The sequence below is a fragment of the Muntiacus reevesi genome, chromosome 2 (genome assembly GCF_963930625.1).
Source record: "Muntiacus reevesi chromosome 2, mMunRee1.1, whole genome shotgun sequence".
Lineage (NCBI taxonomy): Eukaryota > Metazoa > Chordata > Mammalia > Artiodactyla > Cervidae > Muntiacus > Muntiacus reevesi.
This window is the reverse complement of record NC_089250.1, coordinates 215,569,578-215,841,304: the sequence shown is the minus strand read 5'-3', so window position 1 is coordinate 215,841,304 and position 271,727 is coordinate 215,569,578. Positions and strand designations below refer to the sequence as shown.

Below are 271,727 nucleotides of genomic sequence, written 5' to 3'. Positions count from 1 at the left end.
ATAGCTGCTTCAAAACCCTTGTCTGTTAAAGCCAACATTTAGGTCATTTTGGGGTTAGTATCCACTGATTGACTTTTCTCTTGATTATGGATTATGTTTCAAGTATCTTCATACCTCCAGTAATTTGGAATTTTTCTTGGATACTTTTCCTGATAGTTACAGGGAGTATGGACTGTGTCATAGTTTTTCGAAGAATATTTTTTAACAATTAATTTGGCTGGACTTAAATTCCAAACTGTGTCTCCCCTTTACTTGCATACCTATGAAATCGCTGTGCCGTCTTTTAGGCTTAGCTGGCTGCTTGAAATCTGCTCCACACATGCCTAACTCAGAGGTAAGACAGAGATTTGGGCAGAGATTATATACAGAATTGAGGCTTTTCTTCTCTGGCTTTCTCCCTTCCTGAATTTTCCCTCTCAATTTCTAACTACTATGGTGGCTCCAAACTTTGTCTTCTGATTGTCAACCAAATTAGACTGAGAGCTTCTCTCCAGGTTTTAGCCACTGCAAATGGGCTGTGGGGTCTTACCCTCAGGATAAAAGCCGTGAAAAAGCAGGAGATTCCCCTACTGCTGTCTCTTTTTTCCAATTATAGACCCTGCTCTTCTAGTTTCTACCTGCCTTTAGCTGCTTTCCAGTGCCTCCAGGTAGCTTTTTTTAAAAAAATATTTTATCCAGAGCTTTTATTTATTTTCTGTTAAAGGATTTGCCTAACAGGAGATGGTTGGCCTTTCTTGGAAGTGATTTTATATTTTAAATTGTGTAGTCCTTTAAAAAAATATTTGTTTATTTTTGACTGTGCTGGGTCTTCGTTGCTGTGTGCAGGCTTCTCATTGTGGTGGCTTCTTGCTGCGGAGCATGAGTTCTAGGCACACGCGCTCAGTTGTGGCTTGCGGGCTCTAGAGCTTGGGCTCACTTGTAGTACACAGGTTTAGTTGCTCCAAAGTATATGGAATCTTCCTGGCCCAGGGATCAGACCCATGCACCCTACACTGGCAAGCAGATTCTTAGCCGCTGGACCACCAGGGAAGTTCTTAATTTTTTAGTCTTTAAGAGGTTCCTCCACATTAAGCATCAAGCCCCATGAAGCCTGCATCCACTCAAGGCTACTTCCTGGGACCTCATGCTATATTAGTAGAATAGTGGTGACATGGAGAATAAATTCCTGGTATATATTAATATCAACCTGTGCACACTTCAATTCCCATAGCATTCCAAAAGGCTGATTCAGAGAAATTTCAGACCACCATTGTTCTGGTTGTTAATATCTGGTAGAGGAGATTTTCTTCCCCTCAATCTGCTTTGAACTTCTGCAACATTTTATTGTTTTCTAGATTTGCTGCACTTCAAACAGGGACAACTTTTCATTTTAGTCCAGCTAACCTCATTTTGCCATGCAAAAAATGAGGTCCAAAAATGGGCAGCACCTCATGTAAAATAGTAGCAATGATCGGGAAGGAGAGGCAGGACCCAGGTGTACTGAAGTCCTACCCAGTCACACATGGCCATCACAGCACTTACCTTACTCTGTTTTTATTATAGTCATTTATGGACTATGCACCTTTCTCAAACATTTTCTGAGGTCTTCAGATCTCAGCTCTAATATCAGCACTTCAGAGAGTCCTTTCTTGAAACTTCAATTGAAAAGAGGGTTTTCCCCTTTCCTCATATTTACCATATGAAATTACCTACGTTGTTCTTGTTTATTGGTCTATGATCTACCCCCACTTAGTAAAATGTAAGTTCCATTGAGTCAAGAGTCATCTCTGTTTTCTATACCATATCCCACTTCCCTGCTGGCTCAGTGGTAATGAATCTGCCTGCAATGCAGGAGACCCAAGTTTGATCCTTGGATGGGGAAGATCCCCTGGAGAAAGGAAGGGCTACCCACTCCAGTATTCTTGCCTGGAGAATTCCATGAAGAGAGAAGTCTGGCAGGCTACAGTCCATGGGGTCGTAGCTGGATACAACTGAACCACTAAGCATATATATAATATACCATATAGACCAGAGCTGGGATTCAAATAGTGGTTTAATAAAGTATTTGTTGACTCAGTGGACTAGAAAATGAATGAATGATGGTACTCCTAATGGTACAGAAAAACTAATGGCTTTCCCCAGAACCTGGGGAGAAGGCTTACCACAAGTGTTAAGTTTCTTTGGCATATTTTAACCTTGAGAATTCTTCCAAATTTTTTATTTTATTTATACATTCAGATCCCTAACAGTAGTTACCATCATGTAGTTTTGGGGCACCCATTAGTTATATCTTTTGGTGAAGGGGAAAAAAAGACATACATCTAAACAACTCTTCTGTGAAGTGGTGCATAGTGCAACAGGGGGGTTGGTGTTGTAAGTAATCACCCACTAAGTTGTAAACAGGAATTTCTCCCCTAAAATGGAACACAACCAACACTTTTGTCCTCTAATTATAGGAAACTTTTGGAGGTTGGAGACAAGACTATAAATTTCTGGCTTGTGTGTTTATTCTCTTATTCTCCTAATTAGTAAACATGACCATTAGGGGGACCATAAATGAATATACTCTCAGAACTGTTCATAGTTGTCCAAATTTTGTTCTTTCTGTTTTCCAAAATTTTTTACTATGTATTACCTATTAACTTTTAATGTAAAAATTTTTTAAAGGATCATTCCGTATTTGATGATGTGCCTACGTATTTATTGACAAGGAAAGCAATTCAAGATATATTAAAACAATTCCATCTATATTTAAATATCCATATTAAAATAGTTGGAGATTTTAAACAGAATTAACAATGACTTCTCTGGAGATAATTTTTCTTTTTTGCTTCTATGTATTGTCTAATCTGCACATGAAGAGTCTGAGGTTCCGCTCCCTGGAGGCTCCTCTGCCATTACTTACACAACAGTGAGAATCATTCAAAATGTTTTCCTTTCTACTCCATAACATTTGTATTTGTTACAAAATAAAATTCCTTTCTCCTCATATTAACCTTGCTCAGTAGTGAAAGTGAAGTCGCTCAGTCGTGTCCGACACTTTGTGACTCTGTGGACTGTAGCCTACTAGGCTCCTCCGTCCATGGGATTCTCCAGGCAAGAATACTGGAGTGGGTTGCCATTTCCTTCTCTGTTGCTCAGTAGAAGCTCCCTTAAAGGCAGGAAGATGAAAAAAAAGTACAAATGCTAAGGTTGGCTTTGGTGACAGGCATCTTCTTCACCAAAGACTTTAGGAGAAACAGCATGAGGCACAGTTTTAATATTTTCATCTTTTCAAAATGCACTAAGAAATCTTTCCCTTACGACTTTCTCCCGCCACAAAGTTCAAATAAAGAGCGGTAAAACTCCTTCTTCCGCCTTTCTCTTTGGGGGCTGGGCGCGTGTTGACGGACGTTGATTTCTACCAATTGTACGAGGTTTCCTTGCCCATGGTCCTACCTGCCCCGTTTACGAAGGGTCAACCAATGAGAGCGCCGCTGTTTCAGTCAGCCGGCGACCAAAGAAAGAAGAAGAGAGGCTATTGGCTACCGGTTGGAACTGCTGCCCAATAGGAGCAGGCCGAGCCAGCACTTCGGGCGGGCAGCTTGAGCTGCTGCAAGTGGCTATACTAGCCAGTCCGGCAAGTTTTTTTAAGGGGGTTGTTGCGCCTCCGGCGACCTGGGGAGTCTGACCGTGTGCTCTGGCTTCAGGTGAGGTTGGCACTTGCCTCTCCCCAGGCCTTGGACGTCTGGGTCCGGGACGACTTCCCCTGGGTACGTGGACGCAGGGCCAGAGTTGGGCTGGGGGCAGGGCGGGCTTGAACTCGGTGGTTTGAGGAGATTCGGCCGCTCCGGGCGGCCCCAACGTTCGGGGCCGAGGCGCCTAAATTCCCGTTCTTTCGGGGCTGCTGGGGCGGCCCCCGAGGTGCGGGTGGGGGCGGGGCCGGAAGGAACTCCGGATTCCTGGAAGGAGCTGAGTTCGCCGGCCCGGAGTCAGAGGTCCTTGGTCGCTCTCCAGGGACCTCGGACTCTTCATGTGCAAATAACTGTTGTCCCACGGAGTGCCCGCTGCTTGCCTCAGTTTCAAGTTGAACGAAAGACCTATCGTTCTATCCAGCTTTACCTCATAGCAGCACTGTGACATAAATACTTGTATTAGCCCCACATTTTAAAGACGAATAAGTCGAACAGGGAAGCTGGGCAACCGTCCTAAGTAAGGTCCTCAAGTAGGACGTGACCGAGCAGAGATTCGAACCCAGGTCGGCGCGACTCCTGCCCCGCGCCTCGTCTTCTTTTTAATTTGGAGTCTTCATCGCGCCCAGCGTGGACATTGGTTGAAATCTGAGTAAGAAAGCTTGGGAAAACCACAGGATGTCTAGGACCAGGCTGCTCACGGCATGGAGGGGACCCGCCGACGCCCCCCTCCTCAACCCCAGGCCTGGCGGGTTCTGTGTTGGCCCACATTGATGGGGAAGCTTTGCTCCAGGACAGCGCCGTGTAGAGAACTTTATTCCAGGATGACGTTGTTCTCTATCTCTTCTGTCTGTCAATATTGGGTGCTGATGTCTTCTTAGAAGTTGATTGGTCTTGCATTTTTAGGTGTATGTATGGTGGGTATTTCAGTAAGTATTTAGCATCTACTGTGTACTACTTGTGTAGGATACACCGATGAATGAGGCTGGGATTTGGCTCTGGGCCTTTCACATCTCATCAGAACTTTTGTTCTCTAATCAGAACTGGCATATCATGGGAAGAAATTTCACTTTTTAATGTTAACCATACTGAAAAGTGCACAGAATAATTTTTAAAAGATTCGTGCATTCATCACCCCTATCTAACAAATCTTGACTTTGACCTTTTGATGAGTTTTTCTTTCTTTCTTATTCTTAAATAAATAAATTCTATAGTCAAAGCCTCGTGTGTACCCCAGCACCCTCCCTCTCCTGAATTGGGTATTTTTCATGCCTGGGCTTGTTTTATACTACCTTATATTTATAAATCCATATAGTAGTGTGGTTTTGCATATTTTTAAGTGCCCTAAAGATGGAATTAATAATGGAGTTTCATCTGTGGTCTGCTTTTTTCTTTTCAGTATAGTTTTTGAGGAAATTTACTGAGTTGGTATTCTTAGTTGGAAGAGAGTTTATGGTTCCATCTTGACCAGAGGTTTTGCTTCACTTTTTTCTCCATTTTGAGTTCTCATTCTTGTACTTCAGTTAGTCAAGTATTCTGATTTAACCTTTTAATATTACTATTTTTACTGTCTTGTTTTCTGAGAGTTCTTCAGGTTTATCTTACAGTCCTTCTATTAAAGCTTTTATTTTGATTGTAAAATTTCTAAGAGCTCTTTCTTGCATTCTGATTTTATCTTATTTTTTTCCCTTGGCATTTTTTAAAGTTTGGATTTATTTTATTTGCTTACTTATTACCATTTCTTGCATCACATTTCTTTTTTCCAAGTTTCTTCTCTTGGTCTGCTTTGGTTTCCTCTCATGTTGGAGGCTTTCTTGAATGTCAGTTGTTCTTTGGCTGTTTTGTTTTGCGGAGAGACATTTCCGCCCCCCCCCCCCCCCCCGAAAACTGGTTGGAAGCTATATAAATGACTGAACCTTACCAACCAAGGGACTTTTACCGTTAGATATAAGGACATAAGGGCTTCCTTGTGGCTCTGCTGGTAGAGAATCCGCCTGTAATGTGGGAGACCTGGGTTTGATCCCTGGGTTGGGAAGATCCCCTGGACAAGGGAAAGGCTACCCACTCAGTATTCTGGCCTGGAGAATTCCATGGACTCTATAGTCATGGGGTTGCAAAGAGTTGAACCCAACTGAACGACTTTCACTTCCCTCAGAAAAGATTGGAAGCTCTGTATGAATGACTGAACCTTACCAACCAAGGAACTTTTACCATTTGATATAAGGACAGAGACCCAGCCATTTTCTTGAGATTTACAAGTGTTAGTATTTATAGATCTTTTCTCTTCAGCTGGTTTTCTCTAGAGAACAGTCCTCTAATCTCCTGCCTTGAGGCATAGAGAATGTGTAAAAACCAGAATATTGCGTTCTGGATTTGTGCAGCTGGGGAGAAGGGTTGGAAGTGTTTCACACTTGTGAAAGTTTGTAGAATTTCACTTAACTCCTTGTTTTTACTGCTGGTCTCAAGTCTGTGTGGTTCAAAATTCCAGTTTTCTGCAGCATAGGGGGAGGTGTTTTTTTATTGTTTCCTAGAGGAACAGATTACTTTCACAGGCTTTCAGCTAATCCTCCTGTCCATCTCCATCTTTCAATGCTATCTTCTGTGATATGTAGTTTCTACAGTTCCCTCAGTGAAAATTAGCTTGCTTTTCAATAGCACACAGTCCTACCAGTTATTGGTACAGAAAACTGTATGTCTCACACTCTCTTTGCTTTGTTCTTGTGATTTATTCTTTTTTTATTGCTCTTTCTTGCAAGGGGATGGGGGTCATGTTCATGGATTTTCAGGAATGACTAAGAAAGAAAAACATACTTCATCTGCTGTGTTTATTGGACTTCTCTGAGTTTATGCTGACCACTCCAGTCTGGCCTCTACTCATTACTTTGGGGAAACAGCTCTTTTCTAGATTATCTGTCACCTCTACATTGCTAAATCTAATGGCTATTCTTCCCCTCAGTAGCGCTTGACACACCTGACTGTCCCCTCCTTGCATCATTCTTCTAAGACACCACACTCTCCCAGGTTTTCTCCTACCTCATGGTCTTGGTTTCTGGGTTCTCTTCCTAAAGCTGTTATACTTTTAATGTTAATGTCTCTGGTATTAGTCCTTGGCCTGCTTTTTTCTATCTCAGTTCCTTCTTAGGTAGTTTATCTATCCCAAGATTTTAAGTGGCATGACTATACTGAGGATTCTACTGTCTACTCTTCCATCTCCACTGGTACTATTCTTGCCTCTGTGACCACTAGTTTACACTCCCATAATAGCCTATAAAGTGGTCACTTTGCCTGCACTTTTCCTCCCCTACAGTCCATTCCTAACACAGAAGAAACTCCTTACCAAGCCCTTTTAGTGAAAGTGTCATGTATCTTCAACTTCACTCCTCATACTAAACCTCATACTGTCTGCTCTTTCTTATTGTGCTCGTTATGCTGGGCTTCCTAGTTTCTCTGATGCACTTAACCCATACTTAGCAGACACCTTGTATTGATTTTCTTCTGAAACTCTTTCTTGGCTCTTCATGTGGCCAACTTCTTTTAATCCTTCTTGTCTTATAAGAGGCCGCCTCTCACTGTTGTGTCTTGCCCCCCACTCCTAAAACCAAATGGCACAATATATAATTTTCTCATTGATTTGTTTATTCTCTCATTTGTTAGAATGTAAATTGTATTACGCTGGGTCTTATCTACTTATCTGTTTGCCTCTGTGAAGTGTCTTGACTGTATGACAGATGCTTAAATGTTTCTTGAAAAATAGACTAATGTAGTGGAGTAGAGGCAGGAAACAAATAATGAAAGGAACATAACTAGTGCTTAATAAATATTTGTTGAACGGACTAACAGATGGACTTAGAGACAGAAAACAAAAGTAATGAAAAAGTTGAAGTAAATAAAGGCTGCTCAGCATTTTGGGGGGAAATAGGTAAATTTCTATTTTGAGTTATTTTTTGAGTTATTTTGTGGAAGTGTTCTTTCTGTGTTTATTTTTTGCATTTTAATGCCATGAAAGGTGAATATTGCCTACTAAAATTAAATATAGCATTGTATGCATTTGTTGTAGTAAATGTCCATATACAGGTTATGACAGAACTGCAAGAGGTCTGAGGGATTATTTTCAATAGTTCAATTCTCTTATTTTATAGATTCTTTTAAAGACCAGTGCTATGATCACATGACTTTATGTTTTCGAAGGGTAAACAGGATAACTGGTTAAAAGTCCTTATAGGAAAAGAGCTAAAATCATCTTTTTAAGTTTCTCAGTTTTGTCAAGAATGATCTTAAACAGAAACTTTAAATGATAGACATAATTAGATAAAACATGCCACGTAGCTGATACATTTTACTAATACTTTTTACAAATATTACTTCCTCAGTGATGGCTCGTGAAGCAGTGGAATATGATCTTCAGGTGCAATTAGATCATGGTGCTGCAGAACAGCCTTCTCCTGCTGAGGTGGTGAGCAGCCAAGGGGGACCACCCCTGCTCCAGCCTCCTGATACTGAGGAGGTCAGCAGCCAGGAGGGACCACCCGTGTTGCGTCCTGTACTTGCTGAGGTGGTCAGCATCCAAGGAGGACCACCCCTGCTCCAACCTATTCCTGAGGAGGTGATCAACAGTCCAGAGAGAGTGCCGCTGCTTCCGCCTATTCCACAGATATCTGTTGATCTGACGGAGGAAGTGGAGCTCTCGGGAACAGAGACTGTGGGGAACCTCAATCCAGGAGTTTTAGAGGAGTTTAGGCCGAGATCTGATGCTAACCGGGCTCCCCAAGTGCCTTCATTGGATTCAGTGAACAGCTTCATCAGTGGGCTGCAGAGACTTCATGGCATGCTGGAGTTCCTGCGACCAACTTCAGACCGCAGTGTGGGGCCCGTGAGAGCCAGGAGGAGTAGGAGGAGTTCTGCTTCACGGAGGACAAGAACAGGAGGGTCCCAGAGGACAAACAGTGCCAGGTAAATAGATGTGTAAATAGTGGGATTAGTACCTGATTGGGAATTACGAACCTTAGGCCCTGATGATAGCCCCAGTGCTGCCAGGAATTGGCATTGTGACTTGGCAAATCGCATAACCTTTCTGAACCCCCAGTACCTCATAAATCAGATGAAAATAAAATTACTTGGTTTATTTACTTCACAAAGTAGTGGAGAGGATAAGGTACACAGATATGTTTTGAAACTTGTTGGTAGTTTGTTGGCAATGGTGTCTGTAGAGGCTGGGTTTTCTTTCGCTCATTTGTCTCTTGTACATCAAATATATATACATATATATTTAACTTGCAAGTCCACTCCACTTGCCTGAGATTCATTGTTCATTGGCACTCCACTTAGTGGTACGGTAGATTTTGTAAGATGGACAGGCTGGATTTAGAGAACCCATGTGAAAAGTAGAGTGTGAATTAATATAGAACTTATCTGACTTAGTGGGAAACATTCTATCCCTCCTCACCTGATACTGTGTTGCAGAGTTAAAAATAATTTTCTTCCATAGGTTTTGGTTTGAACTTGCCTCTTGAAGGGGTTAGCTGTCAAGTCTTGACAGTTATTATGAAGAATAACAGTTGTCTATATTTTAATCTGTTTTTTAACTTCTCCTGCTTTATTTGAAATACTTAGTTCCATAGTTGGCTTTCTAAATGTCTTCATAATGTTGAAAGAGATTGAATTCAACCTTTTCATTTTAAATGTGAAAGAAACTTGGACCCTGAGAGATTGATTTATTCAGGGTCTCAGAGTGACAGTACAGAGGAGGTTAGAGCTGATGTTGGAACCTGGATCTGACTGTTGTCTACAAAAGCAAATAAAGGAAGCTTCAATCAGATCCATTTTTCTAACACTATGAAAATAATGAGGGACTTCCATGGTGGTCCCGTGCCTAAGACTGCACTCCCAGTGCAGGGGGCCTGGGATCAATCCCTGGTTAGAGAACTCAATCCCATGTGTGGCAAGTGATAGTTTGCCTGCCACAACTAAGACCCAGCACAGCCAAACAAATAAATAATACAAAATAAATATCGAAAAGAATGAGATGGCACTAAAAAGTGGTAACTGGGCCATCTGTTGCCTGTGTTTTGCAAATGAGGAAGATGATGGGGTGATTTATGGTTTGACTGAGATGACTCTGGAGTTGGAGTTGTGCCTTCTGATTCTGGATTTCAGCATCCCTTTCAGTGGACCTTGCTGTTCGTGTGTCAGGGCTGCTGTCACTGTGGCTTTATTCTTTAGTGCCTGGTCAATGCTGGATGAGAAGAGCCTCATTCTGTGTTGACAGGAGTTGCAAGTCCATGCTACTCTGTTATTTTAAGGTGTCATTTATGCTGATTTTCAAAGCAAAGTAGGATTTCATATATTTGTGTCATAGACGAAGGTACCTTGTAGTGCAATTTGGGGACCCTGTGAAATAATAAGGTGGCTGAGAGTTGAGAGTGGTGTCCTCCAGAACTGTGAAGTGGACTCTTAAATTGTCCTCAGGCTTGGTTGTTCATACATTGGGTGAGTGGGTGAGGGGATTGCACTTGGTTCGGGACATTAGTGTATTGAGTTCACAGGAGAGTGACACTTATAAACCAGATGCCAATTTACAGAGAAAATTAGAAACAGCACAGAGACCAGATTCTCTGGCATTGTCAGCATGGTTCTCCTAGAGGGTACTGACACACAGAAGCCAGACTCTATAATCAGAAAATTTCTTGATGTATGTAGAATCTGTGCTCAGGGACTGAGCTACAGAATTTAGCTGTTAAATGATGTCAGTTTGTCTGTCTCCACAAAGAGAATAAACCTTCAAGGGAAAGCACTGTGCAGAGAACATGGATTCTGGAGCCTGATAAATGAGACATTAAAATTTCTTGCCGTTAAATATTGTGTTGTAAATTAATTCCACACTAAATTCACACAGAAGTCTGAGCTTTCCCAGGACTGATTTGCTTATACCTTCTGAATATCTTGAAGTGAATTTCTCATTATGGTGTTTAGTGGCATTTACTCACCTGACACTACCCCTGCGCCAGGTGTTGAGAGCCTGGGCCAAGGTGAGACGCTTTTGCCTCAGCCTCCACCACATTGGGGAAACCTACCTAATGGGATATTTTTCCCAACTACTTCTCAATCAAGGTCACAAACTCCTTTCCTATTTCTTTGTTTGAGGCTGCTTGATTCTGACTGTCAGCATCATCATTCATTCGTCAAATATTTGTGACACTCTACTATGTGAAGGACTGAACTTTTGCCTTGGAGATATATACATCTGAACAGGACAGATCAGGTTACTAGTTTTCATGGAGCTTATGGAATCTAGGACTACAGAGGGTAAGCAAGGGGCAAGAATTTATTCTACTGTTATTTAATCCAGAGATGATGAGTGCAGGAAAAGAGGAGAATTACAAGACTATACTCCTAAGCACTGTTTCCCAGTTGCTTTTCATAGTCCCCTCCTGACCTTGGAAATGCCTATTTGCTAATAAAAGCAATATTAATGAGTGATTTTTTAAAGAAAGTTAATCATTTAATTTTTACTGGTTTCTATGCAGAATGCTATTGATATGCATGTAATGGTGGTGGTTTAGTCGCTAAGTCATGTCCGTCTCTTATGACCCCATGGGATTCTCCAAGCAAGAATACTGGAGTGGGTTGCCATTTCCTTCTCCAGGGGATCTTCCCGACCCAGGAATTGAACCTGGGTCTCCTGCATTGCAGCAGGCAGATTCTTTATTGACTGAGCTATAAGGGAAGCCCTATTTGTGTAATAGATTAACTTTATTATATGTTTCATTTAGCTCAAATGTTCTTAGGCAGTGCTGCTCTTATGTGCTTATTTTCATGAGTAGCTATAGCTGCTGTTCATGCACAGTTCTTAAAAATAAATTTTAAAACTTGCTTAGCATTTTCTTAAAAAAGCAAACCTTAGTGACATCAGTGCAAATGGCAGAGTAAGGACCTCAGAAAAATCCTCTGTATCGAATCAGTGAAACAACTGGCAACATTTATCAAAATCAACTTTTTCAGTATTCTGGAAATTATCCAGTGCTTGTAACAGTTCAGTGAGTGAATCTCAAAGAAAGCCAACTGAGTCGCAATAAGAACTGTGAGCTTTGTGGCATTCCCTATTCCCATTCTCCTCTTCAGCTTCATAGTAGTCTTGAAAACTGCCCGTAATCACAGTGAAAGGTCAGTAGCCTAGAAGCAACTAGAGAGAGTAGAATGGAATTGGAGGTACTTTGAAACCTCAATACCAAAGAATTCTTTTTTCACCTGTTTAGTGATTTCCTGGAAGATGCCACTTGAAAGGTTATTCCTGGCTTGTCTTAGTCCTAAAAGCTTAAAGCCTATTCTCCAGGATCTGTCTGAGGCAGTGGATGGTCACTGGGGCAAACATTAGACTAACCAAAAAGCCTAGAAGGAAAAGCTGGGGAATGAGATCTTCATATGGGGTTTTAAAAAGTTCTGACATATTCCTGGGACTCTAAAAGGCCACATACATGTCGAGGGCTGTGTGCAGCTGTACCCATACTCAGGTAAGGCCTAAGAAGGCACTAAAGCAGTTAGCTCTCATCTCTGGCCGACCTTGAGGCTCTGCATAAGCAAGAAACGAAGTCTAACGTAGAGTTGCCACCTGCCTGGCTGATTATTGATGTGCCCCAACACACACGTCAGATACCTCAGCAAAGACTGGGAGGCTTACTGATTCCAGGTGTTTAAGAAAATCTCTGTCTAGTCATGAACTGAGCACAAAGCTAACCAAACAGCACGCATAGCAAAGAGTGCAAACTTTATAGAATTACTTCAGAAAGTCACTAAACAAACAGTAGCAACTATAAGAAATAACAGCAACAAACCCTGGGAACAGTGAATTCTCATTTCCAGAGTTATCACATTATGTTTTATGAGATGTCCAATTTTCAAGAAAATATAAGATGTGTAAAGAAAGTATAGTCATTACACAGGAAAAAAAAACTTTATGAAGAAACCAAAATGTTGACCTTACTAGATTATTTAAATATATTAAAAAAACTAAAGCAAAGGATAAAACACTGTGTCACCAGATAGATAATTTTAATAAAGAGACTGAAGTTATAAAAATGTACAAAGTAGAAATACTGGAGTTGACACATGTACTAGATGGAAAAAAAATCACTGGAGAGCTCAACAGAAAGTTTGAGTGGGCAAAAGAGAGAACTTTTAACTTTTTTTTTTTTTTAAGCATTTTTAACTTGAAAAGAAAAACAGCTTAAAGTGAGAGTTGAAACAATAATGACTGTAGCCAGACTTAATACCCCCAAAGACCTTGGTCTGAGTAACTGCAGCAACAGAATTTATGAGGCTGTATTTGATCAATAGGGCCGTTTTTTTGTGTTGCCCACTCTTTTCAGCCCCCTAATGTCAGCAGACAAATTGCTAAGTTAGTTTTCTTTCTCTTTCTTTTAATGTATTAATGAGTCATGTCTTTAAAAGATATAGACAAAAGAAGTACCAGTAAAGTAAGATTAGCTTTTAGCAGAAGGGTCAAGCTTCAGTGTGAGCTGATGGAATAATTGAATAGAAAGAGCATATGTAGTCCAGTCAGCATCTGCCTGAATCTCTGTTCCTACTTCAACATTTAATGGCCTGGTGATGCATTTAAATAACTAGGATTTACCTCCAGATTACTGTGGATTATTCTTGTGATGTTAGTATGTTGTACTAGAATTCTGTTGTCTTTCTCCGTGCATAGGTTGAGAGCACCGTTGGATGCTTTCTTTCAAGCGAGCAGGACCCAGCCTCATTCGTCAGCCACCTCTCATGATTCAGAGACTAGGAATCCTGTCTCTGATGACTTGCAGGTATCAGGCAGTTCTGCTTCCGACAGTGACAGCTCCACAGAGTTTGAGGAGGGAGGTGCCCAGGCAGAGGAGCCTGAAGCTGTTGTTTTAGAAGGTGAGTATTCTTTCTCCAGACTCCATTCACGAGGTCAGCAGCCGACAAGTTTAGGCTCCAGAAGGCTAGAAGCTCTAGACTTGTGTTTTGATACTTTTCCTTTTCACGCCGGATGTCATAGGTTACTGCTTTATAGTGCAGAGCTTACACCCAGTCAGTCAGATACTTCAGTCGCTCAGTCATATCTGACTCCTCACGACCCCATGGACTGCAGCACGCCAGGCCTCCCTGTCCGTCACCAGCTCCGGGAGTTTACTCAGACTCGTGGCCGTTGAGTTAGTGATGCCATGAGCTTACACGGGCCATAACTATACAGAAAGGATTTTATCTGGCTTGCAGTTTTATGTGATTTGTGACCCACTGAGTTGGTCACTTTTTTCCAAGTCTGTGATAGGAGATACACAAGATGAGCCTAGGGCATTTTATTGTGGTAGAAAGCAAAGCCGTCTGTCTTAACAGTTATGTCAGTAGGCATAGGTGCAACCTTGAAAGAGAACCTAGTGGCCTAGGGCACTTTGAGCATTTTGGGGCAATTTGAGCATTAAAAAAAAATAGTGAGTGTATTCATAGGGTCTTAGATTGAAATAGCATCAATGAATTCTTTTTGGTTTTTTTTTGACTCCTTGATATGCAGGATCTTAGTTCCCCAACCAGAGACTGAATCTGCTCTCCCTGCCATTTCTAATGTTGCTATAAAAGGGAAAGCTGTGGTGAGTTAGGCTCTCCTGCTAGCCTCATACCTGACTTATATCTTCTTTTATATGTTACCTGTCCCATCATTTCTGGAAACAACTTGGCAGAGCAACTAGAAGATATCTCAACAGACCAAGAAGTTACATGTATTGGGGGAGAAGACACTCTCCGCAAACAGGTAATATGAACATCCTTTTAGATTTGTATTTACATTTAAAAGGGAGACTGGCAGGCTAAAATGGAAAACTCACAGACTTTGTAGCCAGGGGGCCCAGATGTTACTCATTATTTGTGTGACTGCTTACCCTTAGGTTTAAAAACAGAGGGTAGGGGAAGGTTTGAATATTTGTCCCACCTAACAAGGTTATGTATCAATTAAAGCAGCCAATATGAGTGCAGTTTATGAACTGTCTGGCAGAATGCTTGCTATGAGATAAGCTGTTTTTATTTTTAAAGATAACATCACTGTCCTTAATATGAGATGTATTTATATAAATTGTGGACCCTGCCAGTTTGGACACATCATTGATTCACTTTTTGCATGTTTCTGTTTTTATTTATTCTCTTTAGAAAAATTAGCTCATGTAAATTTACTTACATGTATAATTTTTTACTTTATTTAAATATAGTTTACATATGTTAGTTTCAGGTGTACTGCAAAGTGACTTGACATTTGCATACATTATAAAGTGATCACCACAATAAATTTAGTAACCATTTGTCCCCATACAAAACTATTAGAGTATTATTGACCACGTTCCTCATTCGATATATTACATCCACATGGTTTATTATTTTATAACTGGAAGTTCAGTTCAATCACTCAGTTGTGTCCAACTCTTTGAGACCCCATGGACTGCAAAGCGCCAGGCTTCCCTGTCCATCACCAACTCCTTAGGGCTTGCTCAGACATATGTCCATCAAGTTGGTGATGCCATCCAACCATCTCATCCTCTATCGTGCCCTTCTCCTGCCTTCAATCTTTCCCGGCATCACAGGCTTTTCCAGTGATCAGTTCTTCGCATCAGGTGGCCAAAGTATTGGAGTTTCAACTTTAGCTTCAGTCCTTTCAATGAATATTCAGGACTGATTTCCTTTAGGATGGACTGGTTGGATCGTCTTGCAGTCCAAGGGACTCTCAGGAGTCTTCTTCAACACCACAATTCAGAAGCATCAATTCTTCAGTGCTCAGCTTTATGGTCCACCTGTCACATCCATCCTTGACTACTGGAAAAACTACAGCTTTGACTAGACGGACGTTTGTCAGCATAATAATGTCTCTACTTTTTAATATGCTCTCTAAGTTGGTCATAGCTTTTCTTCCATGGAGCAGGCATCTTTTAATTTCATGGCTGCTGTCACTATCTCCAGTGATTTTGGAGCCCAAGATAATAAAGTCTGTAAGTTTCCATTGTTTCCCCATCTGTTTGCCATGAAGTGATGGAACCAGATGCTATGATCTTAGTTTTCTGAATGTTGAGCTTTAAGCCTACTTTTTCACTCTCCTCTTTCACTTTCATCAAGAGCCTCTTTAGTTCTTCACTTTCTGCCATAGGGGTAGTGCAATCTGTGTATCTGAGGTTATTGATAATTCTCCCTGCAATCTGGATTCCAGCTTGTGATTCATCTAGCCCGGCATTTTACATGATGTACTCTGCATATAAGTTAAATAAGCAAGGTGACAATCTACAGCCTTGACATACTCCTTTTCCTATTTGGAACCAGTCTGTTGTTCCATATCCAGTTCTAACTGTTGCTTCCTGACCTGCATACAGGTTTCTCAGGAGGTAGGTAAGGTGGTCTGGTATTCCCATCTCTTTCAGAATTTTCCACAGTTTGTTGTGATCCACACAGTCAAAGGCTTTGGCATAGTCAATAAAGCAGAAATAGATGTTTTTCTGGAATTCTCTTGCTTTTTCGATGATCCATTGGATGTTGGCAATTTGATCTCTGGTTCCTCTGCCTTTTCTAAAACCAGCTTGAACATCTGAAAGTTCTCAGTTCACGTACTGTTGAAGCCTGGCTTGGAAAATTTTGAGCATTACTTTGCTAGCGTGTGAGATGAGTGCAAGTTAGTACCTCTTAATCCCCTTCAACCTGTTTTGTCATACACCCCCACTCCCTTCCCTTTGGCACTCACCCATTTGTTCTCTGTGTCTCTTAGTCTGCGGTTTTTTTCTTGTTTTATTTTTCAGATTCCATTTAAATGAGATCATATGGTATTTGTCCATAATCCATACTGTTTCCTTAGTGACTGCACCAACTTATGTTCCTACCAATAGTTCACAAGTGTTTCCTTTTCTCCGTATCCTTGCCAGTGCTTACTGTGTGTTGTTGTTTTGATGATAGCCATTCTGACAGGTATAAGGTGGTATCTCTTTGTGGTTTTAATTTGCATGTCCCTGATAATTACATTCAGGTATGACCTAAATCAAATCGCTTATGACTATACAGTGGAGGTGAGAAATAGATTTAAGGGACTAGATATGATAGACAGAGTGCCTGATGAACTATGGTCGGAGGTTCGTGACATTGTACAGGAAACAGGAATCAAGACCATCCCCAAGAAAAAGAAATGCAAAAAAGCAAAATGGCTGTCTGAGGAGGCCTTACAAATAGCTGTGAAAAGGAGGGAAGCGAAAAGCAAAGGAGAAAAGGAAAGATATTCCCATTTGAATGCAGAGTTCCAAAGAATAGCAAGGGGAGATAACAAAGCCTTTCTCAGTGATCAATGTAAAGAAATAGAGGAAAACAACAGAATGGGAAAGACTAGAGATCTCTTCAAGAAAATTAGAGATACCATGGGAACATTTCATGCAAAGATGGGCTCAATAAAGGACAGAAATGGTAGGGACCTAACAGAAGCAGAAGATAAGAAGAGGTGGCAAGAATACACAGAAGAACTGAACAAAAAAGATCTTCACGACCCAGATAGTCACTATGGTGTGATCACTCACCTAGAGCTAGACATCCTGGAATGTGAAGTCAAGTGGGCCTTAGAAAGCATCACTACGAACAAAGCTAGTGGAGGTGATGGAATTCCAGTTGAGCTGTTTCAAATCCTGAAAGATGATGCTGTGAAAGTGCTGCACTCATAATGCCATCAAATTTGGAAGACTCAGCAGTGGCCACAGGACTGGAAAAGGTCAGTTTTCATTCCAATCCCAAAGAAAGGCAATCCCAAAGAATGCTCAAACTACCATACAATTGCACTCATCTCACACGCTAGTAAAGTATACGTGTAACTCTATGGCTGATTGATGTCAATGTATGACAAAACCCACTGAAATGTTGTGAAGTAATTAGCCTCCAACTAATTTAAAAAAATTAAAAAAAAAAAACCACAAAACTCAACATTCAGAAAACTAAGATCTGGTTCCATCACTTCATGGGAAATAGATGGGGAAACAGTGGCTGACTTTATTTTTCTGGGCTCCAAAATATCTGCAGATGGTGATTGCAGCCATGAAATTAAGAAACGCTTTCTCCTTGGAAGGAAAGTTATGACCAACCTAGATAGCATATTGAAAAGCAGAGACATTACTTTGTCAACAAAGATCCGTCTAGTCAAGGCTATGGTTTTTGCAGTGGTCATCTATGGATGTGAGAGTTGGACTGTGAAGAAAGCTGAGCTCTGAAGAATTGCTGCTTTTGAACTGTGGTGTTGGAGAAGACTCTTGAGAGTCCCTTGGACTGCAAGGAGATCCAACCAGTCCATCCTAAAGGAGATCAGTCCTGAATATTCATTGGAAGGACTAATGCTAAAGCTGTTTTCATATAAATTAAAATCATTTAGCCTAGTTCTATGAAAAATGCTGTTCATATTTTGGCAGGGATTGCATTGCATCTGTAGATTGCCTTGATGGGAATATGATTATTTTAACAGTGTTAATTCTTCCAATCCAATTCTTCCAATGCGCATAATGTGTTTTTCCAATTGCTTGTATCATATTCAGTTTCTTTCATCAATGTCATAGTTTTCAGAGTACAGTTGTTTTACCTCTTTGGTTAGGTTTAATTCTAGTTTATTTTATTCTTTTTAATACGGTTCATAAATAGGATTATATTTTCTTAATTCTCTGATAGTTCATTGTTAGTGTGTAGAAATGCAACAGATTTCTGTAGATGAATTTTGTATCCTTCAACTTTACTGAATTCATTTAAGTGCTCTTTTTTAAAATTTACACAAGAGAGATTACATACTATCCTGTTCCAGGACTTGTTTCTTTTCCCTCTGACTTGTATCTTGGAGAGCTTTTTTTTTAATTGTAGGACTAGGTGATTAAATGTGTGATTAATTGCTCAACTAATCTTGATCCTTGCCATGTCTTTTTATTTTTTTTTAAATGACTCTGGCTGTGCTGGGTCTTCGTTTCTGCGTTGCAGCACTCAGAGGCTTCTTTACTGCAGCGCACACTTCACTTCTCCTTGTGCCCTGCAGTGCACAGGCTCAGTCATCATAGGGCCTAGGCTTAGTTGCTCTGTGGCATGTGGAGTCCTAGTTCTTCACCAGGGATCAAAGCCATGTCCCCTGCATTGCAACGCAGATTCCCAGTCACTAGACCACCAGGGAAGTTTCTCTTGGAGAGCTTTTTATTGTCAGTACATAAAATTGAAGGAAATGGCTACCCACTCCAGTATTCCTGCCTGGGAAGTTCGATGCACAGACGAGCCTGGTGGGCTACAGTCCATGGGGTCGCAAAGAGTGACTTAGTGACTATCCCACATAAAAGTGAATCTCATTCTTACTGGTAGTGATAGCTGCATAGTGTTTTTACATAGGAATAAATTTTTGGTTACTTCTTCCCTTGCTGTGTGCACTATTTTTGCTTCCTACTAAGATCATGCTGCACTGATCATCTTTGCATTATTGTCTTGGCAAATATTTGTGGTTATATTCATGGGATATATTTCTTCCAGAGAGGTTGCTTTATCAAAGGAAGGATGTTTGTATTTTTAGTTTTAATAGATAATGCCAAGTTGCCCTCTGGAAAATTTTTGCCAGTTTCTACTTGCAACAGCGGTATGTAAGCATGCCCATTTCTCCCTCACCCGCAGTGCTTCGTGTTACCAGACATTATCTAATAGATGAAAAGAAGTAAAAACAGTTTAATTTTTGTTTCTTTAATTATAGCCGAACACTTACTAACCATTTGTATTTTTGTGTAAGCTGTTTATATTCCTTTCTCTTTTCCCTTGTATTTTTTTCTTTATTCACATGAACCAGATATTTTATAGCTACTTGAATTATGAACTTAATTTCGAATGTATAAAAGACTTAATATTCCCTGTTGTTTTTTAACTGGGTCACTTCTGGGTTTGTTTGGTTTTAATATCTTCGTAAATATAGCTCCTTTTGTCATTTGAATGGAAAAAATCAAGAATTTCGTGAGTTCAAAGGATGATGATAATATTTTCATGGTTTATATTATGTTGACAAGATTGCAATCTGGAAAGAATGGGAAGTGATTCATGGGTGTTGGGTTTTCCTTTGACATTTTTCAATTGGGCTTGTTCATTTTTGTGTGATTTTTGTTAATTTGTTAGTTTCATATATTCAAGACAGATTTTGCATTTTCTCTATTTGAATGTATTCTGGTTTCCATCCTGCAGTCTCCCCAGAAGTCTAACCCTTCTCTAACTTCTGCGTCTATGGATGAGGAAGAAGGGGACACTTGCACAATATGTTTGGAACAGTGGACCAATGCTGGGGATCACCGGCTCTCTGCATTGCGTTGTGGTCACCTCTTTGGGTACAAATGCATTTCGAAGTGGCTCAGAGGACAGACCCGAAAATGTCCCCAGGTATAGACTGTAGTTAAGAACTGTGTATGTGCACAGTGAACATGTTAAGTCAGGAGGATTCCCAGAACCACACTAATTATGTCCTGTTGGGCTCCTTAGTGCAACAAGAAAGCCAAGCAAAGTGATATCGTTGTCCTTTATGCCCGGACCTTGAGAGCTTTGGACACTAGTGAGCAGGAACTCATGAAGAGGTAGGTGGAAAGAGTCTGTCTAGCTGTAATATTCCCTTTTGGTTCTTTGTAGGCTCATCTGAAAAAGGGGGTATGAGTCACTCTTAGTGTGATTCTGAGGCTTTCCTTGAACTGTGACTAGGAATCTGGGAATTGTTGGCGATCTAACATGTGACTTACGATACATGTCTGATCACATGATGCACGGTTTACTCTCCATATAGGATTAAAAGTGATGATCTGGAGTAATAAATTATTGTGACTTCACCTAGCTCAATGAATGTAAGCCCCAGGACTTTTGCTTGAACTCTTCAGGGAAAAAAGCTAGTACAGACTATCAGAAAATGAAGTCAATGCATAGGAAAACAGAGCTGAGAAGTAGAGGATGAAAATCTCCTTTCTTGAAAGACAGGGGCTGAAAGCAGAGCAGCAGGTGGTAGACTGCTGCGCTCGTCTGTGTGCTCAGCACCTCTCGTAGCCTCCATTTTCAGGGCCTGAGGGTTGTGTGCTGATCGGAGCAGGTGGCTCTGCAGGAGCACTTTGGCATTCCTGTGACCTTGGAGTCAGCGCTAAGACTTAAGTCTTTGGTAAAGTGACTTGGGGAGGCCAAGACGTGGTCTGGTAAAATCAAAAGTCATAGAGAAACCTTTAGCCATACAGTAATACCTCACACCTAAGCTGGGCAGTAGACCCACACACAAAGATATCCTGGATTTTTTGGTAGCCTGTCCAGCTTCTTCCCTAAGGGATTACCTTTACTGCCTGCCTCTGCCACTAAATTCGGTGAACACTGAATCAGGGAATCCCTTGTGTTGCTCATTGTAGCCAATTCACGGCCACCTAGAACACACTCCAAGTCTCAACCTCCTTGTCATTAGAATAGGCTTAGGCTTAAAAATACTTTTTTAAAAACTGAGAATTTTTGCTTCTTGTGTCCCTAAGACCTCCTGCTACAGTATTCTACAAAGAATTCTCATAACTGAAGCAATACAATGCAAGAAATTACTGGGATTTGGAAACCCCATGGACAATTGCTAAAAATACTACTTATAAAATATGCTTTAAGAACAGTAAAGATAGGGAATTCCCAGGTGGTCCAGTGGTTCAGAATCAGCCTTGCAATGCAGGGGAGGCAGGTTTGTTCCCTGGTCAGGGAACTGAGATCCCACATGCCATGCAGCAGCAGCCAAAACCCACCCCCCCAGAACTGAGAGTACGGGGATGTGGGTTTGCTCATGCATTACTGGTAAAAATGTACGTAAATATTAACATTTAGAGAGGCCCTTGGCAATATAATTCAGAAGTCTAAAAGTAATTCTGCTTTAGGCATTCTAAAAAAATGATTAAGGATATGTACAAAAATGTGTTTAATCAGGCTTTTCATTTAGTTAATAATCCAAACCAATCCAGATGATTGATTGGTTGAGTAAACTCTGGCATAGCCATGTGATGAAACACTATACATTGATTAAAACTGATGTTAAAGTACATATAGTATGTTGTCATGCGAAAGCATGTTGTTACTGTGATTATATTTTTGCAAACTGGAAAAAACATAAGTAGTCACTGTAAAGTGAAATTACAGATGTATTAATTTCACTCCCAACGAATATTTATTTGTTGTATGTTAAAATGACAGGTATGTGGTGGGGGAAATTTTCTTGAAAAGGCAAAACCAGTAGGAGTGGCTAGTAATGCATGTATTTAAAACTGTATTTAAAACTTTGCTGATTACTACAATCGGTGTACTCCTTAGCCTCTTGAGAAGAATTTCAAAATGGTGATACATACCGAGACTAACAGGATGAATACCCACAGGCTCAACTTTATCAAATCTTAACATTTTCTGTATTTGTTTTGGGTCTTTTAAAAAAGAAACATATCCTTATAAATACCAAAGAGACTTCCTTGTGCACCAAGTTTTTCTTAATTCCATCTTTTTCCTCAGATGATCTATGGCCATAAAACACATACAGTGTGATTTAGAAAGTTTTCACATTTTATGCAAATGTTATTGGATTATAGTTTTTCTTCTGTAGCTTGATTTTGTTTATTACTCTGAGACACATATCCTGGTTGATACATGTAGCTCTCGTTGATTCATTTTAATTTCTATAAAGTGTTCTAGTTCTGTAGTTTTCCTGTATGTAATTTTGTATTGGTAGACAGGTAGTTTCCAGTGTTCATTAGTATAAGCCATGCTGCAGAGAAATGGGTGAGAGCTTCATTATGTCTAGAAATCGATTTGCTTTGTCATAGGGTATATGTAATTTCAACTTTACTAGATATTGTCAAATTGCTCTTCCTAGAGGCTTTTCCAGTTTATACCAGTAGCAGTAATGTAAGGGATTTCTCATTTTTTCATCCCTTCATCTACTCTATATTATCAGACTTAATTTTGCCAGTTTCATGGAGTGGAATAGCGTTTACTTTAGTTTGCTTTTCTTAATGAGGTTTTTCTCAGTCGCTTATGAGGTTGAACATACTCTTCTGTAAGTTGTGTTCAAATATTTTACTCATTTATATCGAGCCAAATATATTATTTATTTGTTTCTTACTGATTTATAGTTCTTTGTTTTCCTTACACTAACTCTTTGTTGGTTGTGCACATTGCACATGCCATCTTCTAGTTTTTGACTTGTCTCTTTGACTTGTTTATGGTATCCTTTGTTGAAAAAGTTTTTAATTTTAGCGAAGTATGTCCTATCTATAAATTTCAATTGCTATTTCTATTCTAAATTAAATTTCTATATTATAAATGGACTACGCTTTTGTTCTAGGATCTGTTAGTTCTAGTGCTTCAGTTTAGTCTTTCTAGCCATCAACATATAATATCCTTTCACTTATTCACTGTTTCCTTGTGTCTTTTATAACTGTATTTTGCTTCTTAAAGCCCTTAACTTTATTCCTAGGTTGCTGTTAGAATGCTATTTTGAAAGAATTTTTTTTTGTTACATTTACAAATCACCTGTCTGGTATATGGAAATGCTGTTGATCTAATTTTCTTGATCTTAACTCTAGTAACCTTACTAAACTCTTAATAGCTTGTAGATTCTCTTGAATTTTCTATGAAGATAAATAAGAGCCACTTTTCCCCTTCCTTTCCAGTGTTCATCTTTTTTCTCTCCTATCTTATTGGAGTGGAAATTTCTATTTGCGTTTCATATTTTGAAATGTGAATTTATGATTTTCATACCTGTGAATGTGTCCTTTCATTGTACATTATTCCTCTTTATGCTTATCCGTCCTTTTTAATTGTGATCAGTCTTTTTTTTTTTTTTTTTTTAGCATTTCCCTGGTGTATACTTTTTTTTAACAACCTCTTTTTATAGTGTTCTTTATTTTAATATCTCATTAACATCTAATAGCTGATTTTCTTTTTATCCGGTAGATGATCTTGGCCATAGGTCATTTTACTCTTTTTTAATTTGACTCTAACTCAGGCAGTGAGCTTGGCTCTAATCCCTCATTTTGCATTTTATGTCCCCATTCCCTAGTAGGAGCCAAATTCCTTGTCCTTGCCTACCTCAACAGTGAGACCAACTCCAGTAGGCTGATGAGCTCAGCCCTGTCTGCTATTCTGTGATGTTTCTCGGTTTGAGAGATTTTTCTCTTGTTATATTTTATTCCCTATCATGGCATATTTATAGTCAAAGTGTGTCTGTCACAGCATAAATTCACCGTGCATCTTGATGAGAAGTCTTGTAGCCTTTCTAATCTCTACCTGTTGCTGGCTTTTCCCCTTTAGTTCCTTGCAGAAGGAGCAGAAGCTAAGGAAGAAGGCCGAGTTAGACTCGGCACAGTGTCGGCTACAGCTTCAAGCCCTCACTGATGAATGCTCCAGGCTTCAAAGTCGTGTTCAGGTAAGTTTTCTAACCCAAAGTCCTGTTGGAATAGGAATTAAGAAGTCATCTAAATATTTAGTTTCACTCAGATACGAATAGGATTTACCAAGTTTTTCAGGAAGGAAACATGATCAACTTTATTATTTATTAGAACTTATATATGTGCTTTATGATGAATTCTACTGCATCCTGAATTAGGAAAAAAAAATTGAACAGTCACCTGGTAATTCACAACTTGTTTAGGTCATTTCACTTCCTTGAATCTACCAATAAAGTGACTTGTCTAAATCATTAAAGACTTTAAGCCCTTTATGATTCTGTGCTCTCCCTATTTCAATTGCTTGTTGAAATATTGTGAAAACTGCAGCAGTTCTTTAGAATTCATGTTAACATTTTCATGTAAAGGATAAAATCCTTGTATTAGATCAAGGGATTGTATTTGAGGGTAATACCAGATGAAATAGCTTTATATCTTCAAAATCTTTTATGTTTTAGGACTTGCAAAAACTTATCGGTCAGGATAAGATCTCACAACAGCCTGGGGGTTCCCAACCACATTTCCTAAGTGGCCTGCCCTCCAGCCAGAGTCAACAGAAGTACCATTTCCAGAAGACATTCACAGTGTCTCAAACAGGAAACTGTCGAGTCATGACATACTGTGATGCTTTGAGCTGCTTGGTGGTGTCACAACCTTCTCCTCAGGCCGCCTTCCTTCCAGGTGAATAGTCTAGAACCTCAATTTTTATGTTCATTGTTGGAGTCTATTTGTTTATTTCCTCCCTTTTTGGATAATCCAGGACTCACGAGTAGGTGAACACTGTCCACAGCCCACCAGATCACTTTTTTCCTAGTTAGTTTTCTTGATATAGATACTTGAGGGTACTGCAAAGACGTCTGTACTGTCTGTTTCACTTCTTTAAATTTGTTCACCAGAAGGGCAGAGATGCTGAACCATGGTAAAGTGAGAGAAGACATACTTAGAAGTGTGAGCTGTCCAAGGATAAGGACTATAATTGCTTGCATGTCCTGCTAAAATACAGATTAATTTTAGACTAGAAATGTTTGAAAAAACACTGCCTCAAGGTCTAATTCAAGTTAAAACAAGACTGAATGCTTATTTTCAGTAGTGTGCACATTGACAAATTCCAAGTAAACGAATTTGGGAACATTATTATTTTATTAATATTGTACTGATTTTCTCTTTTTTGTGCAGTTTTCAAGTTTCATTTCATTTGTCTTAATGTTGAAAACCAAACCTCACAGCCCAATGTTGTAGATGTTTATTCCTGCTCTCTTCAGCATATAATTTCTGCCAACTGTAAGGTCCCTTTGCTTCTGCCTGATTTAGTGTCTCCCCACTTAGAAGTTCCTTTCAAATGCTTCAAAAATATGTCCCCCGTATTTAGGTATGTACAGGATTTGTAGTGGAATCCCTTGAATATCATATATTTGTCTATTCACTAATACTGAGAGGCTATCAGGAGGCTCCAATTGAGGGGAAAGTAAAAGGATTGTTCATGATGTTTCTATATTCCATTCACAGTTTTAATAAAAAGGTTTATCTTCAAGTGAAACCTTCCCCATTAATTGGAAAAATATTTATTCCAGTTGTTCCCCTATTTGGGTGTAATCTGTTCCTTTATTTCTTGGTGTGTCTGTTCTGTCCTGCCCAGCCAGCTCTTCCTGATAGACTGATAATGCTAATTTCTTATTTCCTTTAATGATTAACTAGGCAAAATCTTGAGTTCCCTTGTTGATTTAAAACCTATGGTTTCCGTGTTTGTTTCTCTGGCTCTGCTATTTCTATTTTAGCAGAAATCACAATAAACTTTTTCTCGCTTGATTCCCTAGCAAAAGAGAAGTGTGATTCAAGGCTATCTTTTTTTCAAGTGTCTTAACTCGCTTATTTATTTGGCTGCATTGGGTCTTAGTTGCATCATGCGGGATCTTTCCTTGCGGTTCTTGAGCTCTCTAGTTGCGACTAGCGTGCTTTTGAGTGCACAGGCTTCAGTAGGTGAAGTGCACAGGCTTAGTTGCTCTGTGGCATGTGGGATCTTAGTTTACAGAGCAGGGATTGAACCCACATCTCCTACATTGCAAGACAAATTCTTAGCCACTGGACCACCAGGGAAGTCCCTCCAGGATCTCTTAAATCTAAGATTTGACAAATTTTGTTAGTGTAGATATAACTCAGATAAAATATATACTTGATAAAATAAATATGGTAAGAGAACAGAGTAACAAATAAAAAGACAAGTTTTTGGCTTTCTTTTCCCCTTTTGGAATGATATACATTAAGATACTTGATTTTACCTATTTTCATTCTGTTTCAGAAAAATGTAGCATCTTGACCACATGACACAGAAATTACTTATCTCCATTCTTTGTTGTTCACTCTCTCATCTACATTTTTGAGTCTCTGGTTAAGAAAGACTAGTCTCTCGCTTTCCTTTAAAAGCTTTATTATTACAGTAAAATTGATATACAGTAAACTTGCACATCCTTAATGTGATATACCATTTGGTGAGTATTGATGTGTGTATCAATATATGTATACACTTCTAAAACCATCGTAACAATCAAGGTAATGAACATATCAGTTGCCCTGAAAGTTTGCTCAGGCTCTTTGCAATCCATCATCCACCTGTTCCTCCCTTCTCTTCCCATTCCAAGGCATCTACTTTCTATCTCGATATATTAGTTTATATTTTCTAGAATTGTACATAACTGGAGCCATACAGTGTTACTCTTTTTGTCTGGGTTCTTTCAACATAACTTTATAAGGATTATCCATATTATTGTGTCTGTCAGTAGTTCATTTCTTTTTATTGCTGGGTAGTATTCCACTGTATGTATATATGATGGTTTCTCATATACTTGATAGACATTTGATATAGAATATACTTGTTAAAATAAATTATAACCTTGGAGTTATTTTCTTTGTTCGACTAGTTTTTCCCCAGAAACTGACATGCCAAGAAAGGTGAACAAAGGTGTTGCTTGAAATGGTAGTTTTCTTTGCCCTAAGTCAACTTTCAGTGATCTGTTTCACTCTCATAAATTTGGCAGGCTTTGGTGTTAAGATGTTGAGTACTGCCAACATGAAAAGCAGTCAGTATATTCCTATGCATGGCAAACAAATACGTGGACTGGCTTTCAGCAGTCGATCCAAAGGCTTACTTCTCTCTGCTTCCCTGGACAGCACAATTAAACTGACCAGGTGAGTGCTTTGTGGGGAAGATGGGCCTTGGGATGCCTAGTGTTGAATAGCTTGGAAATTAGTATCTGTGTTATGATGACCTTGGCTTTTGGAGTGGGGATGGGATGGGAGCTGTCCAAGGCATTGTTTTCTCAGATCCAGGTTTATTGAATTTTAAATGTATTGCTTTAAGAAGTGGACACAGCTTGTTGCAAAACTGAATATGTGGTGGTCCATTTCTTTTAAAATTATATATGCTACAAAATAGATCTTAAACCATGCAGATATATATCTTCTGACTTTTCAAGAATGCTTCAGCTTATTTTTACCGCAAAACTCAGTGTATCAATTCTGTTATGTTTTATATACATGCTATGACTTATTTTAGTAGTATTGAAAAACAGAAGGAAAAAAAGAGAGGTTAAACACCAGAGTGTCATTAATGACTACCTCTGTATAGTTGGATTATAACTTTTTATTTTTCTTATATGTGTTTTCTAATTTTTCAGTATTAAATATTGAATACCTGTGTCATAGGTAGCCGTGGAGAAGGATATAGGATCAGGGGAAGGAATGTACAGTTTATCTGTCCCTTTAACTTATTCTTCCTTACAGCTTAGGAGGAAAATCTGTATCCTCCAAAACAAATACTGTGGAATTAAGAGGAGTTCTGTCTGCAGACCTGAGGGCAAATTGGGAATCCATATAGTTTTGGTGTGTGGGTGTGTTCTTATCTTTACATCTTTGTCTGTATTTGATTTTTGTAATGCATAATTGTAAAAGTCTTTTGTAACTCTATAGCCTGGAAACAAATACCGTGGTCCAGACTTACAATGCTGGGCGGCCTGTCTGGAGCTGCTGCTGGTGTCTCGATGAAAACAATTACATCTATGCTGGACTGGTCAACGGTTCAATTCTGTTGTATGACCTTCGAAATACAAGCTCTCACGTCCAGGAGTTAGTACCTCAGAGAGCTAGGTAGGGAGCCACCTGAAAGTAACAGCTTTCTCTTGGACTATTATATTAATCCTCTCTTTTACTAGTGTTTCACAGTTGATCAGAATTTCTCACAGAGGGCAGATCTCTGAGTCCTCTGATCTGTTCTCACTTCAGAATCAGTAAGACCCTAGAGTTTGTGTTCATGATAGTTGACATGGCAGAAAGTCCTTGTACCAAGTATAACCAGATTCATAGAATTACATGTCACAGTGTGCCAAAATAAAATCACTACTTTGTTCAGAACCCAACTCCACCATTTATGAGCTGAATTTTCTTCCTGACTTTTCTTGTGTGTGTGTCTAACCCCATTTCCAGAAGCTTCACACCAGTCAGGCTACCTTGTGTTTGTAATCTTATACTGTTAAATTTCCTACTCCGTTTTTTCCCCACTGCTTTTAGAGCATGCAGAATCTCCTCTGAATCTGTGTGTGGAATATTATATATATATGCCCTTTTGTTCCTACAGAGTGGGTTGGTAGTTTTTATCAGATATCAGAGGACAGTGACTCACAAAAATTTCTTTTATAGAGGTAGTAATGTCCTTGACTCCTCATAGTGGGGCCTGAAGTAGTTCAAATATTGGCAGGTGAGACTTTGTTTCCTTTCTTTCCCTTCAGATGCCCGCTGGTATCCCTGTCATATGTACCTAGAGCTGCCTCTGCTGCATTTCCGTATGGTGGAGTGTTGGCTGGAACGTTGGAGAATGCCTCTTTTTGGGAGCTGAAAATGGGTTTTACTCATTGGCCTCATGTGCTGCCCATGGAGCCTGGGGGCTGCGTAGACTTTCAGGTAGAGAGCAGCACCTGCCACTGTCTTGTGACCTACAGGCCTGGTGAGTGTTGTTGGGGTGTCCTCATGGCTTGGTTTGTTTGGAAGCAGGTTGGCAGAGGGGAGGAAAGGAGAGCTTGCCTTATTTCAGGTGGTGCCGGTCAGCCCCTCATGGACTAACAGCTCTTGCTCCTGCAGGGAGCTTCTGTGGAGCCCGCCTCCCTGTCCCTTGCTTGTGTGAACTGGGACATACTTGGCCAGGTACTCCTTGGAAGTGGAATTAGCTGCGTTAGGATCCTCTCTGACTTACAACAGTGATGGAATGAGGAGACCTGCTCTTCCAGCCTCTGAGCTACCCTTACATCAGTTTCATGTCTTCTGCTTGCCACTCAGCTCACTTACAAGGAAGGCCCAGATGAAAGCAGTCATGTAGAGGGCCCAGATGCTAAGCTGTTAGCTGTTCTTCCTTATTTGGGACCCCAAAGTTAAGTGGGGGAGTAGATGGACAACCATGGTGGCCCTAGCCAGCTGAACTTCTCACAGCTTCCAGAACCAGGACTGCAACCCTTGACCAACTATGCTTAAATACACAGGTTTTTTTTCTAGCTGAAAGATAATGAATCTAATCTGGTGAGCTATATTGATGGTCAAGTAGATGTTTTGGTCAGAAATAGTCATTAAAGTGCCCATACTTCTGCTAGTTGTGGGTTGACCTAATCATTTTAAGTTTTGTTTGAGCTGAGAAGCTGTGTCAGCAGACCCTCCTTTCCCTTTTGGACCCATCTCCTAGGTCGTCTGTCTCCACAGATTTGCTATGATATGTGGAAAGCTTGGAGATCCCATTCTGTTCTCTAGCTTTTGTTTGTCTCTCAGCAGAACCACAGTGATACGTTTCCCCTTCTGTGATAATATGCTTTCACTGTATTTGTACAGTTCTGGGTATTAGTGGGGTCCTCACTGGGGGAAGGGAAAGACTTTGTAGCCCGAACCCTTAAGGAAGATAAAAACCCAAACAGAAGTCCAGCTGGATACAGTGATTTTCCTAAAAAGGCTAGCTCGTTCTCAGAATTGTTTCCCTCATAGACAAAACCTATTGTAGATAAGTTACTTCATCCTATAGCCCAGAGTTCTGAATTTGATTTGTGCTGTATTATTTTGTTCTTACTATGTTTGGTAGCTATTCGTGATGGTTTGATAAAACTGCCTTTTCTACTCAACTGAGTTACAGCCAAGTTTAGGTACTTGCTTAATTTCTTTGGGCCATCCCTACAGATCAATACTGATTTCTCTTTCTCTTAGATAAAAATCACAACACCTTACGAAGTGTGCTCATGGAGATGTCCTATAAACTGGATAATGCTGGAGAGCCCATCTGCTCCTGCCATCCTGTACAAACATTCCTTGGGGGACCCTCCTGCAAATTGCTAACCAAGAGTGCCATTTTCCAAAATCCAGGGAATAATGGCAGCATCCTGGTGTGTACTGGGGATGAAGCATCAAAATCGGCCTTGGTGAGTAGTCAATCAGTTTTTTATACTGATGTGTATAAAGCAAAAAACCAAAGTTCTCCATAATTGCACATACCTTCATATGTGTATATGTGTGGTTGCTTAGTTTATTTTTTATAGAAGTCACACTTTATTGGGTTGGCCAAAAAGTTTGTTTTTTTCTGTTGTTGGCTCTAGTAGCACATAGTTGTCTTTAACTCCATTTGAAACAATTTTGTTAGATTGTATTGTGACAGCTATCATATCAGTGTGTATTAAAAATAAAACTTGTCAAAATTGGTGAATTTTTGTGTAGCCATTTTAATATTGACAGTGGAAGGGGAAAAAGCAACGTTTTCAGCATATTATGCTTTATTATTTCAAGAAAGGTAAAAACTTTGCTGAAATGCAGAAACAGATTTGTGCAGTATATGGAAAAAGTGCTGTGACTGAGCATGTCAAAAGTGTTTTCCAAGTTTTGTGCTAGAGATTTCTCACTGGGCGATGCTCCACAGTCGGGTAGGTCAGTTGAAGTTGATAGCAATCAAATCGAGACATTAAATGAGAACAGTTAGCATTATACCATGCAGGAGATAGCCAGCATACTCAAAATATCCAAATCAAATGTGGAAGATCATTTATATCAGCCTGATTATGTTAATCACTTTGGTATCTGAGTTCCACATAAGTTAAGTTAAAAACACCTTGACTGTATTTCTGCATGTGATTCTCTACTGAAATGTAATGTAAATATTCTCTTTTTTAATACAAATTGTGATGGGCAGTGAAAAGTGGATACTGTACAATAATGTGGAATGGAAGAGATCCTGGGGCAAGCAAAATGAACCACCATCAACCACAACAAAGGCCATCTCCATCCAAAGAAGATGATATTGTATATGTGGTGGGATTGGAAAGGAGTCCTCTATTATGAGCTCCTTCCAAAAAACCAAACGATTAATTCCAACAAGTACTGCTCGCAGTTAGACCAACTGAAATCAGCACTAAATGAAAAGTGTCCAGAATTAACGGAAAACACATACTCTTCCATCAGGATAATCCAAGACTGTGTGTTTCTTTGATGACCAGGCAAAATTGTTAACAGCTTGGCTGGGAAGTTCTTATTCATCCGCTCTATTCACCAGACATTGCACCTTTGTATTTCCATTTATTTATTTTAGTCTTTACAAAATTCTCTTAATGGAAGAAGTTTCAATTCTGTGAAAGACTGTAAAAAGCACTTAGAATAGTACTTTGCTCAAAAAGATAAAAAGTTCTTGGAAGATAAAGTTATGAAGTTGCCTGAAAAATGGCAGAAGGTAGTATAACAAAACGTTTGAGAAAGTTCTTGATGAAAGTGGTCCTTTATTTTTACTTAAAAACATAAGGGGTAAAGTAAAAAACAAACATAAGGAACTTTTTGGCCAACCCGATACATACTGCTTTCCCGTTTAACTTCCTGTTTTGGTTATCTTTCCATACCAATATCTATAGATTGACATCATTCTTTATATGTGAGCTGTAGTGTTTTACGTGACCTGTGTCAGATATCCTGCCTTTGTGCGACCTTGTGAAGGTTAGGGACAGGCAGTTTTACCCCCCAGGGAGTGCTTTCTCTGCAGTGCTTTCAAAGTTTTGTGATGATAGACATATAGCTATATGTTTTAGGGGGAAAAAGGCGCTACTGAAACCTCTATAAAATAGTTGATCAATTCAAGATGACAGTAACAGATGAAAGGTTGATGGGGAATTTTACAGTGGAGGGGTCAACCTGTTACCACCTGAATAAATGATCAACTATTGTGTCACTGTTAGTGGCTTAAGCAGAAATAATTTGCCTCTTGGTGTAAGGCAAAATGAAGTACATGGTGCCTAGATGTCCTTGAACCCATAGAACAGCACTGTCCAGTTAAGTCACATTAGCCATGTGATCACTTGAAATGTTAATGTGAATGAAAAACTTAATTGTTAAATTTTTATGTAATTTAAATGTAAAGAGGTGTATGTGGCTAATGGCAGCCATACTGGATAGTGTCACTCTTCGGTCTAGTGCTTTTATTTACTGGAATTGCAGTGGATAAGAGAGTAAGTTAAGTAATAGCACAGAAAGCAACAAACAAATCTAGGTTGTGGACGTTCTGTAGGACAACAGATCCTGCTTCCACACGTCAGTGGCAGAAGGAGAAAAGAGTGGGGAGGCTGGATCTGCTCAAATTAAGAGAGGCTTATTAAAATTTATGACTACCAAGGGTAATGTGGACCTTATTTGAATCCTGAATCAAACAAAACCAATATAAAAAGAGACTATCAGAAAATTTTTGTTTTGCACTATATGTTAGAGAATATTATGAAATTATTGTTCATTTTGTTAGGCATAATGACATTGAGATGTAGGAAAATGTTTGTTTGTTTGTTTTTAAGAAATGTATACTTAAGTGTATAAGGGTAAAATGACATGATGTCAGCACAGCAAAAAACAATAAAGCAGGTATGGTAAAAACTTAGTCATCTGGGTGATGACTCATAGTACTATTCTACTTTTTATTACATGAATTTTTTGTCCATAATAAAAAATTTTTTAAAGGAGAAGAAACCAGCAGTTAGAATACAGGTTCCGTGAGGGCAGAGATAGGGACTTATTGTCTTGCTGATCCTTGTTTCCCCTAAGAGAGTTCTTGGCACATAGACTGAAGGGGAGAATACTAGGCTTGGTTTTCAGATCCACTCACAGGTAGACCATAATTGCGAATTATAGTAGGTGAGGCCGTGCGTGACTTATGTCAGATGTGCTGCTTTTGTGCAACCTTGTGAAGGTTAGGGACATTCTGTTTTACTCCCTGGGCAGTGCTGTCTCTGCAGTGCTTTCAGAGTTGTGTGATGATAAAGACTGCAAGTCCCGAGTTGAATTGAAGGACTCATGACCTTTATCTCTTCTTTTTTAGCTGTGGGATGCTGCCAGTGGCTCATTGCTTCAGGATCTGCAGGCCGATCAGCCTGTCTTGGACATCTGCCCATTTGAGGTGAATCATAATAGCTACTTGGCTACCTTAACAGAAAAGATGGTCCACATCTATAGGTGGGAGTGACCATGGTCTTGAAACTTATCAATCATGTTGCTGGTTAATGATACATGTTATTTGCTAGTACCTCACAGCCCTGAGCAAGATCTGTGCTTATTGTCTGTGGCCTAGAACTTGTGGGATCATGGTTCCATTAGGTTAATATGATCCTGGGATTCCAGGTCAACAAAACACTATAAATGGTGTATCTTCAGGGTTCATCAAAAGAGTAAGTGACGGGTACTCCATCAACATTATCCATTTCTTGGGTTAAAAGCCTTCATGAATCTTTGTTGAGAATCAGTATGTTTGACTAGACTTTCTGCTGGGCCTTGGAGAGTATCCTCCCTGCAGTCACTTAGGATATGAGTGTACACCGAGCATCTCCGAACGTGACATCCCACCCGACTTGTCTTGCCACTTGACTGCATGACTTGGGAGTGCTTATGTTCCTGATGGGACTAACCATTTTGATGCTCCTTGGATGCAGCGTGGGTGCAGAAGTCTTCAGTTGAGCACAAGAGGGCACTCTACAGTCTTCTGAAGGATTCGACCTATTTCTGACCGTGTAGGCTGATAATCTTTTGGTAACTTGGTCTCATCCCCACAGAACTGTGTGGTAGAGCTCATCTGGTCTGCTGTGTGGCAGGAACAGCTTTGTTCAGGTGTGCAGTGCCAGAATAGTGGTAAACCCAGTGATGACGGCAGCTGATGCCAAGTGTATGGGGTTCATCACATTTTGCCAATCAAGGAGAGAGACCAGTTGTTTGAGCAGTGGGGAAGACTCACTTTTTTTCTAGCCAGCTAAGATCTCAGGATTGGTTTTATATAAGCCAGTGCTTTGAAAGCCACTCTTTGTGCTCACTAGGAAAAGATGAGCCATATGTCAAAGCTCTTACTAGTATGAGAGATCAGGAGCAAGGGGCTAACCAAGAGAGGCTTACAAAAGAGAAGCTGCTTAGACTGCTGTTGAAAGCAGAAGAGGACTTGTCTCGCATTTTTAAAGAGTTTCTCTCTGAATAAAGTCCACCCCTTGGAGTAAGGAGCTATTCTTGAGCCTGTTTAGAATTCCCAGGTTAAAACCTGCCACCAGGTGAATCTGATGTTTGATTCCAAATTCCTCTGATTTGCCTCCTTCCCTAACTTTTTTTAAGAAAATGTTTTTAGTAAAATAGTTTTTCTCAGGAAGATAACAGTGGTTGGAGGCCTGTGTGGATTGCAGGGAGATACCCACCAGCTTTCATTCCAACCCTGGATTGTCCCACTTTTGGAGCTATATTTTTCTACAGTAGAGGGTTCAGTTTATATCTGTTTGCTTTGCAAAAGGCTACTCTACTAAACTACTCTCCACCACAGAATATGTCTCAAGGCGTGCTCCCTGTTCTTGGGGAGCAGGATGACTAACTGTGATTTTCTTAAATAATTGTTGTAGAAATGTTTTCATTATTTTTATTTTAAAACAGTTCTGATCTGTCAACTCTTGAGCTGTTGCCAGCATTTCTCACCAGCAGGGGCTTATTGCAGTAGATTTCCCCAGAGTTCCATGTTCTAGTTGTGTTTTTTAAAGAATGGCCTCCTTCTATTTAAGGACATCTTTCAAAAAGCCAGTTTCCAGAACCTGGGAAAGACCTCCCGTTTCTAGAAGAGGTATAACCTTTTGATACGTTGATGATTAAGATTAACTGCCCAGGCCTGGAGCTTCAGGGGCAGAAAAGGATTTGAATTAAAAAACAATCTGGTTTCAGCAGATGATAGAAACCAGAGAGGAAACAGTGGCCAGGCCCTGGCTGCCATAGTCGTTGGCTAGGGCAGAATGTGGCACAGGGTTAGGATTTGACTAAAGTTGAAGTACTCTTAGCTGATGCTGATTGAGATCCATCCCCACCCCCAAGCGTAGGAACCAAGGGACTTGTATTATTAGAGAAGTTGGAAGAATCTCATGCCTTACCAGTCCTTGCATTCCCCTAGTAAGTTTAGATGTTTGAGAAACAAAAATTTTTGTGACTGTGACTGATGTCTCCAATGGAAGAACTTCCCCTCTCTCCTGCTCCCCTCCGCCTGGCAGCGGAGATGACATCTATAGATGCAGGCTCTGCCCCACCATCTTCCCTCATCCAGTCTCTGAGATTGTTTTCCCATTTGAGGGTTTGGAATTAAACAGACTCAAAAATATTTTCTTGTTATCTGTATCCTTGTACCTGCTTTGAAAACCAGACAGTGGGATCTCTATTCATGTCCTATGTTTTAATGTTTGTGTTTTATGTTTTAACGTAAAATATGAAAATAAAGCATTTACCATATGTTTCAGCTCCTGATGTCTTTTGTCTCTGAATGCTAGAGGCAGGAACCTGTGTGTCTTTTGGAAAAGGGGTCTAATCCCAGACTGCCTTGTAGATTTCATTTCATGTAGTACTGGGTCAGAATTACACAGGATGGCCCTTGGATCGAAAGTAAACATCTTATTTAAATTAATGAAGTAAGTTGAGGCAATAGTTGGCAATTCTCTTTTACTGTTGCCTCTTAAGTCCCCAGCACTGGTCACTTGTCTGTTTACTCTCAGATTCAAGGGTCTAAATCCTGCAAACTACATTTGCTTGCTGGCTTCCTATTAGTCTCTAAGTCCAGAAGACTCTTCTGTGTGGGGAGGAGAGGACTTCCTTTTCTTTTTCTCCTAGTCTTTGGCAGTGCTCCTGGCATTGGCAGCAGCACTGGGCACGTGTGGACTCCTGGGTTTCTGCTCAGCACAGCTCTGGCCACATGCCTCAATTTCTTTGTTCTGTTCAGTTCAGGAATTCCTTTTGCTGTAAATCATGGTGTTCTGGGATTAGACTGGAAAGGCCGAAAATGTTTTCCAGCTGAACAGCAAACAGAGTATACTAGATCGCAGGAGGACTCAATCCATAAGTTTAATATTGTCATGGAGCCATGTGCTCCAATAAAAAAAGAGGTAAAAAGTGCCTGGTAAAGAAGTAAACCCCAAATTACTAAGAAACCTAACACCACTGTTTGTCTTCCATAGTATTCTTTCCTTGGTTTCCCATCTTAGTGGTTGACTGTAAGTGAAATTTATAAAAATAAACATTTGTGTGTCCTTGTCCTTTAATCAGTTTGTTTGTTGGTAACAGTCTCTTGTTTGTTTATCCCTTTGTAGTTTACACAGCCCCTTTCTAATACATTCATTTTTAAACAATGTTGTGGAGTAAATATTGTTATTCCAATTTATAGGAGAAGAAACAGGTTAAAAATCAAGTTCAAGAGAAAACATGTAGGTGGCGTTTGATTAAATTTTACATATCCTATACTTACTTTACATATTCTATACTTAGCATTCACAATTAAAGCAGACAGTCATGTACTTGTGACATTTTACGTTCTTCCAAATGCCCTATTTGTCTTGGGTGTCTGGGTGCTGAGGCTGGAATCACCACACAGCGTGATATCTGGGTATTTGACTGCTCTAATGGCCTGATCTAAGTGGAATCATACAGTATTTGTCTTTTTGTGACTGGCTTATTTCATTTCGCCTAATGTCTTCCAAGTTCATTCATGTTGTAGCATGTGTCAAAATTTCCTTTCTTTTTAAGACAACAGTACTCCATTGTATACATGTACACCACATTTTGCTTATCCATTCATCTGTCAGTGGACAGGTGGGGTGCTTCCACATTTTAGCTTATTGTGAATAATGTTACTGTGAACATGGGTGTACAAATATCTGAGACCCTGCTATATACTCAGAAGGGGAATTGTTGAATCATATGGCAATTCAGTTCTTAATTTGAGGAACTGCTATATTGTTTCTCCACAGCAGCTGTACCATTTTACATTCCTGCCAAACAATACATAAGAGTTTCAATTTCTCCACATCCTTTCCAACTCTTTATTTTCCTTTTTTTGTTTTGGGGTTTTTGTTTGTTTGTTTGACAGTAGCCATCTGAATGGTGTGAGATGGTATCTCATTGTAGTTTTGATTTGTATTTCCCTAGTGATTAGTGATGTCAAGCATCTTTTCATGTGCTTATTGGCTGTTTGTATATCTTCTTTAGAGAAATGTTTATTCAAGTCCCTTGCTCACTTTTAAATTGGGTTGTTTGTTTTTTTGTTGATGCCTAATCCTTTTTGGTTTTCTGCTTCCTGGTAGACCTAGATAACATAGGTAATGCCAGGAGTGTTCCAGGAAATGTGGTAAGATGGGGATGATTGAGGCCCAAGAATAATAAAGACCAAGTGGCATTGCTTTACTTTCAGAAGCCAGGAGACCATTATTACCATTATTACCAGCAAGACTGAAGAACTGACCAAATGACCATCAGGGGACCGGGGAAAGAGGGCCAATAAAAGATAGCATCCCCGGGAGCAGAATAGACACAGCCAAAGAGGGTGCTTTTACTATAAACAAAAAGTCCACAGGAAAGAGAAACAGCAGGCTAAAGTTGGTCATCCCCACAGCACATGTTCCTTTGCTCAGTTTTTAGACCTGAGCCAGTTTTCAGATTCAGAACCCATTGATGAACAAGTATCTGTGAACCTAGGAATAGATGCTATGACACCACCCAAGTGTATGATTCCTTCAGTCTTTTCCCCAGAGACTCATGGCCATTTACCTGGGACTATACACTGACAAGAGAAATAACCATATATTTGAAGACTTTTTGGATATTTGATCGAGTTGTCTTTGGTATCAGACCAAAATTATCAACATAGGCCCCTGGCCCGTGGGGACCCTGTACTATAAATAAGAGTCCTGGCCAGATTATGACTCACAATGGCCCTAACTAGTGTGAACCCATCCAGTGGTCATTCCCCAGCCCCCAAATATGTAACTGGAAAGGATCTAGAATAATCTAGAAACAGGAAGTTATTGTGAAAACAATCTAGCAACGTGTTTCTGGCTTGTGGGGTAAGAGTTATGACAGGAAAGGCCAAATGTAAACCTTGGAAACTGCTCTCCAGCCACTGACTGGCACTTTCAGTGCCATGGTCTAGGTTCAATCCCTGGCCAAGGAACTAAGATCCTCCAAGCCACAAGGCATAACCAAAAAAAAAAAAAAAACAAGGTCTTATTGAGGGATAGAGGTTGGAGGATGGTGATTAGTGTCACTATTAAAATCTAAAGGATGCAAGAAGGACTCTGAAAGATGGTGGAGAGTGACAAATATTCCAGTAAGTAGAGCTTCAAGCTGTGCCCTGATCTTTCCACTTTGTGTGGAAGAAGTGGCTTAAGGTGAGAATATAAACAGATTGCCCGGGCAGGGTCCAACAGACTGTTCTGGGATAACGGCATGTGGTTGGGCTATATGGAGAAGGCACAATGTGTGAAAATTTTTTTTATTACAAAACAATGCCCACCAGAAAGCCTCCACCATGGAAGAGGCACTGAACAACCAAGTAGTTCAATGACAACCAGTTGACAGCCAGCGTTCAGCTGCTACAGACCTAATATGCTGGGCCCATGAATGGAGTGGCCCTAGTGGCAGAGACGGAGGCTACATTATAGGACCGACTTCTGTCTTGGAGAGTGGACTGCCACTCACCAAGGGTGCATCTGAACGTCCAACCTGTCAGCAACAGAGACTAACACTGAGTCTCTGATATGCCCTATTCCTAGAGAAGATCGAGCAACTGCTTTGTGGTAAGTCAGCTACCAGGGGCCCCTTCCTCTTGAAAAGGCCAGCAGTTCTTCTTTATGGGAATAGATACCTACTGTGGGTGTGAATTTAACTTCCTTACTCAGAGCCTCTGTCGGCAGAATGCCAGATTGAGGTACAGATTACTGCACAGTATAGCATCTGACTCAAGGGACCTACTGTCCAGTGAAGGCATTGCAGAAAAGGATCCATGACCATGGGGGTCTGTTGGTCTTGTAATATAATACTGTACCATCCAGAAACAGCCAGCTAACAATACTGATAATGAAGCACTGGCTAAGAAGCAACACTCGGAAAGAACAGGGTGTTCTTCAGGATGCGGTGTTAAGTAAGAGACCTCTGTTGGTGCTATTTCCCCAGTAGGAAGAATACATGGGTCTAGGAACCACATGGGGAAACAGGAGTGGCTTCACTTACTGTCATTCCCAGTGACCTGGGTGGTTTTTATACTTCCCATCCCAGCAACCTGGGCTCCACATGGTTGAAGGTCCTGGATTCCTACAGGGGTCCACTTTGCCAGAGGACAGAAAGGGTCCCACAGAACTACATATTAGGGCTGCTACCAGAGCACTTTGGAACTTTGTGCCCAGGGACCAGTACATGAGAAGAGGAATCGCCATATTGGCAGTGGTAACAAACCCTGATCGACAGGAGAATAGAGCTGCTTGTACATAATGGGAGCAAAGGGGAAGAGCCAGGTGGTCCACTGGGTTGCCTTCTGGTGCTGCTCTGTTGCCTCTGTTGGCAGACATGTGCAACAGTACCACAGCAGGTTGAGAAGGTTATGATGCCCACCTCCACCACCACCCCAGGAATGAAGGCTTGGGGCATATCTCCAGGTAAGCCACCAAGACTTCTGAGGTGCTAGCTGAGGTTTAAGGAAATTCAAAATGGAGTAAAGAGGCTACCACTTGTAGCCCTGAGGTCACCAGCAGTAATGGACGTTAGTTTATCTCACTAACCTCTCTCTTCTGAGTTTTTCCCTCTGAAAAAGAGATCCGTGGAAACTAGAGGAGCTGCTCATCAAATCTGTGGAGGGAAGTCTAGGGCACAGGGGTGGCATGCAATGATTATGAAAATGTTCCTTTCGGATCGCTTAAGGACTGTAATTGACCAACGGTCCTACCTGCTGTGCTCTGAAATCCAATCATAGGGTTCACCCTGAGGCCACACACCTCAAGGGATCTTTCACCAGTAACTGTTAAAGCAGGCCCTTTCCTGTGAGGTTCTACAGTTCAGTTCAGTTCGGTTGCTCAGTCGTGTCCGACTCTGCGACCCCATGAATTGCAGCACACCAGGCCTCCCTGTCCATCACCAACTCCCGGAGTTTACTCAAACTCATGCCCATCGAGTTGGTGATGCCATTCAGCCATCTCATCCTCTGTCTTCCCCTCCTCCTCCTGCCCCCAATCCCTCCCAGCATCAGGGTCTTTTCCAATGAGTCAACTCTTCGCATGAGGTGGCCAAAGTACTGGAGTTTCAGCTTCAGCATCAGTCCTTCCAATGAATACCCAGGACTGATCTCCTTTAGGATGGACTGGTTGGATCTCCTTGCAGTCCAAGGGACTCTCAAGAGTCTTCTCCAACACCACAGTTCAAAAGCATCAATTTTTCGGTGTTCAGTTTTCTTCACAGTCCAACTCTCACATCCATACATGACCACTGGAAAAACCATAGCCTTGACCAGACGGACCTTTGTTGGCAAAGTAATGTCTCTGCTTTTTAATATGCTATCTAGGTTTGTCATAACTTTCCTTCCAAGGAGTAAGCGTCTTTTAATTTCATGGCTGCAATCACCATCTGCAGTGATTTTGGATCCCAAAAAAAATAAATTCTGACACTGTTTCCACTGTCTCCCCATCTATTTCCCATGAGGTGATGGGACCAGATGCCATGATCTTAGTTTTCTGAATATTAAGCTTTAAGCCAATTTTTTTCACTCTTCTCTTTCACTTTCATCAAGAGATTTTTTAGTTCCTCTTCACTCTCTGCCATAAGGGTGGTGTCATCTGCATATCTGACATTATTGACATTTCTCCCAGCAATCTTGATTCCAGCTTGTGCTTCTTCCAGCCCAGCGTTTCTTTTTTTTTTTTTTTTTAATTTTATTTTATTAGTTGGAGGCCAATTACTTCACAACATTTCAGTGGGTTTTGTCATACATTGACACGAATCAGCCATCCAGTGTTTCTCATGATGTACTCTGCATATAAGTTAAATAAGTAGGGTGACAATATACAGCCTTGACATACTCCTTTCTCGATTTGGAACCAGTCTGTTGTTCCATGTCCAGTTCTAACTGTTGCTTCCTGACCTGCATACAGGTTTCTCAAGAGGCAGGTCAGGTGGTCTGGTATTCCCATCTCTTTCAGAATTTTCCACAGTTTATTGTGATCCTCACAGTTGAAGGCTTTGGCATAGTCAATGAAGCAGAAATAAATGTTTTTCTGGAACTCTCTTGCTTTTTCGATGATCCATTGGATGTTGGCAATTTGATCTCTGGTTCCTCTGCCTTTTCTAAAACCAGCTTGAACATCTGGAAGTTCATGGTTCACATATTGCTGAAGCCTGGCTTGGAGAATTTTGAGGATTACTAGCGTGTGAGATGAGTGCAATTGTATGGTAGTTTGAGCATTCTTTGGGATTGCCTTTCTTAGGGACTGGAATGAAAACTGACCTTTTCTAGTCCTGTGGCCACTGCTGAGTCTTCCAAATTTGATGGCATATTGAGTACAGCACTTTCATAGCATCATCTTTTAGGATTTGAAATAGCTCAACTGGAATTCCATCACCTCCACTAGCTTTGTTCGTAGTGATGCTTTCAAAGGCCCACTTGACTTCACATTCCAGGATGTCTGGCTCTAGGTGAGTGATCACACCATTGTGATTATCTGGTTCATGAAGATCTTTTTTGTACAGTTCTTCTGTGTATTCTTGCCACCTCTTCTTAATATCTTTTGCTTCTGTTAGGTCCATACCATTTCTGTCCTTTATCAAACCCATCTTTGCCTGAAATGTTCCCTTGATATCTCTAATTTTCTTGAAGAGATCTCTAGTCTTTCCTATTCTGTTGTTTTCCTCTGTTTCTTTGCATTGATCGCTGAGGAAGGCTTTCTTATCTCTTCTGGCTATTCTTTGGAACTCTGCATTCAAATGGGAATATCTTTCCTTTTCTCCTTTACTTTTTGCTTCTCTTCTTTTCACACCTATTTGTAAGGCCTCCTCAGATAACCATTTTGCTTTTTTGCATTTCTTTTCCATGGGGATGGTCTTCATCCCTGTCTCCTGTACAATGTCAATAACCTCTGTCCATAGTTCATCAGGCTCTCTGTCTATCAGATCTAGTCCCTTAAATCTATTTCTCACTTCCACTGTATAGTCATAAGGGATTTGATTTAGGTCATACCTGAATGGTCTAGTGGTTATCCCTACTCTCTTCAGTTTAAGTCTGAATTTGGCAATAAGGAGTTCATGATCTGAGCCACAGTCAGCTCCTGGTCTTGTTTTTGCTGTCTGTATAGAGCTTCTCCATCTTGGGCTGCAAAGAATATAATCAGTCTGATTTCAGTGTTGACCATCTGGTGATGTCCATGTGTAGAGTCTTCTCTTGTGTTGTCGGAAGAGGGTGTTTGCTATGACCTGTGCGTTCTCTTGGCAAAACTCTATTAGCCTTTGCCCTGCTTCATTCCGTACTTCAAGGCCAAATTTGCCTGTTACTCCAGGTGTTTCTTGACTTCCTACTTTTGCATTCCAGTCCCCTATAATGAAAAGTACATCTTTTTTGGGTGTTAGTTCTAAAAGGTCTTGTAGGTCTTCATAGAACCGTTCAACTTCAGTGTTTTCTGCATTACTGGTTGGGGCATAGGCTTGGATTACTGTAATATTGAATGGTTTGCCTTGGAAATGAACAGAGATCATTCTGTTGTTTTTGAGATTGCATCCAAGTACTGCATTTCAGACTCTTGTTGACCATGATGGCTACTCCATTTCTTCTAAGGGATTCCTGCCCACAGTAGTAGATATAATGGTCATCTGAGTTAAATTCACCCATTCCAGTCCATTTTAGTTTGCTGATTCCTAGAATGTTGACATTCACTCTTGCCATCTCCTGTTTGACCACTTCCAATTTGCCTTTATTCATGGACCTAACATTCCAGGTTCCTATGCAATATTGCTCTTTACAGCATCAGACCTTGCTTCTATCACCAGTCACATCCATAACTGGGTATTGTTTTTGCCTTTGCTCCATCCCTTCATTCTTTCTGGAGTTATTTCTACAGTAATTCTAATAAGTTTCTTTCACAGCTAATCCTGTCTGGAGATTGCTTCTCATAGAACCCAGAATAACCCACTAGGAGGTAAATGGTGGATTAGATAATGAAACCCAGACAGTCTAGGCTGGTTCTTTTAACTACAGTGCTACAAGGCAGGAAGTACATAGAAGGAAAAGAATTGTTGAATTATAAATAAATCTAAAAATGGCCTGTTGAAAATTTTTCTAAGGAGGCTTCAAAAATGTTGAGACTTTTGAGCTGAGCATTAAAGGAAAAGAAAAATTTTAAGAAGAAAGTGTTGGAACCTCATGGTTCAATGTCACATCTACATGATCTTGAAAATTTGGAATATGGCAAGGTCAGGAAGTGCTTGAGGAAATGGAAGGCCACCAATGTAGAAAGAAAGTTGCCAAAGACTGGCAGGGACCAGTGCTGCCTTAGCTGTTGGGAAAGCATAGTCCTGGATTCCACAATCAGAAATATTTGAAAATCGCTCCAGGTGATCCAGAGGCACAGTCATGGTTGGAAAAGTATTCCTGTACTTTGCAAGCTGCCATAGTCCTCACATGGAAAAGATGGCAGAAGTCAGGGAAACAAAGTGCTCTTGCTTGCCCAATGAGATGAACGGTTAGAGGTCTTCTGGGAAGTCACTTCAGGCACTCAGCAGGGGGAGGAGCAGCTTGTAGTTCAGTAAGGCTTCATGAATGGTTGCCCTCTGTGTGCCCAATCTCACGCTTGAGCCCTGGGGGTGGTTGTGAGGTGGTTAAAGGCTTTCAGCTCTTGCTTGGGGATTAAGCCACACCCCTGCTGATGCAGCCTCCAACAGCTTCCCAATGCACTTAGATCTAAGTAGACTTAAACCTAATGCAATTGTTTTCTATTTATCCCACATTTCCATTGTTACTTTATTCCCACCCTTTTTGCCTACTTTTGGATTAATCAAATCCTTTACACTTACACATTCTTGTAAGTATTCTTTTAGTATTTATCCTAGACTCCAGGGCCTGGCAATTACAATTCTGCATCCTTAATATCCTATGGGGTCATATATTTCACTATTACGTGTGTTAAAAATCTATCATTATCATTGTTCCATATTGTCTGCCTGTTTATCCTTTCTGAGCTTTTTATTCCTTCCTGCAGTCCCATACTTCTGTCTGAGATCGTTTTCTTTCAGCCTAGAGTAGTGCAGGCCATTTAGCAATGAATTACTTCACTCTCTCAGCTTTAGTCTGTCTGCAAATGTCTTTATTTCACCTTTTTTATTTTTATTTTATTTTTTATTTATTTTTTATTTTTTTTTTAATTTTCAGTGGGTTTTGTCATACATTGATATGAATCAGCCATAGAGTTATACGTATTCCCCATCCCGGTCTCCCATCCCACCTCCCTCTCCACCCGATTCCTCTGGGTCTTCCCAGCCCACCAGGCCCAAGCACTTGACTCATGCCTCCCACCTGGGCTGGTGGTCTGTTTCACCACAGATAATATACATGCTGTTCTTTCGAAACATCCCACCCTCACCTTCTCCCACAGAGTTCAAAAGTTTGTTCTGTACTTTATTTCACCTTTTTTAGAATGAATGAATCCGATTGCATTTTTGCATCATGCGAAATGCTGGGCTGGATGAAGCACAAGCTGGAATCAAGATTGTAGGAAGAAATATCAATAACCTCATATATGCAGATGACACCACCCTTATGGCAGAAAGCAAAGAGGAACTGAAGCGCCTCTTGAAGAAAGTGAAAGAAGAGAGTGAAAAAGCTGGCTTAAAACTCAACATTCAAAAAACTAAGATCATGGCATCCAGTCCCATCACTTCATGGGCAATAGATGGGAAAACAATGGAAACAGTGATAGACTTTATTTTCTTAGGCTCCAAAATCACTGCAGATGGTGACTGCAGCCATAAAATTAAAAGATGCTTGCTCCTTGGAAGAAAAGCTATGACCAACCTAGACAGCATATGAAAAACAGAGACATTACTTGACTGACAAAGGTCTTTCTAGTCAAAGCTATGGTTTTTCCAGTAGTCATGTATGGATGTGAGAGTTGGACCATAAAGAAGGCTGAGTGCCAAAGAATTGATGCTTTTGAACTGTGGTGTGCTGGAGAAGACTCTTGAGAGTCCCTTGGACTGCAAGGAGATCCAACTTAAAGGAAATCAGTCCTGAATATTCATTGGAAGGACTGATGCTAAAGCTGAAGCTCCAATACTTTGGCCACCTGATGTGAAGAACTGACTCATTTGAAAAGACCCTGATGCTGGGGAAGATTGAAGGCCAGAGAAGGAGACGACAGAGGATGATTGGATGACATCACCGACTCGATGGACATAAGTTTGAGTAAGCTCCAGGAGTTGGTGATGGACAGGGAGACCTGGTATGCTGCAGTCCATGGGGTCACAAAGAGTTGGACATGACTGAGCAACTGAACTGAACTGAATTGCATTTTAAAAAACTTTTATTGAGTAAAATTCACATAACATAAGCTCAAATATTTTAACAATGTTAAGGGCACTATTCAGTGGGTTTTAATATAATCACAATGTTATGGTTCTGATTATCTGATTCATTGCAATTATCTGATTCCAGAATATTTCCATCATTCCCAAAAGAAATCCCATACTTCTCAGTTCTCCCCTCCCATGTGCTGGAAACCATTAATCTACTTACGTTGCTATGGATGTGCCAATTCTGGATATTTCAGAAGAATGCAATTCTATAATTGGTGGCCTTTTTGTCTCTGGTTTCTTTCACTGAGTATTGCATTTTCAAGGCTCACCCACATTGTAGTGTATATCAGTGCTTCATTACATTTCTTTTGGCCATGCTGTGAGGCATGGGGGATCTAAGTTCCCAAATCAAGGGTCAAACTAGTGCCCTCTGCAGTGGAAGTGTGGAGTCTTAACCACCGGACCACCAGGGAAGTCCCTAATTTACTTCAGTTTTGAGGTACAATTTCCCTGGGTGTAGAATTCTAGGTTCAGTTCAATCACCCAGTCATGTCTGACTCTTTGCGACCCCATGGACTGCAGCACGCCAGACCTCCCTGTCCATCACCAACTCCCGGAGTCCACCTAAACCCATGTCCGTTGTGTTGGTGATGCCATGCAACCATCTCATCCTCTGTTGTCCCCTTCTCCTGCCTTCAATCTTTCCCAGCATCAGGGTCTTTTCCAATGAGTCAGTTCTTTGCATCAGGTGGCAAAAGTATAGGAGTTTCAGCGTCAGCATCAGTCCTTCCAATGAATATTCAGGACTGATTTCGTTTAGGGTGGACTGGTTGGATCTCTTTGCAGTCCGAGGGACTCTCAAGAGTCTTTTCCAGCACCACAGTTCAAAAGCATCAATTCTTCAGTGCTCACCTTTCTTTATGGTCCAACTCTATGACTATTGAAAAAACCATAGCTTTGACTAGATGGACCTTTGTCAGCAAAGTAATGTCTCTGCTTTTTAATACACTGTCTAGGTCGGTCATAGCTTTTCTTCCAAGGAGCAAGCATCTTTTAATTTCATGGCTGCAGTCACCATCTACAGTAATTTTGGAGCCCAAGAAAATAGTTTGTCACTATTTCCATTGTTTTCCCATCTTTTTGCCATGAAGTGATGGGACTGGATACCATGATCTTAGTTTTTTGAATATTGTTTTAAGCCAGCTTTTTCAACCTGCTCTTTCACTTTCATCAAGAGGCTCTTTGGTTCATCTTCACTTTCTGCCATAAGGGTGGTATCATCTGCATATCTGAGGTTATTGATATTTCTCCCTGCAGCCTTGATTCTAGCTTGTGATTCATCCAGTCTGGCATTTTCATGATATATTCTGCTTATAAGTTTAATAAGCAAGGTGACAATATACAGCCTTGATGTATTCCTTTCTCAATTTGGAACCAGTCCATTGTTACACATCCAGTTCTAACTGTTACTTCTTAACCTGCATACAGGTTTCTCAGGAGGCAGGTAAGGTCATCTGGTATTCCCATCTCTTTAAGAATTTTCCACAGTTTATTGTGATCCACAAGTCAAAGTGTTTGGTGTAGTCAATAAAGCTGAAGTAGATATTTTTCTGGAACTCTCTTGCTTTTTCGATGATCCAGTGGATGTTGACAATTTGATCTCTGGTTCCTCTACCTTTTCTAAATCCAGCTTGAACATCTGGAAGTTCTCGATTCACTTACTGTTGAAGGCTAGCTTTGAGAACTTGAGCATTACGTTGCTAGTGTGTGAGATGAGTGCAATTGTGTGATAGTTTGAGCATTCTTTGGCATTGCCTTTCTTTGGGATTAGAATGAAAACTGTCCTTTTCCAGTCCTGTGGCAAATAGATTCAAGGGACAAATAGATTCAAGGGATTAGATCTGTTGATAGAGTGCCTGAAGAACTATGGACAGGAGGTTCATAACATTGTACAGGAGGTGGTGAACAAAAGCATTCCCAAGAAGAAGAAATACAAAAAGGCAAAATGATTGTCTGAGGAGGTCTTACAAATAGCTGAGAAAAGAGAAGAAGCAAAAAGTGAAGGAGAAAAGGAAAGATATCCATCTGAATGCAGTTTCCAAGAAAGCCTTCTTCAGTGATCAATGCGAAGAAATGGAGGAAAACAATGAGAAAGACTAGAGATCTTTTCAAGAAAATTAGAGATCTCAAGGGAACATCTGATGCAAAGATAGGCTCAATAAAGGAGAGAAACAATATGAACCTAACAGAAGCAAAAGATATTAAGAAGTGGCAAGAATACACAGAAGAACTATACAAAAAAGATCTTAATGACCCACATAACCATGATGATGTGATTACTCACCTATAGCCAGACATGCTGAGTGGGCCTTTTGAAGCATCACTATGAACAAAGCTAGTGGATGCTATGGAATTTTAGCTGAGCTATTTCAAATCCTAAAAGATGATGCTGTGAAAGTGCTGCACTCAACATGCCAGCAAATTTGGAAAACTCCGCAGTGGCCACGGGACTGGAAAAGATCAGGTTTTCATTCCAATGCCAAAGAATTCTAGATTAGCAACATTTTTTTTTTCTTTTGGTATTTAAATTATGTCATTCTACTGTTTTCTGGCTTCCATAGTTTCTTATTGAAAAATCAGATATATGTCATTGCTCCTTTGAAGATAATGCATCTTTGTCTACTTTCAAGATTTTTTCTCTTTGATTGTCAGCAGTTTTATAATGACATGCTAGAGGAAGTATTCTTTGTATTTATTTGATTGGGGTTCACAGAACTTCCCTAATCTATAGGTTGATCTCTTTCATCAGTTTGTGGAAATTCAAAGCACTGTCTCTTCAAACACTGAGTTGCACCTTTCTCTTTCTCCTCTCCTTTTGCGACTCTAATCTCATTATATGTATGTTAGACCTTTTGACTGTGTCCTGCACATCTTACTGTCTGTTCTTTTATAAAAAATATTTTTTCTTTCTGTGCTTTCTTTTGGATATTTTCTACTGATTTTTTCCATTCAGTAATTCTGTCTTCTGCCATTCAGTTCAGTTCAGTTCAGTCGCTCAGTCATGTCCGACTCTTTGTGACCCCATGAACTGCAGCACATCAGGCCTCCCTGTCCACCACCAACTCCCGGAGTTTATCCAAATCATGTCCATTGAGTCATGATGCCATCCAACCATCTCATCCTCTGTCATTCCCTTCTCCTCCCGCTTTCAGTCTTTCCCAGCATCAGGGTCTTTTCAAATGAGTCAGCTCTTCGCATCAGGTGGCCAAAGTATTGGAGTTTCAGCTTCAGCATCAGTCCTTCCAATGAATATTCAGGACTGATTTCCTTTAGGATGGACTGGTTGGATCTCCTTGCAGTCCAAGGAACTCTCAAGAGTCTTCTCCAGCACCACAGTTCAAAAGCATCAATTCTTCAGCACTCAACCTTTTTTATAGTCCAATTCTCACATCCATACATGACCACTGGAAAAACCACAGCCTTGACCAGACAGACCTTTGTTGGCAAAGTAATATCTCTGCTTTTTAATATGCTATCTAGGTTGGTCATAACTTTCCTTCCAAGGAGTAAGCATCTTTTAATTTCATGGCTGCAGTCACCATCTGCAGTGATTTTGCTGCTAAGTCACATCAGTAGTGTCCAACTCTGTGTGACCCCATAGATGGCAGTTCCCCAGGTTCCTGACCCTGGGATTCTCCAGGCAAGAACACTGGAGTGGGTTGCCATTCCCTTCTCCAGTGCATAAAGGTGGAAAGTGAAAGTGAAGTCACTCAGTTGTGTCCGACTCTTCGCAACCCCATGGACTGCAGCCTACCAGGCTCCTCCATCCATGGGATTTCCCAGGCAAGAATACTGGAGTAGGTTTCCATTTCCTTCTCCGGCAGTGATTTTAGAGCCCCCCAAAATAAAGTCTGCTACTGTTTCCGCTGTTTTCCCATCTATTTGCCATGAAGTGATGGGACCTGATGCCATGATCTTAGTTTTCTGAATGTTGAGCTTTGAGCCAACTTTTTCACTCTCCTCTTTCACTTTCATCAAGAGACTTTTTAGTTCCTCTTCACTTTCTGCCATAAGGGTGGTTCCATCTGCATATCTAAGGTTATTGATATTTCTCCCAGCAATCTTGATTCCAGCTTGTGCTTCTTCCAGCCCAGTGTTTCTCATGATGGACTCTGTATATCAGTTAAATAAGCAAGGGGACAATATACAGCCTCGACGTACTCCTTTTCCCATTTGGAACCAGTCTGTTGTCCCATGTCCAGTTCTAACTGTTGCTTCCTGACCTGCATACAGGTTTCTCAAGAGGCAGGTCAGGTGGTCTGGTATTCCCATCTCTTTCAGAATTTTCCAGTTTCTTGTGATCCACACAGTAAAAGGCTTTGGCATAGTCAATAAAGCAGAAATAGATGTTTTTCTAGAACTCTCTTGCTTTTTTGATGACCCAGTGGACGTTAGCAATTTGATCTCTGGTTCCTCTGCCGTTTCTAAAACCAGCTTGAACATATGGAAGTTCACGGTTCACGTATTGCTGAAGGCTGGCTTGGAGAATTTTGAGCATTTGCTAGCGTGTGGGATGAGTGCAAATGTGCGGTAGTTTGAGCATTCTTTGACATTTCCTTTCTTTGCGCTTAGAATGAAAACTGACCTTTTCCAGTCCTGTGGCCACTGCTGAGTCTTCCAAATTTGATGGTATATTGAGTGCAGCACTTTCATAGCATCATCTTTTAGGATTTGAAATAGCTCAACTGGAATTCCATCACCTCCACTAGATTTGTTCATAGTGATGCTTCCTAAGGCCCACTTGACTTCACATTCCAGGATGTCTGGCTCTAGGTGAGTGATCACACCATCGTGATTATCTGGGTTGTGAATATCTTTTTTGTTCAGTTCTGTGTATTCTTGCCACCTCTTAATATCTTCTGCTTCTGTTAGGTCCATACCATTTCTGTCCTTTATTAAGCCCATGTTTGCATGAAATGTTCCCTTGGTATCTCCATTTTTCTTGAAGAGATCTAGTCATTCCCATTCTATTGTTTTCCTCTATTTCTTTGCACTGATCACTGAGGAATGCTTTCTTATATACCCAGTGATATAGACTGAATATCTGTATCCACCAGCATATTCATATTTTGAAATCTTAACCCCCAGTGTCATGGTATTTGATGAGGTGTGGATTTTGGAAGGCGAATAGGTCATGAGGATGGATGCCTCATGAATGGGATTAGTGCCTTTATAAAAGATAGCTAGAGAGTTCTCAGGCTCCCATTTACCAATTAAGGTCCAGCACGAAGAATGCTGTCTGCACGCCAGGACATGGGCTCTCAGTGGACACTGAATCTGCCAGCAGCTTGATCTTGACCTTCCCAGCCTTTAGAACTGTAAGAAATCAATTTTTATTGTTTACAAAATACCCAGTCTATGCTATTCTGTTTTGGGTTTTGTTGTTTTGTTTTTGTGAGTGTGGTGTTTTTGTTTTGTTTTGTTTTGTTTTTTTGGCTGCACAGCACGGCTTGCAGGATCTTATTTCCGTGACCAGGGATTGAACCTGTGCTCCGAGCAATGGAAGCATGGAGTCCTAACCACTAGACAGCCAAGGAATTCCCTCTGGTGCTCTGTTAAAGCAACCCAATACAGTCTGCTGTAAATGTTATCTAATGAATTTTAATTCAGTTCTAGAATGTCCATTTGTATAAAATCCAATTTTTTATTGTAATTTTCTATTTTCACCCATTTTATCTTTTATCTTCTATAACATGCTAGTCACAGTTCTTTTAAAGTCTCCATCTGATGAGTCCAATATCTGAATCATGTTTTTGCTTTTTGTTTTTGGTTATTTAGTTCAGCTTTGTTTTGTTTTTAGCATGCCCTCATGATTTTTGATTCATTGTCAGATCACGCAGATTAAACATTATAGAAGCTCTGGATGGTATTAATCTTTCTCCAAACAGGTTAAGTTTTCTTCTTATAGTCGGAGCACTGGAGGGTCACCTTGGCCCCACTGCGGCATGTTTTAAGCTTTTTTAGAGGTGACTTGTTGTAGTTTTGCCTTTTCTTCTGGAGCAAGTTCTTACTCTGGGGTGTTGTCCTTTCTCCTGCAGCATGGCCTTTGTTTCTAGGGTGTAAACCTTCTGAGGCCTCAGTTAAAAGCTAAGGGTGATGCCCTGGTGGCTCAGACAGTAGAGTGTCTGCCTGAAATGCAAGAGACCTGGGTTTGATCCCTGGGTCAGGAAGATCCCCTGGAGAAGAAATGGAAACCCACTCCTGTAAAAAAAAAAAAAAAAAAAAAGCTAAGGGTGTTTACCATGACGCCTACACAATGGTAGGGTCCAAGCTCTAGCTTCTCTTTCCCCAGCACTCTGTGCATTTGTGCTGTGGGCTCAGTCATGTCTGACTCTTTGTGACCCCACCGACTAGCCTGCCAGACTCCTCTGATTTCCCAGGCAAGAACCCTGGAGTGGGTTGCCGTTTCTTTCTCCAGGGTATCTTCCCTACCCACGGATTGAACCCACATCTCTTACAGCTCCTGCACTGGCAAGCTGATTCTTTACTACTGTGCCAGGGATCGCGGTGCTGAAGTCTCTCTCAATTTACTGCTGTCTCAGGTACTGTTCTCTTCTGGGCTTGTTGGAGTCTGACTATGTGCATGTACAGCTTAGGAGTCAGCCACTCAAGAGAACTTTGTTCACAAAGTTTGGGCTCTTTCTCTTTGGTTTCCTTCTCTCTGATATTTTGACCCTTAAGTCCCAGCCACTGTGTAATTTTCAGTCCAATAAGATTACTGCTGTTTTCATAGGCTCAGTTCTTCTGAGCCACAATTTGGACAGTCCACTCAGAAAAAGAAATCTGGGCTGGAGTTCCACTATGTACTTCCCTTCTCTCAAAGACTGTAGTTCCCTCATTTCCTCACTACATTAGTTACTTGCTAACCCCTCAAAAGATACTTTATATATTTTATCTAGTTTTTATGGTTTTATTTCAGTGTAAATACATATTTGTATTTGTACTCATATTTGCGATATGAGTACAAATCCTCATATCAGAATCCTCCCCATTTTCATGTATATGTAGGGCCTGTGGGGCCTATATGATCTGGCCCTATATGATCCTTCTTCTAGCCCCCTCTTTCCTCATTTGAATGCAGCCACATAGGCCTTCATTTTGAATGCTTATTCCGCTGTCTCGAACTTGTCATTAACCTTTGCTTTTAGAACTCTTGTTATGGTTTAAATGTTTTTGTCCCCCCTAAATTCATATGTTAAAATCCTAATGCCCACTGTGATGATATTAGGGATGGAGGTGCTTAGATCATAAGAGTAGAACCCTCATGAATGAGATTAGTGTTCTTATAAAAGAGACCCACCCAGCTCCCAGTCCCTTCCACCATGTGAGGACACAGAAGTTGGCAGTTGGCAATCTAGAAGAGGGCCTTTGCCAGAACCTGACCATGCTGCTACCCTTATCTTAGATTTCTAGCCCCCAGAACTATGAGAAATATTTCCATTGTTTATAAACCACCCAGCGTGTGCTGTTTTGTTACAGAAGCCTGAACAGACTAAGACATCTTTAGATTCTGCCTTCCTTTTTTTTTAAAGAAATTTATGCCCCAATTCTCTTATAGCTCAATGATCATTAGTTGCCTTTATATAAAAGCTCCTCCCCCCATCATCCCATATGTTTTATTTTCGTCAAAACACTTATAGTATCTGAAATTGTCTTGATATTTGTTCACTGTCTTATTATCTCTAATATACACCAGTTCTTGAGCAATGTGTGGCATATTAATAAAATTCTCAACACATATCTATTGAATGAGTTATGGAAGTGAGGATCAAGAAACAAAGAGTACAGTACAGAGTAAAATAAATTCCTAGCTTGTGGTAGAGATAGTCTGTTTTTACTGAAACAGAGTCCAGGAGATCCAGGTTAGGTCAACCCTCTTCCCATTGGCTTATCATTTGTGCCTTTTGTAAAGTCTGACTTGCCTAACACAGCCTGAGCTGGCCAGGTTCCCTGATTTTGCTTCTTGGTCACTGTGATTTCAAGATAGGCACATATACTCCTCCCTATCTCCAGAGGCAATCTGTGGCCGGGTGCAGGGTTTCCTCTTGCAGGCTGTGAGACAGGGAACTGCTGGCTTCTCTTAGCAGATGGTCAGTTTCTTAAACTGGCTTAAAATAAACTCTCATTTGTTTGAGGACACGCAGACCCATCATTGAACAACAATGACTCTTATGCAGTGGTTAGGACTCAGCGCTTTCTCTGCTGAGGGCCCAGTTTCAATCCCTGGTTGGGGAACTAAGATACCACAAATGGCATGGCATGCCTCCCTCCCCACCCCCAACCCCCCCAAAAAAGTCATGACCCTTAGTGGCTTTTCAAGAACTTCAGGTCTCTAGCCTGCCTGAGAGTTACCTATGCCACTTATCTGTTAAGGAACATGTACATTTATCTCGTCTACCCTGGACTATCTTCGTCAATGTTCAAAGTTGGCCATAGCCTTAGGACCACATGGGGCTTCCCTCATAGCTCAGATGGTAAAGAATCTGTCTGTGATGCAGAACACCTGGGTTCAATCCCTGGGTCAGGAAGATCCCCTGGAGAAGGGAATGGCAACCCACTCCTATATTCTTGCCTGGAGAATTTCATGGAGAGGAGTTTGGTGGGCTACAGTCTATGGGATCGCAAAGAGTTGGACACAACTGAATGACTAACATTTAGGACCACATTATGGCAGTAGCTTGAAGAAATTTTGGTAGAAATGTCGGGGACATGCCCTCATTTCTAAAAATAGAGGCCTGTGTCAGCCACAGTGGGCAGTTGGTACCCCCAGAATATTCTTAGTTTCAGTGGTTCCTTATGGAGTCCATGAACCCCCACCCAATTTCTCAGGTTCTAGTTATGTGTTGTCTGGTCTTCACTGCCCATCTGTGGGTCAGGACAGCAGAAGCTGCATTTGTGAACATGGATGACCAGTGGGGATCACGTGTCCCAAGGTGCCCTCATTCCCCACCACGATGTATCGGCAGGGTGGGATAAAAGTGCACCGCACCAAGTGAGAGGCCAGGGGTTCCGGTTCCAGGCTGGCAAAGTTCATCCTGGGCAGGATATTTAACCCTGCTGTGCAGAACTGTTACCATCTCTGCTGTTCTTCAGCTGAGTGAGAACCCAACTCAGGCCTGATGCATGGCTCAAATGACACAATAGATGTGAAGATGCTTTGGGAAGGTATCATCTCTCCTGTGGAGAAGGAGGGAGACTAGTGAGAAGTGAAACAACCATTCCCACCTATAGTGCTGCTAAAGATGCTGCATGCAGGACAACAGGCCAATTACTGAGGCACAAACTCAACCTGAGACCTCAGCATGTTTTCCTATTTCCTCCTTGAAATGTGGGTTTAAAATTCTGGCTTAAAATCTGGCTCAGACACAAAGAGTTTCCTGGTTTATTCATAATATTGGCTGTAACTTTTTGAATCCCATATTGTGGGCCAGGCACTTTATTTCAAATCTTCACAATTATACTTTACATTAGAGTTCCTCCTCTGCCTTCTCAGACGAGGAGGCTCAGAGAACTTAGAAGATTTGTCTAGTCTGCCAAGAGCTAGAATAACGGGCTCTTTCTTCTGGAACCAGTGGTCCTATCCCTGATTCAGCGCTGCCTTCTTCTCTGGGTAAGAGAAGCTTCTGAGGCAGATGGAAGGAAGCAGGGAGAAGTGCAAGACGAGGTTCTTAGATACCGGAATACACCGTATTCGTGTAAGGCTCACCTCTACACATAAAGTTTTTTCTTTCAAGTCGTAGAACGGGTGACACACTCTACCGGCCATCTTGGTTGTGGCAATCCTAATCCTTTTTTTTTTTTTTCAATTTTTCGGTGACGGACAACCAAGGAAATCAGACAAAGCGGCCCTCCCCAGGGATCTGAAGGAGCGCCAGGGACGCCCAGGGTCCCCTCCCACCGGCCGAGGTCCGGGGCGCGGGCCCTCTGAGTGCGGCGGCTCGCGCTCGGCGCCCAGCGGTGGGAGGGGTTCGGAGGGGCCCCGCCCCGCCCCGCCCCCTCATTTAAATACGCGGTGCCGGCGGGCACGTCGAGCTCGCCGCGGATTCAAGATGGCGGCGTGTGGACGTGTACTGAGGATGTTCCGCTTGGCGGCGGCGCTACCGCTGCTGCTGCTCGCGGCGGCCGGCGAGCAGAAAATCCAGGGCCTGGGCGGCCACGGCCAGGGCCCGGGCCCGGGGAGCAACCTTCTTCCCCTCGGGGCGCAGCCGGGAGGCGGCGTGCTGCCGGGTCAGCTCCTGCTGCCTCAGTCATCTCAGTTGCAGCAGCAGCAGCAGCAGCAGCAGCCGCCGCCTCAGCAGCAGCAGCCGCTTCAGCAGCAGCAGCAGCCGCCGTTCCCCGCGGGCGGGTCTCCGGTCCGGCGGGGCGGAGCAGGGCCTGGCGGGGCTGGCGGGGGCTGGAAGCTGGCGGAGGAAGAGTCCTGCCGGGAGGACGTGAGCCGCGTGTGTCCCAAACACACCTGGAGCAACAACCTGGCGGTGCTGGAGTGCCTGCAGGACGTGCGAGAGGTGAGGTGCCGGGCGCCGGGCGCGCAGGCCTGGCCGCCGCGGACGCCGGGCGGCCTGGGCAGCCGCTGACGCCGCGGCAGCGCCTCTCGCTTTCTCTGCGCGGCCGCCCGCTCCCCGGCGCGCTCTGGGGAGGGGACCTCACCCCCAGCCCTCACTCGCTCCCGGGCGGGGGTCTGGGACGCCCACCCCGGCTCCCGGCGGCCGTCGGCCGAGGCCCAGAGCGGGTCTGTGTTTGCTCCGGTCTTTTGTGTGATGCTCTTAGCGCGGTGGCTCCGCGGTGAAGACCTGTGTAGGATTTTGCCACCCTTTTCGATTTGGGTAATTTGTAGCAGCTCTTTAAAACGTGAAAAATGGTTGGCGTACTTCAGCTGCTAAAGAATGCCCTGCTGTTTATTGGCAGTAGATAATGTTTGTTTAGACAGCTCGGGTTCTGTTCTGATGTGTATTGTAGTCTGCAGCCATATTTACTGTTTTTACCCTATTTTTCTGTAATTCAAAAATTCCTGTTATTTACCAGCTGCTGAGACTAATATATGCTTTTCTTTTTTTTTCTTCACGTCTTTTGGTCAATTTGTAATGAATCCCAAGTGTAAGCTGTTACTCCGAGTGATTTAGAGTCCCAAAACTTGAAAAGTTGAGGCAGCGTTTGAAGCTGGGCTGTGAGGTCTTTGCTTTTCTGATCTTTTTGCCTGTCTGATTGTACCTCTTAATGCCGTCTTGGTTTGATGTTCTTTGATGCCATTCAGTTTAGTAACACAGAATTCTTCTCCAGATTTAATGCTGCAGACGTTAAGTGCATTGTAGACAGTTATCAAAGTTTGGGAGCAGATCTCCTAGGGGCACTCCCCCCCACCCCCCAACGTTTGAGCATATAAAAGGCCCGTAAGTTGACAAGTAGAATGAAACCACTGCTTGATACAGTTTTATTTGGGAAATTGTTATCAGAATTGCTAAGATGTTCATGGTCACAGGAGGACCATTGGTTTGTAGAAAAAGAAAAAGGTTAGTCTTGGCAGTTCCCTACCCACCCCCCATTCCACTGTGATATTTGCTCTGGTAGTCCATACAGAGTAATTTACAGAGGAAAAGATATGCATGCTCAGGGGACAGAGAGAAAGGAAATTTCTAGAGCCACCAGAAATGTGGGGCTTTAGATGGCTCATCTACAATTTGAAAATTAGAAAAAGAATCCCTTGTTCTTTATTCTTCACCTACTCTAGTCAATAGAGCTGAGATTCTTAACTGTGTCAAGCTTCTTGAAATTTTCTGTTTGGCCATTGAGGATGTAAAATACATGCTGTTCTCTCAAACTAGGAACATAATGTTGAAGACCAAACATTTGGTGAGTATGTGGCAGAAACAGGATGTTATTAGGGAAAGTGGCCCTTTCTAGGAGTACATCTTTCTTGACATGTATTAGGGACATGTGGATTCTGTCACTCACAGGAGCAATCTTCCTCTGTCATACTTGTAGAAGTTTGTAGCAGTGTATATAATCCATAAATAACAGATTTGACCACTTTTGGAGTCTGTTTAGTTAGATACTGTATTTCTTGCATTACTTACTGTAAAAAACCTGGCCTGAAAACGTAGTTCCTGTAGTTCCACCTTTGAGTGTAAGACTCTCAGCAGGGTTATTGTTTTGGTAACTACATTTTCCTTCCTTTATGGGGATGTTATTTAAACTCTTTGAAGGTAGTTACTAGGTCCTGTATTTCCTTTGTAGCTTTCCAGAGTACCTAATTCAGTGCCTAGACTGAGTAAGTAGTGTTGACTGATTGAAGGTGATGTAAACTAATGAAGTCTGTTTTATGGAAGAAAAGATGTCATGTAAATTGAAGGAGGGGGCTTTTGGAGGGAAGGGTTTTTTCCAAATTTCCAGTTTAATTTTTCTCCTATTTTATATACATAAAAATTAAAAGAAGAGTACCACGAACAACTATGTATATTCTTTTAAGAGATGGAGCTAGTTTTAAACTACTTTTTTTCCCCTTTAAAGACAGCAAAAAGAAATTTTACTCCACTTAGAGAATTAGTTAGACCTAATTTATGCGTGTGAAAGCACATAAGAAAGTAAACTAGCTAGTCACGTTTGAAATGAAAGTATGGAACGAGTTTTTTATGTGCTTTTTGGTATGTAGGACTGTTTGATAGGAACGTAGACATTTGTGCTTCTTTATTGCTTTGGATACTTATTTGGGAGAAGATTGTTCTCTGTGTTCTTGCTGTTAGTATTTCGAAAATGCAAAGCATATGACTCTTTATATGGTAGTGTAGTAAACCACATTTTTATTTTGAAGCAGCATGGGTAAGGTTAAGTCTTCAAATATTTTAAGGTTCCCTTTAGTGTTCCAAGTTATGCATTAATGCGCTTACAGAATCTATTTGAAGGTGTTTATAGTTACCTTTAAATAATTTCAGTGGATACTTACAGTTTGTCTCATGTGTGGTATGCCAGCAAATTAAAAGTTTGTGTGTAATCTATAAGTTAAACAGCATATAGACTAAGATTAGTTCACACATTTTCTGTTTTTTTGGTTACTATTTTGAAGATACATGTTGTGAGGAATTTTTCTTTCTTTTTTTTAACCCTCTCAGATGAGTCATGCCTTTTAAAAGGTCAAGTATACCCAGTGGGCCTGCCATTACATAGTGGGTATATTAGCAGTAATGATGGAATAGTAGTCCTGGTTACGTGTGTGTCTCTGTATGTAGTTAGCAGTAGTTGTTGTCATAAGAACATATAACTAGTTCACATACATATACTTTCTAGTATAAGTCAAAAGGAAAAGCATACCCTGGGCTGTTCTGGCAGTTAGAGGAAAAGTAATACCAAAGGAAGAGAAGGTACTGTTGTCTGGCTTAGTGTTTGATAAAAAAAAGACATGCTTTATGTTGCGTGATTTTAAAATACTTTATATATTTTTGGCTGAAATGACAGAAGTTTCACATGGAGATTTTGATTCTTTAGAAGTTTATTAATGATGTGCATAGTTTTTCTTAGTTTTTGTTGTTGTTGTTAGATTTTTAAAAAAAGAAACAAAAACTTTCTAATACATGTACAGAAGTAGTAAGAATAGTTTGACGACTTCCTGCCCTGTACACATCACCCAGCTTAAACTGTCCCCACTTTGTTTTTAATCACAGGGGTTGGGAGAATGGCAACCAAGTTTTAAAGCAAGCATTTTAAAGCAAGTCCCAGACACTATGTCATTTCATTTATGAATACTTCAGTGTAAGTCTCTGATAAGGACTTAAAACAAGATAAAACCAGAACCTGATTGTTATTTTTTAGTATTTAGAAACATTATGGCGACTTCCCTGGCTGTCCAGTGGTTAAGACTCCCTACTGTTATTGCAGGGGCACAGGTTTGATTCTTGGCTTGAGAACTCTGCTGCACAGCTCAGCCAAAATAAAAGCATTATGAATATTTCTTCTGAATTTCTTGATACCTTATTTTGATATATCAGTTTCAGGTTATACATTTTTTACCACTTTGTATGCACAGAGTGAATGCTTTGTAAATATTCATTTAAGATGGACTGTAATATATATTGAAGAGGAATTACATTACAAACTGTAAACCTGCTTTGACTCATAGGTGAACAGTTTCTTATTCTATTCGTACTCATTCTCTTAACTTTATCCTAAGATAGTAGGCCACAGTATCTGTATTATTTATCCTGTGATGTGAATAGTGTTATCTTATTATCTTAGTTGAGAAGCAGACTCAGAGAGATGAAGTAACTTGTCCAGTGTTATATCCTGACCTAAGTGGTAAGGCTTGTATTCAGAAAGTTCTCTCTGACTTCAAAGATTGTACTCATTCTAATCCACCATGGATGATTGCAGCTAGGAAAATTAGTATATGGCTGTTGAGAATGCCAGGGGTTCATAAATGGACACAAAGTGAGAAGAGTAGCCTGGAATTAGAATTCTCTTTTCCTCACTACCAAGAACAGTTGGGTAACAGTAGCATCTTAGCATTGGAGTATTGTATAGATTTCTCAGGTAGACAGACCAACATCATTAGACAAAGATAATTTAATTACTAATCTGAGTCCATTACAAGAGTTTCTGCTTCATGAAAAGATTTGCAGATTCCATGTTACCTTAAGCACACTTTGTACAAGTATAATGGAAGAATTTAGATGCATTCCCCTACTATTTGTATTGAATCAATGGAACACCACGAAGAGTAAATTAGGACTAGAACTGGCACTGCTGTTAACTAATTGTAGGACTCTTTCTCGGTCCCATTCATGTAGCAACACTTTATGCTCTTTCTGTAGTGACTCATGCACCAGGCCCCTTCTCCTTCATCCCAGGTCCCTCCTCTAGGTTCTGGATGATTACTGCATCCAGTCATCGGATGGGAAAAGAGAAGATAAGAGGACTGCACTAGAGTTTTCCAAGCTTGGACTGGGCTTGGAAGTGTGTGTGTGCTCAGCAGTCGTGTCCGACTCTGCAACCCCTATAGACTGAAACCTACCAGGCTCCTTTGTCCGTGGGATTTCCCAGGCAAGAATACTGGGGTGGGTTGCTTTCTCTTCTCCAGAGGATCTTGCTGACCCAGGGATTGAACCCGTATCTCCTACATTGGCAGGCAAATTCTTTATCACTGAGCCGCCAGGGAGAGCCAGTCATTTTACCACTGAGTCTCAGTTTCCTCATGTGTACAATTTACAGTTTTCAAGACCCCTTTTATTTGATCTGTATTAGTTGTTTCCTGTGTATTCTGTCTGTATGTATTTTATAGTTTGTACAATTTATGTGTGTAGCATTTTGTTCATTCATGGGTGAAGATAGTGAAATGAATAGTACAAACAGCAATTAATCCAAACATTGTTTGACTTTAGGATATATTATGATTTTGTTTGGGCCAACATGGAATTGCCTCCTGTGCTGACTCTCAGTGGTTGGAAGCAGTCTATCCGCATAATCAAGGTGTTATTGATCTGTTATGCACTTACCATAGGGGAAGAGCACTAGTATTTTAAGATACCAGCATTGCTTACAATTGGTTTGATAAATGGGATTGTGATCAGGAAACAGTTGTATAAGAGAGTGTTCATCACTGCATGTTACACGGGCAGTGAATCCTTTAGGGCAATGAAAAGAGCACAGAACTAGGATTTAGACTTGGATGGAGACCAGCTCTGCTACTCTTGGCTTAAAAAATCATACCACCACTTTTTTTTACCCTTAAGTAGGGACAGTTAAGTAGTGATGGACAGGGCAAGAGGAGAGGATGAGATGTTTGGATGGCATCACTGACTTGATGCACATGAGTTTGAGCAAGCTCTGGAAGTTGGTGATGAACAGGGAAACCTGGCGTGCTGCAGTCCATGGGGTTGCAAAGAGTCGGACATGACTGAGCTGAACTGAGGGACAGTTTAACCCTGTTGTAAGTGAACATATACATGAGTTCCTTTTTTTTTTTTAACTTCCAATTTTATTTTATTTTTGGTCCCACCACATGGCTTGCAGGATCTCAGTTCCCCAACCAGTGGGAACTTGGGCCATGATAGTGAAAGCGCCAAATTCTAATCACTAGATCACCAGGGAACTCCCTACATGAATTTGAATTTGATGTGCTAGTTATATTTTTCTTTTTTTACATTAAACAAAATATGTGACCATTGAAGTAGGCAATATTAACACATACCACTTGAAATCATCTTGTTTACCGCCTGTGGTACATGCTTTAGAAGACTGGGTTATCACCTAAGATCCTTTCGGCTTTGGTACTCTGTGATTCTGTCATCTGTAGGACTATAAAACATAAGCAAGGAGGTCGTAAGCACAAGTGAAAAGGAAAGATGCTTGAGAAATTAAAGGACTGTACTGACTCAAGTAGAGAATTTGAGAATTTCTTGAGTTCAGATTATAAAGGGTCTTGCTTGCACCATTGTTCTTCAAGTAAAGCCCAGAAATGGGGTGTGTTTTTATCCCAACCTGAGGTAAAAATACTCCTGCAGATAATTGAGTTACTTGTAAAATCGCACTGTCACTTAGGCAATGAACTTTTTAAGAAGTCTCTTGATAAGAATGCTTTCCCGCAAATAGATGCTTAATAATTCATTGTTCTTTGGAAGAAAATAAAGAACAGTCCAAGAGATGAGATGGTTCATTCTCTTTGTACTTTTCTTCTAAGGTGTTCAAAACTAATTTCATCATCCCCCCAGAAAACTTCTCCTGCTTATATGAGAAATGTATTTTAAAGAGAAGCCATTAAGATGACTTGTATAATGTCGTGCAAAGTAATTTCTCTTCCTTCAGCAAACATTTATTGAATGCATACTATGTGCAACTCACTGTGCTTAGTGTTAAAGGTTACAAATGTCTGATAATAGCATTTATCGAGGGATTTTTGTTTGCCTTATTCTGAGGTACCGGATGTTTTCTAGGTGTTATGTATTTCATTTAATTTTATGAAAAATGTGTCATTAGTATTATTTTAATGATTACTATTTTTTTAAATGAGGGCGCTGCCTCGGGGCCAGTAAACAGTGGAATTAAGATCTGAAAGCAAGTCTTCTCCAACTGTAAAATGGCTCACACCCCTCCCCATCCCTGTGGCAGTCAGCATGGTAATCATGTGGCTACTGAGCAGTTGAAATAGGAGTAGTCTGAGTTGAGATGTGCTATAAGTGTAAAATACACATTTGATTTTGAAGACTTTGCACACATAGGAAAATAAACTGTTTCAGTTTTTGTTGGGGGACATGCTGCATGCCTTGGGGAATCCACACCCAGGATCAAACCCCGGCCCTCAGCAGTGAAAACGTGGAGTCCTGACCACTGGACCACCAGGGGAGTCTCATCTCTTTTTATATTGATTACGTGTTCACATGATAATACTCTGGATATATTGAGTTAAAAACATTAAAGCCAGTTTTACTTTTTAATTTTCAATGTGACTACTAGAAGACATAATATATGTGGCTCCATTATATTCCTGTTGGGCAGCACCAGTCTGGAAGAAGTAAAAGATATCTTTATTAAGACCATAATGCAAGTTATAAAGTAGTAAGTACCATAAGAGAAGAATAAATTAAATTCTATGAGCATATGGTAGAGAAAATGGTTGGGAGAATCCGTATAAAGCCCGTCAGTGCTCTCATTCTTAAATTGTTGTTCATATCATGAAATTCTTAATTTAGCCACCTTAAAATGTCTGCTGATCTGGTTAATGGATGAATGTCATCTTCCTCATGCTGAATTTATGAGTTGTCAGGGGTACAATAGCTCCTTCAGATTGAGAGGAGCTAAACCCATAAAACTGAAAGTCAGTAAGTGACTCATCTTTATTTGGTTGAGTTAGATATATTTAAAACTTAAAAAGAATCTCAAGTGATGGTCCTCAGAACTGTGCCAGTACTTACCCTTGTATCTGCATTAAAATAGAGTGTGGAGAACACGAAGTGTGGACTAGAATCTAAAAACAATGAATTAAGAGAACCAGGCATTTATTTTCACTCAGCTTTAATAATTTTACTGAAGTTAGAAAATTAGATCAACTGAATGGTGCTTACAGTAACCTATAAATTCTCCTGTTGGAGGATTGAATAACGTTATAACTCTATGTAGGGAGAGTCATAGTGAAAATGGGTACTGGATCTATATCCTTGTGAAATAGAACAAATTCTTTAAAACATTTTTGTGTTCCTTTAAAAATAAATAAAAAACATATGTGATGCATACTTTAAATCATAAGATAAACAGTGAAGTGAAATACGTGAGAGAAATTAACCAGGAGAATGTACGTATGTTATAAATCAGTTCGAATGCAGAATTACAAAAAAAAAGAAAAAGAAAAAATCATATTTAAAGAAAATGCTCTGATGTCTAGAAAGGTTTCGTTTGTAATTCAACTTAGAAAGTCACGCACAGAACTTCCACAGTTCCTACGCCAGCCAAATCAGCTCTGTAATGTGATAAACAGTACGAAGTGAATAAAAACTTTAAGAAGGGAAAAGGGGATGTAACGGAGAGTTTTAATCAGGCATAGAGTCCGCCATTTGTTAATTAATGGCCATCTACTGAGCAGACCTACTGCACATGAAATAATCTTTCAGGGTCCTTTCATCATGTGAAGCTCTTCATAGGAGAAGCTGTGGAATGAGTGGGAAAAGAGTGGGTCCTGGAACTACAGTCTGGATTCAAATCCTCGCTCACTTAATACCTAGTGTGACCTTGGACAGATTTCTCTTCAGCCTTCACTTTTCTTATCTGTAAAGTTGAGGTATAAAACCTATTTTCACAGGGTTATGATGAGAATGAAAAAAAAATTTAAATATTCATCAGATTGTACTTGCTCATCAGTGGTCCTTTGTTGTTGCAGATGACACCCTTCAAGATGTGGCTGTATGTTCACTGTCTTAAGAGAAATGTGAACTGTAATGTGCTGTACCTTTTATATAATCCATCCAAGACTTCTTTACAAAGGCTGTAGTTGAAGAGCAGTAAGGTCAAAAACTTTTATGGAGTCTTTACCAGGTATTTAAAATGTATACAATTTGAGGTTGTGGAGGTAAAGGAGTGAATTCCTTGAGTGAAGGAATTCAGTTCTACCAAGTGTTCTTTCATTTTCTAGGCCTAAATAATGCCAAAATTTGGGATATACTGCCCATCAAGACAAAGGCAATCTCTGTTCTCAGATGTGAGGGGGAAAAAAACATTCTATTCCTAAGACGGTACTACTTAAAACATCCTCTCTCTGTAGATTGGAATGACTAAATAGCTGTTTTATCAGCTGAGAAACAGAAGGAATTGATCCTTATCTTTTTGCCCTTTGTAAAACAAGATAAATATAAAAATTGCATAAATTTTCCTGAAAGTTGGCAACTTTTCAGAGGGAAAGTAAAATGGAAGGATTTATAAATTGCTAAGGTGGGAACATTCGCTGGCCTGTGAAACAGTCTATATTAAAGTATAAATACATAAGTTACTCATACGTTAAAAACAGCACAAGGTATTTTCAGTATGTAAGCCTTCTTTCTGATGTTATTAGGTAGTAGAGTTAGTTGTGAATAGTTTCAAAATAGCTAGAATTCCACAATCTCTTTTTAAAATTTATTTGCTAGATTAAGACGTGACTGACGTGTGTATAGATAAAAACGTTTAGTGTGTAGAATTGCTGGTTTTCTTTTTTAAATCATTATAAGAAGTTTCAAGAATTTATAGGATTGTCTATTGGTTTTCAACTTGGAAATATCATCTGATGCAGGAGAAATTAGCACTGAAAGCAGAAGTCAGGAGATGGGTATGGTTCCTTCCTCTTTAGGAAACAAATTTGGTCTCAGGTTGCTTCTCCGTTCTCCAGCTCTACTTCACACTAGCTCCCTCTGTGACATCCTACTGTTTGCTACCCCTCCTCTGCCAAGTAGTTCATGGCTTCCAGAGAGTACCAAGTTACAGCTGTTGAGTTTACAGGCTTTTCATGTAAATATTGTTTGTTGGCAAAGATTTTACATTCAGTGATTTGAGTAGTTTCAGCCCTAGACTGTTGCTCGTTATCTTTCTCTTTGCACATCCCACTGTCCCTCCCCACTACCAGCTCTCCTTTAAGCGTTGTTTTCTGGCTTGTTTTTACTAGCAGATTGAACCATAAGAATTACTAATGTTTGAGATCAAACCATCTGTTCTAAAGGAAATCAGTCCTGAATATTTATTGAAAGGACTGATGCTGAAGCTCCAATACTTTGGCCACCTGATGCAAAGAACTGACTCATTGGAAAAGACCCTGATGCTGGGAGGGATTGGGGGCAGGAGGAGAAGGGGACGACAGAGGATGAGATGGCTGGATGACATCACCGACTCGATGGACATGAGTTTGAGTGAACTCCAGGAGTTGGTGATGGACAGGGAGGCCTGGTGTGCTGTGATTCATGGGGTTGCAAAGGGTCGGACATGACTGAGTGACTGAACTGAACCAATCATATTTATAAAAAGCAGCTTCATATGGTTCAATCAGTTGTTAATCCTTGTTTAGATTTTGAGTAAATAGTAGCTGCTTCTGTGGCAGTATTCATTGTTTTTTTTTGTATCATCTTAAAGTGTTGTGTTAGTCAGTGGTGTCTGACTCTTTGTGACCCCATGGACTGCGGGCTGCCAGGCTCCTCAGTCCATGGGATTCTCCAGGCCAGAATACTGGAGTGGGTAGCCATTCCCTTCTCCAGGGGATCTTCCCAACCCAGGGATCAAACCAGGTCTCCTGCATTGCAGGCAGATTCTTTACCATCTGAGCCATCAGGGAAGTCCATCATCTTAATATCAAGAGCAAGGGGATATATATTAAAAGCAAGGGGATAGGAGAAATTTAGTCATTTTGGTGTAGGACTTTCATCTGAGGAATCTTCCTGAAATTGTTTTCCCCGGCTTCTCTTTTGGTTTATCTGCCCCTAAGGTTAAAAGAAGGGAACCAGTGTAGATTGTTTTATACTTTTACTTATTTATTTGTGAAATATTTATTGAACACTCACTATATGGGTTAACTAATAAATAGTATGATTTTTTTGGCATTTAGAAAAGGTGAGTTGAGAGTTTGTTTCTTAAAAAATAATGTGTTCTGAAAAACTTTTCTGACTTCTCTCACAATAGGGGAGATGTGGAACTAGGTATAAATGTCAGAGGACTCACCAAATACACTTGCTTTTAAAAAACGGAATTACTCTGAGTTAAATTGTGGTCTAACATTTAGTTTATGGAATGCTTGTAATCTCATTTGGAGCTCTTGATAATGGTATATAGTGGATAGGACAGATATCAGCCTTATTTTATAGGCAGAAACACCGCAAGAATCAGATGGGTTGTGATTTGCCCAAGTCATGTAAGTATTAAGATATGGAGCTTAGACTTCCGAACTCTTTTGAAGTTTTAAATTTTAAAATCCAAGTCTTTTAAAACTTAAAATCTGTTTTTTTTTGTTGTGTATTACCACAAAAATTATCATTGTTCTGATAATTTTCACATTTACCTAAATGATATGTTTTCATATTTTTAAAAGTATTTTTATAGCCCATTTTAATTTAAATATGCCAAGGAATATTTGAAAACATGCTATGTGCTTCTATCCCTCAAATCATTTTTCTGTTTCTCCTCTCCTGGGCACTCATCTTACATAGGTTAGAGTGGTTAAATTGCTTGCTGTCATCTCAGTCATGAGGCTCTGTTCCTCACTCTCCTCTCCCCACCAGCAGTGCGGTTGGTTCCCCCCCCCCCCCCCCCCGCCCCCGCCGCCGCCATCTTTCATTTTGCATTATTACTCTTGCTGTATTTTTTAGGTTTATAGATCTTCTGTGGTTTTCGGTCTGCTATTAATGCCAGCAGTCCAGTGTATCTTTTATTTTAGATACTCTAGTTTCATCTGTAGAAGTTTGATATAGATCTGATATATACCATTTCTGTCTTCCTTGTGTTCATATTTTCCTTTACGACCTTGAATGCTTTTTGTAACAGCTGTTTTAAGGTCCTTACCGGCTCATCCCATCACTGATGAATTTTTCTTCTGGTGCTCACATTTCTACGTCCTTGCCTGCGTGGTGTTTTTTCTTTTTCTTTTTTTGACTGGGTGTTGGTCATTGTGTATGTTACATCTCTGCTGCGTTTTGTTGAATTCCTGAGGAGTGTTGGCTCTTGTCTGGCACACAGGTTACATGCAGAGACTCTTTGAGACTTCTAAACTTTGTTGAGGCAAGTCCAGAGCAGCCTTTAGCCCAGGCCTAATTTGATCTGCTATGAGATGCGAACCTCCTCAGTTCCCCGGGTTGTGTGAGGGCTCTCCTTTCTGGCTGGTGGGAACGTGCTCCCTGCCCTGCGTGAGCTTCGAGAGTTCTCTGGCAGCTTGGCTTCTCAGTCTCGTTTCCCACTGCAGGCGCTTGGGATACAACTTGGCTCAAGAGGCCCCTCTGACGTTCTCCTCGGCTCTTTGTGCAGCCCCTGTCCATTACCCACTCTGTCTTGCAACGTTTGGCCACCTTGGAGCCTCTGCGCTTTGACTTCTCTGCTCATCAAGTACCCCGGAGCCTGCTTGGGTTCCCCTCCCTGTGCTGCCGTCTGGAAACCCCTTCTTGGCAGTAAGCTGGGTAACGGCCAGGCTCACGGTGTCTCCCTTCTCTCAGTCATTTTAGGCTTACGCTGCCTGTTGTCCCACAACTGAAATTTATTTCATATATTGTGCCCAGTTGTTAATTACTACGATGGCATTTTCTGTGATAATTAATCCTTCATGAGCTGGAGTAGAAATCACCATCCCTTGAGTTTTAACTTGTGACATCTCAAAGGGAAATTAGGAGAATTTGTTAGAAAAGGAGATTGAGAATTATTTATTAAAATTGCAAATGTATCTTTTGACAATTCTGCTTCTGAGAATTTATGCATAACAGTATGGTCAATGTGTAGGAGGTATTAAATTGAAGCTTTTTTTTTTTTCGTAATAGCAAACAATTGGAAGCAACGTAACACCCTTCAATAAAAGAGTGATTAATTAAATTACTGTGCATCTTTACAATGAACTATTGTATTGCTGTGGAAAAGAAGCTCCTTATATCACGTTTGGAAAGATCTCCAAGATCTGTTACTAAATTAGGGAAGTAAAGTTATTGCTTGGTATAGTATACTATCATTTTTGTAATCAAAGGGGAAAAATAAGATTAAAAGTATTTATCAGTATTTGCTTGTATTTGCATTAGAATGCTCCAGAAGGATACAGAAGAAATTAGGGCTAATGGAGGATAAAAATAGGTGGGAAACTTTCCATTATATTCTTTTATTTTTATTTATTCTTTATATTTTTAATTTATTTTTTGTCTATGTTATGTGATTTTCGGGATTTTAGTTCCACCACCAGGGATTGAACTCAGGCTCATGGCAGTGGAAGTGCCAAGTCCTAACTACTGGACCGCCAGGGAATTCCCTATATTTTTTATTTTTTAAAAAACATTTGAGCTATTATGTATATGTTACCTATTTAACTTTTATTTTTAATTAAGATAAAGATATATTTTTTCCATTACTCACGTTGACAAAACTACCTTAGATGAGAGTTCCACAGGTATAATTTCATTTTGTGTCAAGGTCAGCTTGTTTGTACCTGGGTTGAGCCAAACCTTTTACCAACTTAGAAGATAAAACATTTCCTTTATACATTGTTTAGGGCAAAACTAACTGCTATTATCCAAACCCCAAAACACAGTGACTTAACACAAGAGAGGTCATGAAGACTAGCTGCTGGCTGGTGATCTGGAGACCTGGTTCCTCCCCATTTGTGGTTGCATTTCCTGGGGCTGTGGGGCCTTCTGCCTTCAGGCAGACAAGAGAGTTAGGCGCCCTGGCCTGCTGCTTTTTTTTTTTTTAGACTCCTTATTACCCTTCCTTCTTGTAATTCACACACCATAGAATTCACCCTTTCCACAAAAGTTCTTAAAAGCCCTGGCCTCGTCAGCCTGGTGAAAAGTGCTCACGCGCAGCGCAGAGGGCTGGGCGAGGCGCTCCTGTGACAGTCCTCGGCCAGCCGGCGCGCTCTTCAGTTGTCTGGGCTGGTCAGGTCAGGTTCTTGTGCCAGCCTTGGGTTTGTCATTCCGGAGCAGTTCTGCTGCTTCCTGTTTTCTCTAGGAAAGGTGAAAGTTGTTGATGAACAGTCTGATTTCTCTTTGCTGTGTCTAAGTGTGTGGAAATACTTCCTTGTGATCGGTTTCTGGTGTTAACAGTCTCTTTGACTGAACTGTGGACGCAGTCTCAGCCTTGTGTGGTGACCCCACTTCCAGTTTTACCCTTGGTAACTGTCAGGACCTTGTGTCCTATGTGGTGGTAAGCCCCGAGCCCTGAGGTAATGGAGCAGTCTCCCCTCTTCCTTCCTTTGTTTCTGGCGTTCTGGTTTTTAATCCTCCCTCCCTCCTTTTCCTGGCACCTAGGGGATTCCTCTTTCTCTTGAGTTCATCTGTGCCTTTAAAAGAACTTCGTGTTTACTGTCAAAGACTTTTCAAGTTCTGAACATACATGTATTTCTAGAATCTGAAGTTCGTGACTTTTGAGGCAGCTCATTCTTTGGATAAATGACTTTGTTCAAAAGGGACCAGGAAATAGACTAACGTTTATTGGGCAACTGCTGTGTGCTTGTGTACATAATTTTACTTAATCACCACTGTTACTGTAAGAGGTGATTCAGTGTTAGCCCTCACTTTATTATGGAATAGTTCAAACATACAGAAAGCTTTTTTAAAAACTCCTACATTGATCACTCATATACCCACCCACTAAAATTTCACCATTAACATTTTACTATATTTGCTTTATCACATAAATGTTTTAAACATTTTCTGTAAGCTGTATGAAAAAATTATGTTTCACATCAGTTTTAATTCATAGCTTTTCTTGTGCTTAATAAAAACAAAACACTCTCCTACTGCCAGAACTTTAAAAAGAAAAGTCAAAAAATGAAAACTTGCATCTTAGTTAAAAGCAACTGTATTTATTTTGTATTAGTCTTCCCCCCCCCCCCCCAAAAGAGTTTGGGAAAGCCAGTGTCTTTCTGAAGGAGGTCTTCTCATTCTGCTTTGATGAGCCAGAATCCTTAGACTTTGCTTTTTTCCCCTCAGTTTCTAAAGATGTTATTTTCACAGTCATCTTTTTCTAGATATGGCCTTTCCGTTATTGTATCTGTTTATGTTACTGAAAAGGAATTCCAGGATTCAAGGTATACCTAGCCTGGAAAATTGAGCTTTCTCCTGAATGGCTGACCCTGTGACTTGTCATTGCAATGCAGATTGACAAGTGCTGGAACTTTTTGCTATTTTCCTGAGAGTTTAACAATGCCGTGTAATTGGTGGTTTATACATTATTTTGAGATAATAGTAGATTCACTCTTTAGATTAATTAGAACATACAAGTAGAGTGTAGCAGAAGTGCAGATTAAGGGTTCCTCGGAACTAGTATTGTCCATCATTCAAAATAGTTGTTTAGTAACTTAGTTATAATAATAATAGCCTGTATAGGATGTTGTTAACCTTTTGATATGTCTATGTTTAGTTTACTTTTCAAGAAATTCCAATATTTTGTTTCTCTATTGGATGATTTGGTGATGATTCTCTTGTGATGATAAATCAGTTCTGTAGGCATGCTAAAGTCTAGACATGGGTTTATTCTTGCTGTGCATTGCCTGTGCTTCCTGGACTCGGAAGATGGCTGGTGTCTTCCCCACCAGCAAATTGAAAACTTGCTGGGCAGGCACTTAACTTCCTCCTTTGAAATGGACTCTTGGTACCCAGTTCTGCGAGTTGTGCAGCCTAGTTTGGAAAGTTGGTGCTTGTTCAGGCTGATGCGAGGCTCCAGTCTCCTTAGCTGTGGAAGCTGAGCAGTGTGAGACTGCGGCTTGAGGTGGCGTGGATCTGAGCGCGCTTGAAGGAACGCTGCTGGTCTGGCTGTCCTGTGGGGTCAGCGGATTACCTGATGTTAGGTTAGTGTCCCAGGGAAGAGTTGTGGCTCCTTTATTCAAGGTTTAGTACAGTTTATGAACAAGTATTTAAACGTTGTTTTTAGATAATTTGAAAATATTCCCATTAACATGTGAATAGCTAGTTTGATATTTGTATGTAAAGTTGGATTAGATTTGATACTTTGGATTAGGCTTCATAGGCTGCTTTTTATGTTAATTAATAAACGTAGTAATAAAAACCGTCTGCTGTTAGGCACCTTCACCATTTAACTTCGCTTGAGGGCCTTGACCTTGTGTTTACTTTAAACCTTTATCCTGGGTGATTACTCAGTCCCATTTTTAAACAGGTTCTTTGTTTATACCACTGTGTCATTTTACAGCCTTTCTCCCTCATTTAGTTTTGAGCAAATTGCCTGATGTCTCTGGATATAATACTGGAGGTAAAACACAGAATAGTGGAGTCCTTGTTTAAATTCCTTTTGAAAAACCAAGTTGAAATCCTTTTTGAAAATTTGTGGTAAGGTGGGAGAGGGATAAATTACAAATTTGATGCTAACTGATACACACTACTGTATATAAAATAAACAGCAAGGAACTACTGTAAAGCACACGGAACTATATTTAGTGCCTTGTAGTAACCTCTCATGGAGAAGAATCTGAAAGATAAATGTATATAACTGAATCACTTTGCTCTATACCTGAAACATTGTAATCATCTGTACTTCAGTTTTAAAAGCTGTGGTAAAAGTCTTACTGTCTTTTCTTGAGTTTAGATGTGGTGTGAGGACAGGATTATTTTATAAAGTTGAAGGAGTGTTACTGCTAAGATTTTTTTTTTTTAATTGAATTTAATCATGAGCTGAGGTCCACTTAATTCTCTCTAAGCACTGTATTTAGCAAGACATTGTGATAGCCTTCCCTTTCCTCCAAGACTTGGGTCCCATTTACTTGTGGTTTTCTAGCAGTGAAGTACCTGTCTACCTATTTGTCCAACTGTCTGTACTTTTTCTTTCCTTTCCTTTTTTTAAAAAAAAAAAATTTATTTTTTAACTGAAGGATAATTGCTTTACAGAATTTTGTTGTTTTCTGTCAAATATCAACATTAATTAGCCATAGATATACATATGTTTTCTTTTTAAAATATTGATTTATTAATGACTTATTTGTGTAGGGTCTTAGTTGTGGCATGAAGGAACTTTAGTTGCAGCATGCAAACTCTTAGTTGTGGCGTGGGATCTGATTCCCTGACCAAGGATCAAACCAGGGCCCCTGCATTGGGAACGCAAAGTATTAGCCACTGGACCACTGGAGAAGTCCTTTCTTTTCCTTTTTAATGTTTTAAGAATAGTTTAAAAATAATTAGCAATTTGTGGGACTTCCTTGGTGTTCCAGTGGTTAAGAATCCGCCTTCCAGTGCAGGGGATGCCCATTTGATTCCTGGCCACAGAACTAGGATCCCACATGTCTCGAGCAACTAAGTCCTAGCGCAGCGACTACTGAGCCCACACTATCACAACTAGGGAAGCCTGCACCCGCAAGAAAGACCCAGTGCAGCCAAAAATAAATAATAATTTTAAAAATAATTAGCAATCTGTCGTTCCATAAGGCCAGGTATACTAAATTTTGTTTTCAGTTGTTATCACCTTTAAAAACCAAATATCCTGAACGTGTTGTTAGAAGGCATTAATTGGCATATGTATGAAGTATAAGATAAAATGTGAAATTATAATAACAGGGGCAAGCAGTCCTTAAAATTATTCTTAAAATTAAAAATGAAGTCTTTAGAGTGTTTCAGTTCAGTTCAGTCACACATTGATGTCTGACTCTTTGAGACCCCATGGTCTGCAGCATGCCAGGCTTCCCTGTCCATCACCAGTGTCCTTCGAGTCGGTGATGCCATCCAGCCATCTCATCCTCTGTCGTCCCCTTCTCCCCCTGCCTTCAATCTTTCCCAGCATCAGGGTCTTTTCCAGTGAGTCAGTTCTTCTCATCAGGTAGCTAAAGTATTAGAGCTTCAGCATCAGTCCTTCCAGTGAATATTCAGGACTGATTTCCTTTAAGATTTGCTGGTTTGATCACCTTGCAGTCCAAGGGACTCTCAAGAGTCTTCTCCAACATTTTTATCTTTTCACTATTGTTGTCAGATAGTCCTTGTAATGAATTGAATTTGATTCTGGTCAGTTGTAGCAGACAACATTTCTTCTCTATCCTCCTGAGAAAAAGGCTCACCTTTTTCTAAAGTCCTTTGCTTGATCAGTTCTTCCTTAGAAAGAAACCCATGTTTAGCTGGATCTAATACCTCAAAAGCATGAAGAAGGATATCTTCCAAAATTGGTCTGTATCTTTTTTCCAGTCATCACTAAAATAATGAAACATGACTTTGGTCATCACTGAAAGAAAATTTTCAAATTGAATGTAACCAGTGGGGATTCTTCTTGCATCTGTCCTCAGATTGGGTAGCTCTTCTTCACCAGGGGCAGCATCATAATGACTTGATAATTGTTCCGATCTCTCTGTACCTTCCCTGTGTTCCCGACTTGTTCAGTTTATGCTTTTTCTGATTCAGGGGTATTCTCATAATGCCGTTTTTCAGTTCAGGAAGTTCTTTGTATTGAAACATTCATAAAATTCTGCAGGCATGGGATTAAATTACTTAGAAGTGTTATAAGTTTTGAAAATAAAGAATCTTGAAAGTTTGTTAATATTTTGTTCTGTGTGACTTTTGCTATAAATGATGTGAATAATCTGTCTTGTACTTGCCATTAGAAAATCCAGTTTAAATAATTGGACCTAAATAAGAAGAGAAACTAAGGCACTTTCTTGTATTACATAACTATTTCATAACAATTTGAATATCATATCATAGCATATTATGGTTGACTTTTTTCTTATTTTTAGGTACATGTTTTGTAAATTTTATTTTGTGCAGAAATTATCCCTTGAAAAAGAAACTTGAAGTTTCTTAATGGGGTATATGATTTTAACACATTTTTCCTAATATTGAACCAGAGTTTATTTGTTATTTTAGTTGACTAAATTTATTTGCTGTAGTTTTATTTATTTATTTATTTGTTTTTTGTTTCAATTGTTTATTAATGGACCAGATTACAAAAATAATCCTAGTAGATACCTTAGTTCATCCTCCTAATAAGCCTGTTGATCTGGTCTTCCCTGTTGCCAGCATCTCCACCTTCTACAAAATGGGTGGTCTTTTTCTTCATTCCACCTCATGGAGAAGACAATTTAAAGGGCCACAGGAAGTTGTTTGCTTCTTTGAAACATTTTCCAACGGTATAGATCTCATGAATCAGATCCTCCATGCAGATGATTCCGTATTTCCCAAGAGATCGAGTAATCAATGCGTTGTCTGTCAGGGCAATTTGCTTTTTGTTGATTTTGCCATAACCATGCTTGTAGATCAATTCATTTACAGACTTAAGATTTGGGTACCCCCGTGGAATGTATGGCTTCACAATTCTCAGCATGTTAATTGATGCCTTGTTGAGCTTCACAAAGGTGCCATTGAAGATCTACCGGAAGTGAAGGAGCTGCAGCACCTTTCGTACCTTTGGGCTCACACCGTTGATACCTCTGATCCTGATGACAAATGCCAATTTGGGTTCCGCGGATACGTAGAAGTTGCCGCTTTTCCTGCCATCCTAGCCATTCGAATTTCAGTTCTATACATCTGCCTGTATTCCTTGTGGTAATGTTTAGCTTTTTCATAAATAAGCTTCCTCCTTGCCTTTCGAAGCATCTTTTGGGCAAACTTCTTTCTCAGGCGCTTGATCTTAAGCTCTGCGAAATTCTTTCGCTTTTTCTTAAGGATTTCTGGCACAGCAGGAATCTTCTTTTTCTTCTCTTCTGCACCCTCCATGGTTCCAGCCGGGAAAGAGGAAGTTGGTGCATGCGCGCTTGCTGTAGTTTTATTTTAAACTTCTAAATCTGTGAGCATTAGAATTTAAGGACAAATTTATAAAATGCAACTGCCTGAAGTTCTAATTGATAAGAATGTTACAAATAATAGTTCCTAAGAGTTTGTAAATGTATTGCCAAAAAACTTGGTTAATGTGTGGCATTTGTGATGCAACGAATAGTAACATTTTCAAGGTAATATTACTGGTGGAGGTCTGCAAGGAACTTAGAATGAAGAATTAGTCAGTGTTTTTCAGAGCCATGGCCAGCGAGAAGTTTGCCCTGAGCAACTTACTTATTTGTTCTTGGCATTTTGTACTCTTTAGTGAAATGTCTGCATTAGCTTAGATTTGTTTTTAAGGAAAGCAGGAAGTCATTGAAGATTCTTGGGTAGAGAATAAAATTGTTAAGGAAATTATTTTTGTGAATGTGGAGATAGCTCATTGAATAAGTTGTGTTTATCGTTAAACTGTGAACCATAGTGGACTAGTAGCAGTGGAGATAGCAATGGGATTGAAGGGAGACTCATTACTTAGGAGAAATTGGGAGTGCTTTTGTTCATTCATTTGCCAGATATTGGATAACTGTTATTTACTACATGTCTGAAATTTAATGGTAGGTGCTGGGAACGTGGGGATTATTATATAGCTCACCTCCCATTCCAGAAAGGCATGGTCCTTGTTCTCATGGGGCTTACCGTCTAGTGGAGGAGATAGCCGTTAAAGAATCACAAAATAAATGGAAAATTATAGGTACGATAAAAACCTTGAAAGAGAGCTATATGTACATTTTGCTAATCAGAGAATCTGGAAATATTTTCCTGAGAAAATGATGACTGAGCTGAAGGAACAGTAGAATTTAACCATGTGGAGAGAGGTTAGTCTTAACTGTTAGGCTCCCTCCAAAAGTACGTAATTCTTAGCTGGTGTTGAATTTGAAATGACAGCCAGACATTTGAAGCAATTTCCAGTAAGAGGGTGTAAATTTGGAAATAGATCTTGAGCTGAATCTAAATTTTAGTTACTCAGTTTAAAAAAGTTATGGTTGGAGGTATGAAAATGGTTGAGCTCTCTTAAAGAATGTATAAATAGAGTATGGTTCCAAGAACTGAACCCTGGGGAATGCTCACAATTGAGGGTTGGGAAAAGGCTTGTTGAGAGAATTAGAGGGAACAGAAGGAATGGTTGAGAGTTAAAAGGAGATTTAGAAGAGTTTTTAATTATGGAAGCCAAGGAGGAAAATTTTAGTTGTGGGAACCGAGGAAAGGGACATTCGAAAGGAGGTGGTAGTAGCCACTACGGTAAATAGAACACAGTGAAGATTTAATGACCAAGAAAAGAGCATTGGGTTTTTTGTAAAAAGAGATAGATTCTGTAGAACCCGGATTTTGGACTATCCGAAACTCTATTAGTCTATTTCAGAAGTTTGATAGTAACAGGTGAGAGTATCTGGAAGAGAGGGCATCTCAGTTAAATAAATATTTTTCAAGGTTAAGGAAATTCTTTTTAGTTTAAAGGCAAAGAGAAAGGAGCCAGTAGAAGGTGAAAGAGAGGAGATGCTGGCGAGGAAGAAGGTGACTATAAATGCTCATGAAGAAAGAAAGGAGGAGGAGAATAAAATCAATTTGGTGTTAGAAAACATGGTTTGTAACTTTTTGGAGAACTTAAAGGCTATAACTCTGAATTTCACAGAATTTGCCAGTTACCATGAAAGTTCCTCTTTTAGGTTTAACTTACGTCCCACAGAGTAAAGGTTATTTTGCTTTTCTTCCTTTTTCCTTCTGCAGAACTGTTTCCTTCTTAAATTAAATTTCAGTGAAAGTAGATAGAGATGTTATCCCTACTGTCCAAAATAATTATGTAGTCACTTACTGAATAGTCATCATGTTGTTTAGTATATTGCACGGTAGTTTTGAGGTGGAGCCAAACATCGGGGGCTTTGTGCCCCACAAATAATGTTTAGTAAACCTGAGTTGCCTGTAGGAAAGGAGACAAACAGTGGTATATATGCCATTCTGGAATAGATCCAGAACAGTTGGGAAAAACACCATAAGTAGCTACTGTAAAGAATTATACCTTTAAGAATACAAAACGTCAGGATCGCCACGAGTGAGCCTTCTCTGTTGCGCTAGCAGTGTCTCAGGACAGCGTGCAGCGCCAGAACCCCCTCAGGCTGTCACCCGACTGCGCGTCTGTGGTGGCCCCTGGCCCCTGAGTCTCCGGGCGTGTGCGCCTGCTCACAGCAGCACGGCTGTTGCAGACCCGCGAGCCCAGTGCCTCTTGGAGTGCTCAGTGAGTCCCGGATGAAGAAAGAAAGTAGCATTATATTGGCTATGAGTAATTAGAAACTTAATTGTTTTAAGCTTCTCTGTACTAATGCAAACAAGGAGTATCTGATTTTTATATTGTTTGTTTTCAACCTTGGCATCTACCAAACTGCTTGTTTTTTTTTTGTTGTACCAGCAATGTACAAATTCAAAAACAACCCCAAACTGTGCCATCCACTTTTTCCCAGTTTTTATTGTGGTAAAATATACATAACAGAATTTACCACTTAAAACATTTTTTTTAGATCTGCAGTTCAAAATGAATTAAGTATCTTCACACTGTGAAACCATCACCAGTGTCTGTCTCCAGAACTTTTCATCATCCCAGTGACACTGCAGCTGTTAAACACTGTCCACTCTGCCTCTCCTCAGCCCCTGCAACCACCATTCTGTTTTCTGTCTCTGAATTTGACTCCTCTGGTACCTCATATAAGTGGAGTCATACAGAATTTGCGGAGAAGGCAATGGCACCCCACTCCAGTGCTCTTGCCTGGAAAATCCCAGGGAGGGGAGCCTGGTGGGCTGCCGTCTATGGGGTCTCACAGAGTCAGACTTGACTGAAGCGACTTAGCAGCAGCAGCATACAGTATTTGTCCTTTTGTGTCTGGCCTATTTCACTTAGTGTTTTCAGGTTTCATTCATGTTGTAGCATGTGTCAAAATTGCCCTTTTTAAAGCTGAATAATATTTGATTGTATGTCCAGACGATATTTTATTTATCCTTTCAGCCATCAATCAACTTGAATTGCTTCCACCTTTTGGCTCTTGTGAATAATGCTGCAATGAACATAGGTTTACAAGTATCTGAGACTCTGTTTTCAGTTCTTTTGGCTTAGAATTGCTGGATCGTATGATAATTCTGTTTTTAATTTTTTGAGGTATGGCCATACTATTTTCTGCAGCAGCTGCCACCAGTTTACATTCCCATCAGCAGTGGACAAAGTTCTAGTTTGTTCACATCTTCTCCAACACTTGTTCGTGTACTTAGTTTATTACATTATTATTTTGGCCACATCTCAGATCTTGTGGGATCCTGGTTCCTCCACCAGGCTTGTACGTGGGCCGCAGCAGTGAAAGTGTGAGTCCTAACCACTGGATCACCAGAGACTTTCCTATTTTTTAATTTTTAAAATTATACATAAATATATATATATATATGTGTGTATATGTATATATATATATATATTTTTTTTTTTTTTGCCATGCCGTGCAGCATGTGGGGTCTTAGTTCCCTGACCAGGTGTTGAACCCACATTCTCTGCATTGTAAGTATGGAGTCTTAACCACTGAACCTCCAGGGAAGTCCTAAAAATAATATTCTAATGGATGTGAAGTGATATTGTGCTTTTGATTTACATTTCCCTGATTTTTTACTGATGTTGAGCATTTTCATGTGCTAATTGGCTATTTGTATTTCGCCTTTGGAGAAATGTCTACTCAGGTCCTTTGGCCTTCTTTTAGTCAGGTTGCATTTTGCTGTTGAATTGTAGGAGTTCTTTATGAATTCCCAATATTAAACTCATGTCAGGTTAGCAGACATTTTCTCCTATCACATGGGTTGCCTTTTCACTCCGTCAGTTGTGTCCTTTGATCACAGAAGTTTTTTATTTCGATGAAGTGTTGTTTATCTATTTTTTTCTTTCATTTGCACTTTTGCCGACATATCCAAGAAGTCTTTGCCAAATTCCACATCGCAAAGTAGTTCCCCTACTTTCTTTTAAGAGTTTTATAGTTTTAGCTCTTAAATTTAGGTCTCTGCTCCATTTTGAGTTAATTTTGTACATGCTGTAGGGTAAAGGATCCAACTTTAGTCTTTTGCGTGAGGATGTTAAATTTTTCCAACATCATGTGTTGAAAGGGTGTCCTTTTCCCGTTGAATGATCTTGGTACCCTTGTTGAAAACCATTTGACCAAATATGCTAAGGTTCATTTCTGTGCACACCAGTGCGATTGTCAATAACAGTTTCTGGGCTTCTGCTCCTGGGCTTTAGCTTCCAGTAAACTGTGGTTTCCTGTTTTCACCACCTCCAGTTTTGGGACAGGGGTTTGCCCTGTGACTTCAGGTCTGGTGGATTTCAGAAGAGTTGTTGATTTTCAGTTTGTTCAGCTTTTTTCTCATTGTGAGGATGGGAATGATGATTTCCAGGATCTCTCCCTGTCAGACCAGAAACCAGAAGTTTTCTAGGCTCATTTTGTACTTTTTCAGTCCCAGATCTGGAATCAACCACTTCTGTAAGGAACTCTTGTTTCTTTTTTGTGGAGAATGGTCTTTAGAAGCCAAGGTCTGGATGCTGGATGTGCTCATTGCTACTCAGGTGTCACTGCTTCAGCAGACAGAACCAAAAGATGTGTGTGTACATTTATATACATGCATGTGTATAGATGTATGCACACACACATACACAGATGTATATGTATGTGCACACGTGTGTGTATACTGACATCTCTTCATGTCTATGTGTACATATATAAGTCAACACATTCAAAGTTGATTTAGATCCATGTTGCTGCCTTCTGTACCACAGGGTTCATTTTAACTTTTTCCATTTTCATGTTTATAATTCCCTTTTATGACAGTGTAAAACTTGGTTCTTTCTACAAATTATTTGATTGCTGAATCATATAAGACACTGAAATAATTTCAGAATGCTAAAACTATGTCATTATGAGAGAGCAAACCCACTAACTAGGGTTCAGTATTTGATTGTAGCTCTTTTTGTCATTGGACTGAAGCTATAAAGTAAAAAATCAGTGTTCATAAGCAACTCAAGTGAATCCTCCCTCCTCCGTTTCCTTTCTCCTATGGTTATGCTAGTTCATTTGAAATCCAGTTAGGTTCATTTGCTTTTCTTTGGATTGCATTTTTGCCTCCCCTCATTCTTATTTTTAAAATTTTGAGTCAGTAAAAACATGGTTCTAGAATTGCTTCCCTGCTATACCTTTTACCCCATTCGCATCCTCCCACCCTTTCCTTCCCATTGCCAGAGTAGCCAGTCTCAGTTTTTAGTTTATACTTTGTATATATCAATTCATAGCAATCTTCCTTAGTTTATTCAGCCACTCTCCTGTGCTTGAGTGTTTATTTCCTGGATTTTGCGATTATGAGCAATACTGCAGTGGATAGTCTTGTACTTATGTAGTTTCAGCTTCCCAGGTGGCACAGTGGTAATCCGCCTGCCAGTGCAGGAGACACAAGTTTGATCCCTGGGTCAGGAAGGTCGCCTGGAGAAGGAAATGACAACCTGTTCCAGTATTCTTCCCTGGAAAGTTCCATGGAAAGGAGCCTGTTGGGTTACAGTCCACGGGGTCGCAAAGAGTTGGCTGAGGGACTCAGCACACACACATACGTAGTTTCATATTGTTGGAGATAATATTCCTGCAAGTGCAGTATTGTTGGCTTTTGTTGTTGCACCAACAGCATATAAGTTCAAAACAAACTAAACATTTCTGAAGTTTTGTACATTTTGTTGTTCACAAACATTAGTTGATCTCTTCAAAAATCTCTTAGTAAAGAACTTGCCAGGTACTACTACAGAGTGACGTAACCTGACAGAAGAATCTCTGACCTAACTGAATTGTTCTACAAGTGAGCATGGTAAAGTAAAACAGGAAGCATCTCCTTATCTCAGATTGGTTAGCTGCTTGCTTCTAAGTCACAAAACATTTTATATGCTTCATAATTATTTTTCTTAATTAGTAATTCTTAGTTGGAATTTTTTGGAAAAGATTATATCATGTACATCTCTGCAGATGATGTGAATGAAGTGCAGGCCTGTCACTCGTTAGAAAAAAGAACTAAACAACATTTATTAACTGTACTTATAACTTGACAAAATGGTCCCTGATTAAAAAACAAACAGAAACCTCATTGAATTTATTCTTAGTGTAGTTTGCTTCTCATGGACTTCCTATGATGAACGGTTGCTTTTCTCTTACCCCACCCTTGGATCTCTCATTTTCCTGGTAGCCCAGAAAAACCTCACTGGGATTTGTTCTTTTTTTTTTTTTTTTGGCTGCACCATGCAGCATGTGGGCTCTTGGTTCCCTGACCGAGGATCAAACCCGTGTCCCCTGCTTTGGGAGAATGGAGTCTTAACCACTGGGCCACCAGGGATGTCCCTGGGATTTGTTCTTGATCCCATTTAAAGCAATGTTTTCAATTTAGTTGTTTGATTTAGCATCTTTATAGCTTTTTAGGATTTACATATGTGTTTTTTTTTTTCTGCACAAAGGTTTCTCTTTATTCATAACATAGGCAAAGTTATTTAAGTCAATAAATTTTTAAGGATTTTCACACGTCCTGATTCTTTCCACTGCCAGTCACCATAGTTCCTCCAAAGTTGTCATCTTCAAGGCAGCCCTTACAAAAAGTTCTGCTCAATCCACAGCTGTGATGCCACAGCTGTTTTAGTTGGGCCTCTTTGATCTTCGGTGGAGTGCACTTCAAAGTTTGCCACCTGTAATCTTTAAGATCCAATTTCCTCAATCAGTTCACTATAGGATCCTGTTTAGGGTCAGGAGATGGGAAATCTAGTTCTCTAAAAGCTTATCAAGTTCAAATCATATTAATTCCTAAGTTATCACACCCTAAAACTTGACAGAGATCATTGGGATATGCCAATACCTTTGGAAAATCCAGACACTGTATTCCGAAGATAAAAGCCTAAATAAAGGAGCCCATCTTTGTTTGTTTTATGTCAACATTAAAACTGAGTACTAGGATCAATACAGCTGGTAATTTAAAAGCTTATTTAACTTTACAGCCCTGGAAGCAATCTTTATGCTCATCAATACACACCCATTTTATGGATCATGTTCCTTCTTATCTGTATCAAAACTCATACTGAACAATGAGTTGTGGGTTGCAAAAGAGGACTTACTTTTGCACTTGTCTGTAAGTCTTTGTCCACAAATTAAACAAAAACAAACACAAGCGCTATACATATGTGTTTTAAACAGTGGTGCAGCATAAGATTCAACTATTCTGGAAGATCTCTTGAGTTTTTAAAACAATTTATGCATTTGCTATCTCAAACCTGGTACAGTATTGCTATTCAGCATTCCTGGGGCAGCCTCGAATACTCTGATTTAGGATACCAACTCATTTATGTGGATTATTAAGACCTGTGCTGTGCTGTTTGCTTATTGCTCAGTTGTGACCAACTCTTTGTGACCGCATGGACTGTAGCCCACCCACCAGGTTCCTCTGTCCTTAGGAATTCTCCAGGCAAGAACACTGGAGTGGGTTGCCATTTGCTCCGCCAGGGGATCTTTGCAACCCAGGGATCGAACCCAGGTCTCCTGTCATTGCAGGCAGATTCTTTACCATCTCAGCCACCTGGGAAGCCCTTATTAAGGGCTGGCTCTTCAATGCAGAACTTTCAGGACACATTTACCTGTTTTCAGCTAAAGATAACTGAAATGCCTTTTTAGACTATGTTATCTTGGAAAAACATTGTTTTAGAGATCTTTTCTTAAATCTTGTTTTAGCTGGATGATTCAGGATAATCCATGCAAACAGTATTTTGGGGGAGTTAAAGCAGTACCAGCATCTCTAGACCAGATAGCTTTCTGTGTATCCCGAAGCTCAGCAGAGTAAATAGGAGTGCATCTTCAGAAAGCGCTCCCCTGTTCTCATCGATGCCTGTGTCCTGGCAGGCATGCACATTTTGTCTCTTCCTCTTCTTTTTTAATTCAGTAGTACATACAGAGTTTTAATATATAAAAATTAAGATTGGAGTACAACCAAGTTTATAATGTAGAACTGTTAAATCCTATTTTAGCTTTCCCTACTTTGAACTGTTTTTAGTTCTTGTGTTCTTGTATTTATCTGATTTTTAATTAGAATACCTAGGTTTTTTTTTTTTGTTAGACGTTGTCTACTGATTTCTTACAAACGATTTATATTTAGTTCTCATAAAACGCAACTGTATTTGCTCTGAAGCTGAACTTTGTGGAGCGTGGACTCCTGCAGAGCAGACTGTGCTGCACCACAGACAGGACCCATGCGAGGCAGTGTCTTTGGAATCGCAGCTTTATTTGGCCAAGTTCTGCGGAAGGCTTTTACCTACTCTAGTGAGATCAATTTTGGTCTATTTCCTTCTTGTCTCAGGCTCATTTATCAATCCTGAGTAATCAATAAACAGTTTTGTGTTGGTTTTTTTTTAACAGTTTTTTAAAAAAGAGATCAAATTCGTTGCTGCTTAGGTCTGGTTAGTTAAAAACAAACAAACAAAAACCAAACGAATGAAAATATCCTACAAAGCCCCACAAAATTATGTCTTACTCATTTTTTTTTTAGTTTTAACAGAGAATGGGGAGCAAGTTTAGGTCATGGCTATAAGAATGTTTTAGTATGAGGTCAGAATACTTCAAGCAAATTATTGTTTCTCCCCGTTGTGTTTTATAATGTTCACTTTTGTTTCTCTGTTATGGATTACAGTCTTTAGAAAGCTATGCTTCTTTTGCATTTCTGGGTCCACAGTCATGGCCAGTATTAACTCTGCAGAGTTCTTTTGTTAAAAGACATTTCTAGAACCTACTTTTTGGTGTTGATTTCCTTTGTGATTCAAACAGTATCAGGATAGATTTACTTGTGTGGGTCTGGCTTAAATTTGGAAAAGTTTTACTTGTTGAAAAAAAATTACACAATGTGAAAGTTGGGAGTTAAATTTTAACTTACTTGGTAGGCAAAAGGAGGGCTGCTGCCTGGGAGACAGCATTTCAGATAGTTCTAAGAAACCCCTCCGAGGAGGCGAGGGGAGGAGCTAGAATACATAGGAGTTCTGCAACAAAAGGCAGGCAGAACAGTAAAAGGTTACTGCTAATTAAAGAAGCCAGATAGTCAAGTTTAGGAATTCAGTGCTTTTCTGTGTATGGGAAGATGAGAGTCTGGGCTCACTGAAATCGTTCCTTTGATATGCACCTCACCAAACTGGGGCCAGGATCTGTGTTTTCACTTGCTGAGTTTCCTTGGGGCTCACCTCAGGGAGTGACTGCAGTCTGATGGCTCTTAGAGGGCAGGTACTCTTTTTCCTTCCTGAGTTTCCTCAGGGCTCAGCAGCTCATGCTGATGACTTTGACATTTTTGTTTACTGATATGGCAGGACATACATACTTCATTTCTTGAACTATTCCATTTCTTATACTCTACATAGGAAGAGCTTAGGGTACATATCTGGATCATTTGACAGACATCTCCAGAATTGGCATTCAGTTTCTAAGTTTCTCTTAATAGCTACTGAAAACACTATTTGTATAAAACTCAGCAGTAAATTTATTTACCCTTTGATAAGCTGGTATATTAGGCAGCACAAATACAAAAACTCTTGCCTTAGGCTTAGCTTTTTAGTAGTCCTAGAGACTTAATTCTCCTTCTTGATTGTTATCAGAACCTCTGTAGGCTTTGGTATCAGCAAAAGAAAACTAGGATGATCCTTTGAAAGTTATTTTTGTGTGTTTATATTGAAGCCCAGGTTTATGGAGGGTAGGGTCCCATGTATAAAGTATGATAAGTCATTGGAAAAAAATGATTTGCACTCAGTAAGATCTTAATGTCTGTTTTTCTAAATTAGAATCAGTACATGACTTCCTCCAAAAAATAAAAATAGAATATGTCTTCAGGTACTCATTCAGGATCATGAGTAAACCTTGTCAAAGGTTACATTTTAAGTGAAAAATGTAACCTTCAGTAAGGTTCTTTGCTTTTTCGGCTTAGCAGGTCTTGTTAAAGCATTACGAAATAGATATTAAATTAAGATCTAGAGTAGATTCGTTCTCTAATTTCTTCACATCCTTGTCTTTTGAAGCACCTATTCATGCCCATTAGTATCTTAGACTGAAGATTGCAAACTACAGCCCGTGGCCCAAATCCAGCCCACAACCTGGTTTTGTGTCTCTGGAGGTAAGAGTTGTCTTTCCAGTTTTTATTTTTATTTATTTATTTATTTTCAATGTTCAATCACCAAGGCTTTATTTACACTTCTTATTAAATTCAGGAGCAATCAGATGTAACGTGCAGCCACGAACAATAAACAGCGTAGCACATCCCACCGCCTGGAGACAGCTACTCGTTTATGCTTTAATACTAACCCACAAGCAGCCAATCAAGGTTCCATAAATCCAGGTCTTCACATACAGTTTCCTTCCAGCCTCAGTCATAAGCAAACCAGCAGTCAAACCACTTAAGATCAAGAATGATGGTAAGGTCTTCTTGAGACTTAGCTTAGAATTAACACTTTCTCCAGGAAATTTGTTTCTTCTTTCCGGGTCCGGTGAATCATAGAATTCTATAAGCAATTTATCTTTTATTTCAAAACGCTCATGAAACCATCTTTTCATGGATACTTGTTCTTCTGGGATATTTTTTTTGTCTATACGATCGATGTGAATATGAATTTTTGGACATTCTTTGCAGAGAAATTCAGCCATGGATGGCGCTTCCTTCCGCTGCCCTTTATCATCCACAGACCCTTCAAAAGCCACCGTAACATCATAAACTGCATCCAAATAATCCTTCATAGAATCAAAAGCAACGTGAGTTGCCTTTATTCTTGGTGTCAGCACATGTTTTAATACTGGAAGGCCTTCTTGAGCAGCAAATGCTTGACTAGCTGAAATGACTTTTGTTAGTTCTGGATTATATCTTGTTCCCTCCGGAAAAATCACAAGATACATTGGAGTTCCTGCATTGATGTAGCGCTGCAGCTTTTTCCTCATCTGATTTTCATTAAATTTGGCACTTCTTTTTACATAGATTCCTCCATGCTGAGAAAAATAACACCCATACAGCAGGAGCCATTTGAGCCCATCTTTCAGCACGTAGCGCACGTGGCCGAGAGCATTCTGCCTGACGGCCAGGATATCGGCAATGATCCAGTCGACTGTGCTTTGATGATTTGCTAAATATATTACATTTTCTTTATTTTTTGGCAAATCTCCATATAGCAATATCTGCACCCCGGTGTAGTTCTCGAAGAAGAAGAGCACCATGCTCTGATAGACGCAGTAGAGCCGGTCGTCCACCGCCTGGTAGAAGCGCGAGGGCAGCAGGGTGGAGAGCAGCCGCCAGGCGCCCCAGGCCAGCACGTAGGTGGGCGCTGTGCCCAAGAGCACGGCGACCGGCAGCACGCAGCGCACCGAGTGTCTTTCCAGTTTTTAAAAGGTTAAAAGAAGACACTACACGATTGTGGAGGTGGTTTGTACAGCACGAAACCTCAAATACTGTATGTCTCTTCACAGAACACGCAGAACATTTTCTCATTGTTCAGTATATCACATATGTATAACTCTGTGCATTTATTTTTGGCTGTGCAGGGTCTCTGTTGCCACACTCAGGCTGTCTAGCTGTGACCAGCGGGGGCCCAGTAGTCTTTGCCTACTGCATAGAGTGTGTTATTTCTTTGAGACTGTATTTTGATGTTAAATTGGGTGGTGTGGTTGGTTTGGTTGGGAGCTTGAATAGAAAAGTTTTAAAGAATTTTAAAAGAAAAAAATTTGGTTATAATGCTTTGTCACTTATCATATTTTATTGAATCTAAATCATATTTTTCACCTTAACATTTAGAAAATATTTTTATTTATTTATTTGGCTGTGCTGGGTCTTAGTTGCACCATGCGGGCTCTTTCGGTTGTGTTTTGTGGAGCCTAGTTCCCTGACCAGGGATTGAACCCCGGCTCTCTGTATTGGAGTCTTAGCCACTGGGCCACCAGGGAAGTTCCTTACCTTAACGTTTTGGAAATCACATGTATCTTAAATTTTATGACAAAATTATAGTCAGCAGTGCCCCCCCCCCCAGTGGTAAATAAAATAATAAAATCAATAAAGCATGCTTCATCTATTCTATTCATTTACATTATTTGTTAGGTGCACTGTTTTCTTGTTCCTTATATTGATTCCACCCCTTCTTATTTGGATATTACAGCCAAATTCATTATTTTGGAAATCTTTAATCCTTTAAAGATTGACGATCTAAAATCCTTTAAAGGATTTATTTGGGGGTTTATTTTAATTCTGAGCTTTGTAATTTAAGTTAGACAATAAGTGTGCATGCGTGCTCAGTCATGTCCCACTCTTTGTGACCTCATGGACGGTAGCCTGCCACTCTCCTCTTGCCATGGGTTTTTCCAGGCAGTAATACTGGAGTGAGTTGTCATTTCCTTCTCCAGGGGATCTTCACGTCCCAGGTATCAAACCCACCTCTCTTGCATTGGCAGGCAGATTCTTTCGCACTGTACCAACTGGGAAGATAATAAGCACCATCATCCATATTTAGTAGCAGAACAATTTAAGAAAATGAGCAGTTAACAGTTTGAGTAGCCCAGTATCCTGATTTGCTGCTGTCTGTTAACAAATGACCTGCAGCCTGATCTTCTGTGTTAGTTACAATTTTGCTGAATATACTGTAGAACCTTAACTAGAAAACCAATTTAGCTTTAGCCTGACTTGAGGTTTTCTTGGGTGTTTGCAGCTGAGAAGTACCTATGAGTTCATAGTAGTATTCTGTTGATGGGAAATGTTGAATAATTAGAAATTATATACTAATTGTTATTTAGGCCTTTTTACATCCAAAAGTAAGCCACTTTGTATTACAGAGACAATACATTTTTTAAAACCTTATGTGTTAGTGCAGAGTCACAAGTCAGTAACTTCATAAAAGGCAAGCCAAATAAAATAGGGAGGAAGGTGGAGATTAATGCCAACAATAAATATACAGACATAAGCTTTTTAATTTGTCAGTGATTCTAAACCCTAGTTGTACCTAGGATGATTTTTAAAAAATACCCAAAAGTCTCACATAAATAAATCATAATGTTTGGAATTGGTTGCTGGCAAGGATACTATTACTATGTATTATAGAAGCAAAATTGTTATAGATTTACCTTTAGTGCTTCGTTTCCTCCTCAATACTTCCTGCATCTCTAAGCTTCCGTCTAGGACCACTTTCCTTCTGCCTACATTTTTTAAAAAATATCTTCTAGTGAGAGTCTCCTGCTGGCCAGTTGTCAGTTTTGTTTGTTTAGAAATGTCTTTATTCTCCTACTCTTAAAAGATATTTTTGCTGGGTCTAGGTATCAATTATCTATTTCTGATATGTCTGAATGCCGAGTTCCAAAGAATAGCAAGGAGAGATAAGAAAGCCTTCCTAAGTGATCAATGCAAAGAAATAGAGGAAAGCAATAGAATGGGAAAGACTAGAGATCTCTTCATGAAAATTAGAAATACCAAGGGAATATTTCATGCAAAGATGGGCTCAATAAAGAACAGAAACAGTATTAACCTAACTGAAGCAAAAGATACTAAGAAGAGGTGGCAAGAATACACAGAAGAACTATACAAAAAAGATCTTCATGACCCAGATAATCACGATGGTGTGATCACTCACCTAGAGCCATCCTGGAGTGTGAAGTCAAGTGGGCCTTAGGAAGCATCACTATGAACAGAGCTAGTGGAGGTGATGGAATTCCAGTTGAACTATTTCAAATCCTGAAAGATGATGCTGTGAAAGTGCTGCACTCATAATGCCATCAAATTTGGAAGACTCAGCAGTGGCCACAGGACTGGAAAAGGTCAGTTCTCATTCCAATCCCAAAGAAAGGCAATGCCAAAGAATGTTCAAACTACTGCTCGCTTGTACTCATCTCACATGCTAGCAAAGTAATGCTCAAAATTCTCCAAGCCAGGCTTTAGCAGTGCATGAGTTGAGAACTTCCAGATGTTCAAGCTGGTTTTAGAAAAGGCAGAGGAACCAGAGATCAAATTGCCAACATCCATTTGATCATAGAAAAAGCAAGAAAGTTTCAGGAAAACATCACTTCTGCTTCTCTGACTATGCCAAAATTTTTGACTGTGTGGATCACAGCAAACTGAAAAATTCTTTAAGAGATGGGAACACCAGACCAACTTACCTGCCTCCTGAGACATCTGTAGGCAGGTAAAGAAGCAACAGTTAGAACCAGATATGGGGCAACGGACTGGTTCCAAATTGGGAAAGGAGTACGTCAAGGCTCTATGTTGTCACCCTGCTTATTTAACTTATATGCAGAGTACATAATGCAAAATGCTGGGCTAGATGAATCACAAGCTGGAATCAAGATTGCAGGGAGAATTATCAATAACCTCAGATATGCAGATGACACCACCCTTACGGCAGAAAGTGAAGAAAAACTAAAGAGCCTCTTGTTGAAAGTGAAAGGGGAGAGTGAAAAAACTGTCTTAAAACTCAACATTCAAAAAACTAAGATCATGGCATCCAGTCCCATCATTTCATGGCAAATAGATGGGAAACTGGAAACTGTGACAGACTTTATTTTCCTGGGCTCCAAAATCACTGTAGGTGGTGACTGCAGCCATGAAATTAGAAGATGCATGCTCCTTGAAAGAAAAGCTATGGCCAACCTAGATAGCACACATATTAAAAAGCAGAGACATTACTTTGCCAACAAAGGTCCATCTAATCAAGGCTATTGTTTTTCCAGTGGTCATGTATGGTTGTGAGAGTTGGACCATAAAGAAAGCTGAGCACTGAAGAATTGACGCTTTTGAACCGTGGTATTGGAGAAGACTATTGAGAGTCCCTTGTACTGCAGGGAGATCCAACCAGTCCATCCTAAAGGATTGAAGGGGGGAGGAGAAGGGGACGACAGAGGATGAGATGGTCGGTTGGCATCACCAACTCGATGGACATGAGTTTGAGTAAGCTCCAGGAGTTGGTGATGGATAGGGAAGCCTGACGTGCTGCAGTCTGTGGGGTCGCAAAGAGTCGGACACAAGTGAGCAGCTGAACTGAAGTGAACTGAAATATTTCATTGACCAGAGCAAGTCAGATGGCCAAGCCTGCATTCCAAAGAATGGAGAGATTAAATTCCCTCTCTTGAGGACCTATTGTATAGCACAGCAAACTCTACTCAGTGATCTGTGGTGACCTAAGTGGGAAGGAACTCTAAAAACGAGGGGATATATGTGTATGTGTAACTGGTTCATTGTGCTTTATAATAAAAACTAACACAACATTGTAAACCAGCTATACTCCAATTTAAAAAAAGACAAATGGGAAGGATTTGTGGCCTTAAAAAAATCAATCACAGTTTAGTATTTTAGCTTGGAATATTTTTTCTTGCAGCACATTTTCTTTCTACTGTTTTGGCTTTCACTGTTGCTGCTGAGCAGCTAGTTCCTATGGCTTCTTTACAGACTTTTTGTCTTTGTGTTCTCTTGTTTATTTGTGTTCTCTTGTTCACTATAAATGAAAATGTTTTGCAACGATGAATCAGAGTCAATCCTATTTTCAACAAGTTTCAGTTCAGTTCAGTTGCTCAGTCATGTCTGACTCTTTGCGACCCCATGAATCGCAGCACGCCAGGCCTCCCTGTCCATCACCAACTCCCGGAGTTTACTCATACTCATGTCCATCGAGTTGGTGATGCCATCCAGCCATCTCATCCTCTGTCAGAGGTATCAAATTTTCAAAACTATTACATTTTGATAATGCAAGTGCAAAAAAATCGGAACCAATGAGAAGTTGAATCTATTAAAGATGTTTTTGAAATCTGGAATTGTGGATATGTTCCAGGTTTGTGATTAACAGTTGATAGGTGTCTGGGTATATGTATACCTTCAAATTCAGGAAAATATAGACTAATAATTTGGGCTTACTCTGTTAAAATGTATGTTAAGATTTCTAATATGATTTTTCACTTTCTGTTAGAATTTTCATTTCATTCTACCCTACATTATTCATAAAATATTTTCCATAAAGTATTTAATATAAAAATGATAAATGATCATTTTTTTCTGTTATTCTAAAGGTTAGGGCTTCCCTGGTGACTCAGCTGGTAAAGAATCGGTCTGCGACGTGGGAGACCTGTGTTCGATCCCTGGGTTGAGAACCTCCCTTGGAGAAGGAAACAGCTAGCTACCCACCCCAGTATTCTGGCCGAGCAAATTCCATGAACTGTACAGTCCATGGGGTCGCAAAGCATTGGACACAACTGAGTGACTAACAGTTTCACCTTCATTTTAATTTGTTACCTCTTTATTATTTTTTAGAGGATTTTTTTTTTAAAGGATTTTTATCTTCCAACATTTTTAGTTGTTTATAATTTGAGAATTGGTCCAAAAAATCTAGCCTACCATTACCAGAAATGGATTATACCCGTACATATTTTTTAAAGCTTTTTTATGTATACTTGATTCAAGATACTATTGATCAAGCAATAGCTTAATAGCTGGGAGCCATAGTTTACGAGGGGAAACCTAAGAGTCATTAAAGTCAAGTGTAGCATTTCAGTTTAAACATACACCCCTCCCCAACGAAACAAAATATTTTTATTATCTTTAGGGTTTTTGAGTTAGTCAGATATATTTGTGGCTCTAGTAAGTTGAGTGTTACCAGTGTAGAAATTCAGCCTTGGTGTGTTTTTAAAAAGTGGTTACAAAGACACTGATTGATGGCTGTTACAGTGCCCGGATGACAGAAGATCACCCACCTCATACTCGGTGTGACATGCTTAGTGGGAACGTAACATTAAAACATTTACGGCAACCCTATTTTGAAGGTAGCTTAAGGATATTTATTTTAGGGTTCAATTTTTTTTATAGTGAATCATTTTTCTAAGCTGCCTTATATATACACAGCAAAGCAGTAGTAATTTCACATTCTCTAGTCGAAATCTACAGATGAGATGTAAAAGAATTTGATGTAATTATTTTGTTTCCTTCTACTAAAATCCACATTTCCTTCAGTTATTTTCTATTGTATTTATAAGCTCTGTTGCTAAGGAAATGACAGGTTTTCTTGACACTTAACAAGTGGCTTTGTCTGTCACTCCTCTTTAAGAATGCGGTTTTTGCGAGTTCCCTGATCTAGTGGTTGGTGTTTTCACTGCCATGGCCTGGATTCAGTCCCGGGTTGGGGAGCTGAGATCCTGTAAACTGTACAGCATGACCAAAAAAAAAATAAAAAAGAATGTGGTTTATAGTGTTGTTCTGGACTACACAAACTAGGAATTAAGGTATTTAAATACTGTACAAAGATCAAATATTTTGGTAACTTACAGTAGGCTGTTGCTGTGAGTCTTGGGTCTTGAGGTTAGTGGTCTCAAGTTAGACATGTTTTTTCTTGAACAGCAAAGCTAATGGTTTAGAGCAGTGCGTCAGAGACTTGGGAGAAGGTAAATCAAGCTCGTGTAATGGTGAACGGATGCTTAGTCGCTGGTACTTGTGTCTCTACTCATACTGTATAAATGACGCAGGTGATAGAAGAAATAAATTAATAAATGTGGTTGTCGGGATGGGGAATACGTGTAACTATATGGCTGATTCATGCCAATGTATGACAAAACCCACTGAAATGTTGTAAAGTGATTGGCCTCCAACTAATAAAATAATATTTAAAAAAAAAAAATAAATGTGGTTGTGCTGTAAAAGATGAGACTGTTGTCCCTTACGTTATTTGACTCCTGTGCGCCTTGTAACATGCTCGTGCATAGTACTTGGGTTTATTATAATTAAGGTCAACACTGATGTTTTCCATTTTGCATAGTGAATTATGTCTAGTTTCATTGTCACCTGAGAAAGTCATGATAAAGTCAAACTGGAATTATTCCAAGTACTGAATAATCCAGAATGCTTTGAATTACAAAATTGAGTCTGTTAGTATTTACCAGGCTGTAGATCTAGAACCATTGTTATGAAAACATAAGCAAGTTCTCTTCCTGCACTTGTCTTTTTGTTTATTATTTTTTGGTTTCTCTCTTGGCTTTTGCATTCTTGTAGTAGTTGTAGCAGCAATTGCCACAAACCAATGGCAGCAAAATTCTGTTTCTTGGTTGGTTTTTGTCTTTGAGGAAACAAATTTGATGACTTCTTTCCAGAGCTAATTACATGTCATCAGCTTACGGGCCTTCCAGAGAGGTAGGCATTTTCTTTGCAATAGTTGCACAAAACTCTGATTTTGTTTGTTTTGCCGTGAATCTGTCGTTGAAATCCCCTCCAGTATTTCGGTACACTACAGCTGTAGCCAGGGATCTGTTAATAGAATGTATTTAATACTGAGATCTAAACTTAGTAGTTTGCCATCTGCCTGTTAAAAAACAAATGAGACTAACAAGTAAGCAGGTTAAAATTTAGTAACTCTTGTAGGCCTTGTTGAAAAATGTAATTTAGGAGGCTGACAGATTCCATTGAGATTAAATAGATAATGGGTATGAAAATGTGTCTTGTTACTTTTGGAAGATGTAAGACAGAAGTTGCTGTTAATGTGCTTTGGAAGTAAACAGGCCCATTTGCCAGAATATTTTTTAAAAAATGTCTTAAAAGTACCATGTTCCTTTTTCCTATCTCCTTATATTTCACTGGGTAACTTCATCGCGTTTAACGTATAGTGTACATAATACTACTGCATTTGTTTAAAAAAAGAGAGACCTTTACTGTGCTGTCATTACAACTTTAAATAAACGTGGACTAGATTTTTTTTTTTTACCATTTATTTTTATTAGTTGGAGGCTAATTACTTTACAGTATTGTAGTGGTTTTTGCCATACATTGACATGAATCAGCCATGGATTTATATGTATTCCCCATCCCGATCCCCCCTCCTGCCTCCCTCCCCACCCCATCCCTCTGGGTCTTCCCAAGGCACCAGCCCCGAGCACTTGTCTCATGCGTCCAACCTGGGCTGGTGATCTGTTTCACCCTTGATAATATACATGTTTCGATGCTATTCTCTCAAAACATCCCACCCTCGCCTTCTCCCACAGAGTCCAAAAGTCTGTTCTGTACATCTGTGTATCTTTTTCTGTTTTGCATATAAGGTTATCGTTGCCATCTTTCTAAATTCTATATGCGTTAGTATATTGTATTGGTCTTTATCTTTCTGGCTTGCTTCACTCTGTATAATGGGCTCCAGTTTTATCCATCTCATTAGAACTGGTTCAAATGAATTCTTTTTAATGGCTGAGTAATATTCCATGGTGTATATGTACCACAGCTTCCTTATCCATTCATCTGCTGATGGGCATCTAGGTTGCTTCCATGTCCTGGCTGTTATAAACAGTGCTGCGATGAACTTTGGGGTGCACGTGTCTCTTTCAGATCTGGTTTCCTCAGTGTGTATGCCCAGAAGTGGGATTGCTGGGTCATATGGCAATTCTATTACGTGGACTAGATTAAAGAGTAGTAAATTATTGTTTCTTTTGCCTTTATCAGAGTGAGATTTAAGTAAAAAGTATATGTTCCTCACTATGTCAGGAGCTGTGATTGTTTTGTAGTAACAGGAGGTCCTATCCACATGAGTTTTGTTTTTTTTTTTTAACACGAGTGAGGCAATTTATTGACCCAACATCATTTGTTCTAATGCTTCTTGTTGGCAGCTGCCACCTGTCCAGCGATTCTGTCCAGATCTCTCTGTCCCTGAGGCGTCAGTTTGTGGCCCCCACCTTGGTCCTTTTCCACCATTTTCAGCCCCTCCAGGGCTTGGAGGACCCGCTGGGCCACGCCCTTGCAGCCTCTGCTGAAGTGACTGGGCATGGCGCCGTTCCTCTGACGCCCCCCATAGATCTTGGCCATGGAGCCAACCCCAGCACCACCCCAGAGGTACAGGCGCCGTGCCGTGGAAGCAGCTCGTGTGTAGAATCAGTTCTCATCATAGGGAGCACGCTCTTTATGCTTGGCCAGCTTGCCGGTGTCCACCCATTCAGGGACTTTCAGCTTCCCGGACTTTTTGAGGAAGGCTGCCCAAGCTCTGACGAACTCCTGCTGGTTCACGTCTTTTACAGTAACTCTAGGCACTGTGCTGCCTCCGCGCTGCCAGCCAGGGGAAAAAAGGCCCAAACGAGTTTAACGTAAAAGAAGAGTTGACTTCATATAACTGAAGATGAGGTATACCAACTGGCTTTGGGCCTGAGTCGATCCTGGGCCCGTCCTCCTAGCTGGACCGGGTCCCCTGGTGCTGTGCACTGCTGGGCTGGCGTCCCGCACAGCCTCCCTGCGGCGGCAAGGTGGCCCAGGAGCCTCTCCTGGCACCTCCATCTGTGCTAGCATTGTCTGCACTTATTTTATTGTTTGTCATCATCCACGTCCCTCAACCACTGATGAACATTCCCGGGAGTTTTACTTCTGAGTGACCCAAATCAATAACAGTCCTATGTCCTGGGAAACCGGTGTTTTGAACTCACTTCTTTCATTGGAATAAAGAGATACTTGTCACTTTGCTTATTTCACATTTCAAAGAGTTGGTATTGTAAACTTTACTGCAGTCGTGGGGAGCCAGGCTGGAGCTGAAGGAGATTACTTGCTACAGGTAGTTGAACTTACTGTGTTCCTTCCACCGAAACTCAGAGCAGAGGAGATGAGGAGCACGTGTACAGCCTGGCTAGCGCACTCCTCCCTCCCTCTCAGTCAGACGCAGGGCCAGGGTTCCATAACGAGAACTGTAGATCCTGGCTGTTTTTGAGAACTTTATAGTAAAGTTTTGGTGTTTCGCTGATTTAAAATTTTCAGTCTCTGTGCAATCATATTTCCGTATATTAAAAATAAATTTAAACCTTTTCTAGTCAGAAGTGTTACTAACAATCTGTAAAAGCAAAGAAAAGTAAATGACATTTGGGTAAGTCACACTTTATTTTCTCAACAGAAGTAAGATGTGTCCCCTTTGTACCCCCTATCCTTTTTGCCACTGTTACCACCTTTTATTTCATATGTTAAAATAGTTGGAAAAGCTCCATCACAGTAACTAGCTTATAGGTCAAGAGATTGGATCCTTGTGGTACAGGATATGTAATTTTAGTCAAGATGTTCTCCTATAGCAAATTCAAAACACCAGATTTGAGGAGACCATTGAGGAGCCTGAAAGATTTCCTTGGATTCTTTTCTTGGACAGGGACATTTTCCTTTTCTTATCTTCTTAGTTAGTTATAGTTTTGCAGCACCTAAAACGTTTTCTCCTCTGACATTTACATTCTTCCTGTATTATATATATATTTCATTCAAACCTCAGCAGTATGTATTGTTTAAAATAGTTAACATTTAAATATTTCTATTGTTTCTTTAATTTTCTGCGGGATGTTTTCATTTTTCTAGCATGGTGACCAAACTGGTGAAGAAAAATTTTGTTGTTATCTTCCACTTCCCCAATAATCATTTATTAATGTACTTTCTACATTCTGGGCTTCCCAGGTGGCGTTAGTGGTGGAGAACCTGCCTGCCAGTGCTGCAGGAGACACAAGAGGCACACATGTTCGATCCCTGGGTCGGGAGGATCCTCTGGAGAAGGGAATGATAACCCACTCCAGTATTCTCGCCTGGGAAATTCTATGAACAGAGGAGCCTGGTGGGCTACCGTCCATGGGATTGTAACGAGTCGGACATGGCTGAACACGCAACATATTGCCATATTCTACATTCTGGGTATTCATACAAATCAAGGATACTCTTTCTGTCTCTCCAGAAATTTTTGTCTCAAATAGCATGACTGGGTGATATGTGAAAGGCACATTGGAGCAGACCAAGGTATGGAGGCCAAAAAGAGAGACCCGCTCAGAGATTGTCATCTAGAAAATGAGGATTTGGGCTAAAGCAAAGATACAAGGAAAGGAGGAGAGGGAAGCACTACGGAAAACAGTTGACTAAGGAAAAGAACTAATTTAGGGGACTTGCAGGAGAAAAAGGAATCAGAAGTAAACCTGGAGTTCCATTGGGTGTGTGGGGGTTGCTTGCTTGGGGAATGATGATGCCTTGGTAGAAAGGGGAGCTGACTTGGGGACAAAAACTGATTCTATTAAATAAATAAATGGGAAAGAAGAGAGATCTTTTATACAGAAGAATTAAAAATAATTTATATAGATACTTCCTCTTCCAAGAGGTAAAGCTTCACTCCCCACTCCCTTCCTGCGTATGATCCGCACTCAGGGAACTGCTTGCAAAGAGTGGACTGAAAAGGTGGAGGGGAGTCACTTTACGAGGTGAGACCTGCGCACCCCCTTGGCCAGGTGACCAGAGTTGGCATCATTAGCATGTATGCCTTTGATGTGACGTGTTGTGAATGGCACTTCTTCCCCGAAAGAATTTATCTTTTAAGTAAAAAAAAAAAGTTTATCTTATGAGGAAAGTCATCACACAAACCCAAATTGAGGGACATTCTGCAAAACACCTGACCAGGCTCCTCAAAAGTGTCAGGTCATTAGAAACACAGAAGCCACGGAGATCAGACTAAATCCCGACACATAATCTTGTGTCACTGTCCAAAAACTAAGAGAGGATGGAGGGTTAAAGAAGGTAAAGGTTAAGGAGGAGAGAGTTGTTTTTTAAACGTTGAAAACAGCAGAAAGCCAAAAAGCCAAAAAGGATAGAGAAGAATGAGGAGGGTCTGCCCCTCTAAATCCTCTGAGGTGATCCAGAGTCAACGGTATTTTATCTACCTCTCTTGGGACATCCTTTTTCTTCTGACTACTCCAGTCCCAAAGTGGGGCCAAAGTAACTAATATATAAAACTTTCCTCAACTCTTAAGGGGAAAAGCAAGTCCCTCCCCACCACCCGACTCCTGCCCAAGAGAGAAAGCAGATTCTTTACATCCTCTAAAAATGTCTTGAGGTTCTCAAGTACTCAAATTTATGAATGTGTATCCATGGACGCAAGGATAAAAGTCATATCGGTTGAAGTTAAACTTGCATGTTATAAAGCAGGTGTTCAGTGAGTTAGCAAATATTATAAAATCCTAACTTAACCTTTTAGGTACAGCCTTCAATAATATAGTCAAACATTTATGCACACTCTTTCATGTTGTTATTCATCTTTTATAATTGAACATACGGAAGACTGGTTTTAGGCCAGAAGACAATAAATTAAATTTGAAATACTTCTAGTATTTAGCACTCTCTTTTTTCCCTTCTAAACCCAATAAAATATTCTAATAATTTCACAAAGATAAAACTTAAGAAATGATACTGCCAAAGATGAAATATTGTTGGGCTGTTAGTAACTCCACTCCATAGCTCACAGGTTTGCCAGCTGGTAAGTACAGAATTTAAAATCAACATGTACAAACCTCTTAGGTATGTAGGTGTGTAGTGTGTGAAAATCAGGCTGTGGGTGCTGAGGCCTGTCTATGTGTTAAACTTGCTGATTTGGTGGAGCCCTGTCTTTTTTTTGCTGCAGGCTTTAGGTGCTGCGTGTGGGTCTAGTTCCCTGACCAGGGCTCAGGCGCCGCCTGTGTTGGGAGTGTGGAGTCTGAAGCACTGGATCAACAGGGAAATCCCCATAACTGGTCTTCTAAATTATTTTTTTCCATTTTACCACAGAATCCTATAAAATAAACTGAAGGAAGTTACATCTTTTTATATTAGCATCTCATCTTTATTGGGGTATCTGTTAGTAGGTTCACTATTGAGCAGAGAGCTAGTTAAAGTGACAAAACAGTGATGTCATTGAATTTGCAAGCTGAGGAAATTAATAAGATACATCTATCAAGAGATATTTTTATTCACACACTTTGCTGAAGTTCTTGGGTATAACATAGTTCTTTTTCTGACTATTCATTTTCATCATGATTTAATGATGTCCCATATGACTTTTAGTGACCAACTGATTTTTAGCAGTAATATATTTAGAAAAGTGTAGAAAACCATTTATTAAAGAAATTCTGTCTTAAATAATTTTCAAACAAAGTAGGATTTAAATAGTACTGAGGAATTGTGCCAATTGATTTTTATTCCCTAAGACTATGTTTGTACGATAAGATTATGTTTGTGCGAATAGTAATTCCCAAGTATCTCTTCTAAAGGACTGTTTTGTGTTGTATCTGGTTCTTAAAAGACTTCTGTTACTGAGGTTTACCACTGTTGTAAACTGTGTTGCTGTGGGTGAGAATGTTGTGTGCACATGCTTTAGTTGAAGTTACTTTTTGGCTTGTAAGATCTTAGTTCCCCAAGGAGGGATGGAACCTGGTCCCACTACAGTGAAATCGGGGTGTTCTAACCACCAGATCTCCAGGGAATTCCCATGGTTGAGGATTTTTAATAATCCCATAATAAACCTAGATTGATAATTTGCATCTTTGTATATGTGAATGCAACTATTATCAGATCAGTCAGTTGAATTGCTCAGTTGTGTCCGACTCTTTGTGACCTCAAGGACTGCAGCATGCCAGGCTTCCCTGTCCATCACCAACTTCTGGAGTCTGCTCAGACTCATGTCCATTGAGTCGGTGATGCCATCCAACCATCTCATCCTCTCTTGTCTCCTCCTGCTTTCAATCTTTCCAGCATCAGGATCTTTTCCAGTGAGTCAGCTCTTCGTATCAAGTGACCAAAGTATCAGAGTTTCAACTTCAGCATCAATCCTTCCAGTGAATATTCAGACTGATTTCTTTTAGGATTGACTCATTTGATCTCCTTGCAATCCAAATATTATCTGATGGGTGCTTCTATAAAAGCTATTACCAAATTATGGAATTTGAATATACAGTGAAAACCCAGCTTTTGACAGCTACAAGAACAAAATAATGCCACAGTATAATAAGAATTGGAATGGAAGCTGCTGTAGAGTCTGTATTTTAAAGAATCTTTTAGAGAATTCCTTGGCAGTCCAGTGGTTAGAAGCCTGTGCTTACACTGAGGGGGTGCATGGATTTGATCCCTGGTTGGGGAGCTAAGATCCTGCAAGCTGTGCAGCCTGGCCAGAAAAAAAAAAAAAAAAAAGAATGTTCCAGAATATTGCTAATACTGTTAAGCTAGAATCTGTCAGACAATCAAATTTTGAACAAAGATAAAACACAGGTCCTGTAACACAAGCTTGAACTTAAATACAAATTAAAAGGGAAAATTCCTCTCTTCCAGTAGAGGCAGTAAAATCTGGATTTGGTGAGTTAGCCGGGACAATGGAGATTCTCTCTTAGTTGTAGCCCACACTAACTGTGCTGAGGTGTGCCTGCTGGGGACGCTGAAGGCAAATCCTGAGTGAAGCTACTCATATTCTTCTGGGTCCCTGTGTGCTTGAAGTGACCCAGCCTAGTTTATATATTTTTTAAAAAATGCTGTTGTAGAGACTGAGCAATCCACCTCATACACACCACCACACTGGTAAATTAGTGGTATATTTATATAAGAAACCAGATTTCCCTCCTCATTATTTGAGTGTGGTATCATAAAAAATATATTTGATCTTTATTCCCAGTTCCTGGCACAGAACTCCTAAAACACTTGGAATTTCCTAAGTAATAGGATTTCCTTTGTTACTTCATAACAAGTGTTCTTCAGTACACTTGAGTTTATGCTAATGAAGTGATTTAAGAGGGGGCCCCTAGGTAGCCTCGGGATGGGCTGGTCATTGAAAGGAGTGCTTAGAAAGTTTGGAACTTTCAGTTCGACCTGCCAGCCTCCAAGAATGGAATGGGATGTCTCCCTGGAGACTGAGCTTTTTACAAACTCAAACTAGAAGACCCGCGGAGCTTCTGTGTTGGTGAACAGATCAAGATGCCAGGAACAGACAAGATGCCATGTCCTGCATGGGCATGGAAACTCTTCCCTTTGTTTTTGAGTTGTATCTTTTATGGTAAACTGCTAAATGCACATAAAGTGTTTTCCTGAGTTCTATGATTTGGTCTAGAGAATTCTTAAACTTCAGGAGGGGGTCATGGGAACCCCCTAAGCCAAGTCAAACAGAAGAATTAACAAATGTCCTTGGGACCTGAGAGTCATGACTGACATCTGAAGTAAGAGCAGTCTTATGAAACCAAGCCCTTAACTTGTGGGGTCAGGTAGTTAATGTGACAATGAAAATTAATCAGTAGTCAGTATATGAAAGAAGTGGAAAATTTTATTCAAGCTACATTTGAGGATTACATCCTGGGAAGAAGTCTCAGAAGGCTCTGAGAATTGTGAGCTTTTTTAGACAGAGGGCTGTACGTGAAATGACATGTTTTGAAATGGCAGTTTACACAATGCAGATCTAAGCATGGCTCCTTAGACCATCAGGAGGGAGTGTTATTCTTTAAGGAGTTGTCTTGTTGACTCTTTTCAGTGCAGTGGGTATTTCTACCGATCGGGTGGTTTGGTTGATGCTTAATGCAGATACACAGTGCATAGTAGTGGGGGAGAGAGGAGGCCAGAGGGCAGAGAAAATTTTTTATGTTTTAATATTTTCTTGTCTTGCCATAGGATTTGAGTTTTATTTCACAGTATAGGCACTAAGTTGATTGACACCCAGTTAGTACAGGAGAATCTGGGGGCTGGTATCACAAAGAGTAAGCTCTGCTTTGTTTACATGTGTTAGGAGATATTAAAATTTGCCTTAAAAAACAGTCCATGAGAATCAATTTGATCAAACAAAGTGTCATCTGAAGGAAAGTGCACAACCTAAAAGTGGCAAGTTGTGTTTTATTTTGGGGCCTTACCGAGGACTAGAACCCAGGAGACAGCCTCTCAGATAGCTTTGAGAGACTGTTCCAGAGAGGTAAGGCAGGAGCTAGGATGTTGTTTTCCTTGCTCAGTCGTGGCTGACTCTTTGCGACTCCATGGACTGCAGCACGCCAGGCTTCCCTGTCCATCACCAACTCCTGCAGCTTGCTCAGACTCATGCCCATTGATTTGGCCATGCCATCCAGCCATCTCATCCTCTGTTGCCCCCTTCTCTTCCTATCTTCAATCTTTCCCAGCATCAAGGTCTTTTCCACTGGGTCGGCTCATCTCATCAGGTGGCCAAAGTATCGGAGCTTCAACTTCAGCATCAATTCTTGCAATGAATATTCAGGGTTGATTTCCTGTAGGATTGACTGATTTGATCTCCTTGCTGTCCAAGGGAGTCTCAAGAGTCTTTTCCAGTACCGCAATTCAAAAGCATCAATTTTTTGGCACTCAGCCTTCTTTATGGTCCAACTCTCACATCTGTACTTGGCTACTGGAAAAACCATAGCTTTGACTATGTGGACCTTTGTTGGCAAAGTGACATCTCTCTTTTTTAATATGCTGTCTTAGGTGTGTAATAGCCTTTCTTCCAAGGAGCAGACGTCTTTTAATTTCCTGGCTGCAGTCACTGCCTGCAATGATTTTGGAGCCCAAGAAAGTAAATCATCCCCCCCTCCCCTGTTTTGTTTGCCATGAAGTTATGGGATTGGATGCCATGATCTTGGTTTTTTGAATTTAAGTTTTGAGTTTGCTCTTTCACTTCTCTTTTCCACCTTCAACAAGACGCCAGGATATATAGGAATTTTTGCTAAAAAGCAATCATGTTGAACATCAAAAGATGGACTACCAATCACAAAAAACAGACATTTAAATTAGTGATTTTATTGCTTTTCTATGTGTGAGGATATGGTAGAGTTTGGGCTCACTGAGATTATTCCTTAGATAGACATCTTATGTCTAGGGCCCGGATCCTGTTTTTTTCCTCCATTCTGAGTTTCCCTTATAGCAGACTGTGTGTTTGTGTTTGTGTGTGCACGTGCGTGCTGCAGTGGCTGATAGCTTAGTGGTGGCCACATTTGCTATTTACTGGAATGATAGGCTGTATTCTTTGTCCACAACAGTAGAGCTCCAACTTAACAGAAACGGACAGTATTATATTATTCCTGGATGTGGAAGACCTCAGATAAGTTCAGTGCAGTCTCAGTCAGAATCCCAGCAGACTTTTTGAGGGGCTGGGAGATAGAGACTGACAAGCTGAGTAAATTGATATGGAAATGCAGGTGAACTAGAGTAGCTTAGATTGCTGAAAAAGAACAAAATTGGATGGCCTGCATTACTTGTATTTCAGCACTTGTTATAAAGATGTACTGTAAAGTGATCAGGACAGCATGGTGTTGTCAGAAAGATAGACTTACAAACCTGGGTTCACAGAGTGGCTGTGTGTTCTGTAAATAAAGTTTTATTGAAACAAGGCTAAACCTATGTGTTTACATATTCCCCTAGGGCTGCTTTTGATCGACGTTTACCAAATAGAGTATGTTATGCCTCTCCGTGGACACTGTCTGCAACAGCTACCTCAGAGAAACCCGGGCTTTGTGAAGAACTGAGCATTGTCCCCTAAGCCTGAAGTCTGTCTTCTTTCTCATCTATTGAAATTTCCCCTCATCTTTCAAGGCCCAGCTCAGATGACAGCTATTCTTAAAGTCTTCTTCCACAATGCTGTTTAATTCCTTGGTGTACAAGCTAGTGTTTGTACTAAACTAAAATGTTTTCAGAACTGGTAAAGGAACTTAGAACCAAAGCAGAGACTGAACAGTGGCTTGAGCAAGAGAACCTGTAACTTAAACAGAGTTCATATCTTCCAAATCAAGACATTTCAAAGAAAACATGGTGATCCATCCCATAAAAGACAATATTAAGACTCCAGTAAATGTCCCATTTGCTTTCTATTGCTCAGGAGGTTTTTTATATAGCCCATTTCCACTCCCCAAACTAGATCATAGCTCTGGGTTAAACTATACACACTTAAGACTTCTTTGGTTAAAACTTAACTCCTCAGAAGCATTAAATATAGAAAAGAGGAACTGGAAAGGTTTGCCATTTTCTTCTCTTCTTTTTTTTTGCCGTTTTCTTCTAGTTGTAACTTGCTTTCTAGTCTATCTAGGTAGGCTAACTTCTCTTGTGCCTACTTGGGTGGTTGGGTAAAATTTTGTTAGCAGCCTGTAGATTAAAGTATTTTAAAAAGGATACCTTCCCCTTTCTCCTCCTTTCTCTCCCCAGTAATTCTCCTGGTACATGATTTACCTCATACATTTGAAGTTACCTGTATAACATCATGATAGCCTTTGGCATGACACCTGAAGGCAAGCCTGTGCCCGCAAACACTTATGTGCACACAAATCAACCACCTGACCCTTTAAAGCCGTATTTTCTTTTACTTAAAAAAAGAGCATTTGAAGGGATGAGACAGTACAGTCCTGTAAAACCCTAAAAGCATTTCTTAGATCCTCCTGTCATAGTCCTCTGGTTAATTTATAACTTCTAGGCATTAACGTTCTCGAGACATCACAGCAGCAAGTGTGAGAGAACAGACCGGAGTTGCTCAGCTGCCACCTCCGGCCGCTGTGCTCTCTGTTTGGCTCCTTTGTCTTTCTCACGGCAGAAGCCCGGCTTCTGTGACCGCGGTGGTGCCGGTCACATCTCCCCGCCGGAGGCCTGGTCAGAACGGGGCCCAGGCGTAGGCCCGGGAGTTCGCAGGTGCTGATCTCCTTGCAGTTTGAGGAGGACGAAAGCCCTCTTCCAGTGAATGGTATTTGCGGTTGTGATTCACCTTAATCTGGGTAGTTCATGTTTATTGTCATTCAGGGAACTGAATGGGCAGGAAAATGGAGTTTTCCTAGTTTTGACTTAACTTGGTCCTTATGTTAAGATTCTTCTTGCCTTAGATGCTGTCACACGTTCAGATTTCCCTAACGCCCAGGCGGTCCTCCTCTCTGCTGGCTAGCAGAGGATAGCAGAGCCCTGTCCGTGTTCCCCCTGCCTCCGCGGTCTCAGTGCTAGCTGCAGGCGGCTTTCTTCAAACCCCAGTGGAGGCCCTGGGAACACTGCTGACTCACGTGGAAGGGGCCAGAGGGGCCTGGGAGTTAACACCCCTGGCCGCGGCCCCTCGCCAGTGGTGGACTAAAACTGGTGAGTCAGGGTCCTCAGCCTTCTCACTCCTGGAGGAGGCCACTCCTGAGGTCTGATCTCTGTGTTCTGCCAGAGGTGCCCGCGGGAGTGCACTCCGGCTGCCCAGAAGGCTAACCCACCTGCTCGTTCACAGTCCTGCCTGGCTCCCCGTCTCACTTCCTCCCCTCCACAGTGCTTCAAGGGACCCTCTCCTCAATAAACTGATGGCACACACACAGCATTTTTTTTTCTTGCCTTGTATAAAGCAGTTCATAAAATCCATGTTCTCAACTCAGGCCAAACTGAAAGCTATTTTTATTACATATAATTAACCTAATTTACGAAAAAGGAGCAGGCTTGGGGGGCTGGGCAGCATTGAAACAAGTGTAGAAGCTCAAAAGTTGCTTTTCTGGAATCAATGTTAACAGCCTCAATATAGCATTTGAAACTGTTTTTAGAATCTTGAACTGAGTTACTCAGATCCAGGGCTGAGTTTTTGTGGGTTAAATAATTTGTCTATGGATTCAACATGAATGTTTCCAAGGTTGTTCTAACTTCAAGCTTTAGATCAGCTTATTTAAGAAGCTGAAAGTGTGTGACTGTGCAAAAACTTGGAGGAGTGGCTAGAGAAAAATAGAGAATCCATCACATTGGTGAACCATCTTTCAGCTTCTCACATCAACTGCCCTTGTTTGATGTTGTCACAGCATAGTATTCCAAAAGCTGTTTCTGTACATTGCATCTTTATGTTTATAATAGAACTATGGAGAGGTTTTGTTTAAATCTTTAAAAAAAAATTTCTTTTTTCAAAAGAATTGTTGCCAAGCTTACTCTCCATCTTTTGACCTTTGCTTGAATCTTTGTCTTATTTCAAAGGCTGAGAGCTGTTACCCAGTGGAGCCTCGAGGTATGAAAGTCCAATATTTTTGAAATCTTAAAATTAAAAAATCATTTTTAATTTTCAAATGCTTATGTTTTAAATTTGGGAATTATCACATTTTACGGACCAAAATAGCACATTCAGTTTTTGGCAGCTTCTGTCCCGTTGATGCCAGTGAAAGCAGCACCATATGGTCTGACTGCTGCTACACTAGGAGACCCACACCCTGTGGAGACGTTGCCCCGCGTGAAGCAGAGCTGCTCCTCCCCATGTGCTTATCTTTTTAAGCCAGCATATTGACCAGGATGTGTATTAAGATTCCAGGATATCCTATCAGTTGAGTCTTGTAGCCCTTTTTCCTGCTTTAACATTTGACCTTTATGAAAACAAGAACAGTACTGGAAACTTTATGGACTCTATCACCCAACCTCAGAAAGAAACTTTTGAATGACTGTTGCAAGAAAGGAAAATATATACCTTTTAGAATGCAGTTGATAAACGTTTCAGTGCTAGTTCTGAAACTTAATTGCTTGTTCCCTCCATAGCTGTCTCCTCTTTTGATGATAATCTCTTCCTCTCCTGACACCCTGCTCCCCTGAAATACCCAGAATGATAAGACTTTGCAAATATTAATCTTTAGGTGTTGAAAGATGGGCTGAAAGTTGTAGTTCTTTGTGATGGAAGGAGTTTGCTTGCTTATTTTTACACGTGGCTTGTTTTTTGTTTTATTTATTTATTTAGTTGCCTCGGATCTCAGTTGCTGCAGAGGGACTTTGTTGCCCCGAGGCATGTGGGATCTTAGTTTCCTGACAGGGATTGGAAGGCAGGTTCTTAACCACTGGACCACCAGGGAAGTCCCCAGAAAGAGTTCAGAATGAGACAGGGAGAAGGCGATAACTGCTGCTCTGCTCACTTCTGTGTTTTGTCCTTTGTTGAGTAGGTGTGCTGAGTTATCCAAGTGACCGCCCTCTGCCTCTTTGTCTCTTTATGCTGGGGATGCCGTTTAGTTCATTGTAACCTTCATCCAAGCATTTCTGTAACCTTACAAAGTCACCATTAAGGCTTTCCAGTAGAAAATTAGTTAATTCTTCTGAAAGTAAAGGCAGACAGCTAAGTTTTGTTCATCATATAGAGTATGTCTGTAGTTTTCAACCACTTTATTTATTCATAGTTATTCTTGAAACATATTATTAAGCATTTACTGTGCTTTGGGCACTGAGTATGTGGAATAGACAAAATTCCACCCTCCAGGAATAGATTAGCAGGTTCTAATACAGTGTAATGCTTTACTGGAAAGATACACAGTATACTCTAGTTGTATCTTGAGGCAGCTTCTGAGGTTACAATTTGTAAAGACTCAAAGGAAAATATAAAACTTTCACATTACAATGAAGTGCTTATAAATGTTATTGCCTGGTCTGTCAAAAAAGGATTTAAAGCTCAGAGAGAAATTTTTTTTTAATTTATTTTCTTATTGAAGGATAATTGCTTTACAGAATTTTGTTTTCTGTCAAACCTCAACATGAATCAGCCATAGGTATACGTATATCCCCTCCCTTCTGAACCTCCCTCCCATCTCCCTTCCCATCCCTCCCCTGTAGGCTGATACAGATCCCCTGTTTGAGTTTCCTGAACCATACAGCAAATTCCCATTACTGTCTATTTTACATATGGCAATGTAAGTTTCCATGTTACTGTTCCCATACATCTCACCCTCTCTTCCCCCCTCCCCATGTCCATAAGTCTATTCTCTATGTCTGTTTCTCCTTTGCTGCCCTGTAAATAAATTCTTCAGTACCGTTTTTCTAGATTCCGTATATATGCGTTAGAATACGGTATTTATCTTTCTCTTTCTGACTCACTTCACTCTGCATAATAGGTTCTAGGTTCATCCACCTCATTAGAACCAACTCAAATGCATTCCTTTTTATGGCTGAGTAATATTCCATTGTGTATATGTACCACAGCTTCTTTATCCATTCATCTGTCGATGGACATCTAGGTTGCTTCCATGTTCTAGCTATTGTAAATAGTGCTGCAGTGAACAGTGGGATACTTGTGTCTTTTTCAATTTTGGCTTCCTCAGGGTATATGTCTAGGAAAGCTCAGAGGGAAATTTATAAGGCTGGTTCAAGCTAAGTGACAAATAACTGAAAGATTACATATAGCTTTAAATATGTTATTTCTAGAATTTGAACAACTAATAGTCATGTGTAACTTTTCAAAGTTAAAATTTTGAGAAATTCTATTTTTAATTTGAATATGGTGAAGTATTTTGATGGTAATGCAAATGCCTCATGTTTGAATTTCTAAAATAAGAATCTGCAGGTACTTTTGATAGAACTGTGGTTTAAATCAGTGTTTTTCAACAGGAATGCTTTTGGTATTTTGGAGGAATCATTCCTCCTTGTGCAGTACTTTCCATTCATTGAAGAACATTTAGTATACTCAGCCTTTTTTGTATTTTTTATATTCCTAAAAATATTCCTAAAAAATGTTGAATACCTGCTTACAACTGTTTGACCCAAAACCACTGAGGCAGCTATTGTTAAGTCTAAGTGAAGACCAGTATGTATTTCTGATCTTCTGTTTTTAAAAGTAGTGAATCATAATTAAAACATTGCCCTCTAAATGCTAGCGTTGCTCCCCCTCCCGAGTTGGAGTGATAAAGAAAAAAAATCCCTTCACATTTTCAGATGTACCTGGTTGGGAATTGACCATCTCCATATTACATAGTACTTTCGTTCTCTGTACATGTGTATCAAATTTTACTTTCTGAACTTAAGAGGGTTGCCCTGACCTTTAGTAAATACAGCATCTCTCTCTCATTTTAAAATTAGAGTACATGCTTAGGTATCAGTGCGGGGGTTCCAGATGGCTTGGTGCAGGAGCCTATAGCTTTGTTTACTATTGTTGTTGTTCAGTCGCTAAGTTGTCTCCGACTCTGCGCAACCCCATGGACTGTAGCATGCCAGGCTCCTCTCTCCTCCACTGTTTCCTGGAGTTTTCTCAGATTTGTGTCCATTGAGTCCCTGATGTTGTCTAACCATCTTATAAATCTCACGAACATTGTCTCACACTAGGAACAGTAGCCACATCATGTGGAAGATGTAGTACTCAACCTGATCTTTTTTTTTTCAAGCAGCTTTATTGAAGTGTGTTTTGCATATCTTGGAATCCACCCATTTCAAGTTTATGTTAATTTTTTAGCAACTGTACCATCATTTGTGGTGTAATCATCACCATAAACCACTTTTAGAACATTTTTATCACCCCATAAGTATTTCTCATTCCCATTTATAATTAATCCCTGTTCATTCCCATACCTAGGCTCCATTAACCTACTTTATGTCTCAAAATTTGCATCTTTGGACATTTTATATAAGTGGAATCATCAATATGTGGCCACTTCCTTCTGAAAACATTTCTGTGGCTTCCCTTTTGGCCTGTGGTTACCTGTTTCAGTCTTCTCCTCTGCTGGGGACTTGAATGTCACGGTTCTGTTCCCACTCAGACCAGCCTAAATGCAGTGGTTCCACATCTCTGTCACCAGCCTCAGCCTCCTTTCTGAGCTCCAGACACGTGTTGCTAACTAACCATTCCTGCAGTGCTGCCCACAGGCAGCTCAGTCCCACTGTCTCTGAAACGGAGCCCAGTGCCTGCGAATACACGCCTGCTGGGCTTGGATTTCACTTCTCAGTGAAGGTCCCACCGCCCGCTCTGTTCCCCAGCCGGTACGCAGAGCAGCCATCATCCTTCATTCTTTCCCTCACCATCCAGTAAGTTACCAACTCTGAAATCAGCCTCTCGATACCACCTACACTGAGTACAGTCAGCCTCAATTTAGGTAGTGTAAGTATGCCCTGTGGTTTGGGTCAAGAATCTGTAGAGATTCTAAGTAAGATCAGACCTTAACAGGAAGTGTAGTCAGTTTCTCATCCATTTAGCACACTTGTACTAACAATATTGTCTTTAATAAATTTCAGAATTCTTTTTATCAGCTTTAATTTTATTTTTATTTTTAAAGTTTTATTGTTAATAAAAGTTACATAATTTTAAAAAATCAGTGGATTCTACGATGTTTCTTAAGAAATGTAGCAGTCTCTATTTCCTCTTACAATTCCTTTCTAATTAAGGTTAAAAAAAAGATTCTTTTGGCTTTTACCTTCCCACTCCCATATACCCTATGTAAAGTTTTCCATTTTTTGTAGAAGAATAATTTACAGTTTTCCCATAAAACAAAATTGGTACTCGCATAGCAAATTGAATGTCTATTTACAGTGGGTTTAACACAGGTAGAGGCAATTTCCTGTTTAGTAAGTAAACAAAAGAGTAAAAGTCTATGACTTTACAAAAGAGTAAAGTTCCTTTTTATTCTTTTATTTAGCAACAAATTTTAGTTAGATAAAGAGCATTTTAAGTTTTGTATAGAATTGACTTAGATTTTCAGGGTACTCAGATCACAAAGACCGAGTGAAATTTGTGAAGAACAGAGTGGAACATGGGATGAAATTAGAAATGAATTGTTAGACTTCAGTAGAAGCTTGCAAGAAATGTCTTTTCTAAGCAACTGGAAAGCAAGCTGAGGAAACGAGTTTTTCTTTCTGTCTAGAAGATGACTTTGCCATTGCTTCCTCTCCCCTCTTGAATTATTTTTGCGTGTTGTTTTAGGGACATGATCGTTTTTTGCCTCCCCCTCCATCCGTCCTCCAGATCTAATCCATTGGTGTTTATTTGTATGAAATTTTTTTCTTAGTCGTTTGTAAAAGCTTCACATGCAGGATGAGCAGTTTCTCCTGAAGGTATTGGATTTAATTAAATAATGGTGACGAATTCCTTTAGAGGCATGCAGTGGAACTCCAGAAGTGTAATTCTTGATAGCTCTTTGTCCATCCTTGCTGTTCCGTCAAGAAGCCAAAATAGTGGATTTAGGTTTCTGAGAATAGTGCTCCTTAACATCCTTATTTAATATTTTCTTGTCTAGTCCATCTTAAAGTCATTTCATACTTTTGGGTTAATTTGGGGCCATCTTAAGGATTGATGTTAAAACGAGAGACCTGCGAAAACAGCAAAAAGGAAAACCTTTGGGAGGAGCTCTTCATTTCATTGTGACCCCAGTGATTGACAGCTTTGGAAGGCTAGAAGTCAAATAGAATTTCTGTCAACCAAGTAACAAATGTGTGTACAATGCCAGTGTGTACCTAATATTGTGTAGCCCAGGATGTAGCTACTGCCTTCCAGGAATTTCTTTAAATGTAAGTTATCTTTAAGAAGAAAAATTCTGCCAGAGATTTGTGGGGGTTTTATGGCAACCCACTCCAGTGTTCTTGCCTGGAGAATCCCAGGGATGGGGGCGCCTGGTGGGCTGCTGTCTATGGGGTCGCACAGAGTCGGACACGACTGAAGTGACTTAGCAGTAGCAGCAGCAGCAGCAGCAGCAGTGATCAACCAAGAATTTATTTTGTTAGGATTCCAGTACTTTTAGGGAGAATTTCAGGATAGGTACAACTTGGAGCCAAAAATTATGTTTCACTGCATGCTCTGTGATGTCATGGTTGCACCAAATAAGAATCAGAAAGTAGATATGAAATTCTTATTCAATTTCAGATTGAATACAGGTATCCTGCCACAGATATTTTTAGAATAGAGGATCAAGTGAAGACCTCCAGTTCTCATGCAGAAACTGTTACTGGGATATCAGTTTTATTGATTTAAAACTTTGGATTTTCCATTCTGAATTGTTTTTCTGTTCTGAAAGGCAAATTTAAGCTGCCTTCAGTGGATTAGATCAATATTTTATATATATCATAATACAACTTTTGATTATCAGAGACAAATTAAATGATCCCTCTGTTGATAAGAAGTGGATATTTCTCACAGATGTGAGAAATAATAGCTTTTTAATAGCTGAGTAGTAGTTCATTGTATCCATGTACCATGTCTTTGTCCATTCGCCTGTTGATGGACATTTAGGTTGTTGCCATGTTTGGGCTGTTGTGAATAGCGCTGCTGTGACCTTAAGGGTGTATGTATCTTTTCAAATTACATTTTTGTCCAGTTATATGCTCAGGAGTAGGACTGCTGGATCATATAGCATCTCTGATTTTTTGGGCTGTTGTGAATAGCGCTGCTGTGACCTTAAGGGTGTATGTATCTTTTCAAATTACATTTTTGTCCAGTTATATGCTCAGGAGTAGGACTGCTGGATCATATAGCATCTCTGATTTTTGTTTTTTGGGGGGACTTCCATACTGTTTTCCACAGAGGCTACTCCAGCTTATATTCCCAGCAACAGTGTAGGAGGGAATACACCTTTTCTCCATAGCCTTTCCAGCATTTGTTATTTGTAAACTTTTTAATGATGGCCATTTTAACTGGCGTGAGGTGATATCTTATTGTAGTTTTGATTTGCATTTCTCTAATAATTAGTAACCTTGAGCATTTTTTTCATGTGCCTATTGGCTATTTGTATTTATTCTTTGGAGAAAATGTCTGTTTAGGTTTTCTGCCCATTTTTTGATTGGTTTATTTATTTTTTTTTGTTATTGAGTTGCATGAGCTGTTAGAGAAACTTAGGCATTTTTAATGCTGCCAAAATGAACGTATAAGAGACTGTTTTAAACTAGGGAAGTCAATTTTCAGTTGTCAATTTTCAGCCTGTTTCTCTGTTTTGGAGGCAGGAACAATTTAGTAACTAGTCTAATAGGTTACTTGGTAAGTCATGGATGTTGAGGTCATTTGTTCAGTGTCAAGCCTTTTGGAAAGGAAATATTAATACCTTCACTTTCTTTTCAAACTTTATTAACTTGCTGTTTGGCCAAAACTATCCCATATTATTTTATGCTTTAAAATGTGTATTTGGTAATTTTGAGATAAAGTTTAAAAATTAAAATTCTGGTTAAAAGTTTTTAGTTAATTAGTGTTAATTGCTCAGTCATGTCTGACTCTTTGCAACCCCATGGACTGTAGCCTGCCAGGCTCCTCTGTCCATGGGATTCTCCAGGCAAGAATGCTGGAGTGCATTGCCATTCTCTTCTCCAGGGAATCTTCCTGACCCAGGGATTGAACCCAGGTCTCCTTCATTGCAGGTAGATTCTTTACCGTCTGAACCACCAGGGAAAAGTTTTTAGTAAGTTAATTAGATGATATATATCTTCATGTGGATTATGTACTAAACTTAAAAAAAAAAAATCTGTCATGGATCACGTATTTTGCTTCTGAATTCTTTATGTTAATGGCATAAGTAGCCACCACTTTCATAATATTGTAAGATTCTTAACCAGACAAATGACTCAGAGTAGGTATAAAGGTGTGTACAGTACAGCTTACAGTTAAAGTATTCATTTTAAATACGTGTTAGAATGTTGCATTTTGTGAATTTTATTTAGTATATATTACAGAGAGAAGTCTTATATATAAGTGCTTGAAGTTTTTCTTCTTGTATACTGAGGTGAAAATAAAGATCATAGAGAGTCGGTAGAAAATTAAAAAGCGTTCCTTGGCACCAAAGGCAAGCTATTTAGAGAAAGAGCAATCCAAAATTGACTTTCTGTTATTCCTCCCACCCCAGTCTTTTTTTTTTCCTTCTTCTGAAACTGAAAGAAAACTATGTCTGGGGTTGTTAGATACTAGCTCTTGCTTCTGAGTAGATACAGTTATGCTCTCCCTAATGCAGAGAGCCTTTCCACAGTCAAGCTCTGTGATGTGGATTATTTAGTAAGATTTCAGTTGGGAAAATGCTTTTAGGTCCTTTCTGAGGCTCACTTTATTGGTTACTTGGTCTGTCCTTTTTCTGTGGTCCATGAGGCATTTCATTTGTATTAGTATCACATGTCAGAATTTAGAATATTTTCTTTGAAATAGTGAACTTGCCTCTAGTCATAGATCCTTCTTTTCTATGTTTCTAGTGTAGACTAAAGATTCAAGAGACCTGAAATCAAGACCTTGTATTTTAGACATTAGATTTCCCAATACTCTTCTGAAGAATAATAATTGTGATGATCAAAATTTTTAAGATACTGTTGTAAGGTCTGAGTGTATTTGAATTCTTGATACACAATCTGTTGCTTTGTAAATAGGCTGTTTGCTTGGATGAGAATATTCAAGTCTCTGACAGATTTATCTCTAGGAATTCCTTGAATCAAACAGTGTTACTTTAGTCTTGTTGGCTTCCCTGGTAGCTCAGATGGTAAAGAATCTGCCTACAGTGTGAGAAATACGGGTTTGGTCCCTGGGTTGGGAAGATCCTCTGGAGAAGGGGACGGCAACCCACTCCAGTACTCTTACCTGGAGAATTCCATGGACAGAAGAACCTGGTGGGCTACAGTCCATGGGGTCACAAAAAGTCGGACACAACTGAGTGACTTAACACTTCCTAGACAAAGATTTTCTGAAACAATTATGTATATTTAACATGGGTGGTCTACAGTCCTAAGTTATATTGACAGAATTGGTTTTAGTTATCATCCCCCTCTTATGATCTCCATCATCCTAGTCTGGAGAATGGGAGATATTATCATCTGGGGACTTGATCCACTCTAGAGAGGATATGGATGTTGCCTGTTTCCTCCCCACCACTAGCTGATTTGGAATAGACAGTGAAAGAGGAAAAAGAAAAATACGGTCTGGAAAGAGTATGTCATTAAACTTCCTTTTTGCCCCAAACATGAAGATATATTCCAAATATTTTCAAAAATGTTTGTCTTAAAATAGAATTATCTTTGGTTTTCCTTTTTTTCTTTTTTGCATGTGGTACAAAAATTAAAAAGTACAAAAGGTTATATACTGAAAAATATTTGTATGTGTCCTTTCAGAGATAATATATACAGATGTAATCAAATATGTATGTCATAGATTTTGAATTCTTATTCTTTGCCTCCATGAATTATGTTGCTTTTGGTGTTTATTTGATTTTATTATGTGCAGAAATGGAAAGGCCAGTATTATCTTCCATTGCCCTGTGAAGTATGTGAAGTAAGAGTTACCTGTTTTGTGGACATGAAATTTGACGCCTAAAGAATTATGTGACTTGGTCGAGGCTTGTTATACAATGAATATGCAACAGAACTGGAATCCGAGCTTAAATTTTTCTGGATCCTAGTTCATCCTACCATGTTGCCTCTCAAACATGATGAAATGAGGGGATCTCCTGATGGTGTTTATTTTTATGAGGTAATGAAAATACTGTGAGTAGCCATTTTAGAAGAATTTTGATGCTGTATTTTTATAGTGGTGGTATAGCAGTAGTAGTGGTATTACGCCCTCACAGTTCAGCGGAGTGTGTCCTTTTTGATGAATTGTCTACAGAATAATTTATAGATGTTATCAATTGAGGACTGAGTGATAATGCTCTACATGTCACTTTTGTAACATGGGCACCAAAACTGACTTTATCCATGGAACTGGGCGATGAAAAACAAGGTCTTTTATCTCTTTACAGCTGTGTGCCTGCTGAGGCTGGAAGCCACATTGACAGACTTGTCTAAGATTCTTTCCCGTGGGGCTTAAAGGGGGATCTGGCCAAGCATTTGATAGAATGCTTGACTCTGTTTTCCTTCCCCTAAAATTAGGACCAAACTGGATTCTAAATTTCTAAGTCTTCTAGGGAGAAAAAAAATGAGTGAGTAGGCAGTAACTTTTCCTCCTCCCTGATTATAGGCTCTCATGCAGATGATTTCGTTCCAGAAAAACTTGTTCATTCTCAATAGTGAAGTGGTCCCACATGGAAAGCTGATGAAAAAGATTGAGTGAGCTCTATAGGTGAAAAGAAGTATCTCTAAACATCTTTGGTGGATGACCTGTCTCATATAGTTTATAGGTACCTCTCTTTCTAATTCAGAGTAGTAAAATGGGGGGGAGATGGGGAAGGAGTTCACAGTATTTCTTAGGGTATAGAACATTACTTGATTTTGTAATTTATGTTTTCTAATAAACTTTAAGATTTGTAAAGCCATAATCAAATATGTATCTTTTGGCCATAATGTAGTGATGCATTTTGTGTTCAGTAACTAGATTGTTATATCCATATTTGCCATTCCCTGCTCTGGGCACAGAAGATAGATAAATTTGACTAATTTTGAATGTTTCCACTTGGTTATTTTTAACTAGTGTAGAGTTTTCTTAAGAAAAAAGAAGATGTAATTTGATTTCTTGAATTAAATTTTGAGACATAGCATCTTCTTGGGTATGGATCCTTCTGTCAGTGAGTCGGGAGTTGATCAGTTTGGGGGGTCTCTTATGTAAAGAGCTACATTATTATGCTTTCATATTTTAAAAATAGGGCTAAAACCTCACTGAAGGTGAATGAATTAGCATTTGACAAAGATGCAAGTCTTTTGCCAATATTTTTTCTATATGAGTAAGTAATATCTGAACTTGAGCAGACCCATTTTGCTAATTGCTACTATTTTATATATATTATATACATACATATATATATATATGATTAAAGACCGTTGAAGTTATTTTCATTTTAAAGGTACAAGAAAGTAAATCTTGACCTCATCTTAATACCCTGACTGTCCAAGAACCAGGGATAAATGGGCTCTAGTTTGTGGGGGGACCTTGCCTATTTATCTTCTATCCCTTTAAATTGCATCATGTTCCTATAGAAATGTATATAATAACTCTACATTATTCTTCGTATTGTGTCTTTGGGCTGTGTCTCTGAACTGCACCTGCTGCTCTAGTCAGTAGTCCACTCCAGCACCTCTAATAGGGGTGGGGGCTGGCGTGTGATGACAGTGAGAAGCCCCTTGATGTCTGCTGTTCACGCTGCTAGATGGTCCTGGCACTGGACTGGCAGGGAAATTACCCATGAGCCCCCAGGGCTGGCCTATGGTACTGTGGTGCCACACATACCCACAAGCTTTGTAACACAAGATGGAGACACCTGTGTGTCCTTGGAGGCCAGAGGCGTTAAAGGGCATGCAGGGAGAGGTGTGCACAGTGCAGACTGCTAGTCTCCCACCAGTCCCATGGCCTCCACTGTGGGTGCAGTAGTAGTCAAGCTTGGCCAGGGTTTTCGGAAAATGAAATGTGTGCTTCATATATAAATATATAATGTATTTATTGCAAATATATTATAAATTTATATTTTAAACTTATGTATATGAATTATGTATGATATTTATACATATATATGTATGTATATTGTATATCTTGTATATAATGCATATATTGTATATAAACATTGTATATATGTATAATATAAATATTATACATAATGTAAATATAATTAAACTTATATATTATACATATATTTTTATATATTTATAGTTATATATTTATATATAATTAAATTTATATATTATAAATATATATATTTATATATATTATATTTATACTGTGGGCAAGAACTCCTTTGAAGAAATGGAGTAGCCCTTATAGTCACCAAAAGAGTCCAAAATGCAGTACTTGGGTCCTATCTCAAAAATGACAGAATGATCTCTGCTCGTTTCCAAGGCAAACCATTCAGTAACACAGTAATCCAACTCTTTACCCCAACCTGTGTTACTATGCAGGAGAAGCTGAAGTTGAATGGTTCTATGAAGACCTACAAGACGACCTAGAACTAACACCCAAAAAAGATGTCCTTTTCATCATAGAGGACTGAAATGCAAAAGTAGAAAATCAAGAGATATCTGGAATAACAGAAAATTTGGCCTAGGACTACAAAATGAAGGAGGGCAGAGGCTAACAGAGTATTACCAAGAGAACGCACTGGTCATAGCAAATACCCTCTTCCAATAACACAACAGAATATTCATCACATGGACATCACCAGATGGTCAAAACCAAAATCAGATTGATTATATTCTTTGCAGCCAAAGATGGAGAAGATGTATACAGTCAGCAAAAACAAGACCGGGATCTGACTGTGACTCAGAGCATGAACTCCTTATTACCAAATTCAAACTTAAATTGAAGAAAGTAGGGAAAACCACTAGACCATCCAGGTATGACCTAAATTAGATCCCTTACGATTATACAGTGGAAGTGAAAAAAAGATTCAAGGGGTTAGATCTGATAGACAGAATGCTTGAAGAACTATAGACAGAGGTTCGTGACATTGTACGGGAGGCAGTGATCAAAACCATCCCCAAGAAAAAGAAATGCAAAAAAGCAAAATGGTTGTCTAAGGATGCCTTACAAATAGCTCAGAAAACAAGAGAAGTGAAAGGCAAAGGAGAAAAGGAAAGATATACCCATTTGAATGCAGAGTTCCAAAGAATAACAAGGAGAGATAAGAAAGCCTTCTTCAGTGATCACTGCTAAGAAATAGAGGAAAACAACAGAATAGGAAAGACTAGAGATCTCTTCAAGAAAATTAGAGATACCAAGGGAACATTTCATGCAAAGATGGGCTCAATAAAGGACAGAAATGGTATGGACCTAACAGAAGCAGAAGATATTAAGAAGAGGTGGCAAGAATACACAGAAGAACTATACAAAAAAGATCTTCATGACCCAGATAATCACGATGGTATGATCACTTACCTAGAGCCAGACATCCTGGAATGTGACGTCAAGTGGGCCTTAGGAAGCATCACTATGAACAAAACTAGTGGAGGTGATGGAATTCCAGTTGAGCTATTTCAAATCCTAAAAGATGATGCTGTGAAAGTGCTGCTCTCAATATGCCGGCAAATTTGGAAAACTGAGCAGTGGCCACAGGACTGGAAAAGGTCAGTTTTCATTCCAATTCCTAAGAAAGGCAATGCCAAAGAATGCTCAAACTAGCACACAATTGCACTCATCTTATACACTAGCAAAGTAATGCTCAAAATTCTCCAAGCCAGACTTCAACAGTATCTGAAACATGAATGTCCAGATGTTCAAGCTGGATTTAGAAAAGGCAGAGGAACCAGAGATCACATTGCCAACATCCATTGGATCATAGAAGAAGCAAGAGAATTCAGAAAAACATCTACTTCTGCTTTATTGATTATGCCAAAGCCTTTGACTGTGTGGATCACAATAAACCTGGAAAATCCTTCAAGAGATGGGAATACCAGACCACCTTACCTGCCTCCTGAGAAATCTGTATGCCGGTTAAGAGGCAACCATTATAATTGACATGGAACAACAGACTGGTTCCAAATAGGCAAAGGAGTTTGTCAAGGCTGTATATTGTCACCCTGCTTATTTAACTTATATGCAGAATACATCATGAGAAATGCTGGACTGGGTGAAGCACAAGCTGGAATCAAAATTTCCAGGAGAAATATCAGTAACCTCAGATATGCAGATTCACCACCCTTATTGCAGAAAGCAATGAAGAACTGAAGACCCTCTTGATGAAAGTGAAAGTGGAGAGTGGAAAAGTTAACTTAAAACTCAACATTCAGAAAACTAAGATCATGGCATTCGGTCCCGTCACTTCGTGGGAAATAGATGGGGAAACAATGGAAACACACTTTATTTTCTTGGACTCCAAAATCACTGCACATGGTGACTGCAGCTATGAATTTAAAAGATGCTTGCTCATTGGAAGAAAAGCTACTCTTTTGACCAACCTAGACAGCATATTAAACAGCAGAGACATTACTTTGCTGAAAAAGGTCTGTCTAGTCAAGGCTATGGTTTTTCCAGTGATCATGTATGGGTGTGAGAGTTAGACTGTAAAGAAAGCTGAGCTTTGAAGAATTGCTGCTTTTGAACTGTGATGTTGAAGAAGACTCCTGAGAGTCCCTTGAACTGCAAGGAGATCAAACCAGTCCATCCTAAAGGAAATCAACCCTGAATATTCATTGGAAGGACTGATGCTGAAACTGAAACTCCAGTACTTTGGCCACCTGGTGCAAAGAACTGATTCATTGGAAAAGACCCTGATGCTGGGAAAGATTGAGGGCAAGAGAAGAAGGGGATGACAGAGGATGAGATGGTTGGATGGCATCATTGACTCAATGGATGTGAGTTTGCACAAGCTCCAGGAGTTGGTGATGGACAGGGAAGCCTGGCGTGCTGCAGTCCATGGGGTCGCAAAGAGTTGGACACAACTGAGTAACTGAACTGAACTGAAATATATATATATATATATATATATATCTCAGAAGCACGAGCCTCCTAAGAAGGCAATGATGACCAAATAGACTGAAGACATGGGCATATTCAGCTGTGTCAGTGTGTCTGCTCTTGGGGACGAGGAAGAGAAGATTGAGGCTAGGGAACTTGCTGCCTTGTTTGCACAGAATGCACAGTGATTGGAAAACAGTTGGAATGCAAAGGCCTGAGCAATAGGCAATTACAAGAACTGTCTGAACTGGAAACCAAGAAAACAAACACGACAGGGAGCTTGACTAACAATCAGTTCAAGTGATCAGGAACTTGCTCTGAACCCAGACTGGAAGCAAACATTTAGGTTAGGAGGAAGAAGATCTTTTCTTTGACACCATGGCCTGGCTCCTACCTTTATGTCCCCAACAGAAGGCTTTATGTTGCTGCTGTTTTATTCTTCTATATCCGGTGAAGTCTATGAGTCCATATGACCTGATTTCTAGAGATGGATTTTTCTGAATCTTACCTGTTTATAGGATACTGGTCTTCACTACTGTTTTTTTCCCCATTTGATGTAAACATCTTGAGCTATGTAAAAACCATGAATAGATGAGTGCCTAAGTGTCTCCAGTTTCTTAAGTAGCTGTTCTTATTCCTTCTTCAAAATTAATAAAATATTTGAAGATTATTTAAAAAAGTAATTGCACATTATTTCCCAGTTGTTACCCCACCACCCACAGGGGAAGCACACAAGTAAAAAATAATAAATTGAATCACCACTCTCTATACTGTATTTAGCATAACGTATTAATTTGGACTAAGACAAACCATTATTTGACATGAGTTTGAACAAGCTCTGGGAGACTGTGAAGGATTGGAAAGCGTGGCATGCTGCATGGGGTCACAAAGAGTTGTACACGACCGAGTGACCGAGCACACAGACACACCATATATTGTTGCTGTTTAGTTGCTAAGACTTGTCCAGCTCTTTTGAGACCCCATGACTAAGACTCCTCTGTCCATGGGATTCTCCAGGCAAGAATACTGGAGGGGGTTGTCATTTCCTTCTCCAGGGAATCTTCCCGACCCAGGGATCAAACCCATGTCTCCTGCATTGCAGGCAGGTTCTTTTTTCTTTCTTTCTTTTTTAATATAAATATATTTCTTTTAATTAGAGGCTAGTTATTTTACAATATTGTAGTGGTTTTTGCCATACATTGACATGAATCTGCCATGGGTGTACATGTGTTCCCCATCCTGAACCCCCTCCCACCTTCCTACCCATCTTATCCCTCTGGGTCATCCCAGTGCACCAGCCCCGAGCACCCTGCCTCATGCATCGAAACTGGACTGGCAATTCATTTCACATATGATAATATACATATTTCAATGCCATTCTCCCAAATCATCCCACCCTCGCCTTCTCCCACAGAGTCCAAAAGACTATTCTATACATCTGTGTCTCTTTTGCTGTCTCGTGTACAGGGTTATCGTTACCATCTTTCTAAATTCCATATATATGTGTTAGTATACTATATTGGTGTTTTTCTTTCTGGCTTGCTTCACTCTGTATAACAGACTCCAGTTTCATCCACCTCATTAGAAGCGATTCAAATAGTGTTCTTTTTAATGGCCGAGTAATACTCCATGGTATGTATGTACCACAGCTTTCTTATTCGTTCGTCTGCTGATGGGCATCTAGTTTGCTTCCATGTCCTGGCTATTATATACAGTGCTGCAATGAACATTGGGGTACACATGTCTCTTTCAATTCTGGTTTCCTTGGTGGGTATGCCCAGCAGCAGGATTGCAGGGTCATATGGCAGTTCTATTTCCAGTTTTTTAAGGAATCTCCAAACTGTTCTCCATAGTGACTGTACTAGTTTGCATTCCCATCAACAGTGTAAGAGGGTTCCCTTTTCTCCACACCCTCTCCAGCATTTATTGCTTGTAGACTTTTGGATAGCAGCCATCCTGACTGGCGTGAAATGGTACCTCATTGTGGTTTTGATTTGCATTTCTCTGATAATGAGTGATGTTGAGCATCTTTTCATGTGTTTGTTAGCCATGTGTATGTCTTCTTTGGAGAAATGTCTGTTTAGTTCTTTGGCCCATTTTTTTATTGGGTCGTTTGTTTTTCTGGAATTGAGCTGCAGGAGTTGCTTGTATATTTTTGAGATTAATCCTTTGACAGTTGCTTCATTTGCTATTATTATTTTCTCCCATTCTGAAGGCTGTCTTTTCACCTTGCTTATAGTTGCCTTTGTTGTGTAAAAGCTTTTAAGTTTAATTAGGTCCCATTTGTTTATTTTTGCTTTTATTTCCAGTATTCTGGGAGGTGGGTCATAGAGGATCCTGCTGTGATTTATGTTGGAGAGTGTTTTGCCTATGTTCTCCTCTAGGAGTTTTATAGTTTCTGGTCTTACATTTAGATCTTTAATCCATTTTGAGTTTATTTTTGTGTATGGTGTTAGAAAGTGTTCTAGTTTCACTCTTTTACAAATGGTTGACCAGTTTTCCCTGCACCACTTGTTAAAGAGGTTGTCTTTTGTCCATTGTATATTCTTGCCTCCTTTGTCAATGATAAGGTGTCCCTAGGTGCATGGATTTATCTCTGGGCTTTCTATTTTATTCTGTTGATCTATATTTCTTTCTTTGTGCCAGTACCACACTGTCTTGATGACTGTGGCTTTGTAGTAGAGCCTCAAGTCAGACAGGTTGATTCCTCCAGTTCCATTCTTCTTTCTCAAGATTACTTTGGCTATTCAAGGTTTTTTTGTATTTCCATACAAATTGTGAAATTATTTGTTCTAGCTCTGTGAAAAATACCATTGGTAGCATGATAGGGATGCATTGAATCTATAGATTACTTTGGGTGGTATACTCATTTTCACTACATTGATTCTTCCGATCCATGAACACGGTATATTTCTCCATCTATTTGTGTTCGTTTTGATTTCTTTCACCAGTGTTTTATAGTTTTCTATATGTAGGTGTTTTGTTTCTTTAGGTAGATATGTTCTTAAGTATTTCATTCTTTTCTTTGCAGTGGTGAATGAAATTGTTTCCTTAATTTCTCTATTTTCTCATTGTTAGTGTATAGGAATGCAAAGGATTTCTGTGTGTTGATTTTATATCCTGCAACTTTACTATATTCATTGATTAGCTCTTGTAATTTTCTGGTGGAGTCTTTAGGGTTTTCTATGTAGAGAATCATGTCATCTGCAAATAGAGTTTTATGTCTTCTTTTCCAATCTGGATTCCTTTTATTTCTTTTTCTGCTCTGATTGCTGTGGCCAACACTTCCAAAACTACTGAATAGTAGTGATGAGAGTGGGCACCCTTGTCTTGTTCCTAACTTTAGGGGAAATGCTTTCAGTTTTTCACCATTGAGGATAATGTTTACTGTGGGTTTGTATATATATAGATTTTATTATGTTGAGGTATGTTCCTTCTGTTCTTACTTTCTGGAGGGTTTTTATCATAAATGGATGTTGAATTTTGTCAAAGGCTTTCTCTTCATATATTGAGATAATCATATTTTTCAATTTGTTAATGTGGTGTATTACATTGATTGATTTGCAGATATTGAAGAATCCTTGCATCCCTGGGATAAAGCCCACTTGGTTATGATGTGTGATCTTTTCAATATGTTGTTGGATTCTGTTTGCTAGAATTTTGTTAAGGATTTTTGCGTCTGTATTCATCAGTTGCCGGCAGGTTCATTAGTGCTGAGCCACCAGGAAAGCCCTTCACCATCGCCTCAGAATGGTCCCCACAGTGCTTCCTGCTTCCGCGCTCAGATCTCTGCCCTTTGACTCTTCATCACCTTAGTGTTCTGTGTTGCATCGCCCCCTCGCCTCTGCCTCAACCTCCACACAGTATCATATCACCATTTGTTCCCTCCTCTATTAGTCTGTCTGATTTCTGTCATCCTAACTCACGAAGGGTGTGGTACTTCTTTCAGTCTTTAAAATATTATCTCCTTCAACTCCACATTCAACTTTGTATGATGGTTAGGTATAGACTCATGTTTTACCTCCCTTATCATATGTACTTGAGAGCCAGCCATCTGTAACTCTGTCTTCCTTTCTTTTTACCTTCCACTGAACCTGTTCATAAATCCTTTCTGAAAAAAATGGATGAATGTCAAAGAATCATATAAAAGCAAAGCTCTTTAGTGAATCAGAGCATTGCTGGAGGGCACAAAGCCTATGTTGATCACTGTTATTTTAGCAGCTATCCCTGGGTACAAATAAAAAATAATTCTGATTGAGCCAGAATAAGGCACTAAGAGGAATTTAGTTACGAATCTGATTGAGGGTAAATATTCAGTTTACACTTGCGCAGGGGAGGTTTACCAAGACTAAAAGACTGAGTTTATCTAATCATCACCAGCTGTATTTTCAGTTTGCTTTTTTGGTGGGCATGAAGGAAGTGGTTGGGCCTAGTTAAGAAATGAATTGCTTATATGATTGGAAGTTTACTGGGTCCTTCATGAATAAATTTGTAGAAGAAGAATTTATCTACTGCTGCAGCAGAATGTTTCTAATCAGAAGGAGGCATCAGGCTGTTTCCTAGCCTTCAGATGTTTGCAAGGCCATGAATGCAGCAGTACTGCTGATTTGTTTGTTTTCTCTTGGTGATTAATATATGGAGTCTATTGCTACTTCATTTAGTATCAGGTATGATCTGGTGGGTAGTTCAACTTGAGTAGATGTGATTATAGAATGTTTCATGTTTTAGACACAGTCTAACTCCCAAGCATCTCTGTTTTAGAAACTGGGACAACTTCCAAGTTAGTTTTGTGACTCCTTTAGTTTCTCCTGCCAGACTCATTAACTCAGCCTATTTGCCTTTGGGGAAATCATAGTTCCAGACTTGTACTCTCTGTAAAAATCATCCTCTTAAGTGAATGTGATGGTTGAATTAATTGAGAACATTCACACTCAACCTTTCCAGCAGTATATTCTGAAACCTGTTTGTTTTGATTTTGACCAGCAGAGAATGATTAAGATAAAGCAGTAGGAAACCGTAATCATAATATCAAATTACCTGCATTAAAAGATATGGAATTCAACAAATACTGCTATTTTTAAGTTCCACATCTCAGGTTTTATAGACTCAGAAAGCTGGAGAGAATCTCAATCATCTTAGATAAATGCTTCTTTTTTAAAAAACCATAGTACACATTTATTTTTAAAAAATCCAAATATAAGTGGACCCATACAGATTAAACCCATGTCACTCAAGGGTCAGCAGTATTGCAGTGCGTCATGAGTTTGATTATAAACTTTGATGATTATTCTGAACACTGCTGTAGTAACGTCTAAAGCTTGTCTCGTGTTTGGGTTTTGAACTTTTTACTTTATATTGGGGCATGGTTAACAGTGTTGTGTTAGTTTCAGGTGTGCAGCAAAGTGGTTCAGTTACGCATACTCATGAATGTATTATTTTTGAAAGTCTGTTCCCATTTATGTTCTTATATAATACTGAGCAGAGTTCCCCGTGCTATACCATAGGTCCTTTTAAATATAGCAGTGTGAACATGTCAATCCGAAACTCACTAACTATCCCTCTTTCTCACCCTTCTTCCCTGGTAACCGTAAGTTTGTTTTCTAAGTCTGTGAGTCTGTTTCTGTTTTGTAAATAAGTTCACTTGTGTCTTTGTTTTTTTTTTTTAAGATTCTCCATATAAGCAATAATCACACAATATTTGTCTTTCTCTGACTGACTTATGGGTCTTTTTGAGATGATGATAACAGCTGTGGATTCTCTTCTCATGAAAACATACTTGCACAGAGCTTTGTGTTATTTTTCAAGACAGTCTTACTCCTGAGTCTGTCATGAATCCTAGGTGATGAAATCCCTGTTTTATTCCAAAGCCTGTCCTCTAGGGTCTGAAGAAGTGACACATCTAAAATCACAGAGCTTCTGTAGGTAACACCACTGCTAATCTGTTGGGTTTCCTCCCCCCAACACCCCCCCCCCACACACACACACACAAACACACAGTTTCTATCCCTAAAAGCCCATTCTGAGTTTACAGAAATTGGAGGAAGGGTTAGGGGTGTTAAACCTTAAAACCAACTGTTTCAGCTTGTCTTACTTACCCAGTTAGGAGATTAAAAGTATAGCAATATCCCAAACATTTGAATCACTGATTTAGAAAAGTCAAATGCACTAATCAAAGTTTTTTATAACCTGTTATGGTTGTTTGAAGGGCTCATCCAGATCCCTTTTCATGTGTGCTCAGTTGTGTCCACCTCTTTGCAACGCCATGGACTGTAGCCCGCCAGGCTCCTCTGTCCATGGGATTCTCCATGCAAGAATACTGGAGTGGGTTGCCATTTCCTTCTCCAGGGCATCTTCCTGACCAGGCATCAAACTTGCGTCTCCTGCATTGACAGGCGGATTCTTTACCACTGAGCCACTGGGGAAACCACAGCCCTGATCCGCAGTTGATCTAACTACCAGTTTCTTACCCAGGCCGCTGCCCTCTGAATTCCTCACATAAATCAGTCTAGAGCACTTGTTCCGTTCCTTCACCCTGTCTACCTTGCTTTGATTTATTGTTTTGTTTGTTTGGTGTTTGTTTGGCCATGAGGCATGTGGGATCTTGGTTCCCTAACCTGGGGTCAAACCTAGGCCCCCTGCATTGGGAGCACACAGTCCTAACCACTGGACCACCAGGAAAGTCCCCTGTCTACCTTTCCTTTTCTTGCTTCTCCCAAAGGCCCGCCCATCACTGTGCTCACAGAAAGCACCACAATAAGCTTTGGTTGCCATGTAGTATCGGTAAGTACACTTCAGTTTCTGTTGCCTTCTAGCGATGTGCCTTTGATTATGTGAGTCGATTTCTGTGAGTGTCAGTATCTTTCTCTGTACACTGGACATAGCACCGTTTTTCTTGCCACCCATCTTGCTATAAGAAGTAAATGTAGCACCTGGCTCCATCCAGTAACAACTTTCACCATGTTCTGCTACACGCATCACGTTTGTTACTGGAGTCAGGCGGCTTTCTCAGCGCTCTTTGCTGCAGAGAGTGCCCAGGCGGTCTCCCCCACATGGTTCACCCAGCATGAACTGTTGGGTCACTGCTGTTGGGGTGGGGCTGCCTCACGTCGTCTTTTTCCCTTGCCTCTATTCCTCATGATGTTTTTAATTGACACCAACATCTGCTGCTTCAGCAGGCTCTTCTTCAAAATTTGATCCTTAATTTAACAGAAAGTTATTTGTGAGAGTTTTTGTAAATTTGTCTTCCCCCAGTTTTCCATTATTAAGAGAACAGTTTTTTAAATTCCAATGAGGAAACACTTGATGTAGGAGACTTTTTGAAGTCCAGATTTCTATCTCCAGTGTAGTAGAGAGCAGCTAATTCTGTGGCAAAGCTTAGCCTCTAATTTGCTGCTTCCACAGGCTAGGCGCCTTCACTTTGCCTCTGATTTGAAGGGGTGGATTTGAGTGGAGGACTCCTAAACTGGTTAGAAGAGGCTTCAGCTCTCAGTTTTCTGTCTTCATCATGTTCTTATTATTTGAAAAAATTACTAAGCTTACCCTAGTAGATATGTGTTATTCATAAAATATCAATTATTCTAACATATATTACAAAAACATGAAAGTATAAATTAAAGGATGAGCTTTTCAAAAAAGACAGCTTCAGTTATTTTCTTCCTGAGCTCCAGGGAATCGTCTCAGTTGCATCCCTTTTGGAACAGCCCCTGGGCCTGTCTAAGCATTTGGGTCCAGCTCAAGTCTGCTTTTGCTCATTTGCTTGAACTCACCATTTTATTTCTACAGCAGGATTGTAAACTACCTGTGGTTAGGGACAGTGCCTTATTCTGTAATCCCACAACAATCCCTGGCACAGTTTTGGGTACTTCATATGTATTCAGTATTTACTTGTTGATTAATTTCTTGGGATCATTTTATTTAGAGTATTACTTCACTGTTAATAAAAGGAAAAACATCTTCAGCCTCTTCCTTTCTTAATAGATCCAGTGTTAGTCCCCACACTCTTCATATCCTAAGGTTAAAGATCATCAAGCTGTCTGCGTGTACAGATTTTCAGAAGTAGATGTGCTGTCTGGTGAAGTAACTCGGTTGCAACCTCCTGGCAATGGTGCAGGCTCGGAACCACACCTGTGTGAGCCCCCACGTCTGTTTTTGTTCCTTGAGATTTCTGTCTTTTCGTTTCTTATCAAATGGCTGAGTGCTCAACTGTAGCATTTTCTTTTTTTTATTTTTAAATACTTTCTCTAGAGTTAATTTGTGCTGGTCTTATGGATTTACTACTTTGTATTTTGTATTTTTCAGGTTTCTGTTCTGTTCTTCTGAACAACTACTCTGTCCTTTAATTCTATAGGCTTTTTAAAATTTATGAGAGTAATTATTTGTAATTACACTTAAAATTCTTTATAACTGTTCAGTGAATCTCAGTGGCTTAACATCATAATCTTTTTCTCATAGCATTCCCTTTTTTCCCCCCCATTTATTTTTATTAGTTGGAGGCTAATTACTTTACAGTATTTTAGTGGTTTTTGCCATATATTGACATGAATCAGCCATGGATTTACATGTGTTCCCCATCCCGACCCCCCGCCTCCTTCTCCATCCCATCCCTCTGGGTCTTCCCAGTGCACCAGCCCTGAGCACTTGTCTCATGCGTCCAACCTGGGCTGGTGATCTGTTTCACCCTTGATAGCATACTTGTTTCAATGCTATTCTCTCAGAACATCCCACCCTCGCCTTCTCCCACAGAGTCCAAAAGTCTGTTCTGTACATCTGTGTCTATTTTTCTGTTTTGCATATAGGGTTATCGTTACCTTCTTTTAAAATTCCATATATATGCGTTAGTATACTGTATTGGTGTTTATCTTTCTGGCTTGCTTCACTCTGTATAATGGGTTCCACTTTCATCCATCTCATTAGAACTGATTCAAATGAATTCTTTTTAATGGCTGAGTAATATTCTGTTGTGTATATGTACCACAGCTTCCTTATCCATTCGTCTGCTAATGGACATCTAGGTTGCTTCCATGTCCTGGCTATTTTATAACAGTGCTGCGATGAACATTGGGGTGCATATGTCTCTTTCAGATCTGGTTTCCTTAGTGTATATGCCCAGAAGTGGGATTGCTGGGTCATATGGCAGTTCTATTTCCAGTTTTTTAAGGAATCTCCACACTGTTCTCCATAGTGGCTGTACTAGTTTGCATTCCCACCAACAGTGTAAGAGGGTTCCCTTTTCTCCACACTCTCTCCAGCATTTATTGCTTGTAGACTTTTGAATAGAAAAATATGGAACGCTTCATGAATTTGTGTGTCATACTTGCGCAGGGGCCACGCTAATCTTCTCTGTATAGTTCCAATTTTAGTACATGTGCTGCCAAAGCAAGCACTCTCATAGCATTCCTATATTGTCATCTTCTCTGTGAATAGAAAAACTAAATCTATAAAGAAAAAAAATTATTGTCAATTGCAAATCAAGACAGTGAGAGAGATAAAAACCAAATACTGGTCTCAGATTTGCAGTTCACTTATGTCTCTGTGGACTGCGTCATTCCTTCATAAAAGGTGCAGTATTGTGTACTTACTAATATGATTCACTAAATTAGATCATTGCAGTTAATGACAAGTTAAAGGTTTTGAAATTTTTATTATTTCATTTTCCTGATAGGCTTGTTAGTCATTTTTTTCTTCATTACAAACACCCTCAAAACTTCAAGGGCTTTCTGCTTCTCGTGTCTCTCCTTGTCCTTGCAGCTCTCTGTATATGCTCTTCGCGTGGGGAATGGCAAGAGCCTGAGAGTACAAGCCCACCCGAGCACATTTAAAGCCTCTGCTCGCATCATGCCTGTTCACATCTCACTGGCCAGAGCAAGCCAGCAGCCTGGCCTGACATCAGTGGAGCAGGGTGTATACTCAGTCCACAGCAGGAGGCCATGCAGAGTTACAAGGATAAGGGGCAAAGGATATCAAATCCTATTAAAGAGTAGAAAACTGGGGGAAATAATCTAGTCTACCACTGTAGGGAAGCAGGACGTTAAAACAGTCATTAATTTGCTAATGTAAGTCTTGTGAACTATAAACATGGCAACACTTTTTTCCCATGAGTAACTTAAATCTTATTTGACTACTTTGAAAATTCTCCAATGCTGTGAATTTCTTTCAAGAATGCCTCTTTAAACCAAAATTATTGTTTAATGGAAATGAACACAAGTAGAGATGCTAGTGATGTTAATTGCCATATGTGCTTTGAGAAAGAGGTAGATTTGCTGATTGACTGGGAAAAGTGGAAAGTATAGATGAAGAGGGGATAGATAGAAAACTGCCTAAACAAAAGAAAGCTTTCTTTCAAATAAACTGTTAAGCATTATAAATTAAGCACTTGGAATTGAAATGAAGGGAACAGAATTAAACTAGATTAACTCACAGTATGGAGGCAGATTTCTGAGACTCAGAAAGACACTTCAGAAAGGCATTAAAATGTCTATTCTTACTTAGACAAGAAGGGAGAAAGTTCAGAGGTGGTGTGTTATAATCTCACAATTGCCTAGCAATCTAAGTCAATTCTAATGTAATATTTTATATGTACATACAGAAATGAGTTTGTATGTTAGAATTAATGCCTGTTAAATACTATAGTGGAATGAATAGTTCCTTAGAAACCCTTTTTCTTCCTGAAGTGATGCTAGGTGTGTCTGTTTAGTTTGCTAATATTTTCTCTCTTCTGTACTGCTTTATTTCTTTCCCTGAATAGGGAGAATCTTTTTATTTTGAAAAATGGCATCATTTACAACCTTTGTCAGGAATATTTCATAGAAGGGAGACAGAATTGACTTTGCTTGAGCTGGTTAGAAAGCTGTGGAAACTCAGAGTAAATAGTACTCTACTGTTGTGTGCAGCATGACAATTGTCTCCTTTACCGGTATGAACAAGGAAATTAAAGAAGTGTACGGCAAAGCTGTGCAGTTTTAAGCATAACCTCATCTACTTTTTTGTCACAGAAATGAAGTTCATTTATTTTCTGTTGTATGTACCTGGCTTTATGAGCACATGTATTCACGGGAATATAGAAATAGTTTTTTCAATATTATATTTTTAATCATGGACCTGCAAGGTTGCGGACTCTACGGTTAAAAATACAGTGCAGGTAGACCCTGTGTGCCCACCGCCTCATTTCCCCTGGTGGTGACATGAGACTAATTTGTGCATCATTGGCAGACCCTTTTTGCCCTCTATTTAGTAAGCCTGCTTTTTTCAGATATCTAACTTTCTTTAAAGCAAGAACACCTATATTGTGCCTGATCCTCTTCAGCTTTCAGAATTACTAAGTGTCGTGAAAGGACCCTTCTGTCAGTGTTGCTTTCTCTCTTTAGTACGTTCCTCTCCATTTCCCCAACTTCCAGACTGTACCATAGATTGCAAAGGGACCATGTCTCATCTCCTCTTCTGGCATATTTCTCCTCAGCAGTCTAAAAATCTGCTCCTCCTATTGAGGAAATACAATCAGTTGGATATTCAGATTTCTTGTTTTGAGTTTATTGGTGGTATTTAAAAGCTTGAGAGGATTTTTTTTTTTAACATCATCTCTTCTTTTTTTTTTTCTTTTAGCCTGAAAATGAAATTTCTTCAGATTGCAATCATGTAAGTATGGATTTTCCATAATTTTCCATATGTGTTTTATGTATATGATGGCAGATATTAGGATGCTTTTCCTTTGTTCTGGGAAGCATAATGTTTTCTTAAATGCACTTAATCTTAACAAGAGAATGATTAACCTTATCTAAGGGCCATGATAAATCTACAAATAGTCCTCCATTGTAGAAACCAGCAGGCTTGGCCAAATAATACTTGTAAACTTAACTTTTTCTTCAGTTACAGCTACCATATGAAATTGTTTCTTTGCATGTTAAGTTTACGATTTTAGAGTTTTGTCTTTTAAAGTTACTTCATTTAGTCATCATGCAGTCATCTACTGTGTGCCAGACACTGTGATAGAAACTGGACAGAATTAAACACCTCAAAGATGGAGACATTCGAGTTGACAGATAAGAACTCCAGATATAACTGTGATTAATGCATTCAGTGTCATATCTGTATCTACATATTGTCTAAAATCTAATATTAGAAGGAACTGATGTGAAATCACATCTGTGCAGAAAGTGCTGAATGCTTCGGTAGAAGCCTGTAACAGTACAGTGGGGACACAAAAGTGAATTTTGCCCTGGTGGGTTGATGTCCAGAAACATTTAATAGTGGAGATGATACTTGAGTTGTGTCTGCAAAGAGGAGTAGTTATATATCTGACAGTACTGGAAGAAATCACTCTGCCTCCTCATTATTTGGTATTTTGAATGGGAGACTGCAAGAACAGAGAAACAGATTGGCTGCTTAAATTGATGACTTATTCTAGGTAAGGTCTAGATAAGACAGAGATTTAAAGTAAAACACCACAGAAACAGTAGAAGAAAACATGAACGGGGGTAGGGTTTTTAAAATATAACACAACCTCAAAAAGTATTTAAAAAAAAAAAAAGATTTGTAAGTCTGATTGCATTACTGCTGTGACATCTTGTGATTCAATTAACCAAATATTGTACTTAGTCACATTACCTGCCATTGACCATAGACACCACTGGACAGTCTATCTTTTTCCTCCTGTTTTAACCTCCATTTCCTAACTCAGTATGTGTTCAAACATTTGCTTCTGTTTCCTGTAATAGTCCGCGAAGCCCTTCAGATTAGACTGTGTGTGATACATCTTCAGAAGTGCTAAGCAGATGTTTGAATGAATCAGTGAATGAGTGATTGTATTCTTTAGTCATGGAGTGAAGCAGTCTGAGAAAAAGGCTTCTCCGTGTCCTACATCATAGAAAGCTCCTGCTCTGTTTCTCCATCTGAGCAGAGTTTAAGAGCTTATTTTTGCTACTTTTCAGAAATTGAATCATGTATTGAAATTTTTTAACTGAAGCTGCAAAGATAAAGTAATATTGAGCCTTCATCTGTGAATAGTAATGGCTTTAGAGATTTCATAGTTTGAACCGTTGAAACAGTTGTGTAAAACAGAACTTATCATGTACTTGTCAAATTGAGGGTTCCTTAGAGGAATAAAGAAAGATACACTTGGAAATTAGACTCTGGATGACACGCCTTCATAAAAAGCATGTGAAAAGCACAGTTGATTGTGAAATCTGCAACTTAGCCTTCCAGTTCTGAGTTTCTGCGTTAGACTTTTTGATTTAAGAAGAATTTTGCATGTATACCTATTTATATTTTCTTGGAAAAACTCTTATCAGGGATTTTCATTTTAATTGTTTTTTGACTTAAAAATATTTGTCCTTAAGTAAAAATAGAAAAAAGTGTATGTTTGAATGGTAGTGCTTTATTTTGTTTCCACATTTTTCTCTTTTATCTATAAATACAGTGACATTTTAATGTTACTTTTTGTTCATTAACTGAAGTGTAAATATGCTTTATCTGACTGTATAATGGAACTGTATCATTTATAGTAACCACTAATGTTAAATTTCATACTATTCTAAGTTTTTGTTTGTTTATTTTTTGTGTTCTTTTCTCTTGTACCTAGTTGTTATGGAATTATAAGCTGAACCTAACTACAGATCCAAAATTTGAATCTGTGGCCAGAGAAGTTTGCAAATCTACAATATCAGAGGTAAGTAGTGAAAGAAAGAATTTTGTGGATCTTTAATGACCTGAAAGAGAAAATTACATCTGTTGACCAGACCAGTCATTGAGGGAGAAACGAGTGATTCCATTACTCTACTTTTCTTGGAATTCACATGTCTTGGTTCAGAGATAGACTCGGGTTGGGGGGGTGTGTAATTAGACTTCTTTTTCTTAATCTGCACTCATAGTAGGATGCTGTTGATTCAGGCAGGTTGGAAATCAGGCTCTTTTTGTCCCCAGATGGAGAGTACAGTCACTCCTGTCATCAGTGAGTGCTCTCACACGTTGTACAGTCTGCTTATGACTAGGGCATGTCAAGGTGATTTACCCGGGAGGCTCTTAAGCAGTCCTGAGTGTTTTGGCTGTGCACTTGGGCCAGTTGAACCACAGAGGCATATACTCCAAATAATAGGAGTTAGCATTAGAAAGGTTTAGTGAGAAGGTTATATATATTGTTATAAATGGATATTGCATATAAAGACAAAAATAATTACTGAAAATATGTATAATATTGCATGTATGCTAATTGGTGATATTTTTCTATTATTTCTCAGCTCAGTATAAATATCAAATGATATTAGTGAAAATTGTGGTATTGAACATTGTAATTTATTTTCTTTTATAGAATTAGTGGTAGAAATTTCATGAAGTTGGGGATTTCTACATACTGAAAGAATCACAAAGGAAATAATTGCTGCTTTTCTATCTCAAAGTTAATAATCAGAGGTCTTGCATCATATAGATTTGTCCCCAAACTACCCTATTTTTAAAAAAATATGTTTATTTATTTGACTGCTCTGGGTCATAGTTGTGGGATCTTTAGATGTGGGATGTAGTTTCCTGGTCAGGGATTGAACCTGGACTCCCTGCATTGGGAGCTCGGAGTCTTAGCCACTGAACCCTCAGGGAAGTCCCCTCACTACCCTGTTGATGACTTAAGTTAGGACCATCTTCTCCTGAGCTCTTAAGGAGCACCCTACTCCAACCAGGTGAGTCCTCAGCTCATGTACCTCACTTGGCACTGTATGGAATCTTGGAGAACCTGGTTTCTTCCTCAGACCTTCTACTGCTGCATCAGATGTGCTTTATTCTTCTAAAGCAGTGACCCTTCTTCAAATATGTTGGGGCTTCAGAATAGAATAGCTTACTTTAAAACTTTGATATTCAGCATTTAGATTCAGTATTACGTACCTCAGACTCCCTTGGCTCCCTCTGTGGCTAACTACACATAGCAGTTTGAGTGCCACGTGGAAATTTAGCTCAGAGAATATGCATATTCCTCAGAGAATGTGCAGATTCCTCAGAATAATTTCACCCTTTGTTGGTTTTATCTATCTGTATTTATAAAATAAAACTGTTGGGACTTCCCTGATGGTCCAGTGGTTAAGACTGTGCTTCCACTGTAGGGGGCATAAGTTCAGTCCCTGGTCAGGGAACTAAGATCCCACATGCTGCCTGGGCATAGCCACATAAGTAAGTAAATAAAACTGGCTTCCTTGTAATGTGTGTGCTATATTATGGCCCTCTTGTAATCTTTGGAGGATGTTGTGGTTTTATAACAGATTCATATAACAGGGGTACTTCACTCTCTATAGAGGGAGATCATACTGGAGTCAGAAAAATTAATTATCAGGAAAAATTAAACATTTTATTCTACATTTCCCTCTTTTTTAATTTCGGAGTTATTCTTCCAAGGAGGAAAACAACATCATAAAAATACTGAAGACTACAAACTGGACTTTTTATTTACTCTCCATGATTGAGTCAAATATTGCCTGCTTTTCTCTTGGATTATGTCGAAAGTAGAGTGACTGTAGCATTTTTCTAATGGTTCCTTAAGAATCTGTTCCCCAGCCATGTCAGAGTTTACTTCCATTCATAAATACATTGATGATTTAATGCTGTTTTACATTGTTATTCTTATAAGTTTTTTGTTGTTGTTGTTTTTAAACTTCTCTCCAAAACAGTGGTTCGAAAAAAGCATAAAATTTTAATTCAGATACTACATCTGGTTGTAATTGGTGGTGGACCAAAATAGAAATAGGTACAACATCTCTGTGTTTCAGTAAAATCTCAGGTGATTGAAGCTAAATATACATTTAATTTCTTATTCAGGCTTCAATTCAAAATGTCTAGCAGTCTTCAGATTTTTAAACCATTGGTTGCCTAATAGACCCTGTCTGAATACTTGCTCTTCATTGTTTTAAAAACCCAGGTGTCTTCCACAAGTCCTGTTTTTTTTTTTTTTTTTTTCATGCAGGGCTTTTTTCATTAGTTGAATTATAAACACTGAGATTTTTAAGCAGTTATTTCTCCTTTTACTTTTGAAACTTAACTCTGTTTTACTTTTAAAAAAAATCACAAACAAAAAGCCCTTTTCTTGGAATTACATTTATGGCCCTCTTCTTAGGCATCATAAAAAAAAAAGAGCCCAAGTTTAAACGGAAAGAATTGCATTCAGCTTGTTGACTGTTGAAGATCTCTGCCTGGCCAGTGTGAGGCTGTTTAATTCCCCAAGTTTGCTTCTTTGAAAATAAACAGGATTTTCTCTCTTGAACTGAGTCTTTGACTTGCTCTGAGTTTAATACTGGGGTTAGACATGAAGAGACCCAGTGGCTTATAGGACTGTTAGTGTGTGGTGCGTCCTTCACCCTGTGCCTTCTGGAAAAGGAGGTCGTATTTGTCTTATCAAGTGCACATATTTACCAGAGGTGGTGTAAGAATGGAGAATGGTCTCTGTTGGTTAGAAAAAAACCAACAAAACATTCCCTTCTCATTCATATTAAAAACAAGCATTTACATTTGGCTCCTTCCTCTTGTCAAAACTGCCATTTTTGTTTGTTTTTAATTTCTCCAAATATAGTAGGCGTTTTCCAAACAACCCTCTGTGCTTTATAATTCAACCTTAAAACCCTGTAAGTAGATTTCACTTTTTATGATTGAACTTCAACACTTTTAGGCTGATTTCCTTCCTTAGCACTTGTGGTTTTGGATGCACTTTGCAGAGACACTACCCATGTGGGGCCACTTTGTGCTTGATCCACTAGATCATATGTCTGAACGGCCCAAATTAGAATTGCAGTGGCCTTCTCCTTCCTAGACTTCTTGCCAGACTGCACTGAGCATCATTTTTAAACGTGTTTCTGTTTCAGACTGCAGTGGTGATGCTGGGAGTCTACTCAGTTAAAAAACATGCCCACTTTCTTTTCTACTTTAGTTCTGCTCATCTCCATTAGTTAGGCCTCCAGTGTTATTTACAAATTGCTGTTGATGACAACTGAAGAGACACATTAAGTTGAAATTTATTTGCCAGACGTTAAAAATGGAAAGTAAATAATCTGCCTCTTTACGGAGTTAAATCCCCCACATGTTTTCCTTCTCTCTTACCTATTTTCTAAGTAACCTAGCACTACGGAAAAAAAAAAAAAAAAGCCCAAACCCATAATTAATTCAGAACACATTAATGTCATGTTGAGAGGTAAAATAGTACAATCCCCGCCTTTAGTAATTAGGTTTATTTAACAGTAATAGTTTGCTGTGTAGGTTGGCTTGAGATATGCAACTGGACTTTAGTTCTGCACCTGTTTCTCAGACCTATGCCTTAGATTAATCTTATCATATTCTTTGCATGGGTAATGGTAATTCTCAGTAGAATCATTTTAAAAAGAGCTGTCAAAAACTCTTTTCAATAAAATACATTTTAAGAAATTTTCTCAATAAACTGAAATTTTTTTTAAAAAGCTGTTTTACTTCATTTAAGGCTGGATTTTACCTACGCAGTTGTTTATGTATGTATTTTCTTGCAAAACACATTAATCAGGTATTTCCTAGAAAGTGCAGAAGTCTTAATAACATAACACTATTTTCTTCACAACTAAAGCATTTCTCAGTGTTTTCTTTCTTTCAAGAAGAAACAAGAAGATATCACTCTCTCTTTTGTAAAGGTTGTTTGGTAAGAGAGTAGAATGCTTTCATAAAACAACCACTTTGCTTTGAGCAGATCAAAGAGTGTGCCGATGAGCCAGTTGGGAAAGGCTACTTGGTCTCCTGCTTGGTGGACCACCGAGGCAACATCACCGACTACCAGTGCCACCAGTACGTCACCAAGATGACGGCCATCATTTTCAGTGACTACCGGCTCATCTGCGGCTTCATGGACGACTGTAAAAACGACATCAACGTGCTGAAGTGTGGGAGCGTTCGGCTTGGAGAAAAGGTATCCTACTTCACTGGCTTCACCAAAGGGAGCTTACAGATTTGATGAAGGAGCAGCTTTGTATAACTGGCATGGAGAAGATTTGGAGCTGGCATTGGGCTCAAAGTTGAGGTCCAGACAGCCCTGGTATCTAAGGCTAGTTTGCCTGTGGATGCACTTTATCTGTTTGTAACCAAATATTTCAGTACTGTGTGGGGAAGTAGAGGAATTAATATCTGCTAAGATAGTGTTATCTTCAAAATGCAAAACCAGCTAGTACTTCTTACCTATAACGTTCATCTGGAAAAGCTTTCTGTAGTCTTGAGGGAAAAGTAGTTGCATTAGGAGAGACTCAAGTTATAAACTTTCTTAGCATATACTTCACTGTTGTCTAAAAAAATTACTTAATAAACTCACTAGTACAAAAGTTAGCATATTTAAATAGTAGAAAAATTTAAAATATGTGAAGGGTACTTCTAGCTTATCAAAAAAGAAAGGTACTCTGTAAATAGGATATGTGTTATCTTTGTGTTAGAACTAGTTTTCGTAAAGACAGGAAAGAAAAGAACTCCCTAGCTTCTTTCTCCTTAATTATATCTGACCTTTCTTTTGTTATCATTGGTCTGTTGTCCAGAAGGTCACAGTGTAGGTTTGTGCCTAATCTGTTTGCTCAGCAGAAGTGAAAGCTCCTGAGAAGTAGTAGGTGTCGGTGGGAGAGGCAGCTGAGACCTGTGGATGGCATCAACTGTTAATTGCCGCTGCTCATTAACCTGCTGTTTAGGGAGTGTGAGAGCAAAGCCCCTCTGTTCAGAGCCCTGCTTGCAGGCCTCCGTCCTCAGCCGGGTCGTGGTAGTAGGATTCTGGAGCTGCGCACACCAGTTCAGATGAGGTTTTGAGGGCTGGCCATTGTCTGGCTGTCACCAAGTCCCCTTTGCTCCACACCAGCGCATGACTCTGGCCTGTTCCCAGGGCCCCTGAGTCGGTCTTGAGAGCTCTGTGCGCTGGCATACAGCTTCCAGGCAGCTCATGAGAGGCCATGAAGAAGACTTGGCTTTCCCAACACATTTTAGAAATGGCACAAAAGCACTTAAGTCACCCTGATAATTCAGAAGCTCCTGTGACTTTATTTATAGTGCTGAGGATTAATATCCAATTCCATGTCACTCTTAAAAATCGTCACATAAGTGTTCCAGACACTCTTTTCAGGAATCAGTGATGACACGTTGTCATATTTGTGGTCAGTGGTCCATGCTGTAGAACAGACCATTACAATCCACCTCTCCTGTAGTAGTTCTTCCCCATTGCCCACCAAGATAGTTGCTCATTAGCTTCCCAATAGCAATCTGGATTGTCCAGATAAAACCTGATTTTGGCTGCATATATAAGTTACTAAATCGGTATTGACTTGAACAGTGGCAGAAAATACTAGTGCCAGAGCCTAAAGATGTGACAGTGAGTGTTGATTTTTCGGCTTTGTTAAAATAACAAAAAATGTTATATGGGGCATCCAAAAGCACATTTTTGTAATTTTCATCTTTTGTTGTACCTGCTAGTTAGATGAATTTCTCTTTATACCAGGCCCTCCCCTTAGCACCCTAGATGGACTTCTGAAAAAGCATGTTCTTTCCTGCATATGTGTGTGTGTGTGTATGTGTGTGCACGCACACATGCACGCTCAGTTATGTCTGACACTCTGCAACCCTGTATGTAGCTCTCCAGGCCCCTCATGCTAATGCTGCAGCCAAGTTTAAAAATGATAGCAGTCTGTCTTCAGCCCTCCCTTGCCTTTTCTAAATATAGTTGACTTCTCTGAAGTCAAGTTATTTAGATAAGAAAATTATTCTGAAAATTAATAAATCAGGTTCTGACCACAGAAGAGAACATGCTCATCAGTTTTAAATTTGTTGCCCTGAAGCTTGCAGTCTCCTCTGTGACTGGCTTTCAACTGACCTCCAGAAGTCAGAGAAGAGGGGTCATGGTTAATCTGTTAATACACTGCCTTTTGTATGAACATTTAAATGTCATGATTTCAAAACTATATTTTTTTCAGAATATTATTATATGTAAAATTTAAAAATAAAGGCTATATATTTAATAAAACTTGGAATTTTCTAAATAAATATTTTTTAAATAATTATTTTTAAAAAGAAAAAGCAGATCTTTGAAAGTAAATGTAAATAACTCATATCATCTGAAGAGAAACCAGAATGTGACATCCAGTACAGGAACTTAATTGTGGACATGTGCCTCCTTATTACTACTTTTATACTTTTCACTCAGTAGTTGTATCATTCTATCATTCTCTCCTTTTAAAACCAACTACTGTGAATAGTTCAGATATTCTTGTTGTCTCTATCTAGGCAGATAGGTCACAAAAAAATCACAGATGTTGAAATGGAGGATAATTAATAGCAGAAATGAAAACTGAGTTCTTGCCCCTTTTTTCTGATTTGTGTTGTCATTCTCTGGTCTTCCAAAAATATATATTTTTTTAAAGCATAAGGTGTATGGAAGAAAAAATATTACCTACTGAACTGCTGAACACTTACATGGACACTGTATACTAGTTTTAAGAGTGGCATTTGTCTCACCACAGTAGAATTTTAAAAATTCACTGTAACTCCATTTATAGGATCATTTGATGTGCATATGTGAAGCTTGCATATTAACAAGTTACCTTCTTAACATCTAAGCCAAAGTAACTTCATTTCTTGTAGATTATGTGCTGGTGTACAGTCCCTTGCTTTCATTTGTATTCAGTAATAACCCTACAGTCTTCTTTATCAAATATTTGCATATATTTGAGTTTTGTAACTGAATCTGGCTGACCTGGAAAGCTCAGAGACTCTGGGGAACTGAGAAATATTCTTGAAAAATCTTTTATTTGAAAAAATTATCTAAAGTTACGATAATAATAAAAGAAAACATCTCATGGAGGTGATGTTATGGCCTAATGCCAGTATGTGGTGCTATAATTGCTATAATTAAAATTACATTTCACATTCCTTAGAGGGTCTCACATGGTGACGCTGCTATGTTTAAACAGTTGTGAACCCTAAGTGTACAGAGAAGCATTAGATTCATTGCAGGGAAATAATTTCTTTACCCTGTGAAGCCAGAACTTAAGGCTAGGTCTAAATGGAGAACTGACAAGCGTGCTGTTATTTTCAGTCTCTTCTGTATGATTGTGGCTTAATTGCTAGTGACCATCTCAGTAAGGTGTTTCATGAGCTACTCGACTTTGGTATAAGACATTGCTTTATACTATAAAATCATATGTTTCAATCTCTTGTAAACTGTATATAATAAGTGATTGATGTGTTTCCAAATCTTTGTTATCACAGGTTCGTTTTTACTTTTGGGAAGTGGAAATAGGTAGAGCACTTCTAAGTGAGCACAAGGTTAGACAGACTTGTTGTTCAGTCACTCAGTCGTGTCCGACTCTGCGATCCCGTGGACTGCAGCACTCCAGGCTTCCCCATCCTTCACTATCTCCCAGCGTTTGCTCAGACTCATGTCCAGTGAGTCCATCCATCTCATCCTGTGTTGCCCCCTTCTCCTTCTGCCTTCAATCTTTCCCAAGATCAGGGTCTTTTCCAGTGAGTCATCTCTTTGCATAGACCAACTTGAGTGTCACTCATAAATTGAGAAGAAAAAATAAGCCTGAATTTTTGGGGTTTGTGTCCACTTTCCTCTCTCTCCTTATCTTTTTTCCAGTTGTCCATCAGAGTTTTTTTTCTCCCTTCAGAGCTACTCTCTAATAATACTTTCTGGTCATCTCAGATTTCTAAGCGTTGGACGGAATCTTCAAGCTACTAACAAAGCTTGAGGTACAGAAAGAAAATAGGAAAGCACAAGAATATGCCAGTGTAGTGTGCTTCCTTATCTTTCTTGGATTGAAATTTAATGAAAGCTATGAACTCTCCCCAGGAAAAATACACATAACCCACATAGAAATTGTAGCAGTTTCATGGAATGTCAAGGTCCAAAAAAAACCAATGGTGGACTGTTAGCTAGATGCCTGATGTTCCACAACTGTGTTTACTCAACTGCACTCTAGGGATCACAGCTCTTATTCCCTTTTCACAGGTGTATTAGCAGAGAGCATGAACATTTTCTAGAAAGTACTTAGAGATTAATGTGCTATGGAACAAACCCTATTGCAGCAAAATGGAAAAATGCATAGTTCTTGTTGAATTGAAATTTTAGTGAAATAAGGTGTTTCCCTACCTAGTTTTAGGAGTCTTATATACAGATGACCTCATAAATGTGGTATTTTACTATAATGAGATTTTATGTGCCTGTGTGTGTATATGTGTGTCTATTTTCTGTTGCTTTGGTTTGCTATATTTATAGATATACCTCTCAAGTTATTGAAGCATATATTCTGAGTATAGAAGATTAGGACTCTGAAAATGTTTAGGGAAAAATTTTCATGTTTTGAGTGAATGAGTGCTTGTGGTTGCTATGGGGTTGATGCAATGTACACTTAAAGATAATTGGACGATTTTAGGAAAGCTCTCAAAAGCAGTTTGTATACTTGGTGGTAATCTTGTTAACTCACATTAAGATAAATCTGAAACATCAAAGTGAACATTACTCTAAAAGTGGGGGGTCTTTATGGACAATAGAAAATAGAGAAAGAGGGTCTCTGTAGCATATTTCCACATTAAATTTCATAGTTTGTCTTATTTTTTAAACTTGACTAAAGCACTATTATTTGAGAAATATGTAGCTCTTAGAGGTAAAAGAACAGATTCTTTAAAATTTCAACATTTTGTGACTTCCCAGATGGTCCAGTGGTTGACTCCATGCTCCCACTGCAGGGGATGTGGGTTCAGTCTCTGATTGGGGAGCTAAGATCCCACATGTTGCATGGTGCAGCCACACAAAAAAAAAAAGAAATTCTGACATTTTAAGCTCTAAAAGTCAGGTTTCTGTTTCTAGTGCAAACTGAATGGACTTAAATTTCCCAGGATTGGTATTTCTGCTTATAGCTCTCAAGTATTAACATTCTTACCAAAGATTATCAAGGACATCCTCTGTAACTTCCACAATGAGGTTGGTCCCCACCCTGTGTCTCAGTAGAACATTGGTAAACTTCTGTGTTGAGGTTTTCTGTTGTTGTTTTTTGCTTGTTTGTTTTAACCAAATGGTGTTTCTTTTGAAGTTCATCTTGGTGAGAGTTTTAAAATGGTGTATCCTTGCTATTTTAGGATGCACATTCACAGGGCGAGGTGGTATCATGCTTGGAGAAAGGCCTGGTGAAGGAAGCGGAAGAACGAGACCCTAAGATTCAAGTCTCTGAACTCTGCAAGAAAGCCATTCTCCGGGTGGCTGAGCTGTCCTCAGACGACTTTCACTTAGACCGGCATTTGTATTTTGCCTGCCGAGATGATCGGGAACGTTTTTGTGAAAATGTGAGTCAGCTCAGACACTGTTCTTCTTTGCTTCCTTTTCTTCCTAGTTTTTTTTTTTTTTTTTTAATACTTGATTCCAAAATTAAACCAACACTGTCACATATAGAAAAGCCACTGAAATGGAAGGTGGGGTAGGTCCCAGGAAAACAGGAAGTTATCTGGATACTGGCTGCTTAGGCCATAGGTCATATCTAGGGAACACTTGGTTTCAGTCTCCCTTGCATTGTTCTTTCTACTTTATCTCACTTCTCAATTTCAGTTCGTGGAAGTCTGTTTTACATACAGGAATCCTGTCTTACCAGTAAGGGAATCCCATTCACATATATCCCATGGCTAAAACTTGCCCATATTACATATTTATGTTGAGGTAGTTTGGGCTGAGATGAAGGAAATAGCAGGCAGCTCTCTTTTAAAACCAAGCCCTTGGTTACTCGCTGCATACTCTGTAGAACAACTTTCTAACCCTGTAGTCAGAAATAATCTCCATCTTTACCACAAAGGACTGAGAGTGTCTTGTGTATGTTCCCACTCTGTCTGCTGTTGTGAATTAACATATCAGAACCACTGAACAGAGCCACTGCCAGAGTTTTGTTGACTCTAACATTAAGTTATAAGAAGGAGACTCACTGACCCTTCTCTTGGTTCACTAACTAAGAGTACATCTGGGAACACGTGACAGGAGCCAAACGCCATGGGAAATTTTTTTTCCATAATTATTGCGATCATTGTTTTCTTTCAAAGGCTGCTAAATTTTGTAAGTGGCTGAATCATGTGTTCAAAGATAGTCAGCATTATAATAATTTAATAGAAAGTCTTATATAAGATTATGGATTATGCCCAGCATAACTACTTAGCTAGTGATGATGGTGATGGTGATGGTGTTGTATTCCATCTTACAGACACAAGCTGGTGAAGGCAGAGTATATAAGTGCCTCTTTAACCATAAATTTGAAGAGTCCATGAGTGAAAAAGTAAGTATTTCTTTGAAACAGATCAGCATTTTATTCATTTTCCTAAAAGCTTTCTCAAATCCTCTCAAACAACATAAACTCATACCAAAATATAAAATACTGATACAGCTTAACATTTCAGAGATAAAATACTGGGCCTTTAGTAGGAAACTAAAGCATATTACATTTAAACAAAAAAGTGAACCTTCTCATGATATCTGGACTTTGGGAAGTCAATGGGGAATCAATTTGGGAAGTAAAATCAATTTTAGTCAAAGTTACACTGAACCCATCTCTGTGTACTCAGGAAGTTTTGACCAACCAAACCAATGTGCTTCATAGGTGTTTAGCGATTGAATTTTTCAGCAGCTGTCTCATTAAGCATTCTCACTACTGTTAGTCCTCTGTCCCTCAATGCATGGGAGACTCTTATGATTTTTAAAAGTAATTATTTGGGGCCTTGCTTTCTTGTCATTTACTTTCCTGTGCAGCTGAAGAACTATTTTTAATTTCAGTTCCTTATATCATTTCAGTTCAGTTCAGTCGCTCAGTCGTGTCCGACTCTTTGTGATCCCATGAATCGCAGCATGCCAGGCCTCCCTGTCCATAATCAACTCCCGGAGTCCACCCAAACCCATGTCCATCTAGTTGGTGATGCCATCCAACCATCTCATCCTCTGTCGTCCCCTTCTCCTGCTGCCCCCAACCCCTCCCAGCATCAGGGTCTTTTCCAATGAGTCAACACTTCGCATGAGGTGGCCAAAGTATTGGAGTTTCAGCTTCAGCATCAGTCCTTTCAATGAACACCCAGGACTGATCTCCTTTAGGATGGACTGATTGGATCTCCTTGCAATCCAAGGGACTCTCAAGAGTCTTCTCCAACACCATAGTTCAAAAGCATCAATTTTTCGGCGCTCAGCTTTCTTTTATAGTCCAACTCTCACATTTACTGTTGAATAATTATGTTTAAAAAGTACAGAGTGGAATGTCCAGAGTGTTATGTCAGTTGCCACTTTAATTCTGGTGAAATTTACTTTAGGGATATTTGTTGAAGAGGAAAAGAATACATTGTCAAGTTGATGTATGAGAATCTACCAAATATTTATGTGTTTAGACAGTTGCTATTGCTGCAGGAATCACCAGCTCACCATAGAATTCCAGAGTTGCCCACTCACATATCACTCCTTCTTGCCACTCTACACACTTGTGCTCGATTTTAACCAAACTTAAACACAGACATTTTGCTAACGACTGCAGTTGCTTATTGTACCTGGCCATGAGCCTCTGCTTGTCTTAGAGGTACATGTGAACGGCTGGACCATGTGAGCAGTCTCACAGCTCTCTTACTGCACTCTCTCCTCAGTGTCGAGAAGCACTAACAACCCGCCAGAAGCTGATTGCCCAGGATTATAAAGTCAGTTATTCACTGGCCAAATCCTGTAAGAGTGACTTGAAGAAATACCGGTGCAACGTGGAAAACCTTCCCCGGTCCCGGGAAGCCAGGCTCTCCTACCTTCTGATGTGTCTGGAGTCAGCTGTGCATAGAGGTGAGAGCTCATTTCTTTTTATCTTTTCCACTCCTTTTTGGATCTTTCCTCCTGTGTTAGCTCTTTTGAGTACACCTGTCTCTGTGACTCAAAGAGTCTATCTATGCAAGCAGAACTCTAGGCTGAGGGCTTGGAGGCCCTAAGTCTTGTTGAAGGCCTTTCCTCTTAATGGCCTTAAAGTCTGTTTTTTTTTACGTCCCAGCTTTTTTTTTTAATGTTTATTTCTCAAATTCAAATTTTAATTTTTTTTTCAAATTCAAATTTTAATTTTTAAAATACTTGTTGCACAGCAGTGTTAGGAGAGTCAGGGAAGTATAATGATTTAGCACATGAGCTTTGGGTCAGAGAGAGATGACTTCAAATTATGACTCTTTCAACAAACTAACTGGCTGGGTGACCATTGTTTATGTTTCTTAATCTCTCTAAATCTCATTTTTCTATCTATAAAGCAAAAATACATTACCTGTGTTGAAGAGTTCTTTTGAGAACTGAACGAGGTTATTTGACATAGCACTTAGCATATGATAAATGATAAGTAGTATTATTAGTCTAACAGTGTTTATCAAGAAATTAAACAGTAAAGGAAGAAAGCATTATCTCATAAGGTCAGACTCAGAGTCTGTTCAGTCAAAGACTGAATCCCTGACAAAGGAATCAAGAAGGATGTTTAAAGGTCAGGGTCATTAAGAAAGAACATTTCTTGGGCCCTCCCTGGAGGTCCAGTGGCTGAGACTCCGTGCTTCTATTGCAGGGGGTGACGGTTTGCTCCTACACGCCGCATGGCGTAACTAAAAAATTAAGAAATATTCTTTTTTTTTTTAAATTTCTTAATATGGACTATAAGCTATAAAAATGAAGTTTCTAGCTGCTTAATGAATCATGCTGGGACAATTGACTAGTGATTAAAAGTTAGGTGGGAAAAGATCAGTTGTTAAAGCTCAGAACTTTGTGGTGATTTTTTTTTTTTTTTTTTTTTGGTATCTGGGTAGTTAAAATCTCCTAAACTTAAAAGCCAGTAGAATAGCAACCAGAGAGAGTGCATGGTCTTGGACTGACTACCAAACAAAGGACATTTTGAAGGCAATTTGGAGAATTTTGATTATGGTCTGGGTATTTGATGAAATTTTCCTGAAATGTAAAGGTGGAGATTGTTGACTAGTAAAGGCGTATCATAAAACAGTATAACATCTAATTTGGTATTTTAAAAAAATAGATAATCTTCTTAAACTGCAAATTAACAGGAAACACAGAAAGACTCCACAAATACACAGACATAGGATATGAGCAGATACTTCATAGAAGTTATATGGATCGTTGGGCTTCCCTGGTGGCTCAGACAGTGAAGAATCCACCTGCAATGCAGAAGACTCAGGTTCGATCCCTGGGTCAGGAAGATCCCCTGGAGAAGGGAATGACTACCCACTCCAGTAATCTTGTTGATACTGAAACATCTGACCATATTGAGTGTTGGCAAGGATGTGAAAGAACTGGAACTACACTACTGGTGGGAATTTAAAATGGTATAGCCACTTTGGAAAGTAGTTTGCCAGTTTCTTAAGAAGTTCTGTATACATCTATCTCATGACCCAGCCATTAACTCCTAGATGTTCACCCAAGAGATGGGAAAGCACATGTCCAAGTAAACTCTTGTGCGTGAGTGCTCATAACAGCTTCTTTGTAATAACCCAACACTGGAAATAACCTAAATGTCCGTAATGTGGTTTAGGGGATAAACAAATTGTAGTATAGCCACATAATAGGATGATATTACTTGGCAGTAAAAAGGAACACAGTGTTGATTCATGGTTGAATCTCAAAAAGTCTGGAGTCAGACCTAAAAAAGGAGTTCGTAGTGTGTTATTCCATTTATATGAACCTTATTTACATGAACTTCTAAAAACTGCAAACTGGTAAACTAATCTGTAGAAAGCGAAGCAGTGGTTGACTGGGCATGAGGTAAGTGGTAGAGAGGAAAGGGAGGGATTCTAAAGGAACATGAGGAAACTTTTGAAGTTGATGGATATACGTTCAGTATCTTGATTGTGGTGATGGTTCCATTGATGCATATGTATGTCAGACTTAACCAATTATATGTTTTAAAAGTGTAGTTTGTTATATGTCATTTATACCTTGGTGGTAAAGAATTCACCTACAATGCAGGAGATGCAAGAGATGCAGATTTGACCCTTGGGTCAGGAAGATCCCCTGGAGAAGGAAATGGCAACCCACTCCAGAATTCTTGCCTGGAGAATTCCATAAACAAAGGAGCCTGGTGGACTACAGTCCACGGGGTCGCAGAGTCAGACGTGACTGGGCACAGCATGGCAGCATACCTCAGTAAAATTGTTTTTGTTTTTTTTTTTAAATAAGTTTTCGCAGATGGCGTTGACAGCTCAAGGAAGAGTTGAGGAGCTGTAGTGAGTATCTGAAGCGAAGTTTTTTCCACAAGCTTACAAGCTGTAAGCCAGGGATTTTCCTGGCTTTCATTTTCACCCTAGTAGTTATCTTATATTAATAAGACTTCTGTTGGCAAAACACATGCATTATTAGTTCAGTAGTATAAATCTGTGTAAGACAGAACACTAACAAAGTAAACCCTGGTCTTTGGAGTTTTATGCTGATAAAGCTTTTGCTGAATTCTCAGCTTTTCAGTCTGGATGATAGCATGACTATGTATTGTAGTCGAGGGGTAAACTTGTACTTCTCATGTGTAGTAGTCTCTGATCCTGATGTCCATGATGCTGTGACTTGCCTCCTCACAGGGCGACAGGTGAGCAGCGAGTGCCAGGGGGAGATGTTAGATTACCGCCGCATGCTGATGGAAGACTTCTCTCTGAGCCCCGAGATCATCCTGAGCTGTCGAGGGGAGATTGAGCACCACTGCTCTGGATTGCATCGGAAAGGGCGAACCCTGCACTGTCTGATGAAAGTGGTTCGGGGGGAGAAAGGGAACCTTGGAATGAACTGCCAGCAAGCGGTAAGGACCTATTTTCTACTGCTGTTTTTGATGTTAAAACATTTTATCAGCTGAGGAACCTCCTCTTCCTGAGCTAATTTATCTGGATCATCTGTGTCATCACAGTGAACTTTAGGTATTAAGAACTAGTCAGAAACTGAAGATAGATGATCTAAAGGGAAAAAATGTTCTTAGTTGTCTGCTTCATTATCTATCCTCAGTCAGACAGAGGGATGTTCTGCAGTAGTTTGTTTCTCAAAGTTTCCTTCCTTGATACAGTAGTCTTCCACACTTGTCTGTGGTTGACCATTAATTTTCTTTGTTTTCTGCTTGGTGGCTTTGATTTAGTGATCTGTTAACAAACTCTGAAGCTTCAGAATAATTGTTAATGAGTATATACTCTTCCAAACACTCTGTGAACTTGAACTTAAATTCTTTTCAGCTACGATTGAACAAATCTGGGCCCAGTCTCTCTTAGACCAAAGAGACTGCTGTTTGTCCTCTAGACTAAGCATTTTTTGGAAGCATTTTCTCGGGTTTTTCTAACCAGTCAGGGAAGGAATAGGTATATAATCACATAACCATTCACGTTCTTAGTGTTGACATCCCCCACTGCTGTCACTGATTCCAGTGTGGTGGTGATCCCTTGAGCTGTTAACCTCCTGTTCTGTCGGGCATTCACTGTCGTCTTTTAGAACCTGCAGTCTGGTGCATGCACTGAGAATGCTCAGAGTTGGCCTGTCAGTCATGGATATTTAATTGATACAGTTCTTAGAGAAACTTCCAGACTTGCATGATGCTTAATAACAGTCTGTCAAAAAAAGACGTAAATATTTTGGTCTTCATCAGCAAACATCATAAATAAAATTGGTAGTCATTTGACAGTAGTAATAATCTTCCTACTGACCAACCACTGCATTTTGTAGCTTCTTCAAATTGCCACAAAGAATTGGTATAAATAACTTCCATCCCAGGAAACTGGAAATTTTTCCTATTTCTCTCACCTTGTTTGTTGACTTCTTTGAGAATAGACAGATTTGGGATTTTTCTTTTTTCATTTTCTTTTGATCTTTGTTCTCTGATCAAATATGTGATGGGGTCAGTGCTTTCGTATGAGTCTCTGTAAGACTGTGGGTGAAATGTATGAGGATTAGAGAAGGCTCCTACAGAGGCTAAATCCATGACACAAAAAGGTCTCCAATTCTTTAACTTGGAACAAAGGGAGCCCCAAGCAGAAGGATTATAGTTTTCAAATTTGCTTTGTGTTATTTAAGATTTCCACCCCAAAACACCATCTGCTGCCCATCTGTAGTAATAATGATTATTTTTAATCTGTAAAAAGCTTTGCAGCTTACACAACCTTCTATATATTATTCTTTGTTATAATCCTCCACAGTTAACAAAAACTGGAACTTAGAGGTTAATCAACTTGCATTTGTTCTCAAAGCTAATATCTGGCAGTGCCAGACTATTAATAGAACTCAGGTTTTCTCATCCCTAATTTAGAGCTTTTTCTTCTGTGCCCCAATTGCTTTCTCCTCAAAGACAGGGAAAAAAAGAATCTGAGGCACATCTTCTCATGCTTTCACTTTATTTTATGACAAAGGTTGGAAGCAGAAGTAAATGTTAAAGAATATATTCTCATTTTCAGCTGCATAATGACAAGTATTTTTCTGTATACTTGTGATAGACAAGATCTGGTTTATCTCTTGGGTATATAAAAAAAAGTTGAGAAAAAATAGGAAATTATAAGTAATATTATATTCTTATTTTCTATAAATGATATTTCTTATAACTGAAATCTCCTTTTAATGAACCAGAGTATACTTGTTTTATACCAGTGTCTTTGCAGCAAAATTCAAATTCTAGATTTTTAAGGCCAAATCAGATCTCTAACTGGAAATATCTTCTGTTTACTCTTCTCCACTCAGCTTGGCACTGAATATTAAATTTATGATAATTTGATTAACAGATGTGAGGAAAGGGGCAGCTTTTATATTGTAAGGTTCTTTTGTTTTGCAAATATCCAGGGATCATTCATACAGGTAGGCAAGCTATCCCTACAATGAGTTATAATCCTGCAAAGTAGAGGAACCAGTTGCAACATATTTGACCAGAGCTGTTGAGCTTGGTCAGTAACAATCGTAGTACTTTGTTAAGAGTACATTGTGATATACCATACTGAGAACTGATTAAAGATATGACACTGCTCACCCTTGATGTATAAGTGACTTTCTTTCTTCCTTCTTGTTGTTTTTTTTCAATCCAGCTTCAAACACTGATTCAGGAGACTGACCCTGGTGCAGATTACCGCATTGATAGAGCTTTGAATGAAGCTTGTGAATCTGTAATACAGACAGCCTGCAAACACATAAGATCTGGAGACCCAATGTAGGTTATTTTATTTGTGGTATTTATCTACATATTGTATCTGGCAGCACAACATGGGGAACATATCCTCAAATGGCTTTCGGATGGTTCAACAACTGAAACCTCACTAAACAGGAGCACATACCAGCTTTTGTTAAGACTGGTACTGGGGCTGAGACCTGGGCTCTGCCTCACCTGTGATATGGAGAACCTCGCCCTAGCTTTGTCGTGATGTCTGTTGACAGTGACTGAGAACATGCAGTCTTAGACATTAGGTCACCAAATCATTCTGCTTAATGGTCAGATAAAAGAGGAACTCTCAGGATAAAATGACACATGCTTTGTTTGGCCGTGTACTTTTCATTCCATTTGTACATTGACTCATATACGTTGGCTTCTTGACAAGTATTAAAGAGTAATTAATTTTACTTGAAATAAAACACAAAATGTGGTGGTTGGAACGGTTTACTGTGGACACAGTGCACTCTGAAGTTGTATCCAAGATCTAGGAAGGCTGTAAAATGCTATAATAAATCGTTATCATATTGTTTCACATATTGTTTTTATTCAGTATGATATGCAAACAGGTCTTAAAACCAGGTTGCAAGAAAGAACAGGTTTCCCATTCTGCAAAAATCTTTATAGCCTACAACCGGCAGTACCCAACTGTGTGAAACAAATGCAGTCCATGTTTCTCATCATTCTGCTATGCATACCCTCCAGCTGTTCATGCTGGAGTAAGATGTTAGAGAAAGGTCTTCCTCCTTAAGGAAGGAGGTTGGAGGAAGTAGACACACACTGTTAAGACTGACTATTTACCAATAGGAAAATAACTCCGTCAACTGTTAAGGAGGCAGCGGGGAGGGAGGGAGGAGGGAACACCTGTAGATAAAATAGATTTAAGATACTATCAATTAAATGCAGGATGTAGAGCTTTTCTGGGTCCTGATTTGAACAGACCTGTGAAAAGGCATGAGACAATTGGGAAAATTTGAAAGCTGACAGGATATTTCATTATATTAAGGATTTTTAAAGAAATTTCTTTGATGGATAAAGGTATTATGTTTTCATATTATAGAGAAACATGCTGAAGTATTTACAAATGAAATGATAGGGTATCCGGGATTTACTTCAAAATATCATCTAAGGGGGTATAGGGTTAAAACAAACTTGGCCATAGATTGATAAAGCTATGGGAGGGGAAGATGGATATAATATGATTCTCTACTCTTGTATGGTTGGAAGTTTCTCATGATAAACAGCTAATTATAAAGCAGCTGCACACAGATATTGTATAAGCTGAGTCCTCAGTTCTAAGTGGCTCTGAAGTTGATAGAAGGCAGAGTCATGGTTAGGTTGAGTTTATTTGAGTGATTCTTGGGAAAGTAAGTTCCTGATTGCCTAGGAAAATAGCTGAGTGGCTTTTTCTGCAGACAAGGAAGTATTAGTGTGAGAGTTCTGAGCCAGGACTGTCCCTCATTCCAATTTCACCCCTGTTTGCTGCCCAGGATCCTCTCGTGCCTGATGGAACATTTATACACAGAGAAAATGGTGGAAGATTGTGAACACCGTCTCTTAGAGCTGCAGTATTTCATCTCCCGAGACTGGAAGTGAGTATTCTGAAGCCATAATAAGTGTAAGCCTCTGCCTGTTCTCCTGGATAGTCACTGTCCTTCATATTTTTTTTTAAAATAATCACTAGTAATTTGTTTTTGTTAAGTTGTGGGCTAGCTGGCACTCTGATCTCCAGAAAAACCTCTTTCTTGCTTTTAGAACAGTCTCTAAAGGCAGAGACAGCCCCTGCAGGTGTCCCTGTGTCCCCATCAGTTACTACATTGGCAGTCAGGGTCAGGTGTTCTGATATCACAGACTCCTTCTGGAAAGAACTTGGGCACCTGTGGGGCAGCGGAAGCATCTTCAAATACGTCTCTAAGAAGAGAATAGTGATTTTTAATTTTTATTGATTTGTCTTGGGTATGGGATTTTACTTTATTCCTGTGACTAATTCAAAGTTATTGAATTTATTCTATCTTAAGAAGCTCTTATCAATAAATGACAACTTGATTCTCTTCTCATCCTGTTAGAAAAGGGGGAAGGGAGGTCAATGAACTAGAAGACTCCCTGTCATGGTCAGAATAACTGTTGTGTTGGCTGCAGTCTCTCACTCTTTCCGCACCTTATTTTCCCTTCCCGCCTCTGGACCAGGCTGCTCTTCCTGCCCCCCGAGTTGAGCTGCTTCTTAATTCAGTTGTTTTTAACTGCTGTGCTTTGGTCATTTTTATTTTTTTTCTGGTGAATAATATATGTTTTACCTGCATACTTTACTGAAAAGAGATTATTTGAAGACTCAATGTGTTTCTGTTTCCTCAAGTTAGCTTCCTGAAAGGACTTCGGAAAGTGGGGTGGGAATTTCCCCATGCTTACTCATGCTGTCTAAACTGAAATAGCAAAGAGCTTACTGAGTCTATTACCATAAAAAATTATGTCTTTGGGTTTTGGTTTCTAATGTCTTTTGGTTTTTTCTCTTCTGTAATTCCTTCATCCATGATCAAAAGATGCTTCACATTCACAGTCTTTATGTTTTTAATTGGAGGATAATTGCTTTACAATATTTTGTTGGTTTCTGCCATATATTAACGTGAATCAACCATAGGTGTGTGTATGTCCCCTCCCTCTTGAACCTCCCTCCCACCTCCCACCCCATGCTTCACAATCTTTAAAGCTGCTAATTAAATATTAGCCCTTTTCCTCCCATTAAGTAACCCTCCCTCAAATTTGACATTATTGTGTAGACAGAATGAAATTTCCACTGGTCTGATTTGGAAATGCACCTGGCTCATCACCTAACCCACTGTCTCCAGAATCAAAATTAACTGTCAAAAAAGTTTTTTAAATTGATAAGCATGTCCAGGTAAACCAAGAATGCAACTGCCTTACCTTGCATGGGAAACTGCTAGAAGGGAATTTGAGTAGATTATTTGTCTTGTCCTTTTCTGATCTTAATGAATCTAGTATAGCAAGTAGGATTGAATTATACTCACACTTGGAATAAAATGATAAGGAAAAGTTGCAAATTGCCTGGTGATAGCTACAACCCTTGTTGTCGATTTTCAACCAGGGCATGTTAATGCCAGTCTGTTATTGTAATGTTGTGTGCCTTACACTGCAAGATACCATCTTTGAGGTAGAACTTAAATCTTCTGTTTTACGAATTAAACTTCTCCAGATTGACTACTATGTGTTCTTGAAGAACAGAATTCAGAAATATACTTGTGCTTACCTGCTGTCTCCATTACCCTAGAAGTGATTGTCGACTGGTATGCAGACAAGCACCTTGCAAAACCCCTTAGCATGTCATTGGGAGGAAAGGTACAGTAAGAGTAATTGTCTCTTAACTCGTAACCTTACAGGCTGGACCCTGTCTTGTACCGCAAATGCCAGGGAGACGCATCGCGTCTTTGCCACACCCACGGTTGGAATGAGACCAGTGAACTTATGCCTCCCGGAGCTGTGTTTTCCTGCTTATACCGCCACGCCTACCGCACTGAGGAGCAGGGCAGGAGGGTATGCACTCGATACTGACTTCATTTCTTCCTGTTGGTCCTTTGTTTAGTTCGTTTGCTACAAACTGTTGTGATTCTTGTTCCTCCTAAGACAACTGTTAGTGTGTCTGGCGAGGAGGGTTACTTTATTACTTGAAGGTTCTTCATGCAGTGAGTATACATAGAGTTGTTCTACCAGCTTCTTCCCATCTGATTTTATGTTTTTAACAAAGTGAGAGGACATTTCCAATTTTTCTTTATGTTACCAAAATCTAAATAGACGAGTAGACAGATGCTGCTACCCTAACTTTATGTAGCTTTAAAGACCCATTATAAGCTCCTAGCCAAGACATAAAGGGCTGTTAGGCGTCTGCTCTTGGTGGCAGGACCCGTAATGCCTGTATTGATGAGGCCTCTCCAGCAGTGCACTAGGGGGCTGCAGCCTCTTCCCCCCACTCTTGGTATTCCTCTGCCCTTTGAGGCAGCAACAAGTGCTGCCTCTTGTTGGGATATCAGTGTATGCTTGGCAACATTTGCTGCCTGCTGGTCCCATACTGTTTATTCTCTCTTAAATCAGGACCAGCATTCTAGTCTACGTTCATATGGTAGTGGCACATTAATTTAGCTGAACAAAAAACTCTCTACCTTATCCAAACAAATCCAGTTCGCATTTTAATTGACATATGGCTTACAATATTATATTAGTTTCATGTGTCCAGTGTAGTGATTTGGTCCTAGCTCACTTTTATCAGGATCCTCTGAGAAAAGGAGAGTGTTTCATACAGTATTTTAGAAAATGCTGAATGTAGCATCACATTCCAAGAGGTAAAGGTGTTTAGTAGCCTCCTAGAACATTTACTTTCTCTTCTGGAAGAGATGAGATACAAAGTTTGGTTCAAATAACTATAAAGTTACATCAGTTTTCTGATGATAGATTTTCTATATCTCGTGTCATTTGGTTAGTATTTTGCTTCTTATTTCTCATACAGCTCTCACGGGAATGCCGAGCTGAAGTCCAGAGGATCCTCCACCAGCGTGCCATGGATGTTAAGTTGGATCCCGCCCTCCAAGACAAGTGCCTGATTGATCTGGGAAAGTGGTGCAGTGAAAAAACAGAGGCTGGACAGGTAGGTGGCGGAGCTGCCGGCGGCGTTACTGGGGACAATAGTGATGCTGTTCACGGTGACATTGTATGGAGGCTGCAAGCACCATAGGAGTCATCTCCAGCAGCTTCACAGACAGGCTGCGTTATGTTAGTCATTGTTCTGTCTATGAGAAGTCCTGAGGAAAAGGTTCTCTTTGGTCTCTGTAATTGTACTTCTCCTAAGCAGTTAGTTTGGTTTAATGTTATGGTTATTACATTTTATAACTGATTGTTTTCTCTCCTCGTGTTGCCTCTTAAAAAGCCTTAAGCCAAAGATATAGCCTGCCTTTAGCAAGCGTGTAAGATTTTGTTTGTAGGCATTTTGTGTACTGACGTGCTACTGGCTTCATTCCACTTTCCTTAAAGTTTCCTTTTTTTTAAACTCATTTTTAATTTATTTTATCTTGCCTTTTTTTTCCCTTTTATAAGGTACGTTAAGTCCTTTTGAGGGAAGGCAAGATATAAACATGTACACTGATATGTAAATACTGATATGCATGAATAGTGTATGTGCTTGCCCTACTGCAGATCTAAAAGAAATGTAGGAATGGAATTATATTTCCCACTTAGTAATTGATAACAGTTGATGTTCAGAGAAATGAAGTGTATTGACTTTCTTGTTCAGAGCTCATAACCCTAGCCAGGCATTTGTTGCATTTTATTATAACCTCTTTAGGAAAGTGTAGAAAAGGACTAGTCCCAAGAATCAGGTGCGTGCTATAAGTGGCTTGTTAGGATTTTGTGCCTAGTTAAAAAAAAAAGAAGATATGTAAGATATGTTACTGCATTCCAGCAAATTAAGTGGGAAGGTTGCTTATCTTTTATCTCAAGGTGAAGGAACCAATGAGGAGCAGCTGCTGGTTTAAAGCCCCATTAATACTAGAACGAGGCATGAACAGTTCCATTTGTACCACTCCAAAACACCCTCTGGGATTAAATTAATAAAAAGTCACATGTGCAGGAATTGGACATTTTTTAAAAGCAACATAATGCTTACTCAGATCTGTTGGCCTGGGAATATCGTTTTTGGCCGTCTGTTTCCTGGGCCTACTGTAGTTCTGTTGAGTTTATTGTTAGAAAATGCCATATAATTTAGCTTTTTGCTGCCTCCGTCTACTGAAGCAGGGATATGGTCATATGGATTCCCACAAAACAGTCTCCTTTCTTACCCTCTGTAAAGGAACGGTGAGAAAGCTGTACCACATTACAGCCCGTGACTGTGGAGCTAAACTTAGGAAGTGAGTTCACAAATGGGATTTTCCCCTTAGCCACTTATCTACTCCCAGAAGTTTTATGCATTTTCCTTTAGGGTCCCCCACCTCTCCACTCCCTTTCTGACTCTTGTATAATTCCTGCAGTCCTTCTCCTCCCTTTCCATTCTGATTCCAAAACAGATTCTTGCAGAATAGTCAGGAGGTTAAACTTGATCCTTTAACAGAGCCCTTTGCTGAGAAATAGCTGTTCATGTGATTTGGGAAAGTAGGCTAAATATAAAACTTAAAACCTCTAGGTTTAATAATAGACTGATGTTACAAGGTAGCTCCAGCTCAGTTTCCAAAGCCCAGGTAGGATGGCTTGTAGATACTCAAGCTCTAGTGTGCTCACCTGTTGTGCAGGTACCCTCAGAGGATTCTTTTATTCGGGCAAGGGTTAGAATCCCAGATTTGATTTGCAGGAGCTATTCATTCTCTACTGTGTTTTAGACCCTGTGTCCCCAGCCTGCTTTGCCCATAAAGAGTCTTAAAATATGCCATCTCTTTCACTGAATATTTTGTCCAGTGATTATCATGAAAATACCGATTAGCAGGGTGTTGACGGAATGGAGTGAAGGCCTGTAAGATCCTCAGACTCTGAGAACACCTGAACGTTGACTCTCTGTGGACTTACCAGTTTGACCTTCTGAGTGATTTGCATGGTTGCTGTACCCCTTTGACCCTCTTAATCACCCTGATACATCAGATCATTCATTATCTTTTCAACAATCCCAATTTGGGGAATCAAATAAAGCTTTAGCATTCTGTTCAGTGAAGTCATTTTAAAAAGAAAAGACCTTTGAAAAGGAAGGTATCTCATCTGGTATCTCATCTCCCCTTGATCACTGATATAATTAACAAATGCTAAGAGATTGCCTTTTTATTTGCAGGAGCTTGAATGCCTCCAGGATCATCTCGATGACTTAGCTGTGGAGTGCAGAGATATAGTCGGCAACCTCACTGAGTTAGAATCCGAGGTAAGCAGTTTGCAACTTGTGGAAGGAAAAGTGCCCTGTCAGCAGCCTTTGTTTCCTTCTTAGTTCTGCTGTTTCTAGACTCTTGAGAGAGCAGCTTCTCTGTAGAACAAAAGCAACTTTGTCAGATTGTCTGCTTGCTTTATCAAGAAGAGTATTGTGATGCTTCCTGAACCCCTTTCCTCATTTCTTCAGCATTTAGCCCGTTGATCTGCTTCATAAATCAGAATTAACACAGTGACTAGACCAGTATCAGTCACATTCAAGGCTAGCCCAAACACTCCTACTCTGTCATCCTTTAGCTGTTTCAGTTAGATCATTTGGTAATGTGTGTTCACTGAAATAAAAGCCTGGGATTTGCAGTTAAACATGGAAGATTGATTACATGTGTTTTTCTTTGTTCCATCCTAAAACCCACTAAAATACAAAAAGTGAGATTTAAAAAACCTTCTAAGCATAGGCATACTATTTCAAAATACAGAGATTATCATTGAAGGGGAGGCAGTTAAAAATGCTTAAGTTGTTTTGTAGGGTCTGACATCAGGGAAACGGGGAACTGCTGTTTTGTTTATTAGCCTTTTAGAACTATTTAAGTTGTCAGAATTTGCAATATGTAAAATTATATTTCTCAGGGTCTTTTTCTTCTCGCTTCTATTTTTCAAAAGCGTGGTGCCTTCTTTTATCTGCCGTCAGCTCCTGTCTCATCCTCACCGTCCTTTTGGGCTAATGAGGACGTTCTGGGGCGTGCCGCTCTTTAAAGGACAAGTTATTTCAGCAGCTGGCGCTGCGCAGCCGTTGCTTCCCTTGAAGGCGGTTAGCACGTGTTCCCAGGAGGTGGCGGTTTGTCGTCTGGGCTGATGACGGGGTGATCGATGCCAGTTACTCCTGTTTTCCTTTTGAACTCCTTGGCTCTGGGGAGAAACTCCAAAGGCTTTACCTACTCTAGCATTATTTGTAAATTCTTTTTTTCTCCCCACTGTTTTAATCCTGCCTTCCCTCTTGTTGAAGCACAAGGGGAATCTACCTCTGGAAAACTCGCCTTCCAAAGTGTCATGAAGGAACATTAGAGGAGGAGCATAGAACTCTGTTCTGTTCACGCTGAGGCTCTCTCACTGAAATGCTGGAAAAGTTTCCAAATATACTTACTGGGTTACTTACCTGTCAGATGATACTGATGCAGAGAAAGAAGTGGCTCCTTCCCCCACCCCTGGCTCTTTCTAAAGCAGAATTACTAATGTTTTAATTTTCTACAGGATATTCAAATAGAAGCCTTGCTGATGAGAGCCTGTGAGCCCATCATTCAGAACTTTTGCCACGTAAGTGATGTCTGGAGGAACATGGGTTAGAACCAATTTCACTGGGGCTCTGGCCCCCACATGTGTTGGACTCAAAATGCCCACATTGTTTCTGAGTGATAACCAACTTTAACAAGTTAAAGTTGAAAATGTAAACAACATCAGGTGGAGTCAGGAGGGGTCCACCATTCAGGGAAGCCCTATCTGCTGACCCCTCCTGGATGACCAGATAGGTGATTGCCAGCACTTGGCCAAGATGCCCTTGGAGGAAAGGGGAAAGGGGAACCTCATTAGCAAGACTGAGTTGCCTTCAATACACACAACCAAGATTTGTTAACAGTAGGGTGTCTTTCCCCTTTCAGCTATCTCCATCTACCTGATGTTGAGGGAATTCTATTACTTTATGACTCATTGAACTACCTAAATTGTGGGAGTAAAACATACTCAATGTTAGATGTTATCCCTAAGCCTACTGCCAGCTCCATATAAGGAAAGGAGTTAGAAGAACTGCATAGTACACGTTTTTATTAGAGCTTCATGCAGGGCAACTTGCTGTGTAAATTTTATTTCACTGAACATTGGTCCTTCATCCTTTCTCAGGCTTATTTGGACATAATTTCTGATGTGCCTTATTTGTAATGGCTCTAGAATCAGTCTCGTTTGCATTTTTTCATGGGCTGGGATGCAGAATTTGTTCAGGAATGGTTACAAATGAAGCGCTAAGTATGCATTGCCTTCCCCAGGATGTGGCAGATAACCAGATAGACTCTGGGGACCTGATGGAGTGTCTGATTCAGAACAAACACCAGAAGGATATGAACGAGAAGTGCGCCGTCGGTGTCACCCACTTCCAGCTGGTCAGTAGTGCCCGGCACGTCCTTCTTGTCTCCAACAATTAGGCTGTTGAACTTGTTCCCATTTCCTCTTTCAGGACATCAGAGCACCTCTTCAGTGAAAAATCATTTTTTCCAAATACTCGTTTAGTGCAGCAGCTCAGATGGGTATCATTATCCTAGGATCTAAGCCTTTCTTTCTTTTAAATCATGCTACCCAGGTCTGGCATTTGAATAAGAAGATTAAACCATAGTCTTCGTAGTTACCCCAGGCCTAAGTGAGATATTTCTAATAAAGCAAGCACATCCTTCCCAGGAGGATGAGATCTAGTCATCTTTGAAAAACTGACCTCTTCTTGGGGCACTTGCCTCCCCGGCTGCTTCCCCGAGTGGTTCTCAGGGTCTCTGGACTGTGGGCACTGGGAGATGGGGAAGAATAGACACACCCTGCCCTTGGTGACCTGGGTACGTTCTGGTGAGAGAAATGCAAAAAGACATTTACTGCTAAGTATATAGTTTCAGCTGAGTTTGTGAAGAAAAATAAAGCAGCATAATGCCTGCAGGGTGATGGAGAAAAAGGGACTTGAGAAGGAGGTGTTTGAATGGAAATGTTAAGGAAGTGAGGCATCATGCCGTGGGGAGACCTCGGGGGAGAGGCCCCACCTGTCTGTGACTGGAAGCCGGGATGCCTGGGAACAGAAGATCACGCTTCCCGGCATGCCGCTCAGCAGCAAGCCAGGGAGCCTGAGGGAGGCAGAGTGCCGGCGGGGAGGCAGGCTGCTGCAGAGAGCATATGAGCACAGTTACACGCAGCACTGTGGGTGAGGCCTTGTCACAGAGCTTCTGATTTTCTTTTCCATCCTCTTATTCAGGTGCAGATGAAGGATTTTCGATTCTCTTACAAGTTTAAAATGGCCTGCAAGGAGGACGTGTTGAAACTTTGCCCCAACATAAAGAAGAAGTATGTGGCTTTTAACTGATCTGTTCTGCCTCCCTGCGGTCCCTCTTGGCTACTGGACGAGTAGCTAAGATGTCAGGCGGCCGACTGCTGTCTGGGAGATTGACCTCCTGCACACCCCTTTGGTATCACGGCCAAACCCTGGGGTTGCCTAGACAAAGCCTCTCTATGGCAGCTGAGAGCCACACCTGGTGGTAGTTCTGAAATGGAGAGACTTTTAATTTTTCCATGTTCAAACCACCTAACTGCTGAAGCAGATACAGGTTTGTGTACTTAGATGAGCATGTTGCAGTGTGAATAGGAGGTTAGCTGATGTCCTTGGGCATCATCCCATTACATCATCTCTTCAAGGAAGCCACACGGGCCTTCCCTGAGTGAGAGAGTAGTAAAGAAACACACACTTATTCATCTGAGAACTAGGTGCTAATGAGGAGAACGATGAGCTTTGATGGCATGGCTTCCCGAATTCTTCCATGCTGCTCTTCGCAGAAGTGAATTTCTGGAACGTGTTTCCCCTCAGATAAACCGGGTTCCCATTTTGCTGAGGTTTCTGTCCTTTTCAGAGTGTGTTTTCACAGTGTAGCAGAGACACTGTCCAGAGTTGCGAGTGGAGTGGCATTCCTCTCTAGTAACATGTATTTGACAAAACAAGCGTTAAACTGTCCTTGCACACACATCCCCTCTATGGCCCCCCCGCCAGCCAGGGATGTTGTCAGCATTTGGGCTGGGGCCCAGTGTTTGTGACGTGTACAGTCAAATTGCTGCATTGAGCGCTCTGAAAACAGAGTGAGACGTAACAGGAAAGGCATTCAGAACATGGTAAAGGGGTACCTGGGCCCTGGAGGGCTGGTGTGGCCCTGCCCCAGCCCGGTTCTCGGCCTTCTTTTGTGTGACTCCAGCCTGGTTCAGGCCTCTTCTTTCTGCACAGGGTGGACGTGGTGATCTGCCTGAGCACCACCGTGCGCAATGACACTCTCCAGGAAGTCAAGGAACACAGGGTGTCCCTGAAGTGCCGCAAGCAGCTGCGGGTGGAGGAGCTGGAGATGGTAATGCCTGGGAGCACAGCCTCTGGTCCCAGGAACCACAGGGCAGAGTTTAGAGAGCTGGGTGAAGGGCGAGGGCAAATTGGAACGTTTTAGCCACAAGCGTGATGGTTAAGACTTAAAGCTGCGCCGTGCTGAAGTTTTACCAGAGGACAGCTTCTCATTTCCCTTTTGTTTTTTTTAACATGATTAAGTATTTTTTACCACACGTAACTGGAAGCCCAGCTGTAAGACAAGCTTTGAGCATGTGATGCCAATCATTGCATCAATAATGTCCTCAAGGGTTAAGGTCTCCCTCTCCACTCTGCTGTCCTTGGGCACCAGCTTCACCGTTAAAGCTGGCTTCCCTCATGGCTCACGACCGCTGCCTACAACACCTGGCCACCTGCTCCAGTATTCATTTCCAGCAGGAAAACAAAACAAGTGAAAACTGACCCTGCGTGAAACAGAGGCCCTCCTCTCCAATTGGATTGTGTAGTTTGAGATCTGTGCCCCGTCCCCCATCAGGGGAGGCACTCACTGATGGGCTTACTGATGATCAAGGTGACATGGGTGTTGGGAAGGCGCCCAGAGGGTACACTGTGAGAGGATACCTTCCACTTTATTTTTGAGGTGAGGCCCAAGCCATGTTAAGAGAGCTAAAAATATGTATTAATTTTATGTTTTGTATTTTGAATCGTATTTGTTTCACCTCAGTTCAGTTCAGTCGCTCAGTTGTGTACGACTCTTTGAGACCCCATGGACTGCAACACGCCAGGCCTCCCTGTCCATCACCAACTCCCAGAGCTTGTTTAAACTCATGTCCTTTGAGTTGGCGATGCCATCCAACCATCTCATCCTCTGTTGTCCCCTTCTCCTCCTGCCTTCAATCTTTCCCGGCATCAGGGTCTTTTCCAGTGAGTCAGTTCTTTGCATCAGGTGGCCAAAAGTATTGGAGTTTCAGCTTCAGCATCAGTCCTTCTAGTGACTATTCAGAACTGATTATCTTTCAGGACTGATTTCCTTGAGGCTTGACTGGTTTGATCTCCTTGCAGTCCAAGGGACTCTGGAGTCTTCTTGAGAAGACTCAGTCTAAGCAATAACTAGTAATGAACACCAGAGAATACCAGTATCCCCAAAGTTGCATGACCAGGTTTCCACATATAGAGGTAGTGATTCAGTGATAATTATGTTTTAAGTGGAACTGGCCTGCGTATCCTTTTATAATAGAAACTTTGGGTCCCTAGATGTCAACCTGGCTCTTTCAGTAAAATGACAAGAATAAAAGTAGAATCCTACTTCCATATAATGATTTTAGCTTTCAGAGTGGTTTCCACATCATACTACCTTATTTCATCTCACAGCAGTCCTGTGAAGGGGTCAGAGTAGAATGATAGCATTTCATTTTGCAAAGAAAGTCCAAGGCCATGAAGCTAGATAGTGGCCAACTGAAATCCAGTCTTCCTTCTCCCATTATTGCAGTGGCCTCTGCTGCCGCTTAACTGAATAGCAGTTACGGCCACCAGACAAGGTCCAGTCAACAAATGTGTAGAACATTTATCTCACCAGCGTAGAGTAAGCTCACTTTCCCATGCTGGCTCTCTCATACAGACAGAGGACATCCGCCTGGAACCAGATCTGTATGAAGCCTGCAAAGGTGACATCAAGAACCACTGTTCCACTGTGCAGTATGGAAATGCGCAGGTAACTTTTTGGTTTTTATTTTTTGATGGTAAAAGTAGTATGAAGGTATCTTTTTAATAATTTTCTGCTGGTGGTATAGGTCCCATCCTGTCCAGCCTGATCATCCCTTCTTAAGCCACACCAGGCTACTTTTTCCAAGCAGAGTACTTTTGCTCACCTTCATTCCTCTTTGCCACCGATTCATTCTCTTCCTTCCTTCTGGTTACCTTGTCCTCCCCCACCTTGTCTGCCTAGTAAACTCCCAGTGATCCTTCCAATGCCTCCTCCTGTCTATAGCTTTCCCAATACTCTGCACCTCCAAAGTTAGTTATTCTCTCATTTGATCCCGTTGCACAGAAGTTCTTAACTGGAGGTCACATAAGAACCACCATGGGAGGTTTTTTTGTTTTTCCCTCTAAATCACAGAACAGGGCCCTAGCCAGAATCATCAGGAATGAGATACAGTGAAGTGTTTTTGTTTTAATGTTCTTCTGATATCAGATCTACCTCTTCTAGTTCGTGGCATTGCCACAGTGCTTCAGCCTCGGAGATGATGGCTTCGTTGTCTTCTAGTATCTGCGTGAGCGATGCAAAGATCAATGTCAATCTGTTCTGTGTAGTTAATCTACCTCTGAGTTTTCTCTTTATCTTTAATGATCTGTAATTTCACTGTGCTATATTTAGATCTGGTTTTTGTTTTTATTATCTTTGTTGGCTCAGTCTCAGAATTCATGTCTTACTTCAGTTCAAGGAAATTCTCAGACATTGTTCTTTCAAAAATTGCCTTTCTTATCCTTGCTTCTGTAACTCCTGTTAGACACTTGGAGCTGTCCTCCATGTCCATTTTTCTTCCACGTTTTTCCTTCCTTGATCTCTCTATACTACACTTAGGTAGTTCTTCAGTTCTGTTTCCCAGGTTCATAATTTATCATTTTAGGCTTTCCGTTCTGCTCTTCAGAGAGACCACCAGTTGGATTTTGTCATTTCTTTTTTTCCTAATGTATGTATTTTAATAACATTTTAATAAAGAGCACTCACAGTTCCTTCTACCCATCCCTTTTGACATTATTCATTTTATAATGCATATGCCATGATCCCCCCCAATACATTGTTACTAGGCTGTTATCAGTTAGATCAGCTAAAAATAAGAAAAATCATTTTATTTTTTTCCTTCATTTTTTTTTCTTCCTTTCTTAATGTAGGTCCAAGGTTTTGACCTGTATGTTTTCCCTTCTGCCTAAAGAACTTCTTTTTTAACAGTTTTTTTTTTTTTTTTTGCAAGGTGCATGTATGGGTAATGAGTTGCCTCAGTTTTTGCTTGTGTGAAAAAGTCTGTCTTCATTTTTTTTTTCCCCCTGTCTTCATTTTTGAAGAACAGGTTTGCTGGATATAGAATTCTAGGTTGGTGGATTTTTTTTGTCTTACAGTACTTTATTTCACATCCATACTCTTCTATGCATAGTTTTGTTTCTTGTTTTGTTTGGTTTTTGGTTTTGTTTTTTAAGCCATGCCATGCACACAGCCTTTGGGATCTTAGTTTCTTGACCAGTAATTGAACCTGCACCCCCTGTGTGGGTAGTGTGGAGTCTAAACCTTTGGTCCACCAAAGAAGTCCCTGCATAGTTTCTGATGAGATGTCCATTGTAAATCTTACATCTGAATGTCAGTTTTGTAGAGCTGCCGAATTTCCACAAACTGGGTGCCTTAAAACAAATTTATTCTTTCACAGTTTTTGAGGCCTGATACCTGAAATCAAGGTGTTGACAGACCTGCTGTCTTTCCTGAGGCTCCCCAGCTGAAAGCTTCCTTGCCTTGTCTGTCTTCTGGTGGCTCCAGTTCTTGATTTGGGGCTGCATGTCCTTGACTTGGAGTCTCTGCCGCCATCCCTAACCCTCACTCTTCAGGGGCAAGGATTGGGTCTGGTTCATAGCTGGCATCTAATGCTCTATTCCCATATGATAAATGATGAGTTGAGCTGAACTTCCTGACTTGTGCCTACTGTCGAGTCAGTGTTATTGCTCCAGGGAAAGACAGAGAGCCTGATGTATGCTCCAAAAGAAATCTTACAAGAAACAACCCTGGAAGGGAGAAGAAACCAGGAATCTTGGAGAGAGTTTCCTTCCCCACAGACTTCCAGTGCAGCCTGCTCGTCATCCATCATTTTTATATATTTGGTTTGCCTCTAGCCCTGAGGTTGTAGATCTATAAATCTAATTCTCTTTTGTGAGGAAATCCTGATTCCTGTTACCTAGAAATGAGAAATGGAAGATGCCTGGATAGAAAAATGAGGGATGCACTAAGAACTGAATGCTTCAGTCAGGAAATGTGGATTATCAATCCCTGATCCACCTCTTAACTTGTCCATAATTCTTATGCCCTAGATTATTGAATGTCTGAAAGAAAACAAGAAGCAGCTGAGCCCTCGTTGCCACCAGAAAGTGTTTAAGCTGCAGGAGACAGAGATGATGGACCCAGAACTAGACTATACACTCATGAGAGTCTGCAAGCAGATGATAAAGGTAAGGGATCTAAAACCAGGGTCACAGTAACAGTCGAACGAACTTCTTTACATTTCAGAATAAAATGCACATAATCTTTCAGTGTCAACCTGTTTTATATAGCTCAGGCCGTGGTTCTCGAACTCTGGCCCCTAGACCTGCAGCACCAGCACCACCTGGGAACTTAATCTCAGGCCCACCCTGACCTCTTGAGTCAGTCTCTGCAAGTGGTGGCTTCTGTTTTCATAAGCACCCATGGGTTCCAAGGCAGCTCCAGTTTGAGAACCTCTAAGCCACGATGACTGACCTCACTTTGACCTGAGACACAAGAAAATAGAGGCCCACTGAATATATGATGAGTTTTGAGGCGGTTGGTGGAGATCTACTGAGAAAGTCACCATCAAATGTCCTGATCATCTGTCTACCACCATCAGCAGCTTTTTTGTTCTACAAGTTCTTTTGGTTCTTTTACGTCTCCAGTGAACGTCCTCTGCAGCAGGGGTGACGAGATGTCATTCCTGGATCTGTGCATGCGTACAAAGAGATGAAAGTGCTAACCCATTATTTCAACTTCCCTTTAAAATAAAGTGATACTTCTCACCCTGTCAAACAGACTGTAAAGAAAATTGTGAAAGTAAGAAGTCTCTTTAGGTGGGTCTGGAAGAATTGAGCCCTCTCTAAAAATGGAAATGTCAGGCTGTGATTTGAGGGAGCTTTGTAAGATTTTTTGATGCCTTTTTAAAAAATCAATCAGCAACCTGCATCCCCATATTAAGACCAGTGGACCATAATTAACAGACTGTGGATTAGCAGATAGAGATGAGTTTATCACTAGTCAAAGTGAATCTCTGACTTCAAGGACACTAGCAAGTGTACAAGATCTGCTCCCACAGGATTTGGTAGGAGAATAGCCCCTGTAGTTAAAGGATGAACCAGAAAGGTCATTTCCCCACATCCCTGCTCACATTGTTTGGTGGGTCATTCCTGAGTCACCCACTGGAGTTGGGTGGATACGGTTTGAGGGCCACATGGTCACCTAGCACAGTATTACATTCATGCGTCAGCAATATGTAAGCTCATGAGATGCTGTGTAATGTAGCATAGCCATGTAAGTAGGGAATCAGTCCTGTACAAAATAAGAAACAGGAAGTAGAAAGAAATATAGAGAATAGATAAAAGGGATCTGGAGGCTCGGTGCTTATTCAGGCTTGCCGTTTCTCTTGTCCCAAGTGATACCTTTAGGTTCCGTCATAAGCTCCCTAGAAGATGTAAGAGTGATAAATATGGTGTCAACTGCCACATTTGGCAATTAACTACTTTTATAAAACTTTTTTTTTTTTGCAGAGATTCTGTCCAGAAGCAGATTCCAAAACTATGTTGCAGTGCTTGAAGCAAAATAAAAACAGTGAATTGATGGATCCCAAATGCAAACAGATGATTACCAAGCGCCAGATCACCCAGAACACAGGTGCCGTCTTGCTTTCCTGGTCCCACTGGTAGAGCTGGGGAGGCGCTTGCCTAATCAAACTAAAGGGGCTTTGGTGATTGTGACTGTTACGAGTCTGAATGTATAAGCAAAGTGACTTCTTCCCTGAAGAGTATCCAGAGGAACACAGAGTCATGGGGAAGAGGAAGCTGAAAACACAGGAAACCTGCCTTTACAGGGCATCCAAAACGAGTTAGGGCTAGAGTTGTTTGAAAAAGTCTGGAGGTTGAATAAAACCTCATGCACGTGGCAGGAGAATACATGGGTGATCTGTTTCAGAACAGAGAAATTTAACCTCGAAGTTGCAAGACCTTGTAACTTAATGGTCAAATTGAGTTGGATGTTCTCTTCTCAGTGTTTTCGAATACATATTATTATGGGGAAGGTTATTGATGTCTGCATGATTTTTGTGAGGACTGCTTAGAATGTTGGTCTCCATAGACCCTGCAGAGCTGCTGGGGAGTAGGATTCTCCACATCTGCCCTTCCACCACGTTATGTTGAGGATTTAAAATAGCGTTGTGAGGGAGTTGCCTGGGTGGCCTAGTGGTTAGGCTTCTCACTCTCACTCGTGCGGCCCAGGTTCAGTCCCTGGTCGGGAAACTAAGGTCCTCCAAGCCACCGGGAGATAAATAAAACAAATAAAAATAAATAAATAATGAAACAATGTAGTGAAGGAGCCCATTAAACATTTACTGGATAAAGAAATTAATGGTTTATTGATGGTCATTGACATAATATGCCTGCCCCCTTTGGGTAAGTGGATCTCAAAACATTTGTGAATCCAGGTGGATATTTTGTCATGTGCTTATTCCTTTCTTCTAGATTACCGCTTAAACCCCGTGCTAAGGAAAGCCTGCAAAGCCGACATCCCTAAATTCTGTCATGGAATCCTGACTAAGGCCAAGGATGATTCAGAGTTAGAAGGTCAAGTCATCTCTTGCCTCAAGCTGAGATATGCAGACCAGGTAAACTGCCCTGGGCTTTGCACAGAGGTGTACTTACAGGGCCTCCACTAGTTCTGACGGCATTTTCTTTGGAGGTCCTTGGCTTACTGCCACTTTGCCCAAGCCTTTTCTCACATCTTCCCCAAGCCAGGGCCCAAGTGGAAAACTGACATGTTCTAACAGGCTGACGTACTCTCCCTTGTCATGCGTAGCGCCTCTCTTCAGACTGTGAAGACCAGATCCGGATTATCATCCAGGAGTCTGCTCTGGATTACCGACTCGACCCCCAGCTCCAGCTGCACTGCTCGGACGAGGTAGGGTTTGGGTACAGAACCTGCTGTGAACAGAGCTGGTCAGGAGGGTTCTATTGGAGATAAAGAGTAAAGAACTTAACTCTTTCCCTTCGGCCCTGAATCCAGGATTCTTCTGGGCTCTCCGTTGTTTGAGCTCCTGGTTCTTTGTAACACTGAATTTGACTTGGCCTTAGTCCTCCTCCCACTGTTCAATTTTGATCCCATATTTCTCTATGGAACATGAGGTTTATTATATCTGTCTATGTCTTCTTTGGTCTTCCCTCTCCTTATTCCGGTGGTCAACCCAGAACACACCCAACACTTGCCAGAAAAATGGAAGTGCTCCTGTAATAAATACCTCTAATGAAGGGCCTGTTCTTGGAAGTTGACTTCCTAGCTAGAAAAGGCCATGTTGAGAACCTTGTTCACCATACATCAGTTTTATGGATATGAGTTTTAAAGGTATTTCAAAGAAGCTTACTCATGAAGCTATCCAAAAGTAGGCTAAATTTTTAATCTGCGCTGCAGGCTTTGTGTCAGGACCCCTTCGTTTCTGTTTCCAAGTTATGCAGCCTGGTTTACCCTGAAGCTCTGTGAATGTCAAGTGTTTGCTTTTAGGATTTTACTTGGCTATCTGACCTTCTTCTTGAGGAATCAGGCAGTAGTCTTTGTGACCAGTCCTGGGAAGTCTGACTCAGGCCTGGAGGTTGACAGCATGAAGATGGGTGTGTGGACGGGTTTTTCAGCTCTCTGCCAGTCCTTGTGGAGGAGGACAGAGCCCGGCATGCCATGTTGGGGGAGGGTGGTGAAAGCCACCAGCAACCCACTTGAGAGGCGCCCGGGCACGGCTGTGGGAGGACCGTGAGTCTGATGGTGCAGGGGCCCAGGAGCCCAGCGCGAGCCGGGCTGCCCTCTGCCCTGTGTGTGTCCCGCGCAGATCGCCAGTCTGTGTGCCGAAGAAGCAGCGGCCCAGGAGCAGACCGGCCAGGTGGAGGAGTGCCTCAAGGTCAACCTGCTCAAAATCAAGACAGAGGGCTGTAAGAAGGTAGCGACCGTCAGTCTCCATCTTCTCTCTCGCTTTCCTCTCCTCTTCCTCCTCTTCCTCTGAAAGCTGTAGACTGTACATCTCGGTGGTAAAACCGAAACCTGCCTTCCAAGAATTCTGTCCATTCCTCTTACCAAACTCATTTGGCTTTTGACCCTTAATTGCCTATAACTTAAATATTCTTATACGCCTACTAATTAGTTGTGAATATGTCTCGTCTCCATGACTAGACCAATGTTTAAGTGCTATGCCGAAGTAAAATGTCAATTCCAATATACCAATAAGGGTACTACATTCATAAAAGTCGATGAAACTAAAAATTTAGTTCATTTCAGAAACATCACATAAAAAATTTTATCAAAATATGATAGTTAACATACATTGTCTTATGAAATTGATAAGCAAAATTGTATATTTTGATCTTTTGTAAAAAGCTTTATCTTTTTGGAAAAGTGCTTCAGTAATATTGTTGAATCAGTGTGAATATTGTGTGCAAATATTTTCAACTGCTAAAAGTGTTTCTGATGGATTCCACATGGTCTGAAGAATGGTAGGAGTTGCTTGAGTGCTAAATCAGCGTATTTTCATGCAAACACTTCTTCATCAAATGATTTCATTTAACTTCAGGGAGGACTTTTTGAACAATACTTCTTTTTTTTTTTTTTTTTTTTTTGCTTTGCTTTTATTGGTGTTTTACAGTCTGTTGAGATCAAACTACTTTTTACATAAGAAAGTATTTCTGGACTGTCTATCTGCTGCAATTTCATCATTAATAACAGTGTCTGCAGAGTTGATTTCAGTTCTGTTTGTATTCCTGTTGGGAACATCTTTAAACTCATAAGAACTGTTCTCACAGTAGAAGTTAGGTGCTGTCAATTCTTTTTTTCCTTTTGAGGGTAATGTAGATAGAGTGAGACATTTTACAAATGTGCTCTTCTTTTGGGGAATTTTAATATAGCTTATGACTCTGATTTTCAGTCTTCACATTTACAGAGCTCTATAGAAACAAGAACTGCTTTAAATCAGTGTAAACACCAACAGTATTTAATAACATGGTATACCAGAATGTCAAAGCCCAGTTCTGATCTTAGTATTGCCCTGCTTTGCTTAGCCAACAGCTCTGCGTACACTCGGTCCCCTAGTTATATTTACTGAATTAAATTGGATGCTAACAATCTCTGTTCTTTGCATCCTCACCACATTGCCACCAATCTCTGAGTAGCCTCTGTTGGCTTAACCTTCCCTTCTTGACTTTGTACATGAAGTATTTACAGACAATAGATTTGCTGTGTGTCCTCTATAAAAGTGCTTTCTGTGATCTCCCCTGCCTTAGGAAGTGTTAAACATGCTGAAGGAAAGCAAAGCAGACATCTTCGTGGACCCGGTTCTTCATACAGCTTGTGCCCTGGACATCAAACACCACTGTGCGGCCATCACCCCTGGCCGAGGGCGTCGTAAGTTGCTGTGTTCACTCTGGCCCTTTCTGAGCTGTCTTGGGAGGAGCATCAGTTACAGTTACAGCGACTCTGTTCTGTAGCTGCAGCTAAACCATAGACAGCACCCTTGGGGGCCTGGTTGATGCTTTGTGAAAAGTGAGTTTAGGAGTGATCCTGCAGGTATACAGTGACACAACCCTGACTAAAGGTAAAAATTCGACAAAAGAAAGTTGAGTTACTTACCAGGGAGGCAAAAGTTAAAGCATCATCACGGCCCTCTTCCCTGCCTGGTCCAGCAAATGGCTCCGACAGCTGCCTCAGTGGCTCCGAGGTCAGGCCCTGTGTGAGGTGGAACCTGGGCAAGGGTATGGCTGTTTCGACCCTCATATGTCCTCTGAGAATCAAGAGGTTTTAAGAGAGAGTCCGGAGAGCCAATCTTAGACGTTCTTCTCCATGTGAGCTCTTAGGTTAGGTGTCCTTGAAGGGATTTCACTTTGGGTAGCCTCCGGATCTGAATTCCGTGGTGTTAGGGACCCTTCTCTCCAGCCTTACTGAAATCTTTGTTCCGTACAGCCTCAGACTCTTCCTACCCCTTTCCTTGCACAGAAATGTCCTGCCTTATGGAGGCCCTGGAGGATAAGCGGGTGAGGTTACAACCAGAGTGCAAAAAACGTCTGAATGACCGGATTGAAATGTGGAGTTACGCAGCAAAGGTAACGAACCTCGAGAATCTCCTGAAATGCCATCTTCTCTGAGCTGCTTCACTGACGCCCTTGTCCTTGTCATGAGTCAGTGTGTTTGCAAACATCTCCCGGTGCACCTGTGGCACTCCTGGGGTCTGTGGGCCTGGAGCCGTCATCTCCAGATGGGACCGCTGAGACACGCGTTGATCTCTTCATTCCTCGTCGGTTTCTGCTTCCGAGACGTTGAGGATTGCTTCTCTGACCCCACTGCTTGCTTTCTGTTGGCACGTGTTGGTGCTCAGATCACTTCGATCTGAAGACCCTCGTGCCACTCTCAGTACATGGATGGGTGCAGAAGGTGCCCAGACCTCTCTGGTCTGGACCCTCTTGGGTACCCAGGCTAAGCTGAGACCCAGCAGAACAGATCTGTGCACACCTGGGGAACCATTAGGCCCTGATTCTGCCAGAGCAGGCGGCCACGGAGGTCCACTGGAGAAAGCACTGAGCGTGAATGCTGGTCAGACTCTCAGTGGCCACAACTGGGAGGTGGTTTGAGTATGTTCAGTCAGCATAAGTCATGTCCGCAAGGTGTTTTTGGTGGGGGAGGGGATGCTGATGGTGAGTGGAAACAGGTCAAGACAGAGTTAGCGTCCACCACAACCTCAGCTTTCCTGTTTTTAAAAAGGCAGCAGCGTGCGAAGAAAATAAAATATTTAAGGACTGTGTCCTTGTGCAAATCAGTTGGCCCCTTGCCACCCCTTGGGCTGCTGGGTCTTCCCCTGTGATGTGGGAGTCATGAAATCCACATGCCCGGACTCATGTGAGGACTAAATGATTGACGCGTGTTGAGCCCTTTGCCACACGCGTGGTTAGGTCCTCTGTGTGAGGGCTGTTAATACACGGGTGACAGTGGTCGCTCTGCTGACTTCTGAGAGTCCGCCTCCTCTTTGTATTTGTCTGCATTTTCTAATCTTGTGCAGCAGCCGTATATAGCACTATGATCAGGAAAAACCAGTTGTAGCTCTGTGTTTGACTGTTTTGCCCCTCACTTTCCTCTCCCCCCAAAAGAAGTGACCCAAGTTACGGCAGGAACCGAAGAGGCAGTTTCGAGTGAGCACCGCCCCAGCCCACATCTCCCTGAGGGCGATGCCACCATCTGTTTTCCAGGTAGCCCCGGCAGATGGCTTCTCTGACCTCGCTATGCAAGTGATGACCTCCCCGTCCAAGAACTACATCCTGTCTGTGATCAGCGGGAGCATCTGCATATTGTTCCTGATCGGCCTGATGTGTGGACGCATCACCAAGCGCGTGACACGAGAGCTCAAGGACAGGTAGAGGTGCCTGGAGCCCCAGAGGAACTACCCGTCTGGCGCCCCGTTTGTACAGCCCTCCTGTATAGCACACCCCCTCACCTCGCCCTCCTGCGCGGTGGCCCCAACACTCACGGTAGAGCAGCGTGCCCACCGCCTCGTCCGCCGCAGACTCCTCCCGCGCCCACGGTGTCCTCCTCCTCGACCACTCGTGCAGCAGCCGGCCGCTTTGGGGATCGCCTCTGTCGGCAGACTCGGGCTTCCCTGTCCAGAGACAAGTCTCTCATCCCGATGGACCTACCAGTACTTCCGGAACCAACTCACCTGACCTGCAACTCAGCTGAATTTTTTTTTTTTAAAAAACACCAAAAAAGAAATTTTTAAAGAAAGAAAAAAAAATGTATATAGGAACACATCTCCTCCAGGCTTGATTTGAGCGATGGGGCTCTCTCTTCTGTGTGGCGGTGTACAAGGAAGGCAGGACGCTAGAGGGGAGACACACCACCCAGCACACAGTAACCAGGATGTCTGGGCTGACCTCTCAGAAGCACCTTTGGCCCCATCAGGGCCATGGACTTCACCAAGTAGCGGGAAGTGACTGACCAGCCCACTCTGGGTCTTGTTTTCTTCTGCTGAAACAGTGATGCCTTCCGATTCCTACCCAAGCAGAGCCACTGCGGGTCAGGACCGACGGCCACGCGTCGCTCTGCCATCTCCTCGCATTGGTGGGCCCCCGAGGCTGAGGGCAGATGGGTTGGAGCGGGGCCCAGGGGTGTGAGCTCGTCTGTCCGCTGCTCCGCAGCAGTGGCTGGGCCCTGGGGCCTGCCTTCCAGACCTGCGCAAGGCTCATCAGTGTTTGGACTGACCCTGCTCGGGTGGCAGTGCGTCCCCAAGTCCTCTGCTGCCAGGGGAACCCGTGACCCGGGGGGAGGGGGTCAGGTTAGGAAGCAGGGTCGGGGCGGGATCTGCTCACTTTGGTTCATGTTTCAGGCAACAGTGCAGGCCAGAGACAGTGGCTTCTGAAGATGTAGCCTGGTCTCAGAGAGGGATGGCAGTCCCACCTGACCTTCGCACAGGCTCAGGGCCACCTTCCCAGACAAGCTCCTTCATGCCTCTTCATGCGGAGGGCGTGGAGCATGATTCCAGTAAAAGATGGAGGCTTTTTCTCCGTTTCTCCTTTCTGTCCATTGACTGCATACCCCCACGGTAGTAGGGATTGGCTAAATGTTGTACTCAGATGATTCATCAGTCTTTGCTGAGTCTGAGCTTTGTGGAAACAATATTCTTGAGCATCCCTCGGCCCTCCAGTGTAGAGATAACAGGCTTGGAGTATCAAAAGGGAGGCACGCCGGCATCACAGTTCCGCCTCGGGTACCTGGGCTTGAGTTTGGGGCACGGAATCCAGTGGCTGCACAAGAGGGCAGCGTGTACAGTAGGAGATATATTTATATAATATATATTTTATTAACCTGTTAGACGTCCACAAAGTATTATAAATCACGTGCCTAAAACTGTCCACATAGACCATGCACCCTGCCTGGCCCCGCCCCGCCTCACCACTGCCCACACACGCTGTGGGCCCACCCCCCTCTGTCTTCCCCGGATGTGTTCAGGACAGATGGGTCCGCTGGTCCCAGTGACTCCTTGTCTCACCCTGACTGACATGTATTTGAATACTGTGGTTTGCTTCTTTCTTTCTCCTTTTTGCTACCCTTCCTGGAGGCAGTGGGTTCCAGACGCCAGCTGCAGATGCCCCCTGCCTAGGCACCACCAGTCACCAAGGGCGGTTCCAAGCTGCCGGGCCCCCTCAGTCCTCTCTTAAGGTCTTCCTGATTCTCAGCAGCTGTCCTGTGGGTCTTCTGTCTCATCACACTTGAACCTCGTGGAGTTGGAGCACCACCCCTCCTTCCACCCCTGTTGCGCTGAGAGCGAGGAGCGGGGTGGTCACATGCACACAGGCCCCCACTGATGTGTGTGACGTGCTTCACAGGATAGAAGGACTTCCCATCTGATGGGGGGCTTCCATTCTCCATCTCTGCTGTCTCCCTCCCCACGTGTGTAAAACATTGCCACAGCTTACTGCGTCTTGATGCTTTTCTTCTTTCTGGACTGAGAGATGATCTCAGCTGTCTGCAGCGGATTTGGAAGTGTCAAAAAGAGTTTGATTCTTGAAACGTTCGTCACCTTGAGAAATGATCTGGATAGATAGAAGGGATAACTACCAGTATCTGATCGCTTGTTGCCAGAAGGCATTTCACCATCCGACTTGGAGTAGTTTCCTATGACTGAGCAGTTTCATACATCCATGAGAAACCACGGCCCAGCTGCATCCATTCTGTACCTCGTTCGGTGTGATAGAAACAGGCTCTGAGCCACCTCTGGTCCCTGGCTTCATAGGTCACTCTTGGGTAAATCAGCTAGGCAAGAACTGGGCAAGAAGAAACCATGGCCCTAGTCGGGGAGCTGATGACCCTCATGCTCTCTCATCTCCTGATGTCTAGCCCGTCCAGGAACAGTTACATCAGCAGTGGGTATGGTTTTGGGTCAAGGCCAAGGGTCCATGCCCTTGCTGCAGATTACAGTAGCCAGGGCACTCATCAGGCCTTGTCCACTCACTCGTGTCTCAGAGATGCCGACTCACTATCTCCACAGCAGTTCAGAGGGGCCGGGAGGTCAGTTCTCTGGACTGGCGGCCCTGCAGCGCAGGAAGTCAGAAATCCGAGCAGAACGCCCAGGACGAGGCCAACTGCTCCCCCTCACGGAGCTGCTCACACAGAAGGCGGCTGTGGGGTGAGGTCTCACCCTGCGTGCCCCTGGCCTTCCTCCACTGTTGCTGCTATCCCAAGAGAAGTCACTAGCAAGATGCTCTGAGACAGGCTGGGTTCACTCCAGCAGAAAAGACCCCCTCCTTAGCGTTCCCTCACACTCTGGTACCACCTACAGGCCCAGTTCTGTGACCCCATCAGCTTGTTCTGAGCCAGTGCATCCTTAAGAGGCAAGGGGAATTCTAGGATTGAGTCAGCAGGTGTTGACTGGTGTTCACTGCGGTCCTTGACTGTCTCACATCCTGTGCTCACTCTTCTCAGGGATCCTGGAGAAGGAGGGAGACTGCTTTCCTAGAAGGTGTGACAGGAAATTGCCATCAGATTTCATCTCTTGCCATTTCCTGAGGTCAGGTACCAAGAGGAACTCGTACTGAAGAGTTGCAGCCTCCGTTTAAATTTCATCAGACAGGGTGCTGACTTTCCTCCCCCTTCCCAGGAGAAGATTCACTCCTGTATGCACCACCCCCAGGCTTGTGGGACCACTTCTGTCCCAAAGATCCCCACTGGTGTGAGTTACCTATTGAAGGATTGGTTGCTTTGTGGGACCTCCTTTCTCAGCTGGTCGTAAGTTCCTCTGAGGAAAAAAACCTCTGCTTTTCCCATTTCTTTCCCTCCCCCACCAAAAAGTAAGTTCTCTCCACATATCGCTTATTCCATGCAAGCGCGTACAGGGAAGGAACCTGCAGTAGGGATCCTTAGAAGCCATCCAACATAGCCTGACTCATTCAAACTAAGTTTGGGCCGTAGAATAAAAAGAATAGGGTTTTTTGAATCATGTGCATTTTGGTGTGTTTACTTGTATTTCCAATTCTTAGGAATTTGAAAAATCTCAAAACTCCTTTTATTTATTCTCACCATTTGGACAGCACCTAAGTAGTTTTATAAAACGCATAATTCTGGTGCCCCGAGTTTCCCATGGGTCTTTGGGGACACGCCTCTCCTGAATTGCCACTCCCCCACTGGTCTTCAGTTCCCAGAGGATCAGGGGCCGGAGCTGATGTTCTGATCAGTGGGTCTCTCTCTCTCATCTTTGCTTGGTTATCTCTCCAGCTAAACTCCCCTCGGTCCTCCTCTCCTCCAGCATCACATGTCAGGCAGGGCAGTCGAGTTCAAGGCCCAATCCCCCTTCATGCCCAGACCTCAGACAAAAGATAAGTCATTAGCAAACCCAGTCTGACTCTTCAGAGTGATGGGCCCCTCCACGTCATCTAGTGATATCACCGAGGAGACCCAAGGGCTGTTGGTCACCTGAAGCACAGAGGTGGGACTGTCTGCTCGTGCGGATGGGGACAGGATCCTGGTGGTGGTCTCCCCCGTCCTCCTTCCCAAGATCCACCACAGCACACAGGTAGGGGTGTGGGCAGCCATGCGGCGGAGAAGTCTCCCTGGGCAAGGAGGGAATTCAGACAGTGCCTCTATATTCTGTTTTGCCTTCCCCCCAACACAGAGTTGACACCTGGACCCCAGAGCCCAACAGGCCCTGTGCCACACACGCTTGATGGTTTGAACAGGTTCCCTGGTCAGAGGGAGTGACTGACAGGAGGGCTGGCAGCCTGAGGCTTACTGAACGTCCTCTCCCCACGCAGTGTTTCCGGGTCAATCCAGGCTGGAAGACAGACTGTCCAGCAAATGCTGTGTGAGATCTTAGTCCTTTAACTTTTTTTTTTTTTTTAAGAAAGAAGGAAAAAAAGAAAAGTAAAATTAACAAGCCTCTTTTGTAAATGGTTTTTCTTTCTATGTATAAAATCCTGGCAGTTCCTTGTTTTTACATGTTCATGCTGTGTAATTTTGAGATGTTACTGAGATTCTGAACATAATGTGCATTTTTTTTTCTGTACAGATGAAATGGGAGAATTTAATAAAGAGTTTGCAGGTTTTTACTTGTTAAATCTTCTCTGTGGTGACTGGGAGGACCCTCCTCAAACACCTGCTATGCTGGTAGAAGTCTCCAGAGTGGTGAGCACTGGCTGTGAACTTGCCACTGATGCTCAGAAACTTACTGTTCGAACATCCCTGTCCTTGGTTACTTAGGTCAAGCAGAGTAGGACCATAGGCCTTTCATAGGAGAGGTGGAAGCCAGATGTCGGGTTTTCTGACCCTCAGTCTCGTGTGTCCAGAATTACTCATTCTGCTGATGTGCTTAAGCCATGTCACGAGGCTTCTTCCTCAGGGAACACATGCCTGGACCTTCTTGCACATAAAGCACAGGATGGCACCTGGTGTCTGGCGGCTGCCTTCCCGCTCAGGCCCAGAGCTCGGCCACGTTCGCTTTCCGGGCGCTGCTGTGTCCACGCTCAGGCAGTGGTCATCTCCCCGTTCCAGTCCTGGGGTCAGTGACCTCACGGGCACCTTTCCCACGTCTGGTCGTTACCTCCTGTGCTCTCAGCAATGCTGATTTGCATCTAGGTGTTAAAAATAAGTAACAGCTTAAAGAACTGCAGATAGCAAAGGTTTCTTGAAGTAGTAATGGCTGTACCAGTATTCGAGTAATGAAATGGGTCATTCAGTTCCAAAGGTGGGGTAACCTGGAACCCAGGGTTTCTTCTCGGGACTCCTCAAGTCCATTTTCAGCAACTGTTGTTTAGGAGATGGTGGGTCTGAGTGTAGAGTGGAGGTGGGAGAGGGTGAAGGGTAGAAGCAAGGACAGAGGGGTTGCAGAGGCATTTTGAGCCCCAGCTGTGACTGGTGGCTCAGACGGTAAAGCGTCTGCCTACAGTGCAGGAAACCTGGGTTCAATCCCTGGGTTGGGAAGATCTCCTGGAGAAAGAAATGGCAACCGACTCCAGTACTCTTGCCTGGAGAATCCCATGGATGGAGGAGCCTGGTAGGCTACAGTCCTTGGGGTCGCAGAGTCGGACACGACTGAGCGGCTTCACTTCACTTGTGACTGTTCCTCTGTCCAGGGGGCTCTGGGCAGCCATCACCCCTGAACGAGTGTCCTGGAGGGCCCCAGGCTTTGTGTGAGTGGGGTACTGAGCTGTGGTTTAGGCTCCTTGTCACGTATCCCCACAGGGTAGAACCCCATGGACAGAGGAGCCTGACGGGCTATGATCCATGGGGTCACAAAGAGTTGGATGCGACTTAGCACGTGCAGCACCCACATTTTTTGTGTGTGGTTTTTCGGGTAAAAGCTCCTTGGCCAACTTCAATGCTCAGAGGCATTTAGCTTCTATTCTCAAAAGGAGCTAAGACCAAAAGGGTCTTAGCCAGAAAGGGACACTTAGACCATCCAGCTCTCTCACCTGGATGAAAAAGTGAAGCACAGAGGTGGGGAGGCAACTTCTCAGACAGCTGATTAGCGGCAAAATGAGCGCCCCTGCCATGGGTTTTTTCTCTGACCAGGCACACAGGCTTTGGGACCTGTGTGACCAAGTAAGACCCCAGCCCTCGTCCAGCTCTGGGCACGAGCCACTGGCCTGACCCCAAGAGTCTGCCCAACCAACAGACCTCCAGTGGGGGCTTCTGACCTTGGTCCTTGTTCCCACCTCCGTTGCCCAAAACAGCCTGTAGCACAGCAGTGTCTTCTCAAATTACTTGTTAAATACAGAGAGAAAAAAATAATTTACAGTGGAGAAAATGCCACCAAACCATGTGATCCACATTAACATCAAGAATGGAACAGATGGACATTTCATGCCTCCTGTACTGAGAACACAACATCCTTTCTGCAGTCTTGTCAAAAGTGCAGAGCCTGAATCTCTCATGATTAAACACTGGACAAACCCATACCAAGCCATGTTCTACAAAATTACTGCCCTTCACTCAGTCATGAAAGATAAAGACTAAGGAACTGTTCCAAATTAAAGGAGACTAAGGAGAGACTTAATAACTAAGCACAGTGTGTAATCCTGGACCAGAAAAAACATTTACCCAACACACACTTTCTGAGAGAAGCTTTTTGGAGAATTGGGTCTCTAGGTTTTTAAGGCTGTCTCTCTACTACTGAGACCAGGGGCCCAACAGCAGTTCTTACTTTGTAATAATTTGAAACAACCAATAAAGACACCTTGAACATGAAAAAAATTTTTTTCTGACCTTCATATTGTTTACACTAAGACTGATGACTGACCGCTCATAAACGATGGAAATCGGAAGACAGTGAAAAGACTTATTTAAAGTCCTGGGGTCTTAAAAACTTCCATCATAGAATTTTTTTTACCTAATGAAAATAACCTTTAAAGTAAAGATGTTCTCAGATAAACAAAAGCTGAGAGAATTTATCGCTATGAGACTTGCATGAAAGGAATCCTACATAGAAGAATAAGTGTTCCAAAAGGTAAATATGTACTTGAATATAATTAAATATTTAAATAAATCTTATATTAATTTTAATTAGATAAATTTTAAATTAAAAATAAGTTTAAAAATTTCAAACTTAAAAATATATGAACGTTGTTTGTACAAAGCTATGGAAATGACTTTAAAATATCTGCCCTATTTCATAGATGAAGAAACTGGGTCTCAGAGCAGAATAACTTTCTCGCCCAAGATCACGCAGCCAGCCAGAGGCGGAGTTGGAGCTGGGATTAGAACCTGGGTCTGCCTTTCCCTGCACTATCTGGTTTCTGGGTAAGCACGGAGTGTGGTCAGGCTGCCTCATGGGTGGGAGGAGCTTCCTGAAATGGCCTTCATGGGGAGAAGGTGGCCCTCGCTCACGCCTCCTAGACTCCTGAAGGCGAGGTGTCTCCTCCAGGGATCTGAGTGGGTGTCGGGGCCTCCTGACGCTCCCACTGCCACCTAGCAGGCAGGGCCCCGCTTGTTGGGCAGCAGCTGTATCCAGGACTGAACAGAGCAGGCCCCTTCAGAGGTTCAGAGCCCCACTCCCAGTTCCACTAACTCATGGTCTCACTTGGGAAGTGGTCCCATGACGGGGTAGGGCTTTGGCACCCCCATCAGTTCAGTTCAGTTCAGTTGCTCAGTCTTGTCCGACTCTTTGCAACCCCATGAACCGCAGCACGCCAGGCCTCCCTGTCCATCACCAACTCCCGGAGGCCACCCAAACTCATGTGCATCTCGCTGGTGATACCATCCAACCATCTCATCCTCTGTCGTCCCCTTCTCCTCCTGCCCTCAATCTTTCCCAGCATCAGGGTCTTTTCCAGTGAGTCAGTTCTTCACATCACGTGGCCAAAGTACTGGAGTTTCAGCTTCAACATTAGTCCTTCCAGTGAATATTCAGGACTGATCTCCTTTAAGATGGACTGGTTGGATCTCCTTGCAGTCCAAGGAACTCTCAAGAGTCTTCTCCAACACCACGGTTCAAAAGCATCAATTCTTCGGCACTCAATTCTACTTTACTAGCGTGTGAGATGAGTACAATTGTGCAGTAGTTTGAGCATTCTTTGGCATTGCCTTTCTTTGGGATTGGGATGAAAACTGACCTTTTCCAGTTCTGTGGCCACTGCTGAATTTGGCACTCAATTATTCTTTATAGTCCAACTCTCACATCCGTACATGACCCCTGGAAAAACCATAGCCTTGACTAGACGGACCTTTGTTGGCAAAGTAATGTCTCTGCTTTATAATATGCTGTCTAGATTGGTCATAACTTTCCTTCCAAGCAGTAAGCGTATTTTAATTTCATGGCTGCAATTACCATCTGCAGTGATATTGGAGCCCAGAAAAATAAAGTCAGCCACTGTTTCCCCGTCTATTTGCCATGAAGTGATGGGACCAGGTGCCATGATCTTAGTTTTCTGAATATTGAGTTTTAAGCCAACTTTTTCACTTTCTTTCACCTTCATCAAGAGGCTCTTTAGTTCTTCTTCACTTTCTGCCATAAGGGTGGTGTCATCTACATATCTGAGGTTATTGATATTTCTCCCAGCAATCTTGATTTCAGCTTGCACTTCCTCCAGCCCAGCGTTTCTCATGATGTACTCTGCATATAAGTTAAATAAGCAGGGTGATAATATACAGCCTTGACATACTCCTTTTCCTACTTGAAACCAGTCTGTTGTTCCATGTCCAGTTATAACTGTTGCTTCCTGACCTGCATACAGGTTTCTCAGGAGGCAGGTCAGGTGGTCTGGTATTCCCATCTCTTTCAGAATTTTCCACAATTTCTTGTGATCCATACAGTCAAAGGTTTTGGCATAGTCAATAAAGCAGAAATAGATATTTTTCTGGAACTCTCTTGCTTTTTCGATGATCCAGCGGATGTTGGCAATTTGATCTCTGGTTCCTCTGCCTTTTCTAAATCCAGCTTGAACATCTGGAAGTTCATGGTTTACATATTGCTGAAGCCTGGGTTGGAGAATTTTAAGCATTACTTTACTAGCGTGTGAGATGAGTACAATTGTGCAGTAGTTTGAGCATTCTTTGGCATTGCCTTTCTTTGGGATTGGGATGAAAACTGACCTTTTCCAGTTCTGTGGCCACTGCTGAGTTTTCCAAATTTGCTGGCATATTGAGTGCAGCACTTTCACAGTATCATCTTTTAGGATTTGAAATAGCTCAACTGAAATTCCATCACCTCCACTAGCTTTGTTCATAGTGATGCTTCCTAAGGCTCACTTGACTTCACATTCCAGGATGTGAAGGATGGAATCCTTCATCCTTCCAGGATGTCTGGCTCTAGGTGAGTGATCATACTATCGTGATTATCTGGGTCGTGTACAGTTGTTCTTTTTTGTTCAGTTGTTATGTGTATTCTTGCCACCTCTTCTTAATATCTTCTGCTTCTGTTAGGTTCCTATCATTTCTGTCCTTTATTGAGCCCATCTTTGCATGAAATGTTCCCTTGGTATCTCTAATTTTCTTGAAGAGCTCTCTAGTCTTTCCCATTCACATAATTCCTATCAACTCCTGCCAAAACTGCTTCAAGGCCAGTCCTCAGATCCCTAGTTCTCGCGATGCCCTCACTGATTACCATGCAGACCCTCCACACTCAGAAAGTCCTCAGATACCCAGTTCCTGCTATGCCCTCACTGATTACCATGCAGACCCTCCACACTCAGAAAGTCCTCAGATACCCAGTTCCTGCTATGCCCTCACTGATTACCATGCAGACCTTCCACACTTGGGAAGTCCTCAGATCCCCAGTTCCTGCGATGCCCTCACTGATTACCATGCAAACCTTTCACACTTGGGAAGTCCTCAGATCCCCAGTTCCTGCGATGCCCTCACTGATTACCATGCAGACCTTCCACACTCGGGAAGTCCTCAGATCCCCAGCTCTCTATACCTTCACTGATTACTGTGCAGGCCTCCCGCACGTGACCAGTGGCTGCTGTCAGGGCTGCTTACTGACTGTGGCTATGCCACAGGTCCCTCCTTCTGACCCCTCATAAATTCAGCCTGAATGTTCCAGGGAGCAGCTAAACTCTAGAAAAGTCCACGGCTGTGGGGCAGGGGAGGGCCAGTGTCATGGGGCCTGGCCCCACTAGTGTGCACGTGAGGAACGTGGGTGGGGAGGGGCACTGGTACATGGAGTCAGCCAGGCACAGGCTCTCCCGGGCTCCCAATTGCCTTTCTCCCTAAAGATCTTCCTGAGCACCAGCCCTCTGCAGGGAGTTAGAGGACAAACAATGAATGAACGAATCAAAATCATTTCCTTTGAGCACTTCTGAAACACTCCTACTCCAGAGAAGGTGGACTGAGGGGCAGAGCACTAGATTCATGTCAAACAAAACTCAGGGAACCAAAGGTTATCCTCAAGAGAGTCTTGCAGCTCTCTCAGAGAGCCATGGTTTGTAGGCTCTGCAAGTACATCTCAGGCCCCTGCCCCACAGAAAACCATGCCTGGTGCCCGCAGAACACAATCCGCCTGCTCCCCGGGGGCAGAGACTGGCCTCTAGAGTTTTTTAAAGCAGCTTCATTGAGATTTAACTCACATTACCTTCAGTTCACTCCTTTAAGGTATGAAGTTGGGATTCTTTACCCAAGAATCCACCTGCCAGTACAGGAGATTGCAGGTTCGATCCCTGGGTCAGGAAGGTCCCCTGGAGGATGGCATGGCAATCCACTCCAACATTCTTGCCTGGAGAATTCCATGGACAGAGGAGCCTGGCAGGTTACAGTCCATGGGGTCACAAAGAGTCGGACACGACTGAAGTAACTGAGCATGCACACATGCAAGGTATAAGTCAGTGGTGTTTAGCACATTCACAGAGTTGGGTAATCATCACCACAACCGATTTTGAGAACATTTTCATCACCCCCAAAGTAAATCCCATATCCAGCAGCAGTCACCCCTCTTTCTCCCTAGTGTCCTGTCCCCGTCTCTTGCAGCTGTAAATCTACTTTCTGTCTTTATAGATCTGCCTGTTCTGGTCATTTGCCACAAATGGAATCATAGAATTTGCAGCCTTTATATCTGGCTTCTTTCACTTAATGTCTCAAAGTTCATCCATGTCACAGCTTGAACCCACACTTCATTGCTTTTTTATTGTTGGATAGTATTCCATTGTACGGATATCCTGTATTTCATCTGCTGATTGGGCGTCTATTGTTTCCACCTATTGACTATGCATCATAATATTGCTAGGAACATTAACGTGCAAGCTTTTGGCATCTATTTTTCAAAACATACTTACAGCAGCTCAGTTACCCAACAGGAGCCACTGCCCCAGTCGCTGTTCTTGTCAGGGAAAGTAGTAAATCCCAAAAGCACTAAAGGAACCTGCATCCAGAAGAAGCCTGATGCGAGGGGCCCCTCTGGTTGCTGCTTCTAAGCAGCGAAGAGAGAGCTGGGAAGGGCTCGTGGCTCAGAGTGGAGAGTTTTCTGTAACTCTCACTCAGCTGTGGAGAAAAAGGAAAACTGTAATAGCAGTTTGTAGGTGGATCCCAGTGTCAGTTTGAACTTCAAAGAGCCTCCATCAGTACTGTCTCCTAGTTGTACAATCAAGATGTTGAAATGGTTGGGCCTCTCTTATCAGTTACTTCCTAGAGAGTATTCAGCTCTTCATCCTTGTATTCAGTGTGTTTCACTCAGCTCTAGTTGCATCTTTGAGGAAAGAAAACATGAGTCTCCTAACAGACAAACAGATCGCTAAGTAGAAGCGGGCTGGCGGGCAGACGTCCTGGGGCTCAGAGGATGAAGAGGACTGGAGGACCTGCTGGGCACTGGTGAGCAGGCGGAGGGAGGGGTGAGAGAGCCTTCTGGGGGATCGGGTCTTCCTCAGAAGGCTGGGTGTAGCCACTCAGCTCTTCCTGAGAAGAGACACAAGAAACAGCTAAGGAAAGAGTCTCCTCTACCTCTGACAGGAGGTTCTCAGGGTGGGGCTTCCCAGTGGGAGGCAAACAGGTTTTGCTCAGTTAAACACCATCAACAGAACTGTGCGCGTGTTCACAGGAGCGGCCGTGAAATGGTTCCATCACACTTTGAGGGGAAGGGAAGAGTTCCAAAAGGTGACTGATGGTAGGTGTGAACACCCAGCGCCATGCAGGGAAAAAGCTGTAAAGCACAGAAGCCAAGTTAGCCAAGATCACCGGAGGCCGGGGTGGAGCTGCTCCCAGGTCACCCATACCTGTGCAGCTCACTGAACGCAGACAAGCTCACTGGATTCCCAGGGCACCCCCTGAGCGAGTGAGTCTCCACCACGCCCACAGAGTTCGTAAGAAGTCCTAAGGCACTCATAGCGTCAGCCCCAGGGCCCCTAGGGACTCCCAGCAGCGCCCACCACAGGCATCAGGCTAATAGGCCTGGCACAGATCTCTGCTCTCAGACCGTGTCACCAGCCTCCGTGGTCATTTAGTTTGGCTCGTCACCCCCACTTCCCATAGCCTGAACCCTCTGGTGCCAGGCAGTGTGGTTCACTTTGCAAGAGTAAAAGTATCTGTGGCACAAAATGTTTCACAGATTTTGGGCCAAGTAGTCTATACACATTGTTTGAGTCTGCAAAAGCAAACAAAAATGTGTCATTGCCCACTTTACAAGCAAGTAATTGAAGGCTGCGATGATTAATTTTATGTGTCAACCTGGCTAGAAGATGGTGACCAGATGTTTGATCAAGCACCAGTCCAGACATTGTTGTAAAGGTATTTTCTGGATGTGAATAACAGTTTTATCAGTAGACTCTGAGTAAAGCAGATTACCCTCTGTACCTGGGTGGGCCTCATCCATTCAGTTGAAGACAGTTCCTGTGGAGGAAGAAGCAGTTGGGTCTCCACATTGCCTGGGAGCTGGAGGCCCCAACAGCAGCTGGTCCCTGGGTCTCCAACCTGCCCATCTGCCCTGCCGGCACCCCTCTCCTGTGAGTTACTTCAACATAAATATCTCCTGCTACGTACATACACATCCTGTTGGTTCTTTCTCTTTATATATAGTCTTTGTTGGTACTCCCACAGAGGCCCAGGGGAGGAAACACCTCAGAAGGTCATACGCCAAGGAGTGCTGGCATCCAGACCCAGGCCAGGTCAGCTCGAAGTTGTGCCCTTAACCAACCGGCACAGCTACTCTCTCAGCTCTGACTCTGAGGGGCTCACGTCAGATGATGCCCAGGATCCACCTGTCTGAGGGTCCCTGACTCTACAGAGCCTCTCCTGGTAAGAACAGCAGAGAGATGGTCCCACCCCTCTTTGGGAGGCAGCACCCCAAGAAGCCACTCCTCAGCCACTCTTGTGTTCTAGGGACCATGCTGCGTTATCACCTCTTGGGGGAGATTTTATTAGTCTGACGGGTTTCTGTCTAATCATGTAGTGCCCTCCGTATGAGGGGCTGGCTAAACCCAGGACACCCCATTTCGTAGGCCACAGCGCCACCTATGGTTTATATGAACAGAGCTTCTTTAAGAACTCGCTCAAGCCCTACATCACCCACAAAGCTTTACACAACTGCTACTTCTAGATACAAGGGAAGTTCCTGGAACTTCCAGGAACTGTCCTGATGTGTCTTTCAGCCTTCTTGATTCCAGTTCATTCTGACGATACGGGTTTAGATTCCCCAGGTGTTCCTAATGTACCACCACTGTCTCTACCACATTTCTTATCACTGACTTGAATATTTACTACTTCATGTAAATATTACATGTGAGGCCTGGTTTTCATTATCTGCAACATGAGAATATGCTTTTATAGGCCTCATTTTCCTCACAGGTGCAGGAATTCAGCCATGCCCAACCTTTTGGGCATCAGGGGCCAGTTTCATGGAAGACAGTTTTTTCACCAACTGGGGTAGGAGGGATGGTTTCTGGATGATTAAAGCACATCACAATGATTGTGTACTTTTATTTCTATTATTACATCAGCTCCACCTCAGATCATCAGGCTTTAGATCCCAGAGGTTGGGGACCCCTGCAACTCACACAGTTGTGATGAAGTTTCAACAAGGCAAGGCAGTTAGGGCACTGGTGCAGTGCCTGGCACAGGAGCCACCTGTAACATGACTCTGTCCTGCAGGGACTCTGTGAAACGGCAGGTGTTTAACTGCAAGACTGCAGCATGATTTATGGGTGGAGTTTGGTGTACTGAAGGCATTGGCTGCTTTGCTCCGTCCCCACAGGTGTGAACTGGAATGCATGCAGAGCCCCGGTTTCCACGCAGACATGGGCTCACAAGTACGTGGTGGACACGCACAGTACCAGGTTCTTACCGAGGAGTCACTGAAGGCTAGATGTCAAGTCTAGTGACAGCAACAGTAGTCTCAGGGGGAGGAGCGGGGCTTGTCCCCCAGCCATGTGCCCACTGCATGGAGAGTGACTCTGTAGAAGTTTGTGTGTCTTCCTTATCTCAGTTCCCAGATTCTCTTCTCCGCTTTGAAAATAGGACAGTGGTTTTATAAGCAACGTTTACTCCATTACCCAGTGTGACGGCTGGCCACAAGAAGCCATCCATTAAATAAAATTGCCTTGTGTGGTGAGATGCGCTTGAATCCAAAGAATGAGAACTGGCGAGTGTGGCCCCCAACGCAGCTGAGCCTGTGCCATTAGATCGCTGTCCATTCAGACATTTTTCCTGGACTTTGTGCCAAAAACAGTTCTAAGTGCCGAGAACACAGTCATGAATGAAATTTAGGTACCATGTGCAAGGGTTCAGTTCAGTTCAGTCACTCAGTCGTGTCTGACTCTTTGCATCCCCATGAATTGCAGCACGCCAGGCCTCCCTGTCCATCACCAACTCCTGGAGTTCACCCAAACCCATGTCCATCGAGTAAGTGATGCCATCCAACCATCTCATCTTCTGTCGTCCCCTTCTCCTCCTGCCCTCAATCTTTCCCAGCATCAGGGTCTTTTCCAATGAGTCAAATCTTCGCATGAGGTGGCCAAAGTATTGGAGTTTCAGCTTCAGCATCAGTCCTTCCAATGAACACCAAGGACTGATCTCCTTTAGGATGGACTGGTTGGATCTCCTTGCAGTCCAAGGGACTCTGAAGAATCTTCTCCAACACCACAGTTCAGAAACATCAATTCTTCCGTGCTCAGCTTTCTTCACAGTCCAACTCTCACATCCATACATGACCACTGGAAAAACCATAGCCTTGACTAGACGGACCTTTGTCGGCAAAGTAATGTCTCTGCTTTATAATATGCTGTCTAGTTTGGTCATAACTTTCCTTCTAAGGAGTAAGCGTATTTTAATTTCATGGCTGCAATTACCATCTGCAGTGATTTTGGAGTCCAGAAAAATAAAGTCAGCCACTGTTTCCACTGTTTCCCCATCTATTTGCCATGAAGTGATGGGACCAGATGCCATGATCTTTGTTTTCTGAATGTTGAGCTTTAAGCCAACTTTTTCAGTCTCCTCTTTCACCTTCATCAAGAGGTTCTTTAGTTCTTCTTCACTTTCTGCCATAAGGGTAGTATCATCTGCATATCTGAGGTTATTGATATTTCTCCCGGCAATCTTGATTCCAGCCTGTGCTTCATCCAGCCCAGCATTTCTCATGATGTACTCTGCATATAAGTTAAATAAGCAGGGTAACAATATGCAGCCTTGACGTACTCCTTTTCCTACTTGGAACCAGTTTGTTGTTCCATGTCCAGTTCTAACTGTGGCTTCCTGACCTGCATACAGGTTTCTCAAGAGGCAGGTCAGGTGGTCTGGTATTCCCATCTCTTTCAGAATTTTCCACAGTTTCTTGTGATCCACACAGTCAAAGGTTTTGGCATAGTCAATAAAGCAGAAATAGATATTTTTCTGGAACTCTCTTGCTTTTTCGATGATCCAGCAGATGTTGGCAATTTGATCTCTGGTTCCTCTGCCTTTTCTAAATCCAGCTTGAACATCTGGAAGTTCATGGTTTACATATTGCTGAAGCCTGGGTTGGAGAATTTTAAGCATTACTTTACTAGCGTGTGAGATGAGTACAATTGTGCGGAAGTTTGAGCATTCTTTGGCATTGCTTTTCTTTGGGACTGGAATGAAAACTAACCTTTGCAACTAGTTTGGAAAGACAGTCAACTCTGATCTACCATAGTGACACGTTCTATAAAGGAAAGAAAACAGGGTGATGTGATAGGAAGCGCGGAGAGGGAGTGGGTGGTGAGCTCCTCAGAGGATGGAGTGAATGATTCCTCTTCTGGTCCAAACTAGCAGGGAAGGTTCAAAGACAAAGATCCCACCCAGAGCTGAGATCTTATCCTGCCTCGGAGGTCGGACCGGTCCAGCGGACCGGATTCCCAATTTGCTCTGCTAGCGATTCCCCAAGAAGACTAGGGTGACTTCCAAAAAAGAAAGCGGCTGTCAGTCCAAGAGCCTTTACTCCCTGGACTAGAATGTCTTTGGGTGGCGGATCACACTTGAGCACTTGCCCCAATGAAAGCGAAAACACACACTCACTCACTCACTCACTCACTGTCCAGCAGGGCTGTCGCTGTCTCAGCCGTCTCAGCAGCATCTGCAGAAATCAATGGCCCGAAGATGGCAGAGGAATAGGATGGGGAGACCACTTTCTCCCCTACAAATTCATCAAAAGAACATTTGAACGCTGAGCAAGCTCCACAAAACAACTTCTGATCACTAGCAGAGGACATCAGGTGCCAGAAAAGCAGCCCATTGTCTTCAAAAGGAGGTAGAACAAAATATAAAAGATAAAAAGAGAGACAAAAGAGTTAGGGACAGAGACCTGTCTCGGGAAGGGAGTCTTAATAGAAGAAGTTTCCAAACACCAGGAAACCCTCTCACTGGCGGGTCTGGGGGAAGTTTTCGAATCTCAGAGGGCAACCTAACCAGGAGGGAAAATAAATAAAACCCACATGCCTAAAAGCAACTCCTAGCAGAAAAGTACCCCAGAGACTCACATCCACCACCACCAAGTGGGGGCTGAACGGAGAGGAGTGGGCAGCATTGCTTAGGGTGAGGGCTGGGCCCGAATGCCCTGAGGGCAATCGGAGGGAGCTAATGAGAGATAGCAACTTCAACTGTGGGATAGCGAGAGAGAGGGAGAGAGAGAGAGAGAGAGAGAGAGAGAGAGAGAGAGAGAGAGAGAAAATTAACCTGCAAACTGAACACACTGCCGGCCCATTCGCAGAACAAAGGAAGGACTGAGCAATTCCAGAGAAGAGCTAGCTGGCAGCGGACTGGCCCATCCCCCACTGGAGGCAGGAGGCAGGGGGGAGGGGAAAGGGGCAAACTCGGCCCCAGAGACGGCATCCCTACCAAACTGCAAACAGGCTTCCAGTTTCTAACCAAAGACTTCCTGAGATTCTGGATTGTTGACATCCGCCGGGAGGGTCACAGTTAGAGACCAGCTCCCCAGAACTGACACAAGGCACGCACAGAAACTGAGGCTGGGGCCGCGGAGGGGAGAAGGCGCACCGCACCGGGGAGAGTGCGCTCGTCAAGCTCCTGGCGGCCTGAGCTGCTCGGGCTGGGGAAGGCACAAAACGCAGGCCCAACCAAGTCTGTGCTTTTGTGGAGTACCCGAAAACTGGAACCGCACCCAACTCAGGGCCCACTCCCTGGAGAGCAGCCTGGAGCCTGAGCTGTGTAGACCGGGAAAGCACACATGCCATGAGCAGGGCAAGCCCAGTGTGGCCGGAACACTGCGAGTGCTCCCCACACACGCCAGTGACACTTGTCTGCAGTGCCCCTCCCTCCCCACAGCACGACTGAACAAGCGAACCTAAACAAGAGACCACCTCCGCCAACTTGTGTCAGGGCGGAAATTAGACACTGAAGAGACCTGCAAACAGAAGCCAAATAAGCAAAGGGAACCGCTTTAGAACTGACTGGTGCAACAGATTTAAATCCCTGTAGGTAACACCGAGTACACCGGAAGGAGCCTATAGATATCGAGAAGTGTAAGCTGGAACAAAGAACTATATGAAACTGAACCGAACCCACACTGCCCGCAACAGCTCCAGAGAAATTCCTAGATATATTTTTACTATTATTTTTTTATTAAAAAAACAAACACGTTTTTCTCTTTTTTCTTTTTTTAAAAGTCCTCTCTTACTCCTCTCTTACTCCTTAATTTTCATTTTCATAACCCACTATAACCTTGCAAAAAAAAAAAAAGACCCTATTTTTAAAGCGAACTTCATATATAGTTCTTAAATTTTTTCTTTTTGTTTTTAATATTGTATTTTTAAGAGTCTAACCTCTACTCTAGATTTTTAATCTTTGTTTTTCAGTATTTGATATCAATTTTGGACATTTAAGAATCCAACCTTCAGTACCCATTTTTACTCATGAGTGTGATTACTGGTTTGATCACTCTCTCCCCCTCTTGACTCTCCACTTTCTCCCCCAGATCACCTCTATTTCCTCCCTCCCCCTTCTCTTCTCAATCCAATTCTGTGAATCTCTGTGGGTGTTCTGGGCTACAGAGAACACTTAGGGAACAGAGTACTGTGTAGATCTGTCTCTCTCCTCTTGAGTCCCCCTTTTTCTCCTGCTCATCTCTATCTCCTTCCTCCCTCTCCTCTTCTTCATGTAACTCTATGAACCTCTCTGGGTGTCCCTCACTGTGGAGAATCTTTTCACCATTAACCTAGAAGTTTTATTATCAGTTCTGTATAGTTGGAGAAGTCTTGAGGCTACTGAAAGAATAAGACTGAAATCCAGAGGCAGGAGATTTAAGCCCCAAACCTGAGAACACCAGAGAACTCCTGACTACAGGGAACATTAAGTAATAAGAGATCATCCAAAAGCCTCCACGCCTACACTGAAACCAACCACCACCCAAGAGCCAAAAAGTTCCAGAGCAAGACATACCACACAAATTCTCCAGCAACACAGGAACAAAGTCCTGAGCGTCAACATACAGACTGCCCAAAGTCACACCAAACACATAGACCCACCTCAAAACTCACTACTGGACACTCCATTGCACTCCAGAGAGAAGAAATTCAGTTCCATGCACCAGAACACCGCCGAAAGCTTCCCTAACCAGGAAACCTTGACAAGCCAATCGTCCAACTCCACCCACTGGGAGAAACCTCCACAATAAAAAGGAACCATAGATCACCAGAATACAGAAAGGCCACCCCAGAAACAGCAATATAAACAAGATGAAAAGGCAGAGAAATACCCAGCAGGTATGCCCAGCAGAAATGCCCACCAAGCCAAACAAAAGAGGAGGAGATAGGGAGTCTACATGAAAAAGAATTTAGAATAATGATAATAAAAATGATCCAAAATCTTGAAAACAAAATGAAGTTACAGATAAATAGTCTGGAGACAAGGATTGAGAAGATGCAAGAAATGTTTAACAAGGACCTAGAAGAAATAAAAAAAGTCAATTAAAAATGAATAATGTAATAAATGAGATAAAAAAAAAAACACTCTAGAGGGAACCAATAGTAGAATAACAGAGGCAGAAGATAGGATAAGTGAGGTAGAAGATAAAATGGTGGAAATAAATGAAGCAGAGAGGAAAAAAGAAATGAGGACAACCTCAGGGACCTATGGGACAATGTGAAATGCCCCAACATTCAAATCATAGGAATCCCAGAAGAAGAAAACAAAAAGAAAGGCCATGAGAAAATACTTGAGGAGATAATAGCTGAAAACTTCCCTAAAATGGGGAAGGAAATAGTCACACAGGTCCAAGAAACCCAGAGAGTCCCAAACAGGATAAACCCAAGGTGAAACACCCCAAGACACATATTAATCAAATTTAAAAAGATCAAACACAAAGAACAAATACTAAAAGCAGCAAGGGAGAAACAACAAATAACACACAAGGGGATTCCCATAAGGATAATAGCTGATCTTTCAATAGAAACTCTTTAGACCAGAAGGGAATGACAGGACATACTTAAAGTAATGAAACAGAATAACCCACAACCCAGATTACTGTACCCAGCAAGGATCTCATTCAGATATGAAGGAGAATTGAAAAGCTTTACAGACAACCAAAAGCTGAGAGAATTCAGCACCACCAAACAAGCTCTTCAACAAATGCTAAAGGATCTTCTCTAGACAGGAAACACAGAAAGGGTGTATAAACTCAAACCCAAAACAACAAAATGGCAACGGGACCATACCTACCAATAATTACCTTAAATGTAAATGGGTTGAATGCCCCAACCAAAAGACAAAGACTGGCTGAATTTATACAAAAACAAGACCCCTATATATGCTATCTACAAGGACTCACCTCAAAACAAGGGACACATACAGACTGAAAGTGAAGGGCTGGAAAAAAATATTTCACGCAAACAGAGACCAAAAGACAGCAGGAGTCGCAATACTCATATCAGATAAAATAGACCTTAAAGGCTGTGCCAGAAAGATAAAGAACATTACAGCATACTAACACATATATATGGAATTTAGAAAGATGGTAATGATAGCCCTATGTGCAAAACAGAAAAAGAGACACAGAAGTACAGAACAGACTTTTGAACTCTGTGGGAGAAGGTAAGGGTGAGATGTTTCGAAAGAACAGCATGTATATTACCTATGGTGAAACAGATCACCAGTCCAGGTGGGATGCATGAGACAAGTGCTCGGGCCTGGTGCACTAGGATGACCCAGAGGAATCGGGTGGAGAGGGAGGTGGGAGGGGGGATTGGGATGGGGAATACGTGTAACTCTATGGCTGATTCATGTCAATGTATGACAAAACCCACTGAAATGTTGTGAAGTAATTAGCCTCCAACTAATAAAATAAATAAATAAATAAAGGCTGTGAAAAGAGACAAAGAAGGACACTATATAATGATCAAAGGATCAATCCAAGAAGAAGATGTAACAATTATAAATATATATTTATATTTATGCATTATACATATACGCAATATGTAAGGCAAATGCTAACGAGTATGAAAGGGGAAATTAACAATAACACAATAATAGTGGGAGACTTTAATACACCACTCACACCTATGGATAGATCAACTAAACAGAAAATTAACAGGGAAACACAAACTTTAAATGACACAATGAACCAGCTAAACCTAATTGATATCTATAGGACATTTCACCCCAAAACAATCAATTTCACCTTTTTCTCAAGTGCATACAGAACCTTCTCCAGAATAGATCACATCCTGGGCCATAAATCTAGCCTTGGTAAATTTAAAAAAATTGAAATCATTCCAGTCATCTTTTCTGACCACAATGCAGTAAGATTAGATGTCAATTACAGGAGAAAAACTTATTAAAAAATCAAACATATGGAAGATAAATAACACACTTTCGAATAACCAACAAATCATAGAAGAAATCAAAAAAGAAATCAAAATATGCATAGAAATGAATGAAAACACAACAACCCAAAGCCTATGGGACACTGTAAAAGCAGTGCTAAGGGGAAGGTTCATAGCAATACAGGCTTACCTCAAAAAACAAGAAAAAAGTCAAATAAATACCCTAACTCTACACCTAAAGCAAGTAGAGAAGGAAGAAATGAAGAACCCCAGGGTTAGTAGAAGGAAAGAAATCTTAAAAATTAGGGCAGAAATAAATGCAAAAGAAACAAAAGAGACCATAGCAAAAATCAACAAAGCTAAAAGCTGGTTTTTTGAAAAGTTAAACAAAATTGACAAACAGTAAGCCAGACTCATTAAGAAACAAAGGGAGAAGAACCAAATCAACAAAATTAGAAATGAAAATGGAGAGATCACAACAGACAACACTGAAATACAAAGGATCATAAGAGACTACTACCAGCAGCTCTAAGCCAATAAAATGGACAACTTGGGAGAAATGGACAAATTCTTAGAAAAATATAACTTTCCAAAACTGAACCAAGAAGAAATAGAAGATCTTAACAGACCCATCACAAGCACAGAAATCAAAACTGTAATCAGAAATCTTCCAGGAAACAAAAGCCCAGGGCCAGATGGCTTCACAGCTGAATTCTACCAAAAATTTAGAGAAGAGCTAACACCTGTCTTACTCAAACTCTTCCAAAAATTTGCAGAAGAAGGTAAACTGCCAAACTCATTCTATGAGGCCACCATCACCCTAATTCCAAAACCAGACAAAGATGCCACAAAAAAAGAAAAGTACAGGCCAATATCACTGATGAACATAGATGCAAAAATCCTTAACAAAGTTCTAGCAAACAGAATCCAACAACATATTAAAAAGATCATACATCATGACCAAGTGGGCTTTATCCCAGGAATGCAAGGATTCTTTAACATCCACAAATCAATCAATATAATACCCCACATTAACAAATTGAAAGATAAAAACCATATGATTATCTAAATAGATGCAGAACAAGCCTTTGACAAAATTCAACATCCATTTATGATAAAAATAAACCCTCCAGAAAGCAGGAATAGAAGGAACAAACCTCAACATAATAAAAGCTATATATGACAAACCCACAGCAAACATTATCCTCAATGGTGAAAAATTGAAAACATTTCCCCTAAAATCAGGAAAAAGACAAGGGTGCCCACTCTCAATACTACTATTCAACATAGTTTTGGAAGTTTTGGCCACATCAATCAGAGCAGAAAAAGAAATAAAAGGAATCCAGATAGGAAAAGAAGAAGTAAAACTCTGCAGATGACATGATCCTCTACATAGAAAACCCTAAAGACTCTACCAGAAAATTACCAGAGCTAATCAATGAATATAGTAAAGTTGCAGGATATAAAATCAACACACAGAAATCTTTTGCATTCCTATACACTAACAATGAGAAAACAGAGAAATTAAGGAAACAATACCATTCACCATTGCAACAAAAAGAATAAAATACTTAGGAGTATATCTACCTAAAGAAACAAAAGACCTATACATAGAAAACTATAAAACACTGATGAAGGAAATCAAGGAGGACACAAGTAGATGGAGAAATATACCGTGTTAATGGATCAGAAGAATCAATACTGTGAAAATGAGTATACTACCCAAAGCAATCTATGGATTCAATGCAATCCCCATCATGCTACCAACGGTATTCTTCACAGAACTGGAACAAATAATTTCACAATTTTTATGGAAATACAAAAAACCTTGAATAGCCAAAGCAATCTTGAGAAAGAAGAATGGAACTGGAGGAATCAACCTGCCTGACTTGAGGCTCTACTACAAAGCCACAGTCATCAAGACAGTATGGTACTGGCACAAAGACAGAAATATAGATGAATGGAACAAAATAGAAAACCCAGAGATAAATCCACGTACCTATGGACACCTTATCTTTGACAAAGGAGGCAAGAATATACAATGGAAAAAAGACAACCTCTTTAACAAGTGGTGCTGGGAAAACTGGTCAACCACTTGTAAAAGAGTGAAACTAGAACACTTTCTAACACCATACACAAAATAAACTCAAAATGGATTAAAGATCTAAATGTAAGACCAGAAACTATAAAACTCCTAGAGGAGAACATAGGCAAAACACTCTCTGACATAAATCACAGCAGGATCCTCTATGACCCACCTCCCAGAGTAATGGAAATAAAAGCAAAAATAAACAAATGGGACCTAATTAAACTTAAATGCTTTTGCACAACAAAGGCAACTATAAGCAAGGTGAAAATACAGCCTTCAGAATGGGAGAAAATAATAGCAAATGAAGAAACAAAGGATTAATCTCAAAAATATACAAGCAACTCCTGCAGCTCAATTCCAGAAAAATAAATGACCCAATCAAAAATTGGGCCAAAGATCTAAACAGACATTTCTCCAAAGAAGACATACACATGGCTAACAAACACATGAAAAGATGCTCAACATCACTCATTATCAGAGAAATGCAAATCAAAGCCATAGTGAGGTACCATTATACGCCAGTCAGAATGGCTGCTATCCAAAAGTCTACAAACAATAAATGCTGGAGAGGGTGTGGAGAAAAGGGAACCCTGTTACACTGTTGATGGGAATGCAAATTAGTATAGCCACTATGGAGAACAGTTTGGAGATTCCTTAAAAAACTGGAAATAGAACTGCCATATGACCCAGCAATCCTGCTGCTCGGCATACACACTAAGGAAACCAGAACTGAAAGAGACACATGTACTCCAATGTTCATCACAGCACTATTTATAATAGCCAGGACATGGAAGCAACCTAGATGCCCATCAGCAGACGAATGGATAAGAAAACTGTTGTACATATACACAATGGAATAGTACTCAGCCATTAAAAAGAATATATTTGAATCAGTTCTAATGAGATGGATGAAACTGGAGCCCATTATACAGAGTGAAGTAAGCCAGAAAGATAAAGACCAATACAGTATACTAACGCATATATATGGAATTTAGAAAGATGGTAATGATAACCCTATATGCAAGACAGAAAAAGAGAAACAGATGTATAGAACAGACTTTTGGACTCTATGGGAGAAGGCGAGGGTGGGATGATCTGAGAGAACAGCATAGAAACATGTATATTATCAAGTGTGAAACAGATCACCAGTTCAGGTTGGATGCATGAGAAAAGTGCTGGGGGCTGGTGCACTGGGATGACCCAGAGGGATGGGATGGGATGGGGAGGGAGGTGGGAGGGGGGGTTCAGGATGTGTAACACATGTAAATCCATGGCTGATTCATGTCAATGTATGGCAAAAACCACTACAATATTGTGAAGTAATTAGCCTCCAACTAATACAAATAAATGAAGAAAAAAAAAAAAAAAAGAAAGAAATCAACAGCCCGAGACCAGAGTCCTAAGTTCAGTTCAGTCGCTCATTCGTGTCCGACTCTTTGCTACCCCATGAATTGAGCACACCAGGCCTCCCTGTTCATCACCAACTCCTGGAGTTTGCTCAAACTCATGTCCATCGAGTCGGTGATGCCATCCAGCCATTTCATCCTCTGTTGCCCCCTTCTCTTCCTGCCCCCAATCCCTCCCAGCATCAGGGTCTTTTCCAATGAGTCAACTCTTCGCATGAGGTGGCCAAAGTGTTGGAGTTTCAGCTTCAGCATCAGTCCTTCCAATGAATACCCAGGACTGATCTCCTTTAGGATGGACTGGTTGGATCTCCTTCTAGTCCAAGGGACTCTCAAGAGTCTTCTCCAACACCACAGTTCAGAAACATCAATTCTTCAGCGCTCAGCTTTCTTCACAGCCCAACTTTCACATCCATACATGACCACTGGAAAAACCATAGCCTTGGCCAGACGGACCTTTGTTGGCAAAGTAATGTCTCTGCTTTTTAATATGCTATCCAGGTTGGTCATAACTTTCCTTCCAAGGAGTAAGCGTCTTTTAATTTCATGGCTGTAGTCACCATCCGCAGTGATTTTGGAGCCCAAAAAAATAAAGTCTGACATTGTTTCTACTGTTTCCCCATCTATTTCCCATGAAGTGATGGGACCGCATGCCATGATCTTAGTTTTCTGAATGTTGAGCTTTAAGCCAACTTTTTCACTCTCCTCTTTCACTTTCATCAAGAGGCTTTTCAGTTCCTGTTCACTCTCTGCCATAAGGGTGGTGTCATCTGCATATCTGAGGTTATTGATATTTCTCCCGGCAATCTTGACTCCTAAAGTGGCCTCTAAAAGGCACGCCTTCATTTCGCCTCCATCTTGGAGGATGCGGAGGCGGGTGCCCCCCTCCAGGGGCGGAGCCTCGCGAGACCGAAACAAGCCCACGTGTCAGGGGCGGAGCTCTGTCGCGGCACGCGTGCGCGACTGAGCTCAAGCGGCAGCGTACCCTTGCCTGGGACCGTAAAGCGCGGAAGGTCGCGTCTCCAGCGTCCCCGGAACCTCGCGCCCTTCGTCCCGCCCCCTCCCCGCCCCCTCCCCCCTTCCGGCCCCGGGACCCCCGAGTCCTGCAGTGCCTGCTGCCCCGCCTCAGCCGAGGCGCCGCTGCGCGCGGAATCCGCGGGCTCCCTTGAGGTAAAGGGAGGTGTTGGTGAGGACGCTGCTTCGGCCTGCCGTCCGCGCGGGCCTCGGCGGCCCGGGACCCCGCGCCCCCCGCTTTGCTCCCGCGGTCTGGCTCTTGAGGCTCCGACAGGCCCTCGTCTCCCGTCGGCTCCGGCCGGCCCTGAGGAGCCGCGTCTCCGCGCTTCCCCGACCTCTCTGTGGCTGTGACGCCTCGCAGAGCCGTGCCGAGGCCGGGGTACCGGCCCTGCGGGCGCCCGCGGCTCCCTGAGGCCCAGCGCGGCCGGGTGACCTCTGTCCCTGCACCCCTCGGCCGTGCACCGCCCCCCGCCGCGCGTCAGGCTCGTCCACCCGGGTCGCCTCTGCAGGTGGAGTCGTTTTCCCGCGTGGAGACGTGCGGTCGGCTTGTGCTTGACCAGCTGGTCAGCTGCTGCAGAGTCGGCAGCGAGGTTACCTGCGAACGTCCAGGCGGGGCAGGGAGCTCTCTTCTAACGTTTGACACTTTGGGACTGATGTGCATGGCATTGAGGTTTGAGTGAGGCATCTTCAAGTCTGTTTTCCCGTGCGTTGTGAGCGTGGGGTTGCGGCGCGAGGAGAGAGCCGGGTTCAAGGGGCGCTTTTCTAGGGCTAGGGGTTTGGATCAGGTTCTCAAACTTAGTATCACCTGGTGCACTTGTTGAAAGATGCAGCATCCTAGAACAGCAGGAACAGAATCTCCAGAGAGGGAGCACCTGAGTGTGTGTGTGCATGTTTTAAAATAGTTGTCGGAGGTGGGCTTTATGCTGAGGGAGGTGTGGGAAATGGTATGCTGATCCATTTAGCACACCATTAATGGACACTTCTCACACAGGGTCCCTTGTGACCAGCAGCCAATTTGTACAGGATGATGTGACCATGCAGAGGAACAACTCACAGGAGCTGGAGCTGTCTTCTTGTTCTTATCTGTTGAAGCAGATCTGAGCATAACCAGAGACAGTTATGAGGTTGTTTAGCAGAAATTACACACATGATTGGTTTTCAACCAGATGTGTTTTACTTCTTCGTCTTTGACATTTTCCATTTCTTCTCTACTGATATCTCCTGTGCTCTCAGGCTTTATTTTGCTTTTGCTGCCAACCTACTGGAATAGACTCTGTTGCCTTCCTTACTTTCATTCTTTGCATCCGCTGTAAATCCTTCTTTTATTTGTTCTCACCACTTCACTGACTCTTGAAGGTCATGATGAGCACAAGGTCAAAAATCCTTTTCTTGGTTCTTATCTCTCCAGTCTTTTAGTATTATTTATTTCTTCTTGAAACTGAAATGTTATTATGTTTCTAATGCCATCTTTGCTAACCCTTGTGGTTCTGGCCTCCTTTACAGCTACCCTTTTTAAACTCATCTTAATTTAAAGGTAGCATGGAATAATGATTCAATGGCAGACTCTAGTGCTAAACTGACAGGCTTTCAATTCAGGCTCTGCCGCTCATCAGTATCATAGGATCTTGGATCAGTCACTTCAGTTCTCTGTGCTGCTGTTTCCTCAGGTGAACAGTAGAAATGGTAGCATCTCTTTCATAGATGTGTGAGGATTAAGTTAGCAGTATACATAAAGCAGTGTCTGGCACGTAATAATTATCTATGAGAATATTACCATTTTGGAAAAAAGTTACTTCATGTTATTTGGCTATAGCCTCACATCTGGGGCCCTTTTCCCCCCCATCTTCTTTGTTCTCTGTTCTCATTCATTTTGTCTCATTCAAGTAGTATTTCCAAGGTGCCTAGGGTGAATGCTGAGAAAAATGTTGATTTGAGTTATGCCTGGTCCCTGCTCTCAGAGACTCCCATTATCACAGGGGACTAAAGGCTCCCACTTTCTGAGTGCATCTGAGGTGCCATGTGCCCTGTTTTTCCTGCCTGTCTGCTTTGGTCTTGCAGCAGCCATGTGCAGTAGAATTCCTAGCCCATGTTACAGATGAGCAGCCCAAAGCACAGAAATTTAATAACTTGCTCAATGTCATACAGTTGATGAGAGGTGGGGGAGATTATCAAATCCAGATCTGTCAGCTTCTAAAATCTTTATTCTTGGATGAGTTCCTGTTTTGCTTCTCTGATCAGCAAACAGCCCGTTACAGAGTGTGGCTGGCTGTGAGCTGGGGGATGTGCAGGGTGTTTAGGGGAACATAGAGGAGTCACTTAACTGACTGTTGGGGGGAGGGTGGGGACAAATAAGAGGTCACACAGGCTGAGAGCTGAGGGGATTGTCCTTATTTGGGGGGAAGGGTGGCAGGAACTGCCAGTTAGAAGGTACAGCTTGCACAGATCCTGGAGGTGGAAGAGAAAGTTCATGCTGCATGTGTGCAGAATTACAGCAGCTTAGGTTTGATGAGAGTGTGAGAGGTGAGAGAAGAGAAATGAGACCAGAGATAAGTGAGCAGACATGGGAGGGTCTTGCATTTCCTCTTAAGGAAAGTTACTTTGAGGGCACCAGATAGTCATTGCAGGGTGTAAGCAGGGGCACGAAATAGGGTCTTCGTTTTAGAGCTGCGCTCAGGCCCCTGCATAAAGCCTGGGGGGGCGTCCGGAGAATGGTGGCGCAAATCCAAGGTGGGGAGCCCCGTGGGGAACTTTCCACAGGGAACTGAGCGAGAGGTTGTTGGTCTGTGCTCTGGACAGGGCAGTGCAGACAGAGAGGCGGGTCCATTGGAGGGAAGTGTAGGCTGTGGTGTTGTCGGTTAGGCCTGGATGGTTGCCTGGAGAGAGGAGGTGAGAGAAGGGGAGGCATGCGAGATGACACCTGGGACTCTCCTGAGTGGGGTCCCTGGGGACAGGGGAAGTGGAGCGGAGTTGGAGATTGAGGAGTACGGCTTTACCTTTGAGATATGCTCAGTCTGACCAGTGGGAGTCCAAGTGGAGGTGGCCCTTCTTCAGCTGGACCTGCAGGTCTGAGCTCAGGGATGGGTTAGGCCGTCAGTCATGGTAGGAAAGGGAGTCAATGTAGACAGGGGTGGATGGGGAGAGTGGCTGGCCTCAGGGAGCCCCGAGGGACATCCGCACAGAAGGAAGGGCAGAGGAGAAGCTGGCGGGATGACATCAGGGAGGAGGCTGCCCCAGCAAACAAGGGAAGCATGTGAGCAGGAGGGAGCCTTCAGGGGGCCAGTGAGGTGGCGCCCAAACCGTGCCCTGGGAAACAGTAGCCATTGTGTTCCTGGTGAGAGTGGTGCAGTGGTCTAGTGGGGAAGAAGCCCCACCGGTTTGGTTCAGGAGTGAGTAGGATGGGGGGAAAACTGAGAGACGAAGTATCAGCAATGCCTATGTAGTTTACTTATTGTGAAATAAAAAAAGGTTTGTGAAGTACATGTTAAGAGATTTTGCTTAAAAAGTTCCTTGACCAACCATGCCATCACCAAGGTCATAAAAGAAAGACTTAAGACACAGGCGATGGCAAACAAGTGGACATCAGGGCTGCTCATTGCTGCAAAAATAACATTCTGGGAAAATATCATCAACACTGATATTGTGAACTTTGAGTGGAGGAAAATCTTAATTTTCTTCTGTTTTTGAGTTTTTGCAGTGACCATCATTTTATAATTTAGAATTTTAGAAATTAAACATAGCTAATTGAAGAGTGTTACGGAGCTTTGCTTTTTCACTTAAATCTCCTCGGTGGGGTGAGGGGTACTGGAACTCATTTAAATGTGGAAGAGAAGGAGGGAAATGTAAAGTTATGTGAAAGAGGAGAACAATTGATGGAACTCGACTCAGAGGAAGGAGGCAGGAAGTGGGATCAGGCTTCTGTGAGGGATTACCTTTGACCCTGTGAAAGAAGGCAGAGATGGTTACAGATGCAAAGAGGTTTACAGGAGGGGTCTCAGGGAACAAGATGATACAGGTTATCTGCTGTGATGAAGGAAGAGAGGACGTGAGGTCAGAAGTTAGGAGAGGAGCAGAGTTACAGGTTCAGAAACTAGATGTAGACAGAGATGTGCCTGTGGGTTAACAGGAAGTAGCCTGGCGCTAGGTAGGGCTGCCTGTTAACTTTGCCACAGAGGAACAGGGTCTTTGTCAAGGATGACTGAGTGGTAATGGTTCAGTCAGGAGGACACCAACCATACCTCTTGATGGTGAGGCCCGTGGGACGAGACTGGCCACGTGACTGATGATGCGTTTCCATTGAGACAGTGGGTGGGCATCAGTGATGGTGTCACCACCCAGGGTTCGTGGCCTCTTTAATCAATAGAAATTGAAAAGAGGCCAGACAAGAAATTCAGGCCAGGCTTTATTGGGGCCCCTGCTGCACCAAAGGGGCATGAAGACAGGTAATGGTTTCCCTTGCTCACTCCCCAAGGGGGTTGGTGGTCTGGGTCCATATATGTGGTAAGGGTAGAAGCGGGTCCAGACGTTGGGATTGAGGGGTGCTTGGGTGGTCTGCCCACCGTTTTGGTGGTGGTGTGTGCAGGGTCCATGTGCAGCACCCTGCTTTTGCTCCCCATCACCTGCTTTTGCTCTCCACTCTTCAGAAGTAGCAGTTGACTTCTTTGGGTCTTTTTCCTATCTTGTCCATAATTTACCCCAGCTTCACATGCATGGAGTTATTTTTAGTCCTTTATAGTTTCTTTGTATTTTGTTGCTTAAGGAGACATTTGTTCAAGTTTAAGCACTGTGGCAAAGGATCCCAGGTTCCAGCCTGTCTCATTCCCTTTGAGGAATTCTACACCCCTTACTCTTAAGGGGTAAGAGGCCTAAGGTCTCTTCTGGAATTTCTTCCTGCTGGACAGGGGCTGCAGCCCCTAGCCCACCCTAGAGGTTAGAAGTCCCTCTCTGACTGTTCCAAAGACCTGTAGAGACCTGGGCCACCCTCTGCTGGAAGGGGTTGAGTTCTTGTGCTATCATGAGTCTTACTTGAAACTGTTGGAGCTTAGAAGACACAAACTTGTCCAGAAGGTAACAAACAAGGGCCAAAAAGAGAATAGTAGTAGCCTCTCAAGGGCCTAGGAAGGGAAGGAACCAGGTTCACCATGGGAGGTCTAACTTAATTTTTGACCAGAGAGTGAAGGCGACCACTTGCCACCACTAAAACTGTGAAGCCAGTTGGCCTGGATGCATATTTCTTTAATGTTAACTTACACCCATGTGATTGGATTGGTTAGTTTTCTGTGATTGTGGTTTTCAATCTGTCTGCCCTCTGATAGAGAAGGATAAGAGGCTTCACAAGGAAGCTTCCTGATGGGAGAGACTGACTGAGGGGGAAACTGGGTCTTGTTCTGATGGGCGGGGCCATGTTCAATAAATCTTTAATCCAGTTTTCTGTTGCTGGATGGAGCTGTGTTCCCTCCCTGCTGTTTACCTGGGCCGAACTGTGGTGGAGGTAATAAAGATAATCTTCAAAAGATCCCCATGCATGTACTGCTGCACACAGTGCCCCCAACCCTGCAGCAGGCCAACACCAACCCACACCTCCGCTGGAGACTCCTGGACATTCACAGGCAACTCTGGGTCAGTCTCTTTTGGGGTCACTGCTCCTTTCTCCTGGGTCCTGGTGCACACAATGCAAAGAAATAGAGGAAAACAATAAAATGGGAAAGACTAGAGATCTCTTCAAGAAAATTAGAGATACCAAGGGAACATTTCATGCAAAGATAGGCTCAATAAAGGACAGAAATGATATGGACCTAACAGAAACAGAAGATATCAAGAAGAGGTGGCAAGAATACACAGAACAACTGTACAAAAAAGATCTTCACGACCCAGATAATCACGATAGTATGATGACTCACCTAGAGCCAGACATCCTGGAATGTGAAGTCAAGTGAGCCTTAGGAAGCATCACTATGAACAAAGCTAGTAGAGATGATGGAATTCCAGTTGAGCTATTTCGAATCCTAAAAGATGATACTGTGAAAGTGCTGCACTCAATATGCCAGCAAATTTGGAAAACTGAGCAGTGGCCACAGGACTGGAAAAGGTCAGTTTTCATTCCAATGCCAAAGAGTGCTCAAACTACCACACAATTGCACTCATCTCACACGCTAGCAAAGCAATGCTCAAAAGTCTCCAAGCCAGGCTTCATCAGTACATGAACAGTGAACTTCCAGATGTTCAACCTGGTTTTAGAAAAGGCAGAGGAACCAGAGATCAAATTGCCAACATCCGTTGGGTCATTGAAAAAGCAAGAGAGTTCCAGAAAAACATCTGCTTCTGCTTTATTGATTACACCATAGCCTTTGACTGTGTGGATCATAAGAAACTGTGGAAAATTCTGAAAGAGATGGGAATACCAGACCACCTGACCTGCCTCTTGAGAAACCTGTATGCAGGTCAGGAAACCACAGTTAAAACTGGACATGGAACAACAGACTGGTTCCAAATAGGAAAAGGAGTACGTCAAGGCTGTATGTTGTCACCCTGCTTATTTAACTTATATGCAGAGTACATCATGAGAAACTCTGGGCTGGATGAAGCATAAGCTAGAATTAAGATTGCTGGGAGAAATATAAATAATCTCAGATATGCAGATGATACCACCCTTATGGCAGAAAGTGAAGAAGAACTAAAGAGCCTCTTGATGAAAGTGAAAGAGGAGAGTGAAAAAATTGGCTTAAAGCTCAACATTCAGAAAACAAAGATCATGGCATCCAGTCCCATCACTTCATGGCAAATAGATGGAGAAACAGTGACAGATTTTATTTTGGGGGACTCCAAAATCACTGCAGATAGTGACTACAGCCATGAAATTAAAAGACACTCCTTGGGAGAAAAGTTATGACCAACCTAGACAGCATATTATAAAGCAGAGACATTACTTTGCCAACAAAGGTCTGACTAGTCAAGGCTATGGTTTTTCCAGTAGTCATGTATGGATGGATGTGAGAGTTGGACTATAAATAAAGCTGAGCGCCGAAGAATTGATGCTTTTGAAGTGTGGTGTTGGAGAAGACTCTTGAGAGCCCCTTGGACTGCAAGGAGATCCAATCAATCCATCCTAAAGAAAGTCAGTCCTGAATATTCATTGGAATGACTGATGTTGAAGCTGAAACTCCAATACTTTGGCTACCTGATGCAAAGAACTGACTCATTTGAAAAGACCCTGATGCTGGGAGAGATTGAAGGCAGGAGGAGAAGGGGACGACAGAGGATGAGATGGTTGGATGGCATCACTGACTCGATGGGCATGAGTTTTTTTTTGTTTCCATTTATTTTTATTAGTTGGAGGCTAATTACTTTGCAATATTGTAGTGGTTTTTGCTATACATTGACATGAATCAGCCATGGATTTACATGTGTTCCCCATCCTGATCCCCCCTCCTGGGCATGAGTTTGAGTAAGCTCTGGGAGTTGGTGATGGACAGGGAGGCCTGGTGTGCAGCAGTGCATTGGATTGCAAAGAGTCAGACATGACTGAGCGACTAAACTGAACTGAACTTCCACCCATGCTATCACGTTCATTCAGGTGCAGCCAGAAGTATTAGTTATCTTGTAAATTCCACCTCATTCTGCCAGCAGGTGATTGAGAACTAGACTGTTGTCGAGAACTACATTAGCCAAAGAAACGAGAGGGCTTGTCTGAACTGTTCCATCATATAAGCAAGCTGATGAGATTTCTCAGTGTGGCTTCATGATAGGTAAAACCTCCCCGTGAGACTGCTGGTCTGATGGCCAGCCCTGCCCCCACTGAGGTCATGCCCAGTGGGCTCTGGGTCCATTGGTGAGCCGGAGTGGTCCTGTTACAGATGCAAACCCCACTGACCTTGTAGTTCCTACACTGTGCGCCCCTTTAAAGTGAGCTTTTTCAGTCATTGATAGGCTGTAGCCTGGCTGGAAACGCACAGAGCCTGGCCAGAGTTCCGAAACATGATGGTTTGTGTGTCTGCAGAGGAGGGGATGCAGGCCTGAGTGTCCGTCGCACAGTTGTTAGGAGGACACATCTTTGAAGGACATAACTGTTGTTATAACTTAATAAGGGGACAGCAGACCATTATGTTGATAACGAAGCGGGTAAAGCGTGACAACATTTTGAACAAGATGTTCACATGTGATCCTGCTGAGTGCAGTAGCAAGAATGGCTAATAAGAATCTGAGCCACTGCATCATTTAACTTGTCTGTTGGTGCTGCCTGTCTTTTTCTTTATGTAATTGAGTTTATTTATTGTTCATTGAAGAATAATTGGCTTTACAACATTGTGTTGGTTTCTGCCGAACATCAACATGATTCAGCCATGGTATACCTGTGTCCCCTTCATCATTTATTTATTTGACTGTGTTGCACTCTCAGCTGCAGCATAGGGGATCTTCAGATCTTCGCTGTCATGTAGGATCTTAGTTCCCCAACCAGGGATCAAACCACGTCTCCTGCATTGCAAGGTGAATTCTTAACCACTGGGCCACCAGGGAAGTCCCGATGCTGCCTGTCTTTTGAATAGGTATCTTAGCTCTTCCACTGACTTTACAGGTGGTTGTTCTTTTGTTGTGACCTGTGGAGTTTCTGGAGGTAAAAGCTTATTCTGGACAAATGTACCCAGCTAGATGTCCCTTGCTCTTTGACTGCAGTGGGAGTGGTTCAGATTACTTTATAGGGGCCTCTCCATATTGGCAGTAGTTGGTCTTCAGAGAACCTTTTTTTTCAGGGTTTTTTTTGTAATCGGTATTTGTTTACTTTTGGCTGCACTGGGTCGTGGTTGCATTGGGCGCGCTTTCTCTAGTTGTAGCTGGCAGAGGCTCTCTTGGTTTCGGTGCGTGAGCTCCTTTCTGCCATGGCTTCCCTTGTTGAGTACAGGCTCTAGGCACTCAGGCTCAGTGCTCGTGGCTTGTGGGCTTAGAGCATGGGCTCAGTAGTGGCACACAGGCTTAGTTGCTCTGCAGCATGTGAAATCTTCCCGGACCAGGGAGCCAACCTGTGTCCCCTGCATTGGCAGGCAGATTCTTTTTTTTGCCCATTTTTATTCTATTAGTTTTGGCAGGTGGATTCTTAACCACTAGACCACTAGGGAAGCCCTGGTCATTTTATTTTTTAAGTGATTACATTTTTTAAATTTTCTTTTTATTGGAGTATAGTTAAATTACAGTGCTGTGTTAGATTCAGGTGTACAGTAGGTGGATCTGATATATAAATCTCCACTCCTCTTCAGATACTTTTCTCATATGGGTTACACAGAATATCAAGTAGAGTTTCCTGTGCTACATTCTCGGTCCTTGCTAGCTTTATGTAACAGTGTGTGTGTGTGTGAACCGCAGTCTCCTGATTCATCCCTTCACCCCATAGTCCCCTGTTAGTGACCATGAATTTTGTTTCTAGATCTGTGAGCCTGTGTTTTGCAAAAAGTTCACTTGTGTGATTTTAATTTTCTTTTTTATTAGTTGTGTTTATTTTGGCTGTGCTGGGTCTTCACTGCTGTGCAGACTTTGCTCTGGTTGTGGTGAGCAGGGGCTGCTCTCTAGTTGGGTCCTCAGGATTCTCGTTTCGGTGGCCTCTCTTGTTACGGAGCTCGTGCTCTAAGGCGCTTGGGTTCAGTACTTGGGGCGTGTGGGCTCAGGAGTTGCGGCTCCTGGGCTCCCGCACACAAGCTCAGTAGTTGTGGTGCCTGGGCTTAGTTGCTCTGAGGCATCAGGGATCTTCCTGGATCTGGGATTGAACTCTTGCCTCCTGTATTAGTGGGCAGATTCTTTACCACTGAGCCTCCAGGGAAGCACTGTCTCATTTTTAAAATTAAATTCTGCATGGAAGTGATATCGTATGGTATTTGTCTTTCTTTATCTTTATCTTATTTGTCTTACATCATTTAGTATGATAATCTCTAGGTCCATTCATGTTTCTGCAAATGGCATTATTTTGTTCCTTTTAATGGCTGCGTAATATTCCATTGTACATGTACTACTGTACACATACATTGTATATGTATTCTATGTACTACAGCGTCTTTATCCATTCTTCTGCCAGTGGACATTTAGGTCGCTTCCATGTCTTAGTTGTTGTAGATAGTGCTCCAAGGAACACTGTAGTGCATGTATCTTTTTGAATTATAGTTTTCCCTGGATATATGTCCAGTAGTGGGATTCCTGGATCATATGGTAATTCTATATTTACTTTCTTTAAGGTACCTCCATATTGTTCTCCATAGTGGTTGTACCAATTTACATTCCCACCAACAGTGTAAGCGGGTTCCCTTTTATCCACACCCTCTCCAGCATTTGGTGTTGTAGGTTTTTTGATGATGGCCCTTCTGACCAATGAGAGGTGATACCTCACTATAGTTTTTATTTTAATTTCTCTAGTGATTAGTGATGTTGAGCATCTTTTCATGTGTGTTTTGGGCGTCTGTCTGTCTGCTTTGGAGAAATGGTGAGGTTTTAAAGGAGAGAAATGAAGGATTGGAACTGGAGAGAGAATGGGTCCTGTGGCAATGGGCTTCCAGCAGGACTGGCTGTGCGGACAACTTTCCTTCTTGAGGCAGCGTTTGACAGGGACCTCAGGCGTGGTGGGACACCAGGTGGCCAGGATGGTTGGCCCCTGGCTGCCTGGGATTCCTCCTGGGACACGGTCTGTGCCTGCCTTGGTCACAGATCCGAGTCCCGTGACGGACGCGTGTCGATACCTTGGCCTTGGATGGTTGGGGCTGATGGCGGCACACGGGTGCTGGGGCCGTCGTGGAGGAGGTGGGGGTTTGCTCACCACGTGCCGCCGTGATGTCTGCTCGGCGCCCTCTCTGCTCCTAAGGCCGCCTCTTGCTGTGCTTCCAAGACTGTGTGCTCTGCCAGCAGGTCTGTCTGCAGTTTCTTGAAGCTTGACGACTTCTCTGTTTTGCTGTTGCATTAATTCTGTTAAAACCCTGCCTTGGTCATATGCAGCCTGTGGTACTGGACCAAGTAGCAAAGTCTCCTTGGTCAGTTCCTGTCAGTGCCCAGGGTTCACGGATGCTGCAGCCTCCACGCCGGGTCCCTCGTGTCAAAGTGGGTTCTAGGACTCGTTAATCAATAGACGCTCAGACACGGCTTTAATGGGAGTCAGGCTGAGACATGAGAGCGCAAACCAGTGGCAGGTGCCCTTGGTGGCTCCTGCGGAGGAGAGCAGGCTGCTCCCTGGGCGGGCGAGGCTGGGGCGAGTGGTGGAGGGTCCAGGGCGGGGCAGGTGGTCTGCCCACCCGCTCGGTGCTGTGCAAGGGGTCCAGTTCCTGCTTCTGCTCCGGGCACTTCCCCGCGCTGCCTGCTGGGTCTCTGGCTGTTGACTCTGTGAAAACCTTCCACTCTGCTCACTCACATCCTCATAGCCTCTGCCGTGTCTTATCCTTCTCACCTGGTTGTTTAACCCAGAGACTGGGCCCTCATCCTTATCTCTCCGTTTTTCCCATTTTAGCATCAGTTGTTGGCAAGTAAGTTCTGTCATCTCTGTTTCCCAAACGATCCAGTCGTTTCTCTGACTCCGCTGCCCCATCCTCATCTGAGCCACCCTGGCGTCTCCTTGAGAACTGCGACAGTGTCCTGGCTCACCTCTGCTTTCCCTGTCCTCCTGGGAGCCTTCCGTGCAGCCAGCCTCACCCTGGAGAAACAGGGCAGAACAAGTCACCCCCTGCTTTAGTCTTTTCCCTTGCACTGAGAGTAAACCCTGCTGTTCGCGGGGACCCCGGAGCCCCCTCGTGGTTGGTCCCCGCCCCTCCAGCGCGGCCTCAGCTGGCCCCTCTCACGTGCTGCGCACACACTCTCCCCTCTTCTGGGCTGACTCCTCGAGCTGCGCCTCTCCAGGCCTCGCACTCGCTGCTGCTTTCCGACCTCACGCAGCTGGTTCTCTGTCATCGAGTCTCTTCAAGCGTCCCCTCTCTGACCGCCGTGTTCTGAGTGTGCCCCCAGTGACCGTGCTGTTAGCTCTGTCCCTTTTCTTGTTTGTACACTGGCGCTGGTCTCTCTGTCTCAGAGGCAAGTTGTGTAAAGGCAGGGACCTCCTCGTTTGTCTTCACCGCTGTGTTACACCCAGCGGCGTGTCCGGAACTCAGTAAGCCCTGAAACGTTTGCTGAGTGAGCAGTTACCGTTCTGGGTTTCCGCCTTTTCTCGTTCACCCCGTGCTCTGGGTACAGTGGAGTGACACCCTTGGCTTCCTCTGTCTAGTGTGAACCCCTGGATCTGCTGCGTGGCTGGGTGAGAGCGCATCCCCGTGGCTGACACACGTGATGCTGCACCGGCTGCTGGCGGTGGTCCGAGGACCAGGAAACCGCCGAGGATGGCGGAAGGGCTCCCCGGCCAGAGGCAGCGCATCAGCGGCTGCGGCGCCCCCCGTGGCCCTGCCCGCCCAGGCACAGGTGGTCGTCTGCGGCGGTGGCATCATGGGCACGTCCGTGGCCTATCACCTCTCCAAGATGGGGTGGAAGGATGTCGTCATTCTGGAGCAGGGCAGGTAGGACTCCAGCTGGCCATGGCTTGGGGCTCTGCTGCCCTGGGCTTCCCTCCTCCCTGTCTTCTCCGTAGTGCTCACCCACCAATAGCTAACCTAAATGTCACTAAGGAGCATGAGTAAATTACAGAAAAGGGAACTCTTCAGGACTTCATTTTGCGATGCCTAATATTCCTGTTTTCTGATTTTCAGAGATTGGGATGTAACAAGTAAATAAAGAATGTATTTATTTCTGGTTTAAAGTACATCTTACCATCTTGCTTTCTTTGCTGTATTAATTCAGCAGTAAATACTGTGACTTGGGTGCTGCTTCTGTGAGCTGAAATGAAATTGGCTATATTCTATTTCTGTTCCTATTCTTTGATTATTTTAGAAAGATTTAGATTTACAGAGCAGTTGAAATGATAGTGCAGAGTTACCATACACCTCACATCCAGGTTCATCTGTCATTAACATCTTCTGTAAGGATTAATGTATCAGTTAATGAACCAGTATTGATACATTATTTTAAACTAAAGTTGGTGCTTTATTTCCTCTAGTGTCCTTTCTCTGTTCCAGGCCTTTGTTCCCTGCCACAAATTGGACTTCATTCTAAATTCTGAATAGGTGACACATTTACGTAGTTCAAAACTGAAAATGTGTAAAAGAGTACAATGGGAAAAGTCTCCTGCTCCTTAATCTCTAACTATAAGTTTCCCTCACTGGAAGTGAGTTAAGTTCCTTAGGTACCATTCCAGATAATCCTTTCTGTATATAATCAAATAAATGTTGGTAGGTGTATATGCGGGTATCTGGAGATTCATTTATTTTTTTCATACAAGTGACAGCATACCCTAAATAGTTTTCCTCACCTGGCTCTTCTCATTAGAGTTGCTCCATTAGAATTGGTCCATGAAAGTGTTGGTTTTTTTTTCTTTAATGTATATATAAGTGAAATTCCAAAATTTTAAATCATTCTTATGCTGAGACTGTGACGTTGGTTCCATCTCTGGCTGTTGCAGCAGTGGTGTAATGAGGAACCTTGAACTTGCTGTATTCACTGACATATGCGTCTCCCTAACAATCTGTCCTGCAGGCTGGCTGCTGGCTCTACGAGATTCTGTGCTGGCATCCTAAGCACTGCCAGGCACTTGGCCATCGAGCAAAAGATGGCAGATTATTCAAACAAACTCTACCGTCAGTTAGAGCAAGAAACAGGGATCCAAACAGGTAAGCAGGTAATCTAGATCTTTCCTCAGCTCTCTCTGGTGTTATACCAAGTTGGCCTGTTGATCTGGTAATTCAGCCTTGAGTTTCAGTCAGGGCTCTGCCACTTATCCGGCTCTGACCTTGGGCAAGTCTCTGAGCTTGTTGCACTGTCTTCACTTCCTTTATCTGTAGATTGAGGGTCTTCACTCAGTACCCTAGCTCCTTTTCAAATTCTGTTATTCTTATGAAGTAAAAATCTTCTGGGCCATTTCCGATATATTCCACTCATCAAAGCATAATAAGTGGTAACACTTGGCGCCTCAACTTTAGGTACTTGGTGGTTAAATCATAATTTGACTCACCCAAATATTGATACTTAATGGTATTTCTAACTATAGAGCACATACATGTGCTTCTCCTTACCTGTGTAGTTAGGGGAATAAGGACACAGACCGTAAGCCACTTACTGTAGTAAGTAGGAACTGTCCCAAGAGCAGCAGATGAATCTAAGACCGTGGTCCATATGGCAACAAAGCAGAAAGAAAGTCTAGTACTTTGTTGTAAGGTGACGTATTAGCAAGAAGCCCAGAGGCAGAGCTAGTTTTGTTGCTGATGAAGCAGTTTGGTGACCACAGTACCAAAGGGGATGGTGAGGCCCAGTGCTGACGACAGGACGAGGCCGGTGGAGGGATAATCTTGCTGACCTGTGTCATTCAAATCACAGATACATCGAGATTAATGCTGACAAAGGATGGTAGCTTCTATTTTTGCCAACTGAAGTATAACCTTATTTGTAAATTGTAACTTAAGACTGATTTTCTAGTAACTTAAACATGGTAGACATGGACCTAACTGTATTTCAGTCTTTTTTGTATGGATTTAATTTAATGACAAGGTCCTTGAATCAGGCGTTACCCAGGGTCTGGGTCGGAAGAGGGTCCACAACAGGCCCAGAGGGGGCACCACTGACTCCGGTCGGTCCCTTGGTTCATTGGCTCGCGCTTTGCTGAGCCTGGCACTCCGCAGCTGCTAGAGTCCGCAGGGACTGGGGCTGCAGGCTTCTTTTCTGGAAGATAACCGAGTCTAGCCTTTGTTCTGGGTCACTGTCCAGAACCCCTTGTTGGGCCTGATCTCTCCCTGGTGCCTGTGGGGCCGTGAGGAAGTCAGGCAACCGAGAGCAAGGGCACCCCCTTGGTCTGTGACCCCCGGTGCAGCACACCAGTGCCGCAGTGCGACGATGGGGAGCTTCCCTGACGGAGGCGTCTGTTGTCCGGCAGAGTGGACGGACGTGCGCTCCCATGACCGCAGTGGTTCAGTGGACCGCTTTGAGACATTACATGACGTCTGTGCAGCCTAGTTTGTTTTTTGGGTTTTTTTTGGCCTAGGAGCATGCAGGATCTTCGGTTTCCAACCAGGGGTCAGACTTTCCCCCGTCACCCTGCAGTGGAAGTGTGGAAATTTAACAACCACTGGACCACCAGGGAAGTCCCAAAACCTAGATTTAATGGTACCATATAATAAGCTAATCTTCTGAAAATAATTAATTCACATGAGGTGTATGTTAACTGCTTTTAGCTCAAAGTTACTGGGTCACTTCAAGAGTCCTCATTATACAAAAATTGGTTTCTGCTGTGCCTCTTTTGTACCTGATAAAATTTTTGTCAGGTGACTGAATGTGATAATCTAAACGTTTTGATAGTCTTCTGAAAGTACTTCAATGTATTATTTGACCTTATAATAAGGATGGATCATTCTTTTACAGTTAAAAAACCTAGATACAGGTAGATTAAGCCACTTTACCAAGTTGATAACCAATGAATTTTTTAAAATATTTTGTGGGTTGTAAGGAACTTTTAGAAAGTTTTAAATATATGTAATAAATTATTATAATAAATGTGAATAATACAGAAATATAGAAAGAAAAAGTCAACCTCCCCACTGAATTCCCACCAAAAGGTTACCACTCTGTGGTTTGTTTATGTGTACTTTTTTTAAAGCGAAATGAGATTGTATTAAGCATATCTGTACCTTGTTTTTTCCACTTAATATCTTGCACAAAAACATGCATGCATAAAATTGATGAAGTCCACACACAGGACTATTAAGTAGACGTAAAAAGGAGGAGGAAGATGTCTATGAATTGCTATGAAGTGATCTCTGGGATACATTGTTAAATGAGAAAACCAAGATGGTAAAAGCTATATAAAATATACTGCTTTTTTATAAGAACTAAGAAGAAACAAGAAAATATACATTTTTTTGCAAATAAATATAGAAAGGATAAACCAGAAAGTACTGAGGTTGGCGGGTCTTCCCTGGAGGTTCTGCAGAAAAGAAACTGCTGACCACTGCAGGACACCAGAGTTCGATCCCTGGGTCAGGAAGGTCCCCTAGAGAAGGAAATGGCAACCCACTCCAGTATTCTTGCTTGGCAAATCCCATGGACAGAGGAGATCCTGGAGGGCTATAGTCCATGGAGTCGAAAAGAGTCAGACACGACATAGAGGCACGACATAGCAACTGACGCTGGTTACCTCCAGAGTAAGTGGGAAATAAGGTGCATGGTGGGGAAGTGGGGGGTAGTTGATATTTCTGTAGTTCGACTTTTAGAATGATTTGGACATTCTAAATTCTCAAATATGAAAAAAAAAAAAATCAGAATGGGAGGGAACCAACAGTGAAATACTAGCAGAAATAACATAGTTGCATTTCAGATGAATAACAACTTTATAATGGGGGAAAAAAGAACAAACTGAGAGACTTCTGACCATAGTGTTTAACTCTACCTTTAGTCGAAGACAAACGGAAATGTGAACACACACTGACCTGTACTTAGCAAGTTATTTTTCCAGGGGTATGAAAATTTTTGCTTTCTGTGTATTCTAGGACAGAGCAAAGGAATAAATATAATGAGGATATGTCTAATACTTATAAAAACCAGGCTCTGAAATTATCATGACTGTATTTCCATTTTAAAAAGACAAGTGACTGATTCAGGCTTTTCTTCATGAGAACTGATAAGACACTGCATCTGGGAGGATTGTCATTGACTCAGGTTTCGTAGTGGTCACATCCAGTACGTTGACTGCAGACACCAGGACTCGCCCGGGCTAAGCTGGGCAACAACGAGGAGCTTGCAAGGCCAGCGGGGCCTGTGGGGTGGGAGGAGACTGCCAGCTGGAGGCAGGGTGGAACCAGGTGCTGACGACCCAGGCTCTCAGCTGGAAGGGGAGTGGGCTTGCCGGAACACTGCTGCTCCTGAAATGAGAGGAGGGACCTCCGCCTTCTCTCCTGGCCCAAGACCCAGGGTCCAGGAGGTCAGATGAGCTGAGCATAGGTCACAGGCCTGCGGCGGCATTGAGAGCGGCCATCTCCATGGGTCCGTGCCCACCAGGGACCGGCGGAGAAAGGGCTTGGTCACCTGAAGGGGTGAGGGAGGGACGGGTCACAGAGCCGTGAACTGAGCCTGTCTGGGTGGTGGCAGTCCGGGACTCCTTGCGGGTCGCCCGCCTCACAGTCTGGTGGGCTCCCACTGCGCCCCCGCAGGTGGCCCGGTCTGTCTGAGTTTGGGCTGCTTTCCCTTCCAGGTTACACTAGGACGGGCTCCATCTTTCTGGCCCAAACTCAGGACCGGCTCATCTCCCTGAAGCGCATCAGCTCGAGGCTGAAGTACGTATGAGGCTGAGCCCGTCCCGACCTCGTGTCAGCTGGCCTCTGCGGAGGCCGGGGAATGTCATTGTGCCCCTGTGTTCTGTGCCAGTGTCATAGGCATCCCCTGCGAGATCGTCTCCCCCAGGAGAGTGGCCGAGCTGCACCCTCTGCTCAACGTGCACGACCTGGTGGGCGCCATGCACGTCCCCGAGGACGCGGTGGTGTCCTCCGCCGACGTGGCGCTCGCCCTGGCCAGTGCCGCCTCCCAGAACGGTGAGTGGGTGCAGGGCGAGGAAGACGGGCGTCAGGAGAGCGCTGCCCGGCGGCAGGGCACCAGCCAGTTTCTGCGGCGGAACTCCGGCTGGCGGCTCTGACTTTTTGTCTCGGCGCAGTACCTGTGAACACAGCTTCCCTCGGGGCCACGTTTTTCTTGTTAGGTGTCCTAGGCACTGCCTTTAGTCCTGCTTAGAGCGTTTTAGGTGTAAGGGCCTTTTTCCCTCCACAGGACTTGAGAAGCTCCAAGGCTGGCACAGGCCTTGGGGATTCGGTGCACAGCGGGGGTCACGTCCCGGGGTTGGAATGAACGAGGGGAAGGCTGATCCGTGGTGTTGTCCGCTCTGGATGAACTGGGTCGTGGTGTGGGTCGATGAGGATTGAGGAGGCCCTGTGGTGCTGTTTCTCTCCTGCCCCTTTTATGATCCCTGGACTTTTGTTTGGCTGCGCCATGCCCCTTGTGGGACTTCGGTTCCCAGCCAGCAATGGAACCCAGGCCCCCTGCAGTGGAAGTGTGGACCCGAACCACCGGGCCGCCAGGGAAGTCCCATGATCCCTGGAATTCGATGATGACTTCAGTTGGCTGGTATTTTCAGTCTTGGGAAAGGCCCATTTCTACCATCTCAGGATGTGGTTTCAGGAGTGTTTTTGATTCTAAAGTTAAAGTATGGACTTGGCCTTTTCAGTGTTTGTTGAGAAGCTGCTGCAAATGCCTGACTCTGAGACAGCGGATGCCGACTTCCCAACTCTGTGTTTACCTTGGGACAGGTGTTCAGATCTATGACCGGACAAGTATTCTTCATGTTATGGTCAAAAGAGGTCAAGTCACCGGTGTGGAGACAGATAAAGGACAGATCCAGTGCCAATATTTTGTGAACTGTGCTGGTCAGGTAGGTTAGTGGCAAGATTGGGTCACTGACTTTGTTATTTAACTTTTGTCTCCAGGATTTTAGGGTACAGACGTAAGGCTAGTTTTCTAATGGACTAAGCAGGCATCTGGGACACACTGTTTCTTATTTGGCTGGGAAAACTCGGAATCCCCCCCTCCAAACGGGAAGCCTGCCCTTGCCCCTCGTGTGGAAGCCGGGCGACTGTCCCCGCTCCTTCCTGGTCGAGGGGCAGCCCTGCTCAGGGAGGCCCAGAGAGTCAGCGTGGACAGCACCCGGTCCCTGGTTGGGGCTGTGAGGTGGTTCGTTTCATCCCACCACCAGCAGATGCACTTTGGGGGTGCTCCTGTGTCGGGAGCATGGGTCCCGTGTCCAGGACACTAAAACCTGCAGCTCTGAGGGCAGGCTGGTCCCTTGCCCCCCTCCACAGTCTTAAGGGCACCCGGGAGTACTTTCCGCCACGTGGACATCTTCATGGTCGGTGTTTGGGGTTCGCAGTTGAGGCCCGGCGTTTCGTTCGAAGGGCCTCACTGGCTCCCCACGAGCTCCTCTTCTGAGCTGGTGACTCTGTCTTCTCTGCTCAGAAAGCAGACTTCGTGGTTCACCTGGTACCGTGTTGCTCCCCTCTGAAAACGTTAGGAACTAAAGCTGGAAGTCGGCTTCCCACAGCTGACTTGGGGGCGGGAGCATCCAGGCGCCATTTGAAATGGCACTCGTCTCAAGAGCCTGCACCTGCTCATGTGTCCTTCTGTTCCTCTCCACCCACCCATCCCTCTGTCCGTCTGTAGTGGGCATACGAGCTGGGTCTGTGCAGCGAGGAGCCAGTCAGTATCCCGTTGCATGCCTGCGAACACTTCTACCTCCTGACTCGCCCCTGGGAGACCCCTCTGCCGAGCAGCACACCAAGTGAGGACTTGCGCCTTTTTTTTACTCTTGTCTCCTCGCCCCTGTTCCGTCCTCTGCCAAGAAGGGCTTTCTGCTGAGGACATACTGCACCCAGAAGTTTCTTTTCTGGAGCATGTTACAGGGAGGTAGACCCCATTCTAACTTGACTTGAATGTCTCCTTGTGAAAGGATGGCCAAAGTGGGCATGCTGTTTGAGCAGGTTTGTTCCTTTGTTTGCAAGCTAACTGTAGTCCCAGGCAGAGGTCTGAATTGCGCATGTTTGGAGTGTAACCTAGAGCTGACATAATGCTACCCACTGTGGAGATGTCACAGGTGAGCTCTAAACTCGGGCTGTTCAGTGACCCAGCGCCGTAGGGAGGGTTCGATACCACTTGGAGGTCTTCATCCCTGGAGTGGCCTCTGCAGCCCCTGTGTCAGGCTTCCATGTGGCACAGTGGCTTGATTTTAAGACTAGTCAAAGTTTCTAGGTAAGTGATTGGTATAGGGGCAATCTAAAAAACAGACTCCACAGTAAATCTGGAAGGAGCAACCTCGCCCATGATCGGGGAAAGCATTTTAAAGCTAATGAATGCTTGTGTTTACTGAACACTGCCTGGTTAATCAGGGCAATTCTAGGTGTTTTTGTTTAACTTCTTTTTCTGTCTGTGTAACAGCTGACTTGCCTCTAAGCCCCGTGTTCTCTTCTGCTCCCCACCCCCTTTGTCACTTCCTCTCTCAGCTGTTGTAGACGCTGATGGAAGAATTTATATTCGGAACTGGCAGGGGGGCATCCTGTCAGGGGGCTTTGAGAAAAACCCAAAGCCAATTTTCACGGAGGGCAAGAACCAGCTGGAGATTCAGAATCTGCAGGAAGACTGGGATCATTTTGGTATGTAAACTAGATCTTAACATGAGTGCCTTATATTTGTCTGAGATGTTATACATTAAAGCCTTTTCAGGAACACAGGCATATCTCATTTTATTGTGCTTTGCAGATACTGAGTTGTTTTTATAAATTGAAGGTTTGTGGCAAACGCTGCACTGAACAAGTCTATTGGCACCATTTTCCAACAGCATTTTCTGACTTTGCATCTCTTGAATTTTGGTAATTAGAGTAATACTTCAGACTTTTTCACTGAAATGTGTGTTATTGGATCTGTGATTTGTGATCTGTGTATTTTTTCAGTGATCTATCTATTGTATTAATGATCTATCTGTTGTATTGGTGATCTATCTATTGCAAATGATAGGATTTGCTGAAGGTTCGGATAATGGCGTATTTTAGCAGTAAGGTTTTTTTTTTACCTTTTTATAATTTTAATAATATATTGAAGTCTGAGTGGAAATTGTTTTTAATGGTTTTTTTGAGATAAAATTGATGTACAATATACAAGTTTCATGTGTACAAACAATATAGCAGTTCTCAATTTTTAAAGCTAATGTTCCATTAATAGTTATGAAATACTATATTCTGTGTTGTACAATACATCCTTGTAACTTATTTATTTCATACATAGTACTTTGTACTTCTATACCTCCTCCCCTTATCTCGTCCCTTCCCACTTCCCTCTCCCACTGATAACCACAAGTCTGTATCCAATTCTTTTCTGTTATATTCACTAGTTTCTTTTCTTTTTAGATTCCACATATAGGTGATAACATACAGTATTTGTCTTTCTCTGACTCATTTCACTAAACAGACCTTTCAAGTCTGTCCATGTTGTTGCAAGTAGCAAAAAAAAATTTTAGTAGCTGAATAGCAGTCCATTGTATGTATTTACCACATCTATTGATGGACACTTAGGTTGCTTATGTATCTGGCCAAGTATTTTTTAATTTACATTTTTTGGTAGGTATATTGGTATTGTTTTTGCTTTTTTTGTTTTTGGTGTTCTTTTCCCCACAAGGCTTGCAGGATTTTAATTTCCTGACCAGCTATTGAACTCCATGCATACACCAGTGAAAGTGTGGAGTCCTAACCACTGAACTGCCAGGGAATATCCTGTCCATTGGTTTTTTAGACATAATTCTATTGAACATATAATACAATATAATTTTTATATGCACTGTAACGTAATTTTTATATGCACTGAGGAGACCAAAACATTCACATAACTCACTATGTTGCAGTATTCTCTTTATTACAGTAGTCTGGAACCAAATCGAGGTATACCTGTGGTTCCTTACTTGATCTTTGTAACAACCCCATTTGCTTGTCCACAGAGGTTGTCTGGTCTAAGGATACAGTTATTGGCAAGCCGATTCAGAGACCTAAAATTAAAATCTTGATTAATTTTGCCTTCTCACTTTTTTGCCTAAACTCATTGCTGAAAGTTTAGGCTAGGAGGAAACCTACTTTTTGTGTATGGGGGGAAACCATCTTTTGATAGGACTTCATTTAAGATGGAAGAGACTTTTTAAAAGCAAAATTGTTAATATGTTCTTTTACTCAATTTTGAAATAATTTTAATTTATTTAATAGGGAAAATAATCATGTAATTCCAAATTCAAAAGGAATGAAAGAGTCTGTCATGACGAGTGTCCTTTCTTCCACTTGAACTTAAATTTTTTTCCCTTAATTTGGGGAAATTTCAGACTTTCACAAGTGAAGAGAATAGCATACGGACGTTTCATGTCCCTGCCAGCCGGCTTCAGTCTGGCTACATCTTGATCCCTGTCCCACTGGATCTTTCCCAGGGTGATGCACTGACCTTAAAACAAGCTGAGGATCTGTCTTTTGCAGCTGCTAGAACATAGGAAAACACTGCCTTTTATCGTGTATCTCTTTGGGGGCCTTTTAATTAAGATTTCTTGTCCTACCACTGATGCCTGTGAGATTTTATTTTAAGCCACATATAGTATCTGCTCTTCCATAATACCTTTCCTTTCTACAAAATATCTTTTTTTCCTCCGTCTTTGCAACAAGAACTTTGTAGGGCTGTCCCGTAATTCCACCAAGGTTTCTGCTTCTGATAGATGGCCCAGTTGGCTCTTCTCAGAAAACCTCCCCAAGACACTTTGAGAAAGGAGCGGGAGGCGAGGCATGTAGGGGAAGGCAGTTTTGAGTCCCCTCAAGCTGAGGACTGGGTTTGGGTCTGTTGTGTCTCTCAGAGCCCCTGCTGAGTTCCCTGCTGCGTCGGATGCCACAGCTGGAGACTCTGGAGATCGTGAAGTTGGTGAACTGCCCCGAGACCTTCACCCCAGACATGAGGTGCATCATGGGCGAGTCTCCCTCGGTGCGGGGCTACTTCGTCCTGGTGGGAATGAACTCTGCAGGCCTTTCGTTTGGTGGAGGAGCTGGAAAGTAAGTCCTTCCCACTCCCACTCGGCTTGCTGGGCTTCCTCCTTTCTTCTTGTTCACATGGTCTGTGATGTACTTAGTCCAGCACATTCGTAGTAAGCGGGCGACTCGTGTCTGCAGAGAGCTGTCCCCTTAAAGCTACTCGCCCCCATTTCAGGCATGTCACTGTACAGAATGTGTTTGGAACCCCCCTTTTGGAGTTAGCCTGGGAACCAGTGGGATGTACGTCTGTACTACTTCGGTCCTAACAAGCGTTGGTCTTTTGAATGTGTTTATTTGAGTTTGGAAGTAGAGATGATGAGTGGAGTAGAAGATCGTGCTGATCACATAAACTTTTAATTTAAAATTTGGTACTAATAAAAATAAAGCCAGTGTCAAAAGGACAGCACTATAAAATCCCACCTATGTGAATACATAAGAGTAGTACAGCGCATAGAGACAACATAGAATGGTGGTTTCCAGGGGACAGGGGTGCAGGGGGTGGTCTCTGTTTACTGGATATAGTTTGTTTGGGAAGTAAAAAAATTCTGGAGGCGAATGGTGGTGATCATTACAGACAGTGTGAAAATATTTAACATCCCTGATGTATATACTTGTAAATGGTTAAGATGGTAAATTTCATATTGTCTGTATTTTACCACAATTTTTTAAAATTTTAAATTAACTGACCAGTAAGTATACTTGGGTGAACCATAGAATGGCTCTGGAGACAGTTATGGATTAGAAGTTACCAAAAATGTTTGGAGCAAAGGTGATATAGCCATATAACTGTATAACCTCCTCCTGAGGTGACTGTTTTACAGGAAAAAAAAAACATCAAAATATATAGAGTACATTTGTATGTTTATTTTAGTCTTATTTCTTCATGCGTGAGTACTAAGTCACTTCAGTCATGGGTGACTCTGCGACTCTATAGACTGTAGCCCACCAGGCTCCTCTGTCCGTGGGGTTTCCCAGGCAAGAATACTGGAGTGAGTTGCCATGCCCTAATACTTGCCAGGCAGCCTTACCATTAGTGCTCATGTCCTCATGGTGGTCTTGTGAGAGCAGTAGATGGATCTCATTTGCTTCTTCCAGAAGTTAAGGAAATTAGAGAATCACTCATCCAGTCTTGACAAGACAGGGTCTTTGGATCCTGTTGGTGCTTGAGTCCTAGTCCAGCACTGAGCATGTCACGGTGCCGAGAAGCCTGGCAACTTCCCCCTTTACGCAGGTACCTTGCCGAGTGGATGGTGCACGGCTACCCCTCAGAAAACGTCTGGGAACTGGACCTGAAGCGGTTTGGAGCCCTCCAGAGCAGCCGAACCTTCCTGCGCCACCGTGTCATGGAGGTCATGCGTGAGTGAAGCTGCGTCCCCACTACCCCTCTCTGCCCGCGTCTGACTGGCTCTGTCTCCACAGGGTAGAGTCCTCCTCGGCTCTTCAGTAATCGCGTCAAGTCGGGCTTCTGGTGTTTGCCCGTTTCAGGCCTGTGTTGGGGGCACCATGCCCCATGACATGTGTGAACTCTTTTGTTTAGTGTGTTGTGCAGGGCTTACCTCCGTGACCAGAAAGTGGACTGGGACGCACGGGGGTCACTCCTGTCAGACTCGTAGCAGCAGCTTCTTGAACATTGTTGTCATTGCCTTCTTTTCACTTTGCTGTGTCACAGTGAATGCTCACACTCCCCACTTGGTCTTTGAGATCATGGTTTGCTTTCCAAGGCAGAGAATTTGTCACGTTAGTCTCAAAGCATAAGTGACTCACACCATTAACCCACCATATGCTCACCAGATGGGAAACCACTTCTCATGTAAATACCAGACATGCATTCCTGCTTTCTCTTTGTTTTTGCTCCTGACTTTGAAGGATTACTACCTTGTCTTGGCTTTTTATTTCCCAGTGAGCCCTTTAGAGATAGCTTTAAAATATATATATATATATATATATAAAATTTGTTTATTTTTGGCTGGGTCTTCAGCGCTGCATGCGGGCTTTTCTCAGTTACGGCAGGGAGGGCTGCTCTGCTGTGGTGTGCAGGCTTCTCGTTGCGGTGGCTTCTCTTTTTACCGAGCGCAGACTCCAGGCCACACGGGCTTTGGTGGTTGTGGTGCATGGGCTGGTAGCAGTATGTGTGACTGCCAAGATTTTTTATTTTCTGTGAAAATCGTAATGAAGCTTGAGCTTCTTGATGACTTTTGGGGCCCTTCTCTGATTCTCATGAGTTGGAAGTTTCAGGCATGACAGAAAATGGGGAATTGGAAGGTAGAACCTAAAGCCCAGAACAGATCTGGACAGCTCAGAGAGGCCAGCATGGCTTGCTTCTGCCTCAGTGAAGCACCTCTTGTTTGGCCTCGTGTGAAGTCATCTTCTCTCTGGAAGAGACTAGAGATCATACCCTTTCTGGATATTTTTACTTTTTACTGTTGCAAATTGGACATTAGGAGAAGTGAATTCTGCCCCTAGCTTTGTTATGTAAAAATGTCACTGGGACAATACTGTGCAACCTGTCAGGTTCCAGAGCTACCATATCAAGTATGCTGTGTGCCCTTTTCTTCAGAAATAGTTAAATACTGGGGCAAGTGTGTGACAGGTCTGACTCCAACAACACAGGCCCTGGAAAGAAGCAGGTGCCAGTTTTTCACACTGTGTAACCTCCTGTGTCCTGTGTAGACGTGATCTTCATCTCTGCTGGGAGCTCAGCATGGTTTAGAACTCTTTCTCCCATTGTTTCTACCTGCTAGTTTAAAAGTAATTATAAACGAAGATCTGGAGTCGTAATGTGACTCACAGCTGTATAACTCTGTGGAGGGGCAACACCAGCTCTTACAATGCGGTCCTTTCTCCTGGAACATTCCTATCACACTAGGTACTGTCGGGAAATTGGGCTACGGCAGCCTGGAAAGCATGCTCTTTTGAATGGAAGCAACTCCAGAGTCTCGTGGATGTGGGTGCTCAGCTCTGTGGCTTGGACTCTCACAGCCTGCTCTTCCATCCCTAGCTCTGCTCTACGACCTGAAGGTTCCCCGTTGGGACTTCCAGACTGGAAGGCAGTTACGCACCTCTCCTCTCTATGACCGGCTGGACGCGCAGGGAGCCAGGTGGATGGAGAAACATGGATTTGAGAGGCCAAAGTACTTCGTGCCACCAGACAAGGGTAAGAAGGCACGTTCTCATATTTGTTCTTTTTGTCCTAAGAATAATAAATCTTGGTCTGGTTCTGTTTTAAGTTATTTATTTTTAGCTGTGCTGGGTCTCTGTTGCTGAGCATGGGCTCTCTCAGCTGTGGCCCGTGGGGCCGCGCTCCGGCTGTGGTGCATGGGGTCTCATTGCAGAGCACGGGCTCTAGGGCACTCAGGCTCCGGGAGTTGTGTGCACAGGTTTAGTTGCTCCATGGCATGTGGATCTTCCTGGGTCAGGAATCAAGCCTGTGTCCCCTTACTGACAGGCAGATTCTTAACCACTGGGCCACTAGGGAAGTCCTAAACCTTATTTTTAAACGCATATAGCTTGACTGTGTTCCTGGGAGAATAAATAATAAAAACCAATTATACTGTCCTAAGCTATCAAGGAAACTCACCAGGACAAATCCCCTCCTTTTCTGTCTTCCTTTGGTTTTCTCTGTCCTATAGACCTTCTGGCCTTGGAGCAGAGCAAGACTTTCTACAAGCCAGACTGGTTTGAGATTGTGGAGTCCGAAGTCAAGTGCTGTAAGGAAGCTGTGTGTGTCATTGACATGTCCTCTTTCACAAAGTTTGAAATAACAGTAAGTGTTTGAGAACCAAAAGAACAGACTCGGAAATATGCCTGTTTATTACATGCCTCTTGTTTTTCATCCATCGCTTCAGAACTGATTCTGTAAGAACTCTGGTATAGTTTAGTGTGTCAACTGAATTATAACATTTTCTGGAACTTTTAGCTCTTTGTGTCTGATGCTTTCTCTGCTTGCAGAGGCCCGTCTGACACTAAAAAGTCGGCAGCTAGCTTCCCTGAGCTCCTTGCAGTGGAGTAAATCTGCAAATATTGTTGTATGAGTACCAGCTACTTGAATTTTCTCAGCAAGTGACCTTGCACACCAGGCCGCATTGCCAGCCAGAGGTTCTTACATCTGTTATCTCTGTTTCATTCCCTAACCCTACAGTCCACCGGGGATCAGGCATTAGAAATTCTCCAGTACCTCTTCTCCAACGACCTTGACGTGCCTGTGGGCCACATCGTGCATACCGGCATGCTCAACGAGCGTGGCGGATACGAAAACGACTGCAGCATAGCCCGGCTGAGCAAGCGCAGGTGAGCCAGGCGCCACCCCACTCCCTCCTCTTTCGGGCCCTAGATGGCGTGGCCTAGAAGGATGTGCTCTTGGATCCTTCCCTGAAAGCTGTGAGACCATTGGCCACGTTCTGTCCGTTGCTTTGACTCTAGCTGAGAGCCGAATGCTTCCTGATCTTTTTTCTGCTGCCTGGTTTTGATTACTTTTGGTCTCACTTTCAGTTTCTTCATGATTTCTCCAACCGACCAGCAGGTCCATTGTTGGGCTTGGCTTAAGAAGTACATACCAGAAGACAGCAACCTGATTCTGGAGGACGTCACCTGGAAATACACTGGTAAGGGGCCCTTCGGCGTCAGGGGGCCCTCTGGGGTCAGCTGGCCCAGTGATCCAAGTTTGTCTTCTCCATCTGCCTTCTTCATATCTGATGTTCAGGAGTGTCAGAATTAGCATCTTGTAAGAGGCTCCTGGTCATAGCCAGTCGATCCCACATGTTATAAGTAGAGTGTGGGATGAGTTATTGCTTCTGTTTGTGTGTTTACTGCTGTATCCCCTACAGTCAGCATATGAGAGTACAAATATTTGTTGAATTAACGCATGACTCATTATTAAATTATTTTAATTCATTATGTAGTATTGTTTTCGTCACAATTTCCCCTTAGTTTTTTTTTTTTTTTTTTTAGTAAGTAAATACTTCTTAAGGATAGTTAACTTATTTCCTGATTATCTCCCCCTCAGCAGTCCTCTCAGGGAGCAGCCCTCTCTCTTCTGCCCCCTAATTCCAGCTTTAACCCCTCCCTGCTTCTCACTTAAAGGACCCTTGCCTCGCCTCCACCAGACCCTCAGTGTACTGACATCATCATAGCAAATATGATGGCCTTCTTGCTACCAGATTGGAATACTGTAGAAGCTTACAGAAGCCAGGCTGTTTTCCAGTCCATCTGAGGGTATCTGATGTGTGATGCGCTCAGCTGCTGTCACAGATCCCAGCTGGGGGGCAGCTCTCCTCGGGGCTCTCCTGTTACTGATTTGTGTTTGGGGCTTTCCATCACGCAGCCGCACTGGGAAGAGGAGGAGAGCAGGACCTGTGTGGGTGTTCAGGGCCAGCCCTGGGAGTGGGCTCCTGTCCTCTGGCCTGATGCTCCTGGTCTCGCTGCAGAGGAGGCTGTAGAGTCTCATCTTCCTCTGTACCCAGGAAGAGGCCACAGCTAGCCAGGCTCTCACATACCAGGAATCAGTGGCAGCACTTAGCAGCCTTGTCAGGAGAAGTGCGTTTGCCAGAATCTAGGTGCCTCCTAGGACTGCCTAAACACAGGAAGGTATTCATGGTCTTGCCACCCAGACCCGGCCATAGGTGAGCAAGTCCAGAACAGACCTTCCCGATTGGCTCAGCCGTCCACCTGGAGCAGCCAGACATGTCCTACTCTTTCCCCTTTAGCCCTCAACCTGATTGGTCCTCGCGCTGTGGATGTGCTATCTGAGTTGTCCTACGCCCCCATGACTCCAGATCACTTCCCAAGTCTGTTTTGCAAGGTGAGTACTGGGAAACTTCTAGTTTTTAAATAAGCAGGGAATGTTCTTGTACAGAGATGGCAATTACATGTTTTCATTATGGTGTTAACATCCACAGAGTGTGTTCTTACACTCATTAAGCAAACAAAATGAGTAAATCCACTATTTTCCTTTCTTCACAGTCTTATTTAATAAACATTGATATCTTTAAAGTGGACCTAACTTTTCTCCATATCAGTTCTATATGTTTATTGCTTTCTGTGAAAGTAAAAGTCGCTCAGTCGTGTCCGACTCTTTGCAACCCCATGGACTATACAGTCCATGGAATACTCCAGGCCAGAATACTGGAGTGGGTAGCCTTTCCCTTCTCCAGGGGATGTTCCTGACCCAGGAGTCAAACGGGGGTCTCCTTCAATGTAGGCAGATTCTTTGCCAGCTGAGCCACCAGGGAAGCCCAATAATGCTGGAGTGGGTAGCCTATCCCTTCTCCAGTGGATCTTCCCAACCCAGGAATCAAATGGGGGTCTCCTTCATTGCAGGCAGATTCTTTACCAACTGATTTGTCAGGGAAGCCCATTGCTTTCTGTAGCAGTCGATTACATTTTTATGTTGTGATATTATGACACTAATGCCAAAAAACACCAACCAAGGTCAGGCCCCTTCTCTCCATGCAGAGCTTCCTCCTTTCCACACACAAAGTAACTTCTGTGTAAGTGGCCCCTTCAGATAAGAAATGGCTAGGTGAATCCCTAAACAACATACCTAGTTTTCTTTCTTACACTTGGCCACTAGATCTGAGTGAAACAAAGTGCAACTGAGTAAAAGGAAGGACAGCCGCGCTCTGGGAAGCGGCTTATGGAGCGGTCGGGACAGACAGGTGTTTTGGCAGCTGTCACAGGCAGCTGTGCACTGAGGGGGTGCCCTTTGAAGTTCGCACTGAAATTAAGATCCTCCTCCTAAGTGAGTTCACAGCCCTCTTGTCTCTGTGGCGCAGTTAAAGCAGCAGAGAGCTCTGTCAGCTGCCGGCCGGCCCTGTCAGAGCCCTGTGTTTGCTCAGAGGAGAGGCTTGCCCCACACTCCCGTGCCTGCAGCACACTGCCCCGACCTGCTCCTCACGGTGGTGGCCTGCTAGGGCCTCAGGGGGCTCCCCACACCCCGCCGCAGAGCGCCATTGACTCAGAGGCCCTTTTGGGTCACGAGCTGCTGGAAACGTGTTCAGAACATAGGGAGCCCAGTGTCTGCCCCCCGGGGTAGCAGGTGAACCAGCGTCTCCTCTGGGGCAGGTGCCCAGGGCTGGCCTGCCAGGTCCGAGAGGGAACGTTTGCCTGCTCTTCATGACTCCTGACGTCCTGACTGAAACTGCGGCAGATCTTCAGCAGGACTTTGTGGAGAGAAGTGTTTCCTGCTTGTCAAACACTGCCTCCCCTCCCCCAGCGGCTGGGCTGGCACTCCTGAGCTGGGTGTTGGGAGGCTGGGCTCTGTGCTTGGTGACCCCAATGCCTGGAAACAGACCATCAGGGAAGAAATTCTTCATTCACATGTGTCTGTCTCCTTCAGGGTCAGACGCAGGGAGGGTGCAGAGCTAATGAGAGGGCTCCCAAGACCTTCACTCCTCTGACACCTCTGTGGTGACCCGCTCCCTTGGTCTCCACAGGAGATGAGCGTGGGCTACGCCAACGGGATCCGGGTGATGAGCATGACGCACACGGGCGAGCCAGGGTTCATGCTCTACATCCCCATAGAGGTGAGCGCTGCGGGCGGGGGCAGGGCACGTGACAGAGGGTGTGACATTTTTAGCTGAATTGCATACTGTTTTCTGTACGTCTAGACCATGTACATGGTCTAAAATTAAACATCTCTAAAATGTGTTCAGTGCCACTGACCAATTCTCACCAGCCACCAGCAGTGATACAATTGTTAGTTTATATCACATCAGAGTTTTGTACGTATGGAAACAAGTTCAAAGACATCTTCACAATCGCCTTTATAAAAATTCATGGAAGCATACTGCATTTCTTCATGTTGATTGTTTTACTGAACAGTTTATAGATCTTTCCGTGCCAGAACCTAAGAAAGAGCTTCCTTTTCCTTTCTTTCTTCATTTTTTAATTAAAGTGCTACAGTATTCCATTATATACTTGAATTATTTATTTTAAAAATAGTATTTGTTTGGCTGTGCTGGGTCTTAGTAGCAACATATGGGATCTTCCGTCTTTGTTGCAGCACATTCTCTGACCAGGGATGGAACCCAGCCCTCCTGCATTGGGAGTGCAGAGTCCTAGGACCCCAAGGGAAGGCCCTGAATCATAGTTTAACTAGTCTACTATTAATAGACATTTACGGGGTTTCTCGTCCTTGGCTGTTATAAAAAGTTGTGCAGTGAACAAGAGTACCTTTTTCTTTATTGCTTGTACCAGCACAGGCTTGTCACGCTTTGGGCTTTTGGGTGCAAAGCAGTTTGTCCATGCAGTTTTATGCAAGAGATTGAGCTGCTTTTCAAAACCCAGCCCCCTCTGAGTAAAAGCCTGTTCGCAGGCCTGCACAGCTCCACCTGCCCCCTGCCCTTCTCGCTGCTGCTCCTAATCTCGTGTCTTCTTGCCTCTCCTGCCTCTGGCTCCCGGCCCTTCACTCCCTGCTGGACCAGCGTCTGAAGCCTCAGGGCCTTTCCACCGGCCCTCCCGCTCTCCTTGGCAGTCCGTCCACACCTGCTCACGCCTCGCCTTCTTGATGAGACCTTCCTTAAAGCTGCAGCCACCAGCCCCCTCCTCCCTAGACCCTTCTCTGTTTTTTCTTCAGGGTGCTTACCAGTGTCTCTCAGAATATATATTTTCTTTATTTTGTTCAACAGATTACCTGTTTTAAATACAGGTTTGCTGATCGCAGGGTTATTTAACTTCTGTATTCTGTTCTGTTTATCCAGGACCACATTATCTTAATTATTGAGTCTTTATTGTTCATTTTAGTACTTGGTAATGCTTATCCTCCCTCACAACTTAGAAGACTCTGGAAAATAATTCCTATTTCCTCATGCTCCCTCATAAACATTTATAATCATCTAGTTAAAAACACCCTGATTTTTTGGGTTGTGTTATGTTTGTCAATTAGGAAGAATTGACATTCTTACATGTGTTGAATATTACAATCAGAATGTACCTTTTTTATTTGGGTTTGTGTGTGTGTGTATGATCTTCAGAGGTATTTTGAAGTTTTTCTCATGTAGATGTTATAAATTCATATGAATACTATTTTGGTGGTGTTGCTATTGTGAATAGGAAGGGTATCTTTATTCTAGTATCTTCTAGGTGATTATGATTTCGAAAAGCTTTTTTCTTTTATTCTGTTATTATTTTCTTTTATTCTTTTTTCTGTTTATTAATGCTTTAACCTGTTTCCTTCCTAAACTGTCTTACTGTTTATAGCTGTTCTTTAGTTGTTTCTCTGGAATTTCCAGAGTTCAATTTTACCATATACAAATATAATCATTTTTCTTGTTTCTTAACAATTTTTATTCCTGCATTTTCTTTCCTGCATCCAGTTGTGACAAGTAGCAGTGATCTTCAGCATCCTCACATTCTTGACATCAGTCATATTACTCATGGTGTTAGGTTTCCTTTTAATTATTAAATGAAGCATGGATTTACCATCTCGTGAAATTTCATCTGCTTTTTCACACTCAAATGTTACGATTTGAGAAGAACTGATATGCATATAGTTGATACATTTTGCCTATACTGACAGGGGACCAACTGTGAATATGATCACTGAGGTGTTACCACCCGCTCCGGTCATTAATCAGCAAAGCCCATCAGGAGGAAGCCCTGTTTCCTACCTGATCTTCTTGGGCTGGTCCCATTCTTACTCATGTTTTCCATAGAGGTAATTTGTGCACTGCTTCGGTTCTTTTCAAGCTGGTTTTTGTCCTCAAGAAGGTTATATCTGTCTCTTAGAGGAGATGGCTTCCAAAAGCATGGTGGCAGATGGCAGATTGTTTGTTTACCCTTAATCCCTGGCATTTAGTGAGAAAGTGAGTAAATGGTGGGGACCTACTTTTCCCTTTGCTCGTCTTCTCTAGCCCAAGACTAGTAACTTGCTTTCAATCTTTCCTCCTCTGTCCTCCTCTTAACTCAGACACAAAGCATTCAGCTTGAGACACTGAACCCGCCTGAGATGCAGCTCATTTTTACTCTCCTTGCCCAGCCAGTCCCCACTGGTCTCCTCCACCCGCTCTGCCATCTCCAGTGTCTCACTTACACACATGCCACAGGCTCAGACTGCCTTTTCCACATCTAAAATCGTCTTGACCACATTGTTCTGTTTAGTTGAGGCCTGTTTGGCTGCAGTAGTACAGTTCATAGAGTCATGTACATTAAAGAGTCGCAGTACCAATGAAGCTGCTTTTTCTTTTTCCCTCCGGTTATATTCAGATATAATTTATATACATCATTGTGTAAGATTAAGGTGGAAAGTATAATGGATTGACTTACATAGACTTAGTTAGCATCCACTATCTCATACAGTTTCAATAAAAAGAAAAAAAAATTTTTTTCCTGTGATAACTCCTCTCAGGATTTACTCTTAACTGTCGTATGTATCAGACAGCAGTGTCAGTTGTAGTCACATGTTCACTACATCCCTAGTGCTTACCTTACAAGGAAGTTTGTACCTTTTGACCACCTTCCTCCAGTCCTCACCCCTCTCCCTACCAGTAACCAATCTGGTCTCTTGTTCTATGAGTTTGGATGCTATTTTGGGTTTGTTTGTTTGTTTTTAACAATTCCACACGTAAGTGTGGATTATATAACATCTTTCTCATTCCTCTGTCTTGTTTTCTCCGAGTTACAGTTTTTAAAGTAAACAGTATAGTTGTTGTTGGGCTTTAGGCTTAACATAGTATGTTTAGATTATTTGCTTTCAATTTGGAAAACTTTCTGCTCATTTAAGTTGGAAAACTTTCTGCTTATTTAAGTTATCTGGTACTTAAACAAGTCTGGAACCAAAAACAAAGCAGTGTGAGAGACTGGATGCTGCAGGATGTGGGGGGAGGGCTCTGCTTTCTGGGGTCCTCTGTAACCTGCTCTAGGGCTAAGATGCCGCAGTTGCTGTGACAGATCACAGTTGTGCCTGCACACCTAGAGTTATGTGCAACACTAGCTTCACAGCACGGGCCAGTGCACGGGGTCAGGACCAGGGTTGGGGAGCAGGGGCAGAAGAACACGGCGGGGAGGATGCGCAACTGTCAGAGGCGGTGACGAGACTGGTCGTTTGCTCAGTGGTAAGAGAGCTTCTGTGAGTTATGTCGTGCTGCTGAGTACTTAGATCCTAGACATTCTAGACAAGTGAAGAGACAGGTGCTGCTTTCCTGGAGCTTAAGTCTGGGCTGTGGCACTTGGGCTCCTGAGGATTATAGCCAGCCTCCTGCCCTGTCCAGGTAGCAGGGACAGCCGGCCGCGCGCCATGTTCAGTGCTGATGGTCTGCTCACTCTGAACTCTCGTCTCTCCCTCTAGTACGCCCTGCACGTATACAATGAAGTGATGAGCGTGGGGCAGAAATACGGAATCCGGAATGCTGGGTATTATGCTCTTCGTAGTCTCCGAATTGAGAAGTTTTTTGCCTTCTGGGGTCAGGACTTAAACACCCTCACCACACCCCTGGAATGTGGAGGAGAGTCTCGGGTGAAGTTAGACAAGGTATTGTACTCGTGTGCATACTCCACTCCCAGCTCTCCAAGCAGGGAGCCCGAAGGAGAACAGGAGGAGGGTGTACAGGGGTTGAGGCCTCAGGATGTCTGGGGATAAAACACGGACTAAGGAAACACGACAAGTAGACAACACGTGTTTGGGGCACTCGCTCTGTTTTAGACTGAGTGCCTTCTGGGCGGTCTTTCAGAGTTGGTTATGGCAATTCATTAACCTACCACAAACGTGTACAAATGAATCACATTCAATTTCCTAATTTTTCTTGTTTCAAAATTAATACATGAAAATGCTTTTTTAAGTCAGCATTTTAGAGGATAAGCAGTCTTTCCCACTCTGAGCCCACCCAGCCCTCCTGGGCAGCTTGCCCAGAGGCGCCAGCACCCTGCCTCCTTTAGCATCCATGCAGGGCGCAGAGGGCTCTCCCCCCACTGCTTTCCTAATCGTGGTGCTTGGACATGACACACACCTTTTTTCATTTAACAAAATCTCTTAGCAGTCATCCTCTGCCAGACAACATAGTAGATCTCTGCTGCTCTTTTTGAGTGATTAGATAAGTAGTTTTCTCTGATATAAAAGTAAAGAATACTCAGTTTGGAAAATAGGAAAAAACAATTAAAATCACTCATTTTTTTTTTTGAGACAATCACTATTAAGTCTGTTTTAGGGAAGATTGAGGGGAAGGGATGGTTGGGGAGTTTGGGATGGACATGAACACACTGCTATATTTAAAATAGATAACCGACAAGGACTTACTGTACAGCCCCGGGCACTCTGCTCAGTTTTGTGTGGCAGCCTGGTAGGGGAGTTTGGGGGGTAGATACATATATGGATCTATATATGGATACGTATATATGGCTGCGTCCCTTCACTGTTCACCTGGAACTATCACAACGTTGTTAACTGGCTCTCAGTTCAGTTCAGTCACTCAGTTGTGTCCGACTCTGCAACCCCATGGACTACAGCACGCGATGCCTCCCTGTCCATCAGCACCCAGAGTTTACTCAGACTCATGTCCATTGAGTTGGTGATGCCATCCAACCATCTGTTTGATCTTGCAGTCCAAGAGACTGCAATTGGCTATATCCCAATTAATTGGCTAATTAATTAATATATCTCAATTAATTTAAATATATTCCAATTCCAAATAATTGGAATATAATATTCCAGTATATTAATTGGCTATATTCCAATATAAAAGGAAAAGTTTAAGAAAATTTACTTTATTCTGCTTTTTTGTACATATGCATAAATATTTATATACACATACTGATAATAAATGGACCTTTTGTTGAGATTCTATAAAAACATTGCTTTTCTAAAATAGTTCGAACAAGCACTTTTAAGTGTAGATTTTTCTGTCTGTTCTGTTTGAAATGAGTTTATAAAACAGAACGATGTGTACCTGTGCTGTTTTAAGGATCCTCTGAAGGTGTCTGGTGTTGGGAACGCAGTTTTCCGCACAGTGGGAAGCCGCGTTCTCCGGAGCGTGCAGGGGGGAGGGGGGGAGGGCGGACCGCGGTGACACCAGGGTCCTGACCGTCTGAGCGCCGCCTCTCTTTCCTAGGGCGTGGATTTCATCGGGCGCGATGCGCTGCTACAGCAGAGGCAGAACGGGGTGTACAAGCGCCTCACCATGTTCATCCTGGACGACCACGACACAGACCTGGACCTCTGGCCGTGGTGGGGGGAGCCCATTTACCGGAACGGGCAGTACGTGGGCAAGACCACCAGCAGCGCCTACGGCTACACCCTGGAGCGCCACGTGTGTCTGGGCTTCGTGCACAACTTCTCCGAGGACACGGGGGAGGAGCAGGTGGTGACAGCGGATTTCATCAACCGGGGAGAATATGAGATTGACATTGCGGGACACCGGTTCCAGGCCAAGGCCAAACTCTACCCGGTCCCCTCCCTCCTCACCCATAAGCGCCGGAAGGAGGACGTGGAGCTAAGTGACTTACACGGGAAGTAAGGCCGGGCGGCCTCGCTGCCGCCCTTCCTTCTCCTCATCTTAGGGGTTTTTCTCCTCCTCCTGACCCCTCCCTCTTCTTGAGTTAAGCTTGACCTCCCATCTCTTCTCTCCTGGTGGACTCTCCGCTTTTCACTCTCCCTTTGCTCCCTCCTCTCTCCCTCCATCTCCTCCTCCCCCTGCATCTCCCATCTCCCGGGCTGGTCTCGGCCACTCCACCTCTCAGGTCCCCAGGGGCAGAGGGCAGGAGCAGACTCCTTGTGAGGTGGGTTGTACTGACAGCCTGACTGCACGTGCGGTGTCTTGAAGCAAGGCAGGCTGCAGGCTAAGTGTCCATCTCCCTGGGGCTCTTTCCTTGGAAGAACCTGTGAATTCTGGGCTGCTGTCTGTGGAACAGCTTACGCCTTTCAGCAGGCAGGGCCTCCTCCCATTCCCTTGTGCTGCGGGTTGGCTCCCTGAGCCCTCTGTCAGGAGGATGACCACCTGCCTCACTGATGAGAGAGGCATCGTGGGGAAGATACCTGGGGGTTGGCAGAGATAAACAGTTAACCCTCCTGGTCCTCCCCACTGACCCAGTTATCAGACTGTTGGGCAAGTCTCTTCATCTTGTAAGCTTCTTCATCTCTTGCTAACTTCTACAGTGAGGGGGGTTTTGGTTGGTTTGTTTGGCTGAATAGACAAGTAAGCCACACTGTTTGAAGAGAAAGGCCAGTTTGCCTTCTGGGTTGCTTTTCCCACCTGACAGTCTGACCTCAAAGTACAGCTCAGCGATGCTGAGTCTTCTAGAAACAGGGCTGCTTTTCTTCCAGCTGCTCACAGTTCAGCCATCCCACTTTGACGCTCCTCTTCTCCAAGCACACGTGACTTTCAGGTCAGCCTCCTGTACCCCTGCCACAAGAGCCACTGGCTCAGCAGATCTTCTCCCCCTTTAGAGCAGGGCAGGGGAGGTAGGCTGGGCACCCTGGTTGAGGGAGTGAGCCTGGGGCCTTGCTGAGTGGGCAGGGGCCACTGGGATCCCAGGTCTGGCTTCCCCCACAGAGGAGAGACAGAGCCACCCCGAGGTGCCCTCTCTGATCCCAGTGTGGGGAGTATGATACCTGAGCCTGAGGTCTGCTTCCATCTTCTCTTTCCAGTCACCTCTCCACATCTTCTGGAATAGAAAGTGACTGGGGTGAGAGGGCCCTGCATGCTTTAAGCATTGCTTGTGTTTGCTAAAGATCTCCTGGACTGTGATATCCATCCCCACACGTCATTTCCCCTTGCAGACAAATTGCTGCTAGAGACTTGAACTGTAGCCTTTGGTGTCTTGACTGCATTAGTCCTGACAGGTCTGTAAGTATATTCAAGATGATCCTTTCATGTTATTAGAGAAGCTTAAACTTCTCAGATCTCTGCCTACTCTGGCATTTCTCTGGGATTTCTGTTTACCCACTTCATCACTGACTTCAGTGTTCATCTTCTTACAAGGTCTTCACTGATTTAATGAGGGAGTATGTGATTAGAAATCTGTTGGGGATTTGGCATTTTGATGTAAGTGTATATTTAACGAGTTGGGAGATGCTGCTTCCAGGCAAAGAAGGGGGGTGCTGCCCAGCTGGAGAGCACAGAACAGCAGCCTTGGAACTTGAGGGAGCAGGACATGAGCCCTCGCCAGTGCAGGCGTTGCCAGCAGAGAGCTGATCAACCCAGGAAGATGGAGACTCGGCGCCACTGCGAAGTTGTCTTTATAAATGAAAAATTGTTTGGGACTGAATCCAAAGGAAATTCTAGATTTATGTGTAAAGTACAAGATATTAATATTCTAGGGGCATCACTTATTTTTTTGAGTGCCCTGAAACTTACATATTTACCTTCTGGCACTTTACATTCATCCTGGAAGTCTCCTTTGTCTCATTGAAGTAGGCAATATGAATCTGGTAGGTTTCTCTCTTTGGTCCTCAACTGAAGAGAGTGACTTCTTCCTGCCTCAGGCATAGTTGACAATCAAAACATCCTCACTTCTGTATCACTTCCTTGACTTGGGCACTGGGCCCGTGACAACTCATCTCTTTCTTCCTGGAGACTCGAGGGTTTGTTGAAGGGGTGGCTGGACTCTGTTTTAGATGAATGAACTTTCTTCTCTGAAATGATTTGTCTTGCGAGAAGGGGTCCACAATCTTCTCAGCATATTCAGTTGAATCCTTTTGAAGCTAGAAATACAAAGTGTGTTGACTTCAAACAGATGGAGAATCCAGGCTGCAAGTCTACCAGGGGTCTCCTCCTCCCTGGAGATAAGCCCCCTAGTTACTTGTACCACGTGTAAGTCCCATGGTGATGTGATTGATGTTGGAGATTTCTTGTCTGTGATAAAAGCTCTAATTGAGAAGGTTTTCACACACACACAGAGACAAGAAACCTGCCTGCCTGGGTAGCCCGTTTGATGTCCCTTACCTTGTGTTTTGGTCACACAGCACTGCATGGGCGGGACATGCTCCAGGAGACAGAACCGAACAGTTCCCACCACATTCAGGTGCTCTTCTGGGGGGTCCCTGTACCCCCAAATGCACGCTATGCCATGTAGCCCAGCGATTAACCCCAGTCTCACGTTGGGCCCAGAGTTCCCATTTCTACTTGTCACTTCCACTTGATTCTCCTCAGGAGGCATGCGGTCCTTGGACTCTACCTCCTTGTACAGACCAGGAGTTTTAGCTGCATCTCTTCTTTCCTAGGCTGTTGCTTCCACGAAAGTAACGAAACATGAAGAATAACTCTTCAGCTTGCTTATTTCCCCTGCCTTTGCACGCATTGGAGATGTTAATCCTGTTGCCCACCACGTGTGTGGCTGGAGTGATAGATGCTTCTGAAAAGTGATTTTGCGTCACTAAAGAGATGACCCCCTCCTTGATTTCAACCTCTAAAACCACTATATCAGCTGGCTTTCAGGCATTAACTACAAGGTCCTTTTTGTGTCTCTTTGTTGCCTCTTGGCCAGTGTAGTCAGTGAGGATCGTCTTTAGTATCCAATAAGGAGATCTGGTCAACAGTGTTGAATACTCAAGTATAACCTACTATTTCCTTTTCTTTCTGCACACCCACCCTCATCCCTCAGAAACCTTGATGTGAGCAGCATTTTCTCAACACCATACAGAGGAAGTTCCTCCTGAGCGAGGACTCTTCCTCCTGCAGGCACGTGGCCTCAAGCACAGCTGAGTAGGGGAGAGACGACAGGTGACCAAGCCGGGCAGTGAGTCCTGAGGGGCCAGGGCTCCCCTGTGAGTGCGTGCCCCATGCCCCTGCCACTCTACCCTCCACATTACGGTGCTGAGTTAGCTGTAAGGCTCCTTCATTGTCACTCTGGGGCTGGCGTCTGCAGCCCCTCACCACTACAGATACACTATTTTTTAAGAAGACTGAGTATTTTTGTATGTCTTTGCCTTCTCTTTGTCCATTAAACACCAGAGTTGTTCCTTGTATAGTATGATTCTTGACTTCTCTGAGCAAAACCCTTGGAGAATTATGCATTTCTTCATGGGCCATTTTTCTCATATTTAGATACACCTGTTTTTATCCTTTGCAGACTTCCTCCCTTCTCATTTTTCTGTCTCTCAAGGACAGAAATTATAAGTCGTGGAGGGAATACTTTTAGCACCTGTTTCAACAGATCAAAGCCAGGATTCCCTTTGCACACCAGGAACTGGGGCTTGGAGCCCTCCTCCACCCGGCCAGGTTCTAGTGCCTTACACTCCAGAGCGTCACACGGCGGGCGGAAACGGAAGAAGGACCTTCAGCAGGCGGGTGTGGGGTCGAAAGCTTCTACAGCTCATTCCAGTGAAGGGTTTTCCAGCAGCACGGCTAACGCTACTCTCTGGTCAACCCCTGGGATGTATGAAAACGCCATTGTGACTGGTGTAACAGCTACAACTCATTCTTTGCGTTTGTAAATGTGCAATTCAGCTCAGCCCTTTCCCATCCCTGTCAGCATGTGGTCCTGCAGCTGTGCAAGGCCCTTTAGTAAACAGATCTTTCTCCCGCACCCTGGGGATGACAGGCACCCAGGGTGACTGAGCGTTTCTGCCTCCGTGAATGTGGCATTAACTTTGTGCACTGTGTTTCTGTCAAGCCAGATTTCAATTAAGGTTTTCTTTCATGTTACTAAGTTTGTAAATGAATAAACAGACATTTTCTCTCCTCTTGCTATGTGTCCTTAAGAAATGTTCTGCATCTGTGGTAACCAGGTATGTGTATTTACCATCCCTAAGGATAAACATTGTACATAAAATCATCTGTACCTGTTACCAGAGTGTACCAGGGAATTTGGAAACAGATAAAGAAGATGCCTGTCTAAATCCAAGGCTAACTCCAAAGGAGGCATTCCAAACACATTCTGTACAGTGACATGCCTGGAACGGGGGCAAGTAGCTTTAAGGGGACAGCTCTCTGCAGACACGAGTTGCCCGCTTACTATGAATGTGCTGGACTAAGTACATCACAGACCATGTGAACACGAAGAAAGGAGGAAGCCCAGCAAGCCGAGTGGGAGTGGGAAGGACTTACTTTCCAGCTCCTCCACCAAGCGAAAGACCTGCAGAGTTCATTCCCACCAGGACGAAGTAGCCCCGCACCAAGGGAGACTCGCCCATGATGCACCTCATGTCTGGGGTGAAGGTCTCGGGGCAGTTCACCAACTTCACGATCTCCAGAGTCTCCAGCTGTGGCATCCGATGCAGCAGGGAACTCAGCAGGGGCTCTGAGCGACACAACAGACCCAAACCCAGTCCTCAGCTTGAGGGGACTCAAAACCGCCTTCCCCTACACGCCTCGCCTCCCGCTCCTTTCCCAAAGTGTCTTGGGGAGGTCTGCTGAGACGAGCCAACTGAGCCATCTATCAGAAGCAGAAACCTTGGTGGAATTACGGGACAGCCCTACAAAGTTCTTGTTGTAAAGACAGAGAAAAAAAGATATTTTATAGAAAGGAAAGTTGCTATGGAAGAGCAGATACTATATGTGGCTTAAAATAAAATCTCACAGGCATCAGTGGTAAGACAAGAAATCTTAATTAAAAGGCCCCCAAAGAGATATGTGATAAAAGGCATTGTTTTCCTATGTTCTAGCAGCTGCAAAAGACAAATCCTCAGCTTGTTTTAAGGTCAGTCCATCATCTGGGAAAGATCCAGTAGTGACAGGGATCAAGATGAAGTCAAACTGAAGCCAGCTGGCAGGGACATGGGTTCTTTATATTATTCTCTCCACTTTTAAAAGTTAGAAATTTCCCCAAAGTTAAGTCCACATAGACAGGGAGAATCTCTTCATTTATAAACCCTTTCATATATTTTGAATTTGAAATGATGTGACTATGTTAACTATTCAATAAATAAAATCATTTTAAATTTGAGTAAAAGACCATATTAATAAAACAGTTCTCCTTTTTAAAAAATGTCTTCAGTCTTATATGAAGTTCTACAAAATGCTTCCCCCTAGCGTAAAATACCACCACTGATTTTAAAGAAGTAATAAGCCAAAAGTTCCTTAACAAGATTTTAGTTCCTTGAATCTGCTAAACAGTGACTGCAACCTTCTAGGAGGCAAACTGTACACTGCCCTTACGTTGTTACAAAGATAAGGAACTGTTCCTAAAAATGCATTGAAAATTAACATCTTAGACAAATATGAGGCATTCTTGTTATAATCTAGTTCACATGCCAGAGTGATCCCAGGCTTTCCATAGATTCTGAATCTCCAGCTGGTTCTTAACTTTAGTGAAAATTGGTTTCCAGTTCTTCTCAAAGCCCCCAGACAGGATGCCACCATGTCAGTTCCGAATATAAATTCTTCCATCACCATCCATGGCAGCAAAGGAAGAGAAATGACAAGGGAGTGGAGAGCAGAAGGGAAAAAACAGTTGAGAGGCAAGCCAGCTGTCTAAATGGACAGAAAAGGCAAAACAAAAACACTATTGACATTAAAACAACATCCAAAGAACACAAGCATTCATTAGCTTTCAAATACATTTCCATCCCTCATGCTATATACGAAAATAAGCTTAAAATTGTACCATAAAACTAAAAGAGAACATAGGCCAAACATTCTCTAATAGTATCTTTTTCAGTCTCCCAAGATGAAATAAAAGCAAATGGGACCTAATCAAGCTTATAAACTGCACAGCAAAGGAAACCAAAAACAAAATGAAAGCATAACCTACACGCTGGGAGAAAATACCTGCAAACAATGTGACAGACAAGGACTTCATTTCCAAAATACACAAATAGCTCAACAACAACCCAATGAAAAAATATACAGATCAAAATATGCATAGAAACGAATGAAAATGAAAACAACCTAAAACCTATGAGACACTGTAAAAGCAGTACTAAGGGGAAGGTTCATAGCAATACAGGCTTGCCTCAAGAAACAAGAAAAAAGTCAAATAAATAACCTAACCCTACACCTAAAGCACCTAGAAAAGGAAGAAATGAAGAACCCCAGGGTTAGTAGAAGGAAAGAAATTTTAAAAATTAGGACAGAGATAAATTCAAAACAAAAGAGACCATAGCAAAAATCAACAAAGCTAAAAGCTGGTTCTTTGAGAAGATGAATAAAATTGGCAAACCATTAGCCAGACTCATCAAGAAACAAAGGGAGAAGAATCAAATCAACAAAATTAGAAATGAAAATGGAAAAATCACAACAGACAACACAGAAATACAAAGGATCATAAGAGACTACTATCAGCAACTATATGCCAATAAAATGGGCACTTTGGAAGAAATGGACAAACCCTTACAAAAGTACAACTTTCCAAAACTGAACCAGGAAGAAATAGAAAATTTTAACAGACCCATCAGTTCAGTTCAGTCTCTCAGTCGTGTCCGACTCTTTGCGACCCCATGAACCGCAGCACACCAGGCCTCCCTGTCCATCACCAACTCCTGGAGTTCACCCAAACCCATGTCCATCAAGTCAGTGATGCCATCCAACCATCTCATTCTCTTTCGTCCACTTCTCCTCATGCCCTCAATCTTTCCCAGCATCACGGTCTTTTCAGATGAGTCAGCTCTTCGCATCAGGTGGTCAAAGTATTGGAATTTCAGCTTCAACATCAGTCCTTCCAATGGACACCCAGGACTGTTCTCCTTTAGGATAGACTGGTTGGATCTCCTTGCAGCCCAAGGGACTCTCAAGAGTCTTCTCCAACACCACACTTCAAAAGCATCAATTCTTGGGTGCTCAGCTTTCTTTATAATCCAACTCTCACATCCATACATGACCACTGGAAAAACTATAGCCTTGACTAGACAGACCTTTGTTGACAAAGTAATGTCTCTGCTTTTTCATATGCTGTCTAGGTTAGTGATAACTTTCCTTCCAAGGAGTAAGCGTCTTTTAATTTCATGACTGCAATCACCATCTTCAGTGATTTGGGAGCCCAGAAAAATAAAGTCAGCCACTGTTTCCACTGTTTCCCCATCTATTTGCCATAAAGTGATGGAACTGGATGCCATTATCTTAGTTTTCTGAATGTGGAGCTTCAAGCCAACTTTTTCACTCTCCTCTTTCACCTTCATCAAGAGGCTCTTTAGTTCTTCTTCACTTTCTGCCATAAGGGTGGTGTAATCTACATATCTGAGGTTATTGATATTTCTCCCGGCCATCTTGATTCCAGCCTGTGCTTCCTCTAGCCCAGCGTTTCTCATGATGTACTCTGCATATAAGTTAAATAAGCAGGGTGACAATATACAGCCTTGATGTACTCCTTTTCCTATTTGGAACCACTCTGTTGTTCCATGTCCAGTTCTAACTGTTGCTTCCTGACCTGCATACAGGTTTCTCAAGAGGCAGGTCAGGTGGTCTGACAGAATGTGGTCCACTGAAGAAGGGAATGGCAAACCACTTTGGTATTCTTGCCTTGAGAACCCCATGAACAGTATGAAAGGGCAAAAAGATAGGATACTGAAAGATGAACTCCCCGGTCGGTAGGTGCCTAATATGCTACTGGAGATCATTGGAGAAATAACTCCAGAAAGAATGAAGAGACAGAGCCAAAGCAAAAACAACACCCAGCTGTGGATGTGACTGATGGTGACTGGTGATGGAAGCAAGGTCTGATGCTGTAAAGAACAATATTGCATAGGAACCTGGAATGTTAGGTCCATGAATCAAGGCAAATTGGAAGTGGTCAAACAGGAGATGACAAGAGTGAACATCAACATTCTAGGAATCAGTGAACTAAGATGGACTGGAATGGGTGAATTTAACTCAGATGACCATTATATCTACTACTGTGGACAGGAATCCCTTAGAAGAAATGGAGTAGCCATCATAGTCTTTTGTTAAGAGTCCAAAATGCAGTACTTGGATGCAATCTCAAAAATGACAGGATGATCTCTGTTCGTTTCCAAGGCAAACCATTCAATATCACGGTAATCCAAGTCTATGCCCTGACCAGTAGCAGACCCATCAAAAGCACAGAAATTAAAACTGTAATCAGAAATCTTCCAGCAAACAAAAGCCCAGGACCAGATGACTTCACAGCTGCATTTACCAAAAATATAAAGAGCTAACACCTATCCTACTCAAACTCTTCCAGAAAATTGCAGAGGAAGGTAAACTTCCATACTCATTCTATGAGGCCACCATCACCCTAATTCCAAAACCAGACAAAGATGCCACACACACACACACACAAAAAAAACTACAGGCCAATATCACTGATGAACATAGATGCAAAAATCCTTAACAAAATTCTAGCAAACAGAATCCAACAACATATTAAAAAGATCATACATCATGACCAAGTGGGTTTTATCCCAGGAATGCAAGGATTCTTCAATATCCACAATTCAATCAATGTACACCACATTAACAAATTGAAAGATAAAAACCATATGATTATCTCAATAGATGATGAGAAAGCCTTTGACAAAATTCAACATCCATTTATGATAAAAAAAAAAAAAACCCTCCAGAAAGCAGGAATAGAAGGAACATACCTCAACACAATAAAAACTGTATATGACAAACCCACAGCAAACACTATCCTCTATGGTGAAATATTGAAAGCATTTCCCTTAAAGTCAGGAAAAAGACAAGGGTGCCCATTCTCACCACTACTATTCAACATAGTTTTGGAAGTGTTGGCCACAGCAATCAGAGCAGAAAAAGAAATAAAAGGAATCCAGATTGGAAAAGAAGACATAAAACTCTCATTGTTTGCATATGACATGATCCTCTACATAGAAAACCCTAAAGACTCCACCAGAAAATTACTAGAGCTAATCAATGAATATAGTAAAGTTGCAGGATATAAAATCAACACAGAAATCCCTTGCATTCCTATACACTAACAATGAGAAAACAGAGAAATTAAGGAAACAATTCCATTCACCATTGCAATGAAAAGAATAAAATACTTAGGAATATACCTAAAGAAACAAAACACCTATATATAGAAAACTATAAAATACTGATGAAGGAAATCAAAGAGGACACAAATAGATGGAGAAATATACCATGCTCATGGGTTGGAAGAATCAATACTGTGAAAATGAGTATACTATCCAAAGCAATCTATAGATTCAATGCAATCCCTATCAAGCTACCAACGGTATTTTTCACAGAGCTAGAGCAAATAATTTCACAGTTTGTATGGAAGCACAAGAAACCTCGAATAGCCAAAGCATTCTTGAGAAAGAAGAATGGAACTGGAGGAATCAACCTGCCTGACTTCAGGCTCTACTACAAAGCCACAGTCATCAAGACAGTATGGTACTGGCACAAAGACAGAAATATAGATGAATGGAACAAAATAGAAAACCCAGAGATAAATCCACGTACCTATGGACACCTTATCTTCGACAAAGGAGGCAAGAAGAATATACAATGGAAAAAAGACAACCTCTTTAACAAGTGGTGCTGGGAAAACTGGTCAACCACTTGTAAAAGAGTGAAACTAGAACACTTTCTAACACCATACACAAAAATAAGCTCAAAATGGATTAAAGATATAAACATAAGACCAGAAACTATAAAACTCCTAGAGGAGAACATAGGCAAAACACTCTCCAACATAAATCACAGCAGGATCCTCTATGACACACCTCCCAGAGTAATGGAAATAAAACCAAAAATAAACAAATGGGACCTAATCAAACTTAAAAGCTTTTGCACAACAAAGGAAACTATAAGCAAGGTGAAAAGACAGCCTTTAGAATGGGAGAAAATAATAGCAATGAAGCAACTGACAAAATTAATCTCAAATATACAAGCAACTCCTGCAGCTCAATTCCAGAAAAATAAACGACCCAATAAAAAAATGCGCCAAAGAACTAAACAGACATTTCTCCAAAGAAGACATACACATGGCTAACAAACACATAAAAAGATGCTCAACATCACTCATTATCAGAGAAATGCAAATCAAAACCACGATGAGGTACCATTACACGCCAGTCAGAATGGCTGCTATCCAAAAGTCTACAAGCAATAAATGCTGGAGAGGGTGTGGAGAAAAGGGAACCCTCTTACACTGTTGATGGGAATGCAAACTAGTACAGTCACTATGGAGAACAGTTTGGAGATTCCTTAAAAAACTGGAAATAGAACTGCCATATGACCCAGCAATCCCACTTCTGGGCATACACACCAAGGAAACCAGAATTGAAAGAGACACATGTACCCCAGTGTTCATCGCAGCACTGTTTATAATAGCCAGGACATGGAAGCAAACTAGATGTCCATCAGCAGACGAATGGATAAAAAAAACTGTGGTACATATACACCATGGAATATTACTCAGCCATTAAAAACAATACATTTGAATCAGTAATGAGGTGGATGAAACTGGAGCCCATTATACAGAGTGAAGTAAGCCAGAAAGAAAAACACCAATACAGTATACTAACGCATATATATGGAATTTAGAAAGATGATAACGATAACCCTGTATGCGAGACAGCAAAAGAGACACAGATCTATAGAACAGTCTTTTGGACTCTGTGGGAGAAGGCGAGGGTGAGATGATTTGAGAGAATAGCATTGAAACATGTATATTATCATATGTGAAACAGATCGCCAGTCCAGGTTTGATGCATGAGACAGGGTGCTGGGGGCTGGTGCACTGGGATGACCCAGAGGGATGGGATGGGGAGGAAGGTGGGAGGGTGTCTCAGAATGGGGACATATGTACACCCATGGGTGATTCATGTTAATGTATGGCAAAAACCACTACAATATTGTAATTAAAATAAATAAATTTAAAGAAAATAAAAAAGTACAGAATAACTGAATAGACATTTCTCCAAAGAAGACAGACAGATGGCCATGAAAAAATGCTCAACACTGCTAATTATTAGAGAAATGCAAATCAAAACTACAGTGAGATATCATCTAACCCAATCAGAATGGTGTTCATCAAAAAGTCTACAAACAATAAATACTGGAGAGAGTGTGGAGAAAGTGACCCCTGTACACTGTTGATGAGAATGTAAATTGCTGTAGCCACTATGAAAAACTGTATGGAGTTTCCTTAAAAAGCTAAAGTAAGAGTAACCAATATACTTTGACCACCTGATGCAAAGAGCTGACTCATTTGAAAAGACCCTGATGCTGGGAAAGATTGAGGGCATGAGGAGAAGGGGACAACAGAGGATGAGGTGGTTGGATGGCATCACCGACTTGATGGACATGGGTTTGGGTGGACTCTGGGAGTTGGTGATGAACAGGGAGGCCTGGCGTGCTGCAGTTCATGGGGTTGCAAAGAGTCAGACACTACTGAGCAACTGAACTGAACTGAATGATCTAGCATTCCCACTCCTGGGCATATATCTGAAAAAAACTGTAATTCAAAAAGATATATGCACCCCTATGTTCAGAGCAGAAATAATTACAAGAGCAAAGACGTGGAAGCAACCTAAATGTCCATTGACAGGTGAATGGGTAAAGTTTATAGTCAATGTATACATAATGGAATATTTCTCAACCATAAAGGAGAATAAAATAATACCATCTGCAGCAACATGATGGACCTAGAGATTATCATACTAAGTGAAGTAAGACAGGGACAGATAAATACTATTTATGACTTAACATGTGGAATTAGAAATGATACAAATGGATTATTTATATAAGAAACAGACTCACAGACATAGAAAATAAATTTATGATTACCAAAGGGGACAATGGGGAGGGAGAGGGAGGAATAAATTACAAGTGCAGCATTAACAGTTACATACCACTATGTGTAAAAAAAACCACTATGTGTTTTTCTTTTTGAAAGAAAAACAATACAAGGATTTACTGCTCAGCATGGGGAAAAAATACTTTTCCCAGGCATGGGTGAGGATGCTCCCTCCCAGATTTACTGTGGAGACTTTTTCAGATTACCGCTAACCCAATCACTTACCTAGAAGCTTTGGCTAGTTCTCAGAATCAAACCACATAATTGCCACTGTGCCACATGGAAGCCTGACACAGGGGCTGCAGGCCCACTCCAGGGATGAAGACCTCCAAGTGGTATCAAACCCTCCCTACGGCGCTGGGAGTCACTGAACAGCCCGAGTTTAGAGCTCACCTGTGACATCTCCACAATGGGTAGCATTATGTCAGCTCTAGGTTATATTCCAGTTCAGTTCAATTCAGTTGCTCAGTCGTGCATCCCTTTGGAACGCCATGGACTGCAGCACACCAGGCCTCTCTGTCCATCACCAACTTCCAGAGCTTATTCAAACTCATGACCATCAAGTTGGTAATGCCACACAACCATCTCATCCTCTGTCGTCCCCTTCTCCTTTTCAATCTTTCCCAGCATCAGGGTCTCTTCTAATGAATCAGCTCTTTGCATCAGGTGGCCAAAGTATTGGAGTTTCAGCTTTAGCTTCAGTCCTTCCAATGAACACCCAGGATTGATCTCCTTTAGGAGGGACTGGTTGGATCTCCTTGCAGTCCAAGGGACTCTCAAGAGTCTTCTCCAACATCACACTTCAAAAGCATCAATTCTTCAGTGCTCAGCTTTCTTTATAGTCCAACTCTCACATTCATACATGACTACTGGAAAAACCATCACTTTGACTAGACATATCTTTGTTGGCAAATTAATGTCTGCTTTTTAATATGCTGTATAGGTTGGTCATAGCTTTTCTTCCAAGGAGCAAGCGTCTTTTATTTCATGGCTTTAGTCACCATCTGCAGTGATTTTGGAGCCCCCTAAAATGAAGTCTGTCACTGTTTCCACTGTTTCCCCATCTACTTGCCATGACGTGATGGGACCGGATGCCATGATCTTACTTTCCCGAATGTTGGGTTTTAAGCCAACTTTTTCACTCTCTGCTTTCACTTTCATCAAGAGGCTTAGTTCTTCTTCACTTTCTGCCATAAGTGTGGTGGCATCCGCATATCAGGGGTTATTGATATTTTCCCCAGGAATCTTAATTACAGCTTCTGACAAAAATGGTCATTGGAGAAGGGAATGGCAAACCACTTCAGTATTCTTGCCTTGAGAACCTTGTAAACAGTATGAAAAGGGAAAAAGATAGGAAACTGAAAGATGAACTCCCTAGGTCGGTAGGTGCCCAATATGCTACTGGAGATCAGTGGAGAAATAACTCCAGAAAGAATGAAGAGACAGAGCCAAAGCAAAAACAACACCCAGCTGTGGATGTGACTGATGGTGACTGGTGATGGAAGCAAGGTCTGATGCTGTAAAGAACAATATTGCATAGGAACCTGGAATGTTAGGTCCATGAATCAAGGCAAATTGGAAGTGGTCAAACAGGAGATGGCAAGAGTGAATGTCGACATTTTAGGTATCAGTGAACTAAGAAGGACTGGAATGGGTGAATTTAACTCAGATGACCACTGTGTCTATGACTGTGGGCAAGAATCCCTTGGAAGAAATGAAGTAGCCATCATAGTCAACAAAAGAGTCCGAAATGCAGTGTTTGGATGCAATCTCAAAAACGACAGAATAATCTCTATTCATTTCCAAGGCAAGCCATTCAATATCATGGTAATCCAAGTCTATGTCCCAATTGGTAATGCTGAAGAAGCTGAAGCTGAATGGTTCTATGAAGACCTACAAGACATTCTAGGACTAACACCCAAAAAAGATGTCCTTTTCATTATAGGGGACTGGAATGCAAAAGTAGGAAGTCAAGAAATACCTGGAATAACAGGTAAATTTGGCCTTGGAGTACAGAATGAAGCAGGGCAAAGGCTAAGAGTTTTGCCAAGAGAACGCACTGGTCATAGCAAACACCCTCTTCCAACAACACAAGAGAAGACTCTACATGTGGACATCACCAGATGGCCAACACCAAAATCAGATTGATTATATTCTTTGCAGTCAAAGATGAAGAAGCTCTATACAGTCAGCAAAAACAAAACCAGGAGCTGACTGTGACTCTGATCATGAACTCCTAATTGCAAAATTCAGACTTAAATTGAAGACACTAGGGAAAACCACTAGACCATTCAGGTATGACCTAAATTATAATTCCTTACCATTGTACAGAGGAAGAGACAAACAGATTCAATGGATTAGATATGATAGACAGAGTGCCTGAAAAACTATGGATGGAGGTTCATGACATTGTACAGGAGGCAGTGATCAAGACTATCCCCAAGAAAAAGAAATGCCAAAAGGCACAATGGTTGTCTGAGGAGGCCTTACAAAGAGTTGTGAAAAGAAGAGAAGCAAAAGGCACAGGAGAAAAGGAAAGATATACCCATTTGAATGCAGAGTTCCAAAGAACAGCAAGGAAAGATAAGAAACCCTTCTTCAGTGATCAATGCAAAGAAATAGAGGAAAACAACAGAAAGGGAAAGACTAGAGATCTCTTCCAGAAAATTAGAGTTACCAAGGTAACATTTCTTGCAGACATGGGCACAATCAAGGACAGAAATAGTATGGACCTAGCAGAAGCAGAAGATATTAAGAAGAGGTGGCAAGAATACACAGAAGAACTATACAAAAAAGATCTTCATGACCCAAATAACCATGATGGTGTGATCATTCACCTAGAGCCAGGCATCCTGGAATGTGAAGTCAAGTGGGCCTTAAAAAGCATCACTGCGGGGGAAAAAAAAAAAGCATCACTATGAACAAAGCTAGTGGAGGTGATGGAATTCCAGTCGAGGTATTTCAAATCCTAAAAGATGATGCTGTGAAAGTGCTGCACTCAATATGTCAGCAAATTTGGAAAACTCAGCAGTGGCCACAGGACTGGAAAAGGTCAGTTTTCATTCTAATCCCCAAAAAAAGCAATGTCAAAGAATGCTCAAACTACCACACAATTGCACTCATCTCACACACTAGCTAATTAAATCTCAAAATTCTCCAAGTCAGGCTTCAACAGTACATGAACCGTGAACTTCCAGATGTTCAAACTGGTTTTAGAAAAGGCAGAGGAAGCAGAGATCAAATTGCCAACATCCGCTGGATCATTGAAAAAGCAAGAGAGTTCCAGAAAAACATGTACTTCTACTTTATTGACTACGCCAATGCCTGTGTGGATGACAACAAACTGTGAAAAATTCTTCAAGAGATGGGAATACCAGACCACCTTGCCTGCTTCCTGAGAAATCTGTATGCAGGTCAGGAAACAACAGTTAGAACTGGACATGGAACAACAGACTGGTTCCAAACTGCGAAAGGAGTACATCAAGGCTGTATATTGTCACCCTGCTTATTTAATTTATATGCAGAGTACATCATGGAAATGCTGGACTGGATGAAGCACAAGCTGGAATCAAGATTGATGGGAGGTTATATTCCAAACTTGCACAATTCAGACCTCTGCCTGGGACTACAGTTAGCTTGCAAACAAAGGAACAAACCTGCTCAAATGGCACGCCCACTTTGGTCATCCTTTCAAAAGGAGACATTCAAGTCAAATTAGAACGGGGTCTACCTCCCTGTAACATGCTCCAGAAAAAAAGTGAAAAGACTCTTCTGGGTGCAGTCTGTCCTCAGCAGAAAGCCCTTCTTGGCAGAGGACAGAACAGGGGCGAGGAGACAAGAGTAAAAAAAGGCGCAAGTCCTCACTTGGTGTGCTGCTCGGCAGAGGGGTCTCCCAGGGGCGAGTCAGGAGGTAGAAGTGTTCGCAGGCATGCAACGGGATACTGACTGGCTCCTCGCTGCACAGACCCAGCTCGTATGCCCACTACAGACGGACAGAGGGATGGGTGGGTGGAGAGGAACAGAAGGACACGTGAGCAGGTATAGCCTCTTGAGTGTCATTTCAAGCGGCTCCTGGGCGCTCCCGCCCCAACTGTGGGAAGTTGTGGGAAGCCAACTTCCAGCTTTAGTTCCTAACGTTTTCAGAGGGGAGCAACACGGTACTGGGTGAGCCACGAAGTCTGCTTTCTGAGCAGAAAAGACAGAGTCACCAGCTCGGAAGAGGAGCTCGTGGGGAGCCAGTGAGGCCCTTCGAACGAAATGCCGGACCTCAACTGCGAACCCCAAACACCGACCATGAAGACGTCCACGTGGCGGAAAGTACTCCCGGGTGCCCTTAAGACTGTGGAGGGGGGCAAGGGACCAGCCTGCCGTCAGAGTTGCAGGCTCTAGTGTCCTGGACACGGGACCCATGCTCCCGACACAGGAGCACCCCCAACGTGCATCTGCTGGTGGTGGGATGAAACGAACCACCTCACAGCCCCAACCAGGGACTGGGTGCTGTCCACGCTGACTCTCTGGGCCTCCCTGAGCAGGGCTGCCCCTCGACCAGGAAGGAGCAGGGACGGTTGCCCGGCTTCCACACGAGGGGCAAAGGCAGGCTTCCCGTTTGGAGGGGGGGATTCCGAGTTTTCCCGACCAAACAAGAAACAGTGTGTTCTGGACTCCTGCTTAGTCCATCAGAAAACTAGCCTTACATCTGTACCCCAAAATCCTGGAGACAAAAGTTAAATAAGAAAGTCAGTGACCAGTCTTGTCACTAACCTACCTGACCAGCACAGTTGACAAAATACTGGCACTGGATCTATCCTTTATCTGTCTCCACACTGGTGACTTGACCTCTTTTGACCATAACATGAAGACTTGTGCGGCTGTTTTTCAGAGGGACAGCAGTCCTGATGCAAGATCTTATTTCCCTCTCTAGGCATTGAACCTAGCTGCTGGTCCACCAAGGGCTAGAGGCTAGAAGCAAAGTTCCCTTCTTCTTACCCCATTTGAAAGCAAAAATGTTTTAAGGAGGCAAAAACTGCAAAACAAGTACAAAGTTTGTTATCAGAGAGACAGCACAATATATGGGAGAGCACACAGAGAAATGGTTTATTTATGTCAGAAGCAGGGCAGAAATACACCCAGAGAGGAATGTGGACAGACCTCCTGGATGAGTAGCACTTGCATCTTGTTTCTCCACACAGCTGGTCCAGGACCCTGCCCAAGATGTGAGAACAACTTTTTCTAAGATGATCCCACCTCAGAGGCCTGTGGTGCATGATAAGGGTGGCACCCTCCCTTTTCGACCCTCAAGAAGCCTTCCTGTGCATGTACAGATAGGGGAGTCTTTCTCAACCTCAAGAGGGGGACCTTATCTCTTTACTTTAGCAGAGCTCAGCTTTTGACACAGCCTTTGTCCTTGGAGTGTCTGAGTGAGAACAAAGGATGAATTTTACTCCACTTGTCAAACTCCAGCTGTCTCACTCAAAGGCTCGTCTGTCTCCCACCTCACAGTCACAGATCTGAACTAAGGCCCATTACTGTGTCAATGGGCCTTTCCCAAGACTGAAAATACCAGCCAACTGAAGTCATCATCGAATTCCAGGGATCATGGGACTTCCCTGGCGGCCCGGTGGTTCGGGTCCACGCTTCCACTGCAGGGGGCCTGGGTTCCATTGCTGGCTGGGAACCGAAGTCCCACAAGGGGCATGGCGCAGCCAAACAAAAGTCCAGGGATCATAAAAGGGGCAGGAGAGAAACAGCGCCACAGGGCCTTTTCAATCCTCATCGACCCACACCACGACCCAGTTCATCCAGAGCGGACAACACCACGGATCAGCCTTCCCCTCGTTCATTCCAACCCCAGGACATGACCCCCACTGTGCACCGAATCCCCAAGGCCTGTGCCAGCCTTGGAGCTTCTCAAGTCCTGTGGAGGGAAAAAGGCCCTTACACCTAAAACGCTCTAAGCAGGACTAAAGGCAGTGCCTAGGACACCTAACAAGAAAAACGTGGCCCCGAGGGAAGCTGTGTTCACAGGTACTGCGCCGAGACAAAAAGTCAGAGCCGCCAGCCGGAGTTCCGCCACAGAAACTGGCTGGTGACCTGCTGCCGGGCAGCGCTCTCCTGACGCCCGTCTTCCTCGCCCTGCACCCACTCACCGTTCTGGGAGGCGGCACTGGCCAGGGCGAGCGCCACGTCGGCGGAGGACACCACCGCATCCTCGGGGACGTGCATGGTGCCCACCAGGTCGTGCACGTTGAGCAGAGGGTGCAGCTCGGCCACTCTCCTGGGGGAGACGATCTCGCAGGGGATGCCTATGACACTGGCACAGAACACAGGGGCACAATGACATTCCCCGGCCTCCGCAGAGGCCAGCTGACACGAGGTCGGGACGGGCTCAGCCTCATACGTACTTCAGCCTCGAGCTGATGTGCTTCAGGGAGATGAGCCGGTCCTGAGTTTGGGCCAGAAAGATGGAGCCCGTCCTAGTGTAACCTGGAAGGGAAAGCAGCCCAAACTCAGACAGACCGGGCCACCTGCGGGGGCGCAGTGGGAGCCCACCAGACTGTGAGGCGGACGACCCGCAAGGAGTCCCGGACTGCCACCACCCAGACAGGCTCAGCTCACGGCTCTGTGACCCGTCCCTCCCTCACCCCTTCAGGTGACCAGGCCCTTTCTCCGCCGGTCCCTGGTGGGCACGGACCCATGGAGATGGCCGCTCTCAATGCCGCCGCAGGCCTGTGACCTATGCTCAGCTCATCTGACCTCCTGGACCCTGGGTCTTGGACCAGGAGAGAAGGTGGAGTTCCCTCCTCTCATCTCAGGAGCAGCAGTGTTCCGGCAAGCCCACTCCCCTTCCAGCTGAGGGCCTGGGTCGTCACCACCTGGCTCCACCCTGCCTCCGGCTGGCAGCCTCCTCCCACCCCACAGGCCTCGCTGGCCTTGCAGAAGCTCATTGTTGTTGCCCAGCTTAGCCCCAGGCGAGTCCTGGTGTCTGCAGTCAACTAGATGTGACCACTAGATGTGACCACAGTCAGTACTAGATGTGACCACTACAAAACCTGAGTCAATGACAATCCTCCCAGATGCAGTGTCTTATCAGTTCTCATGAGGAAAAGCTTGAATCAGTCACGTATCTATTTAAAATGGAAATAGTCATGATAATTTAAGTATTTTCTTATTCCTTTGAAATCATCAGATAAATATGGCCTTTGCTGACATGACAAGATTGTTAAGTTTGGAGAACTGAAATTTCAGAGCCTGGTTTTTATAAGTGGTAGATGTTGCCTCAATATATTTAGTCCTTTCCTCAACCTTAGGATACACAGAAAGCAGAAATGTCCATAGCCCTGTGAAAAATAAACTCGCTAATTACAGTCAATGTATGTTCACATTTCCTGTCGTCTTTGACTGAAGGTAGCGTCAAAACCTTCAGAAGGTTTTGGTATGGTAGGAAGTCCCTGGGTTGTTTTTTTTTTTCCCCTCTACAGTAAAGCTGTTATTCATCTGAAATGCAAGTAGGTTATTTCTGGTAGTGTTCCAATGTTGGCTCCCCCCAACCCTGATGGTTTTGAGTATGCAGAATGTTCACATCATTCTAAAAGTAAAAACTACACAAAGTCAAGTCGTATATATCAATACCCCCCCCCCCATGCCCCAACCCTTTACCCCATTTCCCACTTACACTGGCAGGTAACCAACCTCAGTACTTTCTGCTTTAGCCTTCCAATATTTCTTTTTTTGCAAAAATAACTATATATTTGCATATTTTCTTACTTCTTCTTAGCTCTTACACAAATGTAGCACGTTTTATATACTTTTTAGCACCTTCTTTTTCTCATGTAACAATGTATCCCAGAGATTACTTCATAGCAGTTCACAGACATCTTCATCCTTCTTTTCACATCTACCTAATAGTCCTTTGTGTGGCTGTTCCACTTTATTTTATGAATATTATATCAGTTCAGTCACTTGTTGTGTTCGACTCTTTGCGACCCCATGGACTGCAGCACGCCAGGCCTCCCTGTACATCACCAACTCCTGGAACTTACTCAAACTCATGTCCATTGAGTCAGTGATGCCATCCAACCATCTCATCCTCTGTCGTCCCCTTCTCCTCCTGCCTTCAATGTTTCCCAGCATCAGGGTATTTTCTAATGAGTCAGTTCTTCACATCAGGTGGCCAAAATATTGGCGCTTCAGCTTTAGCATCAGTCCTTCCAATGAATATTCAGGACTGATTTCCTTTAGGATGGACTGATTGGATCTCCTTGCAGTCCAAGGGACTCTCAAGAGTCTTCTCCAACACCACAGTTCAAAAGCATCAGTTCTTCGGTGCTCAGCTTTCTTTATAGTCCAACTCTCACATCCATACATGACCACTGGAAAAACCATAGCTTTGACTAGATGGACTTTTGTTGGCAAAGTAATGTCTCTGCTTTTTAATACACTGTCTAGTTTGGTCATAACTTTTCTTCCAAGGAGTAAGTGTCTTTTAATTTCATGGCTGCAGTCAACATCTGCAGTGATTTTGGAGCCCCCAAAATAAAGTCTGTCACCGTTTCCATTGTTTCCCCATCTACTTGCCATGAAGTGATGGGACCAGATGCCCTGACCTTAGTTTCCTGAATGTTGAGTTTTAAGCCAATTTTTTCACTCTCCTCTTTCACTTTTATCAAGGGGCTCTTTAGTTCTTCACTTTCTGCCATAAGGGTGGTGTCATCTGCATATCTGAGGTTATTGATATTTCTCCCAGCAATCTTGATTCCAGCTTGTGCTTCATCCAGCCTGGCATTTCACATGATGTATTCTGCATATAAGTTAAATAAGCAGGGTGACAATATACAGCCGTGGCATACTCCTTTTCTGATTTGGAACCAGTCTGTTGTTCCATGTCCAGTTCTAACTGTTGCTTCTTGACCTGCATTCAGATTTCTCTTGAGGTAGGTCAGGTGGTCTGGTATTCCGGGGATCAAACCCAGGTCTCCCACATGGCAAGCAGATGCTTTACCCTCTGAGCCACCAGGGAAGGCCCCCCCCCCAATAACGTATGCGTATCTTTTAAATGCAATCTTACAGTTTCAATTAAATAGTGTTACAATAAGTAATCTTGTACATGTATATTTTTGTAGAAGACATTTTCAAGTGGAAAAAAAACAAGGTACATAATGAACATAATAAGATGCTTAATACCATCTCAGTTTTGGCAAGAAGAAAAGGTATACCTGCACACACATATAGACTAACTTTTGGTGGGTATTCAGTGGGGAGATTCACTTCTTATTTTTATACTTCTGTATCGTCCACATTTGTTATAATGAGTATATAACATTATATATGTTTTAAACTTTTAAGACGTTACATGTAACCCAAAGTAATTTTTAAAAATTGATTTATCACTAACTTGATAAATTGGCTTAATCTACCTCCATCTAGGTTTATCATCTATAAAAAAATGATCCTTCCTTATTAGAAGATCAATATGTGGAAGACTTTCAAAAGGTTATTAAAACTTTTAGATTATCACATTCCATCACTTGATAAAAGTTATATCAAGTAGAAAAAAAGCACTTCAGAAACTAATTTTGCATACTGAGGGCTCTTGAAGTGACCCAGCAACTCCAGGTAGAAAGCAGTTAACACACATCTCAGGTGAAAGAACTATTTTCAGACGGTTAGTTTATTGTATGTTATTAAATCTAGGCTGCACAGACGTCATGTAATGTCTCAAAGCGGTCCACTGCACCACCGCGGTCATGGGAGCGCACGCCCGTCCACTCTGCCGGACAACAGACGCCTCCGTCAGGGAAGCTCCCCGTCGTCGCACTGCGGCACTGGTGGGCTGCACCGGGGGTCACAGACCGAGGGGGTGCCCTTGCTCTCGGTTGCCTGACTTCCTCACGGCCCCACAAGCACCAGGGAGAGATCAGGCCCAACAAGGGGTTCTGGACGGTGACCCAGAACAAAGGCTAGACTCGGTTATCTTCCAGAAAAGAAGCCTGCAGCCCCAATCGCTGCGGACTCTAGCAGCTGAGGAGTGCCAGGCTCAGCAAAGCACGAGCCACTGAACCAAGGGAGGGACTGGAGTCAGCGGTGCCCCCTCTGGGCCTGTTGTGGACCCTCTTCCGACCCAGACCCTGGGTAACGCCTGATTCAAGGACCTTGTTGCCATGAAATTTCATCCAACCAAAAAGGACTATTTCCCAGCTACCCTGCCTATAGCAGGCCCTATCCCCTGTAAAAGCCCGAGGCAGCGCAGCAGTAGGAACCACATCCTCTGTATTCACTCAAGAGCCTCTGCCTCTCGGGGGACACCTGGCCAAGGCAACATCTAAAGCCGACTCAGCCTCACACGGCGGCAGGAGTCAGGGTGAGGCCAGCCCCCGCTGAGGCACGCCGCGCCGCGTCCGTGGGGCAAACACTCAGCCACGCACCAGCACCGGGCCGGGCCAGGGCCGCGCGGCCTCACCCGGGGCCCCAGGCCAGCCACGTGCCGGGGAGTACAGCCCACCCGTCTCCTTCCCGGCTTCGTTGCTCTCTTGGCGGCTCCTTGATTCACTGCCAGGTAAAACAGCCTAGTGTTTTACAAACACTCGTCTCTAGACGTTTCATCTTAATCAGCACTTCACAAATACGGTTAGGCTTCCTAGAAGTATGAATCATATGAAATGAAAAAGTTGCAAAGCCCTACTTTGAAATAAAAATTCCATAGAAGTCAGTTTTCATTCCACCGCCGCAGACGACCACCTGCGCCTGGGCGGGCAGGGCCACGGGGGGCGCCGCGGCCGCTGACGCGCTGCCTCTGGCCGGGGAGCCCTTCCGCCATCCTCGGCGGCTTCCTGGTCCTCGGACCACCGCCAGCAGCCGGTGCAGCATCACGTGTGTCAGCCACGGGGATGCGCTCTCACCCAGCCACGCAGCAGATCCAGGGGTTCACACTAGACAGAGGAAGCCAAGGGTGTCACTCCACTGTACCCAGAGCGCAGAGTGAACGAGAAAAGGCGGAAACTCAGAACGGTAACTGCTCACTCAGCAAACGTTTCAGGGCTTACTGAGTTCCGGACACGCCGCTGGGTGTAACACAGCGGTGAAGACAAACGAGGAGGTCCCTGCCTTTACACAACTTGCCTCTGAGACAGAGAGACCAGCGCCAGTGTACAAACAAGAAAAGGGACAGAGCTAACAGCACGGTCACTGGGGGCACACTCAGAACACGGCGGTCAGAGGGGGGACGCTTGAAGAGACTCGATGACAGAACCAGCTGCGTGAGGTCGGAAAGCAGCAGCGAGTGCGAGGCCTGGAGAGGCGCAGCTCGAGGAGTCAGCCCAGAAGAGGGGAGAGTGTGTGCGCAGCACGTGAGAGGGGCCAGCTGAGGCCGCGCTGGAGGGGCGGGGACCAACCACGAGGGGGCTCCGGGGTCCCAGCGAACAGCAGGGTTTACTCTCAGTGCAAGGGAAAAGACTAAAGCAGGGGGTGATGTGTTCTGCCCTGTTTCTCCAGGGTGAGGCTGGCTGCACGGAAGGCCCCCAGGAGGACAGGGAAAGCAGAGGTGAGCCAGGACACTGTCGCAGTTCTCAAGGAGACGCCAGGGTGGCTCAGATGAGGATGGGGCAGCGGAGTCAGAGAAACGACTGGGTCGTTTGGGAAACAGAGATGACAGAGCTTACATGCCAACAACTGATGCTAAAATGGGAAAAACGGAGAGATAAGGATGAGGGCCCAGTCTGTGGGTTAAACAACCATGTGAGAAGGATCAGACACGGTGGAGGCTGTGAGGATGTGAGTGAGCAGAGTGGAAGGTTTTCACAGAGTCAACAGCCGGAGACCCAGCAGGCGGGGAACACGGAGCAGCTAGTGCCCAAGCCCGAGGCTGCCGTCTCTGAGGTGCCCAGAGCAGAAGCAGGAACTGGACCCCTTGCACAGCACCGAGCAGGTGGGCAGACCACCTGCCCGGCCCTGGACCCTCCACCACTCGCCCCAGCCTCGCCCACCCAGGGAGCAGCCTGCTCTCCTCCGCAGGAGTCACCAAGGGCACCTGCCACTGGTTTGCGCTCTCATGTCTCAGCCCGACTCTCAGTAAAGCCGTGCCTGAGCTTCTATTGATTAACGAGTCCTAGAACCCACTTTGGGAGAAGGCAATGACACCCCACTCCAGTAGTCTTGCCTGGAAAATCCCATGGACAGAGGAGCCTGGTAGGCTGCAGTCCATGGGGTCGCACAGAGTCGGACATGATTCAGTGACTTCACTTTCACTTTTCATTTTCATGCATTGGAGAAGGAAATGGCAACCCACTCCAGTGTTCTTGCCTGGAGAATCCCAGGGACAGCGAAGCCTGGTGGGCTGCCATCTATGGGGTCACACAGAGTCAGACATGACTGAAATGACTTAGCCCCAGCAGTAGCAGCAGAACCCACTTTGACACGAGGGACCCAGCGTGGAGGCTGCAGCGTCCGTGAACCCTGGGCAGTGGCAGGAACTGACCAAGTAGACTCTGCTAGTTGGGCTGCATATGACCAAGGCAGGGTTTTAACAGAATTAATGCAACAGCAAAACAGAGAAGTCATCAAGCTCAAGAAACTGCAGACAGACCTGCTGGCAGAGCACAGAGTCGCGGAAGCACAGCAAGAGGTGGCCTTAGGAGCAGAGAGGGCGCCGAGCAGACATCACGGTGGCACGTGGTGACCAAACCCCCACCTCCTCCATGACGGCCCCAGCACCCGTGTGCCACCATCAGCCCCAACCATCCAAGGCCAAGGTATCGACACGTGTCTGTCAGGGGACTCGGATCCGTGACCAACGCAGGCACAGACTGTGTCCCAAGAGGAATCCCAGGCAGCCAGGGGCCAACCATCCTGGCCACCTGGTGTCCCACCGCACCTGAGGTCCCTGTCAAACGCTGCCTCAAGATGGAAGGTTGTCCACACAGTGAGCGTTATTGCAAAAGCTCAACTCCGCATCACCAATTTCTCTCCCCAGTTCCAATCCCTCTCTGCTCTCCTCCCCTTCAAACATCTCCACTGCGCCTTCTAGAACTTCCTTTCTGAAGCCATTCACCCACCCCTTTCAGATAGGCTGGAACCTGAGACCTGGGAACCTTTCCTGCAGTGCTTATACCTGGACGTCTCGTTGAACAACAAAATATAAAGAAACCATGTGTTTTGCATGCTCAGTCGTGTCAGACTCTTCAATCCCAGGGACTGTAGCACGCCAGGCTCCTCTGTCCATGGAATTTTTCAGACAAGAATACAAGGAATGGGTTGCCAATTCCTACTCCAGGGTAACTTCCCAATCCAGGGATCGAACCCACATCTCTTGGGTCTCCTACATGCACAGGAGGATTCTATACCCCTGCACAGCCTGGGAATCCCAAAGGAAACTATAAGGGACTAAAAATAAGTGTGCATGAGCAGCTGGGGCTAATTATGGACAAGATACAGAAAGACCAAAAAAGCCCAACTGCCACCTTTGAAGAGCCAGGAGCAAAAGCAGGGCACTGCACAGACCCCCACAGATCGCACCACCAAAGGGGCAGGCAGACCCCCTCAGCCAGCCCTCCAACAGACCCCTGGATCCTCCCCTACTCGCACGTCATATAAGGAACAGGCCACCCTCCTCCCAGGGAGCCAGCAAGCAAGAGAAACTGATACTTGTGGGTCCCTCTGGGTGCAGCAGGGACCCAATAAAGCCACACCTGCATTTCTTGTCTAGCCTCTAGTCAATTTCCACTGAGCAAGGAGGCCAGAGAACCTGGTTGGTAACATATTGTGGGGACACCACAAAGTGACCACAAAGGGACAGATGTGCATTTCCCAGGGGAGGGTCTGGGCACCCCCAGGACTTGAATGCAGCTTCTCCATGGGTGACAGGTGGCTGCCTGAAGCTCCTGTTTCAACGTCACCGCATTTGGTAAGTCTGCCCCAAGTGGCCCCCGTTTCTTGCCGATCTCGCAGATGAGAGTCCCGCACACTGACGGGGCCCCAGAACCTGCCCAGCTCCAGATCCCGCCCAATTCATCCTCATCACTCCAGCAGCGCCTCAAGTCACCCTCGATGTGCCAGGCAGGAGAAGTGAACTTCCTCTAGACCCTGGAGCTGCCCACTCTGGTCTGACCTGGCCAGCTGGCCGCTCTCCAACTGTAACTGTACTGTGGCAGCAGTGATGGACAGCCAAAGGTAAGTTGATTCACGTCTCCCCTTGCCTGTGGAACTGGGTCTGTTATTATTACTCACTTCTTTTTGTATCAATATATGCCAGGATGCCCTGTGCTCCTCCTCAAGAGAGATCTGCTAAATAAATTGAGAGCTAGTATATTCTTAGGACAGAGTGAAGTCCAAGGAGGTAGAGAATTCAAACAGAGAATGCATCTCCCAGTAGCTGTAGATGACCCACCTGCTGGTCATCAAAATATTCCCCAAGACATCCCCCAAGAAGTTAGAGAACAAGCAGATCCTGAAGTCTGGGACACCTCTGGGCCAGGAAGAGTAAAATGTATTCTCCCAATAAAATAAGGTTAAGGTCTGGGGGAAAAGACCCTTAGAAAAGACAACATCCTTTAAAGCCTGAGAGGAATCCAGTAGCTGCTCACGGTCCTAAAATACAGACTCATCAGGCCCTGCCAACCCCCTTACAGCACCTCGAACCTGCCGGCTCAGAAGCTTCATGGGGAGTGCCAGTTTGTTCAGGACTTGTAAGTGGTGAAGGAGCAGTCATCCCTACTCACCCACTGCTGCCCAATCCTGCACCCTCCCAACCCAAGAGACAGGAGCGCTAGGAAATTCTTTGGACTGGACCTCAAAGATGCATTTTCCTGTATTTCCCTACATCCAGACTCTCAATATCCTTTTGCCTTTGAAGGGAAGGACACTGATACCCTGAAGGCACCCAGTATACCTGGATGGTGCTTCCTCAGAGTTCTGGAGATGGCTTCCATGTTTTTGGACCTGCATTAGCAAGGGAACTGAGCTTCGAGGACAGAATTCTGCCATAATACGTTTATGATTAATGATAAGTAGTGAGACCAAACAAAATTCAGATCAAAATAGGACTGTTAGGATCCTAAACTTTCAGGCAAAAAGGAGATATAAAGTCTCCCCAAACAAGGCTCACAAGATTTCACAACAAGCGTTTCAATATTTAGGATTTGTTTTCACCTTAAGGGCATAAGCTCTGGCCTCCGACTGAAAAAGAGCAATTAAGTGCACTACCATCTCCAACCACAAACAGGCAACCCAGAAGCTTTCTCAGGATGGCTGGGTTCTGTCATATCTGTATTCCCAATTACGGCCTTGAAGCAAAACCCCTGTACGAGGCTCTAAAGGGAGAAGGAAGGGGACCCCTTCGATGGAACAGGGATCACCAGGCGGCCTTTGAGACGCTATAAAGACTGAGCGCAGCACAGCACTGGTGCTTCCAAATCTGGACCAGCCCCTCACCCTGTTACATCCATGAAGTCAGGAAAAGGATTAGAAGTCCTGACCCAAAACCTGGGACTGGATCAGAGGCCGGTGACTGACTTTTCGAAACAGCTAGGTTCAGTGACCCTGGGATGGCCAAGCTGCCTGCAGGCAGTACCAGCCCGAGCCATGTTGCCTGATAAGGCTTCTAAGCTTACCCTGGGACAACACATAGATGCATTAACCCTCAGCAGGTCCAGTCTGGGCTCGAAGTCAAAGACATACTGGTTGCCTGAAGGAAGGCTAACAAGTTATCAAGCTCTGCTAATGGACACCCCCGACATTACCTTAAAAGTGTGCCAAGCCCTGAAAGCAGCAACTCTGCTTCCAGCAGTCAAGAGTGGAGACTGTGTCAGTGTATAGAGACCATAGAACAAACTTACTCCAGCAAATCCAGTCTTCTAGATGAACCTTTGGACAGCCCCGAGGGCCAATGGTTTCCTAATGGGAGCAGTTTCATAGAGAGGGGAACTCAAAAGGTGGACTGTGACAGAGTTAGTCTAGATGAAGTCATAGAAACCAAGACTCTGCCACCCAGGACCTCAGTCCAGGAGGTGGAACTAACTGCACTGATGAGCCCTTTGCAACTGGGGAAGGATAAGAAATTAAATATTTTCAGTGACTTTAAATATGGGTTCCACGTGCTACATGCTCATCTGCCACAGGGAAAGCAAAGGAATATTAACTGTTAGAAATAACCACTAAAACATAAAATTTGGGTCTGGATCTTTTAAAAGAGTGCAGCTCTTGACTCAGGGAGCAGGAATCCACTGCAGGCCCATCAAAGGGATGGGTCTTTGTCAGCCAAGAGGACAGCAATGCTGATCAAACTGCAAACCAGGGAGCTTGACTGCAGGGGCCTAAGTGAGTTATGGCCCTAGAGATTGGCCCCCCAGCCTCCTCAAGCCACCCCCAGGATTCCTCAAAGGAAAAAGAACATGCTGAGAAATGGGGCTCTGAGAAAGGAAGCACCGGCTGGTATATAAAGGAGAACAAGGTGCTAATCCCTGAGGCCCATCAATGGAAACTCTCAGAGCTGACATGATGCCACCCTCTTTAGGAGGGACGCACTAATGGAATGCTGGCCTGTGATTATGTCCCTTAATAACCTCAGGCCCATCCAATTCCCCCTTCCTCACTCGGGCCAATTCAACACTGAGGGACATGTCTGGGGGAAGACTAGATTTCACCCAAATGCCCCCACAAGCAGGATATAAATATCTTCTGGTGCTTGTTGATACTTTCATGGATGAGTGAAGTCTTTCCTGCACAATCTAAAAAGGCTATGGAAGTCTGTAGGTTCCTTTTAAAAGAAATAATTCCTTGATTTGGATTTCCAAAGTGCCTCTAGAGCAACAAAGGGCCCTCTTTTATAGCCAAAGTCACACAGTGGTTCACAACGACCCTAGGGATAAACGACAAGCCTCTGGTCACATCCAGCCTTCAGGGAAGGGAAAGAAAATGAACCATACTTTAAATGAAACTTAGCAAAGCTCTGCCAAGAAGCGCATCAACCCTAGACCAGCTTGCATCTCATTGCACTCCTTAGGGTCAGTGTAGCCCTAGGAGTGGTCTGAGGCTTAGCCCATTTAAAATGATTTACAGCACTTACCTGGTGACTCCGCCTGCCAATACAGGCGATATGGATTCGATCCCCGGTCTGGGAAAATCCCACGTGGCGTGGGGCAGCTAAGCCCATGTGCCACAAGTACTGAAGTCCCCCTGCCTTAGAGCCTGTGCTCTGCAATGAGAAGCCGGCCACCCGCGACTAGACAGTAGCCCCAGCTGGCCGTGACTGGAGAGTCCAGTGCAGCAGTGAAGACCCAGCACAGCCCAGGCGTTGCCACAGGAGGGAGCCCTGCCTGCCGTAACGACAGCCAAAAATACATACACTAAATAATGAATGGATAAGGAAGCTGTGGTACATATACACCATGGAATATTACTCAGTTGTTAGAAAGAATTCATTTGAATCAGTTCTAATGAGATGGATGAAACTGGAGCCCATTATACAGAGTGAAGTAAGCCAGAATGATAAAGACCATTACAGCATACTAACACATATATATGGAATTTAGAAAGATGGTAACGATAACCCTATGTGCAAAACAGAAAAAGAGACACAGAAGTACAGAACAGACTTTTGAACTCTGTGGGAGAAGGTGAGGGTGGGATGTTTCGAAAGAACAGCATGTATATTATCTATGGTGAAACAGATCACCAGCCCCAGTGGGATGCATGAGACAAGTGCTCGGGCCTGGTGCACGGGGAGGACCCAGAGGAGTCAGGTGGAGAGGGAGGTGGGAGGGGGGATCGGGATGGGGAATACGTGTAACTCTATGGCTGATTCATGTCAATGTATGACAAAACCCACTGAAATGTTGTGAAGTAATTAGCCTCCAACTAATAAAAAAAATTTTTTTTAAAAAAAGAAAGTTTAAAAGACGATTACTCTAAAAATAAATAAAATGACCTATGGATTCCTATACACCAACAATGGAAGATCAGAGAGAGAAGTTAAGGAAACAATCCCATTTACTATCATATCAAAAAGAATACAATATCTAGGAATAAAAGACCTATACTCTGAAAACTGTAAGATGCTGATGAAAAAAATCAAAGATGACAGAAACAGATGGAAAGATACACCATGGTCCTGGATTGGAAGAACCAATATGGATTCTTTATTTAATCCAACTCAAAATGGTTTAAAGACCTAAATGTAAGGCTGGATACTATAAAACTGTGAGAAAAAAACATAGGTAGAATAGTCTCTGATATAAATGACAATGCTTATCTTTTGTGATATACCTCTTAGAGTAATGAAAATAAAAGCAAAAATAAACAAATAGGATCTAATTAAACTTAAATCCTTTTGTACAGCAAAAAAGTGAAAGTGTTAGTTGCTCAGTCATGTCCAACACTTTGCAGAATACTGGAGTGGGTTGCCATTCCCTTCTCCAGGGGATCTTCCTGGCCCAGGGATCAAACCCGGGTCTCCTGCATTGCAGGCTGATTCTTTACCATCTGAGCCACCGGGGAAGCCCAAAGGAAACCATAAACAAAATGAAAAGAAAATCCACACAGTGGGAGAAAATATTTGCAAACAAAGTGAACAGCAAAGGATCAAACTCCAAAATATACCAGCAGCCCATGCAGATCAGTGTCACAAACAACCCAATTAAAAAATATGCCAAAGACTTAAACAGACATTTCTCCAAAGACAGACAGACAGATGGCCAAAAAGCACATGAAAAGATGCACATCACTAATTATTAGAGAGATGCAAAACAAAACTGTAATGTCACACAAGTCAGAATGGCCATGATCAAAAAATCTACAAACACCAGATTCTAGAGAGGATGTAGAGGAAAGGGAACCCCTTTACCCCTGCACACACGAGTACCACAGAGGCAGGCAGACCACTTAAGCCCCTCCTCCAGCCCAACCCCTGGACCCACTCCTACCCTCATCTCATATAAGGAACCACAGTGCTACCAATAAAGGGAACCTATTCCATGCTTTCACTCTCTTCTGGTGCAGCCTGGCCTGAATTTCTTGTCTGGCCTCTTTTCAATTTCTATTGATTAAAGAGGCCAAGAACCCTGGATGGTGACACCATCACTGATGCTCTCTCCATCCACTGTCTCAATGGAAACACAGTTCTCCTGAGGGCATCGTTAGTCACGTGGCCAGCCCTGTCCCACGGGCCTCATCGTCAAGAGGTACGGTCGGCGTCCTCCTAGCTTCTGAACCATTGCCATTCGGTCATCCTTGAAAATGACCCTGTTTCTCTATGGTTAAACTAGCAGGCAGCCCTACCTAGCACCAGGCTACTTCCTGTTAAACACAGGCACATCTCTGTTATATCCCGGTTCTGAACCCATGAGGTCCTCTCCTGACCTCTGTCTCCATCCCTTTTATTTGGGCTTCCCTGGTGACTCAGACAGTGAAGAATCTGCTTGCAGTGCTGGAGACCAGGGTTATTGGCTGTTCTGGGTTTTAACAAAGCACAGGGAATTTCGATCTTCATTGCAGCATGCAGTACCTTTTAGTTGCAGCTTGTGGGATCTGGTTCCCTGAACCCACTCACTGAACCTACTCACTGGACCACCAGGCCCTCCTCTCTTCCTTCTCTGGAGCAGATGACCTGTCTCATCTCATTCCCCGAGACCCTCTAGTAAACCTTCTTGCTTCTGCAGCCCTGTCTGCCCCCGTAGGGTCTCGCGAGGCCCCACCGCCATCGGGGGACACCGCCTCGGCCAAGACGCAGGCGGACGGCAGGCGGGTCTTTCCGAGCCGCCCTGGACTCTGCCCGGGAGGGCCCTCAGACCCCGGTGATTCCTGCAGGTGCAGCGGGGCCCGCCGCCGGCAGCCTCTCTGCTGAGTGTGGGAGGGCGGCCCCACCCTCCAGGCCAGTAGCCAAGACTGGTCCCTGGTGGTCCGCCGCCCAAGGACGCTCTTGATTAGTTACTAAGATGGCTCTCACTCTTTTGCGACCTCTTGCACTGCAGCTCACCAGGCTCCTCTGTCCAGGGGATTCTCCAGGCAAGAGTACTGGAGCGGATTGTCCTTTCCTTCTCCAGGGGATCTTTCCAACCCAGGGATGGAACCCGTGTCTCCTGTATTGCAGGTGGATTGTTTACTACTGGGCCACTTGGGAAGCCCCAAAACATTCTAGTCCAGAGCTTGAAGAAGGTTCTTTGGACTTCCCTGGGGGCCCAGTGGTTAAGACTCCACCTGCCCATACAGGGGACACAGGTTGGATCCCAGGGAAGGGAAAGCTGGGGAGCAACTAAGCTTGTGGTCCCAACTACTGAACCCCTACACTCTAGAGCAGGTGCTCTGCAGCACGAGAAGCCACTGCACCTACAGAAATCTGCTGCAGCTTGAGAAGGCCATGCCCCACCAATGAAGACCCAACACAGCGCAGCTAAAAGTTTAAAAGAAGAGAGAGATTTCAAATGCACTGCAAAGTTAAAAGCATCTTGCACCAAAATACCTAAGCTACATACATGCTGTACACACAGTCCCTCAGTCGTGTCTTACTCTTTGCGACCCCAGGGACTGTAGCCCACCAGACGTCTCTGTCCATGAGATTGTCCAGACAAGAATACGGGAGTGGGTTGCCATTGCCTACTCCAGAGAATCTTGCCGACCCAGGGGTCAAACTGGCATCCTCTGTGTCTCCTACACTGGCAGGTGCATTCTTTACCATGGAGCCACCTGGGAAGCCCGCACTATTATATATAAGATAGAGAATCAACAAGGACCTACTGGATAGCACAGGGAACTCAATATTCTATAATAACCTATATGAGAAAAGAACCTGAAAAAGAATGAATGCATGTGCATGGATAATGAATAACTGCTGTATGCCTGAAACTAACACAATGTTGTAAATCAACTGCCCTCCAGCAAATTTTTAAAATAAATCAATTGAAAAAAAATTAAATTAAAAAAATAAAATAAATCAATTGACCATAAGTTTAGCTTTTTATTTCTAGGGTATCTATTCTGTTCCCTTGATCTATAGACCTATCTTTTCTCCATACCACATAGTTATGGTTATTATAGTTTCATAGCAAGTTTTGAAATCCGGTAGTATTAGTTCTCCCATTTTTTTCTTTTTCAGATTTGTTTTGGTTATTCTGATTCCTTTGCCTTTCCATATACATTTTAGGACCTAGTTCTCACTCAAAAGAAAAAAAAAGAGGGACTTCCCTGGTGGTCCACTGATTAAGAATCTGCCTGCCAATGCAGGAGACATGAGCTTGGTCCCTGGTCCAGGAGGATCACACATGCCGCGAGGCAGCTGCACGCCTGCACCACAACTCCTAAGCCCACGTGCTCTAGAGCTCACGCTCCAAAGTAAGAGAAGCCTCCACAGTGAGGAGCCTACACACCACAACTAGAGAGCGGCCCCCATGTGCCACAATGCAGAAAGTCCGAGGACAGCAGCCATGACCCACTGCAGCCAAAGACAGTAATAAATAAAGCCACTGTCCTTTACAAAAACAAAGGCTGTGGGATTTTGATAGGAACTGCATTGAATCAGTAGATGCATCTGAAAATAACTGGTATCTTAACAATATTGAGTTGTTTAATCCATAAATGTGAAATGTCTCTCCATCTTCCATTTCTCTCAGTAATGCTTTTTAGTCTTATGCATTTAGGTCTATACTTTTTATGCTATTGTGAGTGGAAATATTTTGTCAACTTCATTTTTGTATTATTTGTAGTTTATTCAAATACAATTGATTTTATATATTTATTTTGTGTCCTGAGAACTTTGTCCTAGTAAGTTTAAAAAAAAATTGACTAGGATTTTCTACATACAGCATCATATCATTTGCAGACCATTTTACCTTTTCCTCTCCAATCTGGATACCTTTGTTTTTCTTGCACTAATTGCTCATTCAGCAGTATAGTGTTGAGTGGAAGTGGTGAGAGTAGACATCCTTGCCTTATTTCTGCTCTTAACTGAGGAACACATTTAGTCTTTCACCATTAAATACAATGTTAGCTGTAGTGTTTTCATAGGGGCTGTATGAATTTGCTAGGTTGCCATAACAAGGTACCACAGACTGAGTGGCTTAAACATCAGAAATGTATTTCTGATACATTGAGCTTTCATTGAGGCTTTTACATTGAGGCTAGAAAGCCAAGATCAAGACATCAACAGGGTTGGTTTATTTGGAGGCCTCTGCTGGGCTTGTTGTTGTTGTTTAGTTGCTGAGTCGTGTCTGACCCTTTCTCGACCCCATGTAGTGCAGTCCACCACGCTCCTCCATGGGATTTCCCAGGCAAGAATCCTGGAGTGGGTTGCCATTTCCTTCTCCAGGGGATCTTCCCGACCCAGGGACTGAACCTGCATCTCCTGCACTGCAGGCGGAGTCTTTGCCACTGAGCCACCAGGGAAACCTCTCATAGGCTTACAGATGGCCGTTTTCTATGTCTTCGAGGGGTCTTCCCTCTGGGTGTGTGTATCCTAACCTCCCCCTCTTATAAGAGCACCCATCATATTGAGTTGGGACCCACCCAATGACTCCTTTAACTTTATTTACCTCTTTAAAAACTCTATCTCCAAATGCAGTTACATCTTGAAGTACCAGGATTAGCATTTCAAGATATAAATTTGGGGGGGGGGTTGCAAATCATATAAGCCCATAACTGGGGCCCTTTATCAAGATAAGAAATTTCCTTTCTATTCCTAGTCTGTTGAGAATCTTCATACAGCATGGGTTTGGAATTTTATCAAATGCTCTTTCTGTGCCTTTGAAAGGATCTAGTTTCATCCCTTGTTTTGTCATTACAGGGTGTGCATGCTCAGTCTTTCTAACATCTGATTCTTTGCAACCCCATGGGCTGTGGCCCACCAGGCTCCTTTGTCCATGGCATTTCACAGGCAAGAGTACTGGAGTGGGCTGCCGCTTCCTACTGCAGGGGACCTTCCCAACCCAGGGAGCAAACCCGCATCTCTCACTCCTACACTGGCAGGTGGGTTCTTTACCTCTGCGATAGCTGGGAAGTCCTTCTGTTAACACAATACATTATGTTGACTTCCATTTTAAACCAACCTTGTATTCCTACAATAAATCCTATCTGGTCATGATGTTAATCCTTTTATACAATGCTAGATTTTTATATTTCATTGAGGATTTTTGTGTTTGTATTCATGAGTGATCTTGATCTATAGTTTTCTTGAGATGTCTTTGGCTTTGGTAGCAGGATAATATTTATCTTGTAAGGTGAGTTGGAAAATCTTCCTCTTCTGCTTTCTGGAAATGTTTATACATGATTGGTATTATTTCTCCTTTAAATATTAATAGAATTTCCCAGTAAAGTTATTTGCATTTAAACTTTTCTTTGTGGGAAGATTTTTCCATCCAATTTCTTTTGCTATGATGGATGTACTTAGATTTTTTATTTCTTTTTTTTTAGATTTTCTATTTCTTCCTGACTTAATTTTGATAATTTATCTTTCTAGAAATTTATCCATTGTATTTATGTTGTCTGTTTTGTTGACATAAAGTTGCTCTTAATGC

General features: G+C 42.5%; 4 protein-coding genes, 2 non-coding genes and 3 pseudogenes across 7 annotated transcripts; 3 read left to right on the top strand and 6 right to left on the bottom strand.

Annotated features, from left to right (window-relative positions):
* Positions 1 to 3,535: 3,535 nt before the first annotated feature.
* Positions 3,536 to 35,876, top strand: RFWD3 (ring finger and WD repeat domain 3). Of its 2 annotated transcripts, none has more exons than XM_065925000.1 (13): positions 3,536 to 3,668; positions 8,021 to 8,600; positions 13,354 to 13,556; positions 14,357 to 14,427; positions 19,863 to 20,054; positions 20,154 to 20,245; positions 23,973 to 24,087; positions 24,565 to 24,787; positions 27,139 to 27,289; positions 28,070 to 28,246; positions 28,885 to 29,099; positions 30,335 to 30,546; positions 33,465 to 35,876. In XM_065925000.1, the coding sequence occupies exons 2-13, from the start codon at positions 8,023 to 8,025 to the stop codon at positions 33,606 to 33,608; spliced, it is 2,373 nt and encodes a 790-aa protein (XP_065781072.1). In that variant the 5' UTR covers positions 3,536 to 3,668; positions 8,021 to 8,022; the 3' UTR covers positions 33,609 to 35,876. The 2 variants fall into 2 exon arrangements, with proteins under 2 accessions (XP_065781072.1, XP_065781073.1); XM_065925001.1 differs by having other exon boundaries at positions 3,605 to 3,731.
* A 20,187-nt stretch (positions 35,877 to 56,063) lies between these two features.
* Positions 56,064 to 178,888, top strand: GLG1 (golgi glycoprotein 1). Its single transcript, XM_065924999.1, has 26 exons — positions 56,064 to 56,523; positions 132,260 to 132,292; positions 134,235 to 134,321; positions 138,336 to 138,551; positions 143,747 to 143,950; positions 144,850 to 144,921; positions 146,264 to 146,447; positions 149,210 to 149,424; positions 151,673 to 151,794; positions 153,282 to 153,383; positions 155,184 to 155,337; positions 156,305 to 156,442; positions 158,603 to 158,689; positions 159,940 to 160,002; positions 160,725 to 160,838; positions 161,687 to 161,775; positions 162,701 to 162,818; positions 164,406 to 164,498; positions 166,859 to 166,996; positions 168,320 to 168,443; positions 169,286 to 169,428; positions 169,620 to 169,721; positions 170,638 to 170,745; positions 172,079 to 172,199; positions 172,788 to 172,894; positions 174,032 to 178,888. The coding sequence occupies exons 1-26, from the start codon at positions 56,068 to 56,070 to the stop codon at positions 174,197 to 174,199; spliced, it is 3,558 nt and encodes a 1,185-aa protein (XP_065781071.1). The 5' UTR covers positions 56,064 to 56,067; the 3' UTR covers positions 174,200 to 178,888.
* Positions 75,092 to 75,840, bottom strand: LOC136158609 (large ribosomal subunit protein uL30 pseudogene; annotated as a pseudogene).
* On the bottom strand, positions 83,012 to 83,138 carry LOC136162300 (small nucleolar RNA SNORA40). The gene has a single exon (XR_010662104.1). It is a non-coding gene; the product is annotated as a small nucleolar RNA SNORA40 (small nucleolar RNA).
* Positions 86,158 to 92,692, bottom strand: LOC136159082 (1-acyl-sn-glycerol-3-phosphate acyltransferase epsilon pseudogene; annotated as a pseudogene).
* LOC136159073 (small ribosomal subunit protein eS19 pseudogene) lies at positions 95,514 to 96,018 on the bottom strand (annotated as a pseudogene).
* Positions 129,938 to 130,044, bottom strand: LOC136162049 (U6 spliceosomal RNA). Its single transcript, XR_010661900.1, has one exon. It is a non-coding gene; the product is annotated as a U6 spliceosomal RNA (small nuclear RNA).
* A 21,122-nt stretch (positions 178,889 to 200,010) lies between the features above and the next one.
* On the top strand, positions 200,011 to 240,259 carry PDPR (pyruvate dehydrogenase phosphatase regulatory subunit). Its single transcript, XM_065924998.1, has 18 exons — positions 200,011 to 200,140; positions 212,199 to 212,484; positions 213,557 to 213,690; positions 217,257 to 217,338; positions 217,430 to 217,593; positions 218,362 to 218,483; positions 219,269 to 219,386; positions 220,105 to 220,254; positions 222,477 to 222,669; positions 223,880 to 224,004; positions 225,647 to 225,802; positions 226,278 to 226,411; positions 226,787 to 226,935; positions 227,137 to 227,249; positions 228,351 to 228,445; positions 230,079 to 230,168; positions 233,930 to 234,112; positions 235,686 to 240,259. The coding sequence occupies exons 2-18, from the start codon at positions 212,261 to 212,263 to the stop codon at positions 236,088 to 236,090; spliced, it is 2,637 nt and encodes an 878-aa protein (XP_065781070.1). The 5' UTR covers positions 200,011 to 200,140; positions 212,199 to 212,260; the 3' UTR covers positions 236,091 to 240,259.
* A 13,077-nt stretch (positions 240,260 to 253,336) lies between these two features.
* LOC136157426 (pyruvate dehydrogenase phosphatase regulatory subunit, mitochondrial-like) lies at positions 253,337 to 255,182 on the bottom strand. The gene is made up of 4 exons (XM_065919321.1): positions 255,077 to 255,182; positions 254,640 to 254,721; positions 254,385 to 254,548; positions 253,337 to 253,440 (listed from the first exon to the last, which is right to left on the bottom strand). The coding sequence occupies exons 1-4, from the start codon at positions 255,180 to 255,182 to the stop codon at positions 253,337 to 253,339; spliced, it is 456 nt and encodes a 151-aa protein (XP_065775393.1).
* Between the last annotated feature and the right edge of the window lie 16,545 nt (positions 255,183 to 271,727).

Bases quoted from the DNA above. Each gene is read 5' to 3' on its own strand.
- RFWD3 (XM_065925000.1), top strand. From the start codon at position 8,023: ATGGCTCGTGAAGCAGTGGAATATGATCTTCAGGTGCAATTAGATCAT. The intron at 8,601-13,353 runs GTAAATAGATGT...CTCCGTGCATAG, and splicing joins CAGAGGACAAACAGTGCCAG to GTTGAGAGCACCGTTGGATG. The intron at 29,100-30,334 runs GTGAGTGTTGTT...TCTTTCTCTTAG, and splicing joins TCTTGTGACCTACAGGCCTG to ATAAAAATCACAACACCTTA.
- GLG1 (XM_065924999.1), top strand. From the start codon at position 56,068: ATGGCGGCGTGTGGACGTGTACTGAGGATGTTCCGCTTGGCGGCGGCG. The intron at 156,443-158,602 runs GTAGGTGGCGGA...TTTTATTTGCAG, and splicing joins AAAAAACAGAGGCTGGACAG to GAGCTTGAATGCCTCCAGGA. The intron at 172,200-172,787 runs GTAAGTTGCTGT...TTCCTTGCACAG, and splicing joins CACCCCTGGCCGAGGGCGTC to AAATGTCCTGCCTTATGGAG.
- PDPR (XM_065924998.1), top strand. From the start codon at position 212,261: ATGCTGCACCGGCTGCTGGCGGTGGTCCGAGGACCAGGAAACCGCCGA. The intron at 227,250-228,350 runs GTAAGGGGCCCT...TTTCCCCTTTAG, and splicing joins CGTCACCTGGAAATACACTG to CCCTCAACCTGATTGGTCCT. The intron at 228,446-230,078 runs GTGAGTACTGGG...TGGTCTCCACAG, and splicing joins TCCCAAGTCTGTTTTGCAAG to GAGATGAGCGTGGGCTACGC.
- LOC136157426 (XM_065919321.1), bottom strand. From the start codon at position 255,182: ATGAGCTTCTGCAAGGCCAGCGAGGCCTGTGGGGTGGGAGGAGGCTGC. The intron at 254,549-254,639 runs GTACGTATGAGG...GTTCTGTGCCAG, and splicing joins CACATCAGCTCGAGGCTGAA to TGTCATAGGCATCCCCTGCG. The intron at 253,441-254,384 runs GTGAGTGGGTGC...CATCTTGGGCAG, and splicing joins CAGTGCCGCCTCCCAGAACG to GGTCCTGGACCAGCTGTGTG.